Source organism: Lygodium microphyllum, chromosome 10 (genome assembly GCF_053477565.2).
Source record: "Lygodium microphyllum isolate KBCC chromosome 10, Lygodium_microphyllum_v1.1.10, whole genome shotgun sequence".
Classification (NCBI taxonomy): Eukaryota; Viridiplantae; Streptophyta; class Polypodiopsida; order Schizaeales; family Lygodiaceae; genus Lygodium; species Lygodium microphyllum.
The window spans coordinates 115,651,494-115,939,851 of NC_141144.1; the positions used below are offsets into that span (position 1 = coordinate 115,651,494).

The window sequence follows — 288,358 nt, forward strand, 5'->3', positions numbered from 1 at the left end:
AGCCCCATCATCCACTCAATTCACTCTCAGCCCCCAAGAATGATCCCCATGAAACCCTAATATCATCAATTTACATGATCAATGTTGCATGACATGTCACCATGCAACCGAAACAAAGCATAGGAAGACCAAGGAAGCCCAAGTCAAAAAGTGAATGAAGAAGCTCATTCTGCTCAAGCAACAGGAAAAGTGCAGGAGATGAAAACTTAGAAAAAATGTGGGAGAGCTCTCAATATTTTGATGAGGTCCTCTTAAGGATGAGGGAGGTACTCTTAAGAATGAAGGATGCTCTCTCAAGGATGGAGAAAAGCACCGCATATTCTAGCAAGGCTCTCTCAAGGATGAGGGAGAACCTCTGAAGGCTCTCACAAGGAAAGTACGAGGTGCAATGTAATTCATTTTAAAAGAATGTCGAGTTTCCTCTTATGCCAATGGTAATGTCTACATGGACATAAGTGAAGGGATAAAGCAACTTGAAGGGAAGAAGGAAAATCCATATTAAGCTCATGTCGTAGCAACCTTGGAGGGTGAGAGGAGGAATTCGTCCAATACCATTATCAATTTCAAAACAGATTTGTCAATTTGCTATTCTCCAAGAAGGATCTGTCCAACACAATCTTCGATTTCAAGGGACAGACCCACCCACTATCAAAATCAAGGAAGGACGAGCCCCAACACCATCTTCAATTTCAAGGGATGATCCATCCAACACCATCCCCCACAAGGGTTTGTATACAAAGTCAAAAAAGTCATATGGCAACACATATCCCATCTTCCAACTACTACCCATCAGTGCCATGGGACTGGCACTCATCTAGGAGGGGGATAATGTCAATCTTAGAACAAGAAAAAAGTGGAGAAGCGCAAGTCAAGAGCTAAAAGATGTGGCCTAGAAGGAAATCGAATACAATGAAAGAAGCAGGAAGGGAAATGGTCTCGAAAGCACAAGGGTGGCCTCAAAAGCTAAGTCAAAGGCAAAAGCCTATTTTTAAATGCAAGGCGCCCCTAAAACTTTTTGTAAAATAGTGCCAGGCTCCCTCATATGCAAATTGTAAAGGTAGATGGGCAGTAGGAAGGAAGCTAGGAAGATAGGAGGACAATGGGAAAGAGAGTCTAAGCCACGGTCGGCCATGTAAAATAGGGGATGACTACCCAAAAGGGATTTATGTTTTTGTATATAAACTCAAAAAGTGAATGAGAAGCTCATTCTTTGGTGTGTGGCAAAGTAGACTTATCTTCTTCTCTTCTCTTCTTGCTTGCTTGTGTGTGCTTGAGAGAGGGAGTGTGAGAATGTGAGGGAGTGAGTGTGTGAGGGTGAGGGATCTAGGAGGTGAAGCTCTCCATTATCTCCTCTCTTCTTCTCTTCTCTTATCTTGTGCGCGACTATGGAAGATGGAGCTTGGAGGTGGAGGCTTAAGGATGCTTGAGTTCGCATCTCGAATCGTGGAGCTACCAGTGTGTTTGAGGGAGGAGGCAACTCGTTTGGGTATTGAGGTAAGCTCACTACACCCTGGTAGGATCAAAGGTACATCAGCTAGATGAGAGATATCCATAGGTATTCACTTGAAATGCTTGAACAATAAGTTGTCCGTGGGTCTTTGCGGTTGAGCATCGCCTCTACACCCACCTCCTTGAGCTACATGTCTCAAGTGTCCCCATCATGTAAACACTAGTACATATCCAAATCCTAACCACCAAATCAAGGAACCTGTTATAGCCCAAAAGGAAGTCTAAGATAGAAAACCCCCAAAAAGTTGGAAATGGGAGACAACTCAAGGTGAGAAAATGAAAGAGGAATGCAAGCTCAGGAAAATGTAGGAAAAGCCTTAATGTAAAAGGAAGCACACAATAATGAGTGCACCAAATATTATAGCAAAGAAAGCACTGATCCCATTGTAATTCATTTTTTAAAAGAGCACTAAGCTCCCTCCTATGCAATTTGTAAATGTAGATGGGCATAGACGAAGAACCATGAAAAGAGGAAAGACATAAAAAAAAGAAGACCTTGGCTAAAATGGCTGGTCATGTAAAAAGGGATGGATGCCCAAAGAGGAGGAGGGCATGTATAAAAATGCAAAAAGGGGATGAAGAATATCATTCTTGTGTGTGGCCAAAACTAGCTCTCTTTTTCTTCTTCTTCTCTTGTTTTTGCTTGCTTGAGCTTGTGCTTGAGAGAGGGAGTGAGTGTGTGAGGGTGAGGGACCGTGCTGGAGAAGCTCTCCATCTTCTCCTCTCTTCTTCTTCTCTTCTCTTGTCTCACGCATGACAATGGAGCATGGAGCATGGAGCTTGGAGCTTGAGGATTGAGTTTGCTTAAGCTTGCACCTTGGATCATGGAGCTACCGAAGTGCTTAAGGGAGGAGGCAACTCGATCGAGCATGGAGGTAAGTTCACTACACTCGTAGGTGTGAGAACGTGTATGGCTAGGTGAGAGATAGCCATTGCACTTGGCTTCAAATGTTTGAAGCAATAAAGCATTTCGTGGATCTTGGTAGTCAAGCAAGAAGCTCTCACATTTTGATTCCATTGCCAGGACATCAAATTCAAGCTTTGAGTGCTTGCATGCTTCAAATCGAGCGATGAAGTAGGAGTTCAACTCTGAAACAACACTTGGTTTTAGGTAGGAAGAAAGGGAGTTAGAGGCTATTCGATCTCTTTTAAGGATTAGTTTAGGTGTAGAAAGTTTCTTGTTATTGGTCAGAGAAGGAGTTGTGTGTTTTGTGTCAAATTGAGACATTAAGGTTTGGGAAACAATGAAAAATAAGAAAAGGTAACTCTCTGGATAACCAAGAAATAGGAAAATAGGGGTAGAAAAGAATTAGATTTTTGCATGTCTAGGAAGAAAAATAGAAGGTAAGGGCAGAAAGAGAGAACACAAAATGTGAATGAAGGGGGAGAGAGAGCTCATTTGCATTCAGGGAGATTGAGAGAGAGAGAGAGACAAGGAATGATAGGTCTACAAGCTACAACACCTATATGATCCTTGACTTTAATGCATTTAGCAATTTGAGGTATGCTCATAATCCCTATTGCTAACTATTATATTGTTATGGAATATTGGGAGCATTGAATAGCGTGCATTAAGTATTAAAAAAGCATATTTGTGCCATTCAGCAAGTTTTCAAGTGCCACTCAGATGGCGACCCCAGGCCTCAAATGGCTAAGTCATGACCTGGCTTAAACATCCAAGCCACTTAAGTGTCCCACTTGGACCACTCGACCTCAGACGTGGCCAACCTTGGACACTTGGATCAACACCCCTTGTCCAAGTACCACTCGAATGTTTGAGTCTGGGCCTCGACAGCCAACCTCGAATACTCGGTCTCAAATGGCCAACCTCCTTGGACACTTGGACAAGCATCCCTCATCCGAAACTACTTTGACATCCAAGTTTGGGACTCCAACCAAATATCTAGAACCTTGTTTGACTGTGTTTTTAACCCTTCAGGGACTTGCTAGGGCCTGCTGTCCCAATCGACTAGTGACCCCTGAACCCGTGAATCAAATCGTAGGATTGTTCGTACCCAAAGAAAGAAGGAATCACAACCTACTAAGAGATTTGACTTGGCCACTAACTAATTAGAGACCCAAGCCGATTCACTAGTCTAGACCACTGATCACGGCCCGTAGAGAACTTAGTTTCAACTCGTTGGGAGTCATCAAAACCCCTTCCAAAAGCATCAAGACTAATAACCGATTAAAGTAGTTGACTCCATCAAGGGTCACACTTGACAATGTAGGCATTTAAGCACGTATGGAAACTTGAAAGCCTAATTTTGCACAACGCACATCAAAATGCACTACTAGTATATAAGTGTTGCACATTTGTAAATTGGTGGATTAAGAAGGAACACACTAAGGGGAGTTAACCTAAAAATAAACCCAAAAGTAGGAGTACTACCCCAAGAATTGGAAAAGGGACTCAAAAAACTAGGGACTAAGACACAAAGGGGACCAAACCATCACATTGCCAAGTGAAGGAAAGGCTCACCAAGATTAGGGATATGCCTCTATCCAACTTACTTGACCTCATAGATGCACTAGTGGGTCAAGAGGCAACTACTATGGTAGATACCAACTCAAGTAAGAACAATCTCTAGACCTTGACCTTGATCTTAGCATGGCTGAGCACCCTCACGACATCTAGTGACTTGTCACACAATTTGACTAACAAACAAGGATAGCACACCATGGAAGATCAGTGGAAGATGTCATAGATGACCTTGAGGAAGAGAGAAGATTGGCAAGGATGCCACTGCAATGCATGGCAAGTTATAGTCAGGAGCAAAGGGCTCAGAGGAGGCTATGTCATGAGAGAGAGCTCAATGAGGTTCACAAGATCCTAGCCATATCGGGTAGGAATAGAATGGGAGCCAATGCCGATAGGGAGACAATTTTGGAAGCACAAAATGGCATTGGCCACCAAATGGGGGGTGTTTGCTTATGTAGTCATGCATTTAGGACTAACTAATGCCCCCGCTGCCTTCCAGTGTCTCATGTGTACAATCTTCAAGGACATGCTCAAGCAATGGTTGGAAGTCTTTCTGATGACATATGCATCCACACCAACTGGGATGAGCCTTAGAAACGCTGTGAATAGTCTTTGAATGGTGTTGGCAATACGATCTCTCATTGAACCCTTAAAGTGCTAGTTTTTTGGGTAAAGTAAGAGTGCATCTTAGGGCACGTTGTGTTGAGGAATGGGATAGCCACACACTTTTCCAAAGTCAAGGTGATTATAGACCATCCGCCTCTAACCAAATTTTGGGGAGTTCAATGTTTCTTAGGTCAACAGGATACTACCGGTGTTTTGTACTAGACTATGTGTTAATTGCTAGACCCTTGTACAAGTTATTCATAGTCTTTGAGTGGACTGAAGAATGTCAATAGGCCTATGAAAGACTCAAGCAAACACTAACTTGAGCTCCTATCTTGTGAGCCCCAGAATGGTCCATTACCTTCTAGGTGCACATTAATGCATCAAAATTTGCCATAGGGGCAATTTTATGCCAGCGTGGCGAACATAATCTAGACTATCCAGTGAGTTTTGCTACAAATAGCTCACTAAAGCAAAAATGAACTACTCCACGATGGATTGAGAAGGGTTGGCCATGGTATTCGCCATAAAGAAGTTCATGCACTACCTTCTAGCGACACCCTTCACCTTCTTTGTGGACCATCAAGCATTGCTTTATCTTTTGTGATTTAACCTTGCGCAACAACAAGACACATTGTTCGATGGTTACTTCTACTCTTAGAATTTGACTTCTCCATGGTCATACGCAAGGGGAAGCAACATTATATGCCAGATCCTATGACTCGCATACACACAAGAGAGGTCATTGGACAAGGAATCAATGGATGAACTACAAAATGTGCACCTTTTTAAAATATCGGGCAAACAGGAATTATTTAGAACTGACCTCACACCATATTGGGTGGATGATATAATCCACATACTTGAGAATGGACTACTGGAACGATCGATAGAGAAAGCCATTTTAAAATACTAATCTTGAAGATCCAACGTTATCAATTGATTGCAAGACAATTGTATGTATCAGGTATAACAAGATGGCCTTTTAAGGAGATGTGTCTGTGAACATGAAATGTATGATGATCTCAAAGAAGCACATGGAGGGATAGCTAGGGGTATTTCCATGGGGACACCACCATACACAAGGTGCTCCAATCCTAATTGTGGTTGCCAACGCTATTCCGCAATGCATACAAGTTTGTAAAACATTGTGATGAGTGCCAATGGACTAAAGTCCCTACTGGTAAAGGACAAAATGGGATTAACCCTAGTAATCATCCACCAACCCTTTGAGAAATGGGGAATCAATTTCATTGGACTAGTCAGCCCTTCAGCTCAATACTCCCAAATCAAATATTGCCATAGACTATCTCACCAAGTGGGTAGAAGCTCAAGCGACTCATGAAAATGACATAAGGACCATAGCCAAGTTCCTTTGGGAGCAAGTAATCTCGCGGTTTGGTTGCCCCATAGAGTTGGTTAGTGACCAAGGCACACACTTTATCAACGAAATGATCGCTCACTTGTTATCCATATTACTTGCAAGCCAATGGTCAAGCCGAATGCATAAACAAGATCTTGGTAGGTATTCTAATAAAAGTCATCTCTGCCTTGCATATAGTGACTGGGACAACAAGCATACGACAACTTTATGGGCATATAGAATGGCCTATAAAATAGCCACAGGACAGACCCATTCAAGTTGACCTACATAACCAAAACTATTTTGCTAGTGGAATTCTTTGTCCCCAGCTTGAGAATAGCAGCCCAAGAGAGATGGAAGGACCAAGGAGCCTAGAAAAATCATCTAGTGGAGCTAGAACGCCTATTTGAGACTCGTCTCAGTGCAATCTATGCTCTAATTTGTGAAAAGGCATGTCGGAAGAGTTGGTTTGACAAATATGTCAAGCAACGAGACTTTGGGCAAGGAGATTTAGTCTTGCTATACTCTATCAAAGGACACATGCAAAAAGTTTAGGGGATTGGGACCCTTCAAGGTTCATAATGTTAGTGTAGAATGAGGAATGTGGAACTAGAAACCCTAGAAGGACAAGGTATAAGATTCTTCAATGGAAGTCACATCAGAAAGTACTACCCCCCATCACATCCACTTCATGAACCTCCAATGGTAGAACCATCGTCGAATGTGAGGGTTGCAACCATCACAGAACTTGAGGATGCAGATGAGGAAGCAGTAGCACTAGCCTGCCTGTGGATCATCATAACCTCCCAAAAGATATACACCATTTGCTATGCTAATTGACAAGGGAGAAAACACCAATATCTTAATGCATGAACACTAGGCCGCCCAATTGCAACCAACAAATGTGAAATTGAGCCCCTTTGGGGGGCAATCCTAACCACTCTTAGGGAAATGAAAGTTGATGGCTTCTATCGAGATTGAGAGCCTACTCATCATTTTCTACATGCTACCCAACAAGCAAGGTGCTGGTGAGGAGACACTACTAGGATGAGCATTCAAAAAACAAGTTCATTACAATGTAGACTACAACTTGCAGTGCATCCATCTTGCTATCGGGCACATTAGAATCATCACATCTTTGAGCAAGGGTACCACAATTGTCCCACAACTTGTAGTGCCATCAGTAGCTAAACCTAGTGTCCACCCTAAGGAGGGGATTAGTGCGTCCCAACATGCTTCCATGGTACTTACCAACCCAGTTGCATCAAGGAACCATAGTTCAAATACTCAAGTGGGTTTCTAACCATAAACCACAGTTTCACAAATGTCAAACATTGCAAATGTGTTGTTTCCATGCCTCATGCTCTAGGCCTAAATAATGGAGTTGGAACTCCTATAGTGCACGTGATTAAGCAGAGCTTGGTTCCAAAAGCCTTGCTGTGAGCCCAAGGATACTTTGAGGGTAACACCTCATTGTGGTTGCCCAAACTCACAAATGCTAAGTCAAATCCTCAATCTCAAGCCCCAAAAACCAAGCTTCACAATGTTAATCAAAATAGGGGAGGAGAATAACTAAAATGAAGGATGCTTAATCCTTGAGTGCTTAAATGGTCTATTGACCTAAAGTTCAACCAAGAGTCCATGAGCAACCAAGCAAGGCCTGCCTAAAGACTCTAAGATAATCACCAAGAGACCTTATGACAAAGCTCAATCGAATTGCAAACCTCACAATCCAAGCCTACCACACCCATTGAGAATCTTCTAGTGGAAGAGCCGCATGTCAATGTATCATGTTCAACTAAACCCAAGCCACCAGTTCACCTTAAGCCACTGCCACCATGATGATCCATTCTTGAAGTGGCGTCCAATATGGCCAAAGACACAAGGGATGACTTGGCTACGTGCATCTGATGGCTGGATTCAACTTTCACATTGTTTGCTACAAGTTATGAGGGTTTAGACCTAGGCCTACTTGATGAACCTATAACAAATGAGGTATGTTCCTTACTGCGTTCTTGGGAAGAATATGAATTTATCTTTATTAAAACTTTCAGTATTCCAAATGAGATGATCAGCAATGACATCTCACGAGAAAAGGCTACAAGCCAACACTTCACATCTTACCAAAATAGTAAAATTTCCATACCACCATAGGAACTTTCTGAACTCCAATGAGTCATTGAATTTGAGTCTGATTTATTACACAAGTGGTATAATTTGTGCCTTCCATAGGCCCAAGAGGGATACCAAATCATGACCAATGTGGAGCAATGACATACCATCAAGACTTCTTAGTACAACGACCAGACCTATGTGGCCCCCACCTCATTTAGAGTGTTGTCCATAACCAAGAATCAGCCATTATAAGACAATGTTATGCTTCACCGATACCTGGATAAGATTCTAATAGAGGAGGAACTCCATATTGCAAGTCAGCTCAGCTTAGGTGACTTCTTGACTAATGTATTAACTTACATAACACAAGTAGGCATTCATCCGCGAGATTTGGATTGTAATGCGGCTCTTGAATATAACCCCAAGTTTTACGACTAGTTCTTGAAAGTGGAAGGCACACCACGAACCCATTGATTGCCCATACACCTTGATTTCCACAATCCTAAGAAGGATTTTCATCATGTCTAAGGGGAAGGGGAGTAATGGATGAAAACTCAAAATAGGAATTGAATTCTAAAATAAAAGAATAAATTTGTGGATTGATTGGCATGAGAATTCTTATTTTGTGGTTTATATTCTTCATTGTATGAGAATTCTCATTTCCAAACACTAATCTTTCTAGTCATCTTACTTTCTATGCAAGAGACGTCCTTTAAAGAAAACTAATTGTGGGATATTGTTTGGTGACAGGAAACTAAATGCTAGTACAACAAGATAATGCCAATAGACTTCCCTTCTCAAATGAGGAACATAGAAGATATGGTTTAGCCATGGAGATCCAACCATTCAACCAATTGAAATATCGCAGCATTCACAATCTGGAAGGAGTGGTGACATTTGGAGAGGCGGTGGCACAAATGTTGGAGTGATATAACCTTGCCAAGTACCTAGAAAATGTGGGATAAGACATAGATCATAGTAAATGCATGGAATTCATGAGGACTTTTGATGTTGAAAGAAACAATGCCATGGTGACTATTAAGCAAGGTGAGACCTCTAGAAGTGTGGTGGTTCCCCTTAGTCCAAAAATCATAGAGAAGGCATTGGGGCTAGCAAAGAAGCCAAAAATGAAACGCAAGAGGGATATGTATGGAATGCTAGGGATGGACAAAAGAAGGTGTTGAGTGTTGAAATGACTTGTTTTTTGGCTGATTTTTGTTGTTTTTGAGAGCTGAATGGTTGATTTTATGGGATGATTGATTGGTTTGGAAGTGGTTTGAGAGTGTTTTGGATTATATTGATTGTGTTTTGGAAGATCATGATGTTTGTTGATGGTTCTGTGATATTCTGATAGGTTCTGAATGGTTCTGTATACCTTCTGTTTTGTTCTGTTTTGGTCTGTTTTGTTCTGATTGTCTTCTGTAAGGAGGGATAGAGTATTGATTGATGAAGAATGAGATATTGTGAAAGCTTAGTGAATGTTTTGTGAGAGTTTGGAATGATTTGAGAATGAGTCATGAGGTTTTGATGACCTTCTGTAACCTTCTGTAGGTCTTCTGTAGTGCTTCTGCTTCTGTTCTGTTTTTGTTCTGTTCTGTACTGTAGCTGTTCTGGTACTGTTCTGTAGACTGTTCTGTAAGTGTTCTGTGGAATGTATGTGTGACTTTGGGAAAGTTTTCTAGCCTTGGAAAGAGGTGAATACAAGTGCAAAAGATCTGAAGGAAGTGGAAGAAGTAGCTGTTGAAGACTCAAGAGAAGACTAGAGTGAAGTGACAGTAGTGAGCTGTGAAGAGACACTGTAGTGGCTCTGGTGACCTTTCATATCAGACATACCTCTTGGGAGGGGTATCCACGACCTAAGAGTGATTATTGAGAGTAATTTTTGAGAGATTGTAGTGAGGATATGATGTATTATTGATAGAGTGTGTGAGAGAGAGTCAGAGATAGCCAATTCTACTCAAACAGAGTGATTGTATATGAGAGATTGAGAGAGAAGACTATGAAGATATTGAAGATGAATACTATGTGATGTATTTCCATTCAAAGATGGTGTATTTCTTTACTTTCTTTGTTCCATTGATGGATTTTGTGAGGATGTTGAAGCATATGGTCGATTCTATTAAAAACCGTGGGAGATCTACATGATGCTGCATGAAGATTTGTTGTGCCTGGTGTTCTTTTCTTCATTGTGATCATATGAAACATGATAAACAAGCTTGTTGATGTTACAAGATAGATTTTCTTGCAAGAGAATTCCCTTTTCCTTGGTGTTCCTCTCGGGGCTCCATGTTTTTGGTGCGCAGCCGGGGAAACTTGCCATCAACAAGCACCAAAAGAGGCTGAAAATGAAGGAATTGGCATTGCCAAGAAGAGAAGAATTCAATGGATGTCTGTAAAATTCCTTCTTCCACTGAAGAATTGGAATTTCTCATAATCAAAGCCACTTTCCACAAGAAGTTCATCCCACAATGGCGGAAACACATCACCATCATGATGCATGCTCTATGTGGTGGACAGTTTCCTCTTCCTATTGAAGCAGCAGAAACTTGCATCTTAGTGGCAAACTGTTTGGGAACAAACTGAAGAGCAGAAACAGAGAGAATGAACATCCATGGAAGATTTGGCATTCATTGAGAAGTTTCCAGACAACATCAAGTGGGAGATTGTGAAGAAGCTTCAGGAGTCTTGGTCTGTAGAGGTTCACAGGGACAAGAAGGAAAAGAGTTGGAATTTGTTCGTGGATGCTCAACAGCAAGATACATGGGATGCTTGGTGTACTGATAATCTTCTGTTTGTTCAATTAGCAACCCACTGGAAGTTGGTAGACAGAGTGTTTTTCACAACATACACTATTGAAACCATTAGAAGCTAGCATTACTATGATGATGGCACCACCACAATGCTCAGACGTATGCATTTTGACACCTTCAGAACCGAATACCTTCCTCTGTGCAGTGGCATGAAAGAAGAATTTAGGGACATTGAGAGGAAAGAAGTAGAAGAAATGTTGGCAAGAGAGTCCTCCAGAGACTGAAGCCTTTTGTTAACCCTCTGTGGAGCACTAACAACATAGTGGAGTCAACCCCCTGATGAATGACGCAATAAAAAGGCAAGCGTTGGAACGAGTCCAGAGGTACATGAGAAGAGAAAAAGCAAAAATTAAGGCTGAGAGCGAGCTCGCAGCAGAAGCCGCCTTTGACGCCCTTGCGGAACTCTTTACAGAAGTCCCAATGGCACATCAAGCCCTTCCTCCTCCTGCTGGAGGTCCACTTCCAAGCCAGATCCGTCCTGGAAATATTGATGACAGACCAGCGAATGTAGTCCCATTGCCAGTTTTTAAGGGAGAGTACAATGAAGACCCCGATCTTCATGTAGCAGAGTTTATGGTAGCATGTGTGGCTAACAATGCCAGAACCCCTGAGCATTGGTTAGCAATATTCCCCGCCACTTTCAAGGGCGCGGCGTTTCAGTGGTATGAGAGACAAGCAGCAGGAACTTTTGGCACATGGGACGACCTGAAGTTGGCCTTCCTCACTAAATTCAGGCGTGAAGGTTTTGAAGAGCGGATGAGAGAGGAATTTATGAACCTAAGTCAGTCCTCTGGAGAAAGAGTAGAAGCTTATGTCTCAAGAATGGAATCCATCCTGAAGAGATGGACTAACCATAATCTAGATGATGGCATTCAAAAGGGAGTGTTTCTTAGAGGATTACAACCAGAAGTCCGTAAGTTTGTGGAGCTACAAAGACCAGCCACACTGCAAGCTGCAACAAAAGGTGCAAGACTGTATGATGAAGTGGAAGCTCAATTAGCAATGAATACAGGAAGAGGAGTCCTACCTCCTCTGGTGCCAGGAATGATGTACCCACCAAATGCAGTCCCAGGGACTGTTCCCTATTTCTACCAACAGATGCCCTCAGTATCACAGTATAGTGCACCAAATCCTCAGTGGCCACAATCCATGCCTCAAATGATGGCCCAACCACCACAACAATGGTCTCAACCAATTTCCTCAATGCCAAATCAACAGCAACAGTGGAACCCTACCAACTGGAGTCAACAGCCAACAGTTCAAACAGGAGCTCTGAATCAGAACCAGAACAGAGACCCCTCTGTACCAGCTCAACCCGTTTATGCAGTGATTGCAGAGACTCCTCAAAACCCTCCTGCCAGTACGTCAGGAGGAGAAAGCTTGAAGGACTACTTATCCAACTCAGTTGCAAACATCAAAAAGGAGTTGATGGATGTGATTACAGAACAACTACAGACATTGAAAGTGAATACCGCTAGCATATCCAACGTTGCAGGAGCAGGAAGGGATGTGATGCGGTCAAATACTTGGTGTGGTAAGTGTCATCAAGCAGGTCATTTAGCCACTGAATGTACACAGAAACCAACCATCCCTGGAGCCTTCTGTTCCTACTGTTTGCGGAAGAATCATACAGAGGACATTTGCTCTTTGAAGGAGATGCATGATAGGAGAAGGAAGGAAGAAGACGCAAGATTTAACTTGCTGGAATCCAAAATGACAACACAAGATATTGGACCCAAGCCTAGAGAGTTTGGTCCTAATTTCGGACCCAGAAGATTTCTTTCTCAAAGTTACAGAGGAAGACAGTCTGGCGGTGGTCAGAGATCAGAAGTGGAGTGTTACAGATACGGAGAAAAGGGACACATCTCACCAAATTGTCCAAATCCTCGAAGGTCAATGGATTACAAGCCCTTATGCAGTCGATGCAAAGGAGAAGGCCACACTGCAAAAGACTGTCCAAGCCCAGCCCCAGTGAAAAACAGTGCTACTGATAGTCCGTCCAAGGCCCAAGAGCCTACCTCCAATTTAGTGGAATTGGAAGTTGCTGCCATCACGCGTGCAAAGCAGAAGGAACCACCTATCCAGAAAGAAAATAACCCTCCTGCCAGAACAGTGAAGTTCAATCTTCCACCAGAAGAACAGAACAGAACAGAGCCTAACAGTGCCGTACAGAGCCCTACAGTGCCACAGAGAGTTACAGAGACAGTTGCAGAGACAGGACCAGAGGTCCAGGATACAGAAGAGGAGGAAGTGTCACAAGTGGCAGAAGAAGTTCCTGTAATTCCTCTGATGGAAGAAAGAGGGAAAATGAAAATGGGTGTTGCCCCATTCCCTAATCGGTTAGAGAAGCCAGTGGATCCTATTAAGGAATACGATCTAGTTAGAGATCTAGATACCTTTAAACCAAACCTCACATTCCGACAATTATTGTTGTTGTCTCCCAGTTGTCGGAAAAGGTTCAAAAGTATACTGACGAAAAGACGTGGTTTAAGGATTGCTCCCTCAACAGTGACAAAGTCCAACAAGGCTCCAGAGCCTGTAAAAGAAGTGGATGTGGCTAATGCTTTCCTAGATCCGGGTACTCCAGAGACTGGCGTGTGGATAGAAGGTTGCTTTATTTCAAATGCACTGATTGATGGAGGTTCATCAGTGAACATTATGACGGATGTGACAATGAAGGATCTAGGCCTACAAGGTGTGCAACCAACCCAATGGCTCATCAGACTGGCGGATCAGAGTAGAATCAAGCCTTTGGGCATTCTTCCATATGTGAAGACTACAGTGGCTGGAAAAGATTATTGGCTAACCTATTTGGTGGTGAAGCCAAACTCTTATGGTACATCCTATCCTCTGTTACTAGGCAGACCTTGGCTTTTTGAAGCCAGAGCAAGGACGGATTGGTTCAAAGGAACCTTGACCTTGGGTAGAGGACCCAACAAAGTGGTGCTGAAACTGTATGGTTCTCAAAAAGGACATGGATCCACCTCCTTAGAATTATCTTCTGATTCCCCTAACGAGGCTACAGATGGAACATCAGCAGACGAAGATGCTGTCAAACAGATCCTTCCTAAGAAAACAGTGGCACATTCCTTAACAGTGGATACAGTAAGCCGACTTCCAAAGGATGCAAAGCCATTATCAATGGGTGAATACTTCCTGCCTGAACCGGGAATGACTTCTGAAGTCACTTCTGATAGTGAGATAGAGGCATGGATGTACTGCTCTCCCTGTTACATGGCCACAGCAGAGCCAGAGACAGAGGCAGGAAAGGAACCAGAGAATCTGTTCTTCTGTTACAGAGCTCCTACAGAGACAGAAGCAAAAGCAGAAGCAGAAGCAGAAGCAGAGACAGGAACGGAAGCAGAAGCAGAAGCAGAGACAGAAGAGGATGAATATGATATGGACGAAGAAGGTGATGAAAGTGAGCCAGAAGAGTCTATCCCACTTGAAGAGGATACATTTAAAGAAGAAGTTTCAGAAGTATCAGAAGCCGATGAGCTCATGCTATGGGACAGAATGATGATGATACCATTTGGTCTGGTAAATGGATCTTCTCATATGCAAAACCTTTATAAGAAATGGATTAAGAAGAACAAGCCGTCTTTCAAGTGTGGCTCCTGCCGTCCTAACCTATTTTTGTCGAAGAAAGATGATGATGATGCACCGTGCCAACAAGCACCAGTCCCACCAACCCAACAGGCATCAGAGGGTTCCTGTTATGTGACGTTCCTGGATGTATCATCAGAAGATGAGTCTTCAAGCCAAGAGGTAATTACTCTTGAAACCAAACCCGAAACGGTGCTTATCCCATTCCAATGTCTTAAGGAGCAACCTAAGTCTCCAGCAAAAGAAGAAGTGAGTTCTAGTGGGACATCCGAAGAGGATACCACTCCCTTGAAGGAGTCGGATCTCTACCCAGAAGCAGTCCGCGGGACCTTCATCCGTGAAGTAGAAGGTGAAAGGCAGTTAACCTTTGTGGATGCAGAAGGCACTGAACGCCACTTGAAGGTGGGTAGCAGTCTCCCAGAAGAGGAGTTGTTAACCTTGTACAACTTGTTGAAAGAAAATTTGGACGTGTTTGCGTGGTCTTACAAAGACCTAAAGGGGATTGATCCCACAATATGTCAACATCATATTGACTTGGAGCCTGATGCCAAGCCAGTACGGCAACGACAGAGGCGAATGAACCCGAATTATTCCACATTGGTGAAAGCGGAGCTGTTGAAGCTTCTAGAAGCCGAGTTCATCTATCCAGTGGTAAACAGTGAATGGGTTTCACCCATTGTGGTTGTACCCAAGAAGAATGGCAAATTGCGAATATGTGTGGATTTTCGAAAGCTTAATTCCAAGACAAAGAAGGATCATTTTCCTATCCCTTTCACAGACCAACTGTTGGATACAGTGGCAGGACATGAACTTTATTCTCTTCTGGATGGATTCAGCGGATACAACCAAGTCCAAATCGCAGAAGAAGACCAGTCCAAAACAACCTTCACCACAGAATGGGGGACCTACGCTTACCGAGTGATGCCATTTGGGATCTGCAATGCCCCTGCTACTTTCCAACGAGTTATGATGGCTGCATTTCAAAATCATCTACACGACTTTATTGAGGTATATTTGGATGACTTCTGTGTCTATAGTTTGATCAGTGAACACTGGGACCACCTGGAACAATGCTTTGACCGATGCCGGGAGTATGGGATTTCCCCAACCCCGACAAATGCATCTTTGGGGTCTCTTCTGGAGTTCTGTTGGGCCATATTGTCTCTGCACAAGGGATATCAACAGACCCTGCAAAGATCGAAAAGATCGCAGCTCTGCAAGCACCCACCAACCTCAAACAGTTGAGGGGATTCTTAGGTCATGTGGGTTACTACAGAAGGTTCATAGCCCATTTTGCGACAAAGGCAACCTCCTTGCACAAGATTTTGAGGAAAGATGCAGAGTTTACTTGGATGGAAGAATGTGACAAAGCCTTCCACACTCTGAAGCAGTGTCTGATTGAGGCACCCATTCTGCAACCTCCTGATTGGACGAAAGAGTTTCACGTACACACTGATGTGTCAATTGAAGGCTTAGGTGCTGTCCTCTGCCAAAAGGGCTCCTCGAAGTTGGATCGACCGATCTATGATGCAAGCCGAAAAGTCACTGATAGGGAACGGAACTATACAGTGACAGAGCTGGAGTGCTTGGCAATGGTGTTTGCCCTAGAGAAGTTTCGCCACTACCTCCTATCTACCCACTTTAAATTTTATGTGGATCATGAGGCCCTGTCCTTCTTAATGAACAAAGCGGATGTCAAAGGACGACTGATGAGATGGCTCCTTCTATTCCAGGAGTTTGACTTTGAGGTGATTACTAAGCCTGGTCGTTCCCATGTTCTGGCTGATCATCTGTCGCGTATCCCACAAACTGCAGACGAGGAGCAGGATGATCCAGACCTCCCTGATGCTTCCCTATTCTTGGTGGAAACTGTAACTCCCTGGTATGCAGACATTGCCAATCTGCTGGCAACCCAACAGTACCCTCCGGGTATTTCTAGTCGGGAAAGGAAGAAGCTCATGCTAGAATCAGCCCCATACACCCTGCTAGGTGGTGCACTGTACAAGAAAGGCAAAGATGAAGTGCTCCGAAGATGTGTTGCAGGAGATGAGATTGGGATTGTTTTGAAGGCTTGCCACGACGAGCCATGTGGAGGTCACTTTGCAGGAGAAGCTACAGCCAGGAAGGCTCTGCTAGCAGGATATTGGTGGCCTACCATCCACAAAGATTCCTAGGATTACTGTAAAAGATGTGATGCTTGTCAAAGAATGGGGAAACCCACGAAGACAAGTGCCATGCCACTGCAACCTATCCTTCCCTTAAAGCCGTTTGAGAAGTGGGGCATTGACTTCGTAGGTCCGATCGATTCTCCCACTAGAAGGAAACAGAACCGATACATCCTCGTATGTACGGATTATGTCACAAAGTGGTGTGAAGCTAAAGCCCTAAAGCGAGACGATGGTAACAGCGTGGCCCTGTTCATGTACGAGAATATCATCACCCGTTTTGGCAGTCCCTTAGAGCTGGTAAGTGACAGAGGCACTCATTTCCTTAACAAAGTCATGGAAGAGTTGACAGAGTTGTATAAGATCCGCCATCGCAAGTCCACTCCTTATTACCCCAGAGCCAACGGCCAAGTCGAAGTCACGAATCGCATCCTCTGCTCGATTCTGACAAGAACAATTGCTGCACATCGTCGTGATTGGGACGATCGACTTATAGAGGCCCTCTGGGCGTACAGAACCTCCCATAAAGCAGCAACGGGACAGACACCTTTCCAATTGGTGTATGGTACAGAAGCTGTTTTTCCTGTTGAATTGGAACTACCCTCTTTGAGAGTGGCGATCAAAGAGCGTTTGGGGGATGACGATTCACTGCAACGCCGTCTCCTGCACTTGGAATGTTTTGGACGAAATTCGTCGGATGGCTCTACAGTGCATGGAAGCCACGCAAGCTCGACGTAAGGCTTACCATGACAGCTTCATCAAGCACAAGGAGTTCAAAGAAGGTGATTTGGTCCTAGCCTATGATTCACGATTTGGCAAGTTTCCTGGCAAGCTCCAACAGCGGTGGATGGGCCCCTATAAGGTACTTGCCGTCAACCCTAATGGTTCTGTTCAAGTGCAGACCGTTGATGCCTCTGATGATCCCTTTCTGATTAATGGATATCGCCTGAAGAAGTACTTCCCTCCTTGGGGATCTTGACAATTACGGACATTTGATCCTTCCCCTCGTTGGCACGGCACCGTACTTCTTATGATGCTACTTCTGATAGCCGTTCTTCAATCACTCCTGATGAGGTGGACGCAACCCTCTGTCCCCTCACACCCCCCTTCCAGCCTTGATCTCTTAACCTCTATTTTCCACCAGCGACAGTGGCGAGGTGGGTTCTGACAAATGGTAGTTCTACCATTCTCTTGCTCAATTCGAAAAAAGAAAAAAAAAAGAAAAGAAAAGAAAAGAAAAGAAAGAAAGAAAGAAAAAGAAAAAAAAAAAACATATCGGTCATGGGAGAAAAGGACTTAGGTCCCTGTCATGCCGACCTATTCTTCGAGAAAAGGTGGAAACACCCTCGGGAATAGGGGAATTTTTTTTTTTTTTTTAACAAAGAAGAAAAAAAAAACAAAACAAATCTATCATGAGAGATAAGGAAGCAATTCCCTGTCATAGCAGGCCTCGTTCCAAGAAAAGGTGGTAAACACCCTTGGGCGAGAAGCTGGCTGTGGAAAAGGTGGTAACACCCAGCAGTCCAGAAAGTGGATTCATTAATTGATATCCCTAGGATCCAATTCCGACACTGCCTCCCTTGGTACGCTGTGTCATGGGTCTTTCTGCAAAGTGACTAACTGTCCTCTAGCAGACGACATGTTCCTATCCAACACAATGTTCAATTTGATGGCTACCTCCCTGGGTACGCCTCTTCAATAACTGATGACGCGATCTTCATCGACAACCCCTTGAGTGATGTGAGCTTTCATCCTAACCGGATGGGGAAGTGAGTATGGTTGCCCTCTGTATCTATCAACCGAGAGTGAGACAGAGGGTGGGTCGAGAGACCAATCTTTTCCCTTCAAATCGAATGAGAGGTGAGAAGTGTGAATGAAGTGTTGCACGCACGGGATGGGCCTCTCAAAGCACAAAGCACAATTTGTTTCTGTGCACTGCACCATAAGGCTCCCTTGCCTTCCTTCTCGCACCGTATGCCGGCACAGGGCGGGATGCACAGTTGCACCATCAAATGCGTACAAGGCATACAACCTTTGCACAAGTGATTGTGAGGATTACATCAATGGGTTTCAGGAAAAGGCTGCCCTTCTGTATTTATCAACAGAGCGTGAGACAGAGGGTGGGTTGAGTGTGACTGGAGTTTCTTCAATCAATTACCGAGAGGTGAGATTGAGGGACGTTACGACACTTGGAGCCAGGTCTGTTCCTGTTTCCTTGTGCACCCACGGGATGGGTCTTTACCGTCATCACAAGACACGTCACCCTGTTCTGTACACGGCACCATAAGGCTCCCTTGCCTTCCTCCTTGCACCTATGCCAGTCGGGTTGGACGCACAACTGCACCATCAACTGTGCACCCTGGCATACTCCTCTCTGCACCATTCCCCCCTTGTTGATTCCTCAACCGGGTATGAGTTATGGGGTTCCATCATTCTTCCTCAAGTGATATTAGTCATGGGGCGAGTGATTGTTCTTTCATCTCGTTTGAGTGACTGTGAGTTGAGTGTAATATCCCTTATCATCAACGAATTTCCTACAATTCCTTCCATCAGCTACCTCCCTGGGTGCGGCCGCGTGGTCCCTGCCATGTCGAACGTGTGCCGAGAAGATGCCTTGGTCCCTCCAGCGCCGACAACAACACTAGACGTGCCATCGACACTCAACCTTGATTTTTGACGAAACGGGTCAAGTTTTTCTAACCCTACAAACTTCTGTTTCTTAGTGATGTTCATGTTTTAAGTGTGGGGAAGTTAGTGGATGGTCTGTGGCGTGGTCCTAGGTCCCTGTTGCTCGGTTAATCCTATCCGTTAAGGTCTTAAGTGTGGGGACGCGTCCCTGCACGTCTACATTGCATACCCATCTGCATATGCCTTATCTTGCTCATGCATGAAAGCCTTGCCTTGCTTTTACCCTCCTGGGGTCCCTTCCCACCCACCCGGTTATGTTCCACCCACCCTTGGGACTGTTTCCTTGCAGTTTTCCTTCATTCCTTGATTTTGAGGTCCTGCCATGTGAATGCACCCTACGTTCACCAACATCCCAATCCAACCTTATAGCCCTGTTCCTCCCTTTCAATTGACCATTTTTCCTTTTGACCTACCTTTGTTCCGGTGTACGGTTTTTGAGTTATTAATTTTTGAAGCATTTTACGCAATTTAGACGGTTTTCCATGTGAACGCGCTTTTCTTGCTTCGGAACCGTGATCTGACGTCATAGCCCTGACAACCGCTTTTCCCCTGACATTTTTCATTTTTATTCCGCATCATTCCGATACACGGTTTGTCCGTTATTAATTTTTCGGTTTTTTAAGACTTTTTCGTGTGTATTTTTGACATTTTTCCATGTGAACCTGCCCTATTTGTATCGGAATTCTAATTTGATTTGATAGCCGTGTCCCCTACCTTTTTCCTTTTTCCTCCACACTTTTTTGACTTTTGGATTTTTACTTATTAAATTTTAAATGAGTTTTCGGGAGTATTTTTGGAGTTTTTCACATGTGAACTCCTCCTATTTCCCCCGGAACTGCGGTTTAACATGATAACCCTGTGCCACTCCTTTCTGTGGACATTTTTCCTTCTTACTGCATGTCATTCCGGTGAACGGTTCGTCCGATATTAATTCCCGATCCCATTTTTGGGTTTTTTTTGGGTTTTTTCCATGTGAACGCATCTTACCTTAGTCGGAATTATGTTTTGACATGATAGGCTTGTCGGTCACATCTTTCTACACCGTTTTCCTTTTTTTTGCACTTCTTTCCGATGCACGGGTCTTTCGATATTAATTTTTAAATTGCGTTTTTGGTTCGTTTTTTGTGTTTTTTGCACGTGACTGCCCTTTACCCCTCCCGGAACCCCCGTCCCATATTTTTCTTGTTTCCCCCCTGTCATCCTGCCCACTTTTTGTTTTTACGATATTTCGTTTTGACATCCGAATTGAGAGTTATTAATTTTTCTTTATTTTTCCGTTTTTTCTCGCGCTCGTTTTGCGCGTGAACGCGCCCGTTTTCGATTTAACGCGTTTCCACGCGTCCCGGTCGTGTCCGCGTAACCCGTACCGTCATCCCAGCGTCGTTTCAATCCCGTCACGGTAAATTTTTTTACCCCGCCCCGCGCACGTGCGCGGGACGGGGATCCGCCCCCTCTTGACCCCGCCCATCCTCCCTTACCCCTGCCCGCCCACCTTTTATTTAAACAAAAAACAAAAAATAAATAAAATAAAATAAACCAACAAACGGATACCCCCTCCCGCCAACCGTCCCTTCTCTCTCTCTCTCTTCTCTCTCTTTCTCTCTCTCTTCTCTCTCTCTCTCTCTCTCTCTCTCTCTCTCTCTCTCTCTCTCTCTCTCTCTCTCTCTCTCTCTGCGTCTCTGCGCCTCCTCCATCTCCTTCCTCTCCCTCCTCCCTCTTCTCCCTCCAACTCCACCTTCTCTCTTCCTTCTCCTCCCACTCCTCCTCCTCCTCTCCTTCTCTTCCTTCTCCTCCCCCCTCCACGACCTCCTCATCCCTTCCCTCTCCCTCCTCCCTCTTCTCCCTCCAACTCCACCTTCTCTCCTTCTCTCTTCCTTCTCCTCCCACTCCTCCTCCTCCTCTCCTTCTCTTCCTTCTCCTCCCCCCTCCACGACCTCCTCATCCCTTCCTTCTCCCTCCTCCCTCTTCTCCCTCCAACTCCACCTTCTCTCCTTCTCTCTTCCTTCTCCTCCCACTCCTCCTCCTCCTCTCCTTCTCTTCCTTCTCCTCCCCCCTCCACGACCTCCTCATCCCTTCCTTCTCCCTCCTCCCTCTTCTCACTCCTTCTTCCTTCTCTCCTGCCGACCCTCTCCTCCTCTTCCTCCCCTTCTCCTTCCCCTCCTTGCCCTCCGCCCGCGCCACCTCGCGCCTCCTCGCCAGCCTCTGCCTGTTCACCGCCCGGATCGCCTGGACGCCGTGCCACGTCGCGCCTCCTCGCCAGCCCCGCCGTCGCCGCGTTCGCCGCCTTCGAACCGCCGCCTCCTCGCCTGGACGTCGTGCCACCTCGCGCCTCCTCGCCAGCCTCTGCCTGTTCGCCGCCCGGATCGCCTGGACGCCGTGCCACGTCGCGCCTCCTCGCCCGCCTGGCCTGGTCGCCGCCTGCACCACCTCCCTTTTCCTCCACCACCCCCACCTCCTAAGGTTAGCTACTAACCTTAGTTAACTCATTAACACTAACCTAATCCCACTTAACTTAACAGACCTAACTTACCCTAACTAACTCGAGCTAGTTAGACCTTAGTTAGACTTACTTAACTAACCTAGGTAGACTTCCCAGACTGACCTAGGTAGACTTACCTGACTAACCAAACTAGACTTAGGTTAACCAACCTGACTAGACTTAGGACGACTAACCTGACTTACTCCTACTAACCTGACTAATGTGACTTATGTCTCATTGACTAATGTGATTAATGTGACTTAATTAATCACTACATTAATTTTTCCATTAAAAATTTTCAAAAAAAATTCTAAAAATCCCTTCTTCCAGTTGCCAATTTTTGGACCTTTGTCTGCTAGGAATTGCCTTTCCTATAATTTCTGAAAAATCCATCTTTCCTAAAATTACCCATAAATTGCCAAAAAAATATGGAAAAATCATTTTAAAAATTGTAAAAATTTCTAAAAATTTCTAAAAACCTTCTTAAAAATTTCCCTCACCTCCCTTGCTCATTTTCCATTTATTTCAACATAAAAAATCACAACTACAAATAAAATAAAATAAATAAAAATTAAAAAACCAACATAAACCAAATTAACACATCTGCTAAGGTGTTGTTTGTTGTTTCATCAGTGCTTTTTGCTTTTCCTTTACTGGGACTCTTCCGTGCGCATTCCTGCATTACATACACACCCTTCCAGGTATTTATTTTATGTGATTTATTTATTTATTTTCCCCCTTAATCACAAATAATTGTTAAAATAAATTCTTTAATCCACCCACCGTTTCCACGCGCATTCGCACTAAACACACATATCTTTTTTTAATTAAAAATAAACCAGCCGTTCACTTAGCACGCGCTACGTGCGCTAAAGAGGCACTTTAATTTTTTAATTAAAATCAACCAGCCGTCACTTGAGCACGCGCTGGCAAAAAAGCGCTCCACATCACCTTAAATTATACTCAATGAATTGCATTTAGAGACCCAGTCGGGAATCGAAGTCCGGGACTCGTATAACTGCACCGTTTAACCTAAAAATTGGTAAATAAATTTATAATAAGGAACCGCCGTTTTCTTATTAAGGTTTATCACCTAATAAAAATTCATCCATTTTTAATAATTGATTAAAATCAACCCTTCACTAAATTAAATCCCCCCTCACTGCACTTAATCCCCTTTTTAATGAACCGTTTCGAGGGATGGGTCTACGCAGTTATTAGTGTTATTTCCATGGTCCAGTCTTGGTTCTATCACAGATGTCGTATTGATATGTGTTGGATATGGTCTGGTTTTGGTTTCCTGTCTTAGTTACGATTACGGGTACGGTATGTAGTTTTTTTCTTTTGTTGCCTGATACGGGGTTCAGGGTGTTTGTTTGATGCATCGCATGAAGCTTTCGGTCGCATTTGTCTCAAGGTCATGTCGAATTTTTTCTAGGATGTGGTTTGCCTGGGGTTAGTAGGTCGGGTCATGTCTTATTTGGTAATTCTCATATCCTTGGTTTTTGTCTGTTGGTTTGCAGGCATTCACCTTGATTGTCTGTGTTTGTGGTGTGTGTGTAACCATCTGAATGGCGCCTTCTCATGCTCCTCCCCCTATCCAGTACGCCCCACTAGTTAGTAGGAATTACTCGTCCCTACTTACTTTTGAGCCCCTCACGAAGGCAGGACTTGCTGCTTTTGTGGCCACTCCTTTTCCATTACTTCCAGAGGATCCGTCCGTATGTGATGAGTTCCTGGCCTCTTACAGCAAGAAGACAGGAGTAGTCCAAGGCATGTCTATGACATTGACGTCTCGCGGCTTAGGGAAGGCTCTGTCCTTACCCTTCAAAGGAGAACCTTTTGTAACCACTCGTCAGCTCTTCTCTAATGAAGAGATTCTCAAACTGTTGCAGAAGCAGACAAGGGAAGTCCTTGATGTTAAGAAAGTGATAAACTCTTCAGGAGTTTCGTTTTCTATGATTACTGATCCCGTATGGAAGGCCATGTGCCAGTTCCTTCAGGACAGGTTCATGCTTGCCAAAACGCCGTCCCACTATTTGTCCAAAGAGCTTTTCACAGCTTCCAGGATGGTGCTAAAAGGAGTTGCCATTGATTGGAGCACATACCTCCTTACTAAGATGGATCAGCATTTCGTTAAAGTCACGAGGGGTAATGTTACCAATGTTACCTATGGATCATATTTGTCTGCCTTCTTGACCTATTCAGGTTTACAGAAGACTGTGCCTCCACCTCCTCCATCAGATCCAGTACCTCCTCCTCCACCTTCAGAAGAGTCAGCACCTATTGACATAGAGGATGATGATTCTCCGCCTCCCCTAGTCATACAGCGCAAACGCTTGAAGAGGGTAGCGGACAAAGCCCCTGCTGTACTTCCCTCAGTATCTATCCCTGCTACTTCTGGCAGTGAACTCCCTGGGTATCTCACTTGCAATAATCTGTTCCGAGCACATAGAGAAGGATCCTTAGAGATCTTAGTTCCTTCCCTGAATAGTCTCGTTTCAGGAGATGCCATTCCTTTCCTCTGCAAGGATATTCAAAGTTCCATTGAGTTGTCAGTGACAGCCTGTGTTCAACAGCTGTACGCATCTTTCTATGAGGAGCTCATGCAGTCCAAAGACCAGTTGCATAACGCAACATCTGAGTTAGCATCTGCTAAGGATACCCTAGCAGATCTATTTAAGCAAATGGAACAACAAACCCAACTGGTTACCACTCAAAGCGATGAGATTTCTTCATTAAAGACCCAGTTATTCGAGGCTCAGTCACAGGTTACTAACCTTTCAGCAGAGAAGGAGAGGATGTCTAGTGAAGCGAAAGAATTCCAAGTTCTTTTAGATGACAAGCTTTCAGCTTTACAGATGGCTAATGACACAGTGGCCAACCAAGCCTTCCAAATCCAGCAGTTGCAAGATCAGCTTGCAAAGTCCCGCTCTGTTCCTCCAAGCCCTCCTGTTCCATTAATTCCTACTCTTTCACAGCAGGACTTGGCTGCCTTACAGAGACAGGCGACTTTGTGCCCTTTATTCCAAGACAAAGTGGAAAGATTGCAGTCCAGAATGGACTTGTTATGGTCTACCTTTGAACAGTTTCAGGAATATGTCTTACCAGACCATTCTTTCTTTGTCCACTACCACTTGCAGAAGCTGGTCTTCTATATGAAGCTTTCCACGATGGATTTACCTTTTCCAGAGGATGGCTGGAGTGGAGCTTGGTCTGCTGAGTTGTTGACAGAGGTAGTCAGAATGCTCTTTGAAGATTCTGTCACGCCAGACACCATGTTGATGTCATACATGTATCTCCGAGGAGATTTGTTAATTCCAGATGAAGTAGATATGGCATGGTATGTGGGGGATGTGGTCTTACAAGCTGTTCTATATGTCAATCATTTGGAGTTGCGCATAGCCGATCTGTTCCAGAGTTATTCCTCCAAAGTAGCTGATTGTCAGGATAATTCGTGGCATCCCATGATTGATTCGGTGGTCCTCAATCAAAGACAAAACACAGCTCCTACCTTTGTACAGAGTACTAACCAACTGAGGATGGATCTCTTAACCTATCTTTCCAAACATAATCCATTTGATGCTATCTTCTTTGATGCCTATCATAGACGATCTCTTTTGGGACCTTCTGTTCCTACCCTCCTTTATTACCAACAATTGGCTCACCGCTATGCTATATATTTTTCCCTTTGTCAATCTAGTTCCACAGTCATTTTACCACTTCTTTTCCAACCTTCTAATTTCCCTCAAATTCCTATTTTCACTTACTGTTCCTTTATTGAGGATAGGTTATTTTCCCCTTCTCCACCTTGTTCTTCACCCCTCATAAATGTACCCTCTACATTTCCTATTTATCAATTAACACCATTCCTTAGTGATTCCTTACAAATTTCTGCCACTCCTTCTTTAACCTTTTCTTCCTTTTATGATTTTTCCTATCCTTCCCTACATCCACTTTCCCTTATTCCATTACCCTCTCCTAACACTTCCATATCTCAACCACCTCAGTTGGTTAGTGACTGTGCCGGTTTTGATACTCAGATTTCTAGAAGAAGGGGATGGAGTTCGGATGATTGCCTTACAAGACCGCAGATTAATTGGCCAGTAATTCCAGGAGAATGGACAGCTTCTAGTCAAGCTTATCAAAACTATGTTCATTTTGCCCAACAATATTCACAGTCTGCAGATCCCTCAGTGAGATTAACTGCTCACTTTGCTTGGTACCTGGCGTATATGCATAGGCACTCTCATACTGATTCAAAGCCTATTCCAAAGTTGTGCATGAATGTCAATGTTAGCATTGATTCCCAATAGTTGGAGATACTGTATTTTCATGCCCTCTGTTTGCCTAGCAGATACTTGGTCCTATTGGAAAGGATGTGCTGTCTCCAATTTTTTCAAAATCCTCCTAAAAACTTTGTAGATGAATCCTTATCTATGGATCGATTCCGACAACATCAATCTTTTAAGAGGGATCATCTTCATTGATGCCTTTCCAATGTATGGTGCAAGCTTTTTAATGCAAAACTCTTCTTTTTGAAGAAGTCATTCAGATGGTTGTGTTGTGTTGTGTGTTTGTGCTGTGAGTTCATGTATGTCAAACGAACGTGGTGGTTTCCTATTGGATTTTGTGTACGAGCTATATTTTGGAGATTTGTAAAGATGGGGTCGTGGCTGGCGAGTTGAAGCAAATGATGATGATGAAGAAGAAGCAAACTCTTATATCCTTTACAAATTTGTGGTGATTTTTAGTTTGATAAGAGGTGTTAATTTCAAAAGAGTTTTCCTTTCTTTGTATTTTTATATCAGAAACAGGTTATAAGATGAGGTCGTGGTGGATGGATTCTTTTTGAGAAGATAATGAAGATCAAAGTGAAGCTTTTCCTTGAACTTGTATTCCCTTTTTCCTGGGTCGCGAGGACGCTTCCTTATTAAGTGTGGGGATATGTTGAGTGTTGAAATGACTTGTTTTTTGGCTGATTTTTGTTGTTTTTGAGAGCTGAATGGTTGATTTTATGGGATGATTGATTGGTTTGGAAGTGGTTTGAGAGTGTTTTGGATTATATTGATTGTGTTTTGGAAGATCATGATGTTTGTTGATGGTTCTGTGATATTTTGATAGGTTCTGAATGGTTCTGTATACCTTCTGTTTTGTTCTGTTTTGGTCTGTTTTGTTCTGATTGTCTTCTGTAAGAAGGGATAGAGTATTGATTGATGAAGAATGAGATATTGTGAAAGCTTAGTGAATGTTTTGTGAGAGTTTGGAATGATTTGAGAATGAGTCATGAGGTTTTGATGACCTTCTGTAGGTCTTCTGTAGAGCTTCTGCTTCTGTTCTGTTTCTGTTATGTTCTGTACTGTAGCTGTTCTGGTACTGTTCTGTAAGTGTTCTGTGGAATGTATGTGTGACTTTGGGAAAGTTTTCTAGCCTTGGAAAGAGGTGAATACAAGTGCAAAAGATCTGAAGGAAGTGGAAGAAGTAGCTGTTGAAGACTCAAGAGAAGACTAGAGTGAAGTGACAGTAGTGAGCTGTGAAGAGACACTGTAGTGGCTCTGGTGACCTTTCATATCAGACATACCTCTTGGGAGGGGTATCCACGACCTAAGAGTGATTATTGAGAGTAATTTTTGAGAGATTGTAGTGAGGATATGATGTATTATTGATAGAGTGTGTGTGAGAGAGTCAGAGATAGCCAATTCTACTCAAACAGAGTGATTGTATACGAGAGATTGAGAGAGAAGACTATGAAGATATTGAAGATGAATACTATGTGATGTATTTCCATTCAAAGATGGTGTATTTCTTTGCTTTCTTTGTTCCATTGATGGATTTTGTGAGGATGTTGAAGCATATGGTCGATTCTATTAAAAACCGTGGGAGATCTACATGATGCTGCATGAAGATTTGTTGTGCCTGGTGTTCTTTTCTTCATTGTGATCATATGAAACATGATAAACAAGCTTGTTGATGTTACAAGATAGATTTTCTTGCAAGAGAATTCCCTTTTCCTTGGTGTTCCTCTCGGGGCTCCAGAAGGGTCTACACCAATGATGGAATTAGTCTAGCTGATATTCCAAACTCTACCATTCTGTTGCATGCTCAAATGATCCACACACTTTTTTCAAGCTAGAGACACAATGCCCTTATGAGTAGAATCGGTGTACCCTTTGCTGGAAAGCCTTACAGCCAACACCTTGGATGAGGTGAATTGGAATTCCTACATTTGGAAAACAATATAGGCCTTAGCAAAGATACTAGCCACATCACCAAGGTTGGTAGGAGGAGAGTCCCCAGCTACCACTATAGAGTCCAAGAGTGAAAAACCTGCCTCTAAGGCTTCAACCGTATGCTTTGGAGGAGTGTCATGAGCCATTATCCAGGAAGCTCTAAGGAAGGTGGAGAGAGAAGTGATAGAGGAGACTTCGGAGCTATCACCAATCAATAAGGAGCCATCGCCAATCCACGAGGAGCATTGCTTCCCATACCAACAAGCCCAACCATCTCGCCTTCAATCAGGAGGATAATAGGGGGAAGAAAAAAGCCACAAAGAGCAGCATGACAATGTGGAAAGGTTTGCTAAGGAAAAGGATAATGACCAACCACCTCAATCACAAGAAGCCTCAAGCAAGAGGATAGTTACTGAGCAGCAAGGCGGCTCAGAGCTCTCAAGCCAAGGGGGAAGAAGAAAGATCACTCTCGAAACCCCGATACAAAAGGCTCACACCACTGTCGAGGAAAATAGGAAACTGCAAAGGGTGGAGGAGGAGTCAAAGAGGCTAGAAGAAGAGTGTAGAGAGAGGCGAGAAGAGGAGGAAGAGCAGTTGAGAAGACAAGAGGAAGAGGAGACTGCCTTGGCCATTCAAAGATCAATGGAGCAACCCTCCCAGAATTGGCAATGATGAGCCCAGCAAGGGAGGACATGCCAAGCATGAGCACAGCAATGGAATAAGCTGGACCAAGACCAGTGGTGGAAGGCAAGGATAAAGCCCTACTACAACCAATCCCACCAATCTTGGCTACACCAACAATCACCCCAACACAAGTTATTGTAAAAGGGGTGGTCATCAATGAAAGTAATCTCATGGCTTGGGTGTAGTACCTATGAGCACAGCAATGGAATAAGCTAGACCAAGACCAGTGGTGGAAGGCAAGGATAAAGCCCTACTACAACCAATCCCACCAATCTTGGCTACACCAACAATCACCCCAACACAAGTTATTGTAAAAGGGGTGGTCATCAATGAAAGTAATCTCATGGCTTGGGTGTAGTACCTAATCAGCAAAGTACAAGAAATTGCACATGCACCTAGTAAAGGAGTCCCCCTTGCAAGAACCAAGAGACTAGCAGCAACATATGCAGATGTAGAGTCACACTAAGGGCCTAAGGTAACCCGCTTGAAGTGTCAATCACTTCGATGCCTTCGACCATGCGCCTTAATGAAGATCAAGATGAACTAGTGAAGGAATTTCAAAGCCAACTCCACAAGGAAATAGAAGATAAAAAGGATGCATTTGCAGAGCTCCAAAAAGAAAAGAGTGCCTTCGCAGACTACATGATGGAGCAAGTGATAGTAATGACCATCATAAATTGGGCTATGATCACATTAAAAGAGGCTCTAAAGGCAAAAGAGGGAGAAGAGGGTCTCAAGGAGTTGTATGATAAAGAAAGAGAGACCCGCATCTCCTTGGAAATATGTGTGCCTTCAACTCCTACGAAAATATGTGCGCCTTCAACTCCTGAGAAAATAAATGTCTAGAGCTGGAAATAAAGAGTTGAAGAGGCAAAGAGAAGAGGCTAGGAAAGAGCTATAGGAGGCAAGGAATCAATGAGATTTGGAGAAAAAGAAGAAACTAATGGAATTTCACAACCAGTTACAATCAACCCTCCACAAACAAGCCATACTGAAAAAGCAGGTGGAATGAAAAACCCAAGAGCAAGAGCAAATGCATACACTGTGACGGAAGCAAGAGCAAGTGATTGCCACTCTAGCTCGATGTACCAAAACCAAGGGTTAGAGTAGATGAAATAAAAGTAGAAGAATGGGTAGTCATGAATGAAGATCCAATCAAAAACTAAGCCTACAAGCTGACCCATGCCAAGAGTGAGCACCTCTTAGCGGAAAGCAAAGTCGCGACTGTCAAGATAAGAATGTTGGAGCAACAACACACATTCTTAAGCATAGTATTGAATGTCATGTAGCCAGGAGGAGAAGAGATGTTGGAGCAACTAAAGAGAAAGCTCTATAGAATTGACAAGGAGGGCCTTGCAACATGGACTCCATGACAAGGCACCTAGGCCTAGCACTAGTTTGGGAGTGGGAGTGGAGGAGCAACATGCTTACCTAATCTTAGCTGGTTTAACTATACAAGAACTCGCCTTGCTTGGGATTGGGGAGCCAAAATAGCAAATGCAACCACTGCAACGGGAGCCACAAGAGCTAGTACAGAAAGAAGGGCCTGATTTTGAACCAGACCATCAAGAGGAAGAAAAAGTGCAAGAACCAAGCCCCCCTATGCAGCCACAAGTGCAACTAGAGGAGCAAGAGAAGAAAGCAAGATTGCCCAAACATATGGTGGAGGCAAGGCACAAGTGCAAGGAGTAGGTGGAACATGCTCACAAGAAGTTTCAAGCTAGGACATTGCAAGTTCTACAAGTGGCCATCCCTCAAAGTGAGAAGTGTGATCCCGTCAATTGGGGCCAAGAACTTGTAGTGTGGGAGCAATGGGAGAACCGCAGCCCTTTTGAGTTCTCTTCACTTTCCCTTGCTCATTGGACAAAATGCTATCTCCTAGGGTGGTGGAGGATGTCATCAAGATTTTAACAAGGCTAGGAAGGAGATAGCTAGAGGAATGGAGGAGGCATCCCACAAGGTGGCAACAAGAACCTACAAACTATTGGGAAGATAAGGCAACGAAGGTACCCCGGAGAGTAGAGGGATATGAACTCCTCAAAACCCCATCATCGACCTACATAGCAAACTTTCAACCACCTAAGCCCTTATCAACATATGCCATGGGACTAGCACTCAACTAGCAAGGGGGTAATGTTACAAACTAAAAGGAAGTCCAAGATAGAAAAGCCCCAAAAAGTCAAAAATGGAATACAATCCAAGACAAGAAAACAGAAGAGGAAGGAAAGCTCAGGAAAATGTAGGAAAAGCCTTAATGTAAAAGGAAGCACACAATAATGAGTACACCAAATATTCTAGCAAAGAAAGAGTTGGGCGCATTGTAACTCATTTTGTAAAAGAACACCAAGCTTCCTCCTATGTAATTTGTAAATGTAGACGGGTACGGATGAAGGAACCATGAAAAGAGGAAAGAAATAAAGAAAGAATACCTTGGCTAAAATGGTCAATCATGTTAAAAGGGATGGGCACCCAAAGAGGAGGAGGGCATGTATAAAAAAGCAAAAAGGGAATGAAGAATATCATTCTTGTGTGTGGCCAACCAAAATTAGCTCTCTTCTTCTTCTTCTTTTCTTGTTTTTGCTTGATTGAGCTTGTGCTTGAGAGAGGGAGTGTGAGGGAGTGAGGGTGTGAGGGTGAGGGACCATGGTGGAGAAGCTCTCCATCTTCTCCTCTCTTCTTCTTCTCTTCTCTTGTCTCACGCGCAACAATGGAGGAGAATGGAGCTTGGAGCTTGAGGATTGAGCTTGCTTAAGCTTGCACCTTGGATCGTGAAGCTACCAGAGTGCATGAGGGAGGAAGCAACTCAATCGAGCATGGAGGTAAGGTCACTACACTCATAGGTATGAGAGCGCGTAAAAGTATGTGAGAGATAGCCATTGCACTCGGCCTAGCAAAGCACAATTAGATGTCACCCGTGCAAATCCAAGGTACTCTATCAAGCATACCTTAGTCACAGAGCACCAACTAAGTACATACATACATACATACATACATACATACATACATACATACATACACACACATACATACACGTGCACACATGTATGCATATATATACACATATACACCCACCCTATCAAGATATGAAATATAGTATGCACATCCATCAAGACAAGATATGTAAGAACATATTGAAGGAAAATGCTCACAAAGGTTATAAGGACTATCCCTATGAGGCATTCCCATAGTTAATTTGGTTGGTGTTGGCACATCTCACAAAGTGCAATCTAGCTCTATGCTTGCTCCAATCCTTGTAAGACGAGTTTGAAATTATTGAAAAACAATAGTGATTTTTAAATCCTCATCATATTTGAATTCCAATCAACCTTCTTTGTAATATACATGGTATTTATGTAAGTGTATGTGGTGATGAACTTGTAGCATGCTACTAGTTTTAAATGTTGTGGTGTACTTATTATCAAAAGAACAATGCTAGCATTACACATTGTAGCTACATGCTTGTTGCTTTGTGCTAACTTCATAGACACACTCTAATGGTGATGTCCAAGACTACAATTTGGTTATGTAGGACAACTAATGCATCTTATTAGGTTTTGATGAATCTCGTGATTCTTCCTTTGATAAGTAGATGTTATGTGGTGTAGGAATAACCCTTCTTCATGTTCTATCCACAAAGATAATGTTTGTAGCTTCATCTACTCAAATCCCAAAGGTAGGTAGGTAGATTCAATCAATTTCTCCAAGTTACTAACCAACCAATCTAGAGAGTGCATAAGATAATAAAAAACTTGAGATATAGAGGATCCCGATAGTGAAATCATTGTGCATAAAATGTGGACAATTCATCATTTTACTTCTCCAAACATTAAAGGTTGGATTGCCATTATAAGATTGGTTGCATAGTCATACTCACCTAGCTGAAAAAGGCTTTTATGTTTTCAAATTTGCAACCATAGGGGCATCCTTTACGCACCAACTACTAGTTGAGTGTACATGGTGGGTTCCCAACTATTACTTATCTTGCAAAAGTATTAAGATCTTTCCATGCCTAAGGTCTTTTCTTATGCAAACCGTGGACCATCAAGGACTTCAACATTAAGCTACCACACCCGTTCTTCTCTCTCTTAAAGAAAGGTGGTGATGCAATTTTATGAGCTTTCAAGCTAGATGATAGCTCTACAATATGTGATAACTTAATACAAATTCATTGAAAAAAAAGTACCCCCAATCTTCAAGTATATCTTGTTGACATGGTACTTTTTTAACCGAAGAATTGAATATGCAAAAGCTTGGAGGCATATCCTATGTTACATGAAACGCATGGTGCTAATCGAGAAAGCACTTATTTTCCAAATATTTTTAGTTATTCATTGTGTCATGTTAAGAGTTTAGCACATTAGTAAGGTATTTCATAATGACAAAAAATATGTGCATGATGTAAGGTAAGGTACTTTAAGAGTTAATTCAAAAAAATTTGTGGAGGATACTTTACCAACAAGCACAATTATCCATTTCAATAGCTCTTCCCCTTTTGTCTTCAAGCTATGTTGAAGTTCTATATAGTGTTGTTTATGGCCTTCTTTGCCAGCCTATAAGTTTAAAATGAGGATCTATATTAGGTGGCCTTTTCAAATCCTTTATGTCTCTTTCATGTACTTTTTATAAAGGTAAACTAGTGCCCTTTAATTCATCAATGTGAAAGGGGGATAGTCCTTGTAGTAATATCACATGCATGCTTGTGCATGTGCACACATATAACTTATTAAAGTAGAACGAGCACATATTTAATTTTGGAGTCTATTAAAACAAATAATGGCATGGAAAATACATATTAAAAGCTTCACCAACATAGCACACACACAACATATACACATGTGTATGCTTATACGCACATGCACATAGAGTTATAATTTGTTAGTTGCATTCTATTGAGGCATCTACCATTGCTTGTGAACACTCTAGAGTCACACTAGGCCTTTCCACAATCTTGATCTACATGGAATGCACATTGCTCCACCAATAGGAGTTTGATTCATCAAGTGATTGATGATTCTTCTTGATCCCAAATTATTTAAAGAGTTGTCAATTACAAGCCAATCCAAAGTCGATAATGTAAAAAAAGTGTGACAATTCATGGGCCACTTTATGTAACCAAAAAAGTCAAGGCCCCATGCACTAGGAGGCAACAATCCTATTTATCTCTTAGAAACATTGATTTTCACAACAAGTTACCCATTCATCATCCCATGGGCTTTAAAACTTGGTCCAACAACTTGGGTTACTTGATCATGGAACACACTCTACCTGTACACAAATTCTCAAACCCACTAGCTTGTATCGCATGAACAAATGGGCACGCCTATCTAAAAACATCTTGTTACTTGAGGGAACCTTAGGGGCAACATGGCTCTTACATGTTGGGAATAAAGGGCCATCGTGCTTGCACCCACTCTGGGTGTAAATGTCCCTTTACAGGACATTTTACTATATACCTATTTGATGGAATAAGTGGTACACATTGAACTACCCAAAAGCTTCACCAACATAGTGCACACACAACATATACACATGTGCATGCTTGTACACACATGCACATAGAGTTATAGTCAGTAAGTTGCATTCTATTGAGGCATCTACCATTGCTTGTGAACACTCTAGAGTCACACTTGGCCTTTCCAAAATCTTGATCTACATGGAAGGCACATTGCTCCACCATTAGGTATTTGATTCATCAAGTGACTGATGATTCTTCTTGATCCCAAATTATTTAAACAGTTGTCAATTACAAGCTAATCCAAAGTCCATAATGTAGAAAAAGTGTGACAATTTGTGGGCCACTTTATGTAACCAAAAAAGTCAGGGCCCCATGTGCTAGGAGGCAACAATCCTATTTATCTCTTAGAAACATTGGTTTCCACAACAAGTTACGCAATAATCATCCCATGAGCTTCAAAACTTGGTCCAACAACTTGGTTCACTTGATCTTGGAACATACTCTGCTTGTACACAAGTTCTCAAACCCACTAGTTTGTATCACATGAACAAATGGACACACCTATCTAAACACATCTTGTTACTTGAGGGAACCTTGGCGACATGGCTCTTACATGTTGGGAATAAAGGCCCACAATGCCCACACCTACATTGTTGAAGTACCCAAAAGAAGATATCTCTCTCTCTCTCTCTCTCTCTCTCTCTCTCTCTCTCTCTCTCTCTCTCTCTCTCTCTCTCTCTCTCTCTCTCTCTCTCTCTCTCTCTCTCTCTCTCTCTCTCTCTCTCTCTCTCTCTCTCTCTCTCTCTCTCTCTCTCTCTCTCTCTCTCTCAATCAATCAATCAATCAATCAATCAATCAGCATCTCCGTTGATACACCCTTGAAGCTCCATCAAGCATTGGTCTACAACAAACTTGAGACATGGTGTTGTCCACTTGGGGGACAAGTATGCATGTGATATTGCAGGCATTGACAATATGCAACTGGAATTTTAGCATGGTTTAGTGTTTACCGTTCATCATGTGAGGTATCCCAGCTCAAGAAGAGCTTGAGAAGCACATGGTAGCTAGATGATGAAGGCTATCACACTACTTTTGGAGATGGAAAATGGAAGATATGTAAGGGATCTAGAATAGTTGCTCGTGGTACTAAGAATGATGCCCTCTATCCATTGCATGTATCTAGTGTGTGTGAACATGTTGTTGCCATTATCGAGTAGCTAAGTGTTTCCTTGTGGCATGGCCGATTGGGACACATGAGTCAAAATCAAATGAAAGTGCTTTCTTGTTTGGGTTATTTGCCATGTTTAAGATATGTTGATTTTGACCATTGTGATCATTGTGTCTATGGTAAATATGCTCAAACATCACATCATAAATCTCTTTTATTGAAAATCTTATCCTGTAGAGTTGGTACATTCAGATGTATGCCAAATGCCAAGATTTTCTCTAGGGAGAAAGAAGTACTTTATCACTTTTGTTGATGATGCTACACGCAAAGTCTGGGTGTATCCTATTCGTTGTAAGGACAAGGCATTGGATACGTTCAAGAAATTGGCATTGGCTGAAAATATGATAAGTAAGATACTCAAGTGTCTTTGCTCTGACAATGGTGGGAAATATGTGTCTAAGGTCTTTCAGGACTTTTGTGATAGTAAAGGGATAAAGAGGAAGCTCACTACCCCTCATAATCTGCCCCAAAATGGAGTTGCAAAGCATATAAAGAGGCCCATTCAAGAAAAGGTCTACACCATGCTATCTCATGCTACATTATCCCATGGCTTTTGGGAAAAGGCTGTTATGACAGCTATTCATTTGATTAATTGGTCCATCTAGTAGGTCTTTGGGGGGGAGAGTTCCTCAGGAAGTGTGATCAAGCAAGCCACCTTAGTGTGCTCATTTGAGAGTGTTTGGCTGCAAGGCTTTTGTGCAGATTTGAGCCAAAGTCTTATAAATGTATTTTCATAGGATATGGTTACAAGGGTGAAATGGGGTATTGATTATGGGATCCCAAGAAACGGAAAGCAGTACGCAGCAATCATGTTATCTTCCGGGAAGATTGCATGCACAAACAACCCAAAAAAGTAGGGTCAGAAGGCTTATATTTTGGGAAGATGTATTGATTGGACATCAGAGAATGCCCACTAGACCACAACAAGAAGATGTAGGGAGGAATAATGCTGAAAATGATTAACAAGCAATATGCCCATGATGTCCCGCAATCTCAAAAGCAGGATAATATGCATTCAGGACAGTTTGAACTATTAGGACAACGTGCTAAAATTTTAGGACAGCAAGTTGTAAATGCAAATTTGTAGGCCCAACAATTAGCAAATGTGGAACCTTTGCTCTATAGGTTGGCCCGATCTTCAAGGCTGCATGACAAGTTTGTTCTCGGTACTCAATATGTTGCAGATCATGTCATGTTGAGTGATTGTGGTGAATCATCATGCTTCAAGGAAGCAATGGACAGGAAGGGACAACTAGAAGTGGCATAATGCTATGATGTCAAAGATGGAATCTCTTGAAAAGAATGGTACTTGGGACTTGGTGCATTTGCTTAAGGGGCAGAAGATACTACCATGCAAATGGGTTTATAAGATGAAAGTCACTTTTGGTTCCTCACCAAAGTACAAAACATGGCTTATTGCAAAGGGATACAAGTAGTAACATGGAGTTGATTTTGATGAAATCTTTTCTCCTATAGTCCCATGGTTGCATCTAAAGATATGGAACTCATGCAGATGGATGTAAAGACTACATTCTTACATGGTGATCTATGTGAGGATATTTATAAGCAGCAGCATGTAGAGGGTTTTGTGGCAAAGGGAAAAGAGCACATGGTATGTAAACTCAAATAGAGTTTTTATGGGTTGAAACAAGCACCTTAAGAGTGGTATTACAAGTTTGATACATTCATGCAATCTCAAGGCTACAATTGGAGTCAAGTGGATCACTACTTGTACACAAAGAAAGCAACGGATGACAACCTAATACTCCTAGTTTTGTATGTGGATGACATGTTGATTACAGGGAGGGATGTTCATGCCTTGGATACCCTGAAGCAAAGCCTACATAGCAATTTTGTTGACATGAAGAATCTTGGTGAGGCAAATCATATTCTTGGGATGTGGATACTCGAGGAGGATAAGTCAAAGGGTCTTCTCTATTTGTCATAGTAGGAGTATGTATCCAAGATTTTGCAATGTTTCAATATGGAGGGGGGAAAGCCATTGGTGTTCCATTGCCTCCATATGTGAAACTCAGTGTAGAGGGAAACCCTAAATCTGATGATGAAAAGGCTCAAATGGCCAAAATTCCATATGCTTTGGTTGTTGGCAGCTTGATGTATGCTATGGTTGCTATATGTTTTGACACTGCATTTGCGGTGGGAGTGGTTAGCAGGTACATGGCACACCCTACCAAGAAGCATTGGGAAGCAATGAAGATTATCATGAGAGACCTTAAGGGGGATTTGTGCGTCTACTTTGGAAAGCAAAGGAATTTATGGTTGGCTTTATGAATGCAAACTATGTTGGTCATTCGGAGTGCAAGAAGTCTACTTCAGGGTATGTATTCACCTTCATTAGTGGAGCAATCTCATGGATATCCAGGCTATAGAAGTGTGTTGCATTGTCTACTATAGAGGCAGACTATGTGGCTACCTACCACCACTAAGGCATGCAAGGAGGCTTTATGGCTCTCATGTCTAGTGGGAGAGCTTGGCATTATAGAGGTTCTTGTTCTCCATTGTGATAGTAGAGAGTGTTATCATGTTAGCATGGAATCTTGTCTTTCATGCAAAGATAAAACACATAATAGCATTTAATCAGAGAACTGCTTGATAGTAAGAGCATTGAGCTTGTCAAAGTACATACTGATGACAACCTGGCAAACCTGCTCACGAAGGGTCTTCCAGCAAAGCGATTTGCCCATTGCCACCAGATGATGGGAGTTGGATAGGTATAGGTTTTCAACTTTGTACATACTTAGACTTAGCTAATTCTTTCACTACCTTTAGGCATGTTGCCTTTAGGTGGGAGGTTGTTGGAAATAAAGGGTCACTGTGCCTATATACCTATCTAATGGAATAAGTGGTACACATTGAAGTACCCAAAAGAAGATAACTATGTATGTCTGCCTGTCTGTTTGTCTGTTTGTCTGTCTGTCTCTCAATGTGCATCTCCATTAATACACCCTTGAAGCTCCATCAAGCATTGTTCTACAACATTATATATCCTACATGGATAAGGACTTGATAACAAAGGTGAGAGCCCATATGAGGGTACCGGGGTGAGCTTGGGCAACTCATGTTGCAGTCTCTCCTTCAAGGTGCATGCCACTAAGGAGCAACCATTCTCAGCCCCTTAGTATACAAGTGTTTTGTGAGGAGTTGAGGTAGTTGTATCTTATGCCTCCTATGCATGCCAAGAGGATCTAAGGGGTTGAGCCAAGGCATGGAGCTTAGGAAGCGAGCTGTGAGATTTAAGATAGTTTGTGATGCATCATGCTCTAAGTAGACAACATGGTCCATAAAGCACGCACATTGAGTTCAGAAGGAAAGTCATGGTTAGATGAGGCACATGGAGGTGCTAAGGAAGCTATTTGATGAGGAACCACCACAAAGCATGTCCTATGGTGAGCTATTACATGGGGTGGATACCTTGAGATTGAAGGGGGCCGTGTCATGATGAGGTATATATTGTGTGAAGGCTACATGTTAATGTGGAAGGCATTGACCTTGAGAGGTCACCTCATGAAGGATATACCCCAACAAGCTAGACCCATGAGGTCAAGTACTAAGGTGTGGGGTAAAACCTTGTTGAACCTATTTAGGAAGCTTTTTATGGACATGAAGGATGTACCAAGGCTTGAGAGTGGATTGACGAGGCTACTTGGTATCACACATGACCCTTGAGATTGTTATGCTAGAGCCATGAGGTGAAACTCAAAGGAAGGTTCATGACAACCCATTTGTGTTCTTTATTTGGAGTTGGAATGTGATAACCATGCCCCACGCAAGTCAATCGGCTTATGCAAGGGCTTCATTACTAGCATTGTGAATAAGTCATAAGCATTTATTCTATATATTATTTAGAGCTTTGCCTTGGAAATCCTGAACCAACCATAAGGCTTCAAAGCCTATGTGGCGCACAAGGAGGATAAGTTTGATATTCAAGGAAAAAGAGGGTTTTTTCTTAAAGGGTTGTCTTTATTTTCTATCACACACACACACACACACACACACACATATACACCCCTTTCTCTCTCTCTGGTACACACACATCCTTTCTCTCTTTCTCTTAGTTAATTGAATATAAGATATGATCATGGAAAGGGAAAGTGCAAGTCATTGAAAATTTGTAATGTTTCTCTCCTTTTTCTAGAGAGAGATGAATTTCTTTTTCAATTAGACATATGGAATGATATGGTATTTTAATGGTTGAACATGTGCATGCTTTTAAAAACATCCACAAATTCATATACACTATAAAAAGATTTTATTTTAAAAAAATCAAACATATGGCATGAGATAATAATTTTAATGGTTGAACATGTTCATGCGATGTATACATGCTCTAAAACCACAAGCAAATGCATATTATTTAGAGTTTTGCCTTGGGAACCACAAGTGTATGTGGCATAAGGAGGACAAGTTTGGTATTCAAGAAATAAAGAGGGTTGTTCTTTGAAGGGTGAGTGGTGGTTATATTCTCTCTCTCTCTCTCTCTCTCTCTCTCTCTCTCTCTGTGGACCTATTCCCACCAATGAAGAGCTAGGATGGGAACTTTTTAGTGCACTCACAAGTTTGCATGGCTTTGAGTCCACAATTAGATGGTGAATCCAAATCCAAGACAAGCCATAGGAGAGATCATGATTTGAAAAGGTTCGAAGCTAGCTAACACATGCGAATCTTTTTCATAATGGTTCCTCACTTTTCTATTGGTGAACACAATAATGGACACCATTGGAAATTATTTTTCATTTACTTTACATTGTCATCAACAAGCTCACACATGTAGCAACAAGGCTCTATGGGCTCCTAACGAGTGCTTGAACTGGTTGGGAACCTTTTCAATGTGAACGGGTTCGATTCTCTTTCTCTCTCTCTCAACACACACACACACACACACACACACACACACACACACACATTCTCTCTTCCTCCTTTTTAGTTGAACATAAGATACGATAATGGAAATGGGAAAGGTGAGTCTTTGAAAAATTATATGTTGCTCTCCCTCCCTCCCTCTCTCTCTCTCTCTCTCTCCTCTTTTTCTAGAGACGAAATTCTTTTTCAACTCTTTTTCTAGAGACAGAATTCTTTTTCAATTAGACATATGAAATGATATTATATTTTAATGGTTGAACATGTGTATACAATGTGTACATGTTCTAAAAATATCCACAAGTGCAAATACACTAAAAAAAAGAGTGGAATTTTTGTTTTATTGGACATATGTGATGAGACAATAATTTTAATTGTTGAACATATTCATGCAAAGTATACATCACACATAAATGCATATAAACTATAAAAACACATGAACAATACATGAGCATGTACACATGTACATAGGCCCACATATGTGCAAATACATACATACATGGATGCATATATATAACATGTATATGTATATATGCATACATGCTCATACACATGCAAACATAAAAATGAGAGAGAGAGAGAGAGAGAGAGAGAGAGAGAGAGAGAGAGAGAGAGAGAGAGAGAGAGAGAGTATACACACTTATGTAATACATACTTATTACAAACATGCACCAATGCAGACGTGCACATCCACACACAAATATAAACATGTACATATACATGTAATGTATATACACATGTGCATACATATATACATGCACATATATGAGGTGAAGAAAGATAATAGGAGGAAGACAAAGAAAGGAGAAAAATAAAAAATGATGAGAGGGAGAGAGAGGATACACATGTATGTGACCATACAAATAGATAGATACATACTACACACATATATACATACATACGTACACATACACACATGTATACATATATGTATGTATATGCACACATGTACATAGCATAGGAAAAACAAAAGAGGTAAAAAGGAAAAAAAATGTGTGTGTGTGTGTGACAAGAAGAAGAAGAAGTAGTAATTCTCAATATAGTTTATGGATTGTCAATTTCACTTAATATTGTAGCTCATTGTGAATAGAAATCACCATTAAATTTATTTGTCTTTAAGAGACTTTGAAAAATGGTCACTAGGGTTTTTTAGAGATATAGTTTAGGCTTAATCATGTTAATGTTAGTCTTCCACTCCTTACATATTAGTGGCCACATCCCCATATATTACATTTTCGTATATTCAAAATTGTATTAGCTTGAGTTATTAAAGCTTTCAAAGTTCAGATAATGTTCCTTATATCAACCTCCCATGAGCCCTCTTGTCACATGAAACATGCTTTCAAACACTGGCATCATGAAGCATCGAGAGAATCTAGGTATGAAGCGCTTAGTGTTCACAATAATGACATACCTCTTTGTTTTTCACTAATGATTGGAGCTCAATTATTGAGATAGAGAGGAAAGAAGAGATGTTGGACTGATGACTTGTTGCCATGTCTCAGTAACTCAAGTTAGTACCTAGGAATCCCAAGGTACTCCCATCACTGTACATTTTGATGTCACCAATAGTCATTATACCCTCTTGAAATCAGAGATCTTAGAGCTAATCTTGTGCATCTTGGCCCTAAGAGCCATGCCACGCACAAGTCAATTTGACTTATGCGAGTCTATGGAGTGAAGTTTAGGCTCATGTGGCTAGGATCATCAAACTTGGACTCCAAAAAAAAAAGGGTACTTTGGTTGGTCAATGGAGTGCTCACTAAAAATGAGGGTACTAAGGTTTGCTTAGTTCACTTGAAGGAACCCATCCTGATATGTTCAACAAACATTGGTAGCTCCTTCATTCTCAACCCCAAAATAAATACTCTCCCTTCCTTGAGCTTGTTTGTAGGATTGCATTGTTGGATGATAGTTAGAAGCTTTGATGAGTGTGTGGCCAAAGAGGCTGTGAGTCGATGGTCCCTTAACTGCAAGTCTATCGACTTTTTCTTTTTGTAATGTGAGCTGCTATCGATTGTTTATTTTGGGACGTCGTTCGAAACGAACCATGTCAAGAGATGGCAGGTACTGTGAGGTGAGCACAGAGCTTGGAGGAATCGATATTGAGAGTGAGAGAAACTAACCCACCATGTCAACCAGCTGGGCTATGGCTCGTCATTGGTGAGTCTATGGACTTGTGCATGGTAAATTGTATTAGGCGCTCCGCGCCTAGACTCGCGCCGGGGTGGGCGCGATTTTCGTGGTGGGGGCGGGTGCTTGACGCGTGGCACCCGCCCCCGCGTTTCTTTGTGGGGAGGTTGGGGCTGCCACGTGGCACCCGCCCCCACCTCCCTTTAACTAATAGTATAGATGAACGTTGTATTGGGCCCAGTGTGCCTTATGTGAACATTTTGAGCACGTGTCGTTATTGATATGCATTAGTTTATGTAGCTCGAAGATGATTCGAAGCTATCCGGACAAAGGCGAGGTTCCTTTTGATCTTGGTAACTTGAACGGCTGGGCCGGGCGCGCTGACGAGGGAATGCAGACTAGTGGCGATGATAGAGTGAGGATGGTGGAAGGAGAAGGCAACCTGTAAATCGAAACTCAAGAAGAAGAAGAAGCAGAAGCAGGAATTGGACCAGACGAAGAAGAAAAAGACGAAGCAGAAGAAGAAGCCGGAAGAGGCAGCAGCAGCAGCAGAAGAGGATTCATATATCTTTGCAAGAAGAAGAAGAAGAGGATCCTGTAGAAAGAACGGATCATATATCGCCTTTCGTCCCTTTTCCGCCGCGTCTGATTCTCTCCTTTGACAAATATGGATAATGGATGAGCTCTAGCTTGCGAGAGACCCAGCGAAACACAGAGAGAAATGGGGCTTTTGCATTCGCCGGAACCGATCCTTCGCCTCTTCCTGGACTTGAACTGCAGAATTTGGTTCTCAGATGCTTCCTGGTAACACATCCGAATCGAAAAGCCAGTAGAAATGGATCCAGAGCAGACTTTCCTTAGGGTGCACGCCCGGCTCTCCAGCATGCTTGCCCAGCTTCTAAGTCCAAGATTGCGGGGCCTCCTCGAACACCTCTGCCTTGTGGTTGCCATCTTGCTCCTCGCTCTGCTCGCCGTGATGCATGTGAATTTCGTGTCTCAGGTCACTCATTTATTCTCTCTCCCTGTCTCTCTCTCTCTCTCTTTCCGATTTTACTCGCGCTTTAACAAGGAATACTGTTGTTATTGTAATCACGGTCTGTAAACTTCAATCGTAAGAATCCATTTTCTCCTTGATGTACCATCTGCAATTTTCTCCATAGCAACGGGTGGCCCCTTCAAGAGAGATAGAAATCAATTGATATCTCTATCTACAAGGTGGTGTGAATGCATAAAAGTGTAGGGGAAGTTTCGACAATACTATTCATGCTGCTTTCTCAAAATGACAGTTTTTGGGATTAATGTTCTTAAAGAGAATATCAAGGAATGTTATGTCCATACACGACTACATGCCTTCAAACTTCTCCAATGGACTCATATGCTAGGTTACTTTGTCCACATCTCCTACGAGCTGGGTGCTTGTGGGCATTGTAGGTTGTTGCTCTATACTACACAAAATGGGCACAAGAGAATGACAGAATGAGCATGGCTATTAGACTGTAAATAGGCATTAAAGAAGAAATCAGTTGCCTTGGATGTAAGGCAAAACATGGACGACCATCTAGTGGACCAAATTGGTTCAACCTAAAATATGACATGTGAGAAAACTAGATGCCCAAAGTGTGGCACAAATTGTCATCGATATGAAGCTAGACACTGACTGTCAACACTCGCAAGCAACATATTAGGGAGGAAGAACCTGATAGAGTTGAGGGGCTACAAAATGACATATGTACAATGAGATGAGGGGCAAAACATGGTCCCTATTTGCTCAAGAAGGATACAATCAAGGAGGTTCAACTTTGATACACTGCAAAAGATCTCTAGGGCTGGTAATAGGAATGCAAGATGAGGATTTGCAAGTGATGAATATTGGACAAGGAATATGATCCCCTCTCTAGATGGAAGCACAATGTAACTAGAGGCCGACCTAAATCAAAGGGAGTGGAGAGGCCTCAAATGGATCACTCTTGGTGAAGCCAAGTTTGAAATGGGTTAGCCAAGTCTATGATTCAATTGAGAGACGATAGCAAGGTATTATAAAAGGCACCATAGCTTGCCAGAAAAGAACGTCAGGGATTAAAATACTCACCTAGGATCCAACTTGCACACGAGACACGACACAAACTATACCCATGAACATATAGGGGGACGGACATCAGACTCATCTCCCTACACTAGGGCCAAACGGGCTTACCCTTGAGCCTAGGAGCTGGTAGCACAGTAGGTCATGACCACGTATCGAGAGGTGGTATCCTATACCAATAGCCCACACCATCCTAGTGTATGAACATGTCGATCTATGGCCCAAGAGTCCAAGAGTGGTGATCACACAATAATAAGCATAATTAAGGTTGTCATGTTTGATGGTATCCGATTAGTGTAGTTCGATGCTAGTATAGTACTAATTGGACTAATAAATCTTGGATCTATGTCTGATTTTAAAAAAATGCCATATAATTTTAAGTCTATACTTAGTGTTTGGACTTAAAATATAACCTTGAAGATTCAAGTCAAAAGTAAGTGCAAAAGAGAGTTGAAACAAGACTCAAGAGTTAAGACTCAAGACTATAGTATGAATAATGAAACCAACAACTTTATTATGAGCCAAATATGCAATCTCATACAAAAAGTATACAAAAATGGATTGAGATAAAAGCCATAATCTATAGCTCAATATGAATCAAGATATATGATTACTCTAAGTGCTCATATCACTCTTGGCATCGAAGGTAGAAGCATCCTTGTTGCCGCTTGAGGAGCCATTATCCTCCTCAATAAAATCACCCCCACTAGTGACATTGCCCTCATCTTCATACTCCGGATCTTTAAGCTCTACGTGAGAGGCATTGATAGGCATATCATCTTGGACCGAACCCTTCTCAACAAAATCACCCTCACTAATGACATTGCCTCATTATCATACTCCGGCTCTCTAAGCTCTATGTGAGAGGCAGTGATAGGTATATCATCCTGGGTTGAACTAGGAGTACTTCTCGAGCCACTCCCATGCCTGGTGTAGCGTCTAACAGCCCCACGAGCATCATAGGTAGCTGATGTGGATGTCAAAGTGGAAGCTCCTTCACTATTGATGCGAGATCGAATAACAACACGGGCATGGCGTGCACGAGTGCAAAAGATCCATTGGTCTATCTCCTCGAGCTTTCCTCCAAGTCGCTCTCGTGAGTCATACTTTTAAGTGTGCTAGCGGAGAGCTTGAGTGAATTCATATTCACCTATACATTTAAAGGATGAAAAACTTAGATTAAAAAATAAAAACTTCTCTAAATATATTTTATAATTTATGAATTAAAAAAAAAGTTGGATATATGATACTTGTCAGCCATAGACATCTCATGTATATTACGTAGCATCCATAAATTGGAGCAACAATAAATTAGTTACTTCAATTGCCATGGGCTAAGCTTATTATGAATTTTAGTGTGCACGAGGGAATAGGTGGATTAATTTCTCTCACATGCACCTGATGAACAATCCTACACCATGTGAATAGAAAATAAGTTTAAACTTCAAACTTGTAAGTTGTAACTAGAATCAAATGAAAAAAGAGAAGAGATTTTCAAATCTGTGCAAGAATGCATAAGGCCACTCTTTGGAGGTGGGAAATTGGTAGCCAAATGACTCCCATAAAAAAAGGGGGCTTTACCAATGATTCTCGCTTTAGATGTGAAAGCGGTGTCTCTTTGATCACTATAATTAATGAGCTCTTGGAGGAAGGCACCATGGTGCTCTCCCGCCAAAGCCTTTGGAAGAAAGGCATCGCAATCGGCAAGGATATTTGTATCCATAAAGAGAGAGGGTTTTTTGAAGGCGGATGCAAGAGCACCGCAAACCCATGTATGGGTCATTTCATCTATTTCCATCTCTTCTTTGTTAAAAAGAGAATATAATCTCTTTTAGGGGTGGTATCTAAGATGTCACCACAATAGGTGTAAGAGGATAGAGATTTAATGTTAGAGTTAGAGGTGAAATTTGAAAAAGCAGAGTGAGAAAATGCGAATTATAAATTTTAAAACTAAAAAGTAGCATGAATCATTAAAAAAAAAGAAGAAAAAATGAATACCATGAAGAAGAGGCTTTCCCATCCAAGATGGTCAATGATTGTATCTCCTCTATTGCATCCGCCATAAGATGATAGAGGAGGTCAATGGTGGCTCTCTCCATGTTCGGTATGTGAAGCATCTTGTAGATGGGAGTGACGGCAATGGCAATGCCTCTCACATCCATCCAAAATTCCTCCTTTAAGCAACGCCTTTGCATGGCCTTTACTTCCACTTGGCTTTATGTAGACTCCCCTTCAAGCCACTCCTTGAACTCATCCGACATGACCATTTTTTATAGCTTATTGTGAACGTCATGGAGATGCTCGAGGAGAAGCCATATGGCTGCAAATCGAGTCTTTGAAGGCTTCTTCAACTCCAAGTTCGAGTATGAGGGATAAATCGCAAGAACTCGGACCTTGGAGTTGATGAAACCAATGATTGTGTAAGCATCATTAACAATCCTTGCCACCCACTTCAACTTGCCTATATCTTCCATAAGATCTAGACAATGTGTAGTACATGGTGTTCATACTATGGACGGAAACTCGGCTTGGAGTTTGTCCCATAAATGCACAATTCGAGGTGTCCATGAAAACTTGCACCACATTTTGCAGCCCAACCTACTATGAGAGTGCGCAACGGAAGAAGGAACACAGACACAGAGAGAGAGAGAGAGAGAGAGAGAGAGAGAGAGAGAGAGAGAGGGAAGAAATATTGCACTGACTGAAATGAATGTTGAATACAAAGTTGTGGACTGATCAGTCATTGCACACAGCCTGGAGTGTTAGTGAGGGCACCGGACCAGGTTGGAAAAGATGGCAGCACCAATGTCGGAGAGGAGAGGGAGCAATGTGTACTGAATTTGCAAGAAGTGAATGAGAATGACCAGGGGGACTGCTATATATAGCCCCCAATCTCTAGATCTGGCCGACTTGTTGGCGGCAGCCCTAAACTGGCCGACTGCGCAAGAAATGGGCAAACTGCATAGGAAATGCCCTAATTGGGCAGACTGCCACTCAAAAAGAAAATGCACACTAAAACAACACACTAGACTAATAGGGCTTCTCTATCTCCTTCCAGACTCTGACAGGAGCTCACAACAAGGAGATGATAGATTGACATACAAAAATAGGGCAGGCTAACACCCCGTCTTAGATCCTTCAAGGTCCATGGGGCAAGAAATTGGTTGACACTCGGCCATATGAAACTCTGAAAGAAGCTTGAAGATAGACCTGTGCTGTGAGATAAAAATGCCCTGTGCCATCTGATAGATCTCCAATCCAAGAAAGAAGTGAAGGATCCCAAGATCGGTCATGTTAAACTTTTGGTGAAGAATAGTCCGAGTGTGATCCACCTCTCGAGTGTTGCTCCTGTAATGATAAGATCATCAACATACAAAATCGGCAAAACACAATGGCCACCAGTAACCAGGAAATATAGATTGGGGTCATGATCAGAGCGATGGAGACTACTCTACACAAAGAAGCGGTCAATCCGCTAGTACCAAGCATGAGGAGCCTGCTTCAGACCGTAAAGGGCCTTCTGCAACTTGTAGACATGATCCTCCTTTTCCCGCACAAGAAAATTGAGAGGCCGTGAAACATAAATCTCCTTCTCAAGGATGCCATTCAAGAAGGCGGACTTGATGTCCACTTGATAGACAGGCCAATGGTGGTGGGCTGCAAGAGCCAAAATAACTTGAATAGTAGACATCCGAGCCGTAGGAGCAAAGGTCTCAAAATAATCCAATCCTGTCCGTTGTGCAAAACCCTTGGCAACAAGCCTAGCTTTATGCTTATCTAAGGAACCATCTACACGATATTTGGTCTTAAAGACCCACTTCACACCTATCACCTTCCACTTCGTGGGACACGATACTAGCTCCCAAGTCTGATTTTGTTCGATGGAATCGAGCTCATCTTGCATAGCCTGTCTCCAAACATCCTGTGCAAGGAGCCTCCTCAACAGCCGCCTCAACAGTAGAAGGCTTGGAATCATGAAGAATCTGAGATATAAGAGCATAGTTCACACAGAGTGAACTATCCCGTTGGGCCTATAATCGGGGTGATCTGCATGCACCTACAGGAGTAGTAGGAAAGTGAGAAACATTGAATCCTGCATAAGCTGCCTGTACCATTGAGGAATCCTAAGAGACTCCCCTTACTGCGAGGGAGACCGTGTAGCCTCCAAAACCTGCAAAGCACCTATCTGTGGAAGGGGCTCCTCCTCACCATGGGAAGGGAGATCCTTCTCATTGGAAGAAGGCTCCCCCTCTGACGGCTGAGCATCCCTAGAAGACTACGGAAGGGAGGCTGAAGGGGTAGTAGAACTTGATGAAGAAGAAGTCATGTCCGTCAAAGATGGAAGGGAAGCCGAGGTAGAGGTTAGAGGAGGAGGAGGAGGGTTAGGATCTGAGGACGAAGGACTAAGAGGCAACCTAGAAGGAAGAAGAGGGGTAGAGAACCATCATCTGGAAGACAAAGTATCATCTGGAAGAGAACCATCAATAGGATCCTTGGAAGTTGCAACCTCATCAAAGATCACATCCCCGCTCGCCTCAATCTTTTGTGTCGTTGGGCCGTAGAGCTGATAGCCCTTTGTGGTCATGCTATAGCCCACGAAGATAAGCCTTCTCGACTTGGAATCAAGCTTCGTCTACCTCTTCTTCTTGTCCACATGGACATAGGCATCACATCTGAAGATGTGGAAGCGAGACACGGAAGGCTTCTGCCCAATGAAAGCCTCTTAGGAAGTCATGTCCTGTAAGGCTGAAGTCGGAGAATGGTTGCGGATGTGAACCGCAGTAGCCACTGCCTCACCCCAAAGGGACTGTGGAAGACTTTGATGCTCCAATATCGATCGAGCCATCTCCACCATGGTCCAATTTGCACGCTCCACCACACCATTCTATGATGGTGTGTTTGGATGAGAATACTCCACCCGAATACCGTGATCCCTGCAAAATTGAGAGAAGAGGTGAGAAGTAAACTCACCACTGTGATCAGCTTGAACATCACGAACTTTGGAAGTAGTTTGTGTCTCAGCAAATGCCTTCCACTCGTAGAATTGAGAGTATGCCTCGCTTCTATACTCTAGACAATATGGCCACACACAATGACTGAAGTTAACAATCAGCACAGATACTCGGCCTTCCCTAGGGAGGCTGTGCCCATAGGCCCACAAAGATCGGTATGAACCAACTCCAGTGGAGAAGAGGTCCGCATAGAAGCAATGTGTGGGTGAGGCTGCCTATGTTGCTTGCCCCTCAAGCAATTGGGGCATAAAGTGTGAAGAGGAGGGAAATCAAGAAGTCCCTCCACCATCTTCCTCCGAGAGGCCCGCCGAATCGCATCAAGGTTTAGATGCCCACAAGGAACATGCCAAAGCAGCCCAAGCTCAAGGGAGGCCTCGCGGCTAGAGCTTGTAGAGCCCACCCTCCTGTGTACCTATCCAAAGAGCTACACTTGAAGAAGCATTCTCCGCAGCGACTGCTGCTTGAGTGAAAATGACTCAAGTATCTAGCTATGCAAGACTATGGACAGACAAGAGGTTAAAACCCAAATTAGGTACATAAAGGACTTTGGTGGAAGAAGACCGCTTGTCTGAGAACAAAGGTAAAGTCCCGACGCCTTGAACAAGGACAATAGAATTGTCACCAATGGTGACAGTGCCCACTCTGGAACGTACATCCTAAAGCCAATCCTTTGTGAAGGTCATGTGAGAAGATGCTCCGCTGTCCACAAGCCAAGGCTTCTCCTGAGTGGTAGAAGCTAGAGCTATATCCTCCACCTCAAACAAATGTGCAAAGGCAGAATTTGTGGTAGTAGGGGTAGCCTTTGAATCCTTCGAATCCTTCTTCTTTGGCTTCAAATGAGGGTACTTCTGCCAACACTTCTCTTCAGGGTGAGTGCCCTTCCCATAGTGTGGGCACTTGGGCTTCTTCTCATTCGAATCCTTCTGGTCCTCTTCCTTCTTGTGCTTGGCCTTCTGCTGTTGCTTCTTATTCTTCTTCCCGCCACCTGTACCTATAGTAAAAGCCTTGATGGAGCCAGAACCATTGGGCCTCACCTCTGTGAGTCACTCGTCATGCTCCAAGACAAGTGGGGAAAGCTCCTCCCATAAGAGTTTCTCACAGGTCCTCGAGGTGCATAAGAACAGAATCCTGTAGACTCATAAAGAAAAAGGGACGGGCTCGAGAGTTGAGCCGATCCCGTAAGGCAGCACGGTCCATGGAGACCCATTGTTAGGGTCCTCCCTCGGGATGAGGAATAGGTGAAGAAACAAGCACTCAGAGATCAAAAGTGTCGAGGATGCGCTCCACCTTGCACGACCATAGGTAATAGTTGGAACCATCCAACTTGTTTTCCTTGGGAAAGGTAGGGAGAATGGGTACTTGTATAGAGGAAAAGAGGGAAGGCATGTGAATATTTGATGGATGCTCCTCCGATGGTGCCTTCACAGTAGATGGAACCCTTTGAGATACATGGACAGAAGAAGGACGGGTTCGAGGAGACTATCTTGTCTGTGATCATGAGACTCGCGATAGTCACGTCTTCGTTCAGAGGAGGGGCGAGAAAGAAGCTCCTCCTCCGAGTCATCAAAGCCTGAAAATTGGTAAGACATCCTTCAAATCTATAATCACCAAGCAATCTGCAATAGAAGACAAGTAGAATGGGCTGCTTGCTCAAGGGAGATCACAGTAAATGCTGTTGCCTGCAAAAGGGGAGAGAAAAATCTGCTGCTTGGAGAGAAAAACTGCCGCCTATCCTCCAAAGGAAGTCACCTCCTCTTCAGTTTTTGTTGCAATTCCCCAAAGGGCTGCATTTGATGAAAATGCAGGCTGCAACCACCAAGAAAGTTGTCGTCTCCACCTCCAAAAGCTCCAGAATAGAAAAACGTAGGTTGTATAGACTGCGTTTCAGCTTGGAGCTGCAGTACCTTGGCTGCAATGAGTGGAGAAAGGGCTGATTGGCTGGTTGGTGTCCTCCTCTGCAATGGAAGCTCTCCTCCGCGCTCTTAGTTAGGCGATGATACCATGTGAGAGTGTGCAACGGAAGAAGAAACATGGAGAGAGAGAGAGAGAGAAAGAAGAAAGAAGAAAGAAAGTTATATTAACGTCTACAACAGGCCAAGTTGGCCTATGAGACCAAAATGTTGCATATAAAATGTCTGGGAGATTTCAAAAGTCCCAGTGAAGCTAACATTTATGCTATGTTGAACTAAATTGAGTAGGTACAAAATGATATCTAGCCTCGATACAATCTAGAGGTACTCCTAGTGCGGTGTGAAATTGCTCCTGGAGTGTTCATCCTAGGATGTCCCGCATGGGTCGGTCTAACATGGAGAGACTAAAGCGGTGGGGCAAGGGCCTCCGATGGCGGCGTAGTATCCCTTGTATCTTCGACATGTGTCTTTTGCGGGGATGGGGGCCGACGGGGCGTGGGCGCCGGGCTTTGCCTCTCGCTGTGGCTATTTCTAAGGTGGTCCCCCGGGGTCGGGAGGCCGATTGGGCTGGTGAGGGCTCGGTGGTGGGGAGGGTAGTTGGTATTTGATAGAATTCGTTGAGTGTGCGTTGGTTGGTGGCTCCTTGTCTTTGCTCCGTGGTTCGTAGGAGGTGGTCTCTGTGGCGTTGTATTTCCAGTAGAAAGAGCCCCAGGCATCTCTGGTCTTTGAGTTCCATCACCTTGGAGAGTGGTCCGAATCCTTCGCTGAATATGTAGTGGAAGCGTCCTCGGATTTCGTAGTACATTGGGCATCTACAGATATAGTGTTCCTCTGTCTCTGGCTCAAGATGGCAGAGCTGACAGATTCGGTCTTCTGGGGGGAGGGGGTTGGCCCCGTATGTGCCCGTTACGACCCATAGTTGGTGTGAGGACGTGCGGATTTGTCCGATGGCACTTCTGACCCCGTGAGGCAGGTGTGTGTCCATGTAGCTTGGGTGGGTGATGAAGCCATCCGGGGAGATGTGCAGGGAGTGCTCTCGGTAGAAAGCCTTCTTGGTTCCTAGTTCCGACGTGGGGGTCACCCATGTCCTAGCTGTGTCTGTCTAGATGATATCCATTCTGATGATGCGATTCACCTCCTCTCGGCTGAGCTCCAGGTGTGGGCAGTCTAGGCTGTATTGTAGTGGGGGGAGGTGGTCCATGTGCAGGCCATGGAGCCGTAGCCAGGTCTTTGTTAGGGCATACCAGCACTCAGTGTCTCCTTGTGTTGCTAGCTGTTTGGATGACTCCAGGGCGAGTTTGGGGTACCGGTGCCGGGGCAGGTCCCATATTCGGTGCAAGAAGGTCACAGTCTGGAAGAGGGCCTCAGCCCCACGAGGGGCAGTGCCCTGAGCTTTGCGCGGATGATCTCGTGTGGTACAGAGGGCTTGCTTTGGATCATCCATGAGATCATAAGTATTAAGGGTCTCTCCATCTGCTCCCATCCCTCATAGGTGGCCTCCTCCTCAGGCAGTGGCTGATCCTGTGGGGCCCTCCGCGTGTGGTAGAGACTGGACCCCCATATGGGAGCCCCGTACAGGAGGGCTGGTGTGACCAAGGTGTCAAAAAGCCAGAGCTTTGTCCGGGGTTCCTGGAACTGTATGCGGGCACATTGGTTCTCCATTGACTCGAGGGCTGCATAGCCTCAGGTTAGTCTATCTTCTGTTGCTTTTCTCAGGGTAAATCTCGGTCCAGAGAATGTAATCCCCAGATAGACGTATCTTTGGACCACGTCCACGGTCTCTCCACCGTATGTGAAGGGGGGTACCGACCGTCGGAGCCATTGGGTTGACGTGTTGAACACCATGACCTTGGTTTTCCCCAGGTTTATAGTTAGGTCTTTGTCTTGGCAGAAGGCCTGTAGTGCGTCCAGTTGGCACTGTAGCCCTTCGGGTGTGCTGGAGATGAGGACTATGTCGTCCGCATATAGTAAGATGGGTATCAGTGTCCCTCCCAGGCTCGATCCCTCCTCGCCCAATCTATCTATGTACTCTGATATCTCATCAATGTAGAGGCCAAATAGGGTGGGTGAGAGTGGGCATTCCTGCTTGACTCCGATGGTACTGGTTATCTCCTTTGACAGCCCTCCTGGTGCCCGAACTCGGCCCATTACCGATTCGTATAGTGCCAGTATCCCCCATCGCATTTCGGTTGGGACCTCTAGTTCCTGTAGTCTTTCCGCGAGCCTCGCTAGTGGGACTGTGTCAGAGGCCTTGCGGAAGTCCACGAAGCAACAGTACACCCGTATTCCATGTGCTCTGCCCTCCTCTATGATGGCTCTCAGTGTGAGGATATGGTCAAGGGTGCGGAACCCCCTCCTAAACCCTGCTTGTCCTGCCGCCCGATGTTGGTGTTGCTCTGCCCACTTGCTCAGCTCGTGGTCCAGTATGGATCCATATAGCTTGGCTAGTACATGGCCAACCATGACTGTTCAGTAGTTCGTGGGAACCATGGGGTCTTTGGCCTTCAGGATAGGTATTATGGTGTTGACTGACCAGCTGGCAGGGAAGCCTTCGCATAGGGCTCTGTTGAACATGTGTGCTAGGAGAGCTGCCAGTATGTCTCTGGCATGGGTCAAATGCTCTGCTACCAAGCCTTTGTGGTCTTGGGCACGTCCTTTTTGGAGTCTATCAATGGTGTCTCTGACCCGCTCCGTGCTAAAGAATGTGGATGATCCGGGTTTGCTCCCTGGGGGCCGGGGTAGCTGGGGTTGCTTGGGTACTTGGTATAGTGAGGTTGCATATGCATGCCAAGTGTCCAGGGAGGTGATGGGTGTTTGGGCTCGGGGTTCCTGAAACGCCTTCCATGCCTCTTTGCTGTCCTGTCCATTTTGCTGCCTAGGTCACTCCCTGGCATCAGAGGATTGCGGTTCGCTCCCTTGACAGTTAGTGATCATCTTCTAGTTCTTCGACGGCATCAAAGGACTGTGGTCCACTCCGTCGATAGCTATCTTTCACCTTCCAGTGATTACTTCGATAGCCCATTGCGTGGAGGATTGCATTTTGCACCCTTCATTGTGCAGATTTTCCATAGGTGCTACCGCCTGATTTAGACATGATAGTGCAATTATCTTGTGATTTTCGGCTCTACTGTATCAGCTTTTCTTCTCATAGTATGATTAAGTGCATCATCACCATGTTTTTCTTGTGCTTTTGAGAGTCTCTCCCCTCTCAGTGTTTGCTATACACACTTTGTGTTATTCCTTGCAAACCCTATTGTCGCTTTGCATTGTTGCTTACTTTGACATGGTATTAGTGCATACATGTTACTTTGACAGGGAGGAGATTTTTATAGAAAGGGAGAGTGCTTTAGGGATTAGGGTTGAGAGAGAGAGAGAGAGAGAGAGAGAGAGAGAGAGAGAGAGAGAGAGAGAGAGAAATGAAATGAAATGAAATATTAACGTCTACAAAGGGCCAAAATGACCTATAAGACCATGAGTTACAATCATGTGTATGATGATACAACTGTTTGGGCAAAATATGTATGTAGCACAAAGCAAAATAAGAAAGGAAACTAACTCTAGCTATGTGTAAAACATAGAGCTCTATCTAGTAACAATGAGCTCCAAATGGTACAGTCTCATGTGGGTATGGAGGACCTAGCTCTAGCCCGAGCAATAATCTCGTGTATCCGCCTATGAATGTGTTGTCGGTGTCTGTACCGAGGCCTAGGATGTTTGGATCGGCTAAGTTGAGCAGCTCAATCAATCAGTATTCCTTGTCTGTGTGTGGACTGTGGCGGTGAGAGAGGCTCTTGTGTGGACAGTGGCTGTAACTGTATTGAAGTCTTCAGAGTCTCCTTTGCAAAGAAGTCTGTGAGCTGCCTCTGTGAAGGGCCTCGATGTCCTGTGGCAGCTGTACTCCTGAGGCGCATGTCGCGAAGCCATCGTATCTCACGAAGAAAGAGGCCAAGGCATCACTAATCGTTAAAATCCATGACTCTGGATAGTGGTCCAAATCCGTCTCTAAAGAGATAGTGGAAACGGCCACGAACCTCATAATACGCTGGGCAACGGCAAATATAATGGTCCTCTGTCTCTGGCTCTAATTGGCATATCTGGCATATGCGCTCCTCTGGTGGGATAGATCTATATCTGCCAGTCTCAATCTCTAGCTGACGTGAGGAGGTGCGCAACTGGCCAATAGTACATCTGATCCCATGGGAAAGGTGGGTGTCCATGTATCTCGGGCGAACAATAAATCCATCATCTGTAATATAAAGGAAATGCATACGGTAGAAAGCCATCTTTGTCCCTAGTTCATGCCCTGGCATCAACCATGTCCACTTGATATCCAATTGGGTAAGATCCATCGTGATGATCTTGTAGATCTCCAACCTGCTCAGGTCAAGAGATGGTGCATCAAGGGAGTACTGGAAGGGGGGTAACTTATCCATGCTAAAGCCATGCAACTCAAACTAGGCCGACATCTGTGTATACCAACATGAAGTATCATCCTCTTTGGCAAGCTGCCTGGAGGACTCGAGGCCCAACCGTGCATATCTGTGTCTGGGTAAGTCCCATAGGCTATGTATGTATGCGACCAATCGGGTGAGGGCCTCTACCACAATCTATGTAGCTGCTAGCGCAGCTCTGATGATCTCATGTGGCATTGAGGCCTTACATTTGATCATCTTGGATATCATGGACACTAGGGGTTTCTCCATCGACCTCCATCCGTCATAAGTGCACCCTGATCTACTACGGTGGTCAAGTCTAGGCCCCCATATCTGTACTCCATAAAGTAGTGTGGATGTGACTAGTGTATTGAAGAGCCATAGCTTGGTACGGGGTTCTTGGAATTGCACCTGTGAGCACATCCTCTCCAAACCACCTAGTGCTGTATATCCAGGAGTCAGTTTAGTGTCTGCTGCCTCTCGCATAGAAAAGGTGGGCTGTGTGAATAAGACTCTAGGTATGTATAAGAATCCACATACTCCAGCTCCTCAGATCCATATGTGAATTTTGAAATTTGAATGGTGGCCCATGGGAAAGGATAGTTGCATTATGCCATTATGTGTATATGAGTGAGAGAGATGGATGAATCATGAGAGAGGGAGAGTTCAAATTTTGAAATTTGAATGGTGGCCCATGGGAAAGGATAGTTGCATTATGAGTGAGAGAGATGGATGAATCATGAAAGAGGGAGAGGAAAAGAGAGAGAGTTTTTAAACTTGTCAGTTTAATCTTTAAACTTTTCTTTGGAGTTTGATAAGGGAAAGAAAAGAATAGAGAGAGAAAAGAATAGAGAAGAGAGAGAATAGAGAGGAGAGAAAGAAGAAGGAAAAGAAAGAATAGAAGAAAAGAAAGCGTAGAAAAAAGGAGGAAAAATGGTCACAAAAGTGACTGTCGGCATATGGGAGGATAGGTACAGTTGGGTGGGGATTAGGCCGGACAAGTCTAGATGTGTCGGATGGGACTGGATAGGTCGGACAAGTTGACACGTCTGTTGGATGTGGACAACCTTGAGCATAATAGGGCCTTGAGTCCTGCAAATACGTCTCAATTGCCCCAACCCTAAAGTGCCCTTAGTGCATTCACACTAAGTCACTTCATGAGCACTATGACCAATGCTATTAGCACCCATCCAGATGTTCGAGGATGTAATAGTTTCTCCCTTATGAATTATTGTTGTCCTTAGCAATATTCTCAAGAATGAAGTGGGGCAAATGACTCTTCAATGAACATACCGGCTCCCAAGAAACCCTTGCCTCCAATCCGGTTCTTCCATTTGATCAAATATTTGGGATAAATAGGGTGATGGGATTGTTTAGTCCTATGTTCAAGAATCAATTTGGGTTCAAGTGGAACTTGACAAGCAGTGTTTTCGAGTATTTATGTGGGAATGAATCAAGTCATTTTTATCAATTGGTTGATCACAATCCAAATTGCATCATGACCTTGATTTGTATGTAAAATCCATAGAATTACTACTCCATTTCTTATTGGGAATTTGTAAAGGATGTAACATCCTCGCTTATTTGTGCCATTCAGCTTTATTAAGCTAACAATATGGGCACTCACACATGTAAGACTCAACTAAAGTCTTTATGTGCGGCCAATAAAAGTAGCGAGTAACTGGGGCTAAAGCTCGATGTATGCCAAGGTGTCCTACGCTCAGCGCATTGTGACAATCATATAAATTGTTTTGTGGATATCTTGATCATTAGGCACACACACACTTTACCTTGCTTAAATAGTAATCCATTATGAATGGAATACTTTTCCACTACCTTTCTCTTAGTACAAGCTTTCGGGCATCTGAATTGCCAAAGCTTTGTGGGCCACTAGATCCATCTTGAACTAATTGCAAAATCTACTAGAATGAGAATTGTTTTGGTAATGTTCTTTGAAAAAGAGATAGAAATTAGCTGAAATTTTGGAGAAGGATAAGGCATTAACTTTAGGGATGTGACTAAGTGTATTGGCAACCATATTACTTGTATCCTTTTGGTAATGGATCTCAAAGTCAAACTTTGGCATAGGCTTCATTCACCTCGCCTTTTATAGCCATGGAGATCAACTATCGTAGAGGCACTTTAATGCATGGTGGTTAATCCAATCACAAACAATTCCTTCTCTTGAGTGGTGTAATGTGTTTGGGCATCCATGAGCTTATTGATCTTAAATAGGTGTCACGGGGATGTGAATTTTTGATGCTTTGCTTATCATTTAAATTAGTCATTAATCAAGTTTGCAAATGTAAGGTGCATGTGCTGTGCAAGTTAGTTAAGTCAGGTTACTAGGTGGTGCCCTGATGTCAGTTTGGGCCTAGGGTGCCAAAGGAAAATGTCGTAATAAGTTATAATGGTTAGGAAAATGTGATAATAAGTTATCATTGCCTAGATGTCAGTGGGTGTCAAAGGAAAATGTTGTAATAAGTTATAATGGTTAGGTATTAGGTGGTGCTTGGTGTTAATTTGGGCCTAGGGTATTTAATTAGCCATTGAACCAATAGTGACATTATGAGTTAAGCATTAATTATCTAATTAATGCCCATGCAAGTGCTAATTAATACTTACGTTCACTTGGGAGTCAAAATGGCCCAGCCAATTTAATTGTGGAAGGGCACATATGATTTCCTAGGCAAGGACAAGGGCTGAAATTAATTTTTAGAATTATTAATTCTGAAAATTAATGAAATGGCTGAAGAATTCAATTAGAAGGCTACCATGGCAAAGCTTTTCCATGCAAGGCTGTTGGAGCCTCATTTAACCATTTTGAAGGCTGAAAAGAGCAAGAGAGAGACCAATCTGCTACAGGTGCCTGTTTTGGAGGCTGTTTCAGCCATTGGAGAGTGCAATGGAGGCAGGTGACAGCTGATCAAGGACTCCCAAGGGCTGGCAACAGCAGTTTTGATCGTCCTAGGGGATGGTGACTGCATGTTGGGCTGTTATGTGGGTTTGGCTGCAGTCAATCAGTCATTTACAAGAGGGCAACAATGAATTTCAGCCACTTTTGGTGACAAATCTGAATTCTCTCTCCCCTCTGCATTCTTTTGCATTCTCCAGCCAATTTCCCAAAGTTCTTTAGCAAATCTTAAATCACACTCATTGGAGGTACTGAATTCAAGAATTTGCTGCTATAAACTCTAATTTATAAATTAGGGTTTAGAAGCCACCTCAGGTTTTGTGCTAAGAAATTGCAGACCTAACTGAAATTAGAAGCCGAAATTCAAGGATTGCCAAAGGTTTCAAGAGGTTAGCCACCAACAAATGAGTTTGGGGGGCCAAACTTTTCTTCCCATGTGCGAATTTGAAGACCAATCCCTTGCTAGATCAAGGGGCAAATCAAATTGAAGCCTTGCTGTTTATTTTTGATAGCAAGGGGTATTGGAAATTGAAGATTGGAGCCTTCATTGAATACATAGAAGCAAAAGAAATGTTGCAAGGGGCACTAGTTTTTGGGCCAACCGAGTCTCTACTATCCAAGATTATTTGATAACATCTGTATTCTCAGTTTTTGTGAATTTTATGTGTACGGAACCTGACAAGTGGCAAAACAGGTTGCCATTTTTCAAAATTACCCATGCAAGGTTGAGAGGGGGCTGATTGTCAAGGTCATTCCAGCCAGTAAATGCATTGTGGAGCTGAGAGAGAGAGAGAGAGAGAGAGAGAGAGAGAGAGAGAGAGAGAGTGCTACTATAGTAGGTGCCAATATTGTATGTGCATTCCCAACAGCCAGCTTGAGGGGCTTTTACAGCATGCAACTGCTTTGAGGAGGTGATCAACATCAGATGACTTCTGTTTGGGGCAGGTGACAGCCATCTGGGGTCCATAGATCAGCAATAGGCAACATCATTTTTGCACTCCGAGATCAGGGCAACAACTGGTATAGGCACTTTCTGGCATTAGAATTTGGGAAATTTCTCTCTCTACAACTCTCTCTCTGATCCTTTGACAGCTTCTCAATAGTTCTCAGCCATTTCCAGCTTGGGGTGAAGAGCAATTGAAGAAATTGCTGCTGAAGCCCTAATTTACAGCAACAATCAGGGTTTGACAGCCACCTCAGAATTGGTGCCCAATTACTGAAGACCTAGGTACTTGCTGTAGCAGCTGAAGGCATTGATTTGCAACTGATTCGAGGGGTAGCCCTTTCTCAAATTATTGTGGTCCACATGCAAGAGATTGAAGACCTAAATTGAGCCCGGATTGTTGTACAATCAAGAGGCAACTTGTACCCAAGAATTTTTGGTCATCTATGACAGCTATTTTTTTGCAAATAAAGTGTGGCTAATTATATTACTTCAGAAAAAACTCTGAATACAAAGAAGTGCTCATGGTCAATAGACCAAGCTGGAGCTGGTGAAAGTCACAGATACATCATATATACAAGCCTCCCAAGGCGGTCTGGGGGGGATAGGGACAAGAAGTGATGGAGGGGGGGTGTATCGTCATCTGGGGCTGCTTGCCTGCATCACGAAGAACAGGTCCTGGCCGCCCCAAGTGCACATGAAATGTCCTCGGAGCTCCCGACGAGCCTTGGACTCGCCCTACACCTGATCCCATTGGCCTCGAAGGGAGTGGATGATAGAGGTCCAGAGCTCTGCTAAGGCCGCCTGTACTGAAAGTCTCTCTGTAACCAGCCTTCCTTCTTGGAATGAGTGGTGATAACCTGATTTAAGAGTTGATTACAGCAATAAATAAATGTACATAAAATGAAATACACACTTTACCATAACATTCTTAGACAGTAGACACCCTGTTGGCCCCAACATTGGTGCCCCTTGCGGTATCTCTTTAGCTTTCATTCAATTGGAAGAAGTACAACTTGAGATTCTTCAATCTCCTCTTGCTAACCAATTGCTCTTGCTGTCATAAATGACCAGTAAGCCTTTTGGGTCATTTGCCCCTTGATTTACCCAGGACTTCTTCTCCAATTTGACCCTTGGCTAGCCAATGCTGCCCCAAATCAATTTGGGATGGGCTGGCTCCTGAAATCCCTTGATAATCTTCAATTATCAGCTGCTGATTTCAGTCCCTTGAGCCTTCAATCTTTGGCACGAATCCCAAGGTGGCTGCTAAACCCTAATTTTTGCTGTAAATCAGAGTTTACTGCAGAAATTACAGCTCAGCCCACCAGAAATGGCTGAGATCTCCTCCGAATGGTTGAGAATTGCTGAGAATGGCTGAGCATAGGCTGAAGGAGATGAGAGAATGCTGTAGAGAGAAAAAATTTTGAGATTTGTTGCGAAAAATTGATCAAAATCAGTTGCTGCCCTGCAATACCAGCCCCAAACGGATGCACCAACAACAATAGGAGCATTAAAGACTGTGATATCCAAGAGAAAGTGCATCAGCAGCAATTGCCAGCTTCCCAAGGTCAAGAATATGCAATCTCCATTACCAAAATGGTCTCCAATGGCTGGGAAATGGCCCCAAAAGCTGGCAGCAACAGTCCAATACATCTTTCCAACAGCTCCAAAATGAAAAAACGAGATTTTCCTCTCCCTTCAGCCCTATTTAGCCTTTCCCCCACTTGCATGGAAAAGTTTTGCGAAGTGGCAGCTTTCTTAATCCATTTTAAGCAATTTTCAGCCATTTAATTAATTTTTTGAAAATTAATTCAGCCCTTAATCCATGCCCAGAAAATTGACCTTGCCCATCGAAAAATTAATTGGCTAGGCCATTTGCAATCCAAAGTGGTCCCATGCATTAATTGACCCTTGGACAACCATTAATCCATTAATTAATGCCTAGTCCCTAGTGTCACCCCACTGACACTTAATGGCCAAAAATTTGTCCTAGGGGCAAACCGACACCAAAATTCACCTAGAATCTAACAAGTGTAACTTGTTACAACTTTTGCCTTTGACACCCATCTTTTTCATAGGGTCTTTAGGCCTTCAACTGTGAAAAAGTGGCTTGCACCTCACATGTGCATCTTTTAATTGCACATTTGATTAATCCTTTAATCAAGTGCCAATTAAACATAAGCAAAGCATCAAAATTTCATGTCCTCGTGACACTCTCTCCACCAAAGCCACCTGACACCGCGCCTTTCGGATATGCATACCAGTAAGACTCCCTATGATTTCCCATACCTCAGAGCGGTCTGCTGTGGGCTCCAGTACCTGGCGGATGGGTAGAGCCTCTAAACCCACCACTGTGCACGACCTTGCCTCGATAATGAATATCGTATCCTGCATCTCGGCCTCATACAGAAGGTGACGGCCCTGGCTGACCGCCTGCCAGCAAAAAGCACCCCAAGAGATACATCCAAGGCTGGGTGCTATGTGGCATAAGATGCAGCATACTCCTCTCCATATGAGCTGTGCGGTCTCACACGACTAAAGGCAGTGCTTTGGGGTTTCCATCAACTACTGTGTGTAGCACTTACAAACTCCCTCCTACATCTGGGCAAGCCAGCTTCCCACCGCCAAGCCTCTATTTGTCACTAGCCATAAAAAATACGATACCCTCCTCGGCCTTCAATTGTCCCATAGGCTGCGCCTGAAGGTCCGTTGGAACGGCTCCGTGATGCTGTGCTCCGCTCAGTGCCTGCTACGGGACGGCACCCAGTCCATGTCCTCCTGCATCAGTACGTGTTTGCCAATCCTGGCGGTGTACTCTAGGAACCTTGATGGCTTCTTTGCGACTGCAGTGGCCAGCCAAAGCCACTCTCCCGGATCCCACTCTAGCTCATCAAGTGGCCTTCCTTCCGAGATCCATAGGCGCCACTCCCTGAGCTCCTGCCAAAGGAACAAAGGGTCCAGCTGCCATGTCTTCCCCTGAAGGCCGACCACCCAGATCTCTTCCATGAAGGACAGCTATCCCCTCGTCCTGTTGCCCTCTGTCAAGAGCTAGACGCCCCCCCTCCTGCACTGTGAAAAAGGTCCTAGGTGGAGCGCCACCCACTCTTTTTGCCACCTGTAGGGGGATACGTGCCGGTGAAAACCTAGCGGCCCATACCTCCTCGGGCTGTATAGGCTCTCGGATCGGGGGAGCAAGCCACTCCTGAGGTATTGCTGCATCTATCTCCCTTCTCCTCAGTTCCACTCCTCGCTGGCAGCCTGATGCTTGCTTCAGCACCTCCTCGTCCACCATCCTGTACACATCCTGCCATGTCTTGACGGTACGAGCCGGGCTAGCCTCCCAACCAGCCCACTGGATGTGGGGGCGCTCACCAATCTGTGCCCCTTCCCGGTCCCTGACTTGGGGGTTCCAAATCACCGGCTGACAGTCTATCTCCTCCTGGTAGCTTGGGGGGCTCTGGATAAGGGCCTTACGGAGGCCCTGCCACACACGGAGCAAGCTGCGTAGGAAGGGTGACCTGGGGGGAGGGGTGATCTGGGCTGACGTGACGATCCATCTCAGGGACAGCCTCCACTCACCGCCAAGCCTCGGTCTACAACCTTGAAGATCCTCTTGCAATAGGACCTTCCAAGTCTGCCCTCTCGGTGTGAGGCCGTGGACAACTAGCTTACCTGGGAGGGCCATACTTTGATACCCTGGGTCTATGATCCCAAGTCCTCCATTTGACCGATGTCGTATAATGGTCGCCCACACCACCTTGGCCTTGGAATCCCTGGAGCCGTTTGACTCGGACCAAAGGAAATTCCGTACCAGGCGGCACTACGCAGGAGAAGCACCAACACGAGGTGATGTACCAGGCCGTCGCTAGGAGGATCTGGTTGACTACCAGGGCTTGGCCGGCTAGTGAGAGGCGAGCCATGCTTCAGTAGGTCAGCTTTCTTCGAATAGAATCGAGGACTGGAAGAAACTGCTGGGCGGGAGTGATGTCGAGTCCCACCTGGAAACCTAGGTACCAGACGGTCTGTCCTCTGCTCACCCATCTAAATCCCAGGTGGACGCCCCACTCCGTGCTAGAGTTCGGGTCTGTGAGGAGACCAACCAACTTTCGCCAGTTGATTTTCGCTCCCACTGCAGAACAGAACACCTCAAGAGCCAGCCTCACTCTCTCCAACATCAACTCGTTGTCCTCTATGTAGAGCGCTGTATCATTTGCATACTCTGAGTCTAATAACTCGGTCTCCTCTCTTACTGGAACTCAGAGGCCACGTAAATCGCTCACACGTGACCTGAGGAAGTGAGACATCGCCTCTGCAAAGAGAAGGAACAAGTACAGGGCTAGGGGGCAGCCCTGTCGGAAACTCCTCCCCTCGCCTCTCTCCTATGAGAACCGTGTTGGTGACCGATTTGTAAAGTGCGCAGACCCCGGAAATCCAAGCCATGGGGAAACCCAACCTCACCATGGTGCCCTCTAGGAAATCCTAGTCCACCCTGTCATAGGCTTTCTTAAAATCCAAGAGTAGTACGGCCAGTCTCTGCCCATTGTACTGGGTCCACTTTGTCGCCTCAAAGAAGGTGAATACATTGTCCAGGATGCTCCTATCTTGGACAAAGCTTGTCTATGTGTCATGGATGATGTCTGGAAGCAAGGGGCGTAGTTGCCTACCAATCATCTTTGCTAGTGCCTCTCCAACCGGTCTCTCCCTTTGGGGAGAAGACTGATAAGGCCTTTTGATAGAGTCCTTGGCATCTATCTTGAAGTAAAAATCTCCTGAAAGGCCAACAGTAGGGGGTCCTTCACTACTTCCTAGAAGGTAGTGAAGAAAGCCTTAGATCGGCCATCCTCTCCCGAGCATTTTTACCCGTCCTGTGTATGGAAAGCTTCCTCTAGTTCCTTCTCTGTGAAGGGGGCTAGGAGGGAGCGTCCCATCTCCTCTATGACGAGGGACGGGATGTCATCCCAGACTTGCTGTTTACATCGCTGTCCTCTAGCTGAGGCTGTCTCCTGTTGGAAGAGGTGACTATAGTAGTCGGTGGCAATCTCCATTGCCTCGTCTAGGCTAGAACAAGTCCTCCCATACTGATCTTGGAGGCTGCGTATTTGCTCTCGTGAGGTGCGAGGCTGGTGCACCCGAAAAAACTCCCTGCACATCGTGTCCTCCTTCTGCGCCCAGAAAGCTGCTGAGGTGCGGAAAGAGAACTTAGAGCACCTATCCTCTAGGCTAGCAATCGCTGCTCACGTACGCATCTCTTATGCATGGAGAGTGGGATCCCCTGGTGCTTCCTGTAATAATCTCTGCATGGCCGCAAGGTCCCATTGGAGTGCTCTCTCCTCCTCCCAGCTTTGCTGCCTGGCCTGTATGGTTGCCTCTTGGCAGATTCTGCTCGACTCAGCTAGGGCCTCTACAACCTCCTTTGTGAATTGGCCCCTCCTGCCCCACTCTTTGGTCCAAATTTGCTCTATCTGTCTCGTCACCTCCTCCCTCCTGTAGATCGAGTCGGGGATTTGACAAGATCGTGTATCTAGGGCAGATGTTGGGGGATTTAGAGTCAGGAGAACCGGGCAATGGTCGGACAACGTGGTGTCCCGCCAACTGCCCAATCTGGCCTCCCTGAGAGCCTCCTCACTCTCCCACATAAAACCTGTCCAATCGCTCTAGCAGGACTCCACCTAGCCGCCTGTATCCCCAAGAGAAGTCCAACGACCTCTCCCTCCTGTGGAAGGCAGGGGTCTCTCTAGGCATCGCGTGCTCCTACTGCCAGTAGAAACACCTCCCATGCTTCCTGCTTCTCCTCGGCCATGGCGTGGTAGTTTCTCCCTCTACCTTGCTAGTCCTCCAAAGCCTCTAGGTTGTTGAAGTCTCCTTCAACAATCCAGGAGTCCACCTCTAGGAGTCCTTCCGCGATCTCCACTCAGAACCTGTTGTGTGCCCTAACCTTCGTAGGGGCATAGATATTAAGGACTCCAAGGCACGAGTCCCCAATATCCAATCTGATCCATAGCACCCTCCTTGGCCATGCCGTGGTAGTTTCTTCCTCCTCCTCGGCCATGCCGTGGTAGTTTCTCCCTCTACCCTGCTGGTCCTCCAAAGCCTTCAGGTTGTTGAAGTCTCCTTCAACAATCCAGGAGTCCACCTCTGGGAGTCCTTCCGCGATCTCCACTTAGAACCTGTTGTGTGCCCTAACCTCCGTAGGGGCATAGATATTAAGGACTCCAAGGCACGAGTCCCCAATATCCAATCTGATCCATAGCACCCTCCTTGCCACTATCGACTTGTGGTCTCGAACACAAGCAATAAGACTCGGACCAATAGAGGTGCATACGCGTGCACTCCTACCGTGGGCACCTATGGCGTGCTCCCAGTAAGTGTGCAAGCTGCATGGGAGTACCTTCCCTACCCGCTGGGCCTGGGTGGGGGTGAGCTTGTACTCTTGTAGAAGTAAGATGTCGATCCGTCTGGCAAGGGCAGGCTGCAACTCCTATCGAACAATCAATTTCTTGGAACCACGTCCCCACTGTAGTGGAGGCTATTCACATTCCAGGATGCAAGGTGTAAGCTCATGGGGAAACCTGTGATTGCCCGAACAGGCATCTGTTCGGTGTGGAGGCTGCTGATGACGAGGAGGATCTATGAGGCATGCAGGTGCGCTTAGCTGCCGGTCTGGATGGCGAGCTCCATTCCCCCATGGTGGCCCTCGGCCGGACCATAGGGGTGATAGAAGTTCTAGGTGGTACTATCAATGCATCTATCAGCCATGCAGAGAGTCGAGACTCTGTGCACTGGTAGAAATGGGCCGCTTGTGCTAGGGGCCACTCGATCACATCCCTCGGAGCTCTCCACTGTGGAGGAGCTCGAAAGATTATGCTCAGGTGAGGGACCTCAGCACCAGTCCACTAGTTAATGTCCATCATGCAACCAGGCCACTGCTGTGCAAACAATGCTAGTCCTTCTTCTCCCATCCACTGGGAGGTGTGGTCCGCCACTTGACTCTTCAACTCTTCCTCTATCTATGTCGTCGTCCACTCCCCTGAGTAAGAGGACTGAAGAAAAAAAGCGTAGTTTGGGTCATCCGGTGGTGCTAGTAGATGGACCTTGCCCCTCCTTGACTTATGAACCGCGAAAACCCCCACCTCTAGAGGTAGTGGGAACTCTTCGCGCTCTGCAACTCTCAAGTAGGATCATGGGCCACTACGGAAGAACTTCTGTGGCAACAAGCGTGCCTGTCTCGGGAAAGTGTGATAGGCGGCAGGGGTGGATGAGCTGGTGGCTGTATGAGAGGGGGGGACTACTGGTGCGAAGAGGATGTAGGCGTGTGTGGCTCATCACCTCTTGTGGGAGGAGGGGGAGTGGGTCTGGGGGGGATCGGTTGAACCAGGTGCGGATCAAGGGGGGTGCTCGGTATGGGAGGTGGTGGGGGAGAGGATGATCGAGGGATGGTAGGATGGATGGAAGTACATGGCAGGTGTGTGGGGGGGGGGCTGGTGGTCTTGGAAGTGGGGGGCTGTGGGCCAGGGTCAGTTGGGGGGGGGGGGCATGGCGTGTGGAGGGAGGTGGGTGTGGGGGTTGTGGGGACTTCGGAGAGGTAGTCTGTGGCGCAGGTGGTGGATGTGGGGGGCTGTGGTCTTGCCGGTTGGGGCGGCCAGGGGGGCTGTGGAGTGCTCTGCTGAGGGGGCGTCGCATGCCCATCTGCTCCCTGCTGCCGAGGCTGGGTCTGAGATACTGGTTGTGCCCCCCTCCTGCCGTCTCCCTCTCTGTCATCTCTTGACCCGTGTGAAGCCATCAGCATCCACCTGCGGGCCTGTCGACGGAGCCACCTTAGCTCCGAAACGCGTGCAACCTGCTGCTTGATGCCCAAAGTCGTGGCAGCGCAAGCACTGCCCTGGCTGCCCCGTCACAATGACCTGCTGCCTAAAGGAGTGCCTGCCCGCCTCAATTTCTAGGAACTGTGGGATATTCTTGACCTCTTTCACTGCCACCCGTAACTTTGGGACTCCTGCAGCTGTCACTGCATTCGCGAAGGATGCGGGAAGGATAGTGCCGAAAAGCCGTCCAAAGTCTTCCACCAACTGGCGATACTCAATTGCCAGGCCGGGGAAAAGAAGGGTTACCGGGTGCCGAAGAAACCTGTTGTGGAGTGCAAACGCCTCCACAGTAAAGCCCCTGTACCAGGGGACCATGTGTATGACCCCCTTCGTGGACACATATGGTGAACTGGCGAGTAACTTGCGAGCTGCGTCTGCCGAACTGAGCTTGACCATGAAAATCCCTTGGCCCATTAGGACCGCCTGCACGATTTGTGCTGTACCGATGTGGAGCGTGGAGTGAAGCCAGTCCCGAAGCTGGGCCCTGGCTGGGGAATGTCCTACTACTTGACCATAAATTGCTGTTTCCTTTAGCTCTAGCTCCTTAGCTTGGACGATTAAGAGCTGCTCCTCACAGAGGACGACACGCAAGGTGTTTGACTGGGGGGCACTCGCTGAGTGCGCCGGCGTTTGACCATAGGTTTCCATTGCGCGTCCCTTCTAAGAAAACTACCAATCATGTCGCGGTGCTACTTGAGGGGGGGAAGTTGCTGCAGATAGAGGGAACAACTGGAGGGTGGGGAGGGAACAATGGTGAGGGGGGGGGGGGGGGGGAGCTACTGTTTTGGCAAGGGGGGTATTGGATACCTCGGATAGAGGCAGCGCGTCGGGGGTGGGGGGTGGATATGGCGGGGACAGCAGGGTGGGCGGGGGTGGATAGGACGGTAGCAAGGGGTGGGTATGGTAGGATGGGCAGCGTGGGGGATGGCAGCGCCACGGGGGAGGGAGATGGCGGGGGGCAGCGTTTCACAGGACGACAAGCGGGGGAGGGGCGCGATGGCAGTGGGCACGTAAGGCAGGGCGGCGCAAGGGAGAGGTGGGGGCCTGGCACGCTGGAACAATCGTGGGTGGGGGGGGGGAGCTTGCTACAAGGTGAGGTGGGGGGATTGGCGGGATCGCAAGGGAGGGGTGGGGGGCTGGCTTGATGGCGCAGTCGGGGCGGGGGACGGCTGCACGACGTGACGGGAGAGCGTGAGTGAGCTGATATAATGCTTCTATGACAGCTACTGTATTGAAGATTGAAGAAGTTCAACCCATATCTTAGTGTATTTCAGCCTTGTAGCAATGTAAGATAAAGAAATACCATAAGGGGTGCCAGTTGTGGGGTGAATCAGGTGTCCACTGTCCAAGATTAAGAGGTAAAGTTTGCATTTCCAGATTTGTGTATTTAATGCTTGCTGTAACTTGAGTTAAATTAGGTTTTTACCACCTTGCCAACAAGGAAGGCTAGTTGCATGGTTCCATTGCCGGGACACATCAACTCCCTTGAGTAGGTGGGCCAGAGGCAATTGTGTGCACATTAGTGAAGTTGTATATTGCCGAAATTGTGATCAGCTGGGCGCATTACAGCAAGCATGTTATTATACAGTGGTTGAAGTCATAATGATGCTTTACCCTCTAGAGGTACACAAAGCAATAGAAGAAATGCAGTTGGAATAGGCACACAGCATGGGCAGCAAGGAGAAAATGTGGGTTTAGAGCAGGAAGTGGGTCCCTCTAGACCACAAGATACTAATGAACAGCAAGAAGATGAAGATTATGATGACTAGCTCAAGGCTCAGTTGAGGACAGTAGCAGACATCTTTGCCGAGTTGGTTGTTAGAATTTGGCATTTGCCAATTCTGAGTAGTGGCCATATAATTTTTGTGGTGTGGACACTTCAATAAGTGCCAATGTAGTGTGTGTATACCTAGTGTCCTTTGACATTATAAGTAGTGATACTAGGGACTAGAGTAAGTTAGCCTAACTCTAGTTAGTGGAAAGTTGGTTAGTAACTTAGTGTTGTACTTTCACTCCATCTTTCAATTTAGCAAGTACACTCTACTCTTTTGCTTCAGCTCACTCATTGTCACTGTCTCTTGTTTCTCTCTCTTCTATAGCTGGTGCATTATCTCACATTGATATCAGAGCAGCTCCCGCATGGGTTTCATTTAGCCACCTCCAATTGGTGCCACTTTGCCCAAGGTCTTGTTGCCACTAGCTTTTGTTCATGCTTCGTGCGAGGAAGAGAAGAAAAGTTGCTGAAGATTGAGTCATTGTCCACATAGTCGCTAGCTTTGCCCACTCTAGTTGACACCACTGGCAGTCTTGCTCAGTCCACCTGGTGTGCTAGCTTGCTGCCCCGCATTGTCAGAATCATCACTCTCCCGGTTTCTTGTGGCTCTATTCGCTAGCTGAGCTATTGCTTAGCACCGACTACGCCAGTTACAGCTCGCAAGTTGTGCTTGATACTAGTACTGCTTGTGCCAATGCTGCCCTGCAACACCTAGTCCACTAGAGGTGCCGCCATTACGCTTGTAGTGCTTGTGCTAGTTGATTCACCACCCTGCTTGCAACTTGCTACAAGTTGCACAAGGCTCTTTATGGTCTCAAAAAGGCTCCTCGTGTTTGATACTCTAAAATTGATACTTGTTTGGCTAGCAATTGGTTAAAAAGTAGTCCAATTGCTCCCATTTTGTACATTGAGAATGGGGGGGGGGGGGGGACTTGCTGATTATCATTCTTTATGTGGATGACATGCCTCTCATTGGACCTAAAGAGGATAAAATTGCATATTTCAAGGCTGAATTGAAACATGCATTTGCTATATCAAATATAGGCTACTTACACTACTATTTGGGGATTCAGTTCACCCAAAATCAACATGGCATCATCATGTCACAGTCACAATATCTAGACAAGCTTTTACATAGGTTTAACATGCAAGATCGCAAATCTACGTGCACTCCCATGGAGCTAGACATAAAGCTGTCTATGCATGATGGTGAAGAGATGTCAGATGTTGCAATTTACAGCAACATGTCTTATTTATCTTTGCAACCACGCCGTGACATTTAGTATGCAATATCTTAGGTGAGTAGGTGTATACACAGCCCATGGACCATACGTTGGCAAGTTAAGCGGATCTTCAAATATTTGCAAGGTACTTAGTCATATGCATTATTATTTCTCAGGGGGAGACTTGTTTCCACAGGCTTACAGTGATTCAAGTTGGGCTGGTGATGTAGATACTAGGCATTCAACTAGTGGACATTGTTTCTTTCTCGGCCTTTCATTCATTTCATGGCTGAGTAAGAAACAGTCTACAGTGGCCACCTTGTCTTGTGAGGTTGAGTATAGGGCAGCCTTCACGGCAATATTGGAATGTGTATGGCTAACAAATTGTTGGCTGATCTATATTTACCATTGGAGGGTCCTATGTGAAGTGAGCGATGCGCAGTGCTGATCGGTGATGAAAATGTCAAGTAGAGAGCAAAACGTGAGTAAGAGTAGAGAGTGAGAGCTAGAGAGAGAGATGCACGATGTTCTTGGGTATAATTTGTTGTGTACCTCTTTAGATTATATATATATGTATATATATATGTACAAATGTGCCAAGGGTGTGTTCACACCCGTGCATATATAAAAGGCACAATGGCTCTTTATTCCCAACAACCTCCCACCTAAAGGCAATGTGCCTTAAGATGAGAAAAGAATCAGCTAAGTCTAGATATGTACAAAGTTGAAATACATATACCTATCCAACTCCCATCATCTGTCGGCAATGAGCAAACCGCTCTGCTGGAAGAGCCTTCGTGAGAAGATCTACAGGATTATCATTTGTATGCACTTTGACAAGCTTAATACTCTTGCTGTCAAGTACATCTCTAATGAAGTGATACTTCACCTCTATGTGCTTTGTCTTTGAATGAAAGACAGGATTCCGTGCTAGCATGATAGCACTCTGACTATCACAATGGAGAACATGTAACTTTGTAATGCCAAGCTCTCCCACCAGACGCGAAAGCCATAAAGCCTCCTTGCATGCCTCAATGGTCGCCACATACTCTGCCTTTGTAGTAGACAATGCAACATACTTTTGTAGCCTGGAGATCCAAGAGACTGCTCCTCTTGTGAAGGTAAATACATACCCAGAAGTGGACTTTCTGTAGTCCGCATGACCAACATAGTCTGCATCCGTAAAGCCAATGGCAGATGCCTTCTGCTTTCCAAAGCAGATATACAAATCCTTTGTGTCTTTGAGGTATCTCATAATACCTTTCACTGCTTTCCAATGCTTTTTACCAGGGTTTGCCATGTATCTGCTAACCACTCCCATTGCAAAAGCAATGTCAGGATGTGTAGCAACCATAGCATACATCAAACTGCCAACGGTTGAAGCATATGGTATCTTGGCCATTTTAGCATTCTCATCATCAGATGTAGGACTATCTTCTGCATTGAGTTTCATAGATGGAGACAATGGAATTCCAATTGTCCCCTTTCTCCCCCCCCCCCCCCCCCCACATATTGAAATGCTGTAAAACCTTGGAGATATACTCCTGTTGAGATAGATAGAGTAATCGTTTTGACCTATCTCTGAGAATTCGCATGCCAAAAATGTGATTTGCATCACCAAGATCTTTCATGTCAAAGCTGCCATGAAGACTTTGCTTCAGTGAGTCCAAGGCATGAGGATCCCTGCCAGCAATTAGCATGTCATCAACATTCAGAACCAAGATAATCAGGCTGCCATTTGCTGCCTTCTTGGTGTACAAGCAGTGATCCACTTGACTTCTATGGAAACCTTGAGACTACATAAATGTATCAAACTTATGATACCATTCTCTTGGTACTTGTTTCAGCCCACACAAACTCCTTTTGAATTTACATACCATCTTCTCTTTCCCTTTTGCCACAAACCCTTCAGGCTGCTGCATATATATGTCTTCATGCAAATCACCATGTAAGAATGCAGTCTTTACATCCATCTGTATGAGCTCCATATCTTCAGCTACCAAGCCCAAAATGGTTCTCAATGTAGTTATCTTGACTACAGGAGAGAAGATCTTTTCAAAGTCAAATCCATGTTCCTGCTTGTACCCCTTCGCAACCAATCTTGCTTTGTACTTTGGCGAGGAACCAGAAGTGACCTTCATCTTGTAAACCCATTTGCATGGAAGAGTTTTCTGCCTTTAGGCAACTGCACCAAGTCCCAAGTGTCATTTTTCTCAAGAGAGTCCATCTCTCACAACATGGCTTTATACCATTTCTTGCTGTCCTGTCTGTCCATTGCTTCCTTGAAGCAGGACGGTTCACCACAATTTGTTAATATGACATAATCAGCCACATTGTTTGTACCAGGAATGAATCTATTAGGTTGTCTAGTAGTACTAGACGATTCCCTAACCCAATGATCATTGTTTGCTAGTTGTTGAGCCTGCAAATTTCCATTTTCAGCTTGCTGTCCTGGCATTTCAGCCTGCAAATAAGCATTAACAACTTGCTGTCTTGGCTATTCCTGCACATCCAGTGGCTCATCATTATGGGCAATGGTTAGCTGATCATCTCCAGCATTATTTTCTGCATTTGCAGGTTCGTTTACAGCAGGTATTTGCTGTTGTACAACGGGCACATTTTGTTGTCCAAAAGGTATTTCTTCCCGGAATACAACCCTACGGACCTCCTTAGTCTTTTTGGGCTGTTTATGCGTGTGATCTTCCTGGAAGATAACATCATTGCTGCATACTATTTTCCTTTTCTCGGGATCCCATAATCTATACCCCATTTCACCCTTGTCACTATATCCTAGGAAAATGCATTTACAGGACTTTGGCTCAAGTTTACTGCGTTCTTCTTTACGAATGTGCACAAAAACCTCGCAGCGAACACTTTTAGGTGAGCATATGAAGGTGGCTTGCCTGACTACCCTTCCTGAGGGATCCTCCCTCCCCTCCCAAAGACATGTTCGGTGACTGATTAATTAAGTGAATAGCTGTCATAACAGTGTCTACCCAAAAGCCACGGGGTAATGCAGCATGAGACAGCATGGTATGGACCTTATCCTATATGGTTTGATTTATACGCTCTGTAACTCCATTTTGGAGTGGATTATGAGGGGTAGTGAGGTCCGCCTTTATCCCTTTGCTGTCACAAAATGCCTGAAAGGCCTTGGACACATATTTCCCACAATTGTCAGAGCGAAGACACTTAAATGTCTTATGAATTTGATTTTTAACCAATGCCAAGAATTTTTGAAAATTGTTAAGCACTTCGTTCTTGCTATGAATAGGGTAAATCCATACCTTCCGTGTAGCATCATTGACTGAGGTGACAAAGAATTTCTTCCCCCCTAAAGATAACCCTGGCATCTGACATATATCAAAATGTACTAACTCTAGAGGAAAAGATTTCAACGAAAGGGACTTCTTATGAGACGTCTGTGCATGTTTACCATAAACACAATGATCACAATGCTCAAAATTAGCATAATGAAGACAAGGCAAGTAACCCAAATGAGAAAGCACATTCATTCCAATTTGACTCATATGTTCCGATCGGCCATGCCACAAAGAAACACTTGGCTGCTCGGTCACGGCAACAACATGGTCACGCACACTAGATACATGGAGAAAATACAAGGTATCACTTTTACAACCCCTGGCAATCACTCTAGATCCCTTACAGATCTTCCATTTTCCATCACTAAAGGTGGTATGAAATCCATCGTCATCTAACTGCCCTGTGCTAATCAAGCTCTTCTTGAGCTAAGATACATGCCGTACATGGTGAAGTGTGAAGATAGAACCATGTTGAAAGTGCAATTGCACATTGCCAATACCTACAATGGCACATGCATAGTTGTCCCCAAGATGAACAACACCATGTCGACCCCCTATATAGTCAGAAAACCACATACGATGAGGGGTGACATAAAAGGAAGCACCTGAATCTAGAATCAAAGTGTGCATGTCATCATCCATATTGACAAGTGAAGCATGTGTACCAAAGTGTGAAGAGACAAAGAGTACATCATTCCCACTATCACTGTCATGAGTGACTACATTCACCTCTTCAATTTTGACACTACTCTTCTTAGGCTACCTCTCTTTCTTCTCTTCCTTGCTATTATCTGTCTTGTTGCCCTTTTTTTTCTCTTTCTTCCATTTGTAGCAGTTACGTTTAAAGTGACCCGTCTTGCCACAATGATGCCATTCAACATCCTTACCACGTGATTTATTGCGTCCCTTGCTATCAGATTTGTCTTTTTGCTGTGCTTTGTTCCTAGTATGCAAAAGCATTGGAAGACTTACTGGATGCATTGTTCTACCGATTCATTTCTTCCATGAGTAGAGCACTCTCTACATTAGCATACAAAAGCATCGCATTAGAATTGCTCATAGCAATCCTGAATGTATCCCAACTCTTTGGCAGAGTGCAAAGCAAGAACATAGCCGTAAATTCTTCATCAATCATGAATTTCAAGGCAACCAGCTGGCTGAAAATGGAGTTAAACTCACTGAAGTGAGTAGACATTGCTGTACCCTCTTTCATACGCAAATCCATAAGCTTTTTCAGCCGGTAAACTTTGGTTGTTGTACTCTTCTAGGCATACAGTTCTTGAAGTCGAGTCCAAATAGCATAGGCAGAATCCAAGCCTTCAATGTTAAACAGCAAGGCATCATAAATCGATAGCTCAATGGTTGAGCGTGCAAGCTCATTTAACTCATCCCAGTATTCCTTTTCCATATCTGCGGGCTTTGCCCGTTTGGTCTTAATCAGCCTTGCCTGTTTTTCTGCAACATTAGCACTGTTTTTGCCAGACTGCAAAGTTATGTGCCCGTTCAAGCTTCTTAATGTGCATGAGATGACTGCAGTCACTACTGCCAGCCATGATTTTCAGCCCAAATGTGACAAAAAAACTCAGCAAATGGAGGTCCAAATTGCCACACAAGTGACCAAGGTACAAAAAGTACCATTCAGCAATAAATAACCACGTAAAAGCAGAAATTTCAGATCTGCAAATGAATTTTCAGAAGCACCAAACCTTGTGCTATAGCACTCAACAACTGATTACAGCTGTTCCAAGGACAAATACATCACGTTACATGAGAAGTCCCAAATTTTAGCTGCAATTTTTGTTGTACATGCACCCACGGGCACAAAATTTGACACGCATGGTCAAAAGCCCCAAATTTTTTTTGCTCAAAGCATCGACCATACATCTGCACTGTCTTTGACATGCATAGAATAGGCCAAATTTGCCAAAATAGAGCAATTTCAGCAAAACCCCCAAAATTTTCTAAGTGCTAGGTGTCCAAATTGCATGGAGTTAAACCCGTATGTACATAAAATGACCAAATGGCGCACAAATTTCGCCCAAACAGCAAAAGCCCCAGATTGGATGGGGTTCTATGTGCATCAATGTCGAGAAATTGGGAAAATTTCAGCCCAATTCTTTCATGTACATGAAAAGCCCCAAATGTCGGAGGCAAAATGTTACAAATTCTTGCAATTTCTAAGACAAATATCACTGTTGTGTCTTGCTCGCATCAAATCTGGACAAATCCCCAAATTTTTGGCACAAAACTGTCTAAAATTCTGAACTGTGCTTGCATGCACGAATGCCCGTCAGTGGGCAAAGGGCAAGCGCTTGTAGGGAACCTTTGAAAAGTAAAAATTTTGCAAAAGAAACGTGACGAATCTGCCTCATTTACAGTCGCCAGCCCGTCGCCTGCTCGCATGATCTTCTCGTGACTGACCTGGAAATGACGTTTTGACTTGTGCCGGAAGTTCGTGACCTGCGCGTGATTGCGTTTGACCAAGAAATGATGATTTTGACCTGTGTGCAACTTGGAACTGTCGCTTGGCTGAAAAACGTCACCTGTTGACCTGCGCCTGACTGCACAAGCTATCTCTTGTCTGAAAATGTGGCCTGTTGACCTGCACTTGACTGCATGAGCTGTCGTAGCTGTCGCCTGTCTATCTAATGAAAGAACAATGACGAGCTGACCTACACGGATTCCGAGAAGCGCGAACACTTGAGCTGTAGCTTTGATACTAGTTTGAAGTGAGCGATGCGTAGTGGCGATGCAATGTCCAGTGATGAAAATGTCAAGTAGAGAGCAAAACGTGAGCAAGAGTAGAGAGTGAGAGTGAGAGAGAGAGATGCACGATGTTCTCGGGTACAATTTGTTGTGTGTACCTCTTTAGGTTTTAGATAGATATTTATAAAAGTACAAATGTGCTAAGGGTGTGTTCATACCTGTGCACATATAAAAGGCACGATGGCCCTTAATTCCCAACACCTATGCCCATTCTCTTTGATAGATAAGAGCGCTATTGCAGTAGCATGAAATCTTGTGTTTCATGCTTGCATAAAACACGTTGAGGTGCATTACCACTATGTCAGAGAGAGTTGCCGTGCAAGAGAGATTAGCTTGATGTATATATGCAAGAGGAAAATATTGCAAGTATTTTCACCAAAGCATTGCTATACAAGAAATATGAGGCTTTTCAAAGTGCTTGAACTTATTACCTTTTGGTGATTGATCAACCTTGTACTTCATCACATTGGCACTTTAGGGGGGTGTTAGAATTTGCCAATTTTGGACAATGCCCATGTAATTTGAGTGGTGTGAATACTTCAATAAGTGTCAATGTAGTGTGTGTATATCTAGTGTCCTTTGATTGTAATGTAGTGACACTAGGGACTAGGGTAATTTAGCCTAACTGTAGTTAGTTGGTGGAAGACTGGTTAGGTTAACCTATGACCTAACTTAGTTTTGTAACTTGTACTTTCACTCTATCTTTCAGTTTAGCAATTACACTAATCTCTTTTGCTTTACCTCACTCATTGTCACTCTCATTTCTCTCTCTTCCATAGCTGGTGCATTTTCTCACATTAGCCAAGGATCCTTAGTTTATACCATCCTCAAACTTTCCAAAGAAGAAGAACAAGGGTAAGAAGATGTTGTCATCCTCTAAAGCTTCTAGACAACAAGAAGCTTCTAAAGAAGAGTCATTGCAACCTCAACATGCACCAAAAGTTAGTGATGAGCAAAAGCAAATAGTGCAAGTTGGGCAAGATATGCAAATGCAAGGCGATGTCGGTAGTGCGAATCCAATGGATTTTGGTCAGCAAGGCATGCATGCAAATATGGGACACTTCGGGTACTAGTGATATGATATTTCCTACTATGGCTGGTCAAGGATTGCATTTGCGAATGTATGGCACAAATCCTTATGATATGCAGCAACCCATGCATGGAATGCAAAACCCAACGTATCCATGTATGGCAAGTGGAATGTAAAACCCCATGTATGGTAGTATGGGTATGATACCCAAGGCACAAAGCGGCATGTTTGGTAGTATGGTAGTATGGGCATGATGCCTAGGGCATAAAGTGGCATGTATAGTGATGCATCTGCACTCCTTGGTATGTATGGGGCTTAAAGAATGAATGTTGGTCATGTAAATACTTCATATGGTGCTGCTTATAATGCAAATACAATGAATGCACCCTTTTGCAGTTGCCAATTTATGAGAATTTGACTCCAATAGGGCCAACAAAGGACTATGATGAGGGTGGTAAAGGGGTGGACTTTGAGGCCTCAAATGGTGTGCAAGATAGATTGAAAGCCATGACTTTCATTCGATAGTTTGATGCAGCTTACTCTGGAGGCAACTTCATGAAATCTTGTAAGATTCAAAATCATGGTACCTTTTTGAATGAAAATGCATTGCAGTGGTGGTCCACACTTCTAATGCAAGGTAGGGTATTGCCAACATGGGTACACTTTTAAGCAAATTTTTGCTTCTAATTGGTTGATGAGCACCTTTGAAGTGGATATCATGGTGGCCTGGATTATGTTGAATGTATCACAATGCAAAAATATGGAGCAATAAGTCCATCATTGACTGGGTAAGGGCACAATTGCATGTCAATCCCAGCCAAGCACCAAGGCTGTAGGGGTTACTTCTTTTGCATGGAATGTGGCCTTGAGAGGTAGGCTGAAATGCCTCCAACTTGTAGACATGACACAACACAAGCTACACAAGTACAAAAAGAAAACATTGGGGTGGATATCATGCTCACCTCCTGCCATGAGCTTAAATGGGCTCACACTTGAGCTTGGGGCTAGCATCATGTTGGGCCAAGCTTCCATCCCAAGGAGCAATATCCCATATTATCAGCCTACACCATTTTGATGCATGCATGGAGCTGCTTGGGGTCTAGAGTCCAAGAGTGAATTGTGTGAGAGATGTCACACAAATGAGCTTCTAAGTCCAATTCATAGAACACATTAACCACCCAAGACCTATGATACAATTACAATTCAAGATCATTTAAGTGTCCCAACTTTTAGAATGCATTGACACGTAGTGATCAAATGGTTAGTGGTCCCTTAAGGGCCAATGCTGTGGGTGTCCATTCGGGATGTCCAAGGATGTAACACTTGATGCTCACTCACACCAATGCTTAAGGGATGAAAAGAAAGGTGAAGATGGGTAGCTTGTATTAGCTATCTCATAGGAAACAAATACATGTTGTGTTGTTAATGCATATTTGAAGGCCCAAACTCCTAGATTTCATAGTGGGGCTCTTTCTGACCCTTTGGCCTCCAAAAATAAGGTTTACAAAGCCTAGAAATAGGGCAACAAGATTTTCTACTTTCTACAAATGTTTACAAGGCAAGATCACTAGTTATAGTCATGTGATGTGCAAGCCACGAGGTTAACTATTTGCTTTGTACAATAGTTGTAACTTTTAGTTCATAACATGGTAGTGATCTAGAAATTTGGATAGGACCTTTGTGATCTTGCTCGTTTTGGTCTATTTTTTTTCGTGCATTTGTGTCTCCACCATGCCTCACATATTGTTACTTTTTTGCTAAACATTGATAGGTTTATTGTGCATCCTAAGCCCAAAGCTTCTACATGCATGTGAAAAACTAAGTGCATGGCCATTAATGTTCACCACATCGCTGATGTGCACACACATGCAAGCATGCATGCACGACATGTACACAACATTTTTGGAGCTTTGGTCCATATTGTGAAGATGTTGGTTGTAACACCCTTACAAATCTCCAACCTTTACAAAATGACATAGCACAAACCATATAGGCACAAAAAGAAACATAGAGGGATGGACACCTAATCTACCTCCTAGCCATAGACCCAAATGGTATCATGCTGGAGCAACACATTGGACCAAGCTCCCATTGCAAGGAGTGGTCTCATATACCATCGGTCCACACCATTGGATGGGGCCCTGGGGGTCTACAGTCCAACTATGATGACCACAAGAGATGTGGCACAAATGATCCTTTGTGTCCTTTTTATAGGACTGCTTAGACTTCCCTAGCATTTAGGCGCACTCACCTACAAGACCCTTAGCCACCATAGCTTTAGAATGTGTTCACACCTAGTGATCTAATGGTCAATGGTCGATGGTTAGTGGTCAGTGCTACAAGCACCCATCCAAGATGTCCAAGGATGTAACATTGCCTATGAAATTTCTTTTTCGCCTTTTGAAGACTATGTTGGAAGACAATTAATAATAAATTTCTTTTCGCTTACCTCTCTTACATTCCCTAATGCTTTGCTTTCATTTTTTCATCAGGCTGGTTGTGCAAAGGAGTTGTCTCGTGATAAACTTGCTGATGCCGACCTATTGCAAATAAAGGTGACTCATTTTATTGCTGATGTTCAAATTTCAGAGAATTTATTAAGCAGAACTACTTTAACATCTATGCCTTAACAGCAGCTTTTTTTCTTTAACCTCTCTAGAGCAGAGTTGTTTCAACATCTAATTAAGAGCAAAATTATTTTCTTCTGATGATAGATGGTTGGCCATGGGTTGTGGTCACACAAACCAGTTGATGATTTTACGGAGGATGCTGAAAATAGCGAGATATCTGCTTCTCTACAAACGCCAAATGAGTTAGTTTTGGCTGGAAAAGCTTTTTTGCAATGGTTTGGAGTTAATCCATGGAGAAGTAAAGGAGGGAAAAGGCATGTAATGGGTAACAAAGAAAATGACATTGTGAATGATAATCATAATGTAGCCTCAGAAGAAAGCAAATTAACAACAGGTGAAAGAGAAGCTACATTGCCTCAGATTTGGGACAGGTGGACTTTGTATGGTGCTACTTGGCTAGCAAAGGTTGGCGATGCAGCTAGGAGGTTTGCAAAATTTTGGGTAAGTAAACTTGGGTGGTTTTCTGAACATGTGCTCTATGGTACAGGTTGCATAGTTGTGTTCTCTATGAAAGTAAAAGGATTCTTGGAAAAAGTATTGATTATCCTAGGGACATGCTGTTACAAGGCTACCTTGTACCTTGTAAAAATGCTTGTGCCTTAATCTTCAACTAGAGGTCTGATATGCTGTGAATTTTGTGTGGGACATTATTTTCACATGATTTTCTAACATTAGGGAATGGCCTCAAAGTCTTAAGAAGGGGATGTATAGTTGTTGATGCAAAAGATGTGTTGATATGTATCTATTGGAGGGACTACATATGATTATATTATCAGGTTGTAATCTTCCTTGAATATTCTTTCACAGATTAGTTGACTCTTGTAGGAGAGTCACCTTTATTACTTGTAGCACAATTTTCCATTGAGCAGGGAAATCATATTGTGCACACAAGATGTGTTAAGGAAGGATGACTTGCTGACTGATTATAAGGGCTAGAGTCTAGAGAAGGGGATGTTTGTGTTGTGTTAAAAATATCAGATGTACAATAGGCCTTCTAGCCAGCATGCCAAGCTCATGAAAATAGCTCTGAAAGACACTTGATCACCAATAATAGGAGAGAGTATAGTCCACACACACACACACACACACACACACACACACACACACCCCTCTTTTATTTTTATAATAGGTAATTGTATTAATTACAAAAAAAAGTACAAGATACAAGATTACATGATTACGAGATGCCGGATGGCTCTAGGCCATTGTGCATAAACTCGCTTTATAGAAGATCAATTAACTGAAGGAGTACAAAAGTTAGAGCAAAGAAGTAGCAGAGATTGCTGTATGCCAACAAGGAGCTAAATATTCCCTAGGGAGAAGATTAACATGCTGCACAAGATCTAATTGCCAGTACAGAAGACCCTTGAGTTTGACTATGTGTCCTTGGATGCCCGCGGTAGTGTCAAAGGCAAAAGCATTCTAGGTGATCCAATTATGCCAACAGCCCCAAAACCTGAAAGTCTGGAACAATACCTTCATATGTCGCTGCACCGGGGTGGGATATTTGGCCCTTCTAAAATCCAATCAAAGGGCATAGCGATAGACCAACAACTGCTTGCCAAATATTTGTCAGAAGAGTCCAAATTTGGCCCTTCTAAAATCCAATCAAAGGGCATAGCGATAGACCAACAACCGCTTGCCAAATATTTGTCAGAAGAGTCCAAATTTTCCTAGCCAAAGGGCAGGAAATAAATCTATGATGCGAAGATTCCACGGTGGTTGTACAAGAAAAGCGATTGCCATTTGAGATTTGACGCTTAGAAAGGGCGGAAGCAAGGGGAAGGCCACCAATGATCACTCTCCAAAGAAAGAACTTGCATTTGAATGCGGTCTTGTTCAACCATCCTTCCATCACTTTCATTTTGCATGGAGCCTTGGATTTATGCATGCCCCAACACACACACACACACACTCTCTCTCTCTCTCTCTCTCTCTCACGCACACACATGCACATGCGCACATGCACAGACATATGCATGCACGGATGCACACATGCACGAACACACAGAGACAGGATTTGATACCCCCAGCATAACCTTGTGATGGATGTTGTAAATGGTAGGAGAACCATGAGCTCCTGTACACATTGATGGCAATTATCTTTTTTTTTTTGGTTCATGTTAGTTCTTTTTTATATGTGATGAGACATATCATCTATGAGGTTTTTATCACCTTAGAGGAACGCATTCAAAGACTAGGTTCCTTAAGACATGTTCCATGCTATGAGGATTGCTATTGGGCAGATGCAGGTATTATCACAGCATTTGGAGATTGAGACTGGATGAGCAAATGGCATATAATGAAGGGAGAAAATTCAGGCTGTACAATATTGGAAGATAGAGGCTGAGGAGTGCTACATCTTTACATGCTATGTCTGTATGTGTTGAGAGAGACGGATCACTGCTTGGGTTGGGTCCCTTTCTAGATTGGAGTTTCTAGACTAGTGATTTCTTGAACTCTTTCTGGTTCAGATTGGTGTCTTAGAGATAAAGTGGTAGAGTATGTAAAATATTACACGGCGCAGCGAACAGAATCTGAGAAAGAGATAGAGAGTACACAACAGATAAGAGGAGAATCAGTAAATTCTTTAACTTCAAACAACTGATACAAAGATGGCTCTGTCCACCCGTGCGCTTCCACTGAGTGAAGCTTAGATGGCGATCTAGACAGAAGATAGGTGAAGAGTTTAAGGCTAGCTGGAACAACAACTCTGACTGGGTGAAAGATGAGTGTGAGATGGCTGGGAAAGGGGTTTAGCTTTTATAGCCCGCGAAGGTCGTTAGGTCGGCCTGCTGACCGACCTACCATATGAGCCTCCACTAGTCGGCCAGGGAATATTCCAGGGAATATTCCCTTTACCATCGGGCCGGGGGCGCTGCCCCCGGACCCCCGCCAGGGGGGCCGCTGGCCCCCCTGGGACCCCCCAGCCAGGGGCCGCTTCCGCGGCCCCCGGACCCCACAATAGGGGCCCCTTTTAACTCCCTTACCACGCAACTCAATGCAATGTGCCTCGAGTTGCTACCAGCTTAACCACTCCGTCTAACCCAAAGATTAGACCCACAACAGTCACCTTTTTTGCCATCCGGTCACATAGACCTCATCTGATATACAAGTCAGGACTCAACCAATGTCCGGGCTCACATTTGGCTTCTCCTCATAATGGGGGCCTTACAACTTTGAGCACCATGGATCATTGGTAGCACCTAATGAGGGTGGGGCATTGATCATATCTAACACCCCCCCTCAATGTCCACCCATAGGTGAACTATCTCCTCGGCCCAATGCCGAGTCTCTGAAGATGAACTTGAAGCAGATCCTTCGTAAGTGCTTTGGTGAAGATATCTGCTCCATTCTCCTCTGTTGGACAGTAGACCAATTCCACTATCCCATCCTCCATCAAATCACGCACATAGTGATACTGGATCTCTATATGTTTGGTGCGTGCATGAAACACTGGATTTTTGGCAATGGCGATGCAACTCTGATTGTCACATCTCAGCACAGTTGGTTCTTCATCCTGCACTCCCATATGCCATAGAATCCTTCTCAACCATACGGCCTCACATGCAGCAAAACAAGCTGCCTTGTACTCTGCTTCGGTAGAAGACAATGCCACTGTTGGTTGCTTCTTACTAATCCAAGAGAAAATTCCTGAACCCAAAGAGAAACAATAACCAGAAACTGACTTCCTGGAATCAATGTCTCCTGCCCAATCTGAGTCACAGTTCCCCACAAGAGAAGTTCCGAAACTGTATGTGATACCATAGTCAAGAGTTTTCTTCAAGTATCTGAGCACCCGCATCCCAGCCTTCCAATGACTCTCATGAGGTTTGTTTGAGAACCTGCTCAAAACACCAACAGCAAAACTGATATCTGGTCTGGTGTTACACAAGTAGATTAGACTGCCGACCAACCTCCTATACCTCCCAATGTCTGCTAGTGCTGATGTATCCTCAACGGATAACTTTACATTCACCTCCATAGGTGTAGCTATCTCCTTGCACTCGGTCATGCCAAATGCCTTCAAGATCTCCCATGCATACTTCTTCTGAGAGATGAAGATCTTTCCTGGCTCTTGCCAGACTTCAATCCCCAAACAATAGTGCAGCAAGCCCAAGTCTGTCATTTCAAACTCAAAACTCAAAGCCTTTCGAGTTTGGTTGATCATATCTTCATAGTCACCTGTAATAAGAAGGTCGTCCACATATAGGACAATCACTGCAGACTTTTTACCATCCCTGTAAACATACAAGTTAGCATCTGAGGCACATCTTTTGAAGTTTAGGTTTAAAAAGAACCTATCTATCCGCTGGTACCATGCTCTGGGGGCTTGTTTCAGCCCATACAATGCCTTCTTCAGTTTACACACTTTGTTCTCAGAATGGGGGGCCTCAAACCCTGGTGGCTGAGCCACGTACACCTCCTCCTTGAGGTCACCATTTAAGAACGCTGACTTAACATCCATTTGGTACACTGGCCACTTCTTGTGGGCAGCCACTGCAAGTACCGTGCGAATAGTGGTCATTCTGGCAGTTGGGGCAAATGACTCTTGAAAATCAAACCCTTCAACTTGTGAAAATCCTTGGGCAACCAGTCTAGCTTTGTACTTTTCTAAGGTACCATCAGCCTTGTACTTTACCTTCCAGATCCACTTGGTGCCAATAATCTTCCGCTTTGCTGGCCGATCCACTAGCTCCCAAGTGTCATTCTTCATTATGCTGTCATACTCCGCCTGCATAGCAGCCTTCCATGATGGATCTGCAAGTGCTTCTTCTAAGTCAGTTGGCTCCTTTACTTCTCTCATAATCTCAACCATCAAGGCCATGTTGACTATGTGAGCAGAAGCCCTCCTTTGCTCCTCTATTCTCTGAGACCTCCTTGGTCCGTCTGCCTTCTCCTCAACAGATGCAGGCATAGGATTATTGTGGTCATAGAGCTGCTTCACCCAGCGCGGCAATGGCTTTTCCGGTGGGGTGATGTCAGGTTGGTGAACTTTTTCCTCATCATCTGAAGATGATGCTTCCTCCTCCTTAAGGATAGGGATAGCTCTCGGGACAGGTTCATAGTGGACTACTTCTTCGCTTGATGATAAAGTGGAAGACCTTGCCTTCTCCTCCTCCACTGTATGCGGCTCCTCCTTGAACACCACATCACGGCTCGCGATGATCTTCTTTGCCTCTTGGTCATATAACTTGTAAGCCTTCTGCTCATCACTATAACCCAAGAAGATACATTTTCTGCTTTTTGGTTGTAACTTGTTTCTCTTCTCATCTGGAACATGTGCATAACATTCACATCCAAAAATTCTGAAATGTGAAACAGATGGTTTCTTACCAGTGTAAGCCTCATGAGGTGTTTTTCCCTTGAGAGCCTTTGTGTAGCTCCGATTTAGAATGTAGACTGCAGTATTAACAGCTTCAGCCCAAAAATGGTTAGGCAATCCCTTGCCCTTTAGCATGCATCTTGCCATCTCCACAATGGTACGATTCCTGCGTTCCACAACACCATTCTGCTGAGGTGTGTGAGGCGTCGTCAATTGACGCTTGATCCCTTTGCTCTTGCAAAAGCCTTCAAACTCCTTTGAGTTGAACTCACCACCACCATCTGTTCTAAATTTCTTCACACTTTTCCCTGTTTCATTCTCAACAAGTATTAGCCATTCTTTAAACTTACCAAAAGCTTGAGCCTTATCACGAAGGAAGTACACCCACATCTTCCTACTGTAGTCATCGACAATCAACATAAAATAAGAAGATCCCCCCAAGGCCTGTGTAGGCATCTTACCACACAAGTCAGCATGCACCAACTCTAGAGGAGCATGTGCTCTATTCTTGCTTTCTTGTGGAAATGCCTTTCTCTGTTGCTTGCCCATCATACAAGCTACACATGGTTCCTTCAATTCAGTTATTGTAGGTAGGTGAGCAACCATACCTTGCTTTTGCATCTCCTTCAATACTGCAAATCCGATGTGTCCAAACCTTTCATGCCAAAGCTTACTTGTGCCCACTCCAGCGGTGGCTGTAAGAGCACTTAGCTCATACAGGTTGTTCCTCCTTTCTCCTTTGCCAACAATTGTGCCAGCACTATCAATAATTTCTGCACCTGTCTTCTTGAACCTCACTTCATGACCAAGATCAGTTATGGCAGCAACTGATAAGAGATTTCTTCTGATTTCGGGAACATACAACACATTTGAAAGCTTTTTGACTTCACCATTTGCAGCAACAAAAGAAATAGTACCTGTGCCCGCAGCAGGGCATTTAGCATCATTTCCAACCGTCACAGTGATGGATTCTTGTAGAGGCTGCATAGAACTGTATAGACCTTTCTTGTTGGTCATGTGACGGGAGGCCCCACTATCCAACACCCAAGAGTCAGTGGTAGATTCTTCTTGCGCCGAGGAGCACACTTCCTCAATGGTCGCCATGAATAATTCCAACTCTGCTTCAGCCGTATTGGCTGTCTCTTTCCCTTTAGTTTTAAGGGTACCATTCTTTTCATCTGCCTTCTTGACACGACAATCTGCAATCGCATGTCCTTTCTTCTTACAGTAGAAGCACTCTCCTTGAAACTTCTTCTTGCCGCCCTTTTTCTTTTTGTCACCATCATTTTTGGTGGAGGAAACACCTTTGCCTTTTGCATTGGCAGAGAATGCAGCATCTTCATTGTTGCTTCCTTCTCGGGCTTTCAGCCTCAACTCCTCCTCCATTAATAATGCACAAAACTCCTCAAAAGTCAAAGCTTGAGGTCTCACCTGAGTATTAAGGGCAGTTACTAGTCCATCAAACTTTTGTGGACAAATCCGAAGACACCTCCGAGCTAGCTCTTCGCTAGTCTTTTGTATCCCAGCGCCAGCCATCTGGTCGCGCAGATTCTTAATCCGAGTGATGAATGCTTCAACCGTCTCTCCTTCAGCAAACTTCTCCGCTGCTAGTTGATTCTCCAAGTTTTGAATCCTTGTTTGGTTTCGTGTTTCATATTGACTCCTTAGTACATTCCAAGCCTCTGACGCTTTGGTTGTATGCTGAATCAGAGTCAAAACACTGTCAGAACAGCTTGTAACTAAGGCACACAATGCATCTGCATTCCTTCGTTTCCAAGCTCGTAGAAGATCTGCATTCGGAGGAATCATCACACTAGGATTTGATGGGTCGGGGGTAGGCTGTGGTTCTGCGTCAGTCCCCAGCACAGTCTCCAGAAGCTCATAAGAATCAAGGATAGTAGTAATTTTGAACTTCCACAAGGTGTAGTTTGTACCATCTAACTTGCCTTCGCTGAAGGTTGGTGGACGAATCCTCAGTGTTTGAATAGCCGGTACAGCAGCACCACCTCCTGCACCGCTTCCTGATGCGCCAGAACTGCTTCCCGGAGTCGACATCGTTTCTCTTTGCTGTTGAAGCCTTTGCCTCTTGCACTCTCTCCGATCTCTAGAGCCCCCTGGGCTCTGATACCATGTAAAATATTACACGGCGCAGCGAACAGAATCTGAGAAAGAGATAGAGAGTACACAACAGATAAGAGGAGAATCAGTAAATTCTTTAACTTCAAACAACTGATACAAAGATGGCTCTGTCCACCCGTGCGCTTCCACTGAGTGAAGCTTAGATGGCGATCTAGACAGAAGATAGGTGAAGAGTTTAAGGCTAGCTGGAACAACAACTCTGACTGGGTGAAAGATGAGTGTGAGATGGCTGGGAAAGGGGTTTAGCTTTTATAGCCCGCGAAGGTCGTTAGGTCGGCCTGCTGACCGACCTACCATATGAGCCTCCACTAGTCGGCCAGGGAATATTCCAGGGAATATTCCCTTTACCATCGGGCCGGGGGCGCTGCCCCCGGACCCCCGCCAGGGGGGCCGCTGGCCCCCCTGGGACCCCCCAGCCAGGGGCCGCTTCCGCGGCCCCCGGACCCCACAATAGGGGCCCCTTTTAACTCCCTTACCACGCAACTCAATGCAATGTGCCTCGAGTTGCTACCAGCTTAACCACTCCGTCTAACCCAAAGATTAGACCCACAACAGTCACCTTTTTTGCCATCCGGTCACATAGACCTCATCTGATATACAAGTCAGGACTCAACCAATGTCCGGGCTCACATTTGGCTTCTCCTCATAATGGGGGCCTTACAACTTTGAGCACCATGGATCATTGGTAGCACCTAATGAGGGTGGGGCATTGATCATATCTAACAGAGTATTGGGGCTAGCTCATGGCTTTACAATCCAGCTTACAAAGCACTATTGCAGACCATGTCAGAGGATCAGAGACAATGATTGAGCACACTAAGGCAAGCTCCCTCAAAGGATTGTGGCCACACCAATCAAACATAGCAGCACACAGCTAGCAGCAGCAATTGCCATGTCGGGATACTTTTTAACAGACAGCCGTTTTTGTGCCTCTGTGCTTTGTTTCTCATAATCTATTTACAGACTAAGGTGTCCATGCCTTCATTATGTTGATGTGACTGACAGAAGAATTGCTCGGTGGTACTATGTCTGTTCCTGACACAATAAAATGGCATGTGAGCACTATTTGTTAGTTTGACTGCTTGCATTGATCGCTGATAAACAATTTGAAATACCGACAGAAGGCTACATTTAAAATATCTGATTTTAGCTACTGCAATGATGATCTTGCATTTCAAAGTCTTGTATTTTTAATGAATTATAGGAGTTTAATTTGTCAATCTTAGTTCTGGTTGGTATTGAGTCTTAAGGTTATAAAATTTCAGAGGGATGCTGGAAGGGAGTTTCTTTTCTCAAATTCAAAAGATGGATCTCATGCATTTTCACAGAAGGCTACAGGTGATACATCAGGTATGAGCTGATTTTCATCAACTGGTTATCTTTTTTAGATATATCAGGTACGAGATGTTTTTTATTGTGTTGAAGACTGTGCAGTGTCACATATCAACTTTTGGTATCATACTTTGCATACTATATGCATATGATGTGCAGCAACCATACTCCTTGCAGTATTTGGATCTTAAACCATGTTGCTTCTTGGGGGCAAAAGGATTGAATTAAAAGAGGATGCTATAGACTAACTTGTTAACTTCATATTACTGATATCTATAAGTTATCATCTGTGCATTCAGCACTTTGGCTCAATTTTTCAGGAGAAATTGAGGCAAACTGTTAAAAAGGACGGGGGAGAGGTTCATGTTCTTTTATGGTTTGGTTGCTTTGTAATACTGAGATTTTTGGAGAAGTTACAACGGATGGAGGGGGCTCATAGTCTCTCATCATTTTGCAGTCAGTTCATACGAGAAAGGGAGCGATGTGTTTGAACCAGTCTACCTATACAGCATTGAAAGGGTTTGTCAAGTCTTTTTCTAATCATATATACTTATAGTTTTCTATGTAGATTTGATCATTTATATGATTGTTAAAGTTGTGCCTGTATGTTTTAGTCTTCTCTAAACAAATTCAATGCTCCTGTAAAAATAGTATTTAAATGTCAAATCTGGTAGCTTAAATAGCAAAGCATACTGAATTTGAAAGCCAGATATGTGTATGCAAGAATTTTACATCAGAATATGCTGTGGGAGGACCTTGAAATATTAGTTTTGGACCAGGGATGGCATTTTAGATTGATTGTAATTGTAGGAGGTAATAGTTTGGGCCTCGGCCCTTGGGATGACCTATTATAACCAACGAGCTTGGGCTACTTACACTGGTCTCCTTCATCTCTATAGATGGAACATAGTGTGAGATTTCTCTACTTCAGGTTTCTAAATTTAGATGTCTGGCAGCTCTCTGCCAAAGTCATCAACAATGCAAATAAGGAAAAATAGGAGAATTTGATGAAGAAGACTCTACCTTTGGTCAGGTCTACCTTTAGACCAATGTCCTCCTGTGAAGGCATCCAAGAATCCTAGATTCTTGGAACAGGTCGAAACCACATCTCCAGATGGCTGATAATTCAGGGAATACTCTTTGGACAACTCTTGAATGGCGCTTGTCTTGAACTATCAGGCTGGAGCAACAACTTTAATTGGAAAAAACAAAGTGTGAAACTGTCTAGGTTGATGGTTAAAGCAATGTGCCTAGTTTCTTGCCTTGGTCTTCTCCTCATTTCACGAACTATTTTGTAATTTTATTTTATCATATCAACGTCTAATGTAAGCTGTACATCCTATGTAGGGCTTGTATTATGTTTTACATTGGTCCTTTTTTCACCAAGGTGCCTATTAATAGAGAATTTCTGTTCATGCAGAAGAAAACACTTCCGAGGCATCCTTCCCCAGAACTTGCAGATGGATGTTGTTTTCTGTTTGGGAGAAAATGAAGTGCATCTTTGCTAATAAGAAATGTAACTTTGTGGTGACAGCAGTGGCAGCAGATCAGGATGGGGGAAAGACCTGGAAAATTCTGTGCTGATGCTGAAGATTGAAATTGATGCAACCAGCAAAACACAATGAGTGTGATCTTGCTCTAAATGGATTGCAGCAGTCTCTTCATGACTTTGCATATGGTTTCTGTCATGTGGACATGAAATTTTGAGATGCTTTAATCTTGCTAGGGACATTTGATTGATTTACTAATCAAATGTGGAAGGTTGTTAAGCACACATGTTGCACATGGCAGTTATTTCATGGTAACAAGCTAGGGACCCAGAGGATGCAGTGGGTGTCAAAGGCAAAAGTTGTGACAAGTTATGCCCGTTGGGTTTTGGTTGTTAGTTGGTATCAGTTTCGATGCCTAGGACAGTTTTTAAGCTATTAAGTGTCAGTGGTGACACTAGGGACTAGGCATTAATTAATTAACTAATGCTAATCGAAGGGTCAACAAAGGTTGGAGACCACTCTAGGTTGCAAGTGGCCAAGTCAATTTAATTTATGGATGGGCACATTTAATTTTGGGTTGGGCCACAAGGGCTGAAATTAAATTTCAAAATCAAATTTTCTTTAATGGTTGGATAATGTTGAAAATTGGGTTTAGAAAGTTGCCACTTGGCACAAGTACCCAATCAAATTGAGAAAAACGTTTTTGGGCCTGGCTTGAGCCATTTGGTTCAGTTTTCAACCTAACAAAGAGGGAGAAGGTGCTGTTGGTACATTTTCTGTAGAGAAAACAACATTGGAGGTAGGGATAGTAAACAAGAGCCATATTGGATCAGTCGACAGCAGATTGAGGGTCATTTGGGGTTGACGACAACATTTAACAGCAGGTGATAGCATCAGCAGTAGGCGACAACATTTAATGCTGATTAGGGCAAGTTGTAGGCAGATTTACGGGTTTGCCGCGTGGAAACTATGATTTTTTTTTTCTCTCTCTTTGGCATTTTCTTATCTTTTCCAACCCATTCTCAAGTTGTCTCAGCAAGTCTTAGCCATTTGGAGAAGATCACAGTTAGATTTGGTGGACAGGGAGAGAACTTCTAGCAATAATCAGGGTTTAGCAACCACCTTGGGACCTGTGCCATCAGTCAAAGGCTCGTACACTAAAATTTGTACTTGAGATTCGTGGAATTGTTAGGGATTTCAGATGCTAGCCCATCCATTGTGAATTTGAGGTAGGATTTGGCTAGCTAGGGTTTCATTAGAGCAAGTCCTAGGTGAAACTCAAGGGGTAATTCGCCCAATTTGTTTGCTGATTGTTGGTACAACAAAGAGCTTTTGGATTAGTGAAGGAGATTGTGAAATCTTGGCTTGTATTTAATTCATTAGCAATTGAAGTTAAAGAAATACTGAAAGGGGTACCAGTTTTGGGACCAATGAGTCATTGTGTTCTGAAGCATGGAAAAATAAGGATGGATTGTCTTACTATCTTTATACAACAAACAAAACAATCTGACACACTATTAGGATAAGTGCCTAGGGATATCTAAGTGTGTGTGTGTATCAATCATACGGAGAATATGTGGAGAGGAAGGCAAGACCGGTAAGCAGGCTGTCAAAAGATGACATACCAGCGAGACAATAGGTTTTGCGGGGAGGAACACAGAGTGAACTCGGCAAACATGGAGAAGAGAAGAGAAGAGAGAAGAAACTCTGATGAATGGAATGATGAAGTTTCGAATCATGGAGTGAATGTGATACAAGGGACCAAGGGTGCCGTAGCACAAGGAAGATGATGAAGACAGCCACGAACCACGAACCGCAATGTCCTACTGAAGGGGTGTGAGGGTAGTGGAGAGGCTGGAGAGAAGAGGTGACGGATTGAATGAATCAGCCGTGAGGAATGAATGAGAGAGTGGCCTATAAATAGGCATTATTAGTCTAGGATGACGCCCCTTTTTGGGATTGCAAACCCTAATCGCAAAACCTAAACGCAAAATGCAAAAACGCAAAAACGCAAACTGTGGGTGAAGGGTTTCTCAACACCTCCTCTCAGGCCCAAAAAGGGAAACAAGAGAAGAGTGAGGTGGAGATGCAATGTTTATGCAGCAAGTGCCACTTGGACAGTGTCCCTCGTGGGAAAATTGTTCACTTGCCCAAGCGCCCTAGTACAAAGATGATGAAAACATACAATGCATAGGAGGAATGTTGGACTTTGTGTGGTACCGAGAACCATAAGGATATTCCCGTACTCAATCTCGAGAGGTGGCTCCATGCTAACCAAGTGACCAAGGCAAGAAGAGAAGATGAGGAAGAAGATATAGAGGATCCCTAAGATCCAAGATTTCCACCGAAAAGGGAACCTGCAGTAAAGACCAGCAGACAGAGTGAAGTGGAGAACTTGAAACACAACCTCGGGAGAGAAGCCACTAGCTTCGTGTATCCATGCTGGAAGGAATACGAAGGCCTCCTTACCAAGTCGCGGCTGAACCTCCAAGGTCACGATCTAAGTGGTACCTGAAGATCCTGGATATCAGTAGAAGAGATGACTGGTTGAAGGCAACTACCCCAAGAAAGTAGAGGATGGGTGAAGAACTTCATGTGGAGTAGGTTCCCCCTTTGAGGTGGGAGGTGGAGGGGCCCCCGCTGAAGTCGAAGAAGAAGTAGATACCCCCTCTGAGGGCAAAGAAATAACATCCCCCTCTGAATCCCCCTCTGAAGTAGATAGGGAATCCAAAAACTCATGGATCATGGACTCCGAAATGTCTGATGACGAAGGAAGTGCCACCGGTCGTGTTGAAGAAGGTATATGGGGTGCCGAAGAGCTCCCAGAGGTAGCCTCTCGAACCTGAGTAGTCGAGGGTGGGGCTCAGAATGAGCAAGAGGTGGGCAACAGTTGCTGTCTCTCAGTGGAGCAGATTGGGTAGCCGAAGGAGAGGAAGGAGTCGAGCAGCCACGGTCTCTCGAAGGAGCGGACTGACGAGGAGACGGTATCAAACAATCATTGTCTCTCAGTGGAGCGGACTGCAGAGCCGTACATCGTGAAAGCCATTGTACCTGAAAATAAGTGGGAGAAGATTGCCGTTGGCATTGTGACGATCTCCAGCAGGTCGTAGTGCCAATCGATCCTCCATGTGCTCGAAAGGACTTAGTATGTATCATATGTATCTTATTGCCTTGAGCATAGTATTCTAATAGCCGATGCAGAACGATCTCTGTGGCCTAGAAAGAAGAGGTGGCACAAGGAGTGCCTAGTGGAAGACGTATATACTTTGGGGGGATGGGGAGCAAAGGTCGAAGTCGGCAAGTATCGGTGGTGTGTTCGGTGATGCCACAGTAGGAGTACCCAGTAGTCTGGTCATCTGTTGGTAGAGAAGCCATGAATAACAGTGTGCCTTGTTGAAGAAGGAAGAGGTCAACCACCATGAATCACGAACCGCAATGTTCGCCTCAAGGGATGTGAGGGCAGTGTGAAGCATGAACCGCAATGTCCGCCTCAAGGGGTGGAAGGGCAGTGGAAGGGCTAGAAGTGAGCTGCCAGTGGGGGGGGAGGATATGACCAGCAGTAAGAGGTTGCAACCAGTAGAAAAACGCAGGTGAGGAGAGAGAAAGACTAAAAACGTAGGCAGCAAGTGAGAGAAATATTGAAAACGCAAGCAAGACAGCCTGCAGGAGAGAGAAAGACTAAAAACGCAGGTAGGACAGCTTGCAAGAGAGAGAAAGACTAAAAACGTAGATAGCAAGACTGTGATGACGTGGCAGGTTGTACGGCAGCAGGTTTGCGCTGTTCATTTGCCCGATTATCCTCTTACATTATATCATCCTGATAGTACGGTTGAAGTTACAAATGTCTATAATATACAATATACAATAAATAAATGTTTGAAACTAAAAAGCTGTAAACATCATCATTGTCACTATCAAAAGAAGGAAACGGCTCCCTCTCAAACTGGAAGGAGAAGTAAGAGGGAAGCACTCTCCCCTCATTAATCTAAAGAAGTAGGGGATGGTGTACCCAAGCCAATCCGCAGTAGAAGATATTGTAGAATTGGCCGGGTTGAATGCCTTGGTTAAAATATCTGTAAAATTGTCTCTTGATAGCACAAACTCTAGGTGAATGGCGTCTCTGAGAAGAGATGACAAGATTGTTCGCACGGGTAATGATACTTTGGTTGTCATAGTAGAAAATTGTAGGTAACTCACAAGGGAACCAAAGTGCAATAAGTTTTTCTGATAGATGGCCTTTGTAGTGCCATTGAAAAGAGTCCGATACTCTGTCTCGGCTGTTGAAGCCGCTATCGTTTTTCACTTATGGCCAGCCCAAGAGATCGATGCCATGCCCAAGGACCAAGGTGTAGAGGTAACCTCTAACTCAGTCATAATCAGCGTATTCCTGCAAATATAAACCATGTTTATAAGATAGTCCAAATTATAGGTACACCATAAATATCTTAACGCACGAAGACAAGCAGTCCAACGAGACATTCTAGGTGCATTAAAATACTGAATAGTAAACTAATTGAGAATGCAAGTCTAATGTGCCTGCCTATCGATTGTCCCGGCACGTTTTTAGCAGTCCATCAAGAGACGAGTCTAAGTAACGCCGCCCACACTCCCATGGAATGTCACGGGGTTTGTCGCCTAGGATTTTCCGGGTCCGCCTTGCAATGGAACGTCCATGGCCGAACCCACTAGGATCGATGTGAAATTTGAGTTCCTAGTAGACAAGGTTTCGTGACAGTATTTTAGCGTCGGGTTTTGGACATCCTACTTTACGTAGAGATACCTAATTCGAAGCAGACCCAAGCCGCACTTGGTTCAAAGAGAATGGGAAATGAGAGGGATGTGCCGCTCAACCTCTCTGCCCGTAGGGCATAGTCCCATTCCGGTCCCCTAAAACGGCATGAATCGGGTTCTAACCTAACCATTTCTAAAGGTCAAACGATGGCAAAACCTTATGAGAAGCCTCCTAGTTTTCTAGGACCACCCTACCGCAGGATGGACCTGTCGAGGATTCCACCCACTTGCTTCCCTAGATAGCTTTAGTTTTCTAATTAGGTCCTACCATATTTATGTGCGACATTTAAAATCAGCTTCATTAATTAAGCCTTTTAGGAAACAGGGTTTGTTCGCGTAATTTACAGCACAGACACGAAAACAAAACAAGCAGTCCTTTTGACAAACAAGTTCCTTTACTTATCTTCAAGTTAATCTTTGTTTCCTGCCCATATAGGAGAATTATGTATTTTTTCTATCCAACAGAAGAACCCGGTCCAAATCACATGGCACCACAATTTCTATCCTTTATCTAGAATAGGATCTTCTAACGCCCCGGATGTTGGGCTCACGATAGTCTACAGCTCCATTCCGGACTTGGCAAGGGGTGTCCATAGCTCCACTGACTCCAAGCGACCTAGGAGTGAGACACACTTTCCGTGGTTGGCCTTTTCACCACTCGACCTTCCGCCCGTTAATCGAGCAATGCCCTCTCAGGGTTATTTGCAGTGCGATCTTGGAGATGATCCACTCGTGCAAATATCCTTCCTTGATTAATCCAATTAAGAATCAAGCACAATCAAGGCAATCAACCTAATATCATTTTCCAAGAAGATCATTCCTTTATTCCCATGGCATCTTGTCATTATAGATCCTTGCCATGCATTGACCATCAAACGCAAGCACTTGGAATAATCATCCAATTCACATCCCACAATTAGTTTAATGCAAAAGCATTTAGGACGTTATTTGATCAATCAACAGAAACAATGGTATCCTTTTCCAAACATTGCAGGAATAGTCGCGATAATCTTTCCATCGCGTGTTTGCTCTCCCCCTTGGGACCTGGAGCGATTCTACGTAGGAATTACTTAACACTCCCTTCTTTCGACTAAGGTTTCATTTCCTTAGGCTAAATCACTTATCATGCCTTCCATCAAATGTGCAAGCTAAGTCATACCAACGGTGTGGTGGAAGCACACCTATTATTGTGAGGACGGGAAGACGGGAATGCTTAAAGCCTTACATGTTGTTTATAAGTTTATCGTATGGCATCCAAATACAATTAACTTTTCTTAATACATGCATTTGGGAAATTCAAGCCTTCAAATACTTACGGTGCACTTTATCCTTTTCGATGTCCTATTCTTGAATGGCATAATACGGGTCTAATGCTCCTCATGCAGGAATTCAAAGTAAGCATCTATTAATTTGGAAACATGTTACTTACGACCGATATCGCATGCGGATTGACAGTGATGTCCTTGTGCAAGGCTTTGTTGCTCGTTGTGAGGTTTTCATCCACGCGCGACATTTTCCGCTTGGGGGCCATCCTCGATCTTTGTGAATTGCACAAGACTCCCGCACCTTGTGTTCGATTAGTGGGGCCAATTGGGGGAAGGGAAATGAGCTTGCGATTGAAGGATAATCTCGCGGAATCGGGATATGTGTTCGCGGGCAATGGGAGAAGAAAGGATGTGTGTGGACACCCTCTTTCATGCAATAGATGAACTTAGGTTTGCATGATGGGGGTTGGAATGTTATCTCCACTGGCATTTCCAAGTGCAAATTTCACAACCTCCGCATTCATAGCTCCTAAACTTCCCCTCTTAGGGGCCATGATGGATGCATGTTTCTTTGAGTAGGACTTCAATGGACTTGAGGGTTGCATCATCTAGCTTTGAGTATCTACGAAGGAGATAGTAGAGTCTTCGCAAGAGATGAGAGAGACTTTGACTCCGCAAGAGGTGATAAAGTAGGGCCTTTGAGATGATACCCCCCTCTTCTATTGTTTGTTTATTTTTTTCCTCTCTTCCTCTCTCTTCTATCTTCTTCTCTCCCTCAACTTCTTTCTTTCCTCTTCTCTTCCTTCTCTTCTTCTCTCCTCTCTCCCTCCCTATTCTTCTTCTTCTCCTCCTTTTCTTCTCTCTCTCTCTCTCTCTCTCTCTCTCTCTCTCTCTTCTTCTTCTCCCCTCTTTCTCTCCCTCTTCTTCTATTTCCCCAGCGTGCCGTGGTCTCCTCTAAGGCTTCCTATTCCCCTCCTTTTTTTACGATTGGGAGGGGGGTTTATATAATAAGAAGGGGGGGTTATTTTGGTGGGGGGGGGGGGGGGGAGAACGTGGAGTAGTGGTGGTCTCCCCCACCCACCACCTGTCAATTGCATGGCGCAGTAGGACAGTAGGCCCGTGGCCTCATTGACATTGTTGTCTTCGCCAACCTCCCCTTCTTTCACCACGTTGACTGCAGCTCCCTCTCCCTCGTCGTCATCATGCTGACTTCTTCATGACGTCAACCTCCTCTCGTTGTCACTTCATCTTTTCCCTATCACGTTCACTTCTTTCCCTTTGCCACCTGTTGTCGACGGCAGGTGGGGGGGGGGAGGAAGAGTAAAAAAAACTAAACTAATTATATTTAAAATGGGGGGAGGGGGGGTTCCTATATGTTGTGGGACGTTATAGCAAGATCTAGCCTAGTATGAATCAACCAAAGTAATTTCCCTATAGTAGAATGATAGGTATGAGCATCAAAAGGCAGATCCAAGGTATCCTTGTATAGATGGAGTGTTGGGAATAGAGGCCCATCGTGCCTTTTAAGGTGTTCGGGTGTGAATGGACCCTTGCACTTGTACTTTATATATATTATCAAAACCTAAAGTGGTACATCCCGATATTGCACCAAACACTTTGTGTGTCGTGCTCTCACTCCTTTTGCTCACTCTTTCTACGTTGAACTCTGTACTTAGTCTGTCTTGTACTCTGTCTCAATCCTAGCAAGTCGGCCATCAAACTGGTATCAGAGCTAGCAAGAGGTATTTTAGGAGTGCATGCTTCCCAAGGCATAGTGAATAGGCGTAAGCTGGATAGTTGCAGGCTGGGCGAGTAGTTGACTTTGCAATCAGGTTGACGCAACTAGATAGGTAGCACGTGAGCCGAAGGAAGTTGACACACAAGACCAGTGGGATATGACTTGCGATAGGTTGGTCAGTTGACATGCTAGTTGCAACCAAGTGGGCTTGGCGAGTAGACCGTTGATAGGTGAAGCAACCGGGAGCAGCCAGCAGTTGACGGGGGTTGTGACAACTCAATGCTGTCTGACAAGGCCGTGAGCTGATAGTACACGTGGGCAGGCGATAGAGGCGATAAGACAGGTCAACGTGTCAAGCCCTAGGTTCAACATACGATTTTTTCATCATTTTTTAATTATTTCCTACAAAATTTTCTTCTCCCCTTTGCTGAACATTCATATGCACAAACATAGTGTAAAAATTTGACCTAGAAATTTGGGGCTTTTCTTGGATTTGGGGACTTTCATGCATGACAAGACAATTTGACTCAAGAATTGCAAATTTGGTGCACATTTGCTTGAGAAAATTTGGGGCTTTTCACATTTTAGTGAAATTTCTTCCATTTCACCAAAATTTGTGTACACTAGACCCAAGAAAATTGGGCCTTTTGCAAATTTCTTCAATTTGTGCAACAATTACTTGGTATATGCACTTAGGTACATGTATTGATGCAATCTGGGCGGATTTCCTTCTGAAAATCTGGGGCTTTTGACTAAAATTGTCAAATTTGTGCATGTGAATGCTTTTGGAGCAGAAATTGCAGTCAAATTTTGGGGATTTCACATGTAATTGGTGCCTTGGCCTCTGAATGTGGCTATAATTGCTTGTGGAGTGCAGCAGTAGACACACTCTACTTCTGAAAATCCATTTGCAGATTGAAATTTCTGCAATCTTTTGATTTTCACAGCTGGTTGGTACTCAATAGTGTACCATGGTCACTTGTGTGACATTTGGGCTTACGTTTGGTGGCTCTTGAGTCAATTTAGTGCTGCAAAGTATGGTTGGAAACAGTGACAACAACAATCTTCTACACATCAAGAAGCTTGAGGGTGCACATAATTTTGCAATATGGCAAAAACAGTGCTACAATGTCTTGGTGCAAAAGAAACAGGTGAAGCCCATCAAAGTGAAGGGAATAAAACTAGCAAATATGGAATAAGAAGAGAGAGATGTTTTGGATGAGCTCGCATGCTCTACCATTGAGCTCTCAGTGTCAGACACCTTGCTCTTTAACATTGAGAAGCTGAATTTAGCATATGCAATGTGGGAAAGATTCGAAGAATTGTATGCTTAGAAAAGTGCAACCAGCAAGGTTTATTGGTTGAAAAAGTTGGTGGACTTTCGCATGAAGGAAGGTACAACCATGTTTGTACATTTGAATGAGTTCAACACATTTTTTAGTTAGCTGATTGCGTTGGATTTTAATATTGATGATGAGTTGAAGGCTACTTTCTTGCTCTGTGCTTTGCCTGAAAGTTGGGATACTTTTAGGACATTCTTGAGTAACTCAAATGCTCAGCTGTTATATCCTGATGTGGAGAGTTCTTTGTTGATGGAAGAACTCAAATGGCAAAATAATTCAGCAAACAAGTCTTTTAATGCATTGCACACTCGAGGTAGATTTAAGCTAAAGGGCAATTTTGAAAATAAAGCATGCAACAAGTCTCGTGGAAAAATGTGGAGTGTCATCATTGTGGCAAGAAAGGACACTACAAATAGAACCGTTTTCAATTGAAGAAAGAAAAAGGCAAAAACAAAAACACTGAAGACAATAAGGCCGAGAAAAAGGACAACCACCTTGCAAAGAAGAGCAGTGTGAAAATAGAAGAGGTAAATGTAGTCACTTATGAGAATGATAGTGACAATGATGTACTTCTTTCTTCTTCTTTGAGTGCACATGCATTGATTGTAGATTCTGAGGTTGACATGCATACCTTGATACTTGATTCAAGTGTGTCTTTTCATGTTACATTGCATCATGAGTGGTTTTCTGACTATAATGGTGGTGCACGTGGTGTTGTCCACTTGGGGGATAACTATGCATGTAAAATTGCAGGCATTGGTAGTGTGGAATTGGAATTTTAGCATGGCTCCGTGTTTGCTTTGCATAATGTGAGGCATGTACCTCAGCTCAAGAAGAGCTTGATAAGCACAAGGTAGATGATGAAGGCTATTACACCACCTTTGGGGATAACAAATGGAAATTTGTAAGGGCTCTCGCATTGTTGCCAAGGGCTCCAAAAGTGATACTTTGTATTCCTTTGCATGTATCTAGTGTGCGTAACCACGTAGTCACTATAACCGAGCAGCCAAGTGTTTCTTTGTGGCATAGCCAATTGGGACACACGAGTCAAACTGGAATAAAAGTGCTTTCTCGCTTGGGTTATTTGCCATCTTTTAGGTATGTTGATTTGGAACAATGTGATTATTGTATTTATGGTAAACATGCTCAAACGTCACATAAGAAATCTCTTTCTCTAAAGTCTTCATCCTTAGAGTTGATACATTCAGATGTCTGTCAAATGCCGAGGTGATCTCTAGGGTGTAAGAAGTATTTCATTACCTTTGTTGATGATGCCACACACAAAGCATGGGTTTATCCAATTCGTCGCAAAGACGAAGCCTTGGATAAATTTTAAAAATTCCTAGCATTTGCTGAAAATCAGACCAACAAGACATTAAAGTATCTTCGCTTTGACAATGGTAGGGATTATGTGTTCAAAGCCTTTCAGGACCTTTCTGACAGCAAAGGGATTAAAAGGGAGCTCACCACCCCTCATAATCTACCTCAAAATGATGTTGTAGAGTGTATGAACATGACCATTCAAGACAAGGTCCGTACAATGCTATCACATGCTGCTTTACCTCATGCATTTTGGGACAGCCTTACACTTGATTAATCAATCACCAAATTGGTCTTTTGGGGGGGGGTGTCCCTCAAGAAAAGTATGGTCGGGCAAGCCACCCTCGTATGCTCACTTGAGAGTGTTTGGCTGCAAGGCATTTGTGCACATTCGCAAGGAAGAACGCGGCAAACTTGAGCCATAGTCTTGTCAATGTATTTTTCTAGAATATGGTGATGAAGGTGAAATGGGGTATGATTATGGGATCTCGATAAAAGAAAAGTCGTATGTAGCAATGATGTTATCTTTGGGGAGGATCGCATGCACAAACATACCGAAAAGACAAAGGAGGTTAGAAGGGTTGTATTCGGGGGAGGATGTACTGATAGGACAACAAAGAATGCCTGTTGAACAACAATAAATACCTGCTATAAATGTCCCTAAAAATGCAGGGAATAATGTTGAAAATGATCAGTAAGATCTTTTATTTTTTTGCAAATAAAATGTGGCTGATTATATTACTCAAAAGATTGATTACAACGGAGTGCTCATGCTCAACAGACTAGCTGGAGCTAATGCAAAGTCACAAATACATCATGTATACAAGCCTCTCAAGGTGGTCTAGGGGGGATGGGGGCAAGAAGCCATGGAGGGGGATGTATCGCCATCTGGGGTTGTCTGCTTGCATCACGAAAAATAGATCTTGGCCGCCCCAAGTGTGCATGAAATGACAACAGAGCTCTTGACGAGCCCTAGACTCGCCCTGCACCTGATCCCATTGGCCGCGAAGGGAGTGGATGATGGAGGTCCAGAGCTCTGCTAAGGTCGCCCGTGCTAAAAGTCTCCATCGAAAGCCTTCTGACATCGCGCCTTCCAGATATGCCAGCCAATAAGACTCCCTATGATCTCCCATACCTCCGAGCGGTCAGCTGTGGGCTCCAGTATCTTGCGGATGGGTAGAGCCTCCAAACCGACCACTGCGCACGACCTTGCCTTGATAATGAATATCGTGTCTTGCATCCTGGCCTCATATAGAAGGTGACGGCCGTGGCTGACTGCCTGCCAGCAGAAAGCTCCCTATGAGATACATCCAAGGCTAGGTGGTATACGACGAAGGATGTGGCATGCTTCTCTCCACACGAACTGCACCTCCTCACATGACCAAAGGCAATGCTTTGGGTTTTCCAAAGGTTACTGTGTGTAGCGCTTGCAACCTCCCTCCTGCTAGGCAAGCCAAATTTCCCACCGCCAAGCCTCCATGTGCCACTAGCCATAAGAAGTACGATACCCTCCTCGGCCTCCAGCTATCCCATAGGCGGCGCCAGAACGCCAGAAGGTCCGTCAAAAAGGCTTCGTGATGTTGTGCTCTGCCCAGTACTTGTTGCGTGACAGCATCCAATCCATATCCTCTTGCATCAGTACGTGTCTGCCAATCCTGGCAGTGTACTCTGGGAACCTGGGTGGCTTCTTGGCAACCGCAATGGCCGGCCATAGCCACTCTCCTGGATTCCACTCCAGCTCATCAAGTGGTCTGCCCTCCCAGATGCAAAGGCGCCACTCCCTGAGCTCCATCCAAAAAACATAGGGGTGGAGTTGCCATGTCTTCCCTTGAAGGCCCACCACCCGAATCCTCCTCGACGAAAGGGCGGCTATCCCCTCATCTTGCTGCCCTATCAAGGGCCAGACGTCCCCCCCTCCTGAACAGTGAAGTAAGTCCCCTGCGGGGCGCCGCCCACTCTACCTACCACCTGTAAGGGGATGTTTGCTGGTGAAAACATAGCAGCCCACACCTGTCCGAGCTCTATCGACTCTCGTATTAGGGGAGCAAGCCACTCCAGAGGTATTGTTGCATCTATCTTCCTTCTCCTTAACTCCACTCCTCTTTTGCAACGTGATACTCGTTGCAACATCTCCTCGTCCGCCATCCTGTACACTTCCCGCCATGTCCTGATGATTCGGGTCGGCCTCCCTACTTGCCCACTGGATGTGGGGGTGCTTGCAAATCTGTGTCCCTTCCCGATCTTTGACCTGGGGGTTCCAGATCACCGGCTGACGGTCTATCTCCTCTTGGCAGCTTGGGGGGATCTGGATTAGGGCCTTCGGAGGCCTGCAACATGCGGAGTAAGCCGCATAGGAAAGGTGATCTGGGGGGAGGGGTGATCTGGGTAGACGTGAAGATCCATCTCAGGGACGGTCTCCACTCACCGTTAAGCCTCGGTCTACAGTCCTGAAGACCCTCTTGCAATAAGACCTTCAAGGTTTGCTCGTCTAGTGTGAGGTCGCGGACAACTAGCTTGCCCTAGAGGGCCTTACTTTGATACTCTAGGTCTATGATCCCAAGCCCTCCCTCTGACCGATGCTATATGATGGTCGCCCACACCACCTTGGCCCTGGAATCCCTGGAGCCATCTGAGCGTGACCAAAGGAAGTTCCGCACTAGGCGGCGAAGCTGTAGTACGCAGGATGAGAAGCACCAACACGAGGCAATGTACCAGGCTGTCACTAGGAGGACATGGTTAATCATTAGGGCTCGGCCGCCTAGTAAGAGACAAGCCGTACTCCAGTAGGTCAATTTCCTCAAAATAGAATCAAGGACAGGAAGAAACTGCTACGCAGGAGTGATGTTGAGTCCCACTTGGAACCCTAGGTACCGGAAGGTCTGCCCTCTGCTTACCCATCTAAATCCCAGGTGGACACCCCACTCCGTGCTAGAGTCCGGGTTTGTGAGGAAACCAACCGACTTTCGCCAGTTGATTTTCGCTCCCGTTGCAGATCAGAACATGTCAAGAGCTAGCCTCACTCTCTCCAACATTAACTCATTGTTCTCTATGTACACCTCCATGTACAGAGCTGTATCATCTGCATACTCTGAGTCTAACAACTCAGTCTCCTCTCTCACTGGAAGCCGAAGGCCGCATAATCCACTCACACGTGACCTGAGGAAGTGAGACATCACCTCTGCAAAGAGTAGAAACAGATATGGGGCCAGGGGGCAGTCCTATTGAACCGGTCTCTCCAGTCGAAACTCCTCCCCTCACCTTCTGCCTATGAGAACCTTGCTGGTGGCCAATCTGTAAACTGTGGAGACCCCGTGAATCCAAACCTAGGGGAAACCCAACCTCACCATGGTGCCCTCTAGGAAATCCCAGTCCACCCTGTCATAAGCTTTCTGGAAATCCAAGAGTAGTATGGATAGTCTTAGCCCACTGTGCTGAGTTCACTCTGTCACCTCAAAGAAGGTGAATACATTGTTTAGGATGTTCCTATCCTGGACAAAGCTTGTTTGTGTGTCATGGATGATGTCTGGAAGCACGTGGCGTAGTCGCCTACCAATCATCTTTTCCAGTGCCTTATAGGCCACTGACATTAAGGCGATCGGTCTCCACTGGGAAAGCTCCAACCGGTCTTCCCCTTTGGGGAGAAGATTAATAAGGCTTGCCGAAAGACTCCCTAGCATCTGTCCTGAAGTGAAAATCTCCTGGAAGGCCATAAGTAGGGGGTCCTTCACCACTTCCTAGTAGGTAGTGAAAAAGGCCTTAGAGAGGCCATCCTCTCCCTGGCATTTTTGCCCATCCTGTGTATGGAAAGCCTCCTCTAGTTCCTTCTTTGTGAAGGGGGCTAGAAGGGAGCGTCCCATCTCCTCTGTGATGAGGGACGGGATGTGATCCCAAACCTGCTATCTACATCTTTGTCCTGTAGCTGAGGCTGTCTCCTGCTGGAAAAGGCGTGTGTAATAGTCGGTGGCAATCTCCATCACCTCATCTGGGCTAGAATTAGTCCTTCCATACTGATTCCGAAGGTTGCGTATGTGCTTTCCTGCGGTGCGAGGCTAGTGCACCTGGAAGAACTCCTTGCACATCGTGTCCCCCTTCCGTGCCTAGAAGGCTGCTGAGGTACGGAAAGAGAACTCCGAGCGTCTGTCCTCTAGGCCAGCCATGGCTGCTCACGTGTGCACCTCCTATGTGTGGAGGGTGGGATCCCCTGGTGTCTCCTGCAATAATCTCTGCGTGGCTGCAAGGTCCTGCCAGAGTGCTCTCTCCTCCCAGCTACGTTGTGTGGCCTGTATGGCTGCCGCTTGGCAGATTTTGCTTGACTCTGCTAGGACCTTTGCAACCTCCTGTGCTATCCGGTCTCTCCTGCCCCACTCTCTAGTCCAAATTTGCTCTATTTGTCTTGTCGCCTCCTCCCTCCTATAGATCGAGTCAGGGATCCGACAGGATTGTGTGTCTAGGGCGGATGTTGGGGGGTCAAGTGTGAGGAGAACCGGGCAATGATTGGACAACATGGTGCCTGTTAACTGTTCAATCTGGCCTCCGCAAGAGCCTCCCCACTCTCCCACATAAAACCTGCCCAACCTCTCTGGGAGGGCTCCACTTAGCCGCCTGTATCCCCAGGTGAAGTCCAACGACCTCTCCCTCCTGTGGCAGGCAGGGTCTCTCCAGGCATCGCGTACTCCAACTGCCAAAGACCTCCCATGCCTCGTGCTCCTCCCTAGCCATGCCCTGGTAGTTTCTGCCTCTGCCCTGTTGGTCCTCCAAAGTCTCCAGGTTGTTGAAGTCTCCTTCAACGATCCAGGAGTCCACCTTTGGGAGTCCATTCGCGATCTCCACCCAGAACCTGCTGTGTGCCCTAACCTCTGTAGGGGCATAGATATTGAGGACTCCAAGGCACGAGTCCCCAATATCCAGTCTGATCCATAGAACCCTCCCTGCCACTATCATTCCGTGGTCTCGTACACAGGCGGTGAGATTCGGGCCACTAGAGGTGCATATGCTTTCACTCCTACCTTGGGTACCTATGGCGTGCTCCCAATAAGTGCCTTCACTCCTACCCTAGGCACCTATGGCGTGCTCCCAATAAGTGTGTGAGCTGCTCGGGAGTACCTTCCCTTCCCATTGCGCGTGGGTGGGAGTGAGCTTGTGCTTCTGTAGAAGTAAGATGTCGATTCGTCCGGCAAGGGAAGGTTGCAACTCTTGCTGAATAATCAACTTCCTAGACCCACGTGCCCCACTGTCAGCGGGAGACTATTCACATTCCAGGATGCAAGGTGTCGGCTCATGGGGAAACGTGACTGATCGAACAGGCGTCTGTTCGGTGTTGAGGCTGCTGATGAAGAGGAAGAACTATGGGGCATACAAGTACGTTTTACAGCCGGTTTGGCGGCGAAATCCCCCATGGTGGCCCTCGGCCGGACGATAGGGGTGATAGATGCTATAGGTGGTACTATCAATACATCTATCAGCCAAGTTGAGAGTCGTGACTCTATACATTGGTAGAAACGGGCCGCCTATGCTAGGGGCCACTTGATCACATTCTGCGAAGCTCTCCACTGTGGAGGGGCTCGAAAAATAATGCTCAAGTGTGGGACCTTGGCACCAGCCCACCAATTGATGTCCATCATGCAACCAGGCCACTGCTGTGCGAATAGTGCTAATCCTTCTTCTTCCATCCAGTGGGAGGTGTGGTCCACCACCTAACTCTTCAGCTCCTCTATTTGTGTCGTCGTCCAATCCTCTGAGTGAGAGAACTGAAGGAAAAAAACGTAGTTTGGTCCATTCGGTGGTGCTAGTAGATGGACCTTGCCCCTCCTTGACTTACGAACCACGAAGATCCCCACCTCAAGAGATAGTGGAAACTCTCCACACTCCGCAACTCTCAGGTAGGACCATGGGCCACTGCGGAAGAACTCATGTGGCAACAGTTGTGCCTGTCTCGGGAAAGTGTGATGGGCAGCAAGGGTGGATGAGATGGTGGCTATGTGGGAGGGAGAGCACTGCTAGCACGAGGAGGATGTAGGCGTGTGTGGCTCATCACCACCTGTGGGAGGAGGGGGGGTGGGTCTAGGGGGGATCACCTGAACTGGGTGCGGATCTGGGGGGGTGCTCGGGAGGGGAGGTGGTGGTGGGGAAGAGGGGGGTTGGGGGATGGTCAGAGGTATGTATCGGGTGTGGGGAGGGGCTGGTGGCCCTCGCAGGGGGGGATGTGGGCCAGGGTCAGTGGGGGGGGGATGGGAAACGGAGGGGGAGGGGTGGGGGCTGTGGGATTTTAGGTGAGGTGATTTGTGGTATAGGAGATGGATGTGGGGGACTATGGTCCTATCAGGTGGGGCGGGCAGGGGGGATTGCGGAGTGCTCTGCTGAGGGGGCGTCGCTCGCCCTTCTACTCCCTGCTAATGACAAGGTTGGGTTTGAGGAGCTGTCTGTGGCTCCCCCCTGCCGCCTCGCTCTTTGTCATCTCTGGACTCATGTGAAGCCATCAACGTCCACTTGTGGGCCTGTTGACGGAGCCCCCTTGGCCCCGAAATGCGTATAATCTGCCGCTTGATGTCCAGAGTCGTGCCAGCGCAGGCATTGCCCTAGTTGCCCAGTCACAATGACCTGTTGCCTAAAGGAGTGACCTCCAGCCTCAATCTCCAGGAACTTTGGTATGCTTTTTGTGTCTTTCACAGCCACTCGTACCTTTGGGACTCCTATAGTTGTCATTGCATCCGCGAAGGAAGCAGGAAGAACTATGCCAAAGAGCCTTCCAAAGTCCTCCATTAACTGGCGGTACTCTACTGCCAGTCAGGGGAAAAGTAGGGTGAGTGGGTGTCTGAGAAAATTGTCGTGGAGCGCAAATGACTCCACTATGAAGCCGCTATATGAGGGAACCATGTAGATGACCCCCTTCGTGGAGGCATAAGGCGAGCTCTCCACTAACTCACGGGCTGCGTCCGCAGAGGTGAGTCGAACCATGAAGATCCCTTGGCCAATGAGGACTGTCTCCTTGATCTGTGCTGTACCAATGCACAGCGTGGAGTGGAGCCAATCCTGCAGCTTGGCCCTCGATGGGGAGTGTCCAACGACCCGACCAAAGATTGCTGTTACTTTCAGCTCCAACTCTGTGGCCCAGACGGTCAAGAGCTATTCCTCAGAAAGGATGCACAGCTGTTACTTTCAGCTCCAACTTTGTGGCCCAGACGGTCAAGAGCTATTCCTCAGAAAGGATGATGTGTAAGGTGTTTGACTGGGGGGCACTCGTAGAATGCATTGGTGTCTGACCAGAGGTTTCCATTGCACGTCCCTACTGAGAATGTGCCAGCGACACTGCTGAACTGCTGAAGGAGGGGGGATTGTTGCTGCAAATGGAGGGAGCAATGCGGCGGGGGGGGGGGGGGGGGGGGGAGTGTACGGTGGCAAGGAAGGGGGGAGGGTTTGTTTTCTTATGATGATGGAGATACCTGGCACCACGAACGATATCGTCAAGTTGAAACCACGCGGGTGAGGGCCTCGAGTTGCAGGGGGAAGGAGACAGGGAACAATGTGGGAGTTGGGGGGAGGGGCTAGGGTGTCAGAATGGGGGGGGGGGGGGGCGCAATGGGTGGTAGGCCTGGAGCGGTGAACAGAACCCACAAGGTGGGGAAAGACAGCGTGTGGGCAAGGGGTTGCAGCGTGAAGGGGTTGTTGGCGGGGGGAAACCACAGGGCGGGGGGTGTGAAGCAACGTTTGGGGGGGGGGGGGGAGGCCAGCTCGGAGGTGCTAGTGTTTGGCAGCGGGGAGAGGTACAGTGCGATGCGAAAGGGATAGGCGGGCGGATTGGGTGGGTTGCGGGGGGCGCGGTGGGTGGTCAACATTGACCGGTGGGAGAGGCGCGGTAGGTGGCGGGGCGCACGTGGAGCAGGACAATGGTGACGGGCAACGAGCGCAAAAAAAAATAAATCATTAAATTTTCCTTGGGAGACACTTAGATGGCCATAGGGGGCCGATCAACAAGATCTTGCTCATGATGTACCACAAATTCAGCAATAACAGATGCCTTTGGAACAACCAGAACCAGTTGTACAACATGCTGAATCTGTAGAATAGCAAGCTATTAATGCAGATTTACAGGCTGAACAGCCAACAAATCTTGACCATTGGGTCCATAGGTCAACTTGAGTGCAAAGACAGCCAAATAGGTTTGTTCCTAGTGTCAATTACGTGGCTGATTATGTCATGTTGACAGATTGTGGTGAGCCGTCATGCTTCCAAGAAGCCATGGACAAAAAAAAGGGCAAGAAATGGCATAAGGCAATGCTGTTAGAGATGGAATCTCTTATAAAAATGACACTTGGAGATTTGGTGCATTTGCCTAAAGGACAGAAAGTGCTACCATGCAAATGGGTTTACAAAATGTAAGTCACTTCTGGTTCTTTTCCTAAGTACAAGGCACGACTAGTTGCTAAAGGGTACAAGCAAGAACATGGAATTGATTTTAATGAAATCTTTTCTCTTGTAGTCAAAATGACTACTTTGGGAACCATCTTGGGCTTGGTTGCATTTGAAGATATGGAACTCATACAGATGGATGTAAGAACAACTTTCTTACATGGTGATCTGTATGAGGAGATCTATATGCAGCAGTTTGAGGATTTTGTTGCAAAGGGGAAAGAGCACATGGTATATAAACTCAACAAGAGTTTGTCTGGGCTAAAATAGATACCACGAGAATGGTATCATAAATTGGATGCATTTATGCAATCTCAAGGATTCCATCGCTCTCAAGTTGATCACTGTTATATACTAAGAAGGTAGTAGATGACAGCCTTATTCTCTTGGTTTTGCATGTGGACGACATACTGATTGTAGGTAGAGATGTTCATGCCTTGGAATCCTTGAAGTAGAGCTTACACAATAGCTTTGATATGAAGGATCTTGGTAAGGCCAATCACATTCTTGGCATGCATATACTTAGGGACAGATCAAAGGGTCTTCTTTATCTGTCACAGTAGGAGTATGCTACTAAGGTTTTGCAGTGTTTCAATATGGAGGGGGGGGGGGAAGCTATTAGTGTATCATTGCCTCCATATGTGAAACTCAGTATAAATGACAGCCCTACAACTGATGATGGAAAGGATGAAATGGCCAAGATACCTTATGCTTCAGCTGTTGGTAGCTTGATGTATGCTACAGTTGCTACATGTCTTGACATTGCATTTGCGATGGGAGTGGTTAGCAGATACATGGCATATCCTGGCAATAAGCATTGGGAAGCAGTGAAAGGTATCATGAGATACCTTAAGGACACAAAGGATTTGTGTATTTGCTTTGGTAAGTAGAAGTAATCTATTGTTGGCTTCACGGATGCAGACTATGCTGGTCATCATGACTGCATGAAGTCTACTTCAAGATATGTTTTCACGTTCACAGGTGGAGCAGTCTCTTGTATATCCAAGCTGCAAAAGTGTGTTGCATTGTCTACTACAAAGGAGAGTATGTGGCTGCCATTGAGGTATACTAAGAGGCTTTATGGCTTTCATGTCTGGTGAGAGAGCTTGGTATTACAAAGGTTCCTATCCTCCATTGTGACAGTCAGAGTGCTATCATGCTAGCATGGAATCTTGTTTTTCACACAAAGACAAAGCACATACGGAACTTCTCACAAAGGGTCTTCCAGCAGAGCGGTTTGCTCATTGTTGCTAGATGATAGGGGTTGGATAGTATATGTGTATTTTAGCTTTGTATATACGTAGACTTAGTTGATTCTTTTCTCTACCTAAAGGCACATTGCCTTTAGGTGGGAGGTTGTTGGGAATAAAGGCTCACCGTGCCTTTTACGATGTTTGGGTGTGAACGGACCCTTGCACTTGTACTTTATATATATTATCAAAGCCTAAAGTGATACATTCCGGTATTGTACCAAACACTTTGTGTGTCATGCTCTCGCTCCTTCTGCTCACTCTTCCTACTCTGAAATCTACACTCAGTCTGTCTTGTACTCTGTCTCGATCCTAGCAAGTTGGCCATCATGGACAATGGGATCAGTGCAATACTGTTTTGCCAGATGTAGGGCGTACTTCTGTTGTGAGAGAAAGATACTTTCTTTGGATCTAACAATCTCCATTCCCAAGAAATAAGACAATAATCCTAAGTTTGCCATCTCAAAGGTAGCGCAAAGCCGTGTCTTAATTTTTGGGAGAGTTGTAGAATCTGAGCCAGTGAGTAGAATATCATCAACATATAGCAGGATATAGCTGGACCCCATGCTAGTGGTGCACATGTATAGATTTGGATCATGGGGGATAGGATGGTATCCACGAGTCCTTAAGAACTTGTCCATCTTGTGGTTCCAAGATTTTGGTACTTGCTTCAATCCATAAAGAGCTTTTTACAAGCGAAGTACCTTGTCAATCTGGTTAGCGGAAGAAAATCCGGGAGGTTGCTCCACATAGACTTCCTCCTCCAAATAACCATTCAGAAAGGCTTTTTTGATGTCCATCTAATAGATCGGGCAACTATGGTGAGTGCTGAGGGCAACCAATAGACGAAAAGAAGTCAATCAAGCAATAGGTGTGATGGTTTCTTCATAGTCAATGCCGTGATTTTGTCAGAAACCTTGTACTACAACATGAGCCTTGTATTTGTCTAAAGTATCATTAGCCTTTAGCTTGGTCTTAAAGATCCACTTTGTCCTGATAACCTTCTTTTGACTACGACGATCCACCAGGGTCCAAGTCTCATTCCAGTCAATACTGTCCAGTTTTTTTTTCATGGCATCACGCCATAGAGGGTCTTGGAGAGTCTCTTGCCAACTGTCCACCTCAAAATATGCAGTATAATTAGATGTAAACAGCATTGCATATGAAGCATAAGGAGCGAGCCGAGCAGACCATCTAGGGCCCTTCAGAGTGAGATCCAATGGAAGGATCCCTGAATTCTGCATGGTCAGCTGGTATCAACGAGGTAATGGGTCTCACGAAGGAGGCTTGGGAGCTGAAGTATTTGTAGGAAGGTCAGGAGCGGGGGCTTAGTAGGCACGATCTCAAATGATGTGAGCGAAGGTGAGGTCGAAGAGTCCAGTGCAGAGGAGTGCTTCATGTCTATTTTATCAAAGACAACATCTCTCCTAACGATCACCTTGTTCATCTGAGGATCGAACAAATGATAGGCCTTCGCTTCATAGGAATAGCCCATAAAAATCAAGAGATCAGCTCTAGGGGTGAGCTTTCCTATCTTGTCAGTAGAAGTATGCGTATAAGCATGACTACTGAAAACTCTGAAGTGAGAAATAACAAGCCGAGAGCCAAAAAATGCATTGTATATGGAGTCTTTTTAGGGACTATTGTTATCGGTATTGGTTGAGGATGTATACTGAAGTGTTAACAGTCTCAACCCAAAGGCGCTCAGGGAGCTTTGTTGCGAATAGCACAGAGCATGCCATATTTAGGACAATTCGGTTCCTACACTCTACGACCCCATTCTGTGAAGGGGAGTTGGTAGAGGTGAGTTGGTGTGCAATGCCATGCTCCTGTAGAAACTTAGAAAACTCGTGGGAGGTAAACTCGCCACGAGAATCACTTCTCATAGTACCCACACGATGTTCAGTCTAGTTATGAACTAGTAGCACCCAAGCATTGAAATAAGTAAAGGCATCGAACTTGTGCTTGAGGAAGTACATCCACATATATTTAGGGAAATCATCCGCTATCAAAAAGAAGTATAGTGTGCCATTTAAGGTGGTAGTGAATGTAGGACCATAAAGATCTACATAAATGAGCTTAAGGGGTTTTGTAGCATGAATGATAGACTGTTGAGGAAAGGGTATGCAGTGTTGCTTACCTAGCTAATATGCTTTACTGACCTCTCAAGAGAGTTCTAGGTGTGGAAGGCCCTCAACCATCCCTTGACGCGATAGGCCATAAAGAGAGTTGTAGCCAAGATTTCCTAAGCGAAAATGCCAAAGATGCTCAAAGTCCATGGGCTCCCGTGTAGTGGCCAAAGCTTGGAATTGATGGAACTTTGAATCATTGGTAGTCAGCTCAATAAGAAAGTGGATCATGTGGTAAAGGCCATTAGGTTGTGCCTTGTTGCAAGCAATAACTAAACGAATTTGAGAGTCTAGGATCTCGACTGTGGTCACTATGAAGAAAACTACTCGCTCCAACTAGCAAAACTGTTGAACAGACAACAAGTTCACCCCAAGGTGGGGGGCATGATAGACATCATCCAGTGAAGCGAGATCGGGACCCAGGTTAGTAGGAAAATTTATGCAACCTTGGGCTTGAATTGTGGCTGAGGAGTTGTTTCCTACGTGGACACTCCTAGCTGCAGGTGCTCAGGAAATAAAAATGTCCGCTCTAGGAGTCATGTGATGGGTAGCTCCACTATCCATAAGCCAAACACGTACTGACGTGCACGGCTATGACAAGTGGATCTTTGTAGGCACCTCATTAGGAGGCAACTCGCAAATGTGAACGAGACTTGCATCCAATGTCTCTAAGAAGACGATGTGGGCCTTTTGCATATCAATTAGATAAACCCTTTGGAGTTGGGTAGTTCACGGGGATTGTGATGATGGACCAGTGGCAGTGTGGGTCAGCAGGCCTCTCCACTGCCCCTGTTGAGGGTTGCCACCACCTTGCTTCCCTTGTTGGAGGTTACCCGATTGGGGTGCGGAGGTTTGATTCTTAGATTTTGGTTGTGTGCCTCTCGCCTTAGATCGACACTTATCATCATAATGGCTAGCCTTTTGATAATATTGATAGTACCTATCTTTTTAGGTACATTTTGCCATCTAGGTTTAAGAGAAGATTGATCATTTCCTTGGGATTTACTAGCCCTATTTTGATTTTGATTTTGATTTGAGTTTTGTGTGCCCTTGCCCTATTGCCCCCTCTGAAAAGATGTAACTAAAGCTCCCTCTATCAAGGATGTGTTATGAAATTGATCGAATAATTGTGTGTAACGTAATAATTGACACTCAAACTCATAAAATTTGAATATCAGAGACTGTGAAATCACTTGCTGCACAAAATGGAAATATTTTCTTGGCAGCTTGTTAAGGAATAGGGTAACTTGATCGTTAGAGGACTTAGGAGCCCTAGTGGTTGAGAACTTAGTGAGGAGACGCAAATACTTAGCCAACTTAACATTCAAGTCATCCTTATCTGTGATTTTGAAATCCCATAGGTTCTGAGAGTCTAACACATGCCTCATTAAATTTGACCAAGTGGTGTAGTTTGACCTGTTGAAAAGAGTCTTGTCATTAAATGCATGCTTGGCGGATGAGGAACTACACCCATGAGGTATTTGTGAAGATGGAGAATAAGATGATGGTGGTGGTGGATAAGAAGTAGGAGGGTTAAAGGTGGATAGGTAGAAATAGGTCGTTGATGTCCAACGAGTACCGATTGTTGTGGAGGTACTAAAATGGACATAGGTTCGTATCATACCATAGATGTAGGTGGAGGCTCTGGGACACGATAGCCTTGTCCAAATGTCAGCTGGGGTACCATAGAATGATCGAATGGTCCACTAGGTAATGCCATAGGGGCAAATTGTGATACCAAATGATCCACACTCGAAGAATGCCTTGGAGGGGAAAAACTCAAAAGTGCGTGTGTGGGAGGATGAGCTCCCATCACAGGGACACCACCCGAATAAGAGAAAGGAGTCCTAAAGGCTGTGCCTAATGGAGGATCCCTCGGTGTGCTGAAGAAATGCTCTAAATGTAAAAAGCATGAAATCAATTGTATGACATAGCACGGACTAATAAACTCAGAATACAATTAGGATTGGAGTTAGGATAACTTAGAGATAGTGAACACAATGAATAATAAAGTGAATGAATAATGAATATATAGTGCTCATGAACAAACACACTTTCATGCAGTGAATATTGAACCTCAAACTCTTATATCTCTGGGATCAAGGCAGAGATTATGAGCTGTAGAGTGTGTCATGCTCCGAATGGATCTTGAATTGCAGCAAAGGTAGCCTCTGAGTATCGAATACCAGCAAATGCAGCTAAGTAAGGTTAGATTTGATGTAGATGGCAGTGCAAGAGAGAGAAAGACTAAAAACGCAGGTACCTGAGAAGAGAGAAATTCTGCACAACAGCTGTTAGATGCAAATACAACAGACAGAGGTGAGAGAATGTTAGGACAGCAATCAAAAAACCAAAACGCAGCATTCAGAGAAGAGAGAAGATGATGGTGATAGCTCCCAATTGTAGGCGAGAGCACCCAGTCCGATGGCGATAGCTCCTGGGACCTGGTGACAGCCGCAAATACATGAGGAAGGTTGGAATCAAGCGCCATACAGTAATAGCAGGTGGTTGGTGAAAGCTTTGACTGTGATTTTCGTCGCAAATGGAGTGTGGACAGCAGAGTAATAGCTCCTGAAACTTGCAAAAACAAGAATGAGGAAGAGTGGTGGCTGCATGCATATTTATAGAAAGTTTGGGGTACCAAAATTAGGGTTTTGCATGTGGGACATGGTAACTCTCTAGGATCGCGTTTTTTTTTTAAAAATAAGAGATTTTCTTCGTTAATTAAGCATGTTTTGGGGCTGTTTAAGTCACAGGCTAATGCATTTTTAGCTCAATATCCCATCGAGAATGGGTGGTCATGGAGTGTACCTGCACTTGTATACAAGTATTGGGCTTTGGATCACTGGGAGATGGGTAAAGTTCCCATTGGGCGGGTTGTGTAACCCTTTAGGGTCTTAAGTGGTAAGGGAGAATCACCTCTCTTTTGGCTTAGCACCTTGCTTGGCATTGGCATTTTTCCTCAGTCGGGTTATACATGGCAGTCATTTTTAGTTATTCAACTAGTATGAGATGCATGTGGAAAAATAAACATTGGGCCTTTTCATGAAATGCAAGAATTGGACAAGAGCTTGGGTGGGGGTCTTATCTTTGGCAGCCCAGTGACTCACTGGCTGCTACTTATCCTTTTTACAATGACTTATTACTCTCTTGGGATCAATTTTACACACACATGATAAGAGAAGTGTTAGGGTCAACATCAACCAATTGGATAGGGTTGCCATTGTTGAATTGGAATGCAGTTGGAAAACAAGCAAGCTACTGATTCAAAGCGGGCAACATGCATTCAATGAGGGACTCTACTTACAAGGCAATATGCATCCTTAAATCTCTCCAACAAGAGGACCGAGCTGAGAAATTGGATTAAAATGAGAGATTAAGGTTTAGTTAACATACCTCTTCAATGCTTGAAGTAGATGAATGAAGCATGATGCAACAATGGGCTCAATATCTCCATTAATTCAACTTGGGGAAGTAAATCACCTTCAATGGGTAATCTTCAAGAATTTGATACTTGCTCTAATGGTGGGGGCTCCTGTGCTTGATTCTGTGCTCGCTCTAAAAAGTTGAAATCTTCAAGTGGAGCTTTCGTGTTTGTTCATGAAAAACCTTTTCATGTTGAGCTCCATGTCTTCAATCTGAATTAATGTGGCTAAGAATGGCTAAGAAGCTCCTAGAGGCTGAAATTTCAGAGATTATGATAGATTTGAGAGCTTGGACTGAGCTTTAATGGCTGCCCAAAACTCTGTACAATAGTGAACTAGGATTTTTAGGGAAGGGGAGCTCAGATGTTGGAGAACAAGGGCTAAGACTTGACCAAGAGGGTAAAGAAGGGTTGCATGAGTCCTAGGGAAACACTATAGAGGGTGAGCAATGTTGGAGATGAAGTTGGGGAGCTAGGAGCAGTAGTGCAAAATGCGCCGCAATTTTCAGCGTGTTTCCTAGGGCCACTGTTGGGTCAATCTTCGCCAAGATGTTGCCCCACTTGATGTTGGATGTGTAAGGGGTCAAGTTCAGGTGTTGATTAATGTCGTGGAGGAGGGGAAAACAAGTTCTTGGGGTTTTTTGCTCTTGGCAGCCATGGGAGCTTGAATAGAAATAGAGAGAGAAGGTTTGAAGCGAAAAGTAACTGGGGTTTTGCTCTTCCTCTAACTTATGAGTCTCCAACTTTATCGTGTAATCCCTAAAGGTTGCACATGAAAGAGTGACGACCTACTAAATTAATAATCATACCTCTAGATGTATCAGAAGCTCTAGCCATAGCTCTTACTTGTCTTTAAGAAAGTTGCCGCTAACTGTAGTACTTCTTGCTGTACTTGCTGCTTGAGTATTAGGAATATGTGTAAGTTAGAGAAGGATTGCATATCATTTTTGAAAATCTATGTTGATTGCTTTGCCTAGTCACTTCCAGGGAAGCTACCGCCTAAAAGGCTTGAAGATCATGGCATAGATCTTATCCATGGAAGTAGCCGACCTAATAAGCCACCCTATAGAGTGGGTGCAGCCTAACATGAGGAGATATTGAGTTAGGTGAATGAATTGTTAGGAAAAAGATTGATTCAGTCTAGCTCATCTCCTTTTTGTTTTCTAGTACTTTTGATGCAAAAAAAGGATGATTCATGGTATATGTGCATTGACTATTGTGCTTTGAATTAAATCACGATAAAGAATCAGTTTCCGATCCCTTGGATCGATGATGTCATGAATAGATTGTAGAACAACCATTTTCAACCGCATAGATTTGAAAAGTGGGTATCATTAAATACGCAATAGATTGGAGGATGTGTCTAAGATAGTGTTCAGGACATTGCCATACGTTTTGGACTTAGGAATGCTCCTGCTACTTTTAATTGGATGATGGATCGCATCTTCAGGCCACATAGAGGATTTGTGGGCACTTTTGTTGATGACATGATTGTTTACTCAAAGAATGAGATAGAGCATGGAAAGCACTTGGACATTGTGTTTAATGAATTGCGTAAGCATAGGCTGGTTATTAATGACAAGAAAAGTAAATTCTTCTTGGATGAAATCCACTTTTTGGGGCATATTGTATAAGCTGTATTCGTATGGACCTCGAAAAGGTTGAGACAATAGGATCATGGCCACCTTTGAAGAATGTTCATGAGATTTGCAGCTTCTTAGGTTTATGTTCTTACTACAAGAAGTATGTATATGGGTTTGTTGAAATTGCATCTCCTTTGCATGCCTTGTAGAAGAAAAAGGTGCCATCTAGATGGACAACAATGAAAGTTTCAGCATTTGAAAAGTTAAAGGAGAAGATGACTTCAAATTGTATGCTTGTATTGTTTGATCTAAGGAAGTCATTTATGGTTTAGTGTGATGCATGTGGAAATAAGATTGGGGCTATTTCAATGCAAGATAGCCAAGTTGTGGCTTATGAGAGGTGTCTTCTCTACCGTGTAGAGAGAAATTTGTAGGTTTGAGGATGAACTCTTGGCTGTAATTCATGCACTGTTTACGTGGAAATATTATTTGTTAGGGGCTGATTTTATGGTGCACATGGACCATTAGACTTTGAGGTACTTTTTGATGCAAAGAAAGTTGTTAGAGAAGCATATGAGGGGCAAATTTTCTCTCTATGCTTCATTTTAGATTTTACAGATTGATTACAAAAAGACTGTTGTGGGTGATGCACTGTTAAGAAAGCCATAAATTTCAGCTGTCACCATGGTTTATTACATTGAGTTGGATGCCATGAAGGAGCAATATGTTGCTGGGTCAGACTTTGCTAATGCTTATGATCGACTTTGCAATGGCTAGGGGCATGAGAGCTTTGTGTTGAGAGATGGATTTCTGATGATGCATGGATGATTGTGTATCACAAAGCAGTTGAGGCCTAGAGTGATCATTGAAAGTCATGCTTCTTCGTATGCATGATATAGAGATATCAATGTCACAATCAAGGCAGTGTAGCATTTCTTTTATTGGGTAGCTTTGAAGCATGATGTAGAGTAGTTTGTCAAAATATGTATCGCATGTTAGAAAGTAAAGCATGATAGGCAAAAGATGTCGGGTTTGTTACATCCCTTGCTTATTCTAGACAGGCCTTGGCAGAGCATCGCTATGGATTTTATTTTTGAGCTTCCTAGGATACCTATAGGGAATAATGAAATATGAAATATTATTTGCAAGTTTATCAAACATGCTCATTTTATTTCATTGACGAAGAAAATAATGGCTGATCATATGGCACAATTGTTTTTGTAGCATATCTTTAAGTATTATGGTATGCTAGAGTTGATTGTGTGTGATCGAGATCCTTGGATGACTAGTTTATTTTGGAAAGGGTTTTTGAGAATATGGATACCATGCTGAAATTCTCATCATCCTTCCATTTGCAGATAGATGGCCAGTCTGAAGAGGCTAATTCCACAGTGTTGGATCTTTTGAGGTGCTATGTTTCAGACCATAAGACACAATAGGAGTTGTATTTTCCATTGGTTGAGTTTGCTTACAACAACACAATGCATAGTTTCATTGGCAAAACTCCATTTGAAGTGGTTGAGGGTGGCAAGAAGGTACCATGGAGATATGTGGTGAAGTTTTTAATTTACTTACCAATGGATGTAAAGTGGATAGAAGAGGATGACTTGGCAGATCGTCTTCAGTTGTTGTAGCTTAACCTAGATGCCTTTCAATTAGAGATGACTTTAGTTTGGGCTTAATCAGGTTCAATAGAGTAGGGGTGAAGAGCAGTGCTTGATGCTCAAGGAGAAGGTAGCACTTCCACTCCTTTAGTTTTGAATAACTCTCATATATAGTGGATCTCGGATGTATTCAACATGCATTCAAGGTACTATGCTGACAATATGTCTGCCATAAGGCCACTATTTAGTGTGCTAGTAGCCACTATAAGATGTATGTAGATGAGTTTGGTTGTTACTGTGGCACTAAAACTATACGTTTGCATTAATTTGGCATGAGTTTTTGCCTCAGTTTTGAGATGAAATTCTGATCAATTTCAGCTCACTTTTTGATTAGTTTGAGAACAATTTATGATCACTCTGGGATTAGTTTTGGATCAGGTACTGATTAGATTGCAAGTTTGTGATCAGGAGCAGATGATCAATTTACAATTAGATTATAATAAATTTTCAATGGTTATCAGTTGGTTCCATGGACAACAACATGTTAGTGAACGGCATTCATAGTTTCAGCCATGGTTTCTACTGAGTTTATGCTTTACTATGGTTGTGAAGTCGGAACAATTGAGAAATAGGAGTTATTGATGCATCCAATGGGTATCTAGCAATAATTGTGGATTGATTTTTAGTCTTATGTCATGGCTGGAAAATTTTCAGCAAGTTTTTGGGACAGATGGCATGGTTAGACAATAGTGGCCAATGTTGTGATTGTGCTACCTTTTGGAAGTTCTAGTGCCGTATGCTTTTGCTTTGGCACAATGTAGTGCAATCAAGGACGATTGCAAGGATTTCAAGGGGGAGGTTTGTCATGGGGATGTGAAATTTTGAGATGCTTTAATCTTGCTAGTAACATTTGATTAAATTACTAATCAAATGTGGAAGGTTGTAAGCACGTGTTGCACATGGTAGTCATTTCATGGTAACAAGCGAGGGACCCCGAGGATGCAATGTGTGTCAAAGGCAAAAGTTGTGACAAGTTATGCTAGTTGGGTTTTGGTTGCGAGTTGGTGCCAATTTGGACTCCTAGTAAGTGGTGGTGATACTAGGGACTAGGCATTAATTAATTAATTAATCAACGCCAATCTAAGGGTCAAGAGAGGTTGGAGACCACTCTAGGTTACAAATGGCCTAGCCAATTTGATTTATGGATGGGCACATTTAATTTTGGGCAGGGTTAGAAGGTTTAAAATTAATTTTTAGAATGAATTAAATCTAAAAATTAATTTAATGCATGGAGAATGCTGAAAATTGTGTTAAAGGTTGCCACTTGGCACAAATGCCCTTGCAAATTGAGAAAAACGTTTTTGGGTTTGGTTTGAGCCATTTGGTTAAATTTTTAGCGTGAGAGAGAGGGAGAAGGTGTTGCTAGTCCGATGTTTGTAGAGAAAATAGCCATTGGAGGCAGGGATAGTAGAAAGAGCCTTCTTGGATCAGGTGGCATCACAGTGAAGGCCATTTGGGGTTGGCGACACCATTTGACACAGCAGGCGACAGCATCTTGGAGGCTCTAAGCAGTAGGTGACATCATTTAATGCTGATCAAGGTAGGCTATAGGTAGATTTAGAGGTTTTCCCGTATGGAAACTCTGAAAATTTTTTCCCTCTCTCTCTTTGTGGCATTCTCTCACCCTTCTTCAGTCCATTCTCAGATTACCTCATCAAATCTTAGCCATTTGGAGAAAATCACAGCCAGATTTGGTGGACAGCAAGTGAAATTCTGTTGTAAACCCTAATTTACAGTAGTAATGAGGGTTAAGAGTCACTTTGGGTTTGGTGCCATCAGTTAAAGGCTTGTACACTGAAATCAGCACTTGAGATTCGTGGAATTGTCAGGGATTTCAAATGCCAACCCATCCATTTTGAATTTGGAGCAGCATTTGGCCCATTGGGGTTCTATTAGAGCAAGTCCTGGGTGAAAAAGGGGCTATTTGCCCAATGTGTTTGCTGATTGCTGGTACAACAAAGGGCTTTGGAATGAGCAAAGGAGATTTTGGAATCCTTGCTTGTATTCAATTTATTAGCAATTGAAGTTAAAGAAATACCGAAAGGGGCTCCAGTTTTGGGTCCAATAGGGTGTCCACTATCCAAGATTATCAAGGTAAAGTGTGCATTTTAGTTTATGCTTATTTATTTTTAGCTGTAATTAAGTGCTTAATTGGATATTAGCACCCTATTCGAGAAGGAAGGTTGGTTTCAATTTCAATACCCTTGTGTTGTGCTTCCAACTTGTGTTCTATTTGTAGTTTCTTGGGTGTTTTCAGCTTTCTCAAGAAAGTTTTCAGCTTTCCACAGCACTTTTTGTGTGTACAATTCGTTTACTAAAGAAGAAGCCCAAATGATGTCCAATTTGCAAAAAAAAAAAAGAAGCATACAATTTTGCTTGTTCACCAGCTACGAACATTTAGAATCCTTTTAGAATCCTTTCTAGCTCATGTGAAAGTGATCCTTTATCAAAGAGCTCCACTATCTCATCCCTTGCGACGAGACTATCCTACCTTTTTCTTAACTTGCAATAGAAAGTTGAAGCTTGTAAACTATTTTCCCCATTCTTTTACGTATTGCGAATAGATCACAACACCTAGGAGGCAATTTTGGACATTTGTATTGTTTTCATGGTTTTGGTTTGCTCAGGTGCTCTTAGATAAACTTGCTCTCCTTCCTCAAATACAACAAGTCTAGATTCTCTTATGCGGGTCAACATAGGTTTTGTCTCTATCTTTGCCTTCCTAGCATTGCTTTGTACAAGTTATAACATTTCATTTACAGGTTCTAAAAGGTCCTTGGCCGTTGGAACCTTCTAGTTTCACGATCCTATTGATAAGAAGCTCTAGATTGAAATGCATACATTAACATGAATGGAGTGTATCTGATGGAAGAGTACTTGATGCTTTTATATGCAAGGCTCAAGCTCTACTTAGGTAGGTACTCTCCCCAATTAGTTTACCTTTTATTTACATACGTTTGAAGAATATCCTCTAGGATTTCATTAATCCTTGGAGTTTGCCCTGCCCATCTGTTCTTGGATAGTCCACAACTATTATACTAAACTTAATGTCCAACTTCATAAACAAGCTATCCAATAGTAAATTAAAACTTTCTATCTCGATTGGATAAACTATTTGTAGGTGGACCATATAATTGGTATAGGTTCTCTACAAACAATGTAGAAAGTTCTATAGTTTTAACCTCAAATGAGGTTGAAATAAGACTAGCCATTTTGGTTAAGTATCCACAATGCTCGACTGTGGCAGTTGGTCTATTTCTTCTTTATGACCAACATGTTTAGGCTGCGCTATGCACTTGATTCTATCACCATAGGCCACTACACACTTGGTTTTGTCACAGGTTGCTATAGACCTAGTTGTGTTACCATGGAGGCACCCTTTGATTGGGAGCTTGATACCATGGGACGAAGGTGTTGTGGTCAATAAGGTCCACTAGTGCATCATGACAAACTTGCAGGCTGCACATGCATGGTTTTACACATCAAATGGAGATCAGATTTGATGTTAGTGCCAGTAGGTAAGACACTTAATTGTTAGAATGAATGTAGCCTGTAGGGCCTTATCATTTTGTTAATTTATCTGAGTAGTAGGGTGACTTTCCGAGTGCTGTTTGTGTAATGGTAGGTGGTGTCATTTTGCACCCTGGACTGGGTGGGGGGTTTCCTAGCCTCATGTTGTACTTTTTCGGGTGGGACCACTTTGAAGGTGAGTACCACTTTGGTCCATTCCACTGATGCCCTTTGGAAGGGTTGTTGCTTAGTCTCCTTGGGAGTGTGATGCCACTTTTGCCAAGTGAGTCTGTTTTTGTGGGTTAAGCAATGTTGTTGGCCTTAGTAGCACATGTTTTTTGGGTCTAGACTCCCTTTTTTTGAAATGTGTGGAGTTGATGGAACTTGGTGCGATTTTATTTGCATCGAGTCGCATGTGAAATTTAGGGGAGATTTGATGTTAGTGCTTATAGGTCATACACTCTATTATCATACTAATTGTAGGGCCACATCATTTTGTTCATTCATTTGAGCAGTAGGGTAACCCCCACCGGTGGTGTTTGTGTAATCATAGGTGGTTTCATTTCCTTGGGTGGGGGGCCACCTTGAAGGTGAGTACCACTTTGGTCCATTCCATTTGGGCGAGGCCCTTTGGAAGGCTTGTTGCCTAGTCTCCTTGGGGGTGCAGTGCCACTTTTGGAAAGTGAGTCAAGGAGTGTTGTTGGCCTTGGCGGCACATTTTTTTGGGCCTAGGGACCCCCTTTTTATGGGCGTGCATATTATTGGGCTTGTTGACATCCCTTTGATTCGCATGTCCCATTTTGGTTGGATTGTAGGTGTGCTCGTTCGGTTCTCTTGAAACGTGTCTTGTTTGGAGTTGATGGTGATGTGATCTAATTTGGCTTGCATGGAGTTGTTTGCCGAGAGTCGATATTGCCTGCGTGGTACTTGCATGGTGCATATGCGCCTTGTTCTAGCCATTTTCAGCTCGGGTTTTGGTCGGCAACAAGGGGTGGTCACTTCTTAGGCATATTGTGTAGTTGGGAAAAAAAAAAGTCTCCAACAAAATGTTTCTATTGGATTTAAAAAGGATGGTACAAAACAGTTCCATCTAGAAAAAGGAAAAGGAAGAACTTGGATGCCTACTTGTAGGAATAGAACTTTGCCACAATGTTTTCCTACGTTGTTTTGAGCTAAAAATGCATTAGCTTCACTTAAAGAGCCCCAAAACATGCTTAATTAAGGAAGAAACCTTTTTTATTAAAAGAAATGCATTCTTAGAGAGTGTTAGTATCCCATAAGCACAAACCTACTTGGGAGGGCCCAAACCTTCTATAAATAGGTATGTTGCCCTCCATTCAGCCGTAATCTCGTTTTTCTAGGTTTCAGGTGTTTTCAGCTTGTTCTCCACATCGTGCTCGTGGAGAACATCACATCCAAGCTGTCCATTGCAGTCTTCACTCGGTCGGCACTTGTTTCCAGCCCTGCATCATCAATTTGCTGCTGTTTCTAGTCAGGTGATTGCTGCTGTCCACCCATTCACTTGTCCTACAGCCTGCCATGTTAGCATACTGCTGCGTTTGCAGGCCCTAGGTGCCGCCGTGCGAGTTTTCTCTCTCCTCAGTTGTCGCTGCTGTTTTCTATCTCCTCCCTGCTGCATTTTGTAGTCTTCTCTCTCCTCCAGTTGTCACCATCATCATCTCAGCCAACATTTGCAGATTTTCTCTCTCCTCAGCCTCTGTTTGCAGCACACACTCTTTCTAGACTATCGTTTGCATTAGGTTCAATCACACACAGGCTGCGTTTACTATTGTTTCGGAGGCTGTCTTGCTGTGATTTGGGATTTGTTCAGAGTATGACACACCCTCTAGCTCATTACCCTTGCCCTAATCCTTGAGATATAGGAGTTTTGTTATGACAGAGAGTGCGAGGATTGAGACACGCAATGCTATCTCACAATAGAGAGAGTGTAGAGCAGAGAGGAGAGTGAGCACGACATTCTTGGGTACAATGACGAGTGTACCTCTTTAGGTTTTTAGATAGATACATATGAAAGTACAAATGTGCTAAGGGTGTGTTTACACCTGTGCACATATAAAAGGCACGATGGCCCCTTATTCCCAACAACCTTCCACCTAAAGACAATGTGCCTTAAGAGGAGAAAAGAATCAGCCAAGTCTAGGTATGTACAAAGGTAAAATGCATATATCTATCCAACTTCCATCATTTGTTGGCAATGAGCAAACCTCTTTGTTGGAAGACCCTTCGTGAGTAGATCTTTAGGATTATTATCTGTATGCACTTTGACAAGCTGAATACTCTTGCTGTTAAGTACATCTCTAATGAAGTGATACTTCACTTGTATGTGCTTCGTCTTTGCATAAAAGACGGGATTTTGTGCTAGCATGATAGCACTTTGAGTATCACAATGGAGAACAGGTAACTCTGTGATGCCAAGCTCTCCCATTAGACGTGAAAGCCATAAAGCCTCCTTGCATGCCTCAATGGCAGCCACATACTTTGCCTTTGTAGTAGACAATGCAATACACTTTTGTAGCCTGGAGATCCAAGAGACTGCTCCTCCTGTGAAGGTAAACACATACCCAGAAGTCGACTTTCTACAGTCCGCATGACCAGCATAGTCTGTATCCGTAAAGCCAATGATAGATGCCTTGTGCTTTCCAAAACAGATGCATAACTCCTTTGTGCCTTTGAGGTATCTCATAATGCCTTTCACTGCTTCCCAATGCTTTTTACCAGGGTTTGGCATGTATCTGCTAACCACTTCCATTGCAAAGGCAATGCCAAGACGTGTAGCAACCATAGCATACATAAAACTGCCAACAGCTGAAGTATATGGTATCTTGGCCATTTTAGCCTTCTTATCATTAGATGTAGGATTGTCCTCTGCACTGAGTTTCACATATGGAGGCAATGGAACCCCATTTGTTTTTCCCCCCTCCATATTGAAACGCTGCCAAGAATGTGTTTTGCATCACCAAGATCTTTCATGTCAAAGTTGCCATGAAGACTTTACTTCAGTGAGTCCAAGGCATGAGCATTCCTACCAGCAATTAGCATGTCGTCAACATACAGAACCAAGATAATCAGGTTGCCATTTGCGGCCTTCTTGGTGTACAAGCAATGATCCACTTGACTTCTATGGAAACCTTAAGACTACATAAATGTATTAAACTTATGATACCATTCTCTTGGTGCGTGTTTCAACCTATACAAATCCTTTTGAGTTTACATACCATCTTCTCTTTTCCTTTTGCCACAAACCCTTTAGGCTGCTGCATATATATGTCTTCATGCAGGTCACCATATAAGAATGCAGTCTTTACATCCATCTATATGGATCTTCAGCTGCAACCAAGCCCAAAATGGTTCTCAATGTAGTCATCTTGACTACAGGAGAGAAGATCTCATCAAAGTCAACTCCATGTTTTTGCTTGTACCCCTTTGCAACCAATCTTGCTTTATACTTTGGCGAGGAACCAGAAGTGACCTTCATCTTGTAAACCCATTTGCATGGAAGGGTTTTCTACCCTTTAGGCAACTGCACCAAGTCCCAAGTGTCATTTTTCTCAAGAGAGTCCATCTCTCACAACATGGCTTTATACCATTTCTTGCTGTCTTGTCTGTCCATTGCTTCCTTGAAGCAAGACGGTTCAACAGAGTTTGTCAACATGACATAATCAGCCACATTGTTTGCACCAGGAACATATCTATTAGGTTGTCTAGTAGCACTAGACGATCTCCTAACCCAATGATCATTGTTTGTTGGCTATTGAGCTTGCAAATTTCCATTTTTAGCTTGTTGTCCTGGCATTTCAATCCGGTAGCTCATCATTATGGGCAATGGTTGGCTGATCTTCTCCAGCATTATTTTCTGCATTTGTAGGTTTATTTACAGTAGGTATTTGTTGCTGTACAGCGGGCACATTTTGTTGTCCAAAAGGTATTTCTTCCCACCAACCCACCCCAGATGGGTGTGGGATAGAGCTGCCTATGGGTTCAGGTTCAAGATGCATCACACAATGAAAGTGTGCAAATGAATGTTGGGCTGTATTTATAGAACCTAGCTGCTGTAACGCTAAAGTGCCTTGAATGTGTTTAAATTACAAGATCCTCTAGGTAACCCTAAAGTGCCTTGAGCATGTTTGTTCACTCCTAGTGACCCCTAGTAACCAAATGGTCAGTGGTCAATGGGCTATGTGGTACTCACCCATCCATGATGAGATGTAACAATGGCCATAGCCTTAAATCCTTTTGCTGCTCTCATGATCCATAATCAATCACAAATGGATTTGGAGAAAAATGTTAGTGTAGCTAAGCTACCGTCGAAGGCATGCAGCATTGGAGTGTCATAGTTTGTCACTGCCACAAGATGCTCTTTGTAGAAAGTTTGCTTTCTACCTCTGCTGACCTTTGCAAAAGGGACTCTTACATCAAAGCACAATTTTAAAGCTGAGTTCCACATGAAGATGGGCATTGCTTGTTTCAGTATTTCTTTTAAACCCTACTAGGTACTGCATTTTGATCCTTTGAAGGTGTTAATGACATTTCTCCCAAGCATGGGTGACTCTTAGAAGTTAGATTATTGCCAATGTATGTTTCCAAGTAATGCTTGGGGTCCATGGCACATTCTTTGATTTTGTGACAGAACTTTTGCCTTAATGGATGGAATGGGTCACGTAATGCTTGGGGTCCATGGCACATGCTTTGATTTCATGACAGAACTTTTGCCTTAATGAATGGTATGAGTCACCCTGAAGGTACTGCCAGTTCATGTCAACTCGCATGTTCAGTTGATTGCATCACTTCTAGGCAGGGTACTAAATTTGCAAAAGAAATCATAACTTACACATGAACATCCGATTTTTTGCATTCCGTGATGTTGGATGTTGCATGCATGTACCACATAGTCCTTCTTTCTGCATTACTCCCCAACACATGTCACAAATGCAAACAGACTGATCAATTTGCTAATCAATGCAAGCCATGATACTTTGCCTGAAAGGATGTGTCACCACTTTGCCTCTTAAGGCACCAGGTTTGGGAAGGGCCTCTAAGGAATCGGTTATAAGATGTGAGATCTAATCCTTTTGCTTCCCTCAGTACACATGATGGTCAGCCATAAATGGATCTGGAGAAAGATATAAGTGTATTGCAGCCAACTGGTGATTCTGTGGCATTGGTAGTATCTTACTCAACAAAGGTTACAGCAGTGTTGGAGCCTGATCCTATGGCACCTTTTACCTTGCCCATCCTTGTGGATGGGACTCACATCAACATGGTTTAAAAATGGATTTCAAGTTGAGGTTGGGAGAATCTTTGTTCTAGCTTTGCCTTATTCTGAAGGGGATAGTGGTTATGTACTTGTTTTGTGGTCATCCTTGCGAATGTCGTCTTTCATGTTGTAGATCCTCCCTTGGACAATCATATTCACTCCCTAAAACAGGGTTGGCCGTGTATCTCCCATCTTGCATGTAACCCTTGGTCTTTTAAGTAAGAAGGGTTCTGTTATCTTTTTACCTATGTGCTTCTTGGTGGTTTGTCAGCTCATTTGGGTTTCTACATAATAATATAAGGTATTAGAGAGAGAAAAAAGAGATGTGTGTTTTTATCTATTGTTTGTTATCTTTTTACCTATGTGCTTCTTGGTGGTTTGTCAGCTTATTTGGGTTTCTACACAATAATATAAGGTATTAGAGAGAGAAGAAAGAGATGTGTGTTTTTATTTATCATTTGGACAGTGCCAACTACAATCAATGAGACTACCCCACAGATTGAGGAGTTCTTGGTTTTTAGAGTATAAGTGAGATCATTACTATGTGACAGTCTAAATATTGGTTCAGATTTAGGAAAGACAGTATGATTTGTGCAGTCGGTATTTTGAGTCGTGTGTTGTTGTAGGCTTAGGAAAGACAGTATGATTTGTGTATTCAGTGTTTTGATTCGTATATTGTAGTGGACTTCCTAGTATCATGAGGGTTTCACTTTCTTAAGTAATTTATGACAAAGTAATTTGTATAGCATATGACTCCAAAAAACAATATTGTTGCAGGGTTATTTATTACTTCCAGAAGATGCAAAAGCTCAGCATAATGTACGTACTGCTAACATAAGCATTTCTGCTCGGAACTCTTGCTTTGGCAACAGGTACTGGACACTTCAATTGTATTGATCTGCTTGTAATCAAAAGATTATTCTTATAAGTTTGTACTTTGCAGATGGCAGCAGTTGCTGATAAATAGCCTCGTTGGATATGACACAATTCTCATGAATAGTCTGCTGGATGCTCGGGGGGAAGGTAAGAGATATTTCCATACTAAAAGCCTGATTGCTTTGATTCCTAGCAGCTGCATGTGATAATGTATCTGAATCCTGCATCATTTAATATTTTGTGAAAAGGTTATTCTGTGAAAAAAAAATAAAAAATCAGCGGAGTCTAGAACTGATTATTGAGAGGTTAGAAAAAAATCTATGACACACATCATGTGCAAATCCTAATTTTGCATGGATACTATGTGTTTGCTTTAATTTTTTGGTGGGCATGTTACTTACATACAGAAGGCAATGATATGTGCTCATATGTCATGTACATGTGCTTTGGAATTGCCTTTGACTGTGTTCTGTGGTTTCTGTTCTTTAACATGCATAAATTAAATTTTAAACCTTTCTGTTTTTAATTCCATTCCATGAAAAAATGACTTTGATAGATAGATGGGATTTAGTCATTTCATTCTGCTTTCGTTGATGACTCCAGCCAGCTGGCTTTGAAAACATGAGTCTAACAGCTGGTTTTTTTATTATGGTGTATTCACAGGTTATTTGTACAATTACCAAACAAAGGAATTTTATGACTTGAATTTTCCTCGTGAAGCAAGGGGAACTCCAAGCAGTTTTCAAGGTGCTTGTGCTCAGCTATTGCAACATTTCTTAGAATGCATCTTAGTGCCATGATACTCTCACACTATTCAAGTAACACGTTCTGTGTAAAAGTTGGAAAGCCCACGGTTTGATTCAGTGCCTTCTACCTTTAGTCTTCCTTTCTAAGTATCTCTTCATCATTAGAAGATATATGGTTATGCGTAGCTCATTTTTAGATATGATCTGTTATAGACCAGTCATAGACCTCCTTGCACTAGCTTTGAGTTGAGACATGTTGATGGTTCATGGAGGTGGAGTGGAGACAGAGGGGCACTACATATGCAGCTGTCCTGTCTACTCTGAAATACCAGGCTGCGACCATTCCCCTTTCCATGACACATTTGGTCTCCTATCTCGGGTTATAGGGTTCCTGACCAGAGATGCTTGGGACTCTAGCTTTAGGAGATTTACAGACATAGAAATGCAATGATCTGACACCTATTATTGGCAGTTGGTGCTGGTAAACTTCTCATTGCTGAAGGCTACTAGTACTGGTACATTACTAGCACAAGCCTCACCACCAATGCGAGCTACACTTAGTTATGGGACCATCTGGTTGACAGAGCCACAAACATGTGTAGAGCTAGATGGCCTGGGGTAACCATGAGGCTAAGAATCCAGGCTATCAACTCTTATCACTGTTGACATCATGAGGAGAAACATTGCAACAGATGTGTTGAGATCCCTACATTGGTTCTATTTTAGATCTTTAAGATAGTCTGAGAGCTAGATACTCTTGTTCACATAGATGTCCTCACTTTTCTGTTTACTTTTTCTATGTCTGAGGAGATCTACTATGGGTTGTTAGCAAGGTAACCACGAAAGAAGTTTCGGTCTTGAAATGTTTGTGCAACAATGAAATGTGTGCATATTTAACCCAAGAAAGGCACTTTTTTCCTCGTATTTTTGGGTGGGAAACTATATTTTGATGGCCCATGATTTATATATATGACTTTTATACCTTCAGTGAATATATGAATCATGATGTGTGTACACTGTATATATGTTTAAACTTGTTGTTTTTGGTGTTTCTAAGATTCAGTTTAATGACTGTTAACATTGATGATTCTTCTATAAAATGATAAATCCTAGCAATACAAATTATTAGGAGTTGCCCAATGGTGAAAATTTTATGGTTATTTAAGATTCATTAGATATAGCCATTTTTGGACTTGGGAATGTGGTGGTGATGGCTTTCTTTTTTTGCCGCTTCTTGTCTCATGTCCATAACACACACACACACACACACACACTCTCTCTCTCTCTCTCTCTCTCTCTCTCTCTCTCTCTCTCTCTCTCTCATGGGAATAGACATGGCATTAGGGACATAGAAAATGAAAACACTCTTTTTAGAGGACATAAAGGTTCCTTTGTACTCTGTCTTCATGCGTAAACAGACAACTATCCCATGGTTGATACACAGTTAACATCAATATCTTCCATGGCAAAGACCAAGAGCTCCAAAACAAAACATGGAAACTTGAACTTAGACTCACAAAGGAAACACCCACTGGGGAGTCTCAATAGCTTACTCCTGTAGCTTCAAGAAACACAAACTCTTTGTCCTACCCACGTAGGTAGGATCTTCAACTCTTGCACAAGCACAAATAGAGCCTCATGGGCCTTGTCTCCTTCCCTTGTACAAATTCCATGTGCTCAATTCGAGAGGTCTCACGTACATGAACAATAGATCCTCTTCTTGTGGACTTCTTCCTTCTTCTTGCTATATAAAACAACCTTCCCTCTCTAAAAAAACCTCTCCTCACCTCTTATTAAAAATTGCTTCTCCTCCAAATATATACTTCCCTCTCCCTTTGAGAACACCATCTCCACCTCCCTTTACTCATAAAATAGCTCTACCTCATCCTCTTATTTCTTCTCTACTCTCTCCTAACTCACCTCCCTTCTCCCTCTAAAAACAATGGTTTCATACTCATTCTCCCCTCCACCTACCTCCATAGTATGTGTGCTATGGTCTTTATAGGCCCTCATACTCTCTCTCTCTCTCTCTCTCTATATATATATATATATATATATATATATATATATATATATATATATATATATATATATATATATATATATATATATATATATATATATATCAGGGGCTAGCATTGATTCGGGACATACGGACATAAGGACTATGAGATTAAGAGGGGTATATCTATGGAGGGCACAAGAGATTAGAGTTGCACGATGACCCAATGCCTTTAGCTGAAGGTGACCGTACTCACATCAGTGAGAGGTTACCTGGATTTGAGAATAGCATGAGAATCTGAGATGTACTTGGCCCACCATGCCAGATTTTGTACTCAAGAGATACTAAAGAGCTTGTTGTAGGACCCCCCTGCTATCGCATCTTATATCCCCCCATCCTCACTAGATGGAGTTAGATTTGCATGGCATTATTGTACCTCACACGTGAGTTAGTCTTACGTCCCTAGATGGACATGCTTGTATATACTGATGGCTTGCCTAGATCTCACACTCGTTGCACATTAGATATGATTTGTCACTTTTCACTTTCCTGATACCATGAGGATATTCCGTTGTACATGGATATGTCTCATAGGCTGTTCTTTAGTAGATGTCAATCTCTCATTAGATGGTAGCTTTATTGGGACCTAGAAAGTTTCTCGGACATTTTGTATGTAAGGTTTTGGTCTCATAGGCCACCTTGGCCTTTCGTAGACGTTAATATAACTTTCTTTCTTTCTCTTCTCTCTCTCTCTCTCTCTCCCCACGTCAGCACGTGTCGCCCCACCCTATCTTGCTTGCCTCACCCCTACCTTGTTTGCCCTTGCTGATCGGCCCACCACTGTCTTCTTCTCAGTTTCTTAGGTCTGCCATTGTTCTACACTGCTCTTGCTACAAACCAGCAACCTTAGGGTGGAGTAATCCTTGCCACGTGAGGGGAAAGGGTTGTCCCTTAGATGGCTAGGACAAGGTAATGGTAACAACTGTGCAATCCCATCTACATGTAGAGATATCATCTAAACCGAGCTTTTCCAGGATATTTAGCCTTGCTATTGTTGAAATCAACAAGGCCTTCCCCTTGGGAGCAATACCTAGTGATCATGGTCTAGCAGTTGCAACAAGAAAACAAAACATTAAAGGACCCAATCATGCACAATGGGGGGGACTAGCAGATCTAGAGGAGTATTTGTATTATTCAAGGAGGAGCTCCGTGATTGAGTATATGTTGGACATAGAGATACGGAGGTATGATACCTATGGATCCAAGAATGCAAAGATGGACTCAGAGAGTTATATATAGCAACATGCTATTTTCCACCAACTGGTTATAGTTATGCACCATCAAGAGATGTAGCAAAGGAGTTTCCTTACATGACACTATATGGGGATGCAATAACTACATTGGTTGGGCCAATTTGTCATCCAAGTACTCATGAGCATTTATTAGTCCATGAACTGATATTAATTAATTAATTAATTAATGCCCAGTTCCTAATGTGACCACTAGCATCAATGGCTAATAAAATCTTCTAGGTCAAAATTTGTCACTAGGTACCACCTAGTACTTGACTAATATAACTTATTACAACTTTTTCCTTTGTTAAGGGACTTGGATTTAGCAGAAATGCACTCTTTTAGGGGTGGGGGTGTGTGAGGAGAAGGGTTGCTCTATAGTTGCACTAGTACTACATACGAGAGGGTTAATACTATACCATACTATATGTACCATGCCTTATGTATTAGTACCATAAGGTACCATCTTACAATGGATACTTCTTTTTTGGTCCAATTTGCACTTTGGGATGAGTTAAATGCTTCTTATACTAATGTGATCCCCTTGTGGGATTATGTTATTTGAGATTCAAGTAGCTTCTCTACCTTTGTTTGTCAAAAAAAATTTCTAAGTAGCTATTATGAGAGAATAACATACTTTTATTGTACCATACCTTAAAAAAATCTTAAGGTACTAGTTAGTACCTTATTTATCAGACCGTTCCATATCGTACTTTTTGTACCTCACAACCTTGGGTTGCCCAATGCCCATTTTCAACCCTCGCCTTCACTCTATTTCTTTTATGTGTATATGGCTGTTATTTTCTGAATAATTATCATAGTTAACTTTAAGTATTCCTTATGATGTTTACAACAATGCATAGTAATTGATGTGCCCAAGCCTTTGATGTCAGAAACGACTGTCTAACCATTGATTAATTGGTTGAACAATGTGATCATCTTAATTTTTAGCAAGATGTTGACCATAAGACCTTTAGCCAGAGTAGCAACCAACACAATAGAAGAAGAATATTTGCTTTTATATACCCCACATCATGGGCCATCGAAAATACCTCGAAAGTTTGAAGTTGCAATGGCTGAAATATTAAATCCTTCTAAATACCTAACACAGAGAATATTCTGCGAGAGCATAGATGTTCTAAAAAGAATTGAATAGCACGAATGTCTAAACAGATTTGTTCCTTTTGCGGATCATATTTGAAGTTGCAATGAATATCCTGCAAGGGCATAGGGACACTGGAAATTGTGATGCATGGGAGGCATTATTGACACACATAACAGTGCTCCCCTTCGATACATGAGAGAGAGAGATTGAAATAACTGTTTGCATGATGTGATTGTCACAACTCTATAGAAACAGGATTTGTATCCTTTTTCATTAATTTGTCTATATAATGATTTATTAAATTTATTTCCTTTGCACTAATTAGATATAAAGAAAAGTGCATTAGGAGCTTGCCACTGATGAGTGGTCACAGGTTATGGTGGACCCACGCGGTGGGTTAGAGAAAAGATAGTTCACACTTCCACCTATATGGCCTGATTGGGCGCCTGTGACCAGAACTCACGCATATCAGGGTTAGACTCGCACACAGAAAGGATTGATGCCTTGAAATGTGGGTGTGGGAGCTTTCACTCAACCGCCAAGACCCACGGACCGCTTATTGCTTCAAGCGTTCCAAGCCGAGCACTAATGGCTACCTCTCACATAGTCGACGCGCCATCCATATCTATGGGTGTAGTGAGCTTACCTTCGTGCCGTTCGAGTTACCTCCTCTCTCGCACACTCCGATAGCTCCACGATCCAAGTGCAAGCTTCAAGCAAGCTCCATCCTCAAGCTCCACACTCCAAGCTCCATTGCCGCGAGCAAGACAAGAGAAGAGAAGAGAAGAGAAGAAGAGAGGAGAAGATGGAGAGCTTCTCCTCCTCGGTCCCTCACCCTCACACACTCACTCCCTCACACTCTCACACTCCCTCTCTCAAGCACAAGCTCAAGCAAGCAAGAAGAAGAAGAAGAAGAAGAAGAGGAGAGCTACTTTTGGCCACACACAAAAATGAGCTTTTCATTCACTTTTCAACTTTATATACAAAACCCTAAATCCCTTTTGGGCGGTCATCCCCTTTTACCCCTTTTTACATGGTCGGCCGTAGCCTAGGCCCTTTTTCCCATTGTCCTTCTATCTTCCTAGCTTCCTTTCCACCGCCCATCTACATTTACAAATTGCACGGGTGAGAGCCTGGCGCTCCTTGAATTAAACCATGATGTACTTGTACTCTTTTACAAAGGTTTTGACTTGCGCTTTTCCTTGTGCGCCTTTCTCCCTTATTTAGGACTCTTCTCCTTGTGCGTCATTGTCTTCCATTTCTCTTTGCCTTGGCCTCTGTCTTTGTCTTCTTATTTAGCTTTTCTGGATTTTCCACCTTCATTCGTTTGAGGGTTAACATTACCCCCCTCCTAGACGAGTGCCAGTCCCATGGCACTCACCGTCGTAGGTAGCAGGCTGTAGCATGCACCGAAGACGTGGGTGACAAGGACGCCTGGGGTTTCCGTAGAGGAGTGTTGGTGGTGGTGTGGTAGGGCTATTTTGTATTGGGGATTGAATTGATGGCCGGCACAAGTGTTGGTTTGTTGGAGATTCTGCACATGATGATCCCTTGCGGGCTTGTCGGATAGTAAGGGATAAGCATTCAGAGTTGGGTGTTGATGAAGATCGAACGACACTTTCTGTGGAGTCTTCAACACTTGCAATTTGAAAACCTCTCGTGTGGTCTCTCCCTAAGGGGTAGTGCTAGTCTTCTTATCGTGCACAATATATATTTGATTATTTTGGGAGACAGGTCGAACTCTAAGCAAGCTGAGAGTATTGTCCTGCACTTGAGGATCCAAACTGTGTATATACTTTGGTGCAGATATTAGGTGAGTGCTCGTGCATACTTAGATATCACGTAGTTAGAAGACCATGGGCTAGTTTCTCGTAACAATGTGTGAATGAAGCAAAGTTGTCCATATTGAGAATAAGTACAAGGAAGGTATATGAGACATCTCTTGCATTGTGACTACACGACGGAGCATAATTGAATACAGGGACACCGAACTTTGGGTAGCTGGAAGCTATTGGACTTGCTTGATGAGGATGGTGTACATTTCATAGCAAATCGTGCGGTGCTTATCACCACTGATTGCAATGGTACTAAGGTAGAGCGCAAGAGAGAAGTGTGCAAGTGGGTCAGGGTGACAGGTCTAACTCGAGGCGAGACAAGCTCCCCAGGTATGTCTTGCCCTTGATGTATCCTGAACAATTGTGGGCGATTGTAAGGGGCTAGGGGACTAGGGAGGAAGCTAGTCGATTAAGGTTACCAGACGTACCTAATTTGAGGACCCCTAGGTGCCGTGCTGTAATCGTGGGTGCTTCTTATTTTTCCATTCATTTCCTTTTCTTTTCTTTTCTTTTCTTTTCATTCTTTTTTTTTTTTTTTGGCTTGTCTGAGTACAACCATTACAATATGTTGAGGCTATCAGCCTTTCAATGGGTTGGAAAATGTCAAGCTTCGAAGGCTCAGAAAATGGATAGTACAATGATGATTGTGTCCTAGCCTCATTGTTGGAGAAGCAGTTGTCGAAAGGGGGAGATATACTTGAGATATTGCAAACCTCCTTGCGGCACATGCGATGTTGGTACAATTGAGGTAACGGCTGCCGTGAGCCAACTATAGAGCTTGACCCAGAAAGGGAGCGTGACCCAGGACTGTGTTGTGGGCCATGCAATGTGGGCGGTTGGCAAGGGTGATTCGTGATTTCGGCAGCGTGGCCTTGCCGCAGCTCCTTGGGGGTCGATGGTCTTGCGGTGATCGGGCATTGAACACTTTCGCCTAAAGATCTGTCTCATCCTGTATCCACTTGTTGCTTTATAAGAGTACATGCATGGCACATGCCGCAACTATAATAAACCAGTGCAATGCAAGGAGACATCACTTATCTGAATTCTATGGTGTTGACTTAGACATTTATCACCTGCGCTTGATTAGCTTTTTCTTTTGCTAAAGATGTGAAATATATTAAATGCAGATATGAAAGTTCATACAAGTCGGGAACATGTCAACACTTAACAACTCGGGAACACTTAACCATTTAAAAACAAACAGTTATGGCCAGTTAGCGTTTGATAAGCCCTTTATGCATCATGGGCTACTCGATTTGTACGAGGCGGGGCGAGTCTAGGTGGCCGGGTGATTGGGGCTCTGCTGGTGTGGGGCTTCCGTGAGGTTGAGCAGGGAACATGTCGGCCGGGACATGAATGGTGTAGTCCCGACCCGCTACCGTCTTCAGAATGTCTTTAAATAATTCATTAAATTCTTCTCTTTCCCGAGCTGCCCTTTCTGCCTTTGAGCATCTGGGGCCCGAGTGGGAGCTGGGGGTTCGTGCCACTAGTACTGCCACATGTTGCGCATTTTGAGTCTCGACTTTCTTAACTCGAGGATTCTTCGGCCTTCGCCCTGGACAGTGTCGCTTAGGGCCTCGCTTCTTGGCATACCTCTTGATGGTGAACACATAGCGCTCCGGTGGAGGGGCGCGTGCCACATGCTCCCGTCTTTCATGCAGAGCGTCTTTGCATGTTAGATCTCCATGATTCTCCATGCGTTCCACCACAAAAGGAAGCCTGCAAGACGCAATCCAAGGGTTAGACGTGGATATAGGATACAACTGTTTGCATGGAAGGGATTTTGCTGTGGTTCATGAAGCGCATATGACAAGGAGGGGAGGGGTGAGGCATGCAGTGTTTGTTGTAGAGGGATGGCCCCCATGATGATGTTCGCGTTGCCTCCAGTCATTAGCGGATATTAGTTCATGCTAAGTTGCGTGGACTGGTTGTCATGGAGTGGAACAGGGCACATCCTCGAAAGGATAGACCAAAAAGGGAATAAGGTGTATAGAAAGGGACTACACCCTGTCTACACCATCAGAGTGTTGGTCAAGGCTTCCTATGGCGGCAATGTGGGGTGCATGCCCTTCACTTGGAGGTGGGGCTGGTCACACGGTTTTTGAATGTGTGATGAGAGGAGGACTTGAGGAGCTTAGTTTATCTGACCCCCCTCTTCTCCCTGCGCTCGACTCTCATTGCTTGTGTGTGTTGACATTGTTTATACACGGTGACACCAAAAGCAGTGTTTATTTATATACATATTTATGAATCCATGTCACTTCACGAGGATAAGAACCAAGTGTAGAACTCGGGGTTGTACCGGAGCGTAGCACACGCATCCAGTATTCACGGCAGCTTACTTAATACTGATAGATATTTTGCCACGTCGAGTAGCATGGAACCTTGACTGAGTCTACTGGCAATATGTAACTCCTCCTCAGTGAGAACCTTATCAATTAAAGGGCCCTGTAGCCTCGTCCGTACCCCGAATGTCAGTCAGCACTCGAAGGGAAGTCGGTGCCACATAGGTTGGGTCTCTTTGAGACCGCCATTTGGCCAATCGCTCTTCTGAGACCGTCATGATCTGAGCCCCTATTTCGGCCATTACAACGCGGCTTTCGCACCAACGCTGCTCAAATTGACTCTGGCCTGCTGACAGTCGCTTTAGTTGCTCTATGTCTACGAGATTCGGTCGGCAGAGCATTTCATTGAACGTGACGGTTAAGCGCAGTTCGTCAGTCTCCTCGTCAGGGATGAGTCGCATGCATTCATGCAGGAGCTTGTCGTAGTGCCCGTTAAGATGTTCTTGTTCTTCCCATGTTAGAGGAAAGGTCAAGTAATCTCCGAGTTGCTCTTTGGGGATTGTGTCCATGTCCGCAAGGACGTAGACATGTGCGACCACTTTGAGCTTAGCATCCAACTCAGTTAAGCATTCTGTGACACTCCTATGTTCAACGAGGGCTTGCTCGGTTGCTATCTCATGCAAAGTTCTAAGAGTTTCCTTCGACTTTAGCATGGCTGGGGGCTCAGGCCTAGATGAGCAAGATTGGTCAACACTAGGGTCTCTTATGCTCTTGGGGTTCTCAGGTTTCTCCTGAGGTTTTGCTGCAATTTTGTCATGGTTCTTCTTGAATGTGACTGGTATAGATTTGTCACCCTGTTGTGATGACGTATCCACTCTTGATTGGTCAATGCAAGTTCTATTGTCAGTGGATAGAGTGTTGTAAGCAACTGTTGATGGCAACGGTTGCTTTGGTTTTTCAGAGCACACGGATGTGTCTGAGGGTTCACCGCTATTAGGAGAGGCATTAATGGATTCATTGGTGGGTGGACTCGATGCTTTATTCATTGGCTCTCCGGTGCTCTTCGTCTCAATGTTCTTGGGGTCCACAACCTCCTGCAATTGCTGTTGTTTTCGCTGTTTTCTCCTTTGTTTCCTGGTTCGTGAAGGTGCATCTCTCGTTGATTCAGGATTCTGGACTAGGCCACCCGGTGATGTGCTTGGTGGGGCCTCAGCATTTCCCTTCTCTAGTGTGTCCTCATGGGACACAGCTGTGGCCTGCTGAATAGCAATGCCCGGTTGTGAGGATACAACTGCCTCCCTTTTCGGAGAGTCTATCCCTTCAGCCGACTCCCTTGTGTTGAACTCCTCCAGCCTAGGCTTTAGGCACTTTGAAAGTGCTGGAGCTGTTGAGGGATCTGGTTGCGACACCTCCTCCACAGGTAAACTACTAAGGACACGTTCCACAAGGGGCATTGTCATAGCCAAGGGCTGTGACTGCTGTGATCCCTGATTGGAAGTAGTAGCAGCTAGTTTAGTGGGCTGTCTACCCTTGGTGGATTGTGGTGTCAAGTCCCTAGGGCGATCGGAAGTGGCCGTGTTTTTTGTTGCCCTTTGAGCACTCATCTGTGTAGATCGAGCATGAGTTGATCTAGTCACATTAGGTTGCTCATGCCTATCCTTGGGTCGAGAGCCACAGATGGCGTCATGTCCCACCTCTTGGACATTTGGAAGCTTAGATGGAGATAGAGATTGGAATTGAGCAGTCGCCCTTGACAACTGCTGTTGTGCTTCCTGTGTCCGTTTGGAAAAAGAGGATGTAGGAGATCTAGGACTCTTAGGTGGACTTGGCACTGGGTGAAAGATTTGCTCGTGGCTGTTCGATGATTTTGCTATTTGCTTTGTCGAGCATTTAACCTTGCCATGAGCAATGTTGTGCCTATGATGCTTGCAATCCTCTTGGGGAATCAAAGGCTCTTTGGGCACTAGCGGCTTTTGTGTATCCTCAACGATTACATCTGATGTCTACTTGTCAAGCACACTAGGCTGAGGATCTACCCTCCGATTGGTTTCGTTTGGTTTCTTGATTTCGACTATGAGGGGCTTGGTCACTCCCTTGTTGTTGACTCGAGACTTGGTTTTCCGTTTAGATCTCCTCCTAGGCTTCTTTGCTCTTGATACGATCTGGCCTTCAGTCGACCAGGGAGATTTAACAAGGGGTTTTGGTACCCAAATCCATCGGTTGCCTTCATAATACCCTTGAGTACGTAGCAACGCTTCGGATATCCATCGCAGCGTTATGCTGACTCTCCATCGATGCCTTCGTCTATAAGGCTTGGCCTTCCTTTGGGGTCTTCTACGATATTCGTAAGTCCCAAGGCCATCCTTGACATTGTCTCTTGACCTTCTTATTTCCGGCATGGCCTCACTCACTGGTTCTCGTTGTTCGACCTGTGCTTGTATTAACTCTTCCAACAAGTCCTTGCCTCATCTGCAGGCTTGACTGTTATGTCAGCACCTTGCTTGCCTTTCCTTGGAGGTTTGATGAGGTCACCCTTGCTAAAGGTCGTGACTATCCTCACACCCGGTAGTGTCAGGTGTATCCTCTGTGCTGCATAGTCAGCCTCACATTTGGTCGCCCTTTTGAAGGGTCTTCCAAGGAGGGTTTCTTTCCCGCAGCTAGCACTATTTGGAGGAACATGAAATAGGATAGGCAAGCTTTCAGTTTCAATTGTTGCCAGGATTTTGCACTTTCCCATGAGTGCTTGTGGATGTCCCCCATAAGGGCTAAGAGTTGCACTAGTCAGTGTGAGCTCCGGTTGGCCCAATAGGGTCCATGATTCATAGGTCAAGATATTGAAATCTGCTCCTTCATCAATCAGAGCATCGATAGTATGCTCTCTTTTCGCGGTGAGTTTGACCCTAAGATAAGCACGTGGTGCTATGTCTTCATCTTCCGGGTCTTGGCTTGTAAATTTAAGCCTTCTGACAGATACCCTTGAGTCCCCACTCGCATGTCCAGACGTGGATTCTCCACCACTGTCTTGGGTTGTCTGTGCAGTGTTGCTCAAGGTACACATCTCGTCCCGAGTGTCATGTCTAGTCATCTCGGCATTTGCAGCTTGCTGATGTTGCATTCCACTTTGACTAGACATGGTATGAACACAATGTCTTTGTGTTCTCGTGGTGTGGCCTTTTTGCCCTTGATGGCTAGATTGGCCCATTGAGGTTCTAGGGTCTCTGTTTGTCTCTATTCGGGCACGGGCTTTTGGTTGCTCTATTGCAAGCGAGACTCCATGCTCGTGTAGAGCCATTGCTATACTAGGGTCAAATTTGAAGGACCTATCACAGCGCGCGTTTTCTCTCCAACCTACTCGGGGGAGGTGCGGAGGGGGCAGGGGGCAGGGGGCAGAGCCCCCTCTGCGGGGGTCCGGGGGGGGCAGTCCCCCCCGGTCCGCAGGGCCGTTACGGTAAACACCATGCGCAATTTGGAGGACCGTTTATAGCCAAATTTTGAACTATTTGCTCTAAGTTTCAGCCCAGTGATCGATCTATGATATGGTTTCGGCTCTATATGGTTTCTCGGTTAACTTCACTGTCTTCAGGTTAAAACCTGAGAAAATCTAAATTCGGCCCAACAGGTCCGAATTACAGGGGCCGAATGTCCGATTCGGACCGTTCGAGGGCCGAGTAGTAAGGGCCGAATGTGACTGGTCCGAATGTCAAATTCGGCCAGTTCGAATCTGGATGTCCGAAAGCCAAGTTGGCCGGGCTGAGTGGGTCGCTCGGACGGGCCGAATGAGTTTTTGGGCCGAGTCGGCCGGGCCGAGTGGGTCGCTCGGATGGGCCGAATGAGTTTTTGGGCGGAGTCGGCCGGGCCGAGTGGGTCGCTCGGACGGGCCGAGTTAAGTGGTCCGAGTGGTAGTGGGCCGAGGGCCGATTCTGGGACTCGCCGTCACTCGGACACGCCGAGCACGGCACGTTTTTTGCCGGCGCGATGATAAATCGCCCGAATCACACGATTCAGGTCACGGCCTGTCATACATATCTCCAGAGCAAAGCTATGGATGGAGGGGAAGAGTTGTATATACCTGGAATAGCCAATAAACTCCAAAATGCAAATCGGCAAGCAAATTAAACCCTCTTTTCCTGTTTTGACACAAAAACCCTAATGCTGATTTTCTTTGTTTTTCTTTGTTTTCTCCTACTCTAATGCATCCAAATCACAAAGTAAATACCTACACTACTCCATCGCACAACATAAACCTCAAACAAAACAAAAAACCTACTTGCCAAGGAGATCAAATACCATCTTCAACCCGCTCACTTCCTACCTATCTCAAGTACCGGTTCGGGGAAACCCTTACTTTGATGCTCGATTCGAAGCGCGCAAGTGCTCAAGGCTTGAATCCGTTGGTCCCAGCAACGGAACCAAAATGTGGGAGCTTTCACTCAACCGCTAAGACCCACGGACCGCTTATTGCTTCAAGCGTTCCAAGCCGAGCACTAATGGCTACCTCTCATATAGCCGATGCGCCATCCATATCTATGGGTGTAGTGAGCTTACCTCCGTGCCGTTCGAGTTACCTCCTCTCCCGCACACTCTGATAGCTCCATGATCCAAGTGCAAGCTTCAAGCAAGCTTTATCGTCAAGCTCCACGCTCCAAGCTCCATTGCCGCGAGCAAGACAAGAGAAGAGAAGAGAAGAGAAGAAGAGAGGAGAAGATGGAGAGCTTCTCCTCCTCGGTCCCTCACCCTCACACACTCACTCCCTCACACTCTCACACTTCCTCTCTCAAGCACAAGCTCAGCAAGCAAGAACAAGAAGAAGAAGAAGAAGAGGAGAGCTACTTTTGGCCACATACAAGAATGAGCTTCTCATTCACTTTTCAACTTTATATACAAAACCCTAAATCCCTTTTGGGCGGTCATCCCCTTTTCCCCCTTTTTACATGGCCGGCCATAGCCTAGGCCCTTTTTCCCATTGTTCTTCTATTTTCCTAGCTTCCTTTCCACCGCCCATCTACATTTACAAATTGCAGGGGTGAGAGCCCGGCGCTCCTTGAATTAAACCATGATGCGCTTACGCTCTTTTACAAAGGTTTTGACTTGCACTTTTCCTTGTGCGCCTTTCTCCCTTATTTAGGACTCTTCTCCTTGTGCATCTTTGTCTTCCATTTCTCTTTGCCTTGGCCTCTGTCTTTGTCTTCTTATTTAGCTTTTCCGGATTTTCCACCTTCATTCGTTTGAGGGTTAACAGTGGGCTAGATCCGCCAGAACAGACAATTACAATCAACAAGATGGCATGATCATGAAATGCTTGTACAATGTGCATGTGTGTGCATAGGAAAGTCACATGAAGATTTTGATACCGTTTTTGCGATGTATATGGAAAAAGCTTTCATATGACACCCATATTGGAGGGTCTCTAAATTTTAGGAGTCTTGAATTAGCCTAAAAATGCTAGTCCTAAAAAATAGGGATGCCATTCTAATAATAGTAAATTCTGTACTCTAACTGTGCTTACTAAATTTGGTTGTTTCTATTCTTGACAGTATTCAATCCAAAAAGGAAGGCCATAGAGAAGAGACAAGTGTCAAGACACTTGTCATACAAGTTTCCAAGTGTCCCACCACTTGTCACATCTCATGACATGTGGCTGGACACTTGTCTTGTACTACTCCACTTTCCCCTTTTGTACTAGCTCTTCCCTCTCCTATAAATAAGAGCTCGTTTTTCTTCATTCAACATCATTTTTCTTTGCTGTAAACTCATGTACAACACCCACAGATAGCCAGAAACTGGCCCCATCTATCCCCATCATCATCCCCCACTTTTCCATTATCAAATTCCTCCAAATTCTCTCTTTTATCACTGCTGTTTTACAGGATAGCAAGCTTGTAAATTCATTACAGCATCTCCTTCTCGAGCTCTTTCTTCCATTTTAGCAACAAGAAGCAAGCCCTATCCATGTATTGTTGATCAACGATGGAGAAAGGCTGATTTTCCCTCTTTCTTCTCTCATACTATAAAGAAATCAGTTCTTATTATTGCATAATAGATAATGCATGTGTGTTTGTACATCTCTGCATGATCTTGTGAGAGTGAGAATTATTTCTCCTCACTCTGAGGTTGATTGTAATTGAGCTCTTCCCTAAGGGACTTGGGTTGAGCATAAATACATTCCTTCGGGGCCCATCTTTAACCCTCAATCTTGTCTCCATTACTTTTACATTTTCATGGCTGTAATTTTGTGAGTAATTTTCATTTTCAGCTTTAAGTGTTCATTCTCTTTTATATTAAATCTCGAAAACAAGCGAATATCATAATTATTAAGCATACTACGTTGTTCGGGGCGTTTACAGTGGTATCAGAGCTTTGGCTCGGTCCTCACCCCAATATTGGTAGTGCTTACAATTATAAGTTTGTTTGTTTTCAGCCCTTGCATTGAGCACTTGAGCATATTTTTCTTAGAGTCTCAATGGATCAGTCGAGTGCTATCCTTCAAGCCATTCAAAGTCTTAGAGAGGAGAATCAACAAATTCGTGAGCAACTTCTCAAACTAGAAAAAGTTGAGAATCCCAAAGAATTCAAGGAAAGAAGCCCATCTGCTTCAAGGAGACAAAGCCATACCAATGAAAGGAGCCGATCAAGAAGTCCAACTACTTCTAAGAGGCAGTCCCATTCTACTTCAAGACAAAGAAAGAGATCGCGTTGAAGCTCATCCTCTTCTTCAAAGTCATCCGGCGCCTACTCTGATGGACCCTCTTCTAGTGACGAAGAGTCACACCCTTCTCGTGGAAGACCTCATCATCGTTAAAGGCGTCGACATTCTTCACCCTTGTCTCCATCTTCATTCCCATCAAGCACTTCATCATCTTCAACCTCAAGATCCGGGCATGGACGAAGGCATAAGAAGAAGCACCGACGGTCTACTACAGGCTATTGCTTTATCTTGGGTACGGTGTTATCTCTTGGAGTAGCAAGAAGCAGCCCATGGTAGCCCTTTCTTCTACTGAGGTGGAGTATCGGGCTACGTCTTCCACCACATGTGAGGTTGTGTGGCTTCGGAGATTGTTGGAGGAGCTTGGCTGCCATCAGCCTCGTCCTACTCTTCTTTGGTGCGACAATGAGAGTTGCATTGCCTTGGTACGGAATCCAGTATTCCATGCCCGGACGAAGCACATTGAGATCTAGTATCACTTCATTCGGGAGAAGCTTCTGGATGGAATCATTGATGTGGAGTATTGCAAGACGGAGGATAATCTTGCAGATTTGTTTACGAAGGCGCTTCCCCAGGCTCTTCTTCGGCAGCATTCCAGATCCCTCAGTCTGATGCCTCGTCCAGGATCTGAGAGGGGGTGTTAGCTTTTGAGTCATTCCTTGGACAGGCTATGTTAGGGTTTCTGCACAATTAGGGTTTGGTACAGCAGACAGATTACAGAGGACACGTCAGCAGTCGGACAGCAGACAGAGTATAGTGCCACGTCAGCAGAGTGCGCAGGTGCCACATGGCAGCCTGCAATGCGGTCGGACAGTTTTTTAGGCATTATTTTATTGCAGTCGGCTGCATTTAATGCAGCTGACCTGTTTATTTTATGCCTTTTATTTCTTCTTTATATAGCAGTCCTCCAGCACATTGTTGGCACATTATTCAGTGATTTCAGTTTCTGATCTTGAGATCTGTTGGCTAAGATAGACTGTGCTCGGGCTGACGGAGATCAAGGTCATCAAGTCGGAGACATACGTAGATATTTCCTCTCCCCCCTTGTGTATTTCTACACTCTTATAAAGCATACTACACCACAGATTTTCTGCGTTTACATTGTCTCCTTTTCTCTCTCTCTCTCTCTCTCTCTCTCTCTCTTCTCTCTGTGTTCACTCTCTCTTAGTCTTTGTCCTACGCTTCCGCATCGTTGCACTCTGACAGATGGTACAACTGTTTAGATAAAATATGTAGCACAAAGCACAATAAGAAAGGAAACTAACCATGGCTATGTGTAAAACATAGAACTCTATCTAGTAACAATGAGCTCCAAATGGTACAATCTCATGTGGGTATGGAGGGCCTAGCTCTAGGCGGAGCAATAATCCCCTGCATCCGCCTACGAAGTTGTCGTTGGTGTCTGTGTCGAGGCCTAGGACGTCTGGATCGGCTAAGCTAAATGGCTCGATCAATCAATACTCCTTGTCTGTGTGTGGACTGTGGCGGTGAGAGAGGCTCTCGTGTGGACTGTGGCTGTAACTTTATTGAAGTCTTCTGAGTCTCCTTTGCAAAGAAGTCTGTGAGCTGCCTCTGTGAAGGGCCTTGATGTCTTGGAGTAGCTGTACTCCTAAGGCGCATGTCAGGAAGCCGTCATATCTCAAGAAGAAAGAGACCAAGGCATCGTTGATTGGTAAAATCCATGACTTTGGATAGTGGTCCAAATCCGTCTCTAAAGAGACAATGGAAACGACCACGGGAGAGAGAGAGAGAGAGAGAGAGAGAGAGAGAGAGAGAGAGAGAGAGAGAGAGAGAGAGAGATTAACGTCTTTACGAAAAAAAAAGATATATTAACGTCTACATAAGGCCAATGTGGCCTATGAGACAAAATCTAGAGTACATCCATGTCTAATGTCATCTCATCAGTAAGGTAAAGATAACATTACAAATAAGTGGGTGGCCTATGAAACAATACTGAAAATATACTGAAAATAACTATACAATGGAACTATACTAGGGTTGAACCATGTGTAGTGTTGTTCCATGGATAGAAAAGAAAAGGAAAGGAAAGGAGAACTAGATCTGATAGAGCCATGTACAAAAGTGTGGTGGAGACTATGGGCTGTAGGTGATCTCAAGATCTGCACATGATCTCAGCTATGATGCTGTCCTAATTGCTTCACTGATATACCTGGTGGTGAGTCTTCGGTGTCTCGTGATAGTGGCTCTAATCCGACTGTGGTGTGGTCTCCTCGGACGTGGTTGTGGTAGATGGGGTTGTCGTGCTCGACAAAGGGAAATGGCTCTATCCAATGTGACTACACGGCGTGGCCTGTAAGGTGTCTGGCGGGGTGGCTCTGTCTTTGCTAGGCTGGTAGTGTCAGTAGGGTCGGCTCTGTAGAAGAAGTCTGTCACTGTTCTCTGTGTGTGTCCTTTTGGATGAGCTGGCCTCCTGTCTCGCAGTAGAGCAATTCCGGGGCCTCTCGAGCTCCAGGAGGAAAAGACTTAGGTATCTCTGTTCCTCGTACTCCTTGACGCGACGAAGGGGTCCAAATCCATCACGGAAGAGGGAGTGGTACAGTCCTCGTATGTCATAGTATACTGTGCATCTGCATATGTAGTGCTCCTCCGTCTCAGGCTCTCGACCACAAAGCTGGCAAGTCCTATCCTTTGCTAGGGTATTTGTCCATCTGCCTATCTCCATCTGAAGCCTATGTGAGGAGGTGCGGATCTGTTCGATAGCAACCCATACGCTATGGGAGAGATGGGTGTCCATATGTATTGGCCAAATTGTGAAATCATCATTAGAGAGACACAAGAAATGACTCCTATAGAACTCCATCCTCGATCCTAGAGGGAGTGGTGGATGGATCCATGTCTTTGCTATCTCAATCCTCAAGATATCAGCTTTGATCACCTGGTTCAGCTTTGATCGGCTGAGAGAAAGTGTAGGGCAGTCAAGGCTATAATCCAAAGGTGGAAGACGGTCAATATCCGGAAGACCATGTAGGCTCATCCAAATAGCCATATGTGAAAACCAACAGTTCTTCTCGCCTCCTGCTGCTAGTTGTCTAGATGAGGTTAGTGCTAATCTAGAGTATCTATGGTGTGGAAGTTCCCATAGTCTGTGCCAAAAAGTCACTACCCTGAAGAGTGCCTCCATAACTATAGTAGGTGTTGCCCCTAGCTCTGCTCTGACAATGGGATGTGGGTTGGAGGGCTTACTTCTAATCATACGTGTTATCATCATGATCAGTGGCCTTTTCATGCTATCCCAACCATCATAATAATCCCTCTCTACTTCAATCTGATCAGTGAGTGGGCTAAGACGCCTATGGTACAAGCTACAACCCCATACCTCTGCTCCATATAGTAATGTAGGTCTGACTAGGGTGTCAAACAACCAAAGTTTGGTGCGGGGCTCCTGGAACTGTATGTGAGCACATTGACTCTCGAGTGCCCCTAGTGCTGCATATCCACGTGCCAGACGTGCCTCTGATGCCCCTCTCAACGAAAAACGTGGGCCACAAAAGGTGACTCCAAAATAGACATATTCCCTTACATGCTCCAATATGTCTCCCCCAAATGTGAACATAGATCTAGTCACCCATGCTGCTAAAGTATTGAAAACCATGGTTTTGATCTTCCCAAGGTTCATTGTGAGGTCTTTATCTCTACAGAAGATGTGCAAAGCGTCTAGATGGCACTGCAATCCCTCCAGTGAATCTGAAATGAGAACAATATCATCTGCATATAGTAATATCGGTATCAACACCCTTGCCAGGCTGGCTCCAGCCACTCCGCCTCGGTCTATGTAATCAGACACTTCATCTATGTATAGACCAAACAATGTGGGTGAAAGTGGACATTCTTGTTTCACTCCTATGGTACTGTCAATGCTCTTTGATAGCCCCCTAGGTACTCGTACATGACCTGTCACTGCCTCAGATAATGCATAGACACCCCATCGTATACCATATGTTACTCCAATGTCTTGCAATCTTTGCATGATACGTGTACGAGGCATTGTATCAAAAGCTTTGTGAAAGTCTACAAAGCAACAATAGATTCTCTTGTCTCGAGCTCGACCCTCAATAATGGCTCTTAAGTGTGAGAATATGGTCCAGCGTGGTATATCCTCGTCTGAAACCTACATGTCCTTGTGCTCTCTTACCTTGCATTTCAGCCCACTCACTAAGTTCATGCTCCAATATAGATCCATATATCTTGGCCAAAGTATGAGAGATCATGATACTCCTGTAGTTGCTAGGAATCAAGGGATCACCACTTTTAAATAGCAGGATTATAATATTGTGTGACCAACTCATAGGGAAACCTTCACATACTGCTCTATTGAACATGTGTGCTAATATGGGTGCTAATATGTCACAAGCATGTGAGAAATGTTCTGCTACTAGTTCATCCTCATCCTGTGCCCTCCCATTTTGTAATCTATAAATTGCATCCCTAACCATTTTCCATGTGAAGAAAGACCATTGTGTTGGCCTACAAGCTTGTGGGGGCTGCATAGGTGGCTGTCCTAGCAGGTCATACAGCTGTCTCCCATAGTCAAGCCAAGCATCTGGTGATGTAATTTTATGGGGGGCTGTCTTTCATGAAACATCTTCCATGCGCTCTTGCTATCCCGCCCCAAAAATAACTGATATATCTCTGCTTCTGCTTTCGCTAAGTAGTCTTGTTTCTTCTTCCGCACAAGGCGTTTGAAGAACGCCTTTGCTTGGCGATGTGTCTGAGTGCCTAGCTCCACTTCTTTTTGTAAGCGAGCTTGGGTGACTCTACACTCATCATCATACCATCTATATGGTGTGAATGAAATGGCATGAGTGATCCTCTCTTTCACCTCCCAACCTCGCCTAGATGAGTGTTGGCTCTTCTCTCTTTGTTTCCTCTGCCAGCCGTCCGCTTTAGGTGAGTCCTACTATTCTTAGACTCTCTTACTCTCTAGGCTCCCCTTGACCCCGTTCAGGTGCCCAAGGCCCTCGGATGGTCACCCCTCGCATTTGTCTCCCATAAATTACCTTTATTAATGTAACATTTCCTTCCCCTTAAGAATCGGTTTCGTCCTCGAAAACGATACTTGGAAGGCCTAACTGTAAATTGGGAAACCTTTTTCTTAGGGTACTTACTCGCTCCCATGTTGAGCTTTCTTCTGAACAATCTTTCCATTTGACCAAATATTCTTGATAAATAGTATTTCTTGTTCGTCTGTTACGAACATTTAATATTCTTTCTGGTTCATGTGGATTAGATTGGTCATTTAATAGCTCCTCAATGTTATCATTTAAGATTAGATTATCCAAATCACCCAACTTCTTCCTTAGCTTACTTACATGAAAGACTGGATGTGTTTTACTACCAATAGGTAGTTGGAGCTTGTAAGCGTGTTCTCCCACCCTTTTAAATATTGTGAAAGGACCACAATACTTGGGTGAAAGCTTTGGACATCGTCCTATTTTCATGGTTTTAGTTTGTTCAGGCACCTTAAGATAGACCAATTCCCCTTCTTCAAAGGAGATGCCTCTTCGGTGAGGATCTGCATAAGCTTTAGCTTGATTTTGAGCTTCGTTAATATTTTCTCAAGCAAATTTTAACATATTATTCATATCCTCCAAAAAGTCCTTGGCTGCCTGAACCTTTTCCTTATGTAGTCCTACTGCATGAGGAACTCTGGGCTGAAACCCATACGTTAGCATAAATGGACTATATCCATTGGAAGAGTGCTTGGCACTATTATATGCAAACCCTGCTATCGGTAGATACTCTTCCCAATTAGTTTGCCTTTTACTTACAGTAGATACTCTTCCCAATTAGTTTGCCTTTTACTTACATATGCCCTGAGCATATCTTCAAGGATTCGGTTAACCCTTTCAATTTGCTCATCAGTTTGCGGATGGTCCGCCGTACTCATGCTAAGTTTAGTATCCAACTTCTAAATTCAGCACACCAAAATTGACTATCAAATTTTCTATCTCGATCAGAAACTATATTTTCCGGAAAGCCATACAATCGGTATATGTTCTCTACGAACAATCTAGCCAATTCTGGTGTTTTAACATCAGTTGAAGTTGGAATAAACCTAGCCATTTTGGTTAACCTATCCACAATCACCCACACAGAGTTGTGCCCCCTCTGTGTTCTGGGTAACGCAACAATAAAGTCCATGGAGATACTCTCCCATTTTCCCGAAGGAATCTCTAATGGGTGGAGAAGTCCTCCCATTTTCAATCTTTCAGCTTTATTAACTTGGCATTTATTACATTTGACCACATAGTCAAGGATGTTCTTATTCATTCCAGGCCAATAGAACTGCCTTTTAATAGGACTATAAGTCTTATTAACTCCTGGATGTCCGGCACTAGGGGTATCATGACACTCAAAGAGTATCTGGCGTCTTATTTCTTCATCTTTCGGGACACATACCCTACCCTTGTAGAGTAAATAACCATTATCAATGGTAAAATTCTTCCACTTGAATTTCATTTGAGCAACCCCTAATGCTCCATTTCCTTGATGAATATCCTCAGATATTCCTTCCTCTGTGGAGGCTCTTCCATTTGGATCCCCATTATTTATTGCTTCCCATATGTTGGAATATGCCGGATCAACCTGGCATTTCCCTTTCAAAGATTCAAGTAAATCGGAAGTGAACTGAGTAAAACTCAATTCATTTATGATGGGCATTCTACTGAGTGCATCAGCCACTATATTGTACTTTCTCTTTCTATATCTTATTTCGTAGTCGAACTCTTGAAGGAGTTCGGCCCATCTGGCTTTACACCCTTGTAGATCCGGTTGGTCACTAAGCCACTTAATGCTTTCATGATCCGACAAGATCAAAAGTTTGGCACCGTACAGATAGTGTCTCCATTTCTTCATTGCATGTACTATTGTATACAACTCCCTCTCATAAACAGAATAATTCCATTTTGCACGGTCTAATTTCTTGCTTTCAAAAGTAACTGGTCGACCTTCTTGTAATAAGACCGCGCCTATCACCTTATCATTGGCATCGACTTCAACCACAAATGGTTTATTGGGATTCACAATTAATAGTACTGGAGTTGTAGCAATAGCAACCTTAAGTTTTTGAAAACTTTCATTTTGGTCAGCTCTCCAATTAAAGCTCTTCCCTTTCCCTTTAAGTTGGTCTATCATTGGAATAGCTATTTTGGCATAATCTCGAATGAATCTACGATAAAATCCAGATAAACCTAGGAAGATCTGCAACTCTTCCAGGTTCCTTGGAGATGGCCATTCAATAATTGTCCTTACTTTTTTTGGATCTTATTAAGTGCTCTATAATTAACACAAAGTCGCATAGAACCATCTTTTTTCTTTACCAATAAAATTGGCGAAGCCCAAGGTGAATTGCTGGATTGTATAAATCCTTTATCAAGGTAATCCTTAATTTGTCTTTCAACTTCTTGGTGCTGTGTTTCACTTAACTTATAAGGTGGTTTAGAAATAGGGTGTGTATCCCTATCTGTGTCAATTGAGTGATTTACATTACCCCTATCTGGTGGAAGACCACTTGGTAAATCAGAAGGAAACACATCTTTAAATTCATCTAACAAACCACTTAATTCATTACTTACATTCAACTCACAAACATAAGAAAATTGTTGCTTTATATTACAGAAAGTAAAAGTGTTTTGTACAGGAAGAGACCATAACATATATGCCTCACAAGCTTCCTTCTTTATCAGCTTCTGAACTTCAGTGGAACACAACAAAGGGTTATCAGATACTTCATGTTCACCTTGAATCACAAAAGTCTTACCATCCCTTTCAAATTCCAGTGTATTATGATGATAACTACGTTTTAAGTATGGTTCCAATTCCCATAGCCACTCCCTCCCTAAAGCAATATCGGCTCTTTCCATATTCATAATTTGGAAATCAAGTTTATCTGTATATCCTTGGATCTCAATTTCCAAATTGGATACCATTGTATCCTATATTTTATTATCCTGACCTTGCATCATACGAACAACATATTGATGCCCACTCTTTTGTTGGGGAAGTTTCAATTTTTTGACAAGTGCATAATTTATGAAATTGTGGGTAGCAGAGTCATCAATCATGACTCTAACTCTCTTTCCAGCTATCAATCCATGCACTCTAACTAAATCATGTGGCCCAAAGGTAAGCTGCCACATAGAAGTTGACATACAATACCTGTGTTGTACATCCTTGTGCAAGACCTCTAAAGATTTATACCTTTCATGCCCCTTTAATTCCAGGGTCTGCACTACATGGATTTGTTTTTCTTTTCCCTTGCCCTTGTCCTCATCCTTTCCTTTATCTTCCCCCTTTTTCCTTTGAGGGCAATTCCAGGCAGCATGGTTAAGGGATAGGCAATTGAAACACAACTTTTGTTTTTTGGCCTTATCAAAGTCATCTTGACTTAACTTTGGCCTTACATATTGTTTCTTTTCAAAGGGTTGTTTCTTGCCCTTAAGAAATGGCATTTTCCTTTTAAATTTGCCTACAAATTTTGAGGTTTCCAATTCCTTAATCTTGGGCTCCGTATCAGTGAGACTAGTGAGTGTACCTGGATGCGTACTATCTTCATTGATTAATGCAAATTTAATTGCCTCTTCAAGCATCTTAGGTGAACTTCTTTTCACTTCCTTTTTACAGGCCTTATCTAGTCCCCTAATGAATCCTCTTGTCTTTTGAAATTCATTTATTCCTTCCAATTTGAGGATTATCTCACAATACTTCTCTAGATATGTCAGTAGGGGTCTTCCCTTTTGTTTGATATAATCCCAATCTTCCCAATTTCTTTCCATTTCATTTTCAGGAAGGAATTGAGTAACAATCTATAAATTACCGGGTCAAGGGGAGCAGTAGATTGAAATTCATCTATTCCTTCCAATTTGAGGATTATCTCACAATACTCCTCTAGATATGTCAGTAGGGGTCTTCCCTTTTGTTTGACATAATCCCAATCTTCCCAATTTATTTCCATTTCATTTTCAGGAAGGAATTGAGTAACAATTTATAGGCAAATGCTGACTATAGAAGGATTGATTAGTCCTTGCATACAACCCATAGCATTAGTGAAGGCACCTAATGAGGTTGATGATGACGGCAACTGAAACTACCCTTCCTTCAGAGAGAGGGTGGTACTAATCTGATTTAACAGTAATTACCGGAAGCATAAAATTCACATAAACTGAAAATGCACACTTCACTACTTTAATCTTGGACAATGGACACCTGGTTGGCCCCAAAATTAGTGTCCCTTGCGGTATTTCTTTATCTTATATTGCAAATGGAAGGAGCACAAGTGAGATCCTTTGATCTCCTCTGCTAATCCAAGTGCCTCTTGTTGTGAAAATTAACCAGCAATCCTCCAAACCAATTCGCCCCTTGGTTTGGTCGGGGATTTGGCCTTTACCTTACTCCTTGAAATACAAATTCAGCCCAAATATGATATTGGTTGGCTGGTCTTTTAAATTTTCTTTAAATTTCTCAATTTTAGCTATTGAAATTGAAGTTCTAGACTCTCAATTTTAAGCACGTATCTTGAGGTTGGTATCAAATCCTAACTTTTGCTGTAAATTAAGATTTATAGTAGAGATTTTTCAATATCTCCACATTTGGTGACTCAAATAGTTGGATTTTACTGAGATCACTTGAGAGATGGTTGGGGGATAAGAGAGAATGCTATTGAGAGAAATTTCAAAGCTTCATTGCGAGAAATGCTAAAAACCTATTGTTGCCTTGCTTAAACAGTCATGAAAGTTGTCATCTACAGCTTAGGACCACTAGAAAGACTGTTGTTCCCTCTTATATGCTATCGTTTGCACTAGGACCTTGGGCTGTTGTCACTTGCTTTTGGAGGACTCCAAATTACTATCGCATGCTATAGGACTGATCCTTGGTGATTCCACCAGTCCCCAAAAACGTTTTTCCCACTTTCATAGGCAAGTTTTGCCAAGTGGTAGCCTTCTAATCCCATTTTCTAGCATTATCTAGTGTAAAAAAAAAAAGAATCCACCAGCCAATAATTAAATTGGCTAGGCCAAATTGTCTTCTAAGTATCCTTGTGCAGATATTAACCCCTAGACTGGCATAAATTAATTAATTTATGCCTAGTCTCTAATGTCACCATTGACATTGGTGGCCAATAAATTGGTCTAGGCCCAAATTTGACACCTGGTAGCACCTAGTTCTTGCCAAGCATTACTTATTACAATTGTTGCTTTTGGCACCAATTGATATTTCGGGGTCTTGGGTCCCGCATGGTGAAATAATTAACTTGCACCTCACATGTGTAAGTCACATTAGCACATTTGATTAACTTTTAATCAAATGCTAAGCAAAGCAATAAAATTTTGTCCTTTTGATAGTGGCATTGGAGATGGAGGAGAAGACCAAAGTCGGAGTGCACACCTGCAAACCTGGATGGGAAGAATGGAAGATTGGAGAGAGTGTGTGTTTGCCAAGTGGGAAGACTAGCTATAAATAGCTAACAATGCCAAAAATTGGCCAACTTGTACTTGTAGGTGCAATGAATGCTTGCTGCCAGCATTTAATGCTGGTCGCATTGGAGAAATGCCAGAAAAGTACTAGGAGGCTACATAAAAATCCATGGCAAGGACAATGTTCGGCAAGAGGTAGACTAAGAAAAGCAGAAATCAACCTAGAAATGCACATTGGAAGCCGACAATTGAAGGAAATGCACCTAAAACTGCTAGAGCTCCCATGTCTCATCACAGATTGACATGACTAACATAGGCAAGCTAACAGAATTGAGGAGATGGAAAAAGAGATTATGTTGAAATGCAAAATATAGAATTAGACATATTTTACGTGGTTTTATGGCGAACAAATGAAGTGCTGATGCAGTGGTGGGAGGCTGTAAATCTCCTCAATCCAAGTCCAAAAGCACCTACTTGATTTGATTGCCTTGGAAAAGTTTGCCAATAGTACAATTTTGTTTCATGTTTGCACAAATCATCTCCAATAGACCTGAAGATGATGTTCTGAATGCATGGTAGCCAATGAAAGGCAAGAGGAGCAAAAGTTTCAGATTTCATCAGGTTGAAAGTGAGAAATTGCAAGGACAATGTTGGAGAAAATGATCAGGGAGCTAGGGAAGGAAAATTTCAGAAAGGGCCAAATTTTAAATGTGGGCAGATCTGAAAATTTGAGAAACTGATACCAAATGTGTGCCCAATGTTGCCTGATGTGGGCAGACCTGAAAATTTGAGAAACTCATACCAAATGTGTGCCCAATGTTGCCTGATGTTGATGGAATCACGACAAATTTTGCTTGCTCTCCAAGAGCAGCTCTTTGGCTCCTATGCCAGTGGCAGAAGGGCTGCAAGGTGGTGCAGTGGTTGGAAAGGAAGGGTGGCACTTTAGAGGCTGAAGGTGGTGGGAGAGGCAGCAGGAATGATGCCACTATGGAGATGACAGAATCAGCTGATGCGGCATCACAGGACTGCAAGTTGGTGCTTAGGGTTGTTGGTGGCTACACAGCTGTCGGCAGCAACAGCTGAGGGAGGAGCACAACTGGTGACAACAATTGTCGTTAGGCAGCAGCTGCTTGCTTATGTGGCATCTGTTCAGGTTTGGTGTTTTTTCTTTTGGTTGCAGTGGCAGGAAGTTGCTGTAGGAGCTGACCAGGGCAGCAGCTAGAGGCTGAGTGGATAGGTAGTGTTTGCAGTGCTGGATGGCTGCAACCGGCTGGAGGTTTGGATGGCAGATGTAGAGTAGCCCCTGGCTGTATGACCTGGACTGATACTGATGGTAGCATGCCTGTCAAGAGTTGAGGTTGTACAACCTCCGTGTGAGGATGAGACCCAGCACAAAGGCAATGGCTCGAATGGTAGCTGGCCGATTGTGGAGCTCAATAACAATTGGCTGTGAGGGAGAAGAAAAGAAAGCAATGGCTAGGTATAGCTCTGATACCATTGTTGGTGGAGATGTGGAGTAATTGTCACACACACACAGAGAGAGAGAGAGAGAGAGAGAGAGAGAGAGAGTGCACAAGAATACTCTATCAGAATGATGGATGAATGTTCTCAAGCAAATGAATCAAAGTACAATGAATTGTGCTAGTGATAATGTCCATAATGATTTTTCTAAAATGCACAAAATGTCTGTAAATAGGAAACCCTAGGACTAATTATTTCTAAAGGTCCTAGGAAACCCTCGTGAAGAAATACCCTAACACCAAAACACAAATAATACTGTATGACAAAGCATAAACTAATAGAAGAATACAATTAGGGTTAGGGTAACTGAGAGACAATGAACACATAGAATGAATGAAATGATATGACTATTGAATATACAATGCTCATGCAGCAAACACACAATGTAGTGAATGAATATTGTACCTCGAACTCCTGTCTCATGGATCAGGGTAGGGGTAATGAGCTAGAGAGTGTATCATACTATGAACGGATCCTGAATTGCAGCAAGGCAGCCTTTGGATATTGAATATCGGCAAATGCAACCAAGGAAGATTGGATTTGGTGCAGATGGCAGTGCAATAGAGAGAAAGACTAAAAACGCAGGTGAGGAGAGAGAAAGATTGAAAACGCCGGCTGCAGGAGAGAGAAAACAGCAAATGCAGACTGCAAGAGAGAGAAAGACTTAAAACGCAGGAAAAACCAGCACCAGTAATCAACATGCTGAAATCAGCCACGAATAGTGTGTGGTAGGCTAGAAACAGGTGCCTAATTGTTGTAGATAGCAATGGTCAGTTTGGACTGCGATGTCCTCTGCGTCCAAGGGGTGGGCAGCAAGCTGAAATACCTGAAATTTGCAAAAACGAGATAAAGGATGAATGGAGGGCAGCATACCTATTTATAGAAAGTTTGGGCCCTCCCAAGTGAGTTTGTGCTTATGAGATACAAACACTCTCTAAGAATGCATTTCTTTTTAAATAAACAAGGTTTTTTATAAAATTAAGTATGTTTTGGGGTTGTTTAAGTGGAGCTAATGCATTTTTAGCTCAACAACCCCTCTCAAGCCCAACAATAGTGCCACGAGAAGTAGGCTAGCCAAGATCCTTATATATATATATATATATACCCCAAGGCGTCCCACCCCAAAGTAGCTAGAGCATCAGACAAAGGGTGCATGTCGGCTGTCCAGTGGCCTACAAAGACTATAGAGGTGATGGTTATCTTACTAAGGGAGCCCAAGTGATCACCCTAGAGAGGATAGGGCATTGGACAAAGGGTGCATGTTGGCTACCCAGTGGCCTACCAGGTCCTGCAAAGGCAGATGGAATCAGTTATGGACTTTTTCTCCCCCCACCTTTTTTTTTGGAGGGCTTTGTAGTTTTGATAGATTTAGCATCAATTGAGGGTTTCAAATCAATTTTCGTCCTATTGAGTATTCGTGCACCAAACGGGAGAGTGATAAGGGATGGTCAGCAGACCGAAGACCTTCACAAAACAAGCATATTATCCCTACCATTACTAGGTGTTGGTGAAAAAGGAAAATTTCTAAGGTGTAGGTGAAACAAATATAGCAAAGATGTGAAGCAATCAAGACAAGCAAAGCAAGCAAGCAAGCTAGGGAGAACTGTCTTGGAGACTACCATGTGCAATGCCACGAATATGGTGGATCCAGAGTCAACCACTCCAAAAGATCGAAAATGGATAAATGCGTATAGATGTATGCCTATATATATCTATATGAACAGAAGGCCAATGCATGGGTAATGCAAAGGGAGATGCAAGATGTTATGCGCACGCAAAATGCAATGCAAGTGTCACTTGGAGAGTACCCTTGCACAGGGGAATTATTCACTTGTCCTAGTGTCCTTTGACAATCATGTCATCTTGACAATGCGGATGAAGTTACAAATATCCATAAGCAAAATACAAAAGAATAAATGAATGAATGAATGTCTAAAAACTGTAAGCATCATCATTGTCACTATCAAGAGAAGTAGCTATCCCCTCTCAAACTGGAAGGGAAAGCAAGAGAGAATTTTCCTCTCCCCGTCAATTTGAAGTAGGGGAGGTTGTATCCAAGCCGATCTTGGGAAAAAGGTACTGAAGAACTGGCCGATTGACTGCTTTGGTCCAAATGTTTGCAAAATTGTCTAATGAAGGCATAAACTGTAGGTGGATAGTGCCTAGCTCAACCTGCTCTCTAGAAAAGTGAAAGGACTTTCACATGCCGCGCTTGTGGTTTGATGATCGGATCGCCCACAAGAGCAATGGCACTTTGGTTGTCGCAATAGACAACGGTGGGAGAGTCACAAGGGAAGTGAAGCGCCGCTAGTAGGCTCCTCAGGTAGATGGCCTTGGTGGTGCCATCGAAGAGAGATCTATACTCAGCCTTGGCCGTGGAAGTCACCATCGTCTCTTACTTACGGTTGTTCCTAGAAATGGGAGCCGTGCCCAAGGTGAAGAGGTAGCCGCCATGGGAATGTCGAATGTTAGGATCTCTGTCCAATCAGAATCAGTGTACCCCTGCAAACATAAATCGGAACCGTGAGGCCATAAGAATAAGTACACCATAAATAACGCAATACACAAAGACATGCAATCCAATGCGACATGCTAGGTGTTGTGAAATATTGATTGAGAATGCTGATTGAGTAAGCTAAGTCTGGCCTAGTATGAATTAATTAAAGAAGTTTTCCTATTTCATCATCAGGCGTGTGTATGTATGACACTTGAAGATTCTGAAGTGGGATATGATAGGTCGAGAGCCAAAGAATGTCTTGTATAGGGTCTTTTGAGGAAGAGCTGCAGCCAAGCACTAGTTGAGGATGTGTACCGCAATATTAGCAGCGTCAACCCAAAGGCGCTTAGGGAGCTTTGTTGCGAAAAGTATAGAGCTTGCCATTTCCATAACTATCTAGTTCCGACGCTCTACAACTCCATTCTAAGAAGGGGGGTTGGTAGAGGTGAGCTGATGAGAGATGCCATGCTGCTGTAGAAACTCGAAAAACTCGTGGGAGATGAACTTACCACCACTATCACTCATGCAACCAACACAATGACCCGTCTGGTTATGAACTAGCAGCACCCAAGCAGAGAAATATGTGAAAGTCTCGGACTTATACTTGAGGAAGTACATCCATATGTATCTCGAATGATCATCCATTATCAAAAAGAAGTATAGCACGCCATTCAAGGCAGCAGTGGATGTGGGCCCACAAAGGTCAACGTGAATTAATCTAAGAGGTGTCTTAGCTTTATGTGTAGGCTACTAAGGAAATGGTGTATGGTGTTGCTTCTTGAGCTGACATAATCTACAGATATCTCGAGCTAGCTTTAGGCGAGGAAGGCCCTCAACCATCTCATCGCGAGACAACTCCTAAAGAGTCATAGCCAAGATGCCCTAGGCGGAAAAGCCTCAACAAACCAGTCAGACAAGCCCTTTGGAGTTGAGAACATTGTTGACTAGATGGTTGACTGGTGGTAGTGTGAGTTTGATCTTTCCACTGCCCCTTGCCATCACCCTATCTCCCTTGAGGGGGGTTGTCTGACTGAGGGATGGGGGGTTGTGACTTGGGTTTTGGTATTGTGCCTCTTGCCTTTGATTAATACTCCTCGTCAAAATGGCTAGACTTTTGACAATATTGACAATATCCATAGTTGTCAATACAAAAGGTACGGTACAGTACGATACAATACGATAAAATATGATACTAAACGGTATCTTAATATTTTATAAGGTATGGTACAATACTAGTACGAAGAAAAAAATAAGTTGATTATTTTGGATTAAAGATAATAGAATAGATATTTCAAGTCTAAATAGCAATGCTATTAGAGTATATAAGATGAATACTTAAGGGTAACATGTCAAAACCTAATGCTGTATGCGTAACTTACTACCTACAACTTACAACTACATAGATGGGAGTGGATACATCATACATGAATGATCATACAAATAAGAGGTGTGGGCTTGAGAGAGAGAAGGTTGAGAGATTGTTTAAATCCCTAATAATCTAATCTCATGCGAGAATCATATTAATATAAGGAGCATTTAGCTCATCCCAAAGTGCAGTTCGAATGGGAAAATATGTATCCATTAAGTTGGTACCTTATGGTACTAATACATAAGGTACGGTACCTAAAATATGGTATAGTATGAAACCTTTCGTATGTGGTACTAGTGCAACTATGGTTGAGAGAGAGAGAGAGAGAGAGAGAGAGAGAGAGAGAGAGAGAGAGAGAGAGTTGCAAGCTTGAAGGAGAGTAGCCAAAAAGTGTCTATTTTTTCGTACTAAATCATACGGATATGTACCATACTGTATCGTATGGATCAGTCCATACTATGTACGGAGACGGCACTGACAATATCTATTCTTCTTAGGTACATTCTACCACCCAGGTTTGAGTTGAGATTGGGAGTTTCCTTGTGATTCCCTTGCTTGATTTTGAGTTGAAATTTGATTTGGTTTATCCTTCTCTTGGTGCCCCTTCTGAGAATGAGCAACAAGAGTCCCCTCTGAGGGATTATTCATATGAAACAAATCGAACAGTCGTACATAATGCAATAGCTGTCACAAAATTGCTGCACAAAATTGAAGTATTTACACGGCAGCTTGTTAAGAAACAATGTGACCTGATCGTCAGAGGACTTAGGAGTCCTTATAGTAGAGAATTTGGCAAGGAGATACCAATACTCAGCCAACTTGACTTTCACGTTATTCGGTCAGAGATTTTGAAGTTCTGAATCTCATGGTCAAGATTTATTTGATAGGTCCTATTGCTCTGATGCTAAGCCAAAATGTTGAAGCTGAGAATAAAACTCATGCAATAAGCCCTACATCAGCTCGACAATAGTGGAGGCATTTCTAGCCGTCCATGAGCAGATGACCTTGTATGGAACAAGTGCAGGATCGGGTGGGGGTTCCAACCCTTGCACAAGATCCCATAGGTTCTGTGAGTCAAGGACATGTCTCATTAAGTTCGACCAAGTTGCAAAGTTTGACCCGCTAAAAGGACTCTTATCATTGAATGCATGCTTGGTGGAAGATGAGGTAGAACCATGAGGTGACATGAATGTGGGGTAAGATGGATGCAGAGGATAAGATGGTGGTGGTGGAGGTGTTTGATAAGGAGGAGGGTGAAGAGGTGGGTAGGCAGAAATAGGCTGTGAGTGTCCAATGAGTGCCGATTGATACGGAGGCACTCGAAAACGAATGTTTCCATAAGGTGTTGGTGGAAGTAGAGACATTGGGACACATAAGCCCTGTCCAAATGTCGGCTGGGACATAACATATTGACCAGGGGATCCACTAGGTAATGCCATGGAGGTAAAATGTGGCACCAATTGATCCACACTTGGGAGAGATTGGGGGGGAATACTCAGGTTGTAATGATCCTGAAAGTATATGAGGAAAAGGTGATACACCACCCGGCTAAGAAAGAGATGAGATCCTAACGGGTGTGCCTAAGTTTGAAGAATCCCTCATTATGGTGAATGAAAACACATACGATTCTACATGAGAGGCAACATGCAGTGCACTTAATAGAGGCTAAAAGGATATGGCAATTGAATAAGAGGGTGGGATAGAAGGGAGATTAAATGGATTTGTGATAGATGTAGATGTGGGAAATAATGTGGTTTCTTTTATCCATTAAATGCATTAAATTGAAATAATGATAATGAAGATGCACCTACTTCATTTTGATATTTGAAAACAAAATTATTTGAAGGAAAAGAAGAGGAAGGAGTACTCACAATTTCTTATTTCAATTGCTTATCTAGTCTTAAGTTTATAAAGAAATATCTGTCTTCCTCATTACTCATAAACCAATAATTGTTTTGCATATGTCCTTATCATGAAAATCATCCATACCATTAGGAGAAGGGGTATCATCATTAATAGAATCTGAAATGGTAGACATAACTGGCACTCCTTCCATTAATGATGATTAGTGCCAGTTATGTCTACCATTTCAGATTCTATATGATGTGACTTTGTGCCAGTTTCCACTTGCGGATGGCCAGTAAGTGGAGATTCTGCCCTTTCTGCATGGTTAGTAGATCGGTGCACCGAATCTAAAGTGTGAAATTTAGACTTATCTTCTATGTGTTGGTGGTCTCTATGCATCAAAATGAGATCCTACTCAGCTATAGTAATCTCGTAAGATCATGGAACTCCATGGTAGTCCATGTCTTTCCTGCCATGTCTGAAACTTGTGAAGCAAGCTATGGGCCCACTCCGACTCGTTTCTCGATGGATTTAGCTCGGATGTCAGAAGTGGTGCGGAAGTAGTGTTCGAAGTTATCTGACCTTCTATTGTTCCCGCTTCTTCTGTAGAGCTTTCAGATCAAGGCCTAGGTTTCTCTCAGAAATCTCGGCTCTGATACCATGTGAAGAAATACCCTGACATAGAAACACAAATAACACTATATGACAAGCACAAAGACTGATAGAAGAACACAGTTAGGGTTAGGGTAACTCAGAGACAATGAACATAGAGAATGAATGAAATGATATGACTATTGAATATACAATGCTTATACAGCAAACACATTATGTAGTGAATGAATATTGTACCTCAAACTCCTGTATCTCAAGGATCAAGGCAAGGGTAATGAGCTAGATAGTGTGTTGTACTCTGAACGGATCTTGAATCACAGCAAGGCAGCCTCATGGTAAACACGAGCAAACACAGCCAAGGAAGGCTGGATCTGATGCAAACGGCAGTGCAGGAGAGAGCAAGACTAAAAATGCAAGTGAGGAGAGAGAAATACTAAAAATGCTGGCTGTAGGAGAGAGAAAACAGCATACGCAGGTGGCATGAGAGGGACTAAAAACATAGGAAAAACCAGCACCAGTAGTCAGCATGCTGAAATCAGCTCTGAACTGTGTGTGGTAGGTTGGAAACAAGCGCTAGACTGTTGTAGACAGCAATTGCCAACTTGGACTGCGATGTCCTCCACGTCCGGGGTGTGGGTAGCAAGCTGAAATACTTGCAATTTGCAAAAACGAGATTAAGGCTTAATGGAGGGCAACATACCTATTTATAGAAAATTTGGGCCCTCCCAAGTGGGTTTGTGCTTATGGGATACAGAAACTCTCTAGGAACTCATTTCTTTTTAAATAAACAAGGTTTCTTTCTTAATTAAGCATGTTTTGGGGATGTTTAAGTGAAGCTAATGCATTTTTAGCTCAACAACCCTAGCCTTAATTTTACTAGGTATACTATCTTAATTGTCCTATGTGGCAATTAAGTGTGTAGCTAGAGAGTCTAAACCAAGCGACAAATGGCATAAATGGATAGCCCATGAGATGGCTAACTACTTTAATTCCATGAAGAGGCACTTTAGCAATAGTTTATAGGTCGAATAGTGTAAGCGTAATTGGACGCTAGTTAGGAAGGTTTTTACACAATTGCTTCTTTAGAGCCGATCTAACAAGATGATGCATTCATTGCTCTGATATTTGCTGATGCTTGTATAATTCCACCATCAAACTATCCCATATTGGAGATTTCCATCCTCAATGAAATCAATAATTGGGAAAACTTATCAATAAAATAAATTGAGCATGCACAACATTAGTAGAAGGAATTGGCGGCTGAAGCATGCATGCATGTGTGCGCGCACGCACGCACGCGCACACACAAAATGTTCCATCTTGAGAAGGGATCAGCATATAGAAATCCTTGGATATTAAAGCCATCTGGATGCCGAGACCACTGGGCAGCAGACTGCCCTGGCTGTACCATGCCTAGCATGTAGTGTGATAGGCGAGACATTGCAGAGATGGAGATGAGAGTGCAGTTGCTATGTTAGAGTGCAATAGAGATGCAGCCCTCCTAGCTCCATGCCCCATGTACATCATACCAATAATCCCGATAGGGTGGGAATATCAGTGGACTACTGAATGTGAATGTACTAGATTACATTTGATCAGGAGTAGTTTCCATGTTTACCTCTTTTCATGGTACACAGACGATCGGAGCTTCCTCGGCAAAGATACCCCTACTTGATTTTTGTGTCTTCCAGATGGTTGGTGGTGGAAAGAGATGCTTGCTGTTGATATCCCCAGATGTGAAATGGGCTGAGACTGCATTGGATGTGGATAGATGCACTGCACCATTCAATTATAGTTTCAACTGTGTCTGCTTGGACAGAGTTTGTCCAGAGCTGAACTGAGTGATCAAGATGGACACCGTGAGGTTGGATACTAAGAGCACTTAGCCTCCCCTCATCCAGCTCCCTTCCCTCCTTCCCTTTCCCTTTTTTCCCTTACGTGCCCTTCTCTTGCCCCTCCTTATTTTCTCCATTTGTGGAAAGGTGGATGGTTAATGAAAGGGGAAAAATTAGTAGAGATGCCTGTGAGATGAGTAACTAGAAATGTCTATGTGATGAATAACTGCTGAGCATAAGTATGAGGTTGAGTTAGTTAAAAACTCACATTTTTTCTGTACAGGTTATGTAATCTCGAAGTGTGGGGTTCTTATTATGTCCCTATTTGTGTTTTTCACAACAACAATGTCCGTTTCTTTCACTCTCCGAGAAACACAAGCACGCATGCTGAAGTTCACAGGTAACGAATTGAGAACTGTCATCATACATTGGCAGGTGGATCTGCCATATGAATTAAGAACTGTGATACCTTAGCAGGTGGATCTGGTGCTCAATGTTTTGATTCATGTTGTTGTGCCCATTTTCAGTGCAGTTGCAGTACCATGCTCGCCATCGGCTGCCCACCTTCCGGCTTATCTTTGTACATGTGATTGAGTCATTAGTATTTGTACCTGTAAGTGCTGCTTATTTGGTGGCTTGTTTTATATTGAGTACTAATATGTCACTTCTTTGGGAGTATTTCATGATTTGGTAAAGGTATGGTTAACCTCTTATGATAGATTAGGTGCTATACATATGTATGCATGCATTCACTGAGAGTTCTGTTGTATCTTGCAGATAATGATAGGCATTCTTTTCTTTCTATTTGAATTCTATGAGGATCAACTGCTGGCTTTTATGGTTCTCACACTGGTGTGGTTGTGTGAGTTATTCACAATGATCAGGTAAAATGTTTGCCAGTTTTATTCTCAGTGATAAAGTAATCAGTCTAAGTCGGTGGTTGCAACTTTTGACAGTACTCCAATGCTATTTTTTATGGACTGAGTCAACTTTTATGCGAATTTAAAGCTGATGTTTGTTTATAGCATGCGCTGAGTGTCATGTATTTGTAAAACTTGTCATAGTGTTAAAGGGTTGTGAGGACTCTTTGCGTAAGTACTTAGAGGGATGGAAGCTTTTGGGTCCCAAGGAAATTACGGACACAAGGCTCAAATGTGATGGGATTGACAGAAGGGCACCAGAGTGTAGATTGCAGGTTTGAACACAAGGAACTTATCAGGTCCATACATAGTAAGGATCAACAGATTGAGAGCACAAATGTCATGATGTTTTTAAGGATTACGAAGTCACGAATTGTTGAAAGGTTATAGGGTGTTGGTGGACCTGCACAGATATGATAGTGCCCTTGCTGTTAATGCTCTCAAGCTGTTGGCTGTGTGCTATGCCTCCCCCCTTACCTAATGATACTTCTCCATCTTTCTGCGATTTGCTACTTTGTCAGTACCCCAGTCAGCTCTGTCTCTCATCCCTCTTCCAGTTGCTATGGCAGCCCTGCCTGTTCCCTGTCAGTAGCATCCACCCCAAACAACACATGGTCGACCACAACCCTGTGCTACTAAGTTATTGGAAGTGTACAAATGGAAACAGAAATGCAAATGGAAGCAAAGAATAGAAATAACTTGAAATTCAGATATTTCTGAGCGCCTGCCCACCATCTTGTGCTGTCCAGCTAGCCACTAGGTTCCACCCCAGTGATTGGCCATGGCCACTTCTTACTTTTCTTGGCCTCCTCTCCAGCCTCTTCACCTCTACCTACATATCACCCCTGGCTGTGGCCTTGGCCCAAACTGCTTCAGCATCTCTTTCTTAGTCTTTGCACTGATTGATGAAGCAGCAGTCAGCCTTGGTCATAAGTTTCAAGCTTTGAGCTTGGTATGACAGCCTTAAGTTAGGAGCTTGAGTTTCAAAGAAACTCCTAGTCCAGATGCCAGACTTGGAAGAATACTGGGTAATTTCAGTTACAGGATGGTTCTTGAGATTGGCTTCAAGATAGTGTCGAGGTTCAGTACTGTCATGTCCAAGAAGGTACTTCTGCAGTAAGGAGGAAACTATGGCTGTCCTAAGGGAGATGCCCATTTGCCTGAGAAACATATTCAGACATCTTGGGTCCTGGACCATGTTTGGTTCCAGGACTAGCTGTTTAGGTGATATAGATTATCCAAGTCAGTGTTTGAATTTTCTGATTAGAGATGGAGTGACACTAGGTTCACACAACCAATGTACTTAGCTATTCTTTACAAAGTTCATTGTACTTTGTAATTTGCCTTTTTTTTTTGGGAGGAGGGGGGGGTTTCTTTGAGGTGTTATTGATAGAATTTTCTTTTCGGAAAAAAATTTCTGAGGCATCTTGAATAACAATCTTGCTCTTGTTCTCTTAAAGCTTTACTGCAGTCATCAAATTGACAGATTACTGCAGTTATGGTAAGGTGAACATTCCAAGGACATGGTTTTGAAGTTAAAAGGGCAAGGGAAGAAAAGAGAGGGGACAAGTTTTGTATGCTTGTTAAGAAAATATCTTGTTTATAGTGGCTGAAATGATAGTGCATTCCCATTAATTGTATTCAGTTCAAATTTAATCAATTTAATGCTTTTCAAGCTGCTAAATGATATCGTTGTATGGATGCAGTGTTCGTACACCTGTCTCAATGCAATACTTCCCAAAATACTTTTTCCTCTACTTCATGGTTTTCCACATATATTTTTTCTCATATGAATATGGTATGGTAACTGTATCCCTTGTTGCAGAGTATGCTCAGCTGTAAAATTACTGTTCAACGCTCAAGGCCCCTTGTTTCTTGTAGGGCTTCAGTGGCTTAATTACACTAATGATAAGAACTGTTCCATGTATCAGGATTTTCTTATCTTGCCTTTTCAACAACTGCAGCATTTATGCAGCATCTTGTTCTATACTTCTGGAATCATTTTGAGGTAATGCTTTGCTTTCAAATAGCATTATTCTGGACATTTCTAAGATATTCACTCTGTTGAAGTGAGAACATATGAACCCGGAACCGGCATGTGAGCTGCAGGTACCAGCTTTGCAGAGGTTCTTGAGGGTACGAATGTTACTGCAGCAGCAACATGGTGTTCAGATCACTTCATCAGCTATTATCACATCCATGCTACAAGTGACAAGTCTGACTCCATCGGGGGCTTCACCAGCCACTGGATTTGATAACAGGGCCTTATCTCCAAGGCAGCATGCTAGGCCTATTGGAGGTGAGCAAAATGGTGCTGGCAGTTTATCACAGGTATTTCCAGGTGGAGTTTTTGACCGAATGTATGTAGAAAATCTCAATGGGGTGAATAGGAACACTCCCAGGCCATATAATTCATTATCGGATGCAAATGCACCAGTCATCAGAAACCCTACAAGTGGAAACAACACAGTCAGCACCTCTGAGAGGGAAACTGGAGGGGTCAATGCTGGGTTACAGCAGGGTTTTTCCACAGCAGCAGCAAACAATGCATTGGGGCAGCCTAATCCAATGAGCTCTTTTGGATCCATTTTGCTCTGGATTTTAGGTGGACCTTCAGAAAATCTTTCAGCATTTTTTCCTCTTCTTCGTGATTCAAACGGAGAGAATGTATCCTCTTCTTTCAATGAGAATACTACAGCTCGAAGACCGTCACCACAGGAGGAAGGAATACAGAACCTAAGGCATGAAGAAGGAATACAAAACCTAAGATGGCGAGGTCGAACTACTGAAACACAGTAGATGTTTTATCAAGGCCAATCAATCAATGGCTACTCATGTACATGCAGAAGGAATCTGTGCATGTGCTTCGGTCACAAAGGAAATCTGTATATTTTTACTTCAATCTCAAGTGAATAGAAAAGCAAAAGTTTTTTGCAGCACAATACTGACCTTCTCTTCAATGGAGTGTTTTCTAATGTTCTGGGGGGGGGGGGTGACTACTCCTGACTTACTGGCTTACAGACACCATTACCTCCATCATCAAAGCATCTCATGCTTGCCAATCAATTTTTACATGCCTGGACTGATGGCCAAAGTTTGACAAAAGTGTACTATCTTCAATTTAAAACACAGGTTATATTTAGGCATGCATTCTGACAATTTCATGCTTGACCGAAGCCTGTCTTTCCCTGCATTGTTTGGGGCTTTTGCTGTACGAACATTCAACATTTGTGTATATATCCTTACTACCGGTGTTGTAACTCTTTTCTCCTTTTGATGTATATTCAGCTCATTCCTAGACCAAGTTTCAACATTTGTGTATACGTATATCCTCACTGCTGGTGTTGTGATAACTCTTTCTCCCTTTACTGTAATCTTTAGCTCATTACTGAACCAGGCTTCAGTTTTTACGTCCGTCTATTTACTGGTGGTGACTCCTAGGTGCATGCACTAAGTCCAGCAGGGTGAAATGGAGACTGGGGGAGGGCAGAGCCATACCCATTCCTTCCCTATCACAGACTCCCTTGTCTGTAGACAAGCACTGGCAGTTCAATCTGCTGAGACTTGCATAAGAGAACTGAAGACAAGACCAGGCCACACAGGCACAGAAGGCAAGCCATGCTACAGACCAAGTGAGAGGAGACTAAGAGAACGGCCCTACATCTGTCTAGTTTGGTCCAACCCATATCTTCTATAAACAGAGTTCAAGCAACCAGATCATACCGTCGGAGAAAGCTCCTAGGGATCAAGGCCAAGATTGAGATCAACAGCCTTCTTAATGGTTAAATCTATTAGAGTAATATACGTTCATGGCAAACTCAGAGGAGATCAAGGCCAAGATCAAAATCAACAGCCTTCCTGAGATTCAGATCTATTACAACAGAGGACTGACAGTGGCGAGCCTGGCAACCCAAGTGAGAGGAGATCACCTTATGTACTTTCCCAGAGGACACGTGATTGATAGGGCAGAGGACTTCCAATTGATGTAGCCATATATCAGAATGGAGGCCAATTGAAATTAGCTGTGCAGATGAATATTTGAAGAATATACTTAATATTGTGTAGGATAAGTGGCATCTCTGCTTGACATAGTATACATGCCTGCTATACAATTGGCTCTCTTATTACGCTATTGTTTGTATGCCTGAACTAGAGCTAATCTATCAGTAATATGTCAAACCATCATGGTTGTATTCGCAAGAAAGAGCAGTAACTTATGTCAAGTGGATTATAGTATTTATTCAAGTGGATTGTAGTATTTATAGGCTTATGAAGATGGCTCATATCTTTCCAATGAAAAAGACAGACACTGCACTAAATGTGTCCAAAGGGTTTGTATAACAAAGTTGCATCCTAGTTTTTAAAAGGAAAAAAACTTCGATTAGGGCTTGCTGAAACACACACCAAGGTCCAGCAATGCCGTTATATAACATAATGCTTGAGCACCTAATTTTGTAAATATGAGAAACATAGACTCTCCTATGGTGTGCGTCTTTTGTTATTATACATTTTATGGACTCTCCTATGGTGTGCACATTTTATCCACTCCATTTTTCCTCTTGGGCCTACCACTATGTTTATATTGGAAAGGATTTATTATTCTCTCTCTCTCTCTCTCTCTCTCTCGGGTGATATGTGTTATGTATTCTTGTCCAATTGTAAGTCTCCATGGTAATACTCGTTTTCTTAGTTATGTTGCTTTATAGTCATGGATTTACCTATTTATATGTATATTTTCTCCTTACAGATGTTTTTCCATCAAATTTAATAGAGGAATACTCCTTGTGGAGTCTAACTAGAGGTATGAAGCTTTGTATGTTTCCTTGGCATTTATAAATCATGTAAAGTGAATTATGAAAATTAAAGTAACTTGTTAAATTCATTGAATTGAAGTATCTTCTTTAATAGAGATAATTCCACCGTTGTTAATTGCGTCAAATTTAATGAAAGATGCAAATGTAGGCATTGAACATTTATTAAAAGGCATATTCTTTTTAGGTATATTCTACCACCTGGGTTTAAGAGAAAACTAGGTGTTTTCTTGGGTCTCGTTAACTTGGTTTTGATTTTGATTTTGATTTGAGTTTTTATTTTGTTTACCCAGCAAAACCTTGATGGTTTGAAAGTCTTTGCAAAGGCTTCTCAACTCTAAAATTTTAAAAAAAATTATAAATATCAGGTGCCTACATCTCGGAATCCATATGATGGACCTAAACTTTTTCCTTGTTCGCCATTGGACTCAATGGAGTGGCCACCCTTGGACAGTAGTCAATGCATCCATTAGCAATATAAATGTTAAATGATATTCACATCTCCATGAAGTTATTTAAAGCTTCGAGATTTGTGGGCCTTTCTTAGTTTGTGCAAATTCATGTCTTTATGTATATTTTCAAGGCTACTAATCTGCATTGTTATACTTCTATGAAGGTTGAGAAAAGGTGGATAATGTGCATGAAGATGATGTGTGTCAAAAGATGCGGGATCTAGAGTATGATAGTAGCTATGGTGAATGGAAGATGAAGATTAACCTCATGATGACATAGACTGAAGACTTGACGTGCTACACAAGTAAATTAGGTTCCAAGATTGAAAGCTTGGACTCATAAACACAATCTTGTGTATGAGATTGACAATGACCAAGACACTAACTGAAATGGAAAAGTATTATGATATTGCATTCATCATATATGAAAATGTGGTAGTCAAGTACAATGCTTTATAGTTGTTGGATGGGTAGTAGTTTTTCTCTATGCATATGTCTTTGTGCATATGGGATTCTTTTAGCTTGCGTGTATTCAGTCTAAATTGCCTCATACAAAGAGGTTACATTAGGTGTGATTGCAAATATCTCAACACCTCTTCTCAATCACAACCAGAGGTATAAAGTGTGTAGAGGCTTTAGTAAAAGCAACACTTACAAACTGTAGGCACACCATAAACATGGCAAAACACCAGAGACTGTCGCATAAAAAACTAAGTGTGGGTACCACAAACATGGTGGACATCCAGAGGCTGTAACAGGGGCCTCACAAAGTGTACAGATGTTGTAGTACAAGGCTACATGAGGAGTTTGCAAGCTTATGTCAGAAGCATTAGGACTAGGCATTACAAGGCTAAAAAAGTTTAGTAAAAGTTGGATCGAGAACCGACAAGCCCTTGCAACTTTTAGCATTTCTTTTGACATAATTCTTCAATTCATTGAAGGTCTTCTTTTTTATGTAGTCTAGCTTGCTTTTTTAAATCTTGTACTTGTTTTTCACTTTGCTTGCAGCTTTAGTATCCACCACTTTTATCTTTTGATCCTCTTCTTCTAGGTCCTTTTAGTCTTATTCTTCATTGTCTTTACTTACATTAGTTGCATTAGTCTTCATGTTCATATATCCCTCAAGCAAAGGTATCATCTTTGAGGCAGCAGAAATGACTTCAAAGTTTTGCACTTTCTTTAAGGTAAGAGGGATTTCTTCAAATAGTGATATCACTAGAATGCTCACAACTTCATCATTCCCTACAAGTAAGACAAGCACATCTTCTATGTGCTTGAAATGAGCAACAAGAGTAATGCTACTCTTCGTTGAAAGTAGCTACGTAAAAATTTTCTTATTTGACATTCCCATGATAGGATTAGCTCCAAATGACTAGCAAAGAGTTAAATCTTGAATGTGCTAAAGAGTACAAGTGCCAAGCAGCAGTAACTTAGTATTAAGAGATACTATCTTGATGAGCTTGGTGTTGATGTTGATCCTCTTGTTGAGTTGGCTCTTTGCTTGGCTTAAGTAGCTTGATTTCTTTCTTTCCTTGTTGATTTGAATGGGTGTTGTGTTGGTAAATTAGCTGAATATTTGTTGGATACTCAATAGAGAGAGGCAAAATCTCCAATGGAGTGGAAAGAGTGAGATTGATGATGCTTGAGGTCTTCCAATCCACTAAGGTCTTCACGAATTTCCCTTCCTTGATGACTTGATGGGCAAGTGTTTGCTCAGATCAAAATGGTATGGATATGATTTGAGTGGTAGAAGAGAGAAAATGAAGAAAATTGAAGCTTGAGTTCCATTGGCTATGGAGTTTGAAGTTAGGGTTTTTGGGTAGCCCTGGTTTTTTGCTTTGTGTGAGTTGGATAGTTGATCATTTTCAAAACTTTTTTATGAGAAGAAAGCTTGTGACATGGGCTTCCAAAGCCCTATGATGCTTGGTCAAGTCGCTGCGCTTGCTAGGAGAGAAATCGGCCCGAACAGGACTATGCTTATTTCTGACAGCGTGACGCAATTTCGGGAATGCTAAGGCACTGAGCAGCTAATGTCAAGCTATGACTTGATGGAGAGTTGTGCCATGGCCTAGGAAAGAATCGCTTATAAGAAATTTTGTTGACTTACGACTTGTGGATGGAGATTTAGGTGCTCAAAGTTGGTTGGGTCATCCTAGCCATGGTAGGCACACAGAACAGAGGTTGGAAAAAATGACAATGATGAGCTATGTGGTAAGCAATGTTGAGTTCTGAGGTGATAAAAAGTTTGCTCTCGAGTCAAGAAGAAATCTAAAGAAGAAACCTCGAGGAGATATGCTCTGATTTGGGAGATATGAAAGCTTCAATCACATAAGGTCTTGTCTTTGGCTATGGCAGACCAGGGATAGGGAGTGTAGATGAAGTTGGAAATGGAGTCATACACCGATTCTGAGCTGTCCAGAGATGAAGAGGAGCTGAAAGAGCAGAGAGGAGAGCTAGGCCATGCTCAATTGAGCTCTGATACCATGTCAAAAGATGCGAGATCTAGAGCATGGCAATAGCTATGGTGGATGGAAGATGAAGATTAAGCTCATGCTGACAGACTGAAGACTTGACCTGTGACACAAGTGAATTAGGTTCCAATATTGAAATCTTTGACTCATAAACACAATCTTATGCATAAGATTGACAATGACCAAGACACTAAACTGAAATGGGAAAGTATCATGATGTTGCATTCATCATCTATGAAAAAGTGGTAGTCAAGTACAATGGTTTATAGTCGTTGGATGGGTAGTAGTTTTCCTCTTTGTGCATATGGGATTCCTGCAGCTTGCATGCCTTCAGCCTAAACTGCCTCATACAAAGAGGCTACATTAGGTGTGATTGCAAATATCTCAACAATGTGTACTCATGTAGAGTGCTTGATACTAGCATTACACTTCATTGCTTGCAAGTACTTCACTATATATGTGCTTTCATTATCAGTAGTGAACGAAAGAAAAAGTAAATTGAATCCCTTTAGATTCCAACCAATTTGGGAGACTAACCTTCAATATTGAAATTCATATGGCAAATAGGTTGGTAGAGAGTCTCAAGATGAATAAGTGTTGGAGCTTATTAAATGTACATGAATATCCATCTCAGATGGAGAGTGTGGGTACTAATCATTTTAGCTTTCAAGTTGGATGCAAAAAGGTGCATTTGTTTTTGTTTTTCTACAATTTGCTATATTTTGATCATTGTAAAATAGTTTTTTTTGAAAGTTATGATTGTCATTCCCAATAAAGGTATCAGCATAACAATAATGCTCACCACAATCTGTGAGCGTGACATAGTTTAGAAATGGAGTATATTTATTTGGTAGTTTAGAAACATTTTTGACTTGTGTAAAACTAGTTGAACAAGAGCATATGGCCGTCCCACGCATCTATCGTGTAAGATATGAGGCTCTTCAACATCCCTTTAGCACTCCACCTTTGCAATAGTAAGCTCTCCAAGCCTTGCAACATGTGAAATAGATTGTGCAATTTGCTCATTTGTTAGCTGTCCATAGTCCTAAAATACCATAGTGGATCTCAACCATTTTGATAGGATGCTTATGGATCTTATCCTCATTAAAGATGGCATCATGGCTACATATTTCCTTTTTAGATTCAGAAACATGCAAAGTATACAAAGTACTAGATTTTAGCCTTTTGGCCACAATAAGGGATTCCTTTTTCACATGATCACCAAACATCAATTTATAACCAAAATCATCAAGGTACCCTATAATGATTAAAATTTTTGTCTAGTATGGAATATGCCGCACATTCCACAAGACAAAAGAAGAACCATTTGGTATTGATAAGTGTACATTCCCAATGCCAATATTGATGCATGTATATCTATTACAAAGGCAAACACATTCTCTCTTCCCATCATTATAAGTAGAGAACCACTCTCTATGTGAATTGATATGAAATGATGCTTTAGAATCCAATAGCTAGTTTTGAGATATGACATTATCCATGGAAATAAAAAATGCATCACCTAAAGAGGAAACATATAAAATATCACCATCATCAATGTTGCATGTATTTGTTCCTTCTATCTTTTCCTTGCTTTTCTTTTCCTTTTTGCCATTATCCTCATTCACTTTTTTCCCCTTTTGCTTGCTCTTCCACTCAAAACATCCCTTTTTATGTTTCCATTCTTGTTATAGAAGTAGTATTCCATATCCTTTTTGCTACATGAATTGCTCCTTGACTTGCCTCTCTCATGAGAGTTCCCCTTGGCATTTGACCTTTCTCTCATTGTAAGTGCACTCAAGCTCTTTAACCCTACAATATTCTTTTTGTTCACCTCCTTAGGGAGCATACTGCTCTTCACATTAGCACTTGTAAGACCACTTATGGGTGTTCCTTTTTTTGTTTATTTTCAAAAACCCTCAATGTTGGTTTTAACTATTGTTGCTTTTTTACAAAGTTCATTTTGGAAAAGAGATATAGGTGCTCATCTTTGTGTATGTGTGTGTGTGTCTCTCTCTCTGGTTTCTCTTTTCTGCTAATTTTTCAATACAATTTTTATGTTGGTTCTAATTCTTATCGTTACTTTATTACAAAGATAATTTTGGGCAAGACTATATAGGTGCTTCTCTCTCCACACACACACACACACTCTCTCTCTCTCTGTCTCTGTCTCTGTCTATCTGTCTGTGTCTCTCTCTCTCTCTCTCTCTCTCTCTCTCTCTGTGTGTTTTCACTTTTCTACCCTTTTGTTAGTACAACTTCATGTCAATTATTCTAACTCTTGCAATAGACTTTTTGTAGGGATTAATTGGGGTAAGATTACATAAATGGTGGTTTCTTTCACTCACCAATTGTTGTTGCAGCAAAAATCGACATAGATTAACAAAGATATTCTATCTTATAAATAAATTTCTCCTCTTTTGTAGTGCGAGAATTCATATGATTGATGTTATTTTGGTTTTTATTGAAGTGTTATATTTTAGTAACATGGATGTACTATGCAAGGTTTAAGTGAGGTACTCAATCCACTAATTTTTTATGGTTAGTAATTTCTTAATGTTAGACGACATGGGTTTGGTGGAAATCAAAGTTTAAAAACCCTATGGAGCATTGGTCCTATGTGTCCATTTGGATCCTCATGTTGTTTGGTTGTGATCCACATAACTTCTATATCATATCATATGTATAACACGCAATGTGAAGAGTCATAGAATATCTCAAGTGTCAATCCAAAGTGCCAACTTGGATTTACATGCCATTTGGCTACCATCCTTGTAATAGCTACTTTGTAATACCCACATGTTCATACAATGTATTGAGTTAATCAAACTCTATTAATCAAAATGATTTTTTTTCCTAAAATTCTTGAATTGTTCTTTACATTCTCTTTCATGTAAATGCTATAATTAATGTGACACTTTGAAATTAAAAGTTTACTTTTTACATATCTACATGTGCTTTAATATCGATATTTGTGTTTGGCTATATAATCATGAATATGTTTTAATATCATAGTTGATTGGTACGCCATATTGGTGATTACTAGTCAGACTTAAAATGCTTATTGTTTATGGTTTAACGAATACTTCTTTACAGCTATTGTCTAGGTTATAATGCCTGAGAGAAGAACAAGTACTCTCTTGATAGAAGTACCTAATAGGAAAGAAAAAGAAGGCTATTGGATTATTGACATGTATCATTGCTCATCTTGGGTATATATGCATCTAAGTAGAAAGGGAGCTTTCAAGGTGAAAGTATGTACAATTGTAGATGTCTCCAAGCACTGGAAGGGTAAAGTTTTATCTCTTAGCTAAAGGAATCTTGATCCTCATCTTATAACAAAAAAAATGCATTGGTAGAACATGTATTTATGCACAAACAAATAAATGTCGCACTCGGTGTAACTGTTCAATGAAACATTGCAAATAGTAAGTCTTGTTAGAACATTGAGAATGAGTAATTTCATGATATCTATGTGACTAATTGTCTTATATTCACAAACATGCCTTTTAATTGATGTGAATAGCAAAATATTGAGAGTTATATAAGTTCTTTCAAGTGTTACTACATGGAAATTAGTCAAGTGCCTTTTGAGGGGCATACAAAAGCAACTTGTAGAGGATCTTGTTTTTCCTATGATTCCAAGTACATATTGTCCAAGGCGAGTTGAGAATATGGAACCCTGGAGTCTATGCACGTACCAAATTTTTGTCAAGATTGTGGGAGAGAAGGAAGGAGTCTCACTTGTAGCTTTCTCACTTACACAATGGGGGAATACACACAAAGGTGGAGGCTGAAAATAGTTTTCCTCTTCTTAGTTGTGTAAGCCAAAAAGGACTCTACTATAGAGAAATAGAAGAACCCTATATATGGGTCTCAAACCAAACTCAACTAACTAAGGTGGCACACTAACTGAGCCACGAACTAGAGTAGATAAGAATAGCTATCATCTAGCTATTATTCATGGGCGGTGTACCAACCACATCTGCAGCTAACACGTCGGTGACATAAATGCACAACGGTCACCCTGGCATATCACGAGTGGAGCTCGATATCTCAACAATTTTGACACCATACAATGGCAATTGTGTAGTAGCAAGATTTGAACTCTATGAAGCTAAGAATTGGCTCAAATAATGTGCACTTGAGTTGCTCTATACCAAATGTATTTTTTGCACATATATTCAAGGAATGTGAGGGTTTGAGATGTACTAAAAGCACATACATTGTAAAAAATGCACCAGAGGACGATATAACAAGAATTCTAGGTCAAAACTTGGACATCGAAAATCACTCAATCTTGACCCAATAGAGAGTCATGACGAGTCACAATAAGGGACATGGCTTTGAGGTAATTTTGGCTCTCTTAACTGATAATATTCTTACTTTAGGGTGCTTAGCTAACTTTCCTTTCCAATTGTACATACTTTTTTGCATTACAAACTTTATGCTTAAGGGTGAATGGTTGTCCCTTGATCAAGACACATATGATAGTATAGCTGTGGATATTAGTGACATCTATGAGGGTGTAGTGACATCTATGAGGGTTATGAGTCTCAAGTATTGTAGATGGAGGGGATGATTGGCCCTTGAGTATCATATGTTAGCAAATTATAATGTTAATGGAGAATCCACCTATTAGCTTCTATTTCAAATTAGATGGTAGAAAGATTCGAAGCCGAGATAATGGTATGGTTATCAGTGGAGAGCGTGTGGCTCCAAACATTTTAGAAATTATGGAGTCTCCTAACATATCCCAACTCTATATGTTTTAATATCCATTGCTTGTAACTTTAGATTTTTTGGCTAATGGAATACAATTGTGTTGCAAAATCTTACACAATAATATTGTATTTCATTTATTTTTTAATTTCTCATGTTTGTGCAATTATATTTGGAACTATTTGCACATATAGAAGTTGCGAGTGCCCAAGAAGGAAGATGAAAGAGGACCAAATGTGAAAGAAAGTTTTTTAGAGGGAAAGGGGTGTGATCCTTAAGGTCTCCCCTCCCCAATTTTTCACATGAAGTTGCGGGGAGGGGTAGATGTGCAATCTATCATGAGGAGGAGATAGGGGGAGAGATGGCTAATGGAGCCTCAATGCACCCTATGCAACCGAAGACACCATGATTCTTTTGCATTTTTTTGCTTCCTATTGCAAATTGTGGCCTAATCAGAAAGCTCCATTTCTAGCCTTTCTCTCTCCTCTTGTGGGCTATTCTTGTGGCAATAATCAATAGAAGTTTGGGATCAGAGATGGCTTTCCTGATGAATATGAGATGATGGTGATGTTTAGATGCAATGATGACTAACACTGATTAGAGCCCAAAATTGAACCATTCTGTAAGCACTCAAACATCACATAAGAAGTCTCTTTTATTGAAATATTTTCCTTTATAGTTGCTACACTCAAATGTATCAAATGCCAAGGTTGTCTCTAGGGGGGAAAGAAGTACTTTATCACTTTTGTTGATGATGCTATATGCAAAGTCTAGGTGTATCCTATCCATCGTAAGGATGAGGCTTTGGATAAATTTAAGAAATCTGCCCCAAAGGTCCACACTATGATGTCTCATGTTGCATTACCCCATGGTTCTTGGGCAGAGGTTGTTATGATAGCCATTCATTTGATTAATCAATCACACCAAATAGGTCTTTGGGGGGAGAGTCCCTCAGGAAGTGTGGTCGGACAAGCCACCTTCATTTGCTTATTTGAGAGTGTTTGACCGTGACGCATTTGTGGATATCAGTAAGAAAGGATGCAAAAAACTTGAGCCAAAATCCTGTAAATGCATTTTCCCAAGATATGGTGACAAGGGTGAAATGGGGTATTGATTATGGGATCTTGAGAGAAAAAAAGTAGTACGTAGCATGCTTTGGGAAGTAGAAGGCATATGTGGTTGGCTTTACAGATGAATACTATATTGGTCATTCAGACTGCAGGAAGTCTACTTCAAGGTATTTATTCACCTTCACAAGAAGTGTAGTCTCTTCAATATCCAAGCTATAGAAGTCTATTGCATTCTCTACTACAGAGGCAGAGTATGTGACTGAGGCACACAAGGAGGCTTTATGGCTCTTACGCCTGGTGGGATAGCTTGGCATTATAGAGGTTCTTATTCTCCGTTGTGATAGTTAGAGTGCTATCATGTTAGCTTGAAATCCTATCTTTCATGCAAAGACAAAACACATATATGTGAAGTATCATTTCATCAGAGAAGAGGTACTTGATAGCAAGAGCATTGAGCTTGTCAAGGTACATACTGATGATAACCCTACATACCTTCTCACAAAGGGTCTTCCAATAGTAGAGTGATTTGATCATTGACACCAGATGATGGGAGTTGGATAGGTATAGGTTTTCAACCTTGTACATTCTTAGAATTAGCTAATTCTTTCACTACCTTTAGGCATGCTGCCTTTAGGTGGGAGGTTATTGGGAATAAAGGGCTACTTGCCCGCACCCACACTAGGTGTGAATGTCCCTTTATGAGACATTATTTAATGTACAATTTACATATTTGAAAATAATAAGTAGTACACATTGTAGTACTCACAAATGACAGCGTTTGTGTATGTGTGTCTCTCTCAACTTGTACCTCCATTGACACACCTTTGAAGCTCCGTAAGAGATTAGTCTTCTATAATTCCTTTGTTGTAGATTATAGTGGCTATTTTTGGGGGAAGTTTTTGTGAGAAAATATTACATCTCATGGATCAAAGAAATAAAAAGGAAGAACTATGTTTTGTTGTTCTTTATGTATTAAGATAACACATGTAGGGGCCAATCCCTAGGATGTAGGAGAGCCATAAGGACTATAACATTCAGCTTTGGGGGTGCCCTTTGCATGTGTAAATTGAGATGAGGTAGTCACCTATGTATAGGAAGCTTCCTGTGCTTGGAGTCAAGATGGGCAAACCATGGGACTATAGTTTAAAACTTATGTCTACAAATTCATTAGTTAGATAAACCATTTCATATCATCCAAATGTTCCTAGCCTCGAGCTCGGGTAAGTTACTCATGAATATATGTGTGCATCACGTGGGTTCAAAATAAGGTATTTTAAAAATAACTTTTTTATACATTTTTTATATACAGAAGGGTGTAATACAAATGAGTTATTTACAGATTGAATAGAAAAGGGTTATGTTTTATTCAGGAAAAATTCACAGATAAGGATATTTATAATTAGGCCTTGAATGCACGTGATGTAGAGGATATACATATAGTAACTTTCCCAAGGCTGCGAGGTCGTGAGGATTGTTTGGTGTGTATAGGAGCCAGTGATAGAGACAACATTGGGCCCAGTTTTATTTTTCGAGTTAGTTCGTTAGGGGGAGAAGGAAGCTCTAGCATCCCTCTTTCTCCAAAAAGTCAGTCTACTTCAAGTGGGAGTGTAACTACCGTGATGCAAAACCCCTAGAGCAAACCTGATTGTTGTTAGGGTACAATCAATTGCGATACATGTAGGAATGCCATATTTGCCAACACTTGGTTTTCCCCTACCCATTTTTAATGGGTTAGCAAAAGAGGATGCAAAAATCCATATTAGTGAGTTCCAAAAGTTAATTTTTACTTGTCAAATTTAGGACAAAGGATGTCTTATAATGCTCTTTAATATGACTTTGAAAGAAAGAGCTAGTGTGTGGTATCGTGGCTTGGAAGCTAGAACCATAACTATGATAGATCTATTTTGTGTGGCCTTTCAAAGAGAGTTTTCCCCTAAGAGAGGTGGTCAATATTGATTGCATGTTTTGAATGTAATATGTTAAGAGACTCATGAGAATGCTGGTACTAATGAAAATGTAGATCTAAATAAGGAGCCGATGAAGAAGAAAGTGAAGGCTGCCCCCATCGAGTCTGTGCATCTATCTCACTTGATCAGATGGAGTTGACCCCAGTCATTGTACGACAATCCTTCGAAAAATGGGGGATCGACTTCATAGGCCCCATCAGCCCTGCTGCATAGTATTCTTAGGCTAAATACATCATTGTGGCCACAGACTACCTAACAAAGTGGGCAGAAGCGAGAGCGACCCGAAAGAACGATGCTCGAATGACTGCCAAGTTCTCATGGGAGCACGTGATCTCACGATTCGGATGCCCCATCGAACTAGTCAGTGATCAGGGGACACACTTCATCAATGAAGTGATAACTCATCTCCTATCCACCTTCCTGATTATCCATCGTAAATACTCTCCATACTACCCTCAAGCAAACAGCCAGGCGGAATCCACAAATAAGATTCTTGTCAACGTCCTAACGAAGGTAGTCTCAGCCTCATGCAGTGACTGGGATAACAAGCTAATGGCGGCCTTGTGGGCTTACCGCACAGCTTACAAAACAATCGTCGGATAGACCCCCTTTAGGCTCACCTACGGAACCGAATCAATTCTCCCCGTAGATTTCTTCGTGCCTAGCCTACGAATTGTGCTTTAGGAGCGATGGGAAGGAAAGGAAGCATGAACGCAACGCCTAGTAGAACTCGAACACCTCATGGAGACCCGTCTTCTAGCCACTCACGCACTCATATGCAAGAAGGCACGACGCAAGAGCTAGTTTGACAAACATATCAAGCAACGCGACTTCGAACAAGGCGACCTAGTGCTTCTATACTCAGTCAAGGGGCACAAGCAAAAAATGAAGTTTCGGGGTCTTGGACCTTTCAAGGTGTGTGCAATCAGCCGAACGGGCAACATCAAGCTCGAAACTCTAGCCGGCGACGGAATTGGCTTCTTCAATGGTAGGCGTATCAAGAAATACTATCCCTCTGCGCATCCTTTGTATGAACCACCAGTCAAGGTCCGCGTAGCCACCATCACCGAAATCGACGACGCAGAGGAGGAAGTCGTGGAACTTGCATACCTGCACATCACGGTCACTACCAAGCGGACATGCATCCTCAATGCCTTAATTGACGAGGGAGCGGACTTCAATGTCCTAACTCACAATCATTGGACCCAACTTGGCAAACCACCACTACAACCCACTAATGCTAGGTTGAACCCATATGGGGGCTGCTCCTATGCACTCCTCGGCAAGTGCAGGGCCGCCATTTCTATTGAGACTGAAACTGTACCAATGATCTTCTACATGCTGCCAAACACCAAGGACGCAGGCATAGAGATGCTGCTAGGGCGAACCTTCAAGAAGCAAACTCGTTGCCACGTCGATTATGAGTCGCAATGTGTTCACCTCACCATAGGCAACATCCGCATTGATACACCTTTTAGCAAGGGTGGCACAATGGAACAGTCCACATGACCATAGGTAAAACTATTAGCATTTGAATCTAAGGAGAAGGGTAGTGCCCGGCTGCCCCCCCACCACCACTCAAGAACCACTACTCGTGGTGACAAAAGCTAAGGCTCAACAGCATAGTTTTCAATGGAGGCCTAAACAACCACAACCATCGCCTAGGATTCATCACACATGACCGCATAAGATCCATAGCTCTAAACCTAGGACACCAAGGTGCAGTTCCAAAAATCAGGGCATGATCCGATGCAGGTGGGTCCCCAAAGCTCTCCTGCTCATGCAAGGCTACTATGAGGGAAACACCTAGTTGTATATCCCTAAAACCCACTTGGGTGGCCAAGACCACCATTGGTATGCTACCCCCGAGCTTGATCACCCCCAGTTCCATCAAACCTCAAAACAACAAGCCGCAGTGCTCCCCATGACCACATCCAGCAAGCCCATCTACACATGCTGGAAAGACTCAAACAAGCCTACTAGCCCAAACAATAGACACCATTGCATAACCCATCACTAGAGTCCATCCAACAACAATGATCCATGTTGAAGGCAGCAGTCCATTAGAAGTAGCTGCCGCTCCACCAGCCCTGAGCTAGGACGCCCAACCGCAACCTAAGGCACACCCGTAGCCACAACTATCCGCTGTCAAAGGCTCTTGGGCCATCAAACCCCAACCACCGGCAGGTCTTAAGCCCTCCTACGAGTGAAAGTCATTTTTGACACTGACCTTAGATCTAGCCGCAGATACGAGGGATGACGTGGTTGATTGCATTAGACGGCTCGATGCCACCTTTAGAGAGTTGGCTCTGAGCTATGACCGCTTGGACTTAGGCTTGTTACCCGAATCTTTCGCAATCGAAATTCACACGATGCCTTGTTCTTGGGAGACGTTTGAACTTGCCTTTGCAAAGGTAGCAAGCTTCGCTGCTGCATTACTTAACAGTGAGGTCTCCAAAGAGCAATCACTCAAACAGCGTCTCATAACATCATACGATCATCGAACCACTTCTGCCATCACCGACTGAGAAATTGCAGAATTATCCCAACTTGCTGGGATGGAATCCCCATTTTTACGGCATTGGTACACTCTTAAGTTGCAATGGGAAGTAGAGGGCTGCCGAGTCATGACCAACACGGAGCAGCGCCGTGCAATCAAAATAGTGGAGTACGACCCCACTTATATCACGCCAACCTCGTACAGAGTGTTGACCACTCTTCGCAACTGCCCCTTGGAGGAGCACATCAAGGGACATCCTTACCTTGATCGCCTACTGATTGAGGAGGAGCTACACATTGCTAGCCGCAATGCCTCCGGTGACTTCCTAACAGATGTTCTCACTTACATAATTCACGTTGGCACTCGCCCTGTTGATCTCGATCGCACAGCTCAGTTAGAGTACAACCCCGATTTTTACACGGTTCCTACACTGATGACTCCCAAGACCCATTCCCAGGTCCTCAACCCCCACATTTTCAATCCTAGTAAGGATTCTTCTCAAGCTTGGAGGGAAAGGGGAGTAAGGTGCATTGAGAGATCAATTAAAATCATAATCAAGAGATCAATTAAAACTAGCGGGAGCCAAGCAAAACGCATAAGCACGTAGGCAACAAGCGATATAGAAAAATGTCAAGAGAACTTTCAAACAAAAGGCAAAAAGTTAAAGCTGAAAAGGGGGGCTTCACATTGGATAGGATTTTAAGGCTTCCATTTAATAAACACGTAAATCTTTCCTTTTCAATCTAGGATGTTTTTGTATTGTCAATTTGGAAGAACTAATGGAAATTGGGGTTCATGACTGGAACAAAAAATGTCGCAACAAGACCGTGCCCACCAGCTTCCATTCACAGAAGAGGAGAGAGTGCAGTATAGCATCACCCTGGAGAGCCGCGCCCACAACCAACTAGAATTCTGAACTATTCACAACATAGAAGGATTGGTGGCCAAGGAAGAGGGGTCCAGGAGAGTCATTGAAAAATGCAACTTCACCAAGTACCTGAAAAGATTCATACAAGAACCCAACCACACAAGGTGCATGGAATTTCACAGGTCTTACAACCCTGACAACGAATGCAGCACCATCACAATAGGAAGGGGACAAAACGCCAAGCAAGTGCTAGTTCGCTTAACCCTCGCCTTGGTGGAAAAGGCACTGGGACTAGAATCGAAAATAGAAAAGAAGCAGAAGAGAGATGTGTACGCCATGCTAGGGTTGAGAAAGGAGGACGTGCTGACAAACAACGGCATCACCATTCAAGATATCCCTGATGCAGAAACTAGATTGCAGACAAATCTGGTACACACGTTCTTTTCCAGCCAGCGCTACAATGCATTGATGCACCGAATCAGTGTGCCGGTACTGGAGAACGTGATGGCTCATACCCTGCATGAAGTTGATTGGAATGGCTATGTACGTAAAACTATTGACCAGGTAGCTAAGGCATTGGCTTTAGGAAGCATGCCCGCCGCAGGAGGAGAGTCTTTGGCGTTTAAGGCCGTAGAAAGAAAAAAAGCCTCGTCCAAGGTCTCGTTCATCACCTATGGAAGCATCTTAATAGCGCTCATCCAGAAGGCCGTGAAAGAGATGTAGGATGTAGAAGAGGGGGAAGGGAAAATGCCCATCAGGTCACCCCCTGATCAGTACCAGGAGAGGTCCAGCGACAGGACTGAGACCGATAAGGAAGGACAGGGGCAAGAAGAGCAATCAAGCAAAAAGCAGGTCAAGAAAACCAATAAGAAGACATCGCAGAAGAAAAAGAATCCTGATGAAGGCCGCAGGAAGGAGAAGGAAGATTTGGGAAAAGCAAAAAGAAAATTCCTCAGGGAGGCTGAGGAGAGGGAGAAGAAGAGGAAGCAGGAAGAAGAAGAAACAATAGAGCAAGTCAAGTGAGCTAAAAAGGTGTCGAAGTAGGAGGATGAAAAGAGGAAAAGAGAGAAGCAGGAAGAAAATGAGAAACTGGAGGAAGAATACAGAAAGACCGAAAAAGAAGGCAAAGGAGAGCTGCAGAGGAAGAAGAGGAATTAAGAAGAAAGGAAGAGGAGGACTTGTTTGAGGCTACATGCCAGTCCATTGAGCAACAATGCAGGGCAGATAATCTAGGATTCTGAAACCAGCTGAGGGAAGAAGGGCCTAGCTCTAGCATGCAGGTACCAGAAGCCTTGCCGCTCATAGTCCTGGAAGGCAAAGGCAAAGCACCCCTCCATCCTATCCCCACCCTCATGGCACCCTCATTTGAACCCACTATGCTCACCCCTAGCATCCCCACCAACATGGAAGTTTCAAACTTTGTGGCCTGGATGCAATGCTTCATCAGTAACGAAATGGCCCAAGGGAAGAGCACAGAAACCAGAGCATCGCACGCAGAGCCGTGCATGCGGGGCTACACATGCCACCCCAACCTGCGGAAGTTAGGCTGGGCTTAGAAGAACAACGAAAGTACCTACTATTGGCCAGCCTAACCCTCCAGGAATTGGACGCACTCGGCTTTGAGGAAGGAGCGCAACTAGACGACCGGCAAGGGGAGAAGGCTGACATTGAATTTGTCATGAGGAGAACCAATGCAGAAATAATCCCACAACCCCCCTCGCCGCATGATCAGGAACATCAACAACTCGACCCGCCCTCGGACAGAGACAAACCGCGCTCAGGGAGCGACAGAGGAAATTAGTTGAAGAAACCAGGAGACAGTTGAGAGCCAAACCAATTGTGCGGCCATTCGCACCCCTCCCACCATGCCCCGATGACCTTCCAACGCAATTCCACGTGGAGCTGGTGATTTGGGAACAGTAAGAAAACGAAAAGGACCCTTTTACTTTCAGTTTCCTCATGCCTAACAGCCTGAGAAGGGTCCTACCAATTAAGGTAATGGAGGAGGTGATCGCGACTGGCGGCGGACTGGGCCAAAAATGGCTGGAAGACAGGGCAAAGACCCCCACTCTATGGGGCATGGAGGAAGTAGAGTTTTGGCAAGACAAGGTGTTTGGGGTACCACACACTCTAAGGGGCTACAACTGCCAACCTCTTTGGAGAAGGCGAGTACGCGATATTAACATGCTCACTTGGATGGCATTTTGCAACACCCTACCCTACGAGATGAACAACCCCACATTCATGGCGTATCCTTGTAGGGTAGGCGTGGATTTTGTTGCCACCCTCCATGGGCGGCATGACTTCCCCATCATCTACAACTCCAATGCCGCCTCCTTCGAGCATGCCCTCCTTTTTGATTTAGGAAGCCTAAGTGATTCCATGATGCGCTTTCTTGCAGACTTCTCCTCCTGTCCAGATCCCGCCTTTATAACTACATGTAATTACCTTAGGCTTCTTAAGCTATTACTCAAGCAAGACCCCATACCATAAGAGAGTGGCTCGCCCCCTATCATTTTTGACCCCATGCTATCGATAGTTGTGCTATGGCACGCCTAATGATGAGAGCTAGCCTTCTTCCCTCCTTTTGCCTAGCTCTCCTAGAAGATATGAACGATAGCTAGTTTACTAGGTGCAACCACCCCTTCCTTTCTACCACCTCTCTCCACATCCGCATGAACCTCAAAGGGTACATGCAAAGCCGTCAATTTTTGAGCAAATCCATCCGACCCCCTTCTCCACCTCCATCAGACAAGGAAGATTAGGTACCGGCTGTCATTATCCTAGTAGTGCCAAACAAAAAAAACTGCTCCTTACACATGGAATACATGTACATCACTACACATGAATAAACCAAACAACTCACTTCCACAACCACTCAACACCTCATAAAGCACAATCACTGCGGTCCTCAACTTAGGCGTGCCCGATGGCTTCGGTCAGCCGGCTCCACTCCTAACCCCCTAGCCCTTTTTTGCCCCCCCACTTCACGCTTAAGGCCCATCAAGGGCAGGACATACCTAGGGAGGCCACTCGCCTATGGTTAGACCTGTCACCCTGAGCCACTCGCACTGCACACTAAGATAAACATCCCCCACCTTAAGTGGAGTACCACCCCCTGTCCTTTCAAGCACCACCACCGTGCCCACCCACCGACTTCGGAGGCCCCTGTCAACATCCATTACTTCTCCACCCAACCTTCCTCCCACACTTCCACAAGCACCCGAGTCTACATGCTGCCCTGCCCTCACATCAATGCTCCGCCGACTGCCTCTTCAACCACCAATAGTCGACAAGAGTGCCATGGGACTGGCACCCGACTCAAAGGGGGGTAATGTTAACCCCAAGCCGAGAAGGGAGAAAGACGAATGAAAAAGCATAAAGAAGATGGAAAAGGAGTAAGGACACGCATGCGGGCTTCAAAGCTAAGCCACGGCCAAAAGCGTAGTTTTAAATAAAAGGCGTCTCAAAAACTCCAATTTTTTTTTGTAAAAGAGCGCTAGGCTCCCTCCTGTGCCATCCGCAAAAGAATAGTCGAATATAGGCCTAGGGCACAAAGCAAAAAGAGGGAATTAGAAAAAGGGACCTTGCCAAAATGGCCGGTCATGTAAAAAAGGATGGGTACCCATGGGGTTTTAGGGTTTGTATATATAAAGTTCAAAAAGTGAATGGAAGCTCATTCTTTGGTGTGTGTCCAACAAGAGCTCTTCTCTTCTCCTCTTCTTCTCCTCTCCTTGCTTGTGTGTGCTCATGAGAGAGGGAGTGAGGTGAGAGTGAGGGAGGGAGTGAGTGGGTGTAAGGGATCAAGGGGGTGAAGCTCTTCATCATCTTCTCTTCTCTTCTCTTCCCTTTCCTTCTTTTGCGTGCACGACTATGGCGGTTGGAGCTTGGAAAAGGAGGAGGCTTGAGCATGCTTGAGCTAGCATCTAGGATCGTGGAGCTACCAGAGTGTGGAAGGGAGGAGGCAACTCATATTGGCATCAAGGTAAGCTCACTACACTCTTAGGATCAAGGGCGCGTTGGCTATGTGAGAGGTAGCCATTAGAGCTCACTTGGAACGCTTGAAACAATAAGCGGTCTGTGGGTCTTGGCAGTTGAGTGAAAGCTCCCACATTCGACCTTTAGGTATTGTTAGGTTAGAACCCGATTCATGCCGTTTTAGGGGACCGGAATGGGACTATACCCTACGAGTAGAGAGGTTGAGTGGTGTATCCTTCCCTTTTTCCATTCTCTTTGAACCAAGTGCAGCATGGGCCTGCTTTGGCTTGGGTATCTCTGTGTAAAGTAGGATGTCTAGGATCCGATGTTAGAATGCTGTTAGGAGACCTTGGCCACTAGGAGGCCAAATTCCAGGTCGATCCTAGTGGGTTCGATTGTGAATGTTCCATTGCGAGGCAGATTCGGGAAACCCTAGGTGACAAAACTCGGAACATTCTATGGAAGTGTCAGGCAATGACGCTTAGATTCGTTTCTCGATAGACCGCTAAAAGTGTACCTGGATAGCCAATGGGCGAGCACCTTACATCTATATTGATAGAGGAGTTTTTGCTTGTCCAACCAAGCTTCCCCTTAGATTGTGTTTGAAGGCAAGCCCTCAGCTTGACTCCTTAAGCTCTCCCTTGTAAGTGATAGATGGCAAGAAATCATGTGCAACCTTTTCAATGTTCACCCTTTGTCTTCTTCTTGATAATGAAGGCTTTAAAAATTGAATAGACATAATGATACCTTAATGTTGATGGCCTTGCCCAATGAGTTTGATAGCTTCCACAAATCTTCAATCTTCAATCCAAAAATCTCCTTAGATAGCAACTCCTTTCTTATCTTGAGCTTCTTCAACCTTGTGCATAGCATTGGTTGCCTCCCTACCTCATAGCCTTGAGGAAAGAGGCTTTGATACCATGTTACAAAACATGGTTGAGGAAGAAGAGAGTAGTGAGCTATGGTGGAAAGAAGAATAACAAGAATGAGACCATGATAGCATGAAAGAGACTTGGTTATTTTGATAGTGGATCAAGTACATTGTTTTATAGCTTTCTAGCTTGGACATGCACCTCACTCTTTGATTATGGGATTCAGCTACATGTGTGTCTAGCACTTGTGCCTCTAGCGCCACATACATTTAAATAGTAGCCATATAAAGCCTCAAATGGTGACATGCCTATACTCATGTAGTGGTATGTGTTGTTGTAGCAAAACTCTAGAAGATGAATCTAATGATCCCATGCATTTTGTGTGTCATGGCAAAAGTATTGTAGTAGACCTCCAACCACTTGTTGACTCTTTCAATTTGACCATCCATTTATGGGTGATAAGTTATACTTGGATTTAATCTTGTTTTCATAGAAGTTAAAAAAAAATCCCAAAAATTTCTCATGAATTTTGTATCTCTATCAGAAACAATCTTCATAGATAAACCATGAACTCTGAAAACTCTTTCCATTAATTGATCTACCACTTGTTTGGCTAAATATTGGACTGATGGGTATAAAAATGGGCTGATTTGGTAAGACAATCAACCACAACAAAAATACTATTCCAACCATGCTTATTAGTAGGTAATCCTGTAATAAAGTCCATGTTATTATCAGTCAAATTACCATGTGGAATGGATAATGGCAGCTGAAGTAGACCACTATGCAAAAATTTTGAATATCTATTGTGTTGGCATGGTAAAAACTTCATCAAATATTCTTTGACATCTTTCCAAAGTCCTTTGCAATAAAAGCACTTATGGATATCAAAGGTTTTTATTTTTTTTAATAAATCAAGATGCCCTACCAAAGGAGAAGAATACATCTCTTGTAAGATCCCTCGCTTAAAATATGTTTGAGAAGTAAAAAATAATCTGCCTTTGAATAAAAGAATTCCATTTTGCCACTTGAAATTGGAAAATTTAGATTCATTACGTTGCTATAATTTCTTCATGATGTTGGTTGTTTGCTCATCTAACAAATATCCTTCATGTATGTCTTGGATCCAATCTTTATAGAGAGTAGAAATAATAGAAATGGAACATGCCCACATACTAGATAATGCATCTGCTACTACATTATCCTTGTATGCCATATAGGAGATCTCAAAATCATAGCCTTGTAATGTAGCTAACCACCTTCTTAGGAGATAGGTTAGACTATGAAAGAAAATACTTTAGCACCACCACTTGAGGATCACTTTTGATTGGGGTTGAACTTGAGAGGAAGCATTGAGATATCAAACTCAACACAAGTTAATACTCATGTGTTTGGATGATTGTTTTTTCATTCATATAATTGATGTGGTTCTACAACGACATATCACTCTAGTGATACTTTACAATTGGACATTAGTTAGTCCACCTATCAGAGTTATAGAATACCACTCTAGTGATACTTTACAATTGGACATTGGTTAGTCCACCTTTCAGAGTTATAGGATATCAATCTAATCATCTTTCTACTTAGTGTGTTCACACTATGGATTACTTGTATATTATTTATATTGTACTCTCTCTTATTCTTGGTAGACTCATATGAGACTCATATAGTGAAGAAGAAGAAGAAGAAGAAAAAAAAGGAGAAAGTCTAGGGTTTCAACATTTTAACTTGCATGCATTCTCTTTGTGTATTTTGTCTTGCAAGAGCTCAAGCTCCCTCTCTCTCCCCCCACTGTTTATTAATATGCAAGAGATGGAGCATGTGAAGAGTCTTCTCAAGCATGAAATATTTAGGAGAGCTGAAGTACTTTCTTAACATTGAGATGATAAGAAAATATAGGGGGATATGGCTCTCACAAAGTAATATGCCATTGGATACAAATATTAAGTTGAGTGCTTATGGGGTGAGATATTGGAGGATCCCATGATGTATAAGAAGATGGTGGAAAGTTTGATCTTCACCATTATTACTAGAATAGATTATATTTAGAAATTAGCTTGGAGAGTCAGTTTATGTAGGTGTCTCATAAGCCTCATTTGGATAGTGTGAGATGTACCTTATGGCACCTTAAAACCACATTGGATTATGGTATCTTGTATAAGGCTGACTCGGTGGTGCAATTATTTGGTTATACTAATGCAAATTGGGCAAGTAGTATGAGTCAACTAGTGCCTATGTATTTTCCTTTGGAACTGGGGATGTGATTGTTGAGATATCAAACTCCACTCGTGATATGCCAGGGTGACCGTTGTGCATTTATGTCACCGACCTGTCAGTTTTGCAGATGCGGTTGGTACACCGCCCATGAATAATAGCTAGATGACAGCTATCCTTATCTACTCTAGTTCGTGGCTCAGTTAGTATGCCACCTTAGTTAGTTGAGTTTGGTTTGAGACCCATATACAGGGTTCTTCTATTTCTATGTACTCGAGTTCTTTTTGGCTTACACAACTAAGAAGAGGAAAACTGTTTTCAGCCTCCACCTTTGTGTGTATTCCCCCATTGTGCAAACAAGAAAGCTACAAGTGAGACTCCTTCCTTCTCTCCCACAATCTTGACATGGTATCAGAGCCTTGTTCGTGGTAAGGAGCTCAAGAAAGCAAGCCAAGTTCGCGGTGTTCTGGTAAGAGGACCAGTGTTGCTTTCATTTTTCTGTTTTGGGAGCAAGTCTCTGCAGGTAGCACAGTCGAAAAGTGCAAGAGTGCATTGTCTCAGGTTGAGACGCCCTTCGCGGTGAAGTAAGAGGGCAGTATATGCATTGCTTTGAGAAGATTCTGTTGATCTCAATCTGCCTGTCCATGGCAAAGAATGTGAACCACTGCTAGAGGACATTCCAGGTCCACTCACATTTTGTGACTGTTGCTGTGAATTCTGTGTAGCATTACCATTTTGTGCATCTACATCATCAATCACATTTACTGGTTTATACCAGCTACTCATCTCATAGAAAACAACATCTCTGCTCATTGTAAACTTACGAGTAGAAGGGTTATAGCATCTATACCCTTTCTGCGCAGAGAGTAACCAATAAAGATGCACTTCTCAGCTTTTGGATCCAACTTGGATCTCAACTCATCTGGCACATGAACATAGGCAATGCAACCAAAAATCTTCAAATGAGAAATATATGGTTTCCTACCAGTATACCTCTCCTCTGGAGTCATCCCATGTATTGGTGCAGTGGGAGTCCTCTTCATTATGTAGACTGCTGTAGCAACTGCTTCAGCCTAGTAAAAATCTGGCAAGTCTTTTTCGTTGAGCATGGCACAAGATACCTCTCCAATATGCCAGTTTTTCCTTTCTGCAATTCCATTTTGTTGTGGGATATGACTGCATGAATATTGCTGCTTTATGCCATGCTCCTGCAGGAACCTTCCAAACTCATTTGAGAGGTACTCTCCCCCTCCATCTGACCTTAGGCATTTTATTTGCAGGCCTGTTTCTTTTTCAACCATAGCTTTAAGAGTTTTGAAATGCCCAAAAACTTCACTTTTCTTTTTCATAAAATACACCCAAACTTTTCTGCTATAGTCATCAATAAAAGTGACAAAATAATGACAGCCTCCAAGAGATGCAGCTTTAGTAGTCCACACATCAGAGTGGATTAATTCCAATGGCTTCTTACTCTCTTGAACATGTCTAGGAAATGGTTTCCTTGCCTATTTTCCAAATTGGCACGCTTCACATACCTTATGCATTTCTATAACCTTGAATTTAGGCAATCCTACAACAATATTTTGGGCCTGCATTGATTTAAGTCGTTGTACATTAACATGACCAATGCGTTTATGCCAGATATCAATATCTACAACTACACCGGTCCCATGTGCAAACATTGCTGCACTCAATTCAGACATGTCTGCATCCAACGTAAACATTCTGCCCTTCTTCTTTCCTTTTGCTATCAAGCAACCTTTATTTTTCATATCCTCAACAAAGCATCCATGAAGATTAAATCTGACCTGCAAGCCCTGCTCAACCATTTGACCAACAGAAACCAGATTCTTGGTGATATTCGAGACATGAAATACATCGGATAGGTATTTCTTTTTCCGATACATCGTTGAGCACCTGAGTCAACATACCATACATCTTTGCTTTCTTCTGCACTTGTCACAGAATTGTTTATGTGCTGCACCATAAACAAATGCTCATTTTTGTCATCACCCTGTCTACTAGAAGATGCATAATTCCCTTGTTGCAATTTTCCATTCATGATGTCATTTTGCTTTTTATAGCAGTCTTTAGCCATATGACCCATTTTACCATAGTAGTAGCATTCAACATTGCTGTTTGAATTTTGGCCTCTTTGCCATCCACCATGACCTCTTTGGCTCCCCCTGCCTCTAGAGTTACCACATCCTCCTCTATAGGACTGGTTTTCTTGAGTTTACTGCATATTCTAATTTCTACCACGGCCTCCAGATCAGCCTCCTCTACCTCTGTCTCTACCTCTTCCAGCATTTGAGTAGAAGACAGATTCTTTTGAAGTTCCTCCTGAAGAAGATGCACCACCATTTCTCTGCTCCTCAGAAATTAGAAGAGCAATAAACTCCTCAAAATCAGGAAATCTTTCACGAACTGAAATGGATGTCCGAAACTGTGCATAATCCTTTCCTAGACCATTCAAGGTCACAGAAACTAAATCATCATCTTCCACTGGTGACCCAATGGAAGCAAGTGCATCTGCAATCTTCTTCACCTTCATGTGGTAGTCATTGATGCTCATACTTTCTCTTTGCACATTATGCAACTCTTGCTTGAGCTGCATTTTCTTGGCTTGCGTATTTGTGCTATACATTTTTGACAAAGTATCCCATGCCTCCTTTGGTGTACTTGCATCCTGAATATGCACAATCATAGAGTCTGAAATACTGATAGACAGCCAATACATAACTTTCTTGGCTCTCACATGCCATGCTTTAAATGCCTGTATTTGCTGTTGATTGGGAACATCAGGAAGAACTAGTTCTTCTTCATTTCCTGCAACAAATTCCCAATATCCTTTTCCCATAAGGAAATTCGTCATTCTAAACTTCCATGCTTGGAAGTTGTTCTTGTCAAGCTTTTCAGTTACAATCTGTGAAGGAGAATCAGACGCCATTACAGAAGACTGCAAAAAATCCTGTCACTGCAAAAAACACAGCTTCACCCTCACAAGGACAAATCTGCAAAACTGGCTTTTTTGCAGTGTTCTGTAATGGCGTCTGATTCTCTTTCACAGATTGTAACTGAAAAGCTTGACAAGAACAACTTCCAAGCATGGAAGTTTAGAATGACGAATTTCCTTATGGGAAAAGGATATTGGGAATTTGTTGCAGGAAATGAAGAAGAACCAGTTTTTCCTGATGTTCCCAATCAACAGCAAATGCAGGCATTTAAAGCATGGCATGAGAGAGCCAGGAAAGTTATGTATTGGCTGTCTATCAGTATTTCAGACTCTATGATTGTGCATATTCAGGATGCAAGTACGCCAAAGGAGGCATGGGATACTTTGTCAAAAATGTATAGCACAAATACGCAAGCCAAGAAAATGCAGCTCAAGCAAGAGTTGCATAATGTGCAAAGAGAAAGTATGAGCATCAATGACTACCACATGAAGGTGAAGAAGATTGCAGATGCACTTGCTTCCATTGGGTCGCCAGTGGAAGATGATGATTTAGTTTCTATGACCTTGAATGGTCTAGGAAAGGATTATGCACAGTTTCGGACATCCATTTCAGTTCGTGAAAGATTTCCTGATTTTGAGGAGTTGATTGCTCTTCTAATTTCTGAGGAGCAGAGAAATGGTGGTGCATCTTCTTCAGGAGGAACTTCAAAAGAAGCTGTCTTCTACTCAAATGCTGGAAGAGGTAGAGGCAGAGGTAGAGGAGGCCGATCTGGAGGCCGTGGTAGAAATCAGAATATGCAGCAAACTCAAGAAAACCAGTCCAATGGAGGAGGATGTGGTAACTCTAGAGGCAGGGGGAGCCAAAGAGGTCGTGGTGGATGGCAAAGAGGCCAAAATTCAAACAGCAATGTTGAATGCTACTACTATGGTAAAATGGGTCATATGGCTAAAGACTGCTATAAAAAGCATAATGATATCATGAATGGAAAATTGCAACAAGGGAATTATGCATCTTCTAGTAGACAGGGTGATGACAGAAATGAGCATTTGTTTATGGTGCAGCACATGAACAATTCTGTGACAAGTGCAGAAGAAAGCAACGATGTATGGTATGTTGACTCAGGTGCTCAATGATATATCGGAAAAAGAAATACATGTCCGATGTATTTCATGTCTCGAATATCACCAAGAATCTGGTTTCTGTTGGTCAAATGGTTGAGCAGGGCTTGCAGGTCAGATTTAATCCTCATGGATGCTTTGTTGAGGATATGAAAAATAAAGGTCGCTTGATAGCAAAAGGAAAGAAAAAGGGCAGAATGTTTACGTTGGATGCAGATATGTCTGAATTGAGTACAGCAATGTTTGCACATGGGACCAGTGTAGTTGCAGATATTGATATCTGGCATAAACGCATTGGTCATGTTAATGTACAGCGACTTAAATCAATGCAAGCCCAAAATATTGTTGCAGGATTGCCTAAATTCAAGGTTACAGAAATGCATAAGGTATGTGAAGCGTGCCAATTTGGAAAACAGGCAAGGAAACCATTTCCTAGACATGTTCAAGAGAGTAAGAAGCCATTGGAATTAATCCACTCTGATGTGTGGACTACTAAAGCTACATCTGTTGGAGGCTATCATTATTTTGTCACTTTTATTGATGACTATAGCAGAAAAGTTTGGGTGTATTTTATGAAAAAAAAAAGTGAAGTTTTTGGGCATTTCAAAACTCTTAAAGCTATGGTTGAATAAGAAACAGGCCTGCAAATAAAATACCTAAGGTCAGATGGAGGGGGAGAGTACCTCTCAAATGAGTTTGGAAGGTTCCTGCAGGAGCATGGCATAAAGCAACAATATTCATGCAGTCATACCCCACAACAAAATGGAATTGCAGAAAGGAAAAAATGGCATATTGGAGAGGTATCTCGTGCCATGCTCAACGAAAAAGACTTGCCAGATTTTTACTAGGCTGAAGCAGTTGCTACAGCAGTCTACATAATGAACAGGACTTCCACTGCAGCAATACATGGGATGACTCCAGAGGAGAGGTATACTGGTAGGAAACCAGATATTTCTCATTTGAAGATTTTTGGTTGCATTGCCTATGTTCATGTGCCAGATGAGTTGAGATCCAAGTTGGATCCAAAAGCTGAGAAGTGCATCTTTATTGGTTACTCTCTGCGCAGAAAGGGTATAGATGCTATAACCCTTCTACTCGTAAGTTTACAGTGAGCAGAGATATTGTTTTTGATGAGATGAGTAGCTGGTATAAACCAGTAAATGTGATTGATGATGTAGATGCACAAAATGGTAATGCTGCACAGGATTCACAGCAGCAGTCACAAAATATTAGTGGACCTGGAGCGTCCTCTAGCAGTGGTTCACATTCTTCGCCATGGACAGGCAGATTGAGATCAGGAGAATCTTCTCAAAGTAATGCAGATAGTGGTATGCATGTATCACGAAAAGGAATAGAGAAGGTTGATCAGCCCATGTTTGATGTGAATGCAGGTCACTCTTATGTGGATGGTGAATCTAGTGGCTCAGAACAGAGCATTGATGATGAGTTGGGTATTCCTTCTATTGTTACACCTAGAGTAAGGAAGACCAGGGATGTTTTGAGAGCACCTGGGAGTGAACCCACTTTGCGTAGGTCTACCAGAGTTAGGTATCCTGTGGATAGGTTGAAATATGATGGATTTACAGCCATTCACTATGCATATATGGTCAAAGTGATACAGGAACCAGAACCCACTTCTTTTGAGCAAGCCATGGGAAAAGAAAAATGGGAGAAAGCCATGGATGAAGAAATGGATGCCTTGGAAGCAAATGCTACATGGGAATTGGTACCTTTGCCTAAAGGTAAGAATGCAATTGGCTGTAAGTGGGTTTATAAGGTGAAGCACAATGCAGATGGTTCTGTGAACAGATACAAGGCAAGATTAGTAGTCAAGGGGTATGCACAAACATATGGCATTGACTATGAAGAAACATTCAGTCCAGTTGCAAGGATGGCAACTGTAAGAGCAGTCATTGCTATGGCTGCATCAAAGGGATGGTCTTTACATCAAATGGATGTAAAGAATGCCTTCTTGCATGGTGATTTGCAAGAAGAGGTCTATATGGAGCAGCCACCAGGTTATGTGCATTCTGTTCATCCTGAGTTTGTTTGCAGGTTGAACAAAGCCTTGTATGGCTTGAAGCAAGCACCTAGAGCATGGTCTGACAAGATAGGACAGTATCTTGTCACTATTGGCTTTCAGATTTCCAAGGCAGATTTCTCACTTTATATGAGAAAAACAGAGAAAGGTATTATGCTACTTGTCATTTATGTTGATGATTTGATTATGACAGGTGACAGTGATGAAGATATCCTTCATGTGAAAATGCTATTGAAGCAGAAGTTTGAGATGAAGGATTTGGGAAAGCTGCGTGATTTCTTGGGCATTGAGGTGATTAGATCACCAAGTGGGATACAGCTCTTGCAGAGGTAGTATGGATTGGACATGCTGTCCAAATATGGGATGACAGGCTGTAAGCCTATTTCAGTTCCTTTGGAGCAGAATGTGAAGCTGAGCACAGATGCAGGTGAGCTTCTGGAAGACCCTACTATGTACAGACAGATAGTAGGAAGTTTGATTTATATGACTATTACCCGACCAGATTTGAGCTATGTTATTGGATTGGTAAGTCAGTTTATGCAGGCTCCAAGGAAACCACATTTGGATGCGGCTAGACGCATACTCAGGTATGTGAAGTCCACATTGCAGTATGGACTATTTTATGAGATTGGGGTTCAGATACAGTTGCATGGATACATTGATGCTGATTGGGCTGGTAGTATTTCTGATAGATGATCTACCACTGGATATGTGTTCTCTTTTGGGAGTGCTGCAGTCACTTGGAGCAGCAAGAAACAGCCTACAGTTGCCTTGTCGAGCACAGAGGCTGAGTACAGGGGTGCATCAATGGCTGCATGTGAGGTAGCTTGGTTGCATAAGCTACTTTATGATATGCATCAGTCTACAGATGGGCCAGTTGTCATTTATTGTGACAACATGAGTAGTATACACTTGGCAAATAACCTAGTCTATCATGCTAGAACAAAGCACATTGAGGTGCATTATCACTATGTGCGGGAGAGGGTTTTACTAGGTCTTATTGATCTAGTTTATGTCAGCACAGAGGATCAGGTAGCTGACATATTTACGAAGGCATTGGGCATAGAGAAGCTGCGCAAGTTCAGAGACCTGCTTGGTGTGCAGGAATTGGGATTGAGCTCGAGGGGGAGTGTTGAGATATCGAGCTCCACTCATGATATGCCAGGGTGACCGTTGTGCATTTATGTCACCGACCTGCTAGTTCAGATGCGGTTGGTACACCGCCCATGAATAATAGCTAGATGACAGCTATCCTTATCTACTCTAGTTCGTGGCTCAGTTAGTATGCCACCTTAGTTAGTTGAGTTTGGTTTAAGACCCATATTTAGGGTTCTTCTATTTCTATGTGCTTGAGTTATTTTTGGCTTACACAACTAAGAAGAGGAAAACTGTTTTCAGCCTCCACCTTTGTGTGTATTCTCCCATTGTGCAAACAAGAAAGCTACAAGTGAGACTCCTTCTTCTCTCCCACAATCTTGACAGTGATTTGTTCGAGAAATTGAAAAAACCCAATGTTGCAAATTTATCAAGTACAAATATAGAGTACATGGTAGTATGTGATGTAGCTTGGATGTGAAAGTTACTTTGATGATTTGGGGATACAAATAGATAAGATAGTTGTTATTTATTATGACAACATGAGTAACATAGAATTGGTAAGGAATCCAATGTTTCATGTACACATGAAACACATTAAGGTTCATTACCATTTCATTAGAGAGTAGGTCTTGGTAGGTGATATTGATATCACATATTTGAGCACAAAAGAGTAGGTTGCAGATATTTTTACTAAGTCCCTAGGAGCAAAAAATCTTCAATGATTTTGGAGCTTATTTGGAACACAAGTCATGGAGTTGTGCTTGAGGAGTGTTGAGATATCAAGCTCAATAAGAGTTGACATTTACATACTTGGATGACCATTTTTGCATTCATATCCTTGATGTGGTTGATATGTGCATCAGTATATCATTCCACTGATTATTTTTTAGCTTGGCACCAGTCAATTCACCTATCGGAGTTATGGGATATCTATCTAGTCAACTTTCTAGTTAGCATGTTCACACTATGGACTACTTGTATATTATGTATGTTGTATAATCTCATTATTCTTAGTAGACTAATATAGTGAAACAAAAAAAGAAGAAGAAGACTATGGTTTTTAGCTTCCTATGTTGTGTGTCTTACAAGAGCTTAAGTTCCCTTTCTCTCCCCCATCTCTCCATTTTCCCTAATGATTTTCCAAATCTAAGAAATTCTAGCCCATGTAGCAACCTTCATTTCTTCTCGGAAGACCAAGTTGATTCTAGCATTCCAAATTAACTACAAAGTGAAAAGCTTAGTGGACTAGTAAACAAAATATTTTACTTTACTAAAAAAAATTGAGTTGAGCTCATAGAATTTTTATATGTCCCCCTAGTCTGTGCACTTGCTCCTCTTGCTTTCTTGTAAAAATGCAAGATTGCATCTCGTATCAATCTGGCACAACATCTTTCATGGATCCATAACAATAGGTCAATTTCCTTTAGCTTACAAAAACTCTCGAGTAAGTTACTCATGAATATATGTGTACATCATGTGGGTTCAAAATAAGGTATTTTTAAAATACCATTTTTGTACATTTTTTACATATAGAAGGGTGTAATATGGGTTATTTATAGATTGAATAGAAAAGGTTTATGTTTTATTCAAGAAAATTCATAGATAAGGATATTTATAAATAGCACTTGAATGCACGTGATGTAGAGGGTATACATAAAAACTTTAGGAAAGGTGTCAAACAATGATTAAATATCTATAATTATGAAAAAGGGGATTGGAAGGATCAAGAAGAACTTATTCAAGATTATTAAATTTTAGACAAAGTTGTTGGGGGCCAAACCTTTGAAAGACAATCCAACTCAAGAGAGTATTCAATATTAGGAGAATTTTCTAAATAAATGATAAGACCCTTCTCCCATTCAACATTCAAGAAAGAACCCAATAAATTTGATCAGAAAACAAAATAAAAGGTGCATACTATAATATGTAGGCCCTATACCAATGTTCCCATGCAAAAAATTACTGTGAGGTGTCCGCCAGACTCAATACAAGGCACACCTTTTTGCAGTCCATCAGTGGATTTTCCAAATGATGCAGCATGGCACTCCCTTGGAGTATCCTAGGGTTTTTCACTGAGGCCCTATTGAGTCTACATTGCAATGGAAGATGCAATGGAAGAGTTCCAACCAAACCCACTAGGATCGACCTGAATTTTTAGGTTCTAAAATCACATGGCTCTCCTATCAACCAGCTAGTGTCAATAATTTCGAGTTCCCATTTCCTACAAGATTGCTTGAACTAAAGTAGACTTGCCATTGCACTTGGTTTAAAGATAATGGGAGACGAAGGGAGTGTAGTATGTCAACCCTCCTGCCCATAAGGCAAAATCCCATTCCGGCCCTCTAAAAAAATGCAAGTCAGTTCTACCTAGCAACTAGTTGGTCAATTTATCTTCTTTCTATTTCTATCGCCAATTTAGAAAAGCTCCCAGCTAATCAAGAGCACCCTACCATTGGACGAACTTGTCCGAGGTTATGCCCACCCACTTTCTTTTCATGATGGTATCATCTTTAGTTTTTAAATTACCTATAGTACAATTATTGAAACATATATAACCAGCTTCCTTAATTATTATGTTAAATCATAGGTTCCTTCACTTAATTTATCTCACGGACACGCATAAAATTAAAAAAACCCTTGAATAAAAACAAATTCATTTATTATGTTGGAAGTTTATTACAATTTTTATCTTTTTGATCCTCTAGAAGATATACAAAATTCCACGAGGGTATTCTACCCACCGAGATTCCTCCCTTGTAACTAGTATTAAGGTTTTAGGATCCCATCGTGGGTCAGAAAGGGGCTTGTCAGATTCTAGGAGTAATGTGAAATTTATGGCCAAATCCCACTTGGCATCCACATTTTCTACTGCTCAAGACTATCCCTATGGACAAAGCTTTCCACTTCAGAGCCAGTCTAAGCCTCTCAAAGAGATAACCATGATCCCCTTGGAGTAGGGTCTCGTAGCTAGCTTGGGGGTAGCTTAGTGTAAATTTTCCTTTTATCTTATAAGTCAATGTTTTTAATCACAGATCTAGATTCTAGCAAACACAAACATTTCTTTCAAACAATGACAATCGCACCATCGTGTAGTTCACAGCTTCACATAGCCAAGGTAGATCATTAACCTAAGGTAACCTTACATTCTAACGAGGATTCTCCTCCCCATAAAGAAGTGTTGAGTACAAATATTTCAACTTTGTTAAGTAAGACATGAATTTCTTGTTTAGGATTAACTTACCCAAGATAAGTGAATTTCTTTAGTTGGTACTCAGAAAAGTATTGCGACAATAACTTAATGAGATTATTTACAAGACCTTTAAATAGACTTTCACTTTTTAAGAATTAATCAGTACTTAACCTTGTTGCATTTAACAATATATCGAGTTATTTTACTAATCTTGAGTGCCCAAAAAATTCTTTACTCATTTTGTTCAATATTCTCATACAACTATTTCCATCATGATTCTACGAATTATAATCTTGATTAATCTAGCTATAAATCGTAGGTAGTAGTTAATTGTTTATGCATATATTAATACACTCTCTAGATGAAAGTGTCATTTTGTGTGCGTGTAAATATGGATGCTAATATTTTATGTACTTAATTTTTATATGGATGCTATCCATGTACTCTAACAAGTACTTCTTGTACCCTTCAATGCAAAAGCTAACATTTTATGTAAAATTTTGGCAAAAAACTTATTATTTAATGTGGTGATATGAAAATAATAGCCTATTTCTAAGTTGTGAACAACCTGGTTTGGCATGATGACATTGAAAATTTCGTCTTTTCTTGCACTTGCGTTTGCCAGAATCGATGTTCCATTGGTAGTGGTAAATCTGGCAACCTCATACACTCCTGTATCTCTGGCAATACCCATTCTTTGATGGTTGTGGTGGATCTTATGGTCTTTCCACCTTGTTGATTTGGAGCCATTGTTCACGAGTGGGTTCGAGAGATAGAGAAGGTGGAATGAATTCGGGATGGGAGAGCATGAGCAAAGATTGTCGAGTTGAAGACCGAGACAAGGGGAGGTTGAGTTAATTTGTTTCCTCTCTAACCCTCTCTCGTAGCCTCTTCGGATCTTCTTTCCTCTCTCTCTCTCTCTCTCTCTCTCTCCCCCTCTCTACATCCCTCTCACAGCCACTCGAGCGGGGGAGGGGTATCCTTCTACCTCACTCTCTCTATCTCCCTCTCACAACCTCTCAGAATCTCCTTATGCCTCTCTAAAAACTAAGTAGAGGACATGCCTTTATATAGGCGAAAGGGAGTGCATGCTGCCTCTCCCTTCCCCTCTCTTTCAGCTCTCTTTGTGCAAAGACAACTCCTCCACTCAGAGTAGGGACCTTCTTTCTCTTTTATTATTTTTTTGAAGAAAAAGGAGGGAGTTGTGAGGCTAGTCAATGCCTATTTTGGTGGTAAAGAAGATATTTATGGTAAAGAAGATGATTATGATAAAGGAGATGACGAAGATGATGATGATGATGATGATGAGGATGATGATAATGATGACGAAGGAGAAGATGATGATGATGAAGACGATGAAGATGATGACATCGATTATGAGGCGATCGGCAACAAACAGTCGGATTCCTTTTCTTTATTTAAATGTTAAAATTTATTAAATGTTAGTTAGTTATTAGTTTTACTTAGTAAGGTTAGTTATTAGTTATATAACTTACTAACTTAACCTTACTAACTTACTTCTTACTTACTAACTTAACATAACTTATTATCTTACTAACTTATTACTAATTGACTTTACTAACTTACAAACAAACAAACTAACTTTTAATTGTGCAAAAATATTACATCCTTGTCCCCTTAGAGAAATCGAGATGTCCTCATCTTGAGAGAAACCATGGGTATTGTTGATAAGGAACATTCTCATCTATCAATGTAGCATCTTCTTCATGATAATCTTTCCACTAGACAAGATATTCTCTAAGGGTTCTACTTCTCAATTTTCTCTCTTACATCAATTATTTTATCAGGTTGTACCTCAAGGACTCCTTGGCTAGGTAGTATTACAACTTGTAGATAATCAATGATATAGTTAGGGTTAGTGCTATATATGCTTTCAGTAAGCTAACATGAAATACATTGTGGATTTATATATTCTCAGGGAGTTGTATCTTGTAAGCGCTTGGTCCTAAGCACTTGAGAACCTTGTAGGGTCCACAATATCTTAGACTTAGCTTCTTAAATTCTCCTAAAGACAAAGAGCTCTTCTTTGGATGGACATGGACGAAGACCATGTTTCATTCTTTAAAGGCTCATTCTTGCCTTTTCATATCAACATATGCCTTTTGTCGGGCCTTAGAAGCTTGAATATCTTGTTTCATAATCTTGATTTGATCATCCATCTCTCTAACATTTTTCTTAAAGCTTCTACCCTTAGAGTGGGATCAAAAAAATTAATTGGCATATGGAAATCTTGACCATATAGTGCCTAAAATGGAGTCATTTTAATACTTCGATGATAGGAGGCATTATAATAAACTTCCGCTAAGGGTAGATACTGAATCCACCTTTTAGGTTCCTTGCTGCAATATCCTCGATCACATGGTTAACTCGTTTTGTCTACCCATTAGTTTGTGGGATGATAAGCAGCGTTGTGAAACAAAGTTGGGTTCCAATGGCTTCAAATAAACTTTTCCAAAAATGTGATGTGAAAAGAGAATCATGATCACTGATGATCCTTTTAGGTAACCCATGTAACTTAAAATATCTTTTACAAAAATTCTTGCAATATCTAAAGCTTTATAATTGATTTTTGTTGGAATAAGATGAGTGACCTTTGTTAGCATGTCTACTATTACCATTATTGAGTTATATCCTCCTTGCACAAAAGATAACCCAACTACAAATTTCTTGCTAATAAACTCCCATTTCATCTGGGGAATGTCAAGTGGCTGGAGATTTCCTGGTAACTTGACATGTTCAGATTTTACCTTTTGGCAATTTAGACGTTTAGTGAAGTCATTTTCTCTTCATTTGTATGGAATTATTGATACTTAGAATTTGGGATCTTGTTCCTAATTTTGAACTTCCCAAAACATTTTTTGATAGTCTGGGTCCTTATTTGCTTCATCCTTAGTCAACTCAATGATAGGATTAGTTGGCATTGATACCATTGTAGCCAGAGTTTCTTCCCTAGACGGTTCTTCAGTGATGAGAGCGTTAAGGAAGGCTTTATGACTAAAGGCATCTGCTACTACATTTTCTTTACCAGGTTTGAACTTAATTTCAAATTCATACTCCTGCAAAATTTTGATCCACTATTGTTGCCTCATATTAAGATAAGGCTGAGTAAAAATCCACTTAAGACTTTTATGATCTATGCTAAGGAAAAATTATTTCCAAGCAAGTAATGTCTCCATAATTTGAGAGCATGAAAATCACAGATTATGGCTCCAAGTCATGAGTAGCATATCACTTTTCATGGACTTTCAATTTTCTAGAAGAGTAAGCTACAAGATGACCTTTCTGCATTAGTACGCATCCCAATGCAAGAGAGCTAGCATCCATGACAATTCAAATTCCTTGCTTAAGTAAGGTAGCCTTAAGATATGAGTAGTTATCAAACTATGCTTTAGTTGCTCAAAGCTAGACTGCTCAATTGTCATCCAAGTAATAGCAACTTGCTTTCTGAGTAGGTCTATAAGAGGTGCTACAATTTGGGCATAGTTTCTGATGAATATCCTATACCATCTTGTTAGACCTAGAAAACTTCTCACTTCCTTGATAGTGGTTGGGGGTGGCCAATCCTAGAAAACTTCTCACTTCCTTGATAGTGGATCTATTGATATACCTTCAGCAAATACTATGAATCCCGAGTATTCAATCTTCATTTTGAAGAAGGCACACTTGTTCTTCTTGGCATACAACTTGTGTGTTCTCATTGTCTCTAGGGCAATGCAAACATGTGGTTCATGATCTTCTTCCTCCTTAGAATAACTTAGGATTTCATCAAAGAATACAAGAACAAAATCTTTGAGATCAGGTCTAAAAATATTCTGCATTAACTAGTTGAAGGTGGTTGGAGCATTTGTCAACCCAAATGACATCATGATGAATTCGAAATGACCATATCCTGTATTGAAGGCAGTTTTAGGAATATCTTCATTCTTGATTTTGATTTGATAAAATCTTGAAAAAAAGATCAATCTTAGAAAAGATCCTTGCTCCTTGTAGATGATCAAGAATCTTGTCTATCCTTGGGATTATTCTTCACTGTTACATGGTTTAGCCTTCGGTAGTCGCGATACACAGATGGAGAGTTCCATCTTTCTTCTTTTGGAATAATACTGGGGCTCCCCATGGTGAACTACTTGGCCGAATATACCCTTGTTTTAGTAGTTGTTTGAGTTGCTCTTTTAGTTTGATGGCTTCAGGAATAGACATTTTGTAAGGTCTTTTGCCAATTGGAGTGGCTCTTGGAACAAGTTTGATCTCATCTTCAACTTTTCTTTCTAGAGATAGGTCAGTTAGCTCTTCAGGAAATACATCAGTGTATTCTTTGAGCTAGGATGGTTATTATTTTGTCTGACCATCTTAATTTACCTTGTTAAGCTTGATTAAGTAAACAATAATCCTTTCTTTAGGCCTTTTACAATTTGAGAAGCTTTTGCTAATTGAAGCTTATGTTTCCCTATTTCACATTGTGTAGTTGCTATTTTACTATTCAAATCTTGAAATGTGACTTGACCTTTTCCATAATCTAAACCTCATACTTGAAAGTTTTCCTCCTAGGTTGAGAGTGGAATTTTGATATCGAGAAGTGCTTAAAAATAGCTAAAAATTATGAATATCAAGGAAAAAATATTCAATGTCAAAGGTGACGGCTTGATCTAGGACGATTTTAAGCGTCAAAGTGCTTTAAAGACACCCGAGCGACACTTGTTGATTTTTCATAATTTTTCAGACTATCGTGTGGGTTGACAAGAGTTACCGGTCAATGCGGGATACTGAGCCGGATGCCCAGGATTTTTCAGAGCTCAATTCGGAGTCCGGACAGGGAAATGGCCACAAAGTGGGGCAATGCTGATTCTTCTTTGTTTGAGCACATGGACATTCACAATTTGCATAAATCATAAAGAAACTTAAAGGTATCAGACAATACCTCTTGGATGCATAGCACCTGTATTCTCTAGATCGTGACTAATGTTGAGTGAGTAAGGTTGTCCAAGCTGTAGGCTAGGCGTTGGGTCTAGGGGAAAGTAAAGTGAGGTATGGTACATTCTTGGATACGAAATAATTGGTACCTTGAGAGAACTATGTGCGTGATGCATTTACTATATCTATTTCTAACTTCTTAGCATACTTGGGTGAAATAAATGAATGTGTACTTCCACAGTCAATCAAAACTTTAAACGATTTACCTCGGTGACTAGATGGTGTCTGTATTATCAAATATTGACAATTTGGACCCTTCTTGTGCAATGTATCATGAATAGTTGCTTCTTTAATATCTTCTTCCATAGTAGGGTCTTCCTCCTTATTAATCTCTTTAAGGGTAATATTTGATGTTCTTCCTCTTGCCATAACTATTTGACCATGGCCTTGGGCAGCTTTGCCTTGACCTTGAAATTGGCCTTACCAATGGTTTCCACCAAGCTTTGGACAATCTCTCCTAAAATTTCCTAGCTCATTACAGTGAAAGTACCTAAGACCATTGCTATTTCCCTGGGCAGGAATAAAATTTTCAACTACACTAGATTTTGCCTTTTTCTTATGACCTTCATGAAATTGACCTTGAGTTATTTTTGTTTGACCTTTGAATCCTCCTTTGTTCTGGTTATTATAGCTCCAGAACTTATTATTTTTAGGCTTTGATTCTACTTCCCACACAATAAGAGCAGCTCAAATCAAAGAGGTCTGTTGGATGCATTGATTCCAATTGAGTGTTCAAAGGAGAATTTAGCTCGTTATAGAACTTGAACACTTTGAGTAGTGTCCATGGAGGGTGCATATTTAAGAAGTGAAACAAACTTGGAGTAATGTGCCTCCAAGGTCAATCCCATTTGCTTCAAATGAAAGAACTCATTTATCTTCTAGGTACGATAAACTAGAGGTAAATATCTTGATTTTATAGCTTCTTTAAGCAAATCTCAAGTAATGGTATTTTCAGGGACACCTTGATCTCGGCACCATTGCTTCCACCAGAGTCGAGCTTCGCCAATTAAGTTTAGCTTATCTATCATGACTTGGTTGGCCGGGATAGTTCCAGCATCAGTAAAATAATCTTCAATGGATTTGATCCAAATTTTTGCATTAGCTTCCACATTCTCACCTCTCCTTCAAATTCCAAAGCTTTGACTTGCTTCAAAAGATTCCTTTTCTCTTGGGCTTCGCTAGGAATTATTGTGGATGAGAGATTTTGGAAAATTTTCAACAATTCCCAAGTTAAACATTAAGAAATTTATATAGCATTAATATTAGAGTTTTGATACTCAAGTTATTTATTTCTTAATTTATTGAAACAATTTCATGTAAAACTCTTTGCCCATTACTAAAGTTAAATTGCAATTTCAGAGGTTCCAAGGGAAAGTAAGGTTTCATTACTTCTATGATTGATAAAGTATCAATCAATCTTTATTACAATGGATGTACAAGGTAATCAAATGGGAAGAAATACATTATTTAGATAGCTCACAAGTTCATCTTATTTTTTTAGAAAAGAATTCCCTACTACAATCTAAGCATGACACCTTGATATATCCTTTATGAAGTAACTTGGATTCTGAGAGTAGATATCTAGGAATCTATATTTTTGAGGGAGTTCAAAAAATATGTCCTTTTCGTAGTTGTGGCGGGCGGCTAAAGGCAGTTGGATCACCATGCAATAGGCAAAACGTGAAAAAATGCAAAGATATGAGAGCTCATTCATCTCTGCTTGGAAGGGTAGAATCTGAGATTTCAAGCTTGGAGTAAATAAGAATAGCATAAAAGAGGTACTAGTGCAACATGTGTTTATGCATAGAGAGCTATATTTGGAACCTCGAACTTCAAATCTTCCAATGCATAAACCAAATTGTAAGGATTTGATTCTTAAATTCTGTTACATGCACCTCCTCTCCTTTAATGTCCAAGCCCCCACTATTATCCATTCTTATTGATTGTATACAATTGACCATTATGTACTTCATGACCTTTGCTCTTATATACAAAAAATTCTCACTTGTATAGCAATCCCTTGTAAACTGTCATACATTTGTAAGAAAAGATTTTTAGTTCATTGTTATTTTTACAATGGACTATATTATTATCATCAATGGACTATTTTGCAATAAACCTATATCTTAAAAGTTTAGTATATTTCACATTACCTTTATAAGTTTATCATCATTGAGATGAATAAACTGAACTAATCTTTTGGCATTTACAATTATTCTCTAGCCAATCACAAGAGTAACTATCATCCTGATGAGAACACTACAATCAACAATATAAAGCAAAACTATGAAACTTATTTATGGTAGTTTTTAGAATAAATTCTCATATTATATTCCAACCATATTAATCAAGATCTTATTACAACTTGTCTATATTGCATTGTTGCAAGTAAGTCAGAAGGCATGGGAGGCTTTTTCTCTAGCACTTCAATCAATATTTTTACAGCTTTGTACCAAAATGACAATAAAATTTAGAGTAATTACAAAAGAAAGATAAAAAAATATTTAGAGTACTTGCAAAAAAAAGATCAAAATATGAAGGAGACCCTAGATTATATAACTTACAACTTGGCATTTCCATGGCTTCCTTTCATAGAATTGAGGAGGAAACATTACCTCTCCACATAGTCTATTCCAATTAGGCTCCAATGAGAATTGAAAACAATTATATTTCAATAATCTAGCAAATCAAGATCTCATAAAATCTAACCGAATATCATATTACTTACTTTTCATTGTATGGAATTAGTAGAAGAATCTCCAAAGTTTCAAAGTCAATTGAATTGAAGCAATGATCAAATGCACTTGCATCAAGCTCACTCCTTCTATAGTATGAGATAGATGGATCATGAATCTCAAATTGTTTTTGAATATCAAAGGGAAGCTCATGCATTACACACCTAACAAAGGAATGGAGATAGTAAGCATCAATATGAAAGTCTATTGCTAGAAAAGTATAGTGAGTAAAAATAAATTTTGGTATACTAAACCTCATCCCATCAATAAGAATAGAGTCATTTACTTCTCTACTTTTATTCTTGATAATTTCAACATAGTCAAAGTAAAAAATACCATATCAGATCTTTTGTTAATATCACCAGGTAAAAAACAACAGACATTGAAGGCCTTAGGGTTAGCCTTTTAAGATGGGTAGATAGCTCCACTTCAAAAGATGGAAGTTGGTTTACTTCCTTTTCTTCTTCCTTCTTTCTTTTATACTCCCTCCATTTATTTGCTTGCTCTTCTATGGCCTTTTCCTCTTTCTCATGTAGTCTTGTGTCATTTTCATGGGTGACATCTTCAACCTTAAGACCTAGATAATCTTTCTTCTTTCTATATCGAGGCACATTTAAAATATTGAAAGCCTTCACATAAAAAAAGGGGGATTGGCTCAAGGACATTTGAAAACATGTATCTCAGTCTCCTGAGAATTATCATGTCTTTATTCATAAGTGTAAGCTCATGTGCATGAGCAGCACAGATATAAGAATCTTGGAAAAACTCAATAAAAAATTATCATGTAGTCTCTTGAATATAGTTGAGAGCTGCCCTAGTCCATCTAAAACTATCAAGACTATGTTTGTCACAAATTTATTTGACAAGCCTCTGAAAAGATAGTTTTGGAATTGCATTATTCAGAGCCTTCATTGCACTTCTAATCTCCTTTAGGCATCTAACATGTTGTGAGAACCTTCTCTTTGGCTTTGATTTTCTTGTAAGTTTGAAAGGCTTGGAGGATTTATGAATCTTTGAAGCAAGATGTCTAGGATCAACTTTTCTTCTTCCTTGTGGCCTTAGTTCTATCCATTTGAAACATCCAAGAAAAAAAATAATACCTCAAAATTAGGACAGATCTCCAAATCTTTGATATAATGTTATCTACAATCACTTAGTAGCAAACAAGTGGCCTTTTGGACAAGAGAAACTTTCACCCTCGCATTTCACACGTCACTTCTTTTTGGATACATATTTTATCAAAGACAATTAATGTCATGAAGTTTTACAAGTCGAATAATGGTCATCTAGCAAATCTCACATCTTATTCTCAATGAGTTCAACCCTCATTAGGGCAAAAAACGCTTCAAAAAATACACTTTTGTTAATCACAATATTAAGAAAAGGGCCAAAGAGAGTTTGCCATGTGTGCAAGAATATAGTATTCTTGTCTCCTCCTTTTTGGGAATAGTAGAGTCCACTTGGTAATTAACTCCTCTCTTTTAGCCAAAATCTCCAAGTCTGACATGTTTTGGTAGTCCCGAAGTCCTTATTTACTTATAAAAATCTTACAACAACTGGTTATGATAAAGATGTTGTGAAGTTAATAATGACTTTTTTGAAAGTCAGGAGCTGTTGAGCCCCCCAATATATTTTCATTAGTCTTCTTAATATTCCTTTTTAGTTCATTCACCTTCTTGGGTAAGCTTCTTTCTTTGCTCATTTGCCTTTCTCAATGAGCACTTTTCTATGCGAATTCAATATAAGTATAGCATCAAAAAGGCAACCTTCTCATTTAATAAACTCTTGCACTATCTATAGCCAAGGAGTAGACGGAAATTGGGAGCCCAAAATCTTTTGCATAAATAATTGGGTTACCATGTTGCCCTCTTGCAAAGGCTCTCACAAGGAAGAAAAAGAGAAGATATAAAACATCATTGGAAGGGGCGTATCATTGCTTTCAAAATTATGCATGAAGGGTGGTTGGTCAAAGTGCAATATGTTTACATGGCCAAGGATATACATTTGTCTCCTAACGAACCAACATACACATTGTAAGCCTTAAGTTGATAACATGTGTGATATAGTTTTTCACTTAAGAAACTATTAATATTGAATTCTTGGTTGTAGATATAATTTTGTCAACGAGTATTGAATGACAACCTGTGGAGAGTTTGAGTGGAACTTTCAATGTGATTCATAAGGCATTTGTAGACATTGTCTATGTTGATGAGACCATCGGTTCTTTTAGTGAGAGAATAATTTTTATATATTATGCATAGTATGTGGTTTTGTTTAGAGAGGGTACATATGGACATATCGAGGATATGCCATTGCCAAGTCTCATCTCTAATTTGGGAGGTTCTTGATAAGGCAATGATGCATAATTTTAAATTCAAAATATGTTAAGACATTCAAAAGTCCATGATAACTAGAAGGATCTCAAAAAGAATATGCATGTCATGGATTATCCCCTTATATATTTTTGTGGGCTACTTCAAAATAGCAAACTTACAAAGAAAAAAAGTATCTTGGCTAGGTAGAAATTTTTCAGAAGCAGAACTAGATAACATTATAGGAAGGCTTTGGAAATCTAGAGAGGTTGACCACAAGGGTGACACCTTGAGGTGTATTGTATGCCCCAATCCTTGTCTCTATGTTATAATATAGCATAACAAACTCTTGCTATTGGCTTTGATTATAAGAGATACAGATTTAAACTAGGCATCTAGATTCCCTTGGATTTTGATACAGATTGCACGCCCTTCAAAGTTAAGGTGCAAGTTATAAAAAAGGAGGTAAATATCAATTACAATTTGTAATATTTCTGTAATGAAATATTAAGTGACCCTAGACCCCACTCACCTCGTGTAAAAAACAGTTTAAAACAATCTCCCCGTGACAAAAGACCTTTGTCTAAGTGCTTACTTCGCGTGCACTAGCAAAACCCTAGCTCCGTGACATGCATAAGAGGCCGTAGCTTGAAGACCGCAAGCCCGCATGGGAACACCTCAGAAAAGGGGATAATGATTAAAATTGTGGCCAAAATTTTTTATTATTAAACCCCTCCCCTCAATTGATGCATGGCGGGGAAAGGGAGTGTGAGAAGAGCTTGGGTTAAGTGGAGGAGGAGCATGGAAGGAGGAGGCATGCAAACTAGCCACATGTGTGGCTATCTCCCACCTTCCACACTATATGATCCCCCCTCTCTCTAGCTTGAAGAGGGGAGAGGAGGGACTGATTGCGGCCATCGTGCTGCCCGCCATATTTCGGCCACAGGCTGCTGCTGCCACGTCGCCTCCACTATCATCATTGTCATCATCATATTCATCGTCCTCTTCATCTCCTTCGTCGTCATCCACATCATCTTCCTCATCAACACTCTCTCTCCACGTCACTTCTTTGCCCCACAGAAGCTTAGAAGCTTCTTTTTGGAAGCTTCCACTAAAGATTTTCATAAGCCTTGTTCTCATCGTACCTCCCAGGATTTTAAAATCCGTGTTCTCCAAGGCCCAAACTCTCGTGTTGTGAGGGAGATCCCAAACGGAAAGCGATTTCAGAAATCGGATAAAGGGCCGGGAGGAGTTTGCCGAGTCGAGGATCTACGTCATCGATGGCCCCAAAGCAAAATACGTAAGGCGCACACACGCGAGCCTTCAATCTGAGTTCATGCGTGGACAATTCTCCGAGTCCTAATGCCCAGGTTCCGTTAATGGTCTCGCATGAAAAGAATGCATTTAAGAATGTCTTTAATTCACATAGTCAAGTTTAAAAAAACATTGGGGAATCTATTTCCTTGGCCGATTTACAAGAATTAGCTGCATGTCGTGCATTTGAAATTGTTTGCACTTCCATGCAAGTTGCAATCGTCTTGATGAAGATATAATGCATAACTTAGAAGATGATATCGAGCTAAGAAGGATAGAGCTTATGTCGCATGATGCACTTATGACGTAAATTCATGGTCATGGTTCATATAGAGGATAATCTTAGACGCCCAATTGAATGATGTCCAAATCGTCGCAATGCATGGGAAGGAATTTATGATCTTGTAAATTGCATGCGATGATAGTTCATTTTGAGACAGGTTAAGTGCTAAAGGACAGGTTAAATCATTAATGAACTCATGGCGATCGCTCATGCATAGACTCCTTTTATCGAAGTTGTAATTGGGAAAGGATGAAATTATCATATTAAAGCTTGAATTCAATGCATTAAATGAAGGCTTTATGGGCATAGTTCTTGATGTAAATCAACGTAGGGTTTATATGAGTTAGCTCTAAATTGTCAATCATTATAGTTTGAGCAAGGAAAAGTAATGATCATTGTAGAACTTATAGCTGCATAGAAGGAAAAAGTCTATGAATTACATATTTGCATGGAATGTTATATCTTGCAATTATTTACATCTTTTAGGAAAAGTATTTGTATCTCTAAGGACATATCTCCCCTTGTCGCAAGACAATTATTGATCTCGGATCGAATACTAGATGTATTTGGAAGGAAGGATTCACACCCTAGCAGTTGGCCGTACAAATGACAATTGGAATGCTTGTGTTTGTACACTTAGGAGCACTGTTTGTACTTCTTTGCTCAAGGAACTAATGCTAGAAAATAACTAATGCTTCAGGTTGAAAGCCTGGAGGGAGAGGCAGCATCAATTACCCCCGACTATCTGCCTAACCCTATCCAATAGGGTTGTTAGCCATGCCGGGTACGTGGACCGAACCCACCGCAAGAAGTCTCTCCGTGGGTGCTACTTGGAGCAGGAGGACGCTTGGGTGCCAGGGGGGCTCTAACCGTAAATCCCTTGCCTCCGGGTCCTGCACAAGAGGCCGACATGACTTGAGTTTGGATCTCGAGGCCCGCATACTAGTCTATGGGCAAAAACTTGGAATAACGATCCCTGAGGATTGTTGGAATTGCCTTCGGGCGGATTATGGATTAGCCTTCGAGCTGGATTATGGAATTGCCTTGAGGCTGGATTATATGATGTATTCCAAAGACTGATAAATAAAGATCAAATGTTGAAAAGGAACTTTCTTGACATTGTTTTTCTATGTCAAAGCCTAAGTTATGTGAAGGAACCGGTGATTAATTGGCCAATTAAGGAAGCTATTTTTGCTTGTCAAACTAAATGTGGTAGGTAATTAGAAAACTAAAGCAACCCGAGGAAAGTGCGGTGGATGTGACCATGGGTCCATCCTACATAAGGGGGGTCTCGGTTGGCCGAGAACTTTTCTCAACGGAATTGACAGCAAGGTAACGATGACCTAGAATCTAGGAAGCTAGAGTCCCGATTTATGCTGTTTTAGGGGAACGGAATGGGACTATGCCTTACGGGTAGAGAGGTTGAGCTTTGCATCCCTCTCATTTTCCATTCTCCTTGAACCAAGTGCAGTATAAATCCGCTTCGACCCTGATGTTTTTGCATAAAGTAATTCGTCTGGGGCTCAACGCTAGTTACCTCCAAGGAACTTGACCCTTAGGGAAACCCTGATTCAGGTCGATCCTAAGTGGGAATGCTTCCGCTTCATGGCAGACTCGGGAAGACCTAGATCGCAAATCCCTTGACATTCCATGGGAGTGCTGTGCGGCGCTTCCACTTCATGGCAGACTCGGGAAGACCTAGATCGCAAACCCCGTGACATTCCGTGGACTCTCTTCCCGATGGGCTGCTAAGATGTATCCCACAAGTGGACAGGGAGACACGTTACATAATTGGAGTCTTAAAGATGTAAGGGATACCTTGGGGATGCGAGACTGTACATCCCAAGAATATAAATTCAAAGTAAATGGTAAAACAATTGGGAAAAGAGCTGAACACACTTTCTCTTGTATGAGTTGCTTGTCTTTCACAATTGTAAGCTTTGAGCCATAAATATGAAAACATTGATGACATTTACATTTGACTAAATTCTTTTCATTGAATTAAGAGTTACAAAATTGAAGTGTAAATATACAAGGATCTTGCTTCATTTGAATCTATTTGTCTTCTTTTAGCTTTGTAACTTCTTCATCACTTTCTACAAATATATCTAATCTCCTTATAGTGGCTTTTTTCTTTGGTTGCTTGAAGAATTTGACTTGGATAGGAGGCCTCTTCTCTTCAAGCTGATGAGGAGATGGATGAGAAAGTGTTGGCATTTCTGTCTTTTTGGAGTTTACCTTGTCTTTCCAAATGACTTGCCATTCACCTTACCCTTACTCTTAGTTAAGGATTTTAGTGGAGGAGAGTCGGGGACAGTTGGCGTGATTGCCCTGTCCAAAATCAACTCAATACATCTCTCTCTTATCCACCATGTGTATGAATCGAGGTAATCTTGGCACTGCAAGGAAAATTGTAATAAGTTGGAAACTGTACCCAACATGTATCTTAAAAAGTCAAAAGTTATTAGGGTAGTGATAGTTCGTACTTGTGTCAACAATAAATATAGTTTTAGATATTTCTTGGTTGAGAGAAGCAATCAATGCCCTAAAACCAATAGCAAAAACAAAAGGAATGTCGTTTGCAATGAACAACACTATCATTCCATATAGTAAAACTTTTGGGTCAAAATGTCTTACCTTATGGAACAAAAGACTACAAAATCTGACAATTGAATATCTTTCTTAACAAGCATGGATTTGTCCTCAGGGGAAATACTTAGATAGTCCTCTTCTGAAGAAGTGCAAGAGACATTCACAACCATTTGCCCATATACCTCCCCCATTCTCTTTAGATTGAAAGGGCTAAGGACAATGATTTTCCTCTTGCAAACTTCATCCTTAGACTCTATAACCTCTTGTGGTTGTTCTTGTTGGGCAGTATTGGGACATGTGGGTAAACACTTATTGGGATGCGGTCTTTGTTGGGTATAAATGTGTCACCTACTTGATCACTGGCCCTTTCACTCTCCTAGATAGTTTTGGAGGAACGTTAAGGATCTCAAAGGCTTTTTTATCATTAGTGGGAAAGGGCCTCAATACCTTGTCAAACCTATACCACCTAAACCTATACTTGATTCTGCTAACCATACTAAAGTCTTTGCTCATCAAAGTCACTCTCTGAGCATGGGCAATAGCAATGTAAGCATCGTTCATAGAATCAATAACAAAGGCTTTAGCAGCCTCCAAAAGGCAAACAATGGCTACAAGCTGCCATTTCTTTTGCATGCCAACTTCAATAGGACACCCTTGTTAATCCATAAGAAATGTCTTTGACAACTTTGATAAATGTTGTCTTTGGAATCACATGCTGTGTAGTTCTTTATGCTTGGAATCACATGCTGTGTAGCTCTTTATGCCTTATCTCACTAAAATATTTTTGAACATAATAAAATCTAGACTTTCTCTTTCTCTTGGACTTGGAAGGCTCTTCTTCTCCATGGGCATAAGCAAGTCCAGTTTGCTCTATTTGTTGAATAGGGACTCTAGCAGAGGTTGGAAACTTGGCAGTTGTAGGGGAGGACTATACATAATGAAGCTTACTATATGGGTAGGAGAAGACATTGTCTCTGCACTAGCTTTCTTAGATTGCATGGCAGGAGACTAAGGGAAACTAGGGGTAGGAGGGATCTTAGGAGGGAAAGATTAAGGAACCATTTATGGCCTTGTCTCTTCCTCACTTTCTTTGTTGTCTATATACACCTTCCTTGCAATCTGCTTTGTCCTAGCCATGACCTACTGGAAAATGAGACAAGTTAGAACATTTAAAAACCATAAACACAAATGAGAAACTAAAAACATAAATCAAAAACCTTAAACACATCAAAAACCTTAAACCCTAATCAGAAACTTAAAACATCAAATACGGCGTGAAAGGAGGGAAGCCCAAGATGCAAGGTGATTCATTCACACTGTATCCACAAAACAAAGATTTCGAACAACAAATACGACATGAATGCACTCGAGTGTTAGATTGTAGGAAATACATTCGCGTCGTATTTGTAGACGATAGATAAATGCAGTCGAGTGGCATGAACAACGTTTCTTCTTTTTGCACTGTATCTACAGAGGAGACCTTGCATGATCATTTTTGCATGATCGATACGATGTGAATGTACTCGAGCGCTAGATTCAAATTCACCTACTTGTGCCATATGTGTAGATCGAATGTCACTCAGAAGGCATAAACAAGGTTTGAATAGAAAATATGGTGCAAATGAACTCAAGCATCAGATCACATGCAATACATTCACGTCGTATTTGCGGACGACAGATACGGTGCAAACACACTTGAGCGGCATGAACAAGGTTTTGGCTTTTCATGCTGTATCTGCTAAGAGAAGCTTGCATGGCCATTTTTTGCATGACCAATATGATGCGAATGTCGTCAAGTGCTAGATTAAAATTCACCTACTTATGTTGTATCTGCAAGTAGAAATTGACTAGATGATGCCGGGTAGAAACTATTGATACGGTGCAAAGTGAAAATCATTGAACACAACATTATTATGTATTCGTGTCATATCTATAGATCGAATGCCACTCAGAAGGCACACCAAGATCACACTCACTCTCTTGGTATCGTCTTTTGTGGTCATGGATTTGAAAAGTGAGCCAAGTAAGCTGGCATCGGTCTTTAATACCTATGGGATAAGCAACACGTGGTAGTGTTTTATTGGCTAGGGTTTACGGGGGTCATCCACATGGATGTCAACGTGGATGTCCACATGGCAAATCATTGTCATTGTCTATATATACACGTAATTATACATTTATGATTTTTTTGGAAAATTATCAAGTATAGCTAGATTTGAGCTCCTCTTGCAGTTTTTCATTTGTCAATTTGCACCGCTTGATTCAAAGCGAGGAGGCATTGTTTGTGAGGTCACTTGTGCACTTTTGCGTCGTATCATGGATACCCAAATACGAAGCGAGGAGGCATTTTTTGTGAGGTTGGGTGCACACTTTCATGCCGTATTGTGGATTCCCAAATACGAAGTGAGGAGGCATTGTTCGTGAGGTCAAGTGCACACTTTTGCACCGCATCGTGCTTTCACTCATGTCTGAACCAAAGGATGTTGCAAGCTCCCAAGAGCAGGTCACCCCTAACAATAAAAGAAGAAGATTGTCATCGAGGTCACGAGCTTTTGGTTGTCCTATCTTCTCCCCTGAAATTTCGACAGCTTCCTCCCCTTGTTCAGTAGCAAGTGTAGGAATGCCTAGGAAGTCTCTAGTCAAAGGCAAGTCACTATTGAGGGTTCCTGGATTGTCTTAGATCACAAAGGTTTCTCCATCAGAAAGGCTCCTAGACTTTCTTCTTCACAATGGCATGAAGTTATTTTACTACAAAATTGCAAAGGATATTTTTGACCCTGACTGGGATATTAACCATGTATTGAATTCATGCAAGGAGTTTTTCCTAGAGAAGTTTGCTGAGTTTGAAAGTCTTGCATTTCTGGTAGTTGAAAAGGATGCAAAGGAATATGGTCACATACCTATTGGGAGCTCACCTTTAGTGTAATATTTCCATGGGGCCGTGAGACCCCCCTTTAAAAAATCAAGTTAAACGATTTTTTTTCGCCCCCCTTATCCATGTCACCAACTAGTGGATGGAGGAGGGGCTGTAGTGGAATGACGGCCGTGGTGGCGGTGTGTCAAGGGAACAAGGGGAGTTGCAATAAGATGACATCGACGGAGTTGCAGATGTGGCAATGATATCGAGGATGCTAATGATGGGCACACCACTCTTCCCCTCCACCATATCTTGCATGTGGCGACGGCCCACTTGGTTGTCTAGTAGAGATAAGGGGGGACTCCATGCCACACCATTCTCTCTTTCCCCCTTTAAAAAAACTATAACATCCCCCCTAGGAGAGAGAGGGACACCTCATTTTCTCTCCCGCCCCCTTGGTGTCCAATTGAGAGAGAGAGAGAGAGAGAGAGAGAGAGAGAGAGAGAGAGAGAGAGAGAGAGAGAGAGAGAGAGAGAGAGAGAGAGAGGTACCAAGGAACATAGAAAGAGAGACAGGGAGAGAGAGAAAGGGGGAATCTCCTTAGAGGCTTTCAAGCTTCCTCTCTCCCCCCTCATTGAGAGGGTTCCCATGACCGTTTCCCCCCGCAAGGAGCCAACTCCTTTGTAGCCTGTGTGTGTATCCACGAATGAAAGGCCAATTTATACGATGCCTCTCCCAAGCAAAGCAAGGTCCAATCGAGCGTGAATCCTACATCAATTGATGGAGCTATGGGTCAAGGAACTGCAACAATCGGTAACCAGGTGCATTCCATAAATCTTACTTTGGTAGGAATCCTTTAAAAAACATAGATCGACTACATTAGGTAACGAGGAGTATTCATGCAAAAATATACGATAGCTAACCAACAACTAGGTTGTATTTAAAAAATCATGTTGAGAATTGTATTTTATTGCACTCTGGCATGTTATAGAACAAATAATTTGCACAAAAGATTACACATTACTGCACATTGAAATCAAGGAATTTATTGATTGTGTTCGTAGAGCATTAGATTTATGCACTAACATTGGCACGCTCAAGAGGTAAAAGAAACTGAAAAATGGGTTATCAAGTATAAACACTAATTCAACACTCTAGAACCAGGTATCGTTACGATGTCAAACCTTATGAACGGAACGGTAAAGCATGGTCATCATTAGAAAGAAATCATACTTTTGCATAGCGAAATTTGCATAACTGGAAAGGTCGGTGTAAAGGCTCAAATCAATTCCATGATGATCATGAGTTGCCACAAAACGGTTAAGTATCTATGGGCTATTGCAATACTAAGCCGAGTACTAGGCTCCTATAAACCTTTAAAGAGAAGTAGCTTGCACTTGCATTAGGCATGATGATTTCATGTTCCTTGCACAAAGAAAAATACAAGTCACTATTTATGATTTGCATAAGTGCATTAAAATGAATTCCCAAGAATAGAAGAGCCGCATTGCTTCATCAACTTAGGAAAGACTAGCATCTAGATTTGCGTGGTATCATGGATAGTTTTTAGTTGCACTACATGTTAGGAATTCATCTTAAAAGATAGATATAAGATGCGCATATGAATTGCTAAACTTAATTGTTTCATGCAGTTCGATAAATGAAACCTTATATGATATGTAAGGCCAGGGTTTAATTTGACTTAATTAGGGTTTAATTGTAAATAAGTCAGTTATTGTTACAAACATAGGTTGAGATGGAGACAAGTAAACCACTCATTGGTCTCTATCCTATAACTAACGACGATAAATCCAAAACACCATTGGAGATATCACCTTTAACCATGATACAACTCGATGTCAATATAAGAAAACTTGAGTGTCGTATCCCCAAGACACGAACCCTAGACTAAAGGGTTAGCAAATTATGGCCGCTACCATCCAAAGACTAATGGATACAAATCCAATAGCGTAATTGCTTGCTCCTATCACATAGGAACGAGGTCAGAACAAGGGTATTCTTTATCCCTTCGAAGGTCATGGCAACTATCACCAAGGCAATAAAGACCCAAGAAGGGTGAATGCTAAGCGCTCAAAGATGGGAATTCCACCTTAGCAGATGCCCAAGTACTCACCTTCACTATTGTTTGTGCTTGTAAATTTAGGAACACGTACCATCTGTGAAAGGATTGTATGGCCCCAAACTCACAAAAGAAATTTGAATAATGAAACAAGTTGAATTCTTGGAGGGTGCACCAAACCACCCCTAGTTGGCCGCCAACCCTAGCCAAGGGGGTTCTAAATAACCGTGATGGGAATGTGGACCGAACTCGCCAAGAGAGTTCTCTTCATGGGTTGGTTTGAATGTAGGAGAACACTTGGATGCCAGGGGGAGTTGTGACTATAAATTCCCTATCTCCGGGTCCTACTCAAATGATCTGCGTGACTGGAGATAGATTCTCGAGGCTCTGCTACTAGTACAAGGGTGGAATCTTGGAGAAAATAAGATGCATCCTCACGGATTGCAAGAATCGTCCTTTTTCGACAAGATTTGTACCTTACTAAAGATGCTAATATAAATTTTACTTCCAAGGAACCTGTCTGAACTATTTTTGTGTCAGTGCCATAAGTTATGCAAATGAACCTTGTTCCCTAAAAGGCTTAATTAAGGAAGTTGATTTTAAACATCACGCATAAATGTAGTAGGACCTAATTAGAAAACTAAAGAATACCTATTGAGGAAGCGGGTGGGCGAAACCCTTGATACGTTCTTGCTACGGCGTATGATGGTCCCAGAGAACTGGGAGGCTTCTCACAAGGTTTTACCATCATTCTGACCTTTAGGTTTGCTAGGTTAGAACCTGATTCATGCCAATTTAGGGGATCGGAATGGGACTATGCCCTACGGGCAGAGAGGTTGAGCGGCGCATCCCTATTGTTTTCCATTCTCTTTGAACCAAGTGTGGTATGGGTCTGCTTCAGCTTGGGTATCATTGCGTAAAGTAGGATATCCAAGACCCGACACTAAAATGCTATCAGGAGATCTTGACCATTAAGCACCCAAGTTTCAGGTCGATCCTAGTGGGTTCAACCGTGAACATTTTGTTGCGAGGTGGACTTGAGAAACTCTAGGCAATAAACCTCGTAACATTCCACAGGAGTGTCAGGCGACATCGGCTAGGTTCGTGGACCGCTAAAAATGTGCTTAGACAGCTGATAGGCGGGCACATTATAGTTGGTATCAGAGCAAACCAATGAATAAAACAATTAGGATAGGAATAAATTGGGAAGAGTGAAGAAGTGATGTTTTCACTAGAGAATATTTTTCCTTTTACTCACTTGTGGATTGTTTGCGCTTCCAAACTTACGAGGCATGGAGTAGGTTCCTTGTATTTCATATCATGTTCTAGATGGCTATGAACTCTTCAAATTATCATAGACGATCCAACATGATGGGGATCCTGGATTGACTCTACAACCCTTCACCACTGTATGTGGAAAGGCATTGGACTTGGAGCACGGGTTATTGCTACATAGATGCCAATCGACTTGCCTATCTTCAAAACAATTTGAGATAATCAAGTTATTAATCTTCCATGAGGCTCGTGTAAATTTGATACTCTACATTGGATGTCGGCAAGTAGAATAGAATTGCTATATCTATGACGAGGTGGTCAAAGTCTTGCCAACATATAGAATTAAAGTAATAGGGCAAAATGAACATCATGGCTATCAAAAATGGGGATTTCTTAAACTTCCCATGACTTACCGCTTCCTGAGAATCCATTCCCCAAACCCATGTTACTATTATGTCCATGTAGTTGAAGCCAATAGGGAATTACTAACCTAGTGTTGATGTATCTCCTAAAAAAAAATCATCCCAACCAATCTCTATCTATTCTTGAATAATTGTACATGAGGCTTATGCTTCTTTATGGATGAATAAGAATTTGATGTTCATTTGATTTGTTGCATAGTATCGATGAAAAATAATATGTGCATTGAGATAAGTTGTGAAGAGATGTGTAAATGCAATCTTAGCATGAAAGTTTTAATTGGTAACTAGATACAACCCCAAGCGTAGAACCATAAACTTGTTTCCGTACTAATTCCAGTGGAGGCACAAGAGAAGAAGTTTCTTCTTAAACAAATTAGACCACTAGAATTTGATGGGAAAGTGAAGATTGTTGAAGCTGATGCCAAAGTATGGATTGAATCCATGGACGATTACTTCAGTGCAGCAAGAACATCACCTATAAACCAGGCTATGATTCCCACGCTCAAGCTTATCGACAAAGCTAGACTTTGGTGGAAGCAATGGTGTAAAGATCAAGCAGTCCCATTGAAAGCACAATAACTTGGGATAAGCTACATGAAGCAATGTAGGGGAGGTACATGCCACTTGCATATAGAACTCAAAAGATGAATGAGTTCTTCAGGTTGAAACAATTGGGTCTCTGTCTCTAGAGGCATACTACTCGAGATTTGTCTCCTTGCTAAAATATGTCCCAACAATGAGTATTTCCCGGAAAGTCTCGAAGTTTTGTGATGGGCTAAACCCACCAATGAACACTCGGTTGGAATCAATGCGTCCTTTGGATTTGCAAGATGCATTGATAAGGGCAGGATCTATTCCCCAAGAAGTCCATCAGGAATAATAGACCCTGGTCTCACAAAGACCAGAATCCAAGGATGCTGAAAGCTCAATTTAAAAGGGTGTAGGGACAAAGTTAAGGCCCACGAAGGAAGTCGAGAGCAAATGTAATCAATGACTTTGTCCCCACTCAAAGAAGTGATCAAAGCCTGTGATGTTTTCACTGCAATGAGCCTAGGCACTTCAAAAGGGAATGTCCCAAACTTGGCAGAGATCACCGTCAAGGAAAATTCAATCATCGCCAAGCTAGGGCTACCCGTGGCTGTGGTCATGTAGCAATGGGAAGGGCAAAAAATTCCAATATCACCACTAAGGGAATCAACAAAGAAGAAGACCCATCCATGGAAGCTGAGATTGAGAGGGCATCTATTCATGCTGCTCTCCATAGAAAGGGGCCGATTTGCCAATTCTGAGTGATCCAAACATCATCAAATTACCAAGGTAAGAAATTCAAAACCCTGATTGACTGTGGCAGCACTCATTCTTTCATTTCATTAGTTTTTTTGTGCAAGAAGGTTAGGGATAGCCACTATAGCTGCACCCACTTTGCTTGTTGAACTAGCGAATGGGCGAGAAATCACTTGCACTAGACAAAATGCTAAGGTGGAGTTCCTACTCGAAAACTAGCCCACATCTATTAGGTTTAGGGTAATGAATCTAGGAGCCTATGAGTGCCTTCTCAGGATGGATTGGATAATCCCCAATGACGCTCACATCCATTGTGGGAAAGGACAAGTCTCCTTTTGGAATCTTAAGGGTGAGCAGGTGATAACTCGAGGAGAAGTAGGTAAACCAAAGATCTAGCTAGCTAAGGCAATGCAAATAGCTCAAGGAATAAGAAAAGGATTGCCCATCTATCTGATCAAGCTAAACAAACCAGAATAGGTAGAGGACACCAATGAAGAACCATCATGGTTAAAAGAGTATGCAGATGTGTTCCCAGAAGAATTGACTAAATTACCACCACCTAGGGAAGTGGATCATCATATTAAGCTAATGCCAGGAGTTGCACCGATTGCGCAAAGACGCTACAAGATGTCAATTCTTGAAGTTATTGGGTTAAAAGAACAACTCAAGAAACTATTGGACCAAGGGTACATACGCCCCAATAGTTCTCCTTGGGGGGCTCTAGTCTTGTTCCAAAAAAATAAGGATGGTACACTTCGCCTTTGCATCGATTATAGAGAATTGAACCAAGTAACCATCAAGAATAAATATCCTATCCCAAGGATACACGAGTTACTTGATCGATTGTAGGGAGCAAAAATCTTCTCCATGATTGATTTGAGGTCAGGATACTACCAGATCAATGTCAAAGAAGAGGATATTCCTAAGATGGCATTCAATACTAGATATGGTCATTTTGAATTCACAATAATGTCTTTTGGATTGACTAATGCCCCTGCTACCTTTAACAGCCTAATGTAGGACATTTTTAGACCATATCTCGATGATTTTGTGCTCATCTTCTTTGATAATACCTTGGTTTATTCCAAGGAAGAGGAGGATCATGAATCCCAATTTCGCATCATCCTTGAGACCGTGATGACTCATAAGATGTATGCTAAGAAGGAAAAGTGTGCCTTCCTCAAGAGGCGGATCAAATATCTTGGATTTATTATGTCAAGTGAAGGAATCTCTGTAGATCCTACAAAGGTTAAGGATGTCCAAGAGTGGCCTCCACCAACTAATGTTAAAGAAGTATGTAGCTTTCTTGGATTAGCAGGATGATATAGGATCTTCATTAAGGACTATGCCTTGATCATAGCACCCCTCACAAATTTGCTGAAAAAGCAGGTTGCCATAGTGTGGACACCCACCAAACAATCAAGTTTTGATCAACTCAAGCATAGCTTGGTGATAGCACCAATTCTAAAGCTCCTTGACTTGAGCAAGGAATTTGAAGTTGTCACATATGCTAGCTCACTTGCACTAGGCTATGTACTAATGCAAGAAGGTCATCCTATAGCCTATTCCTTAAGGAAGCTTAAAACCCATGAAAGGAATTATGCTACCCATGACTTGGAGCTGCTAGCAGTTATTCATGCTCTCAAACTTTGGCGACATTACTTGCTGTTGAGATATCGAGCTCCACTCGTGATACGCCAGGGTGACCGTTGTGTATTTATGTCACCGACTTGTCAGTTGCAGACGCGGTTGGTACACCGCCCATGAATAATAGCTACATGATAGCTATCCTTATCTACTCTAGTTCGTGGCTCAGTTAGTATGCCACCTTAGTTAGTTGAGTTTGGTTTGAGACCCATATATAGGGTTCTTCTATTTCTTTGTATGTGAGTTCTTTTGGCTTACACAACTAAGAAGAGGAAAACTGTTTTCAGCCTCCACCCTTGTGTGTCTTTCCCCATTGTGCAAGCAAGAAAGCTTCAAGCGAGACTCCTTCCTTCTCTCCCACAATCTTGACATGGTATCAGAGCCTTGTTCGTGGTAAGGAGCTCAAGAAAGCAAGCCAAGCTCGCGGTGTTCTGGTAAGAGGAGCAGTGTTGCTTTCATTTTCTGTTTTGGGAGCATATCTCTGCAGGTAGCACAGCCGAAAATTGCAGGAGTGCATTGTCTCAGGTTGAGACGCCCTTCACAGTGAAGCAAGAGGGCAGTATATGCTGCGGGACAGAGCTTTAGCTCTAGGCGACCCTGTTTTTTTTATTTGAGGCCATTTCGGGGCCTGTTTTGGAGGCAGAAGTTTTCTGCACGCACTCAGAAAAAGGCTCAGTTTTATGCTGTTCAGCCACTGTTCTACAGGTCGGTGAAAAGTTACTGTAGAAATTGCATCGTATGCTTGTGCGTAGAGACATTGGGAGTTTCAGAATCATCCTTGGTTCCTGTTTATGCAAAATCGTCACTAGGAAGTGACTGTGTGGTCAAATACCACTTTCGCCAGTTTTGCAGATTTTTCCTTGTGAGGGTGAAGCTGTGTTTTTTGCAGTGACAGAATTTATTGCAGTGTTCTGTAATGGCATCTGATTCTCTTTCACGGATTGTCACTGAAAAGCTTGACAAGAACAACTTCCAAGCATGGAAGTTTAGAATGACGAATTTCCTTATGGGAAAAGGATATTGGGAATTTGTTGCAGGAAATGAAGAAGAACCAGTTCTTCCTGATGTTCCCAATCAACAGCAAATGCAGGCATTTAAAACATGGCATGAGAGAGCCAGGAAAGTTATGTACTGGCTGTCTATCAGCATTTCGGACTCTATGATTGTGCATATTCAGGATGCAAGTACGCCAAAGGAGGCATGGGATACTTTGTCAAAAATGTATAGCACAAATACGCAAGCCAGGAAAATGCAGCTCAAGCAAGAGTTGCATAATGTGCAAAGAGAAAATATGAGCATCAATGACTACCACATGAAGGTGAAGAAGATTGCAGATGCACTTGCTTCCATCGGGTCACCAGTGGAAGATGATGATTTAGTTTCTGTGACCTTGAATGGTCTAGGAAAGGATTATGCACAGTTTCGGACATCCATTTCAGTTCATGAAAGATTTCCTGATTTTGAGGAGCTCATTGCTCTTCTAATTTCTGAGGAGCAAAGAAATGGTGGTGCATCTTCTTCAGGAGGAACTTCAAAAGAAGCTGTCTTCTACTCAAATGCTGGAAGAGGTAGAGGTAGAGGTAGAGGAGGCCGATTTGGAGGCCGTGGTAGAAATCAGAATATGCAGCAAACTCAAGAAAACCAGTCCTATGGAGGAGGACGTGGTAACTCTAGAGGCAGGGGGAGCCAAAGAGGTCATGGTGGATGGCAAAGAGGTCAAAATGCAAACAGTAATGTTGAATGCTACTACTGTGGTACTGCTATAAAAAGTAGAATGACATCATGAATGGAAAACTGCAACAAGGGAATTATGCATCTTCTAGCAGACAGGGTGATGACAGAAATGAGCATTTGTTCATGGTGCAGCACATGAACAATTCTGTGACAAGTGCAGAAGAAAGCAATGATGTATGGTATGTTGACTCAGGTGCATCAAATCACATGACAGGTCATGCAGAATGGATGGAGGATGCAAGAAAAATGGAAAAACCAGGGTTTGTGGAGACTGGTGATGATACTGCACATCCTATTGTACAGATTGGAAAAATTCCTTTGTCTATGCAGGATGGGAAAAAGAAATACCTCTCCGATGTATTTCATGTCTCGAATATCACCAAGAATCTGGTTTCTGTTGGTCAAATGGTTGAGCAGGGCTTGCAGGTCAGATTTAATCCTCATGGATGCTTTGTTGAGGATATGAAAAATAAAGGTCGCTTGATAGCAAAAGGAAAGAAGAAGGGCAGAATGTTTACATTGGATGCAGACATGTCTGAATTGAGTGCAGCAATGTTTGCACATGGGACCGGTGTAGTTGCAGATATTGATATCTGGCATAAACGCATTGGTCATGTTAATGTATAGCGACTTAAATCAATGCAGGCCCAAAATATTGTTGCAGGATTGCCAAAATTCATGGTTGCAGAAATGCATAAGGTATGTGAAGCCTGTCAATTTGGAAAACAGGCAAGGAAACCATTTCCTAGACATGTTCAAGAGAGTAAGAAGCCATTGGAATTAATCCACTCTGATGTGTGGACAACTAAAGCTGCATCTCTTGGAGGCTGTCATTATTTTGTCAGTTTTATTGATGACTATAGCAGAAAAGTTTGGGTGTATTTTATGAAAAAGAAAAGTGAAGTTTTTGGGCATTTCAAAACTCTTAAAGCGATGGTTGAAAAAGAAACAGGCCTGCAGATAAAATGCCTAAGGTCAGATGGAGGGGGAGAGTATCTCTCAAATGAGTTTGCAAGGTTCCTGCAGGAGCATGGCATAAAGCAGCAATATTTATGCAGTCATACCCCACAACAAAATGGAATTGCAGAAAGGAAAAACAGGCATATTGGAGAGGTATCTCGTGCCATGCTCAATGAAAAAGACTTGCCAGATTTTTATTGGGCTGAAGCAGTTGCTACAGCAGTCTACATAATGAACAGGACTCCCACTGCAGCAATACATGGAATGACTCCAGAGGAGAGGTATACTGGTAGGAAACCAGATATTTCTCATTTGAAAATTTTTGGTTGCATTGCCTATGTACATGTGCCAGATGAGTTGAGATCCAAGTTGGATCCAAAAGCTGAGAAGTGCATCTTTATTGGTTACTCTCTGCAGCAAAAAGGGTATAGATGCTATAACCCTTCTACTTGTAAGTTTACAGTGAGCAGAGATGTTGTTTTTGATGAGATGAGTAGCTGGTATAAACCAGTAAATGTGATTGATGATGTAGATGCACAAAATGGTAATGCTGCACAGGATTCACAGCAGCAGTCACAAAATATTAGTGGACCTGGAGCGTCCTCTAGCAGTGGTTCACATTCTTCGCCATGGACAGGCAGATTGAGATCAGGAGAATCTTCTCAAAGTAATGCAGATAGTGGTATGCATGTATCACGAAAAGGAATAGAGAAGGTTGATCAGCCCATGTTTGATGTGAATGCAGGTCACTCTTATGTGGATGGTGAATCTAGTGGCTCAGAACAGAGCATTGATGATGAGTTGGGTATTCCTTCTATTGTTACACCTAGAGTAAGGAAGACCAGGGATGTTTTGAGAGCACCTGGGAGTGAACCCACTTTGCGTAGGTCTACCAGAGTTAGGTATCCTGTGGATAGGTTGAAATATGATGGATTTACAGCCATTCACTATGCATATATGGTCAAAGTGATACAGGAACCAGAACCCACTTCTTTTGAGCAAGCCATGGGAAAAGAAAAATGGGAGAAAGCCATGGATGAAGAAATGGATGCCTTGGAAGCAAATGCTACATGGGAATTGGTACCTTTGCCTAAAGGTAAGAATGCAATTGGCTGTAAGTGGGTTTATAAGGTGAAGCACAATGCAGATGGTTCTGTGAACAGATACAAGGCAAGATTAGTAGTCAAGGGGTATGCACAAACATATGGCATTGACTATGAAGAAACATTCAGTCCAGTTGCAAGGATGGCAACTGTAAGAGCAGTCATTGCTATGGCTGCATCAAAGGGATGGTCTTTACATCAGATGGATGTAAAGAATGCCTTCTTGCATGGTGATTTGCAAGAAGAGGTCTATATGGAGCAGCCACCAGGTTATGTGCATGCTGTTCATCCTGAGTTTGTTTGCAGGTTGAAGAAAGCCTTGTATGGCTTGAAGCAAGCACCTAGAGCATGGTCTGACAAGATAGGACAGTATCTTGTCACTATTGGCTTTCAGATTTCCAAGGCAGATTTCTCACTTTATGTGAGAAAAACAGAGAAATGTATTATGCTACTTGTCATTTATGTTGATGATTTGATTATGACAGGTGACAGTGATGAAGATATCCTTCATGTGAAAATGCTATTGAAGCAGAAGTTTGAGATGAAGGATTTGGGAGAGCTGCGTTATTTCTTGGGCATTGAGGTGATTAGATCACCAAGTGGGATACAACTCTTGCAGAGGCAGTATGGATTGGACATGCTGTCCAAATATGGGATGACAGGCTGTAAGCCTATTTCAGTTCCTTTGGAGCAAAATGTGAAGCTGAGCACAGATGCATGTGAGCTTCTAGAAGACCCTACTATGTACAGACGCATAGTAGGAAGTTTGATTTATATGACTATTACCAGGCCAGATTTGAGCTATGCTGTTGGATTGGTAAGTCAGTTTATGCAGGCTCCAAGGAAACCACATTTGGATGCGGCTAGACGCATACTCAGGTATGTGAAGTCCACATTGCAGTATGGACTATTTTATGAGACTGGGGTTCAGATACAGTTGCATGGATACACTGATGCTGATTGAGCTGGTAGTATTTCGGATAGACGATCTACCAGTGGATATGTGTTCTCTTTTGGGAGTGCTGCAGTCACTTGGAGCAGCAAGAAATAGCCTACAGTTGCCTTGTCGAGCACAGAGGCTGAGTACAGGGGTGCAGCAATGGCTGCATGTGAGGTAGCTTGGTTGCATAAGCTACTTTATGATATGCATCAGTCTACAGATGGACCAGTTGTCATTTATTGTGACAACATGAGTAGTATACACTTGGAAAATAACCCAGTCTATCATGCTAGAACAAAGCACATTGAGGTGCACTATCACTATGTGCGAGAGAGGGTTTTACTAGGTCTTATTGATCTAGTTTATGTCAGCACAGAGGATCAGGTAGCTGACATATTCACGAAGGCATTGGGCGCAGAGAAGCTGCGCAAGTTCAGAGACCTGCTTGGTGTGCAGGAATTGGGATTGAGCTCGAGGGGGAGTGTTGAGATATCGAGCTCCACTCGTGATACGCCAGGGTGACCGTTGTGTATTTATGTCACCGACTTGTCAGTTGCAGACGCGGTTGGTACACCGCCCATGAATAATAGCTACATGATAGCTATCCTTATCTACTCTAGTTCGTGGCTCAGTTAGTATGCCACCTTAGTTAGTTGAGTTTGGTTTGAGACCCATATATAGGGTTCTTCTATTTCTTTGTATGTGAGTTCTTTTGGCTTACACAACTAAGAAGAGGAAAACTGTTTTCAGCCTCCACCCTTATGTGTCTTCCCCCATTGTGCAAGCAAGAAAGCTTCAAGCGAGACTCCTTCCTTCTCTCCCACAATCTTGACACTTGCTTGGTAACAAGTTCTCTTTGGTCATGGACCATAAGAGCCTCGAATGAAGCTTCACACAAACTGACCTCAATGTGAGGCAATGCCATTGGATTGAGGTTCTGCAAGAATATGACTTTGAGATTAGGCATCAACCCGGTAAAGAGAATGTGGTCGCTAATGCCTTAAGTCGCAAGGCGTTCATCAACTCTCTTATCATGGAGGAGCCCTCAAATGGCAGAATTATTGGCAACTATGGTGTCAATATCTATCAACCCTATCCTTTAACTAGCTAAGGAAGAAGCTAGCCATGACCTAGAGAATATCAGAAGATGATGAAAGAAATTTTGGAAAAGGACCAAAACCCCAGACTTAAGGTCAAGTATCAAGATTTTTTGGTCAATAAGGGACTTTTCTATTTAAGGACAAGATTATGCATACCCTCAAGCAAGAAACTCAAACAGATAATACTTTGGGAAGAACATGCCTCCCCTTGTTCAGGCCATCCCGGCTATGTCAAGACCCTCAACACGATCAGAAAGAGCTACCATTGGGAAAGGCTTAAGGGAGACGTACTCAAATATGTCACGAAATGTTTGTCTTGCCAGTGCATTAAGGCACAATATGTCAAGATGTCTGGGAAGTTGCAACCTCTTGACATTCCCCAAATGGAGTGGGAATTTATCAACATGGACTTTGTTGTTGGGTTACCTTCAATTCAAGGAGGATACAATTCGATTATGGTTATAGTAGACATGTTTAGCAATGCCAATAGACGTGGATCTTGATCATGGCTATGACAGATGGAACACAAAGAGAATGTTCATGATGGCAGAGACTGAAGAGATACTAACTGTTACTCAAGTGAATTAGGTTCCAAGATGAAAGTTTGGACTCATAAACACAATTTTGAGTATGAGATTGAAAATGATTGAGACACTAACTGAGATGGAAAAGCATCATGATATTGTACTCATCTTATATGAAAAAGTGGTAGTTAAGTACAATGCTTTATAGTTGCTATGGGTAGCACTTTCCCTCTCTATGCATATGGGATTTCTACAGCCTGCATGTCTTCAGTCTAAATTGCCTCATGCAAAGAGGCTACATTAGGTGTGATTGCAAATATCTCAACACTCCTCCTCAATCACAACCAGAAAGTACAAAGTGTGTAGAGGCTTTAGTGAGAGCAACACCTGCAAAGTGTGGGCACACCATAAACATGGCAAAAAACCAAAGGCTATCACAAAATAAGCTAAGTGTGGGTACCACAAACATGGTGGACATCCAGAGGCTGTAACAAGGGCCTCACAAAGTGTATAGAGGCTGTAGTACAAGGCTACATGAGGAATTTACAAGCTTATGTCAAAAGCATTAGGGCTAGGCATTACAAGGCTAAAAAAGTCTAGTAAAATTTTGGTCAAGGGCCATTAGGCCCTTACAGTTTTTAGTATTTCTTTTCACATAGATCTTCAATTTATTGTAGGTATTCTTGTTGATGTAGTCTAGCTTGTTGTTTTTTATCTTGTACTTGTTCTTCACTTTGCTTGCAGCTTCAGTGTCCACTGCTTTGATCTATTGGTTCTCTTCTTCTAGAGGTTCTCTTAGTCTTATTTTTTATTGAATTTGCTTACATTAGTTGCATTAGTCTTCATGTCCATGTCCCCCTCAAGAAAAGATATCATCTTTAAGGCAACAAAAATGACTTCAAAATCTTGCACCTTCTTCAAGGTAGGAGGCATTTCTTCAAATAGTGATAGCACTTGAATGCTCAGAACTCCATCATTCCCTATAGGTAAGACAAGCACATCTTCTATGTGCTTGAAATGAGCAACAAGAGTAGTGTTACTCTTTGCTGGAAGTAGCCATATAAAATTATTCATGCTTGGCACTCTCATTAGTGAGGATCAACTTAAATAGGCTAAGAGTAACCAGCAATGAGGTGATCTTGAGTGTGTCAAAGGACGCAAGATAATAGTGTGAAGGCACACTTTGTATGTAGTATCAAGAGATACTATGATGATTGTTGCTTGCACTCTTGTTGAACTTGAGTGCTTCTATCCTTCAAATTTCAAATCTTCTCTTGAAGTTGAGCTTTCTAAACCTTCAGATCTGAATGGTAAAGATTGAGCTAAGAGAATGTAGTGGAAATTGAGCTTGAGACTATAGCAATGAAGAACTTGGTGTTGATGTCATCTCCAAATCTTCCAAAGTCTTCACAAATTTTCCTCCTTGATGAGCAATCCTTGTTGGAATCTTCAAATTAGAGTTGTAGTAACTTCAATGTACCAAGAGGAGTGAGAAAATGAAGAAAATTGAAGCTTGAGTTCCACTAGCTATGGAGTTTTCAGTTAGGGTTTCTGGAGGCATCCTGGTTTTTCAGCTCGTGCAGCTCATGGATGTAACCATTTTGTGCAAGACTTGATGGGAAGGAAGCTTGGGAATGGAGTCGTACACCAATCCTGAGCTGTCTAGAGATGAAGAGGAGCTGAAAGAGAAAAGAGGAGACTTGAGACATGATCAGTTGTGCTCTGATACCATGTCAATAGAGCATGGCTATGGCGGGTAAAACACAAAGATAATGTTCATGATGGCATAGAATGAAGAGATACTAACTATTACTCAAGTGAATTAGGTTCCAAGATGAAAGCTTGGACTCATAAACACAATCTTGAGTATGAGACTGACAATGACCAAGACACTAATTGAGATGGAAAAGCATCATGATATTGTATTCATCATGTATGAAAAAGTGGTTACAGTCAAGTACAATGCTTTATAGTTGCTGGATGGGTAGCACTTTCCCTCTCTATGCATATGGGATTCCTACAGCCTTCATGTCTTCATCCTAAACTACCTCATATAAAGAGGCTACATTAGGTGCGATTACAAATATCTAAATAGGTTGCACACCTCATTTGTGTCAAGACAAACTATAAAGCTTCAGATATTGCTAGATTATTCATCAAGGAGATATGTAGGCTCCATGGGTTGCCTAGAAAGATCATTAGTGACTGTGATCCCTCTTCACATCTCACTTTTGGAGAGGGATATTCGAGGCCATTGGAACTCAACTCTGTTTCAATATGGTCTATCACCCTCAAACTGATGGCCAAATAGAGAGGGTCAACCAAGTCATTGGAGATATTCTTAGAGCATATTGCTATTGTGAACCCAGAAAGTGGATCCAGTATCTACCATTGGTAGAGTTTTCCTGTAATGCTTCCTACCAACAAAGCATTCAAATGACACATTTTCAAGCATTGTATGGGCATGATTGCCGTACTCCATTGAACTTTTCAGATCCTACCTTAAGGGTAGAAGCTTCCAAGAAAATGTTTGAGGAAGCAGATGAGCAGGTCAAGGCCATCAGACAAGACATTAGAGCCGCCAAGGATAGGCAAAAAGCCTATGAAGATCTAAATTGACAAGAGTAACCCTTCAATGAGGGAGATATGGTTTTCATTTGTATACGACCCAAGAAGAGTTCCTTATCATTGGGAGAATTTAAGAAACTGATTCCAAGGTATTGTGTACCCTACAGGATCCTCAAGTGCATAGGGCCCAATGCCTACAAACTCCAACTCCTCGAGAATGCAAAGGTTCACAATGTATTCCATGTTAGGCTACTAAAGAAATATGTATCCAATCCTAGCCATATGCTTAATCATCAACAAGTTGTAATGCCAAGCCAAGGAGTCCTTGAGCTCTAAATAGATAATATCCTAGACATTCGAAAAAAGAGATTGAGGACTAGAACCCTCAAAGAGTATCTCATCTAGTGGAAGGACTATCCAGAAGAAGATGCCACATGGATTGTTGAGAGTACTCTCAACCAACAATACCCCCAATTCCTTTCAAGATGAAGACATCTCGATTCCTTAAGGGGGGAAGGATGTAATATTTCCACGGGGTCATGAGATCCCCCTTTAAAAAATCAAGTTAAAAGAAAAAAAATTTCGCCCCCCTATCCACACCGCCAGGCTAGCAGAAGGAGAGGGGCTGCAATGGAATGACGGCCGTGGTGACAACGTGTAAAGACGACACAGGGAGCTGTAATGAGATGATGTTGACAGAGCTGTAGATGTGGTGATGATGTTAAGGATGCTAATGCTGGGCACACCACTCTCCCCCTCCACCATATCCTGCATGGCGGTGGCCCACTTGGTTGCCTAGTGGAGATAAGGGGGAAACCATGCCACGCCATTCTCTCTCCCCTCCAAAAAAGCTATAAGATCCCCCCTAGGAGAGAGAGGGACACCTCATTTTCTCTCCCCTTATTGTTCGATTGAATGAGAGAGAGAGAGAGAGAGAGGGAAAGGGAGAGGCACTAAGGAACATAGAAAGAGAGAGAGGGAGAGAGAGAAAGGGGGAATATCCTTAGAAGCTTTCAAGCTTCCTCTCTCCCCCCCTCATTGAGAGGGTTCCCACGGCTATTCCCCCCCGCAAGGAGCCAAATCCTTTGTAGCCCGTGTGTATATCCGCAAACGAAAGGCCAAACTATTCGATGCCTCTCCCAAGCAAAGTAAGGTCCAATCGAGCGTGAGTCCCACATCAATCGATGGAGCTATGGGTCAAGGAACTGCAACAATTGGTAACCAGGTGCATTCCATAAATCTTGCTCTAGTAGGAATCATTTAAAAAACATAGATCAAATACATTAGGTAATGAGGAGTATTCATGCAAAAATCCACAATAACTAACCAACAACTAGGTTGTATTAAAAAATCATGTTGAGAATTGTGTTTTATTGCACTCTGGCATGTTATAGAGCAACTAGTTTGCACAAAAGATTATGCATTAGTGCACATTGAAATCAAGGAATTTATTGATTGTGTTCGTAGAGCATTAGATTTATGCACTAGCATTGGCATGCTTAATAGGTAAAAGAAACTGAAAAATGGGTTATCAGGTATAAACACTAATTCAACACTCTAGAACCTGGTACTATTACGATGTCAAGCCCTATGAACGGAACGGTAAAGCATGGTCATCATTAGAAAGAAATCATACTTTTGCATAGAAAAATTTGCATAATTGGAAAGGTAGGTGTAAAGGCTCGAATCAATTCCATGATGATCATGAGTTGCCACAAAACGGTTAAGTATCTATGGGCTGTTGCAATACTAAGCCGAGTACTAGGCTCCTATAAACCTTTAAAGAGAAGTAGCTCGCACTTGCATTAGGCATGATGATTTCATGTTCCTCGCACAAAGAAAAATACAAGTCACTATTTATGATTTGCATAAGTGCATTAAAATGAATTCCCAAGAATAGAAGAGCCGCATTGCATCATCAACTTAGGAAAGACTCGCATCTAGATTTGCGTGGCATCATGGACAGTTTCAGTTGCACTACATGTTAGGAATTCATCTTAAAAGATCGATATAAGATGCGAATATGAATTGCTAAACTTAATTGTTTCACGCAGTTTGATAAATGAAACCTTATATGATACATAAGGCTAGGGTTTAATTTGACTTAATTAGGGTTTAATTGTACATTGGTCTCTATCCTACAACTAGCCGCGATAAATCCAAAACACCATTGGAGATATCACCTTTAACCATGATACAACTCGATGTCAATACAAGAAAACTCGAGTGTCATATCCCCAAGGCAAGAACCCTAGACCTAAGGCTAGCAAATTAGGGCTGCTACCATCCAAAGACTAATGGATACAAATCCAATAGCGTAATTACTCGCTCCTATCACGTAGGAATGAGGTCAGAACAAGAGTATTCTTTATCCCTTAGAAGGTCATAGCAACTGTCACCAAGGCAAGAAAGACCCAAGAAGGGTGAATCCTAAGTGCTCAAAGATGGGAATTCCACCTTAGCAGATACACAAGCACTCGCCTTCACTATTGTTTGTTCTTGTAAATTTGGGACCACCGTCTGTGAAAGGATTGTATGACCCCAAACTCACAAAAGAAATTTGAATAATGAATCAAGTTGAATTCTTGGAGGGTGCACCAAAGCACCCCTAGCTGGTGGCCAACCCTAGTGAAGGGGGTTCTAAATAACCATGATGGGAACATGGACCGAACTTGCCATGAGAGGTTTCTCTGCCGGTTGGTTTAAATGTAGGAGGACCCTTGGATGCAAGGGGGGACTTTGGCTGTAAATTCCTTGCCTCCGAGTCTTACTCAAACAATTTATGTAACTCAAGATAGATTCTCAAGGCCCTATTACTAGTACAAGGGTGAAAACTTGGAGGAAATAAGATGGATCCTCACGGATTGCGGGAGTCATTCTTTTTGGACAAGATTTGTACCTTAGTAAAGATGCTAATATAAAGTTTACTTCCAAGGAACCTGTCTTAATTGTTTTCGTGTTAGTGCCATAAGTTACGCAAGCGAACCTTGTTTCCTAAAAGGCTTAATTAAGGAAGTTGATTTTAAATGCCATGCATAAATGTGGTAGGATCTTATTAGAAAACTAAAGAATGTCTATTGAGGGAAGTGAGTGGGCGGAACCCCCGATGGGTTTGTCCTATGGTAGGGTGGTCCCAGAGAACTAGGAGGCTTTTCACAAGGTTTTACCATCATTTAACCTTTAGGTATTGTTAGGTTAGAAACCGATTCATGCCAAGAAAAGTGCCTGAACAGTCGATAGGCGGGCACATTACATTTAGAGAAGGCTTTGTTTTCAAGAAAGTGTACATCTCATTCTCTTGATAGGTTTTGTACCTCAGATTTGTTTTGTTCTACTCATTCTGGAAAATGTAGGCTAATGTGAAAACTAGCTGCATTCATTGCATATACTCTTGTTAAATATCCTGTAAAATTTAATGAACAACAACTAGAGGGTCCAAAACCATTTTTTTCTTTAGAATGTTTGGACCCTGAGTAAGAAGCATATATTGCTAGAAAACTAGATGTTTCCCAATTCAAAGCTGAGACAATTATTAAAGAAAAAGGACAAGGAATACATATTGCTAGCAGACATCCAAAGGCTCTTCAATCTTGTAATATTTCTACAATGAAATATTAAAGACCCTAGATCTCACGCAAAAGCGATTCAAAGTAACCTCCTACAACATAAAAGAACTTTGGGCTAAGTGCTCCATCCTCGTGCACTAACAAACACCAGCCTATGTTGTGCATAGGAGACTACGGCTAAAAACCGTAGCCCACCGCGGGAACACCCCTTCAAGGGAGAAAAGGGATAATGATTTATTTGCATTTTTTTTAAATATATTAACTCCCTCTCCTTCACCCATTGCATGGTGGGGAGAGAGAGAGGAGTAGGTGTTATGGAGGGGCATGGGGAGGGGAAGCATGCAACCTGCCACCTGTGTGGCCACCCTCCCCCCCCAACCCCACCTTATATATGAACCCCCACCCCCACCTTATATATGAACCCCCTTCCCAAGCTTGAAGGGGAGAGGAGGAGGCATCATGTGTGTTGCCCGTTGTTGCCGCCGTCATCGCCCATCTGGTGCCACCAAGCTACTGTCGTGCCAACATCATCGTTGTCATCATCATCATCATCATCATCATCATCTTCACCATCGTCATCATCATCTTCTCCAACACACTTCATCCATGTTTATCCAGAAGGTTGAGAAGCTTCTATTGAAGCTTCTCTAGGCCAAGTTCACCAGCACCTCCCAGTTTTTAAAAATCGTGTCTTCCAAGGGCTGTTTCCTGCACAGAGAAGAAGGTCTCCGGCAATAGCAACTCTGAAACTCGTGAGGGGTGCCAAGGGAGAGTTTGCTGAGTCAAATTCTATTGCACCAATGGCTCCTAAGCAAAAGTCGAGAGGAGCGCACACGGGAGCTTCCACCCAAAGTACGAGAGTGGATGTCCACCCCGATATTGAATGCCCAGGTTTCGAATAATATTCCCTCATGGAAAGGTTGCATAAAGCATGTTTTAATTCACATAGGAAACTTAAATGCATTGGAAAATTTATTTACTCGTTCGATTTACAAAGTTTAGTTGCATGACGAGTACTTGCATTTGCTTGCACTTCCATGGTCAAGGGTATTTGCATTTCTGAACGTATGATGCATAAGTTAAAAGACGGAATTGTGCAAAGGCATCCTTGTTGCATCATGCAAAGGACAGGGCATATAACACATAACACACTTATGTACTAAATTCCTGGTTGTGACTCGTGTATAAGAAAATTGTAGATGGACATTAAATGATGTTTAAATAGTTGCATTAAAAGGAAAAGATTTATGAACTTTGACAATAAAACATATTTTATGCAATTCACATGCGATGATAGTTACATTCTAGGTTGGGTTAAGTGCTAAAGGAAGGATTAAATCAATGATGGATTCATCATATCTGATCATGAAAGAATGATACACCCATGCATGGGGTTCTTTGATCAAAGTTTGAATTTGGGAAAGGATGCATCTTCATTAAAATACTAAAGCTTGAATTCGATTCATAAAACGTAGGGTTTATAAGAATAGCTCTGAATGTCAATCAATATCGCATAGGGCAAGGAAAAGAAAGATCACTATAGATCCTATAGTTGCATAAAGGTAAAAGGTCCATGGTCTTGAAATTGCATATTTGCATGGAATGATACATCTCATACATCTTGCAGTTATTTACATCTTTTAGGGAAAGTGTTTGCATCTCTAAGGGAAGGATCACCTTTAATCATAAGACAATTAGATCAATTAGGTAAATCGCATGTAATTGTGTAACTCACATGAGATTCATAAAGGCGTGAATAATTAGCGTACGACGAACACCTCAATGTGCTGGGTTAGGTTAAGTTATGTTAAAATTCTGCTTAGTATCGCACTTAGGATGCCAATTCAATAGTTCCGATCTTAAAGGTCCTACCCACACTCTCGAAATGTTAGGATTATCTAATCGCCCGCGCAAGATTGATCTAGGGTTCTCACCCTAAGGATCATATGACCAAATACTAGACTTCCGTAGGGAATTTAGGGACCCTAGGACCAAAACGTTTATCGGCCTAGTAGGGTTAGGGTTTTGGATTGGGTCAATAGGACTCCCAAGCCCTATATCTTGATCAAAGGTATTATTGATCAAGGAATACCGTGAGATGAGAAAAACAATCCCACAAGTTAGGTGCTGACACCTATCTCATGCAACAAGCTATAACGTGATATTCTCTTGCGTCTAAATCACAAAATAGAACCCCTACACCTTAGACCAAGTTTGGGGAGTCCTAATTGCAAGTTAAATTTCCTAGGAATTGAGTAGTCATCCTGCTTCAACACTCTTCTTTGAAGATTGATTTGTCAAGCCAGTGTAGTTATGAATTGCCAAGAAAGCAATTGACCAACCAAGTTAGGGCGACGGGGTGCCCAGGATTTATTGACCTTAATATAAGGAAACCTAAGGTAGTGACAATTTGGGTCAATAGGGTATAAACCCTAACCCAAGGAAATAGGGTAAACAAGCAACTCAGCTTACGAAACCCTGGGGATTTTGCCAAGTCGCAAATGATCTAGGATCAAATGCTGGAAGTATCCGAGGAGAAGGAACCACTCCTTAGCAGTTGGCCGTACGAACGACCACTGGAATGCTCGTGATTGTACACTTAGGTGCACTGTTTATACTTCTCTGCTCAAGGAACTAATTCAGGAAAAAAAACTAATGCTTTCTCATTTTTATTTTTACTTAGATCTATAAAGTCTCTAGTTGGAGCTGTTCTTGTAGGGCGCAAGTTTCTCCGATCTTTAGACCCAACACTTCCATGCAATAAATACAAGGATATTTTGCATTTGCCCCATTACATATTCCAAACATACATTTGATAGTTTTCAAGTCAGTGCTCATGTGCCATTCCACATTGAAATTACCAACCCCATCAATAACCAATATTTCTCCTTTACCTTGAGACTTAATAATGTTTGGAATACTTTTATGAGTAAACAACCATTTTAGTGTTTGATAATTCTCAATTGGTTCCTGAGCTGCACCAACCCACCAAATCTCCATCTCAGATTGGAACTTTTGCATTGGTGCTTGACTCCCACCATTGTTGTATTCCAATACCCTGTTCATGATGCAAATGTTGACTCTTTCCATCTTTTATCCTTTTTTAATTTGTGCTTCATCTAACTTCAAGGCAAACTTGAAAACACCATGACATTCCTCTAACATGAGTCCAAACATATGAACCATTGCAATCTGCACTCTTCTTAGATCAACCCATATATTGTTAAATGCATTGTATTCAAAACTAGAATTTCTTTTAGTCTTTTAATATGGCATAGATGCTTCAATATGAATGTATTCCCCAAAAACTTATGGAATCTTATGATTCATGGCAGTCCTTGCAACCGATACTCTAAGGGCTCAAGGTAACCCAAATGCAATTATTCTACTACGTTTTAGATTTTTAAACCATTATCTTGAGATAGCCTGATAATCTTTTCGACTAATGCCCACAGTATCACATGTCTCTATAATTTCGTTTGGTTTTACAGTGTTCTTTAAGTCCTTGACCAATTCTTTGAGAGTTGGGCCTCTCGAATCCATATTCTGAGGTGACCTAAGGATCCTCAAATTATCAGCCTTATTCATGGTCTGTTTTAAAAGATTGATTCTCTTCTCACTCTCTCGAATATTAATACCTGACATGTTAGAGACATATTTCTTTGGAAGATTCAATCTTCTTTTCTTTACTCTCTCACACAAGCTAGTTATATTTTTAAATGGTTTCTTTCTATCTCTAAATCCTATTGGAGTTCTCTTTAAGTGTGCTAGCTTGTCTTGTAATGACTTAGCATTTTCTAGAATGTCAATCTTATTTGTAAGCTTAGAAATTCTTGTATGCGCAATATATAATTCTTTTCTCATTTCTTTCATTTGAGCCATGTATGTGTAAGATGTAGAGTATAACCTTTTACAATAGCCAAGCATCCCATTATAACCTTCCCATATCTCACATAGTCATGAATATTAAAAAAAAATTAGGAGGTTTACCTCTTGAAGGATCCTTGGGATAAATATTTCCATCCACCCACAAATCTATATGTTTCTTTTCTTGAGTTTGCAATCTATTGACCTCCATCTCATCTGTTTAACACTCAACGATGTATACTTCTCCAAGATGAATAAATTGGATCTAGCTGGATAGTAAGTTTGTACTTGCATGTGCTCACATCTATATTACTTATAGAGGTATTGCTAAACATTTTAGCAGATCAATGATCACAGTGATAAGAAAGTGAGCACAAAGAAGAGAATGACGGAAGAGAATGGAGAAAGATCATATGAAAAGAAGATGTGGAAGTAGACAAACCATGATATAGGTGGAGATTTCTCAAAAATACCAATTCTCCCAAGTTCCAAGACAAAAATAGTCGAAAAGGTGACCCTGACATAAATTAAACATGAGGGACAATTAATGGTTGAGATCTTCAATGAGTTAAATACTCTCTCATTAATCACATATGAGCAACCAAATTTGGCATTTTCATTCTTCCAAAATCTCAACTAATTAGTTTCTTAATCATTTTCTTACAAGTGCATTTTTGAAGTGTTTTTGGCCCTAATGCGAAAGAAGATTTATCTCAATGTTCACATCAATAATATTTAAATCTTATCCACCTAACTATTATCAACATTAGTGGAAGAAAAATTATCCTCTTGTGTGGTCTAGCTCTGTTGATCCATGATTCTATTTGAGAAAACTTGCATTCCTCGTCTGGACATATGAAATGAGAGATAACTCTTATCCATGGGGAGAGTCATGACTAATCGTCATGTTTCATACGTCACACTCTTTTTGGGATTATTTGGCAAGATTCGTTCCACTGATTCAAAGCTATCTCAAATATGTTAAAAAACTTACATTTTCAAGGTCTTGGTGTGTATGTTGGGTGATGAATCTTTCTTTAGTCGCCTTGCGCTGCAGAATAATTTTGCACTGTGACCAAGTTAGCGTTGTGTTGGTGTTATTAAGCATAGAAAGAACATTGTCTTTGAAAAATTTGTTTTGGGGATGAGAAATCAGGTTTAAAAGGATATTTGTTTACATGTATGGCTATTGTAATGAGTAGTTAATTTCACACGTGTCATGGGTAGACTATTTTTGCGCAAAACTTGTGCCATGTGTCACTTATGTTTTTGGCATGATAGCACTTTTATGGCTCTACTTTTTAAAGGTAAAAGATAATTCTTACCATTTTCTTTTCCATTTTAAGTGCAGCTCCTCTGAATCAATGCATAGTACTTCTCAAACAAATGTGCGGTGACTGTTGGCATATATATATATACATACATACATACATACATACATACATACATACATACATACATACATACATACATACATACATACATACATACATACATACATACATACATACATACATACATACATACATACATACATACATACATACATACATACATACATACATACATACATACATACATACATACATACATACATACATACATACATACATATATATATATATATATATATATGACAACTTAGGGTCGGGTTTATGTTAATATTTTTTCCACACATTTTGTTTTTTCTTCCATGAGATATTTATCTTGTGTATATTGCAAGCCAAACCAGGCATATTCTAACAAAAAACCATTTATTCTTAGCAACAAGGACTACAAATATCAGGTATCAAACTTTTTGTTGTCATTTTCTCTGCAATCTTGAATTTCGAGGCATTGAAGATGATGAAATTTATAACCTTTCTTGTGAAACGATTCGTTGCCGTATGAAACACGATTTTATGCATTTGCAAAGGATTTTAAAAGTTTGTTGTCACATTTCATGAGTCCTTAATGTCAAATAAAAATCGATGAAACACAAAATTGCATGCCTCCTCTGCTGCTCAAGTAGTCAACTCACTTTTTATAAGGCATTGCATTTTGATCAATTTACCATATGTGATATCTTAGGAATTTTGACATGTAAGATGAATGAGATAAGGTGTCATTATTGTGATTTGTGTTTGTTAGTTTAAGAGGAGAAAGATACATCAGGAACTTAGAAATTCAATAAAGGATTTTACTTAGTTTTTCTATCGATATTGGTTTAATCTTGTACACATGTTAAACGATGTGGTTTTGATGTTCTAGAGGCATTATTTTGGACAATTTTTTTGGATGTATAAAACACATTTTTGTCAAGTTTTTAGGATTTAGTGACTTGTGAAATGTGATTTTATGAACTGTGAAGCGGTTTGGATAATTGTTATTGCATTTCATGATCAGTTGTGAATGTAAAACAAAATTTGATCGATAAGACACAAAATTTCATCCTTTTCTCTACTACTTAAAGGGTGAATTCACTTTTTACAAGGCATTGCTATTGTATTTTGACAAATTTAACATGTGTGTTATGTTAGAGATTTAGACATGTAAGATGAATGAAGTGAATTATCATTGTTAGACACTTTTTTGTGTTTGTTGGTTTTAGAGGAGGAAGATAACATTGTTCTGTGTTTGTTGTTTTGATAGGAGGAAGAAAAGACACTTTTCTTAGAATTTTTTAGTGATTATGTCATATATAAGTCTAAACTTTAGAGCCAAGAGTGAGTTCTTGACAGAATATAAAGTAATCAGAATTCTGTAAAGGGTTTGACTAAATTTTTCTAGCAATATTTCTTTAGTCTTCTAGATATGAGTAAATGTGGATTGGTATATTTGACCTATGATTTTTGACACCGAGAAGTGCTTAAAAATAGTCAAAAATTTGGAATTTTAGGGAAAAATAGACTTTGTCGAAGGCAGCAGCTACAATCAGTATGATTTTAAGCGGCAAAGCCCCAAAAGTGCTTTAAAGACCCACCGAGCGATGGTTGGGAAATTTTCATAATTTCTTGGTATGGAAGATGAGACTTTCGGAGATGCTCAATAGTGGGGGACTTCGAGAGGGACGCACAAGATTTTTCGGACCTTGAATTGGATGTTGGACAGCCAGCAACCGCGCAATTGGCCAAACTTGGTGAGAAGGGGCCCAAAGGAGAAGTGAAAGAGGGTGGCCCCCTCCCTTGGGGGCCAGCCCCCAAAAATTCGATTTCGTGGTTGGGGGGGAGGGGGGGGAGACCGTTTTTTCAGTGCATGAAAAGAAATGGAGGCCATGGCGAAGCAAACGACACAAAAAATGGAGGGGGGCATAGGCCGTCCCCCACCTCAATATACCTATACCAATTGAGTAGATAAGCGTGATGCTGGTTCTCCACACTCCCTATCGCCAACCTCACCTTTGGAATTGGTTGCCTTGATGGCTTGATAAAAAACCAGCCTTTCTCTCTTCTCCCTCTCTCTCCCCTTAAGGGGCAGTTCATGCACATGAAGAAGAATGAAGACTGGTTTGAAGGATGCTTGCTCGGCATGAACCGAATTGCTCCAAGATCAAGAGGAAGCTGAGAGGAGATGTTCAACATTGAAGATTTGTTGCTGGTCGCTACATTGGCAACCCGAAAAAATAATCCAAAAAAACCTGCAACATGCAAATAAGCAGTATGCCTCATTTTTACAAAGGAAATTTGCTTCTTATTGATGTTTGATGGTTGAAATAGAATTCATATGGAACAAAAAATTATTTGAAACTTTTTTGTATTATGATTGAAGTCTTGCATAGCAAAAATTCAGATCCATAATAATAAGTAGCCGCAATAATTAAATTATGACTCAAAAAGCGCATTTTTAGTGTAAAAGTGAAGATTTTATTGGTTTCGGGTGGGAAAAAGAGATGCACATGGGATAAAATTTTGAGAAAAAACATATTTCAGCAATCATACTTAGTCACTAATCATAAATAAAAAATAATATTATTTTGTACACAAATAAATAGAGCAAAATGGCTAAAAATAGAAAAAAAAGGATTTTCGCATTGGTTGTGGCTATAAAACAAAGCCGAGACATGAATTTTGAATTCAATTAGGCTTTGTTGGTGTGTCATAGTTAATGTTTTTTTCCGTTTTATGTGAAAAATACATACAAAATAATACCCTCACCTATGCAACGCAGCATAACCTAAACGTTAGAGGGAAAGGGTGAGGTTAAGAGATTAAGAGGGCTGAGAGGGTTTGAATATTTGAAATATTTGATTGTGCATTTCATTTAGAATTATGATATTCCAGTTTAAGGGGCTAGTAGTACGAGGAATCGGTGCTCGTCTCCATACATCAAAGCATACATTTAGTGAAAATGATGAAAGGACTGGTTTTTTTCCACATCACAAAAGGCTGATTTGATAAATATTATTTGTGCATTAGGATCATATGCACTATGCATGTCACACGACATGGTATCAATCCTGGATTGCATAGCAATTGTCTTCTTAGGATATGACTTATATGTTGAGTGGTAAGGAGCCTTTATTGTAGGTCAGTAGTAAGCTTTCCTTGGGACTGTTTGGTGAGGATTTATATATTCCTGGATTGTGCAAAATAAGAAAAAAGTGGAGTTTGTGCATTATGTCTTATATGTTGGAGCAACGCATCTTGGGGCCAATCCCCGAGGTGTAGGAGAGTAGCAGTGGAGCCACGTCAATCAGCCGAGGGGAACTTCCTGATGTTTGTGTGATGAGGCACTATGTCTACATGTTATGGGATCTCCCTATAAGGAGAAGGGAAGGTAAACGTTGGACTACATATCAGCTACAAATGCATAATTAAGTCTATCTAGTGTACATCGATGTATTACATACGCGCTTGGCTTGCAAGGCCGTGTGGTGGAGTTGTCTATTGTGTGCATGAGGTCTAGCTAGCACCATAGCCAGTGCCGGACCATTTTAGATCCCATCGGTGGTGTGTTTTTTGGGAGCCGCCAATAAGAGGTGGTTCTGAATCTAGGGTTTCTAGGGACCAAATAGTTGGTTTATGTCCTCTGACAAGAACTCTCACGCTAAAATACAAAAAGCAGAACATGCTGAGAGGGCTAGAAGGTGGTTGGAGATTGTAAGGCGTTATTCCCCTCAAAGAAGTAGCCCACTATGCATAAGTGATAGTGGTTTTAATAACCTCATAAGTATCCCTTTGAGCACAAGTGGAAGTCTTAGTAGTTTCCCACTTCCAATCAATCAACCACTTCAAGTGGGGGTGCAGTTTTACCTATACAAACTCCTGTTGTCAATCCGGTTGTAGCCATGGCACAACCCATTGCAACTCCAGTAGGGACACAAGATTTACCGGCGTTGAAAGCACCTTTGCCCATCTTCCATGGGTTATCAGAAGAAGATGGAGAACTCCATATTAAAGAGTTTCAAATGGTCATGTTCAATTATCGAATCCAAGATGAAGGACACCTAATGATGTTCTTCAATATGACATTAAAAGGAAGGGAAAAAATATGGTATCATGGTCTAGAGGCTGGAACCATTACTAGCATTGACCAATTCTTCACGGCTTTCTATAGAGAGTTTGCTCCTGAGAGGGGTGGGTAGTATTGGTTGCATGTCTTGAATGTAACACGCCAAGAGCCAAATGAGAATGTCTAGGACTATGCCAAGAATCTAAAGCAAGTTCTTTGCAAACTTAACACTTATATCCCCATTCCATTGGCTGCACAGTTGCGATATTTTCCACATTGATTAGTTTTCAATATCCACGTGCATCTCAATAGTGTCGCTTTGGCCGACATTGACACTACTATCACCCAAGCAGAAGGAGTAGAGTTGCACTTGCAAGTGGCTTACAGAGTAAGGATAAATTGAAATGGTAATAATTTGGCACTGATCAATGGGAGTCAAGGGGACCCCATGTCAAATGCAAATGCTGATGGGGCATCATGCCAAATCTACCTATGTTACCAGCTCCTCCCAATAGCATGACTATGCCTATGGGTAGTCAAACGGTCCCACTACATGGTGGAGGCCAAATAACGAATCCTAATGTTGGCCTAGTAGGTCAGCGGTCAATTCCTAATCAAGTGGTTAGACTGATGGGACGATAGACAGATGATCGCAAATATGAGTTGAGTGCCTCTAATGTCCTTGGTGAAGTTAAGGACATGGTGAAGCACTACACCAATATGTTTTTTGAACAGTATAGACAAATAGCTGTGGATGTTAATTTTCTTAAGAAGCAGTAGAATTTGATAGGGAGTCGATGCCCTGAAGAGGATGCCTCCTCAAGATTCAGCTCTAAGTGGTGTGATGGCCAACATTTCCCTAGGAATTGTCCGAATGTCAAATGCAATATTTGTGGAAAGTCTGGCCACTTAGTTGCTACCTGTTGGTGTAATATTAGTTCTCTCCAACAAGGGAGTAAACTACCGGGTCCAATTAACCATTGTGCACACACGAGAATAATCTCTAGCAAGATGTGGGACTAAGATAAATACTACAATAAGGAAAGTCTATTGTAGAGGAGTTGCCTCATGGCAGTGGAGTTAGTCTTATTGAGGCTGTATGTGTCAATGACGCTGAAACTTCTAATCTATGAGCTGTAACAAGTGGTCAAAAGATTAAAGAGGGTGACAAAGGAACGGTAAAACTTGTCGAGGGAAACCCTAAGCAAGATGCTAGGGGAAATAAATTTTTAAATCTTGATATGGAAGGTGGACCTCAAAGACCTGTTGATAGTAAAGTTGATCCCGAGAATGATAAGGGATTGCCAAGAAAGAAGGCAAAAGTTAAAAATGAGGTACCAAAGCCGGTCCAAAGACCAAAGGAGAGAATGGTTTGGCACGAGAAGAGAACTTTGGCTAACTATCATGACTTTTATCTAGCAAGTTCTCTTTGTGAAGTTAAACCAAACGTGAATCTCCTGCAATTGATTAAATTGTCTCCAGGAGAATGATTCGCAGTCAATTGAATTAGGTTCCATGCTCAGTTCGGAAGAGAGAGAGGACTATGTGTCCTTGATTCAAGAGTTCCGTGACATCTTTGCTTGGAGCTATGACAAAATTAGGGGCATTCCCCCCAGTCTGGATGTGCATACTATTCCTATAAAGGAAGAAACCCTCCCTATACGTCATAAAGTAAGGTGTATGCCTTTTGAACTAAGGGACGAGTTTTTTGAGGAGCTATAGAAGTTGCTGAAAGTGGGTTTGATCTTCCCTGTTCAGTATACTGAATGGTGTTTGCTAGTTGTGATTAGAAAAAATAAGAACAATCAAATCCGGTTTTGTGTAAATTTTAGAGAGCTAAATAAGCAAACAATCAAGGACTACTACCCAATGCCCTTTATTTACCAAAATTTGGATCAATTAACAGGTAGGGAACTATATTGGTTCATGGATTACTTTGCGGGGTACAATCAAATGGCAATTGCTGAGTAAGACAAGCCTAAAATGACATTTATTACTATCTTTGGTACCTTTGCGTACCATGTGATGGCATTTGGTTTATGTAATGAATGTGGTTCGTGGCAAAGAACATGCAACAAGACCTTTGGTGACATCTCCCCAGAGGAGTTGAAAGTATTCATTGATGACCTAGGGGTAGCCACCACAAGGGAAAGACATTTGATTATTTTGTGGAAGTGTTTTGAGCCTTCAAACAATTTTTCATAGCTCTCAACTGGTGGAAGTGCGTCTTTGGAGTGCCATATGGGCTATTGTTAGGCCATGTGGTCAGTTTAGTAGGGATTGTGACTGACCCTGAAAAGATCAAGGTCATAGCCGCCATGAGTCCACAGTGTACTTCAAAGGAGGTGCAGAGCATTCTGTCATCGGTAGGGTATTATTGGAGGTTTATCAATGCCTTGGCAAAAAGAGTGTTGCCACTGATGAACTTATTGTTCTTCAACTGTTAGTTTGCATGGAATGATGCTTGCAAAGTATCTTTTGATTATGTGAAGTAGGAGCTTGCCAAAGCACCTATTTTAAAAGTATCTAAAAGGGGAAAAATATTCTATATATTTTCAGTCACCATGTATAATATCAACTATTCTTTATCCCAAATTTGGGAGGAAAAGTGATATCATCCGATAGATTTTGCTATTCGCAAGTTGAGCATATCAGAAATTAATTATATCTATATGGAGAAGTTATGCCTTGCGATGGTATTTGCGACCAAAAAGTTCAAGCACTACATTCTCTATGAGAAGGTGGTTTTCTATATGAAGGCAAATGGGCTTTGATTGTTGTTGAACAAGTTACAACTGCTGGATCATTCAACAAAGTGGTTAATCACTTTGCAGGAGTTTGAATATGAGATCAAGAGCAAGCCACCGAAGCTATAGGGCATTGTGGAATGTCCTGTGGATTCCACAGAGCCCAAAGAGGTCTTGGCTAAAGGAAGTGACATGGAAACTTTGTCCAAGATTGATACGGCATCTATTCCCTCTTGGTATGTTGCTATAACGAACTATTTATCTACGGGAGAGACTGGAGCTACTTTATCCAAATCCAAGAAGAGGAAAATTAAATAGCAGGCATTGAAATTTTCCTTGATCGTAGGAACACTATATCGGTAGGGTGTCGATGATATCTATTATCGATGTGTGATGCCTGACGAGATTCTATTTATCTTGGAGGAGTGCCATGACTCCGCTTGTGGAGGGCACTTTGATGGGCGGTTGATGGCATAGAAGGCTTTAAGAGCTGGATATTGGGTGGTGGTCCATCTTCCAAGACTCATTTGAGTATGTTAAGAGATGAGATACATGTCAAAGATATGAGAGTAGAGAGAATAGGAAGCGACCACTTACGTCTATCATGGCTATTCTTCCCTTTGAGAAGTGGAGCATCGACTTTGTGGGTCCCATTACCCCATCGTCTACTACTCAAAAGAGATACATTATAGTAGCCACCCACTGATTACTTTACAAAGTGGTCAGAAGCGCAGGTGATGAGGCATGACAATGCAAAAGAGATTGCTAGTTTCCTACTTGAGCAAATCATTTGGCGTTTTGGTCCACCAAAGGAAATAGTATCAGACCGTGGAACTCACTTTTTGAATAAGGTGATTAAAAGCTTGACTGAAACTTGGAAAATTAAGCACAATAATATGACTCCTTATAATCCATAGGAAAATGGACAAGTTGAAAGTACCAATAAGCAGCTTATGGGTTATCCTATCCAAAATAGTCTCCGAAAAAAAAAGGGACTGGGATACAAAATTATATGTGGCGATTTGGGCGTATAACACAATGTTTAAACAAGCCAATGGCCACACCCCATTTAAACTAGTTTATGGGGAGAAGTGTGTATTACCCTTAGAAATGGAGTTGCTGACCATAAGATTTGCAATCAATCATTCTTTGGGTAATGAAGTTGTCTTATTCGAGTGGTTTATGACTATAGCCCACTTGGATGAGCTCAAATTGTAGAGTTTGTTGCACCATGAAGTGGCTAAGCGTCAGATGAAGCGGTTGCATGATCTAAAAGCAAAAAAAATACCTTTAAGAAAGGAGAGTTGATTCTATACTATGATGCACGCAGGGAGCTCTTTTTAGGAAAGTTGGAACCTAGATGGGATGGCCCTTACAAGATAGTTAGGATAGGTAAAAATAAGTCCACTACATTATTAGTAGATCTACAGGGAGTGGAATTTAAAAATAAGGTTAATCTTAATGAGATTAAACCTTATTATTTTTTAGTATGCTAACGTGCTAAATACATCGCAAGTGCATACTGGGGTTGATTTGAGACCTGTAGGAGAGCTTAAACTGGTTGATGGGGTAGTTAATCCCTTATTTGGAGTAGCCATATCTAGAGCAAGGGTATCATTAAGGGAAGCTTATCTGGTGGAGCAAAGGGTACAAAGAGATTGAGCAAGGAGAGGGTACTTTTGTGTGGGAGATTAAAGTTTTCTTCCATCCCTCTTTACAAATCTTGACAAGCATCCCTGTTGAGTTTAATGAAGAAGGTGGGATTGAGCCGTCAGTTCATCCTCTAAATATGTTTAATTTTGACTATCATAATTAAAAATAGGGGATTTCTTGATGGCTGGCTGCGTAAACCCATTGTGGACGCACACATTATACTTTGATGGAGCATCCCAGGGCCCTAATAAAAAAGGGAGTATTGCAGTAGTTATCCATGATCCTCGACGCAGAGTTACAACGAAATTAGCTATTTATCTCAAGGTAGGATTCACTAATAATATGGCAGAGTATAAAGCCTTGATTATGGGACTGAATATTGCCAAGAAAGGTGTCATTTGGCGGTTGTTAGTAAAAGGGGATTCCCAGCTGATCTTAAATCAACTCAATGAGACATACACAGTTGAGAATCCCATCCTTTGTATGTATCATCAAATTGCTATGACCCTACTTGATAAATTTGAGAGAGTATCTCTTCATCTGCTTCCACGATCTTGGAATCAGTTTGTGGATTCCTTAGCAAATTTTGCTTATGAAGAGGACATCTTCTTCAATTGTGGTTCTAGTCCGGATGTTGTTATTAATAATGAGATAGGACTTGGTCTCTTGTGGGGAGTTTTATTAGACCACGCATTATAAGGCAGGCGATGGTTGATATGGGTCATGCGAAGAGTGGCCGAGACCCCCACTATTATCTTAGACCCATAGGTTGATCAGACGACATGTTATGTGTACGCCTCTTGCTAATTTAGTTTAGGGCTAAGAGCCCTATTTTTTCCCTTGGAATACAACGTATTTTTGTATATCTGCCTTCTTCCAAGGAGTGAGCTATATGAGGTGGCATGTTTGATTTCTTTAGGCCAAGAGGGCCAGTTAGTTTGAAGTAAAATGTGTTATTTCTTGAGGCCAAGAGGGCCCTATGTCTGTTTGGTGCAGGTACGTTTAATGGTTTACTGTTTTAGTGATTGCACCATACAAGTTGACGAAGTCGCTGGAGCCTTTGCTAGGAAGAAGCTTCTTGTGGCCATTCCATGTGGTTTTGTCCCCTTTCCGAGTCTTTTTCCCTTAAGTAAATAATGATACATGTGTATGTAAGGGTGTTTTTTTTTGTCTGTTGGGAACCATCAATCAAGGCATGAAGTCCCAGGTTTAGGTTTTGTATGTCTGTGGGAGGTCTGAGTAGTCATTGCCTCCTGTAAAGGCATTGTTAAGCACTAAAAGACCTATTTTAGATGGGAGTTCTAGTGACCTTGTTCTGTTGACCTGCTCGGTGACTGTTCTAGGAGGTCCTGTTAGTGTGGGATAGTTAGAGAAGTCTACTAAAAATAACCAAAATGAGAAAACCTAAATATCCGAAAGAAAATCTATGAATATACAGAGGTGTGTAAAAAGGGGTTCTAACCTCTATAAAAATAGAGAAGAAAGAAAAATCTTTGAGCAGTTGTTTATCACCTTGTAAAGTCCTGTTAGGTTCCTAGGGATGAGACAAGACCCATGGCTGAGCCTTGTCTTCCTACGGGTGGCACCTCGCTAAAAAGAAAAGCAAATAAAAGAAGGTTGGAGCGAAAATAGAAGTGAGTGTTAGAAAAGGATTATGTGTCACCTTGTGAGGGCTTAGTAGGTTCTTGGGTACCAAGACAAGACTTGAGACCAATGCCTTATTCTCCTTGGGTCACTACGCTCAGCTCCTTCCTTTTTACATGCTCGAGTATGGGAAATTTGGGGCTACAAGGGAAATGTGCTAAAAGACACCATCTATTGATCAGGCTATAGGAGTCCTTGCCTAGTAGGAGCTCCTAGTTGAGTTGTCCTTCGTTAGGTAGGTAGTTCAAACCACCACTTAGGATTACCTCTCTAATAGTTCTTTTTAGCTTGGCCGTGTTGGAGCAGTTGCTTTGGGCTTTCTGTCAAATTATGCTAGGCCTACTCCTCGTGGATTTCATGCCTTGGTTTTGTTAGGGGGTAGGGTGAGAGCTCTGATGTGTTTTGTTGTGTATCTATTTTATATCAGTTTGATGCTCTTTGTGGTTGTGTTTATGTGCACAATTTTTCGTGGGATTCAACGGGCTGAGCCACCCTATTCCGTGGTCGCGAATGACAGATGATTTTTGACGTTGAGAAGTGCTTAAAAATAGTTAAAAAATCCCAATTTCACTAAAAAATAGACTTCGTCGAAGGCGGCAATTGCAATCACTACAATTTTAAGAAACAAAGCCCAAAAGTGCTTAAAGACCCATCGAGCGACGGTTGGGAAACTTTCATAATTTCCCGGCATGTTAGATGAGACTCTAGGAGATGCCCAATAGTGGGGGACTTCGAGACGGATGCACATGATTTTTCGGACCTCGAATTGGACGGCCAAGGGCAATTGGCCAAACTTGGTGAGAAGGGGCCCAAAGGAGAAGTGAAAGGGGTGAACCTTGGGGGCCATCCCCAAAAAAATTGTTTTTTCAGTGCAAGAAAAGAAATGGAGGCCATGGTGGCAGCAAACAATGCAAAAAATGGAGGAAGGGAGGCATAGGACATTCCCCACCTCAATATACATATACCAATTGAGTAGATCAGCCTGATGCTGATTCTCCACACTCCCTATCGCCACCCTCGCCTTCAAAATTGGCTGCTTGGATGGCCTGATAAAAAACCAGTATTTCTCTCTCCTCCTTCTCTCTCCCCTTAAGGGGTAGTCCATGCATATGAAGAAGAATGAAGACCAGTTGAAGTATGCTTGTCTGGCATGAACCTGATTGCTCCAAGATCAAGAACATGCTAAGAGGAGATGTTCAGCATTGCAAATTCGATGCTGGTTGGTCCATTAGCAACCCGAAAAAATAATTCAAAAAAACCTAGAACACACAAATAAACGGTATGCCTCATTTTTACAAAGGAAAATTACTTCTTGTTGATGTTTGATGGTTGAAATAGAATTCATATGGAACAATTTTTCTTTTGGAATTTTTTTTGTATTATGATTGAGAGCTGTGCATAAAAAAAATGCAGATCCATAATAATAAATAGTCGTAATAATTAAATTATGGCCTAAATAGCACATTTTTAGTGTAAAAATGAAGATTTTATTGGTTTCGGGTGGGGAAAAGAGATGCGCATGGGATAAAATTCTGAGCCAAAAAATCTTTGAGTGGCAGTCATAATCAGTCACTAATCATAAATTTAAAAAAATCTATTTTTATGCATAGATAAATAGAGAAAAATAGCTAAAAATGGAAAAAATTAGGATTTTTGCATTATAAAAATCTAGAAAATTATGATTCATGGTTGTGGCTATAGAAAAAAGTTGAGGCATGAAGTTTAAATTTAGTTAGGCTTTGTTTATGTATCATAGTTCATGTTTTTTTCTGTTTTATGTGAAAAAGACATACAAAATAATACCCTACACCTATGCAACACAACATAACCTAAACGTTAGAAGGAAAGGGTTAGGTTAAGAGATTAAGAGGGCTGAGAGGGTTTGAATATTTGAAATATTTGATTGTGCATTTCATTTGCGATATTCTAGTTTAAGGGGCTAGTAGCATGAGGAATTGGTGCTAGTCTCCATACATCGAAGCATACGTTTAGTGAAAATCATGAAAGGGTTGGTTTTTTTCCACATCACAAAAGGTTGATTTGATAAATATTTTTTATGCATTAGGATCATATGCACTATGCATGACATACAACATGGTATCAGTCTTGGATTGCATAGCAATTGTCTTCTTAGAATATGACTTATACATTTTGTGGAAAGGAGCTTTTGTTGTAGGTCAGTTGTACACTTTCCTTGGGACTGTCTGGTGAGGATTTATATATTCATGGATTGTGCAAAACAAGGAAAGAGTGGAGTTTGTGCATTATGTCTTATATGTTGGAGCGATGCATTTTGGGGCCAATCCTCGGGTGTAGGAGAGTCGCAGTGGAGCCGCGGCAATTAGTTGAGGGGAGCTTTCTGATGTTTGGAAATTGTTTCAGGAGGATATTGAGAACCAGTTTTAGTGTAGGGATTTGATGTTACTTTTTTTAAAAGTGGGAACTCATTAGGGATGAAAAACGTTAAAAATGGCACTTTTATTAATATGTGGATTAAGCAAAGGCCAAATAGATTTTTCCACGTGGACAAAAATATGGTATTCTTGTCTCCTCTACTTTTGAGATAGTAGAGTTCATTTTGTGGTTCTCCCCTCTTAGCCGAAATCTTCAAACCCTGATAAGTTTTGATAGTCCCAACAACCCCTATTAACTAATAAAAGGTGACAAGACCTCTGACAAAGACATGTCAAAGTTAAGTTAATTAAGACCATTTTGAGAATCGGGAGAATTTTCAAAGTTCTTGGTGCTTGTAGTATTTTTAATCTGTCTCCTTGACCTCTCTCTTTAGGTTTCTTTCTTTGCACATTGTCTACATACTCGTTGTCTTTTACATGGTGTCCACAAGACGTCCTTCTCGAGAGAAATTTCAAAATTCTTGGCGCTCGTAGTATTTTTAATCCGACTCCTTGACCTCTCTCTTTAGGTTTCTTTCTCTTCACATTATCTGTATACTCGTTGTCTTTTACATGGAATTCACAAGATGTTCTTCTCATTCTATAAACTCTTGCACCATGTAAAGCAAGAGCGCAAATGGAGAATGGGAGCCCAAAACATTTACTATAAATGATTGGGTTACAATGCTACCATCTTGCAAGGGTTCTCACAGAGTGGAAAAAAAAAAAAGGGGATATCAAATATCATTGTAAGGGATGTATCTTTGCCTTCAAAACCACTCCTCAAGGCTGGTTTACTTTGGTACAACATGTTTACATGGCTAGAGATATGCACTTGGTTCCATGGGAATGTTTTTCCGAGCAAGCATACTGTAAGTTTGAGTTGTAAAATATATATGAGTATATGGTTTTGTTTGAAGGATATGCTAAATAATGGATTGTTGGTTATAGATATCTTTCCATCAACAAGTTTCGAGTGGCAACCTGTGGAGAGCCTTAGCATTCCATGCCATTCATAAAGAATGTGTAGACATTATTTATGCTAATCAGACCATGAGTTTTTTTCATGAAAGTGGAAATTTTGTGTATTATGCACAATATGTGGTTCCTTCAAGAGCAAGTGTGTATGGATACCTTGAAGATCTACAATTACCAAGCCTCTCATCTTTGGATTGGGAGATGCCTGATGAAGCAACATTGGAGAGTTTTAAAATCAAAATTGCTCAAGATATTCAAAAGGCTATGACTCTTGGAAGGATATCGAGAAGAGTACGCTTATCGTGGTTATTACCCTTACAGAAAATTTTCAAAGGAAGATTTGCACAAAATTTTAGGTCTATGTTGGAAAGTCAAGGAATCTGACCACAAAGGTGACTTTATAAGGTGCAATGTGTGCCCTCAATCATTAGGTTTATCCTATAATATATCTCAACAATCTCTTATCATAGGTTTTGATTATAGAAGATACAAACTTAGATTGGGTGCTTGGGTTCCTTTAGATTTAGATATTGATTGTAAGACATTGAAAGGATATAAGAGACACCTTGGAGTTTCTAGACAATGTTATTCCTAGATATAAGTTCAAGGTAAATGGTGCTATAATTGGAAAAAGAGTTGAGAGCTCTGTATCATGTATGAGCTGTTTGCCTCCTAGTGTTGTGAGTTGCAGACCATAAATATGCATGTACAAATGATTTTGAATCTTTCTTTTGCTCACAAATATTGTTACCAGAAATATGGAATTATACACATTGAGAAGTACTATTTAAAAAAATCTTGGTATAAGCTTTGCAATGATTCCGTGAATAACAAATCGTCATTTGTGGACCAAAATGATTTCATTATATCATGAGTTACAAAATTGCAGTAGAATTTAATAGGAAAGACTTGGTACAAGCTTTATGATTCTCTATGATTCTATGAACAAAAAATAATCTTTCATGGGTAAGATCAATATGACATATCATTACATTTTGAGTTAGAATATTGCACTATAGATGTATATACAAGGGGAATGTTACTTTAGTACAAATAGAAAAATTGATAATTATAAGGCTATTATTTAGCTTATCTTTGATCTTTAGCTTCTCCTTGATCTATAGCTTCTCCATCCTTAAGACTTCTCTCCTTCTTTGAAAAATTTGCTTCATCTTCCATACTTTCATCTGTCATCACTAGTTTCCTCTTAAAAGGTGTTTTCTTTCATTGCTCGAAGAACTTAATTACCTCAGGCACTCTTTTTTCCTTAGGTTTTAGGGGAGATGGACCGAATTTCAATGGGGAAAGCTTAGGCATGCCCTTCATTTTGTGCCCCTTTTGTTTGGACCTTGGAGACTTCTTTTTCTTGGTGGTTGCCATTTTCTTGCCTTTGCCCTTCATTGTTTCCTATACTTTGGAATTTTCAGCTAGGAGAGGGGATTTTGGGTCCACTAATGTAATTGCCCTATCTAAAACTAGTTCAATACACCTCTCCCATATCCACCACATGTATACCTCAAGGTAGTATTTGCACTGTAACAAAGCACACAAGTTATTTGAAGTAGCAAGAGAATTTCACTATAAAAAGGATAAAGCACAGGAGACTTACATTCACCCCTCTACATTCAGTAACTTTGAATCTATTATCCTCGAAGCATTTGAAACCACTCTCCAGCCACAACTATGTACGTCATTTTGCAATGGGACCTCTTGAAACAGAAAATTGAAAGGTCTCTGAGAATCAGCAATGCTTTCAAAGCTAGTGTCCAAGTGGGTAGTAACAAGTCTAGCACACTGCACATATTAACTTATTAGAAAATATTATAAACTTTATCTAATAAAGATAAAATAAAGAGTGTTTATTGATAATACATCTTTGATTGGCCATGGATTCTTGAAAGAGAATTCATAAAAATGACCTCTCTTGCATGAATGTCAATATAGATTAGGCTTCAGTGTCCTCTGCAAACCAAAACACAAGTGAGCAATAATAACCCTAAAGATAAATCATCAAGAGTTAGAATGTTAAAGAAAGTAAATTTCAATATATGAAAAAAAAAAAGATGGTTTGTGACACTATTGAAGTCCTTAAAAAACCTTGCAATATTTGAATCAAATTTTGAAAACAAATCCACTGAGAGAAGTGGATCAATAACAAATATACTCTTAGCAATATTAATGCTAAGAGAAGCAACATATGCCTTGTATAGAAATTAAATAATGAATAAGAAAATGAGTGCAATATAAGGACCCTTGGAAAAATTCATTATAAATAAAGAGAAGCAAAAGAGCTTACCTCAAATAACAATAAACTAGTGAATTTGTTAGTTGAGTATCCTTTTTCTCAAGTAGGATATTATCCTCTGGAGAAATGTTGAGGTAGTCCTCTTTCTCAGGACTAATAGAAACATTCATGACCATTTGGTCGTACACTTTTCCTATCCTCTCGTAGTTTCATGGGCCAAGAGTCAAAATCTTTCTTTGCTAGATCAGATCCTCATTTTCTATTACCTCATTCCTTTTCTCCTCCATGACAAATTCCTACTCACTTGCAACCCTTATAGGATACAAATGGGTAACCTCTTCAATCTTGGGTGCTGGTGGATCTTTCTACTTTCTGCTGCATAGAACATTGAGGATTTCAAATGCCTTTTGATCAATCGATGAAAGAGGCTTCAAAACTTTGTCAAACCTATATCTAAGTCTGTTAACCATACTAAAGTCTTTATTCATTAATGTAATTTGATGTGCATAGGTAGCTGCAATGTAAGCATCATTCATAAAATCTATCAAAAAAACATTTGCTACCTCTTGCAAGCATAGGAGGGTAGACAACTGCCATCTCTTATTGAGGCCATCCACAGAAGCAACAAGGGACAACCTATTAGATATCTCCTTTACTAGTCTAAAGAATGCAGCCTTAGGAATGAGGTGCTTGGTTGACTTTTGAGCTTTCCTGATCTCTGCAAAACACCTCTGCATGTAAAACCGTCTTGACTTTTGCTTTTTCCTCACAGGGGCTTCCTTGGAAAGTTGAGAGTGAGGAGAAGTTGAGGGCTCAAACTCACCAAATGACTTGTTCTCTAAGGATTCACTTGAACATACTTTGCCAGACAGCTGGTGTAATAGGTACAAAAATTTCTTCAACTGTCTCCTCAACAGTTAGCTCAACACCTTCTTTAGAAGATTTCTTCACCAACACCTTCCTTACAGTTTGTTTTGTCCTGGCCATTGAAACCAACACGGTGCGATCATGAAGCTGAATACAAAGGCGACTTACTCCTCTTGAACGATATGGAAGGCGAAATAATGGTTGGCCTAATACAACGCAAAAGCGCAGATCTAAAATTGATCCTTTGGCCTTATTGCTTCGTATGGAAGCCAAAAGGATGCTATTCCTTGATCCCCTTCTCCTTGCTTCAGATTTCCAATACAACGCGATCACGAATATTTGACATACTCATTTAACGTTATCACTTCGTATTGAAGCTGAGACAGTTGCAGGCCTTGGACCCGTCTTCCTAGCTTTGCACAAGTTTTCCCAATACAATGTGATTAGGCAAATTTGATTTCCTTCTTTCCCCTTATCTCTTCCTATTGGGGCTTCCAACAAAACATGAATGAATGAGCAGTATGGACGTACGCCACCTCTATCGATCAGATACGTCAGTACTATCGGCCGTAATGGCAGTTGTGACAGAAGGTTTTGTCAAACGAACAGCACTCGTGACACGTAAGGTTTGAATTTGCACTCCAGCTAAATGAGAAGTTCTTATATACTTGGGTTGCTAATGTCCACGTGTCATGTTCTCATTTTTTGTGATATTAGGGTTTCTGAAATGTTCCCTTGCGCTATTTAAGTCCATTAAAAATTTTTTGTGCTTTTTTCCTCTCGCGCCAAACATCTTCCTCTCCACCCTCCTGCTTGACACAACTTAACTTTCTACTTCTACTTCCCCTCGACTCTATCTTCATTTTCTTCTCCCCTTGACTCCTTTCAAGTCTGAATTTCCCATCTCCATCTCCGTCCCCTTGTTAGATATGATCAATGCCCCACCCTCATTAGGTACTACCAATGATCCATGGTGCTCAAAGTTGTAAGGCCCCCATTATGAGGAGAAGCCAAATGTGAGCTCGGACATTTGTTGAGTCCTGACTTGTATATCAGATGAGGTTTATGTGATCGGATGGCAAAAAGGTGACTATTGTGGGTCTAATCTTTGGGTTAGACGGAGTGGTTAAGCTGGTAGCAACTCGAGGCGCATTGCATCGAGTTGCGGTGTAAGGGAGTTAAAAGGGGCCCCTATTGTGGGGTCCAGGGTAAAGGGAATATTCCCTGGCCGACTAGTGGAGACTCATATGGCAGGTCGGCAGCAACAGGCTGACCTAACGACCTTCGCAGGCTATAAAAGCTAAACCCCTTCGCAGCCATCTCTCACTCATCTTTCACCCAGTTAGAGTTGTTGTTCCAGCTAGCCTTAAGCTCTTCACCTATCTTCTATCTAGATCACCATCTAAGCTTCACACAGTGGAAGCACACGGGTGGACAGAGCCATCTTTGTATCAGTTATTTGGAGTTAAAGAATTTACTGATTCTCCTCTTATCTGTTGTGTACTCTCTATCTCTTTCTTAGATTCTGTTCACTGCGCCGTGTAATATTTTACACCCCCTCTTCATCATAGACACCCATTCATCCATAATCCTGTTCCCTCGACGTCACCCACTACATCGGCCCCACATCATCCTGTACTTTGTCCATAATCCACATCATCCCCCTGTTCATAATATCGTTTCCAACTCGCACTTCATTTCGTCCACTTCATCGTAGAAATTACCACGCCCACCCCTATCAAAGTTTTATTCACTTCTCATCCAAAGTTCTTCCGCAATTTCCAAAGTCCTTTCGCAAGGGCCGAGAAGGTGAATACGAAGGTGCTAACTTTTCTCCAATTGCACAAGGTTTTCTCACACATCTTTCTTTATTTCACGTTGTATATGTAGAATCACAACTGACTTGCAAACCAGAAGAAGGCACGATGGTGGAGTTTTGAGACTTGTGAACACTTCTATTCGTGTCGTATAACTTGATCTTCCAACATGGAGCGAGGGTTGCACTTCGAGAGCTTTATACGTTTATATTCGTGTTGTATAGGCAACTATTCTACAGAGCTATTTATTCAAGAAGATGTCAAGAACAGAAATGTCACACATGTTTGCCTCCACATCTTTAAAGGGGAAAAGAGTCCTTGAGCCCACAATGAAAAAGGAGTTAGTTGATTTAGATGTTTCAATAGCATCTCATATGTCAGTGACAAGTGAAGGTTCAAGGAATTCTTCAAAGAAGGGAAAGGCTTCAAAGTCTCCTATGAGGGTGCTAGGGATTTCTCAAATTATAGATGTTACAACCTCTAAGAAGCTCTTGGATTTTCTCATACAAAACAATATTGACATTACTTTTTATTCAATAGCTAGGGAGATTTTCAATCCAGAGTGGGACCTTGATCAAGTTCTTAATTTCTCAAAGGACTTTTGCAATGAAGATTTTGTAGATTTGAAGAGTTGGCATATCCTGTTGTTTAGTTGGATTCCAAAAGGAGTATGTTCACACCCCTGTTGGAAGGACAGGCATTGAGAAGTCGTTGTTTACCAAGAAATGTGGTTATTATTCTCTTGATAGATTTTATGCAGCTGAGTTATGCTCTTTACACCCAAAAAAATGCAAGCTTATGCTTAAGTCTACTGCATTCATTGTTTTTGCCCTTGTGAAATTCCCTCTAAAATTTGATGAAAAGCATAAAGAAACCTCAAAATTATCTAGTTGTTGCCTTCTTAAAGAGATAGAAGATGAAGTTGATGTTGAGGAGCAACTAGACACCCAGATGGAATCATTAGTTGCAAAGGACCTGGATGTTGCTGAATTTAAAGCAGAAACTGTAATTGAAGAAACCACTATAGAGGTAAATGAGCCATTTGATAGTCCTTCAAGCCTTATAGTTCCATCTTTGCCTACTTTCCCAATTAAAGACAAGGAATACATATTATTGTCTGATCTCCAAACTCTTTTCAATTTGAGAGAAGATTATTGCTTGGCAATTATTGGAGAGGCATCTGTAGATGCAAAAGGCATAGTGGATGTTGAAAATGAGTCTAAGGACGACTTACTTAAATTAGATACTCAAATGTTTGATGATATGTTTATAGATGCATCAAATGCTTTTTCCCTATGTTTAAGCAAGGTTAAGAGATGCTGAGAGGGAGTTACTAGCTGCTGACAAAGAATTTGACCAATTTCAAGAGAAGCTTGGAATCTCCAATTTTGGAAGGGAGGAGTCAGAATATATAAAGGAGCTCAAGGATATCAAGGAGACATCAATTAGCTTATGGAATCCAAGAAAACTTGAGAGTGATAAAAATCAAATGGTAATACATTCTTTTGTTTATGTGGAATCACATACATATTTTCATTTTTTTCGTTTTGACTATTACTTTTACAATTAGAGATTGTAGATGAGGATAATTTCTTGGGAAGAGCCAAAGAATCGAGAGTTGATGGTAGTTCCCTAAAGGATGTTCCACTTGGGCATTACATATCGAGGATTGATCCCAATATTCTATTGGTTTTGCATAGAAATTTTTCAGAGGAGGCCTCATGGCCAATTGTCTGTGTTAAAGCACTTACAAGGCTTCTTAGATACTCAAGTTTGCAATACAATGTGCACAAAGTTATGTTTTTGGAAAAGACAACAACCATCCAAATATTTGGTTATGTTCCCGGCTTCTCTGCCTCCAGGGATGGATACTTCCTTGCATACTCATCTTATGTTTTAGTAGCAAACAAAATAGATATCAAATCCATAGTTGGATACAAGAGAAGAAAGATTTTATGTTATAGAGGAAAAATGCCAGAGGAGGAAGAGGATATAAAGGCTCTTAAAAGCTAGCCATGAATATAACATTTTGAAAATAGTATCAGTATTTTAGATTCCACCGCATTTATTGTGTTCTTTGATTTTTTCTTCAAAAAAACCGATTGAATAACTCTTGAAGGGCATTGATTTTTGTTGCTCCTCCTCCATGTCGAGTGCTCCGAAAGAAATACATACGTGCTTAGTAGTGATATTTTTCCATGCCTTGGCTATCGTAAGTTGCTAGGGGCCATTGCTCTTCCACAAAATAAGTCCCATGAATAAGAAGAATATGCTATGACAACCCAACAAGCAATAATCAATTTAAATCATTAAACCTTGTTTTCAAAGTAGAAAGGTTCAAATTTATGTCAATCTTACCAAGTAGAAAGTAATATCCTTTTCTCCCCAAGCTTCCTTGATTGCTTGTAAAATATTCACAATTGAACATTTATACTCTTCTGAATAGTTAGATGTTATCTTTTGTTCCTTGAGCATTTTTTAAAATATGTCAAGGTGTCTCTAAACCTCCATTCGTGGGAATGCAATTCGTGGTGTGCTAGCCACATTTGTTGTGATTGCACACAACTCTCTCAAACACTCCCACAATGCGTTCATTTGTTTACCACTATGATTTCTTAGAAATTGTCTAGCTTTTGCACCCCCCATAGAGACATCTGCTAAGACCTCTCTTGTTTTCCTTTAGGCTTTTGGATCCTTTCTTAGGTGAACTTGACCTCCATGAAAACCCATTTTTGACAGTAAAGCCTCACATTTATCAATGCAGTCATCTAACAAAGATACTGGTTTTATTGAATATGTATAGTCGAGATGCAATCTAAGAAACTTATCAATTATTCTAATCTCTGCATGTAATGTACAAATATGAATTCTCCTTAGAGAGATTGAGAGAATAGGATCCCATAAGCCATCCACATTTTTGAACTTACTCAAATCTATAGAATTTTGATTCGGGGCTCTTCTTGTTGGCCGCAAAGTTCTCCATTCTTTGGACCCCAAACTCTCCATGCAATAAATACAGGGATATTTTGCATTGGCCCCATTACTTAATCCAAGCATACATTTGATAGTTTTTAAGTCAGCACTCATATGCGATTCAACATTAAAACTACCAACACCATCGACTATCAACATTTCACCTTCACTTTGAGACTTTATAATATCGAGAATACCTGTATGAGAGAATAACCATTTCAAAGATTTCATGACTTTCAGTTGGTACTTGGGTCGTACCAATCCACTAAAGCTCCATCTCAGATTGTATCTTAAATTGTTGCTCTTGCTCCTTGTCAGTATTGTAATCCAATGCCATGTTCATGATACGGATGCTGATTCTTTCTATCTTTTCTCCCTTTTGAATTTGTGCTTCATCCAATTTTAGTGCAAACTTCAAAATACCACCACATTCTTGGATAGTAAATTTATACATATGGAGCATTGCAATCTAGACTCTTTTAAGATCAATCTAAATATTATTAAATGTGTTGTATTCAAAAAAGGCCTTTGTTTTATGTTTTTCATGGAGCATGGATCCTTCTATATGAATATACTCCCCAAAAACACCTGGAATCCTACAATTCATTGTTGTCCTAGCAATTGAAACTGTAAGAGGCCGAGGCAAACCAAATGCACTCATTTTGTGACATTTAAGATTTATAAACCACAATTTAGAGAGAGCACAATAACCTCTATGATTGATACCCATACTGTCACATGTCTCTACTTGTAATATACCCCCCCCTTAATTTTTTTAAACTTTAATACAATTTTTTTTATCCCTCCCTCTCTCCCTGTCGACAGCGCGTTGGGGAGAGAGAGAGAGGGAGTGAACTAGTGTTAGGGGGGGCATGCAGCCCCCCAGGTGGGAGGGGTGGCGGCAGTTAGACGGCGGTCTTTCCCCCCCTCAACCATATAAGGGAGACTCCCCCCTCCTCCCTGGCATTCAACCACAGGCCCTCCCCCCCTCGAGCATCGTCACACCCCCCCCTCTGTTTGCGGTAGCAGCAGCGCCCCCCCTCTAGGGCTTTCGTCAGAAACCTTCCCCCCTCCTCGTCGTCAGGTGGAAACTGCCCCCCTCCATCTTTGCGGCAGGTAGCAGCGCCCTCCCTTGCCCCGTGAACAACGCCACCCCTGGCCGTGAGAGAAGAAGAAGAGGAGGAGGAGGAGGAGGAGGAGGAAGGAGGGAGAGAGGGGAAGGAGAAGAAGAGAAGAAGAATAAGAAGAGGAAGAAGGAGGGAGAGAGGGGAAGGAGAAGAAAAGAAGAAGAAGAAGAAGAGGAAGAAGGAGGGAATGAGGGAAGAAGAAGAAGAGAGAGAGAGAGAAGAAGAGAAGGAGGGAGAGAGGGAAGGAGAAGAAGAGAAAAAGAAGAAGAAGAGGAAAAAGAGAGAGAGAGAGAAGAAGTGAAGGAGAGAGAGAGAGAGAGAGAGAGAGAGAGAGTTGGTGAGTAGAGAAGTTGTCAAGGGCCGTGTTTGAGGAGCCGTGTTCGAGAAGCCACTTTTCAAGCCACCCCCTCATCGGCAAAGGTCACCTTACTCACGACCTTTCCTTTCCCAAACCTATCATCTTGAAGGTCTGTTAAGGTCAGGACTATCCGAATTCCACATGGTAAATGACTCCCAAAAAGAGAATTGCAGGAAGTGCAACTGCCAGCGCTACCAATGGTACCAGTAATGCAGGAGAGGCAAGCGGAGCGACCAATGCAACAAATGCCCCTACGATCATGAATCAAACCCAGGTCCTTTTGATATCCTTGGCTTTATAATTAATTTTGGTTAAGCATATTCTGTATTATTTCAAGAAGAAGAAATAAAGGGGTAGTTACATACATGGAACAAGAACAAACCTTAGGATTTTTGTTTACACTAAGTGATAGGTTGCATGCATGAAATGGTAGAGCATGGAGTTCGCATAAGTTTATATACATAGAATGATAGCTTTTACACACATAGAATGATAAGATTTTCACATTATTTCACATAAAATAATAGTTTTAATTCAATTCAGTGCATGAATAGTCATCTAGAATTCATACTTCGCAATTGTGATTAAAAGAAGCACACGAAATGTTAGTTTCCATTCATAGGATGCAATTGTACCGATGGATAGAATCCTAGACTTTCATATACGAAAGTCACATGAGATCTGGTGCATTAGGATTAAGTATTCGTTGCTAAGTATGAAGAGAGTTAAAGGTCATTTAGGATGTACTAATATATTAAACGCACCATGTGCATGATGGGTAAGTTTGATTGGAAAATTCTGCATAGTACCACACTAAGAGGGATGGAAGGGACGCATGCATCTAGACTGTATCCTCAAGGCCTAGATGAAGAGTCTTGCATTGCCAAGTGTGTTAACTGAACTTGGTTGGAGGGAGATGAGTAAAGAACTGGAAGAATAAAAGACCCTTGGTCGGGTTGCGAATAAGGCATGTCCGTTGCCTTGGTTGACCAATTAATGCCTTGAGTTAGGGTTAAGATACCATAAGGTAAAACCCAAGGGGAAGAGGAAGTCAAAATAAGTTAACTTACCAAGAACATTTGCTTGCATGATCTTGCTTGAGATTATTGGGATATCACCAAGTTGCGAACAATCCAGGATCGGATGCTGGGAGCATCTGGGAAAAAGGAATCACACCTTAGCAGTAGGTCATACAAATGGCCTCCGTAATGATCGTGATTATACACTTAGGTACATTTTTTTGAACTCCTTTGCTCAAGGAACTAATTCAAGGAAAAACACTTAATGCTTCAGGTTAAAAGCATGGAGGGAGAGGTAGGAACAGTTACCTTTGACTGCCTGCCTGGCCCTATCCAATGGGGTTGTTAGCCGCGTCAGGTATATGGACATAACCCGCCCCGAGAGGTCTCTCCGTGGGTGCTGCTTGGAGCGGGAGGACGCTTGGGTGCCAGGGGAGGCTCTGGCTGTAAATTACTTGCCTCTCGATCCCGCACAAGAGGCTGACGTGACTCGAGATGGGATCTCGAGGCCTGTGTACTAGTCTACGGGCGAAACTTGGAGTAGCAATCCTATAGATTGCTGGGATAGCCTTCGGGCATGATACTTGATGTACTATAGGATTATGATAAATAAAGATCAGATATTTGAAAAAAAGAAACTTGCTTGACATTGTTTTTGTGTTAGTGCCTAAGTTACGTGAAGGAACCAGTGATTAAATTGATTAATTAAGGAAGCTACTTTTGCATGCCAAAAGTAATGTGGTAGGTAATTAGATAACTAAGCAAACCAAGGAAAGTGCGGTGGACGTAGCTTGGGTCTGTCCTACAGAAGGGTGGTCCCAGTTAGTTGGGAACTTTTCTCAAAAGACGAAGTAAGGAGACTATGAAGACCTAGCATCAGTAGAGTTAGAATCCCAATTTATGATGTTTTAGGGGAAAGGAATGGGAGTATGCCTTATGGTAGAGAGGTTGAGCTTCGCATCCCTGTCGTTTCCCATTCTCCATGAATCAAGTGCAGCATGAATCCGCTTCGACTCCGTTGTTCCTAAGCAAAGTGGTTCATCTGGAGCTCAACACTAGCTACTTCCTAGATACCTTAGTGATAGGAAAGAAACTCTGACTTCTGGTCGATCCTAAGTGGGAACGGCCGGACACTTTCGCTCGGGGCAGACTTGGGAAGACCTAGATCGCAAACCCTATGACATTCCTAAGTGGGAATGGCCGGACACTTCCTCTCGGGGCAGACTCGGGAAGACCTAGATCGCAAACCCTGTGACATTCCTTGCAGATGTCAGGCAGAGCTTTCTAGTCCCTCCTCCCGATGGGCTACTAAGACGTGTCCCACAAGCGGGCGAGTGGACCCGTTACAGTTGGTATCAGAGCAAACCAACGAGATCCAAAGATTACAAGGGAACTTAATGGAGGAAAATAAAGGGAATAAGGGGATAGGGAGGGGAAGGTGAGTAGAATGGAGCAGTGTTTTCTGTTGAAAACATTTCTTTACTCACTTTTGGATGCTGGGTTGTAGAGTCACGAAGTATGGAGCAAGTTCTTGGTGTTCCAGGTCATGTTCATGACTGCAATGCGTGCTTCAAATTATTGTTAGAGGCTAGGCATGATGAATATTCTAGACCGCATCTATAATCCTTCGCCCTTGTATGTGGAACAAAGATGAACAAGAGACTCAGGAATATACTACATAGCAGCCCACCGACTCGCGTACCTTCAGACCAACTTGAAGAGAATCAAATGGATGGAGGATTTAAAGATCGTAAAGCTATTCATCTTTGTTGAAGCTCATGTAAACGCAACTTTGCATGTTAACGGTCGACAAGTCAAGCAGAACAAGTATGTCTATGAAGAAGTGACCCAGGTGATCTCTACTGACAGGATCAAAGTGTTAGGACACTATGAGAAGAACGGGTATCAAAGGAAGGGATACCCCAAGCTTCTTATGACTTACAATTTCTTGAAAATCCATGATCCCACTCCATATTATTATTCCGTTCTTGTAGCCAATTGTAACACAATCCTATTTTCCCCAAACTGATGTATCAATCAGCTTGTCCTACTTATCCAAAATAATTATACTCAAGGGGTTATGCTCTCATGAATAAATAAGACTTTTTACTATTGTCTATCTTGATCATAAATGTTAACTGTGGTGTTAAATGATTAAATCACTTGGCTAAAGGCTGTGCTAGTCATATTAACATAATATGGGAGCGTATGATAAGATGTTAACATAAAGAATCTTATTATCCAGACGCAACCCCAAGTGCAAGTTCCAAATCCGACTCCTGCACTAAGTCCAGCTGTGGTTCAAGAGAAGAAGTTCCTTCTCAAACAAATTAAGCCACCTGAGTTTGATGGCAAGGGAAGGACTGTTCAAGTCGACACCGAGATTTGGATTGAGTCCATGGAGGACTATTTTGAGGCAGCAGGAACTGCACTTGCTAACCAAGCCATGCTCGCCAAACTTAAGCTTATAGGCAAAGAGAGACTTTGGTGTAAACAATGGTGCAGAGACCAAGCGATCTCGGAAGGGAGAGTCACTTGGGATAATCTTAAGGAAGCTATGCGAGGGAGGTATCTACCACTTGCCTACCACACACAAAAGATGAATGAATTCTATGACTTGAAGCAGCTAGGATTATCCCTTGAAGCATATTATTCGAAGTTCATTTCACTCCTAAAGTATGCATCCCCAATGGATATGACACAACAGGTGTCAAAATTTTGTGTTGGGTTGAATCCACCGATAAACACTCAATTGGAATCAATGCGCCCAATGGACCTATAAGACGCACTCATTCGAGATGCTTTGATAATACAGGAGGTGTAGACTAAACCAAGGAACAACAAGATTTGGCCTTACAGAGATCAGAATAAGGGTATGTTTAAGGCTCAGACCAAGAGAGTGCACAGTCAGAATCAGGGCCAAAGAAAGAAAGCTAGGGCCAATGCTGTCAATAACTTTGTTCCTACACAAAGTAATGATCGCAACCCACATTTCTTCCATTGCAACAAGCCCGGACACTTCAAGAGGGAGTGTCCCAAGCTTAGCAGAGGACATCGCCAAGGGCAATTCCAAGGTCAAAATAGAGCCGCCCATGGCCATGGAACCATCGTTATGGCCAGAGGGAGAACCTCCAGTGTTTCCAACAAGGAGCTGGATGATGAAGGGGATCCATCCATGGATGCTGACATTGAGAGGGCAACGGTTCACGCCACTCTTCATAAGAAGGGTCCGAATCGCCAATTCTCGATGATTCAAACTCCATTAGATTATCAATGTAAAAGCTTCAAAACCCTGATTGACTGTGGCAGTACACATTTCTTCATTTCACCAATCTGTGCAAAAAGATTAGGGATAGCCACAATAAATGCACCTACTTTATTTGTGGAATTAGCAAATGGTCGTGAGGTCACTTGTACTAGGCAAACTGCTAAGGTGAAATTCCTACTGGGTGGGAAGTCAACTTCTATGAGATTCAGGGTAATGAACCTAGGTGTCCATGAATGTTTACTTGGAATGGATTGGCTAATACCCAACGATGCCCACATACATTGTGGGAAGGGCCAAGTCTCCTTCCAAAATTCTAAAAGGGAACTTCTTGTACCCAATGATCAGTCAGAGGTGCTGCAATCAATCAGAGGTACAAGAATTTTCATCAAAGATTATGCTTTGATTGTAGCACCCATCCAAAAACTTCCTGATCTTAGTAAGGAGTTTGAAGTGGTAACTGATGCTAGCGCACTTGCTTTAGGATGTGTACTTATGCAAGAAGATCATCCCGTAGCATATTCTTCAAGAAAATTGAAGAGCCATGAAAGGAATTATGCTACCCATGATCTGGAGCTATTGGTTGTCATCCATGCCCTCAAACTTTGGAGACATTACTTGCTAGGTAACAAATTTTCCTTAGTGACAGACCACAAGAGTCTTAAATGGATATTCACCCAGAATGAGCTCAATATGAGGCAACATCAATGGATCGAAGTGCTGGAAGAATATGATTTTGAAATCAAATATAGGCCGAGAAAAGAGAATGTAGTTGCTAATGCACTCAGTCACAAGGCATTTCTAAACTCTCTTATTTTGCAAGATCCATCAATAGCAAGGTCTCTAGCCACAAAGGTATCAATGCCAAACAACCCGATTCTTGAGCTAGCAAAACAAGGGGCATATCATGATCCAATCTATCAGAAAATGCTAAGGGAGATCCCCATCAAGAATCAAGACCCGAAGCTAAAGACGAAGTATCAAGAATTCTTTGTTCAGTAGTGGACTTGTCTACTTTAGGACAAGATTATGTATCCCTGCAAGCCAAACTCTCAAGCAGAAGATACTTTGGGAAGCCCATGACTCCCCTTTCTCAAGACATCCTGGTTATGCCAAGACCATGAATGTAGTCACAGAAGGAGCTATTATTGGGAAAGGCTCAAGGGAGACGTACTTAAATATGTCACGGAATGTTTGTCTTGTCAATACATTAAGGCAGAACATGTCAAAATGCTTGGGAAATTGCAACCACTTGACATTCCACAAATGAAATGGGAATTCATTAGTATGGACTTCATTGTTGGCCTACCCCAAGTGGAGGGAGGATACAACTCTATTATGGTTGTAGTAGATATGCTCACCAAGGTTACACATCTCATCCCTGTTAAGACAAACTATAAAGCTTTAGACATTGCAAGATTATTCATTAAGGACATATTCAAACTACATGGGTTACCCAGAAGAATCATTAGTAATCGTGACTCTCTCTTCACATCACACTTCTGGAGGGCTATCTTTGAGGCTATTGGAACTCAAATCTGTTTCAATACAGCTTACCATCCCTAAAGTGATGGTCAAACAGAATGATTCAATCACATCATTGAAGATATGCTTAGAGCATACTGCTGTCGCGAACCCAAAAAGTGGATTCAATACTTACCGCTGGTTGAGTTTGTCTACAATGCTTCTTACCAACAGAGTATTCAGATGACCCCTTTTCAAGCATTGTATGGGCATGATTGTCATGCCCCTTTGAACTTCTTAGATCCAACTTTGAGGGTAGAAGCTTCAAGGCAGATGTTGGAAGACATGGATGATCAAATCAAATCAATAAGACAAGACATTCAAGCTGCCAAGGATAGACAGAAGGCTTACGCTGACTTGAAACGGCAAGACAGATCCTTCGTCAAAGGTGATATGGTCTTTATCCGCGTACACCCTAAAAAGAGTTCACTGTCCTTGGGAGGGTACAAGAAGCTAAGTCCGAGGTATTGTGGACCTTATAAGATCAGTAAGTGCCTAGGGCCTAATGCTTACAGACTACAGCTACCCACAACCCTAAAGATTCATAATGTATTCCACGTTAGCCTATTGAAAAAGTATCTACCTAATTCGAATCATGTACTTGATGATCAACAAATTGTAATGCCTAGCCAAGGAGTCCTTGAGCTATGGCCTGATAGAATCCTAGATATTAGGGAGAGGCATTTGAGGTCAAGGACCTTGAGAGAATACCTCATCCAGTGGAAAGATTTTCCCGAAGAGGATGCCACCTGGATGGATGAAGATACCCTCAATCAACAAAACCCCGAGGTCTTCTCGAGATGAGGACATCTCGATTCCTCTAAGAGGGAGAGGATGTAATATACCCCCCTTAAATTTTTTTAAAAAACTTTAATACAAATTTTTTTATCCCTCTCTCTCTCTCGTTGCCGATAGCATGTCGGGGAGAGAGAGAGAGAGGGAGTGAAGTAGTGTTAAGGGGGGCATGCAACCCCCCAGGTGGGAGGGCAGGCGGTCGTTAGACTGTCGTCTCCCCCCTCCTCCACCATATAAGGGAGACTCCCCCCCTCCTCCCTGGCATTCAATTGCAAGTCCTCCTCCCTCTCGAGCATCGTCACGTCCCTCCCCGTTTTTGCGGCAGCACCACTGCCCCCCTTGGGGCTTTCATTAGAAACTTTCCCCCCTTCCTTGTTGTCAACTGGAAGACCCCCCCTCTAGCTTTGCGGCAGGTAGCAACGCCCTCCCCTATCCAGTGAATAGTGCCCCTCCTTGGACATGAGAGAAGAAGAAGAAGAAGAAGAAGAAGAAGAAGAAGGAGGAGGAGGAGGAGGAGGAGGAGGAGGAGGAGGAGGAGGAGGAGGAGGAGGAGGAGGAGGAGGAGGAGGAGGAGGAGGAGGAGGAGGAGGAGAGGGGGAAGGAGAAGAAGAGAAGAAGAAGAAGAAGAGGGAGAAGGAGGGAGAGAGGTAAGGAGAAGAAGAGAGAGAGAGAGAAGAAGAGAAGGAGGGAGAGAGGGAAGGAGAAGAAGAGAAAAAGAAGAGGAAGAGGAAGAAGAGAGAGAGAGAAGAAGAGAAGGAGAGGGAGAGAGAGAGAGAGAGAGAGAGAGAGAGAGAGAGAGAGAGAGAGAGAGAGAGAGAGAGAGAGAGAGAGAGAGAGAGAGAGAGAAGAAGAAGAAGAGAAGGAGAGAGAGAGAGAGAGAGAGAGAGAGAGAGAGAGAGAGAGTTGGTGAGTAGAGAAGGTGTGAAGGGTTGTGTTTGAGGAGCCGTGTTCGAGAAGCCACTTTTCAAGCCAGCCCCCATCGGCGAAGGTCACCTTACTCACGACCTTTCCTTTCCCAAGCCTACCATCTTGAAGGTCTGTTAAGGTCAGGACTTTCCAAATTCCACATGGTAAATGGCTCCCAAAAAGAGAATTGCGAGAAGTGTAAGTGCCAGAGCTACCAATGGTACTACCGGTAATGTGGGATAGGCGAGCGGAGCGACCAATGCAACAAATGCCCCTACGATCACGAATCAAACCCAGGTCCTTTTGATATCCTAGGCTTTATAATTAATTTTGGTTAAGCATATTTTGTATTATTTCAAGAAGAAGAAATAAAGGGGTAGTTACATGCATGGAACAAGAAAAAACCTTAGGATTTTTGTTTACTCTAAGTGATAGGTTGCATGCATGAAATGGTAGAGCATGGAGTTTGCATAAGTTTATGTGCATAGAATGATAACTTTTACACACATAGAATGATAAGGTTTTCACATTATTTCACATAAAATAATAGTTTTAATCTAGTTCAGTGCATGAATAGTCATCTAGAATTTATACTTTGCAATCGTGATTAAAATAAACATACGAAATGTTAAAATAAACACACGAAATGTTAGTTTCCGTTCATAGGATGCAATTGTACCGATGGATAGAAACCTATACTTTCATATACACAAGTCACATGAGATCTGGTGCATTAGGATTAAGTATTCGTTGCCAGGTATGAAGAGAGTTAAAGGTTGTTTAGGATGTACTAATTTATTAAACACACCATGTGCATGATGGGTAAGTTTGATTGGAAAATTCTGCATAGTACCACACGAAGAGGGATGGAAGGAATGCATGCATCTAGATTGTATCCTGAAGGCCTAGATGAAGAGACTTGCATTGCCAAGTGTGTTAACTGAACTTGGTTGGAGGAAGATGAGTAAAGAACTGGAAGAATAAAAGACCCTTGGTAGGGTTGTGAATAAGGCATGTTCGTTGCCTTGGTAGCCTCGTTAATGCCTTGAGTTAGGGTTAAGATATCATAAGGTAAAACCCAAGGGGAAGAGCAAGTCAAAATAAGTTAACTCACCAAGAACATTTGCTTGCATGATCTTGTTTGAGATTATTGAGATCTCACCAAGTTGCAAACGATCCAGGATCGGATGCTGGGAGCATTCGGGAAAAAGAAATCACACCTTAGCAGTTGGTCATACAAACGGCCTCCATAATGATCGTGATTTGTACATTTTTTGAACTCCTTTGCTCAAGGAACTAATTCAAGGGAAAACACTTAATGCTCTACGTTAAAAGCCTGGAGGGAGAGGCCGGAACAGTTACCTCCAACAACTGCCTACCTGGCCCTATCCAAGGGGGTTGTTATCCGCGTCGGGTATATGGACCTAACCTACCGCGAGAGGTCTCTCCATGGGTGCTGCTTGGAGCGGGAGGATGCTTGGATGCCAGGGGAGGCTCTGGCTGTAAATTCCTTGTCTCGGGATCTTGCACAAGAGGCAGACATGACCCGAGATGGGATCTCGAGGCCCGTGTACTAGTCTACGGACAGAACTTGGAGCAGCAATCCTGTAGATTGTTGGGATAGCCTTCAGGCATGATACTTGATGTACTCTGGGATTATGATAAATAAAGATAAGATATTTGAAAAAAAGAAACTTGCTTGATATTGTTTTTGTGTCAGTGCCTAAGTTATGTGAAGGAACCAATGATTAAATTGATTAATTAAGGAAGCTACTTTTGCATGTCAAAAGTAATGTGGTAGGTAATTAGATAACTAAGAAAACCGAGGGAAGTGTGGTGGATGTGACTTGGATCCATCCTACGGAAGGGTGGTCTCGGTTAGCTGGGAACTTTTCTCAAAAGACGAGATAACGAGACTATGAAGACCTAGTATCAGTAGAGTTAGAACCCCGATTTATGTTGTTTTAGGAAAAAGGAACGGGAGTATGCCTTATGGCAGAGAGGTTGAGCTTCGCATCCCTCTCGTTTCCCATTCTCCATGAACCAAGTGTAGTATAAATCCGCTTCGACTCTGTTGTTCCTACGCAAACTGGTTCATCTGGAGCTTAACGCTAGCTATTTCTTAGAGACCTTGCTGATAGGAAAGGAACCCTGACTTTAGGTCGATCCTAGGTGGGAATGGCTGGACACTTCCGCTCAGGGAAAACTCAGGAAGACCTAGATCGCAAACCCTGTGACATTCCTTGCGAGTGCTAGGCGGAGCTTTCTAGACCCTCCTCCCGATGGGCTGCTAAGATGTGTCCCACAAGCAGATGAGTGGACCTGTTACACTACTATTTCATCTAGTTTAATTGTTCCTTTTAAATCTTTCACTAACTCTTTCAAAGTTTAACTTCTCAAGTCTACATTTTCAAGTGATTTAAGAATCCTTATAATGTCCTTCTTTGTCATGGTTTCTTTAATAATCTTAATCCTCTCATCGTTCTCTCAAAAATTAATACCTGAAATATTAGAGACACATATCTTTGTAAGATTTAGTCTCCTTTTCTTCACCTGACTACACAAGTTCATTATATTTTTAAGTGGTCTTTTTCTCTGTCTAAATCCTATTGGATTTTCTTTCAAGCACCGTAATTTTTATTGCAATGACTAATTAGATTTTTCTAGATTATCAACCTTGTCCATGAGCTCAAAAATAGTTTTTTGTGCCAATGTTAATGCTTCCTTCATTTCATGCATTTGTTCTGTAAATGTAAAAGATGCAGAATATAACCTCATGCAATAGCCAAGCATCCCATCACAACCATCTCCAACATACCTTATGAAGTTGTGAATATTGTAAAAAGGAGGATTCTTACTTGTAGAAGGGTCCAGAGGATAAATATTTCCATCCATCCGTAAGTCTACATGCTTCTTTCCTTGTAATCGCAACTTGTTAGCTTCATCCTTGTCCAACAATGCTTGATGGTGTATACTCTTTCAAGATTAATAGACACGATCTAACTGAATAGTACATTTATACTTGGGTGGTGGGGCTGCGCTTGTATTGCTAGAAGAGATACTGGTAAACATTTTGGTAGGGAACCCTAAACGGGACAACAATATCACAGAGAGGGAAATAAAAACCATAGGAAAGAGAGGTGCAGAAAATGAATGTTGAGGAACACAAACAAGCGACATCTTTTGGTGCAAAAATTCAAAAATACAAGATTTTGCAATTTTCAAGAGAATAAGACTGAAAAGGTGACACTTAATGTCCATTAAAGATTGAAGATATTTAATACTCGACCTCTTAAATGAATCATATATTCTCTCATTAATTACATCTAGGTAGCCAAATTTGGAGGGTTTTTCTCTTCTAAACCTATTCTAATTAACAACTTAATCATTTTCTTATGAGTGCCATTTTGAAACGTTTTTGGCCCTAATGTTACAGGATACTTTGGAGTTCTTGGCTCTTATTTGCTCTCCCATGTAGAAGATGCCAAGAATTTGAAGCTCCTTCCAAGCTATAAGAAACAAGAGTTCCAAAAATGTAGAGGTCTCATCCAGTGGGATGAAACAAAAGATTCCTTTAGAGGACCTAGTGAATTGCTTGAAACTAAAGACTCTTGTGCAACAGAGTGAGACTCAAACATATTAAGGATTTCTTGAAATCCATCTTTTTCCATCTCTTTGTCTAGTTTATAACCATTATGAATATCTTTGCTTTCCACAAGAGTTTAAATATCCCTCTTTTCTTCTTTGGGTAACAATGGATATAGTCCTTCCAAAGATGATGTATTACAAAAGATTGAATATGTGCCAAATTTGTTTATAGAACCATTGAAAAACCTCTGATAAATTATTTTCTTTGTATCTTCAACCTCCATGTCTTGTGTGTCTAAAATATTTTGTTCTTGCTTTTGATAATGTGATTTTTCCATACCTTGGATTGACCAAATAGATAGAGATCCATATTTCTTGATAAAATATGGAGCTATATTCGAATTGCTTGAGTTTAAATCTATGACTGGGGACATGCAATATAGGCAATGAGATCTAGCATTAGCTCCCTTTGATAAATTATACATACATTTAAGTGTCTTCTTGCAACAAATAGCTCTTCTCCTACTTGTTGTGGCATTTTTTATGAAAAACCTAATACAATATATCAAAATCCTCTATATCTACTTTGAATGCTCCTAGCCACCAAATGTTGTGTTTTGATTGAACACTAAATGACATTAAGTGATTGCAATGATATGATAAAAGTACTCTATTCATTAAGATAATAGAGTCACTCTCTAGTTTTTTACATTTTATAATCTCACTTTCATTACTCCTTGTGCCTCTTTCTAGTGACAAGTCATAGAATCTAGTCATTAAACATTGTTAGGGTGGGCAAGTCAAGGAAAATATTATTAAATTCATTGAATAAAACTTCATTTTTCTTGCCCTTGAATTTAGCCTTGATATGGAAAAGCTCACCCAGAATCTCCATCACTTTGTTATTCACTCTCTATCTAATAGTTCTAACCATAGATGGCCTTGAAAGTATGCAATTACTACTTTTCATTGCTTTATATTTTACTTTAAAAGCTAAAAAATTTGTATATAAGCATCTCTATTGATACTAATATTATCTAGTGCCTTTTGCACTAACTTAGTATTCAAAGAATGATCCTTTATAAATGACTCCAAGCATTGTTCCTTCGTCTTTTTAAATTTCTTATTCTCCAAAATATCTTTTGAAACTACTGAAGGAAGAAGATGATAATAAAATTGAGATGCATCCAAAGAATCTCTTTCACTTTCATTCGGTTGAAGAAGAGACCTATACAAAATCAACATCACAAATCAATACAATTAATTATAAAAAAAGTCATATTTAATATTTTTAAAGTGAAAAAAATGTACATTGTTGCTTGGATTCTTTTACTACAATCACCTCATCGTCGTCTGAGACTCTCAATATTTCTAAGAGTCTTTTGTCGATTTCAAAGGCCTAAAATAGTTTGCTTTCATTGATAAGATTTGATGTGTTTCTCCAACGAATGAATCCTCTGTTTATAGCCCTTTAGCTTATGTAGTAGTAACTCATTGTTATGTTTTGATAAAAGATGGTTCTCCAATTTGAGGACATCCTTTTCTGTAACCAAGTTAAGTATATAACCTAGAAACCCATTATAATCATCACCAATGAACCTAAATAATAAAGAGCTATTATAGAAAGGCGGAGTGCTATTTTTACTATGATATTTGGGATATAGCCTGCCATCTATAAAATTCCTCTTTCCTTCAACCTGAGTATATGCTTCGTAGACTTTGTAATAGTAATGGGTTTTGTTCCCTTCCTTATTGATTAATACTCACCATCCAACTCAATATGAAGATGATAGAGAGGTCTTCTACTAGAGCTATAGAGATCATTGGATGATTGATCCATAGCTAAGGATGTGATTAGAAGATGAGATTGAAAAACTATGCGAATTAGAAACAAGAAGGAAAACAAAGAAGAAACTAGTAAGGATAGGAAACAAAGAAAAGAGTGGGAATGGAGGGAAGTAATCAAAAGTCGAAAAAAATTCAAATTGAATATTAGTTTTCACTTTAATGAGGATGAGTAAGATCTTCATTATGACAATCTTTGCCACTTTTATGTCAGTCTAGATTTTTGGGTTTGATGTGACCACGAGAATATCGTGACAACGACTTATTAAGAAATTTTGATATGCTTACTTATCAAAATATAATTTTTTTAAAAAAATATAAAAATAATGTTATTTTTAAAAATATTTTCTCTCTCTAGGATCGCTTACAAAGCATTTTCGAGACCTCAAAACTCCCCTAATGTAGTAGGCGAGTCTATATCATGAGCATAATTATGGATAGATACTTCTCAAAGAGACAAACTCTCTTAATTTCTCCTTGCCTTATGGATACAATGGACTATCCTTATCTTCTTCTATGAGATCCATTGCACGAAGTTTCATAACTTATAAATTGCCAAACATATCTCTACAATGAGATAATCCATAATTGTGATCAATGGTATGAACGGCCAAGAGTTTAATGCTTTATGAACTATATATCAATGAAATTTAAAAAATTACTAAAAGTACTTACTCAAGTCAGGTACTATGAAGGTCGAGACAAACATGGCATATCTTTTACTAGTCATGGGATTTTAGTCCTATTAGCTAGTCATCTTTAGAAAATGTAAATATAAGAGAATGCATCATATCCAATGGCATGTGGATAGACTTGATAAATTTCTTTACTATGTACTCCTCTTTAGTAGATAGGATCCAAGGAGCACAAGATAGTTAGTTACATATGACCATTAGAGCTCATCTGTGGGCCAATATGATGCATGGTAACTCGAGATGACAAGGCCTACCAAAACATCTGTATCTAGTCAACACAAATACAAATGTGTGATGTAAGATATCAATAGCAATGAGAATAGAATCTTGTTTACTTGAGCACTCCCCCAAACCTAGAAAGTCATACATGGACTATAAAATATTACACGGCGCAACGAACAGAATCTCAGAAAGAGATAGAGAGTACACAACAGATAAGAGGAGAATTAGTAAATTCTTTAGCTCCAAACAACTGATACAAAGATGGCTCTGTCCACTTGTGTGCTTCCACTGTGTGAAGCTTAGATGACGATCTAGACAGAAGATAGGTGAAGAGCTTAAGGCTAGCTGGAACAACAACTCTGACTGGGTGAAAGATGAATGATAGATGGCTGTGAAGGGGTTTAGCTTTTATAGCCCGCGAAGGCTGTTAGGCCGGCCTGACCGACCTACTATATGAGCCTCCACTAGTTGGCCAGGGAATATTCTAGGGAATATTCCTAGAATGTTCCCTTTACCATCGGGCCGGGGGTGCTGCCCCCGGACCCCCCCCCCCCCCCCCAATATTTACCACTGGCCCCCCTGGGACCCCCCCAGCCAAGGGCCGCGGACCCCACAATAGGGGCCCCTTTTAACTCCCTTACCCCGCAACTTGATGCAATGCGCCTCGAGTTGCTACCAGCTTAACCACTGCATCTAACCCAAAGATTAGACCCACAACGGTCACCTTTTTGCCATCCGGTCACATAGACATCATCTGATATACAAGTCAGGACTCAACCAATGTTCGTGCTCACATTTGGCTTCTCCTCATAATGGGGGCATTACAACTTTGAGCACCATGGATCATTGGTGGCACCTAATGAGGGTGGGGCATTGATCATATCTAACATGGACCATATAAGAATAGCTCATATATGAATGGGCTTTCTTCCAATATGCTTGCTCATGTCTTCCATAGTAATTCCCTCCTCCCACAAAATCTAAGCTTGTCAACCAATGAACAGAGATAGACATCCATATCCTTGACTTTATATGGCCCGAGTATGAGCAAGCTAAGGATTATGTGTCCTTTCACTACAAGGAAATATGAAAACAACGATGGTCATCTGCGACGGAAAATAACGGCATTGCTATTAGCGTTGCTATTGAGGTCATTAAAAGTGACACAAATGTGATGTTTTTAGTGACGCAAATAGTGATACATTTTCGAGAAAAAATAAGCGTAAAAATCTGAGCGTGGCATTTGCTAAAAATAGTCTCAAGAGAGAGAGAGAGATCGTTGCTTTAGGAGAGAGAGGGAGAGGAAGAGGGAAAGAGAGAGAAGGAGAGATTCTCATCGCCACCGTCACCATCGCCCACCATACACGAAGAAGAGGGAGAAGTGCATGAGAGATAAAGAAGGGACTTTGCAAACTGAAGACGAAGAATCCATCCTCATGCCTTTGCGGTAGGTACATTGCCTCTTCTTGCTTTGTTCTTATGTTTTCTTCTTTTGTTATTTTTTTAATAATGAGGTTTATTGAGATAGAAAGAGAGGAAAGAAGAGTGGGAGAAGAAGGGAAGAAAAATAAGAGAAAACAAGAGACAGAAAAATAGAAAATATAACAAAGAGAGAGAGAGAGAAAGGGATGAAGAGAGGATAATGAGTGAGAGAAACAATGAGGGGGTAGAGACAAATAAAGAGAGAGTCAATAAAGAAAGAGAAAGAGAGAAAGAAAGAGGGAGGGGGGAGATAAAAAGAAACGGAGAGTGAAGGTAGAGGTGGATAAAAGGGTGAAGTAAAGAGAGGAAGGAGAGTGACAAAAAAGAAGAGAAAGCTAGAGAGAGAAGGGGAGAAAAAGGGACAAAAAGAGGGAGAAAAAGAGAGATAGAGAAAACAACAAATAGAGAGCAAGAGAAGGAGAGAGAAAAATGGAAACAATGAAAGAATTAGAGAGAACGGAATGATAGAAAAATAAAGGTAGAGGGGGAAGAAAGGCATGAAGAGGGGTAGAGAGAGAGGGTCTTTCAATGTCTTTTTTTATGAGTTTTTTATTTTCTTTCTTTGATTTTTATTGTAAAGAGATGCATCAAGTGCAAGTGGAGAGGAAATGAGAGAAAGACATAGAGAAAAGAAGGGATGCAAAGGAAAAGATAGAAGAAGTGAGAGTGGGAAGGGAAGATGGGGGAGAGAAAGAAACATTTATAAAGAGAGGGGGGAGAGAGAAGCAAAGAAGGATGAAAAGAGAAAAATAAAAAAAAGAGAAAGAGGAAGAGAATGTGAAAAGTGGAAAGAGAAATAAATAAGGAGGAAGAGAGGAAAATAAAAAAGAGAAGAGAGAGACAGAGACAGGAGAGAAAGACAGAGGGATAGGGAGAGAAATAAAAAGAGGTATAAATAAAGATAAAGGGACATGGAGAGAAAAGGAAAGGATAAGATAGATGGAGGGAGGCAAAAAAATAAGGGAACGGGATAAAAATAGGAGTAGAGATTAAAATGAATGAAGATCATAAATGAGGGAAACAAAAACTTGTTGTTTGTCGTAATTAGACTAAATGGAGAACGATGATGGTCGTGATGTCCAAGATTGCGAGGCATATCTTAATCAATGTGTCTCGTGTTCTTGCTCTCAATGCAAGTTGGCAATCAGATGAAAGCGTCACTTGTCCATAGAACATGTACGATGCTTCAACGAGTTCCAATCGGAGATAATCGATCAGGCGATCTTAAACTTTGAGTGAATGGTAAGAAAAGTGTGCATCCATGCCTTACATTTGTAAGGTAATTGAATATCATATACAAAAACATTAGACATGCCCATAAAATTTATACATGGAGGTGATGCCTCATCCCAAGAAGGAATGCACTTATTTCGGCCACTTAACAGAGTTTATGGACATGTGATGGATGGAGTGTTTGAGTCAATCTACTAGTTGGAAGGCACAACTTAGTCTACACCCTCGATACTAGAGGAGACAGCTAGTCTTTCGAACCTTCTTGCTATCTTGGAGCTTGAGATGGAGTCAATGATCGATGCATTGATACCCATGGATGTTGAAACATCTGATGTGTTGAGAGAGGAAGCATCCATACCATTATATGATGGGTGTTGAGTATCTTTCCTGAAGATGCTGCTTATGCTTCTAAGTGTGCAGATAAAATATAGGTGGAGTGATACAAGTGTGGCCGAGTTATTTAGGTATATTCTACGTATTCTCCATTGATATTTTTGACTCCATTAAAAAAAATTGTTATGTTTTTTCAAGGTATTTTATGATTTTTTTCAGGTTGCTAAAGTATCATATATTACCATCTAGAAATATGATGCTTGAGTCTCGTGAAGATGCATGACTGGTATTACGAAAGCTTGTCATGGACTACAATATCATCCATGCATGTGTCAATGATTGCGTGCTATTTCTAAGAGACTTTGGAGACATGTCAAAAGTATAGTGTTCACAGGTATTGACAGGACTTGTAAGAACAAACCATCTGTCAGAAAGATCTTAAACACTTTTTCCACTTATACCACATATACATCACATGTTTCATATGTCAGGCATGGCGAGCTTGACAATGTGGCATGCACAAAATAGATCCACAGATGGAGTTCAATGAATATCAACAAATTTACGCACATGGAGCCACATTAACTCTACCTTTTTAAGCTTTACATGAGAGCCAAGGAATCTTCGGCTCAATCTTGTTGCTATGGATGGCATGAACCCATTTGGTCTCTACTCAACTTCTTATAGTGTGGGGCATGTAGTCCTTGTTAACTACAAACAATATCCCACCATGGTTTTCTACAAAGAAAGGACACCTGAGCCTTATCTTGTTTATTATTAGGCACTACAAAGTCAAGAATATGGACACCTATCTCTGTCCATTAGTTGATGAGCTCAAGATTTTGTGGGAGGAGGGGGTCTCCATGGAAGATATAAGCAAGCGTGATGGTTGACAGTCCACCAATATACAAGCCATTCTCATGTGGACCATGTATGACTTCTCATGATTCGGGGAGTGCTCAAGTAAGTAGGCTTCCATTCTCATTGGTGATATCTAACATAGCTCGTTCAAGTTTGTGTTGACTAAATAGAGGTCTGGTTACCTCAGGTTTTGGTTACCTCAAGTTATCATGCATGTCCATTGTGTGGGGCCACAGTTAGACTCACTAAGGTCACCAACCATGAAGAAGATGGTATAGCAAGGACACACCTCTTTCTTTCCAGAGGGTCAAGAACTGAGGGAAGGTTTTCTTGGATGACCTCCAATACAAATGAACGCCCAAAGTTGGTTGAGTTGAAAATGGTCCATACAGAGTCACATCCAAACAGAATGTGACGGTTCTCAGTTTTCTATGATTTGTCATATTGGACCCACTCATAGATCAACCATTTGTTGGATCCCATGCATATTTTCAAGAATGTGGATAATTTATTATGGGACCATATCAGAGAAAAGAGAGACACTTTAGGGGCACAAATGCATTTGAACGAGGTAGACAAGATAGAGGTGCTTTGTCCATAATTGAGTACTGATGGTCACTTGCAACTATCTCACGCTCCTTGGGTCCTATCCACTAAATAAGAGCACATTGTAAAGAAAATTATCAGATCTAACCGCATCCGAATGGGTATGATGCATTCCCTCAGATCTTTCTCTAAAGAGGACCAACTATTAAGGCTAAAATCCCATGATTGGAATAAAATATGTCAGGTTTGTACTAGCCTTGATTGTAAGTAGCTTGCATATTTTACTATTTAGTGTCTAGTCGATGTTCGTAATAATGCTTCTTCATTTGTGGCAGTTTGTACTATCGATCGCAATCGCGAGATGCCTCACTCCAAAAATACACAAGACAATTTACAGGTTGTTGAATTTAGTGCAATGGATCTCACAAATTGAGATCAAGACATTGACGGTCTGTCTCTTTGAGAAGTACTTTCCTACTAGCATGTTCACGATACAAACTCACCTCCTCGTGCATCTTGTAGATGAAGTGGAGGTTGTGGGACCTGTGCATACACTATGAATGTTCTTCTTGAAGCACTTCATGAAAACCTTGAAAGGCTTTGTGCGACAAGGAGCTCAGCTAGAAGGTAGCATGGCTGAAGGTCCATCAGAGACATTAGTGCATATTTCACAGTGACTATGAATAGTGGATTTAGACAACAATATGATATGGTCACTGAAGGACGATGATAGACTGACCAGAGATTTGGTGGTTGAAAATGGGGTAGAAAAAAGGATGGATGCTGCAATGGAGGTGAAAGTGAATCATTTTTGTATGTTGCATACATCCATGGAGAAGTGGCTTGCTAGGTATGAGCAGGCTAGGAAAGATTGAGAAGAAGTGTGATCGAAATTTCAATGTAATATACGCCATCAACCAATTTGATATCTTGAGGGCATAGAGTAGATGCTACAGTTTATGTCTATGCGATGGTTACATGGAGCTTTACTCGTATCTTCTCACAAAGGGGCAAGGGTCTCTACTGAGGAGTGGGAATTCTTGAGGATATGTAGTCCAAAGGTGACCGCATGTTTTATGAGCTATCATATTTAGATTTTATATGTGACAACTAATCTAATTGTTTTAATGTACAATACAAAATCTACAATGCGACATGGTCACACGGGTGACATTTCCATGTTGAGCGCATTGACAAAATGCGCTCCATAATGGACTGTGGTGTCATGGCAAAGTTCAAGCAAGAGAGCCAACGACAGGCCATGGATTCAAACACCTTTAGAGATGAGATGGAGCCTTTTTGGAAACTTGCAAAGTGTTATCTCAGTGGATTACCATAGCTTCTCCATGATCATATTTGATGTACATTGGCTTAAAGTGCTATTTGAAGGAGTTGGGCCAACTGTTCGGTGAGGTTTATCTAGATTTCTAAAAATAGATTCTAAGAAAAGATGGATAGATCTGCACGACATGTTTGTCTTACCGGTCCATTGTGAGCAGGTGCATGTCCTATTTTTAAAACTTTTTCTACAATATGGAATTGTCACAAATGTTGATTCACTCTTATATGTGATTTTGAAAATGTAATTTTCTATCTAAACCCTCAACAACCTCAATGGTGGTATGTTGTGCTATCGTGGAGGGTGGAGGTCGAAGAGGGCTTGGAGCATGTAGAGGAGGTAGACACGGGTAACAATGACAGAAAGATAGGAGGCCAAAATTTCTTTGAGAATGAAGTGGACTTCTCCTTCTGTGGGGGTGGTCTATCTATAGAGCTTCAAGTGTACACGAAGTTGTGCTAGGAGATTGACATGAGACCATAGGCTAGGTCATACTTGCTGTATCTGCCTACTCAATTTGTTGGTGAATCGCTTTTAAGGATACTTTAGAATATGCATTTTAATTAGCATCATTTTTTAAAGAGTTACATTACCGTGCTTTACTTAAATCTTTATATTGATTATGCTAACATCAAATTTTTCTGTTTGTGCAGTTACCTTTGACAATACTTGGAGAGTAGGATGAGTTAAGGGATGAGCGGTGAGGAGTTACAGGAGATATTCACACATATATCTCTAGATAAAATGACTCAATTTAGAGATATGGCAGACTAGGAGCCTGTCTTGAACACCATCAAGCCGTTTTGTGAGATCTACTTTTGCATGCTCTGATGCTTCGGTTTCCAATAGACAAGGTCGACACTCTAAACTAGGCCCTAACGGAGGGAGTGGTTCTGGGCGGTGTTGTAAAGATATGAATATTTTGAGCATGTGGTCGGTTCTAGATAGGGGTGCTACTCCTTGCTCTCATACATGTTCCAGAGAGGGTGGCTCAAGTGGGTGTTGTGGAGGCACTGATGTAGTATCTCTATCTCATTGTTCTAATGGATACTTTTTACCTCCAAGATTTGTCACACCTAATAGGAACATCTACTCTAGTGACTTTGAGTTTTGCTTAGCCATCCGTAGGTGGCATCCCTATGGATGCTACTCCGAGAGATACTACCCCTGTTGGTACACCAAATATATAGGGGTCTCTTGGTTATGCCCAGGAGCATGGTCATAGGTGGGAGAAGGCACACCTTAGACGAACCCCAAAGGGTATGAATACCACGTAGATGATAAGATAGGTGCTATGATCATGAATGATGAGGGGAGGAGGGTGATATCTTGCATGAGAGATTTGTGTCAAACAAGTTTTTAGGCACAATGTCTTGGACCATTGTAAGAATATACCCAAGAACACAATATTAATGAGTTTGGGAATCTCCCAATTTCCATTTTTTGAATACTAAAAAGGTGGCACTCGGATAACATGCCCATAAGTTTCTCAAAACCATATGATATTGTGACCTATCATTAGAAAGTACTTGAAAAATAGAATCTATTGAGCTATAGAGCACTCAATTTAGAGTTATAGTGTTAATCCAAAGATTTGACCACGGGTCCCAAAATTATGGGACATTCCCATATTCCCCAATATGGTGTCAAGGGGAGCAAGGACTATATATTGGCATCCTTACACGAGGAGTTTCTAGTACCTACTGTGGCAGCGAGGTTTCCCACTGGGTGGATGATGGAGTGTATGCATGCATACATGTCACATAGACGAACATATGCATTCAAGGCACT

At 42.1% G+C, this 288,358-nt stretch overlaps 1 protein-coding gene across 1 annotated transcript; it reads left to right on the top strand.

The window, feature by feature from the left end:
- Nucleotides 1-42,745: 42,745 nt before the first annotated feature.
- On the top strand, nt 42,746-169,354 carry LOC148030468 (S3 self-incompatibility locus-linked pollen protein). Its single transcript, XM_087686797.1, has 14 exons — nt 42,746-43,431; nt 80,197-80,259; nt 80,419-80,775; nt 89,065-89,149; nt 89,589-89,650; nt 129,097-129,191; nt 129,263-129,342; nt 129,859-129,942; nt 165,559-165,675; nt 165,803-165,888; nt 166,053-166,159; nt 167,902-167,993; nt 168,127-168,203; nt 168,305-169,354. Exons 1-14 carry the CDS (start codon nt 43,267-43,269, stop codon nt 168,992-168,994), a joined length of 2,160 nt encoding a protein of 719 aa, XP_087542923.1. The 5' UTR covers nt 42,746-43,266; the 3' UTR covers nt 168,995-169,354.
- Nucleotides 169,355-288,358: the final 119,004 nt, after the last annotated feature.

Bases quoted from the DNA above. Each gene is read 5' to 3' on its own strand.
- LOC148030468 (XM_087686797.1), top strand. From the start codon at position 43,267: ATGGATCCAGAGCAGACTTTCCTTAGGGTGCACGCCCGGCTCTCCAGC. The intron at 89,150-89,588 runs GTATGAGCTGAT...ATCATTTTGCAG, and splicing joins GGCTACAGGTGATACATCAG to TCAGTTCATACGAGAAAGGG. The intron at 165,889-166,052 runs GTAAGTGCTGCT...TGTATCTTGCAG, and splicing joins AGTCATTAGTATTTGTACCT to ATAATGATAGGCATTCTTTT.